This window comes from Lampetra planeri, chromosome 46, assembly GCF_965212315.1.
Source record: "Lampetra planeri chromosome 46, kcLamPlan1.2.h2, whole genome shotgun sequence".
In the NCBI taxonomy this organism is placed as follows: Eukaryota; Metazoa; Chordata; class Hyperoartia; order Petromyzontiformes; family Petromyzontidae; genus Lampetra; species Lampetra planeri.
Window position 1 is genome coordinate 7,408,529 of NC_136152.1, and position 244,684 is coordinate 7,653,212.

The 244,684-nt window shown below is 47.8% G+C and overlaps 5 protein-coding genes and 1 long non-coding RNA gene across 12 annotated transcripts; 2 read left to right on the plus strand and 4 right to left on the minus strand.

Annotated features, from left to right (window-relative positions):
• Positions 1-19,497: 19,497 nt before the first annotated feature.
• STK11 (serine/threonine kinase 11) lies at positions 19,498-136,728 on the minus strand. Of its 3 annotated transcripts, none has more exons than XM_078615268.1 (11): positions 136,299-136,728; positions 113,387-113,470; positions 107,697-107,786; positions 106,016-106,148; positions 104,675-104,811; positions 97,687-97,814; positions 87,131-87,188; positions 57,599-57,798; positions 47,665-47,742; positions 39,204-39,622; positions 19,498-20,454 (listed from the first exon to the last, which is right to left on the minus strand). In XM_078615268.1, the coding sequence occupies exons 1-10, from the start codon at positions 136,559-136,561 to the stop codon at positions 39,249-39,251; spliced, it is 1,545 nt and encodes a 514-aa protein (XP_078471394.1). In that variant the 5' UTR covers positions 136,562-136,728; the 3' UTR covers positions 19,498-20,454; positions 39,204-39,248. The 3 variants fall into 3 exon arrangements, with proteins under 3 accessions (XP_078471394.1, XP_078471393.1, XP_078471395.1); XM_078615267.1 differs by lacking the exon at positions 19,498-20,454 and adding an exon at positions 29,237-36,589 and having other exon boundaries at positions 136,299-136,727; XM_078615269.1 differs by lacking the exons at positions 19,498-20,454; positions 47,665-47,742 and adding an exon at positions 29,237-36,589 and having other exon boundaries at positions 136,299-136,727.
• LOC144733380 (uncharacterized) lies at positions 108,588-113,379 on the minus strand. The gene is made up of 2 exons (XR_013588349.1): positions 110,939-113,379; positions 108,588-110,839 (listed from the first exon to the last, which is right to left on the minus strand). It is a non-coding gene; the product is annotated as an uncharacterized LOC144733380 (long non-coding RNA).
• A 3,912-nt stretch (positions 136,729-140,640) lies between the features above and the next one.
• MED28 (mediator complex subunit 28) lies at positions 140,641-144,154 on the minus strand. The gene is made up of 4 exons (XM_078615271.1): positions 143,870-144,154; positions 142,988-143,054; positions 142,191-142,303; positions 140,641-141,570 (listed from the first exon to the last, which is right to left on the minus strand). Exons 1-4 carry the CDS (start codon positions 144,134-144,136, stop codon positions 141,364-141,366), a joined length of 654 nt encoding a protein of 217 aa, XP_078471397.1. The 5' UTR covers positions 144,137-144,154; the 3' UTR covers positions 140,641-141,363.
• Positions 144,155-156,773: 12,619 nt separating this feature from the next.
• On the plus strand, positions 156,774-169,958 carry LOC144733382 (uncharacterized). The gene is made up of 5 exons (XM_078615272.1): positions 156,774-156,873; positions 160,724-160,782; positions 162,130-162,177; positions 164,132-165,228; positions 166,754-169,958. Exons 1-5 carry the CDS (start codon positions 156,848-156,850, stop codon positions 166,847-166,849), a joined length of 1,326 nt encoding a protein of 441 aa, XP_078471398.1. The 5' UTR covers positions 156,774-156,847; the 3' UTR covers positions 166,850-169,958.
• Positions 169,959-178,186: 8,228 nt separating this feature from the next.
• LOC144733383 (protein zyg-11 homolog B-like) lies at positions 178,187-208,770 on the plus strand. Its single transcript, XM_078615273.1, has 17 exons — positions 178,187-178,547; positions 188,245-188,410; positions 190,061-190,296; positions 190,913-191,188; positions 194,148-194,414; positions 195,109-195,249; positions 198,325-198,501; positions 198,995-199,059; positions 199,230-199,329; positions 201,872-201,922; positions 202,968-203,129; positions 203,898-203,945; positions 204,810-204,877; positions 205,202-205,331; positions 205,994-206,046; positions 206,890-206,987; positions 207,275-208,770. The coding sequence occupies exons 1-17, from the start codon at positions 178,545-178,547 to the stop codon at positions 207,433-207,435; spliced, it is 2,202 nt and encodes a 733-aa protein (XP_078471399.1). The 5' UTR covers positions 178,187-178,544; the 3' UTR covers positions 207,436-208,770.
• Positions 202,980-239,050, minus strand: KHK (ketohexokinase). 5 transcript variants are annotated; one of them, XM_078615275.1, is made up of 9 exons: positions 238,466-239,050; positions 234,824-234,940; positions 227,882-228,019; positions 223,809-223,943; positions 216,374-216,446; positions 215,746-215,895; positions 215,140-215,228; positions 213,123-213,280; positions 202,980-203,382 (listed from the first exon to the last, which is right to left on the minus strand). In XM_078615275.1, the coding sequence occupies exons 1-9, from the start codon at positions 238,558-238,560 to the stop codon at positions 203,372-203,374; spliced, it is 966 nt and encodes a 321-aa protein (XP_078471401.1). In that variant the 5' UTR covers positions 238,561-239,050; the 3' UTR covers positions 202,980-203,371. The 5 variants fall into 5 exon arrangements, with proteins under 5 accessions (XP_078471401.1, XP_078471400.1, XP_078471402.1 ...); XM_078615274.1 differs by lacking the exon at positions 202,980-203,382 and adding an exon at positions 209,813-211,453 and having other exon boundaries at positions 238,466-239,048; XM_078615276.1 differs by lacking the exons at positions 202,980-203,382; positions 223,809-223,943 and adding an exon at positions 209,813-211,453 and having other exon boundaries at positions 238,466-239,046.
• Positions 239,051-244,684: the final 5,634 nt, after the last annotated feature.

Below are 244,684 nucleotides of genomic sequence, written 5' to 3' on the forward strand. Positions count from 1 at the left end.
AGACCACACTCTCAAGAAGAGGCTTACATTCGTCAGGGAATATGCAGCTGCGGGCGGCGACTGGGAAGCTTTCCGACACCGCTTCGCCGCTGCCTGCGATATCTCGGGGTGGATTGAGAAGGGGGCGTTGCGGGTGCTTCCCACAGCGCTTGATGATGAAGCCTTGGTGGCTTTTGACGCCATCCCGGACGAGGAAAAGTCCACGCTGTCCCAAGCACTGGTTAAGATGGGTTCAATTTATGCTCCTCCATCGAATAAGTGCCAGAAGTTCGCCACATGAAGGCGGGGGGAGGCCGAGACGCCCCTCACTTTTCGCAGTGCGCTCCTGGCGCTGGCAAAATCAGCATACCCCGGGATGGACTAAGTCAGCAGAGACTCACTGGCCCTCGAAAGAATACCACAACTATACTCTTTGGTTCTTTCGGTCAAGTCACGTAGAAAAATAATAATAGATCACAATGTTTCAATTGCCACACAAGCGATCGTCCTTGGGTGGCGATCGAAACGTCGTGATCTATTATTATTTTTCTACGTGGCTTTACCGAAAGAACTAAAGAGTACGGATTCCTGCAGTCACGAAAGCTTCAAATCAATACTAAAACTGGCTCAGGAACTTCAAGTTGTGATGCCAGCCACGGACGAGGATGACCTGTCCTCACTCAAAGTCGCACGGTGCCTGGAGGTGCATTTCAACATCCAGCGACGCGCCAACATGGCCGCATGCGCCCGACCCTCCGAGGACGGTGGACAACCCGAAGACGGAGCAAATCTTCAAGTCTGCGCTTCCTTTCCCGGTGCAAAGGGGAGGAAGGCTGATGCGAGTCTTCAAGGCGGCCGGGTCCAACTGAAGAGGCTTACTTCAAGTGCGGCCTGCCGCGACATGTCTCCATGGGCTGCCGCGCTCGACGAGGGAGACCTTTCACGTCGCCGCCATCCTACAGTTGACCATCCTTCTCTCCGCTGGGTCCTTAGGCGAGTCGCGGTGCACCACACACACAGCCCTCGCAGTCACCTCATACATAGGGTTCGGAATCGCGGGTTGTGTGTTCTTGTCAGGGTGCGTCGCATGTCGGTGGGTTGTTGCGGGCGATGGTTGGCCGCGGCGTCCCGCTCAGTTATCGGCTTTGGGTCGCCATGTTATCGCCGCGGCGGCAGGATCATCCACTGTCATCAGAACCGTCGAAGGGGTTGAGGTGCGGGTGCTTGTGGATACCGGTGCATCCGCCACAATCATTTCAGAAATTATTTTTAATTGTTTGCCGCCAAAATCGCACAACATCTCGCCTATTGACATCCCCTGTTTTGCCGTGAACGGACAGTCCTTAGGGATTATCTGCCTGTTAATAGCTACAGTCTGCATAGGCGACATTCGCTTGACAGGTCCAGTGCTTGTTTCCAAGTCCCTGGCTGTACCCTGCCTGCTAGGGACAGATTTTCTAGGGAAGATGCCACTGAAGATCCTTGTGGATCAAGGCTGCATCGAGTTACGGTCAGGCCGCCGAATGGCATTTTTGTCATTGCCCACTCTATTCCACACGGTTAATACATCGGCTCTAGCGATGGCCAACCGGACTGTCAAAATTCCCTCCGGCGCACAGATGCTCGTTCCCTTGCGCTTGAAAAAACAACTCGATAGAGAAACGATCACGGAAGGGATGTTGTTGGTCCTCTCCAACAAGGCGGCTCGTGGTGAAACTTGATTGTATGCGCAGACTTTTGTGGCAAACGATCATAAACCATTAATCCAGGTTTTGAACGTCGGTTCGCTAATGTCTATCATACGAGAGGGTACGGTTTTGGCTCACACATCAGCCGCGTCTCGCGAGGGGGAAAACGGCGGGACTGTGGGTGTTCCAGCGGCTGCTGGGCAGGGTGAGCAATATGATGAGTCATGGCTTGACACGCTCTGCACCGAGAGCAAGGATTTATCGGAAGCACAGAGGCTCGAGTTGCGTGCACTTTTGAAGGAGTTCTCCGATGTTTTCAGCAAAACAAAATTCGAAATTGGCTACACGCCTCTGTTACACCACCACATCGATACGGGAGACTCCGCCCCCATTCGCCAAAACCCATATAGATTGAGTCCCAAGGAGAAGGACCATAAGCGCCACACGGTTGACGAGATGTTGGCCGCTGACATCATTTCTCCGTCCAACAGTCCGTGGGGGGCACCCATTGTGCTTGTTAAAAAGCAGGGCGTTTTGCGTCGATTTCCACAAACTCAACAAAGTCTTTGTGGCTGATGCATACCCGCTCCCATGGATGGATGACACATTGGATGCTTTGTCGGGGGCGCGGTTCTTCTCCACATTTGATTTGCTGTCGGGGTTTTGGCAGTTACCCTTGGACGACAGCTCTAGACCAAAAACTGCGTTCCGTACACCCCAAGGGCTGTTTGAGTTTAACCGGCTTCCGATCAGACTTCACTCAGGCCTGCCACATTCCGGAGGCTAATGGAATTGGTGTTGGCAGGCCTACAATGGGACGCGTGTTTAATTGACCTCGACGACGTCATTGTTTTCGGACGTACATTTGAGAACACCTGCGGAGGTTGCGGGCAGTTTTCCTCAATGCGGACTGCTAAGCTGAAATATAAACCACAGAAATGCCATCTGTTGCAAAGGTCGGTCTGGTACCTAGGGCAAATCGTCAGCAAATCAAGGATATCGTCGGACCCTGATAAGACTGCGTGTGTGCGCACATGGCCAACCCCCAAGTCGGTGGGTGAGGTGTGTAGTTTTGTTGGGTTCGCCTCTTATTATCGACGTTTTGTCCCCGGATTCGCCACAATCGCTAAGCCTCTCCATGTCCTCACGGCTAAGGGACAGAAATTTTGGTGGGGAGAGGAGGAGGAGGCTGTGTTTGCTGCGCTGCGAGATGGCCTGGTCAACGCACCTCCCCTTCGGTACCCCGATTTTTCTTTGCCCTTCATCCTTGATACCGACGCCTGGTATTGGTGCCATGTTATCACAGGTTGTAGACGGAGTGGAGCATGTGGTTGCATACGGGAGTAGAGTATTGTCTCCGGCAGAGCAGCGCTACTGTGTGACGCGCCGGGAGTTGCTGCCGATTGTTTACTTCATCCAGCAGTACTGTCTGTACCTCTATGGAAGGAAGTTTGAGGTGTGCTCGGATCACGCGGCTCTACAGTATGCGCTGCGAGTCGAACAGCTGTCGGGTCAGCTTTCCTGTTGGCTTGAAGTCCTTCATGACTACTTGTTTGTAGTCTCCTATAGAAAGGGTGTTCGCCATGTAAATGCTGACGTACTGTCACGACTGCCACCCATTGATCAGTGTGCATGCATTTCGGGTTCGGGACAATGCAAGCCCACTGATACAGAGCCGCCTCGTATTGTTGTTGCTGCAGCTGACGTTGCACACACAGGCGCGGCTGACATGCGGGATCACACGCTCGGCCTCACCAACGCCGAGTGGGGGCGACTCCAGGTGGAGGATGCCTCTTTATTTAAAATAAGACACCGTGTTATGGAATCTGGGGATGGCGGGAGCCAACGAGCTTTGTCCACAGTGATCCTTAGAGGGGGTCTATTGATGAGATGGGACGGGGAAATGCAAAAGTACAATGTCATTGTTCCCACTGTCTTGCAGGGCAAATTAATTTGGGCGACGCATGAACAAGTGATGCATCTGGGTGTCTTGGTCTATTCTCCGCCTTAACTTTTTCTGGCCCGGCATGGCAGGAGATGTCCATAATGTTTTGAAGAGATGCACAGAATGCACTCGTCGAAAACCTCTGCCAAAAATGGCTTGCCCCCCTCTTAAATCGATTAGCGTGTCCCGTGTGAATGAGCTCGTTGCGCTCGATATGCTCGGTCCATTTCCCACCACCCCGCGGGGTAATACATATTTGTTGGCAGGTGTCGAGTATTCATATTTCGTTGCTTGTACCCTTCCCTACGTGTTCACCGCTGACTTTGTTCTTCGTTGCCGTTGATGTCGCCGTTTGGTTGTTACGTACGGGGGGGGGGGGGGGGTGAGGGGTGTACTGCTGCCGGGAGGTCGTGTCGGCGCGTTCGTAGTGCCTACATTTTTTCTCGACACTTGTATTTTGATAATGTGACAGTGCACATTATCAGAGTTATGTTCTTTTGTTTGTATTATGACTGCAGGTATTGCGGTCTATGCAAACATGACTCCTTGTAAAAAGGTGTCAGTTTTGTTGCCAGATAGAAGGGTAAAAAAACAATTATCATATTTTTACTGGCAAATGAGGTTCCCACTTGTATTTTGTTTACGGGTTCTGGTCTAAACCCTCTTTGTTGAACTATTTTCCCTTATAGCCATCCCCTTTGTTTTATTACTCGATTATTGTACATATATTAGGGTTTCGGGTGTGTGGACACACTTACTGGGAAATGGTCGTCCACACATAGGAACTGGCCGTGCTCAATTGGCCGCACTTAAAGTCCCTCTCCCCTTCCCTTTCACAGCTGAGTGGGATTACTGCCGGGATGGTTGTGCTCGATCTTGTACTTCAGCCATTTCTGCCTTGGCAAGTACAGGCCTTACAACCCCCTCCCCCTTCCCATCCACAGCTGGGTGGGATTGATGCTGGGATGACTGGGTGTTACCGGAGATGCCGCTGAGTTTTTTTCTCCCTCCCTTTTGAAATTGGGGGAGTTTTACAGCCATATCGGCTGTGTTTTATAAAGGGGGGGGGGGGGTAGTGTAGTGACGTTAAAGGTGTCTGTATCGTGTTAGCGCCAGCCACTATCACAGGAGTGCTGCTGGGAGCTTGGAACCTCTCTAGGGGGCCGGAGAGAATACAGCAAGCGAGCAGGCCCTAGGGGGCGTAGTCCTGGAGACAGGGTAGCAAGGGGGTCCGGAAGGCGGCTACGAGAACACGTGATGAGTAGCTATGAGCCTTCTGGAAGATATGAGAAGGGGGTGTGGCCGGGGCCGGAGCGAGGCCACACTCGTGGGGATAAAGGAGAAGCCCCGACAGCGATCGGGGCTCGTCTTGGGGAATCATCCTGGGGTCCCGCGTCTCATTGTCTTTGGTCTTCAGTCTCGGTCTTCGCTCGGCATTGTGGGTCAATCAGCTTACACGCTGCCTGACCCATTCGTAATAGTTAACCCGCAACTCACATAGTTAACAGTGTAGCTACACCTAACTATAGAACCAGATACGTTTATAGTTACCACGTGAGGGAAGTTATTAATAAACGTGTTGCCTCTAACTCCAGAGTGTGTGTCTCCATGTGTACCACTATACTAGTGAGCTTCTTGGGGAATTCATTGCACTCCAGGATCTTCTTTATCTGTGGTCAGACGAAGATACCGGCTTTGTCCTTTGCCTCAGACAGCTTAGGGAAGAAGTCTTGAAGGTACTTGAAGGCTGCCAACTCCTTATCTACAGTTCTGACAAATTGTTTCGTAAGGCCCAATTTGATGTGCAGTGGTGGCATCAGCACCTTCCGGGGGTCCACCAGTGGCTCCCACTTGACGTTGTTCCTCCCCACAGAGAACTCGGTCCGCTGTGGCCAATCCCTCCTGTGGTAGTGCACCTTGATGTCCCTTCTGTCCCAAAGGCAAAGATAGCAGGGAAACTTGGTAAAACCGCCTTGGAGACCCATCAGGAATGCCACCATTTTGAAGTCTCCTATGACCTCCCAGCCATACTAATCATACATCAAGGCGTCCAGCAAGGTCTTGATGCTGTTGTAATCCTCTTTGATGTGCGGGTACTTGTTACCATTATGGAGCAGCACGGCCTTGAGGCTCCTGGATGAGCTGTCAATGAAGAGGCGCTACTCAGTCTGGTTACAGGCAATTCCGATTGCCTCGGACAGACTGGTCACATTGTGGCAGAATCAGAGCCCATCTTGATGGGTGAAGAAGCTGCAAAAAGGTTGGTGACGCTTCCTCTGATCTGCGACTTGCCCACTTTTATCCAACACGTTCCACTGCTGCTCAGCATTGGACTGGGTGAGACCAATATCTCTGATCAAGTCGTTGAGGTCTTTTTGGTTGGGGTAGTATGGGTTTCTCTCCTCAGCTCCACCTCTGAAATTGTCATTTGGATCTACAACGTCTTCCTCTTTCTCTGACTTGCTGCTCTTTCTAAAGATGGCTGCTCTCTCTCCGGAGGAGTGGGTACAGGGAGCTCATGGCAGTGTGGCACCGGAGCGATAGCAGGTGCATTGAGAATAAGTTTTCCCCTTCTTTTTTGGCAACAAAACAGGTGTTAAGATGTTAAAACACCAAACTGAAACCTTTTACAAGGAATCATGTCTGCATTAACCACAACTTTCGTTGGAGCCTAGTCTCAAAAGGTGTTAGACCAGTCCGACGTTTGGAAGGGTCCACCATGCAGAAGTAGCAGTTGCTTGAGTGGTCAGTGGGTTCCCGCCAAATTATTGGGATAGCGAACTTCATGGCTTTCTTGTCCCCTCTGTACCATCCTACAAAAATACATTTATTTCACACATGACTAATGTGTAAGAGATTGTCGTAACATTTTTCATGTATGATAGATTTTTTCAATAACATAAAAAATTGTAAAACATTTTAAAATTATAAACTTTTACAATTGCAAAAATTGTAATAAATTTTATAACAAAATTCTGAGCAACAATTTCCATCCTGAGTTTTTTTGCATTGCTCGCAGGTGAAATGAGTGCCAATGATTTGTCTTGATCCCAACAGGCATGCCGAAATATGCCGTGTAGGCCTCAGACATCTTAGCAGATGCTTCCAGAGTACTTTTTCACTCTTGTCTTGATAAATTAGCAGCAGACATAGCAAAATGCGTCTGCCGGATGCTTGCAGCCTCTTGATGCCATCTCAGAAAAATGCAAACATGTATTGTCTCGGCCTCGCTCTGCGCTGCGTTGGACCGCTAGCTGAGTAGTTAACATCGCGTCTAATAAACCCTCAGAGCCAGGATGAACGTCCGACTCCAAACGTCATTTATTTATTTTAACGAGGTAAAACTGGTAAGAAAACAGCACAGATACAGCATCTGTTAATACCCGGAAACACCAACACAATGAATGAACACCACAGCATCATAACATTGTCTTAGATAACATGTTTCTCAACAATAGATCCTGGATGGACCAGGCACCTACATTACCACTGAATAGCTATACAAGAGCATAAGCTACTGTGTTACATAAAGGCACACCTTGTTATCATCACACTGCACTATGAATGAGATATTTCGTCATCCTTGCTCTCCAGATCGCAATAAAGTTATTTGGGTGCAAGTTTGACTCGACTTATTAAATTACAAGTAACATTCACAATAAGGAAAGTTGCAGGCTTCGTTGTTAACTAGGCCTCGTATTTATGATAACAATTTAACAGCATTATAAAGGCATTTACATCATTATAACGGTCATTCTAACATTATAACAGCATTGCCAATATTATAAGAACATAAACGAACTTACAGACAGTGCTTCTTAAAGTCCCACAATGGCCAATTGCGGCTGGCTTCACTGAGACGCGATGTGTGCCGCCATCTTGAATTATGTGTGTAATGGCCGACGCCCGCGTGGTTGAGCGGGAATCTTAAATTGCAACTTCCTGGTCATGTGACCAAACTTAGCATCAAAAACAGGAAATTCCTGTGTACATACGCCCATATCTGCCGTGAGGCAAGACACCTGCCGTGAGGCAGAACATGTATCCACTTAGGCAGCTGGAACTAAACTGAACTGGTGGGCTTAAGGCCCCTGTATATATACTACTATTTATATTACTGGAAATTTCTCAATTTTCTAGAAGTTACTACAAGTTTCCTCAGAACTGAATCTATCTTGAATGTTCTGGAAAATAGGTAAATTTCAAAATAGCACTTTCCTGGGCACAAAAGCAAAGTTTGTGGGGGAAAATATCTATGTTTTGTACTTTTGAGGCATAAACAATTAGGAAATAACACTTACTACCCAGGAAAAAAAAAATAGCTACACAGTGTAATAATTCATATTAATCAAATAGCGCTATATTTTAGCAATGCAATCCAAATTATTTGATGGTTATATGTTAATTATTACAAGAAGATTTCGGGCCCATGGGCTCTCGTCTCCTAGGTCCTGCGGGCGGCTTAGGGGCCTTTGGGCTTTAACTCGAAGCTATGAAGGCTGAGCTAAGGCATCGTACAATCGCATCATTGGCTGTTTTAAACCAATGATGCCATTGCACGATGCCTTAGTAGCGCGAGCCCTCTGGGTTTATCTTCTTGGTTCTTTGGGTAAAGTCACGTAGAAGGGAAATGTGGCCGAAACGTCGTGAGAATTATTTTATTATGTTTTATTTTAGTTTTTATCATTTCCCTTCTACGTGACTTTACCGAAAGAACCAAGAAGATGAATCCCTGCAGTCATGAAAGTCCTCTGGGTTTGTTCACGTTTGCGCCAATTTGTCATTGTTTGTCGATGTCTTTCCAACTGGGCTTGGTGCTGCTCTTCGGTTTAATTTATTTGACGTTGTTCCATGGATTGGCGTACTTGGTCCAATCGAGCATGTCTCAGCTCTTGCCGTTTCTTTGGCTTGACAATGATCGTTTTGGGACCGAGCTTGACTCTACGCTTCTGTTTCATTCCTTCGAAGACATTCCACAGAACGACGCTTTTGTCGCGATCGGATTGATCAACGTTCAGCAGGTTCATTGCCGACTTGGATCTTGCTTTTGTCTGCCAATCTCTTTCCAGGCGAGTATCCCTTTGCTCTTCCGTTTCATTCCTTCGATGACATTCCACACATCGACGTATTTGTTCCAACCGGATTGGACGTTCAGATTGGCTCTCATTCCTTCTCCGTTGCCGCTTTGCTCAAGCTATCTCCAGCATTGCTTCACGTTCTCTCTCAGTTTAATTGTCCCATGCCGAAGCTTTTCTTAGTGGCCCTGAACTTGTATTTTTGTTTTTGGCCCATTTAAAGGTGTAAGGATTCGGAAGAGAAAAAAATCAGTGGCTAAGAGTAGCTGTAAATGAAAACCACCATTCAGCTTCACCGACATGAAATTGTATCCAACGCAGTTTGGAGCTGAAAACTGAACTGATTATTGAGTGTTTAGCAGAACATTGCATTTTGAAATCACAACTACTGTAAATGCCACTGGTTTTGTAATCGTAGAAGCTGCCCGTTTTTATGTGTCCGAGCGCGTGAAGTCTTAGAAGTCGGGGAATTATATATTCGAACATGGTCGTAAATATCTGAAATTTCTCTAAAATTCCAAGACTGCCAGAAAATTCCGAGATTGCCATGAATGTCAAGTTTTTGCTAATTGTATGTTCATCAAACAGAAAGAGTACTAGGGGCAGTCTCCGCGTTCACGACGTGATTACAATGTCGCTCCTGGAAACCCCATCAAACAGAAAGAGTACTCGAGGCGGTCTCCGCGTTCACGACATTGCAATGCGCTGCTGGAAACCCATACCTGTCAACCTATATCGTTTATCCGTATTCTTTTACAGGGAAATTGAGTTTTCAGGTCCAGACGGCGTACAGCCGTTTTAATACGGGCAAGATGTTTTTTTGTCTATTTGTTTGTGTTTCTCCCTTGTGATGGGACTTTGTTGGATGAACGACATTGAGATTAAAAAGAGCACGGGGTGACCAATAAGGTCTGGACTGGTCCGTAATAAGGTACAGCACTGATAAGGGGTTGACAGGTATGGAAACCCCACTCGAGGCGGTTCACGACGTTGTATTGCGCTCCTGGAAACTCCGTCGTAAACCAGATCGTAATTTTTCGGGCCCTGTGTTGCGCTGGACACAGTGTTATAAATGTTACGTTCCTGAACACCGTCTAGAAACCCAATTTTTCCCAAAAAATGGCTAGGAATATGGGATTTAGTTGAATATTTATACATTACTAGCTTTACTACCTGGCTTTGCCCAGGACTTGGATTCACCACGCCCAGCCCGCATTTGTCTGCCGAGTGGCGATGTTCACACACCACAGCAGTTACTCGTTTGAGGCTGAGTCGACCTAGGGGAGGCCCAGGACCGGTTCAGATAATCGTGACCAGTGGTGGCCTTGAGCGGGAATCGAACTCAGGTGGCCAAGTCCATAGTCCAGCTCGCTAACCACTACACTACCGCTCCCCCACACACAAACGCGCGCGCGTCCATAGGTACACATAAACGTGCTTGCTGCAGACACACACAACTTTCAGGGTGCGTACGTCAGTAAACGACTCAAATAATAAACCAATGCTGCGCGAAGAACGCCTTAAACCTGCAACACATTTGTATGGCACTTTACTCGCGGAGGGTTGGGGGGGGTCCGTGACATCAGCAAGCACACTACGTAACGCTTCCGCATGCGGGTGACATCACAGATGTGTGATGTCACATCTCACTTGCCGTGCAAAATATATCCATTATTGCCCCCCCTCCCCCCCAAAAAAAATACAAGTCTATTTTTATACTTTTTGCATGGTGTACAGTCTGGAAACTATCCACATTCCAAATTTCAAGTTTGTTGCATGTCGGGAAGTACAGAAGAACCTCTGGTCACGACCATAATTCGTTCCATAACTTTGGTCGCAACCCGATTTGGTCGTGACTCGAACCTAATTTCCCCATTGGATTGTATGTAAATACGATTAATCCGTTTCAGACTCCTACGAACTGGATATAAATATTGTTTTTTAAAGATTTTTAAGCACAAAAAAAGTTAATTATGCCATAGAATTCACATTGTAATAGTAAACTAAATGTAAAAACATTGAATTACACTGAGAAAACCTTGAATAACAGAAAACTAACATTGCCGCGTCAAGGTTTAGAATCGTTTAACAAGATGATTGTTTCGTCTGCTACATCAATCAGCCTGTCGATTCTGAGAGATAATTTTCGTATGAGCAATTCATGTTTCTATTTAAAGTAAGTTAACAGTAATATCTGGGTACAGTATTGTTTTTGGAAGCATTCACCAAAATATCGTATGAACATTTACTTCACCGCATCATCGTATGAATGATGCGAGAAGAGATTAACGGGTCCTTATGTTAGCGATTTACGTACTCAGTGCTTTCGCTCTCTAAATTACGGCTTGAATGAGGGAGGAGGGGTATGACTACACTCATAAAATTAATATCTTGCTAGAAATTTTATATAACAAAAGTTATATACATAACTGTTACGCTTTGTGTAATTCAACAAAACAAACAAAACTTAACTCCAAGCAAGTGGCCACACGTGGGTCGCTGTTGTTTGGCGCTTACAAAAAAATAGCGTACAAGGGGAAATCGACCAAGGCCGTGTTTGATCGCCACCCGAGTTTGTATTCGTGACCAGATAAAAAAATGTTGTACATTTTTTGGTCGGAACCCGATTTGGTCGTGGTCAGAAGCGTTCGTGACCAGAGGTTCTACTGTATGCTAAACATTTTGAACAGACACACATTCACAAATTTCCCTTTTATATATAAATCAACCATTCTTGATGCTATAACATGTTAGAAAAGAGTCCCCTAGTGATAGAAATTGAAAGTACAAGAGTGTACAGTACATAACTGTCCGTGAATATTTGTTTATTGAAATTGATGCAAATACATTTTTACGTTCAAAATGATGATTTTTTTTACCCTGTCTTCTTCCTTCCTCGACTTAAGTGACTTGACCTTTTGAAGAAAACAAACTTGCTGACTTGCTACGACGTTTCACCGTTGAAACGTCGCCGTTCAAAAGTTGTTCAGCATCGTGTTGGAAGCTGGGTGTCGTAAATCGATAACCGGTGGCATGACACAGACGTCGTAAAATGGGTGTGTCGCAACTCTGTCGTAAACCGGTGGAATGTTTCCCAAACTTTAAATTAACCAATTTTACTGGCATAAAAAATAATTACCATCGAAGCGTAATTGAATATTAATGTTTCACGAATGTTATGTGCTCAGAAAATCGGCTTAAAAATCCGGGCAGACAGATGAACAGACAAACCCATACTTTATGCTGCGATAATTATTGCGATTAGTGCGAGGACACTTTATAAATGTGGGTCTCAAACGGGGCACAATACATTAACAGATTATTATTTGGTTCTTTCGGTTAAGTCACGTCTAAAGATTAAATAATAAATTAAATTAAATAATAGAATACGACGTTTCGATTGCAACACAAGCAATCATCATCATCAGGTATAATGAAATAGCGACATAAAATCTAACCAGAAAACTATAGACAGACATATTAGCAGACAGATTACCAAGATACATAGCGAGAGTAACACAGGTAACAGAGAGGGGTGATCGTCTCTGTGTGGTGGCCTTAAATAGACAGGGGGGGCGGAGGCAGAGAGAGGGAGGGGGTAGAGAAAAAATTAGCATATCAATTGGTGCTGCAAGAACGATTACACGGCAAGCAAGCCTGAAAATCAGGAGAAAGACACACTAAAATTAAATAACCTAGTAAAATATCGAAATGTAATGTAATACAACACCGAGGGTCGGTCAACACACAATTAACGCATAGCCTGGTTGATTACGTATTTCAAAGATTGCTAAGTTAGAATTTGAGTGTGAACATTCTAAAGAGGACACAGGCAGAGAAAACAAGTCGCCAGAGAGAGAGAAAAAAGATAAGCTTAAAACTTCCCCGTAGAAGTGGTTCAATCTTAATTTTAGAACTTTCGTGACTGCAGGAATTATTATTTGGTTATTTCGGTTAAGTCACGTCTAAAGATAAAATAATAAATTAAATTAAATAATAGAATACGACGTTTCGATTGCAACACAAGCAATCATCATCAGGTATAATGAAATAGCGACATAAAATCTAACCAGAAAACTATAGACAGACATATTAGCAGACAGATATTACCAAGATACATAGCGAGAGTAACACAGGTAACAGAGGGGTGATCGTCTCTGTGTGGTAGCCTTAAATAGACAGAGGTGGGGGGGGAGGCAGAGAGAGGGAGGGGGGTAGAGAAAAAAATAACATATCAATTGGTGCTGCAAGAACGATTACACGGCAAGCAAGCCTGAAAATCAGGAGATAGACACACTAAAATTAAATAACCTAGTAAAATATCGAAATGTAATGTAATACAACACAGAGGGTCGGTCAACACACAATTAACGCATAGCCTGGTTGATGACGTATTTCAAAGATTGCTAAGTTAGAATTTGAGTGTGAACATTCTAAAGAGGACACAGGCAGAGAAAACAAGTCGCCAGAGAGAGAGAAAAAAGATAAGCTTAAAACTTCCCCGTAGAAGTGGTTCAATCTTAATTTTAGAACTTTCGTGACTGCAGGAATTATTATTTGGTTCTTTCGGTTAAGTCACGTCTAAAGATAAAATAATAAATTAAATTAAATAATAGAATACGACGTTTCGATTGCAACACATGCAATCATCATCAGGTATAATGAAATAGCGACATAAAATCTAACCAGAAAACTATAGACAGACATATTAGCAGACAGATATTACCAAGATACATAGCGAGAGTAACACAGGTAACAGAGAGGGGTGATCGCCTCTGTGTGGTGGCCTTAAATAGACAGATTCTATTATTTAATTTAATTTATTATTTTATCTTTAGACGTGACTTAACCGAAAGAACCAAATAATAATTCCTGCAGTCACGAAAGTTCTAAAATTAAGATTGAACCACTTCTACGGGGAAGTTTTAAGCTTATATTTTTTCTCTCTCTCTGGCGACTTGTTTTCTCTGCCTGTGCCCTCTTTAGAATGTTCACACTCAAATTCTAACTTAGCAATCTTTGAAATACGTCATCAACCAGGCTATGCGTTAATTGTGTGTTGACCGACCCTCTGTGTTGTATTACATTACATTTCGATATTTTACTAGGTTATTTAATTTTAGTGTGTCTTTCTCCTGATTTTCAGGCTTGCTTGCCGTGTAATCGTTCTTGCAGCACCAATTGATATGCTAATTTTTTCTCTAAAACCCCTCCCTCTCTCTGCCTCCGCCCCCCCTCTGTCTATTTAAGGCCACCACACAGAGACGATCACCCCTCTCTGTTACCTGTGTTACTCTCGCTATGTATCTTGGTAATATCTGTCTGCTAATATGTCTGTCTATAGTTTTCTGGTTAGATTTTATGTCGCTATTTCATTATACCTGATGATGATTGCTTGTGTTGCAATCGAAACGTCGTATTCTATTATTTAATTTAATTTATTATTTTATCTTTAGACGTGACTTAACCGAAAGAACCAAATAATAATTCCTGCAGTCACGAAAGTTCTAAAATTAAGATTACATTAACAGACTTAGCTTTAAAGATGGACTCCAAAATATCAGTCAGCTGGGAATGTGGAATGCCCATCAAATGGTTACAGACAGTTCAGACCTCGGGCTAGCTGAACACCAATGTGGCTTTTTCAGTCCCTTAATTTGGTAGTCGAATCCGAAATGTTGAGCCTTAGCCCATGGGACTGCTAGCATCGTGAGTCGGTGTCGGTTCGCGACCATCATAACAGGCGTTGGGGTTACTCTTTGGTTATTTATACGTGACTTTACCGAAAGAACCAAAAAGTTATTCCTGCAGTCATAAAAGCTCCAAATTAAGATTAGGCGTTGGTATTTGTTCGCGGGCCATGAGCACACGGGACGGATTGAGTTAAAAGTGCCAAGCAGAGGGGAACTAACTTATACCCCTCCGGCCCTACCTCCGGGTTTGCCCTTGAAGGAGAGAGCTCGCTATCTCAAAGGGGATGTACCTGCGGAGATTCCAAAAATAAAATATCCGAATTTGACGTTGAGGAACGCGTGATCTGGCAATGCAACTGTGCGAGTGACTGCGATCGCTTCAACGCAAATGCACGAACAGTAATGACCTCATTTACCCATACGGACCAGTGTGGTGAAGTATGGTTAACCCCCCCCCCGCCTCAATACCGACAGTGTGGGTGCATGGCCTTCGTTCAGGGATGGATTGACAAAGGGCTGTAAATGATTCAAGTAAATTTTGGATTTTAACAAGTCCGTGGCAATTATCAAGGCTTAAGAGGCATAAACCAACCCTGATGGGATTTGCTTTAGAAACACCAGGCAATGATTCAAAGGCGCTCGCCTGCACAAGCACACAAACACAACAAGGCTGCGTGCATTTTGCTCCGAACGAGGCTGTGAATTTCAATGCAGAGCTTCCGTCAAAAAACGGAGCGAATGCTGTGAGCTGCTGTTTGAGCTGCTGCTGTTGGTTGACTTCACTGCGGGGCGAGGTGAGAGAGTGGTTGGTCTCACACGCACCGGTCGGTTACAAAAATAAATTGACGTAGTTTAATAATTCGCCCCGCCCCAACAATAACCTGCAACCATAACAATTAACCAATACGCCACTCACACTTGCAGTTAAAACCCCAACAAGATATCGCAAAAATACGTGGTCAATCGCGTAAATGCAAAGGGTCACAATGACACCCGTGTGTGTTTTTTACTTGGAGGAATAACGTGACACACAGGCGCTCACAGGAAGATATCCAACATTGATTACTTTTCAGATTATTTCTGGAATGGATCGGGAAGCAGGAGGGAGGCCCCCCCCATTCATCGCCCAAAGGCGTTGTTGGCCTGACCCCCACTACCACCGCAACCACCACTACCACCGCAACCACCACTACCACCTCTACCACCGCAACCACAACAACCACCGCTACCACCACTACCACCTCTACCACCACTACCACCGCAACCACCACTACCACCTCTACCACCGCAACCACCACAACCACCGCTACCACCACTACCACCTCTACCACCACTGCCACCTCTACCACCACTACCACCACAACCACCACTACCACCTCTACCACCGCAACCACCACTACCACCTCTACCACGCAAACCACCACAACCACCACTAGCACCTCTACCACCACTACCACCTCTACCACCACTACCACCACCACAACCACCACTACTACCACCTCTACCACCACAACTACCACCACTACCACCTCTACCACCACAACCACCACTAACCACCACAACCACCGCTACCACCACTACCACCTCATCAGCTTCACACAGCCGCACGTTACACCGCAGACTGCCAACGCTCGACGCCAGCGTCTGGACCCTCCTCTCTCGACGGTGTCCTGCTGCCCAAACTCCCGGAGGCTAAAGTCACGCGTAGATATTTCCATCTTATATCCTACAGGTCTATTCACTCGCTGCAACATTAAATGCAAGTGCAATGTGGCAAGACACGTGATGTCAGCCTGTCGTGGCATGTTCCTTCCCTGCAGCCACCGGCTCCCTTGGTCACCCACGTAGAATGTAACGCGCCGATGTCGTGACCCGAACTCGCAATGGAAATTAGCTTCCATCCTCTCGCCCCTTTGTATCACATTGTGAGACCATTTTGTAATAATTGTCTCCGATGAGCACGGTTGCTTACGCACACGGTGCGAAAGAAGTTCTACACACGTGCACACGGTGCGAAATAAGTTCTACACACGTGCACACTCCCTTGCGCGACATCCGGCATGAAAGTCACCTGAGGTTTGAGCCACTCTCGACAGCTCGTCTTCCCACGTGGCCGCGCCGTTTTTACCGCCGTGTTTTACCGAACAGCTCCCAGGCCAGCCAGAGTTAAAATATTCAGGTTTTCCCTGAGCGGTGATTGCTTCACGTGCATATTTTTTTCAGCAGATTAGGGTGATAAACCCCCTCGGGTTCCATTCGCATCAACCCCGTAATCCGATAATCCTACCATTTTTTGTCACGGAAAATAAAAAAGGCCCTTCCACTGCAAAAGCAACTTAAGAGTGCTCTGTTGCCAGTGAAATCAACGCTCTCGTCACCCACAGACATTCGTCTGGCTTTTGGTTTTTGGTGGTCAGGATATACACTTTTCTGTTTTTGCTGATGCTTGTCGGATAATTTTTGTTGGGCCAACTTGTAAAGTTCCTCTCCGACCGACTTCTCAAAGGAAACGTGCACTGGGTACACGGTTTGTATCCCCTTGCCAGCACGCTCCTGCGTGATAACGTCACGAAGCCCTGGTCGTGGGCCGTCTCGTGGTTGCTTCTCCCACATGGAGCAACTCAAAAGTTTAAACATCCCACTCTCTTGGATACATCTATGCATGCAGACATCACTGGTGCCATATACATCATCTCTCTGAGCATCCCTTTCCTTCTTGCCCTGTTGAACCTTGCCACTAAACCATTGCATTTTGGGTTGTACGGTGTTGTTTAACTGGTTACATCTCCTTATCTCACTGCACGTGGCCTATCAGGCATTTAAATGACACCTTGTTCCTTAGATAGGCAATAATTAACCTCCCTTGGGACCATTAGCCTGACACGCCATCAATCCACAAATCTCACTTTTGGGTGTGAGGGCCTCCCGATTTTACGAAACCTTTTCCGGTCTCACCCACACCAGCTTGACTTGCCCTTCCTGTGTCCATGTGGGTACTTGCCTGTAACAAAATGTCCCTTTTCCCGCACACCTGGCATATAACACTCTGCTGCGTAATTCCGACGAGTAAATTGGGCAGATTTTTTAGGAGGTGCATTAAAGTGTTTCCTACACTCCTGCGAGATAGAGCCTCGCTCCTTCCCTGCTATGGAATATGCCGGACCACGCGCACTGAGACAATGGTCCACAGTCTTAACCGTATCTTGGACAATTCTCAAGAAATGTTCTCTTTCAGGAATGTTGCGACATCTTTGGGAGGCAGGATTTACCATACAGAAACAGCCACATGAAACTCCGACCAAAACTATCACGTTACCATACATAGCAGGCGTGACCAAAAAGATCTCCAAAATTCTAAACAAACATAAGATCCAAGTCCGATTCAGTACAGTGCATAAAATCCGTGATCTGATTCCATCTGTGAAGGATGTCGTTCCTTATTTATAGTATCCTGGTGTCTACAAACTGAGTTGCAGTTGTGGTGATTGCTACATTGGAGAAACGAAACGTCATGTTTCTGATCGTGTCCGCGAGCACAAGTCAGATCTGAAACACGGCAGAACTGATTCTTCGGCCGTTGCCGATCATTGCTACAACTCTGTGGGCTCTCATGAAATTGTCTTTTCCGAGACCAAGGTGCTCTGCAAACCTCCTGGCTACCATCAAAGGTTTGTACACGAAGCCATACAAATATACAAACACAGACATAATTTCAACTGTGATGATGGTTACAAACTGAGTAATCATTGGAAAGATGTGATTAACCATGCAAAAAAGATTTAACTACACTTATTTGGACCATCTTATTTGACAGACAACTATTACAGGTTATTGATAGACAGCCAGTTTTGTTTTACCAGGTTTAGTTTTTTCTTTCTTTTCTCACACTTTTGTTATGTAGGCTAGGTGTAGTCACAAACCGCACCTCTCCATAACAAAGGCTCAGTCTTTTGTTATGCAGTCTATTCTTAGTCTTAAGCCTTACTTTACCATATCAATAAAAAGTGTGCATACTTGGCCCTTCCACTCTTCAACCATTATATATACGGAGTGGTAGCTCTTGTAATCTCTCATTTACGTGATACAGCTGTCGTGGCTGTAACGGTTCCACCTGAAGACGGAAGCTTATGTTGCCTCCGAAACGTCGTGATTTTTATTTTACTTTTATTAATTTTAATTTTTTACCTACGTGACTTTACCGAAAAAAAACCTAAGAATAGGATTTAAGTGTTTGTTCCCTTTTGAACAGCTAAATCGGACGTTCCTGTGTTGAGTTCAAGGCCGAGTTCAATCCAGCATCGTCGAATAATTATCAGTTCGAATCACATGTCGAGAACATTTTTCTCCCAAATCCTGCGGCTAAAGCTTCCTGGAATGTTATTCTATATTGTTCAATTGGAAGCGCTGCATTCGTAACATGTGAGGGCATTCCTTGAAAGTTTTACTGCCGACTCCAATTGTGTAATTTCAGTATCCGGCTTTTGCCTGCACGAGCCAATATCTCATTTTTAAGGTTCAACTTGTCTTTGATTCTAATATCTCTAGATCTGTGTCTTTCCCTTTTGTGCTCCCTCCTCTCCCATTTATCTCTTCCCTTCTGTTCTCTCTTCCCTCTCCTTATCCTCCTCCTTTGCTCTGTCCTCTTTATTTCCTTCTGCGTGGCCTTTTCTTATCTCTCCCCTCTCTTGTGTTTCCCCCTGTGCCCTCTCTTCTGTTGCTGGGTTGGCTATGCATGGTGCGAAATAAGTTTGACATACATACATAGAAAAAAAACCCCTCCCCTCCACATCTCGTTTTTATCCATGTTAGGATCTTATTTTCGGTGCAGTACCAGATCACTCCATCAGACCAGTTACACAACCACCAATCATAATTTCCAAATTATCAAACTGTAGCTCGAATATACCGAGCTCCCCAAGAAATCTCACAGACGGAATGAATGTTTGAAGTGATTGTAGTCGATATAAGTACTTTTGGTGTGGCCACACACAGAGGGAGTTGGATCACCCCAACCCCAACGACATCCATCCACCAAGACAATTACCCATCATGCTGCCACCGAGAGTTGTGAATAAGCAACACAGAAAGCAAAAATATTCGTAACAAGCACAAATCAATTGGGATTCGAAGAATATATATTTTTATGCCAGAGGAATAACGTTTCATGCAGGCGTTTACAGAAAGATATCCAACATATAGCCAGTGGTTTTTTTAATTGGCAGGGGGCATTTCTAACCATCTCAACATCCATACACAGAGAGTATATTTTTCCCCACCACTATCTCAGTTTTACATCATCTTCATCATCATGAAAAACACGTGAAGCGAGAAAGCCCCGTTGCGTCAACCAGTGCATTGTGGGCCTCCTGCAAGGTTAGGCTGGCGTCGCGACGGATCTGACGAACCCACGAGTCTCTCGGACGGCCGATCGGACAGAAGCGGCCGAGGATGTTTGTCCAGGAGTAGAGGGCTCCGTGTGAGACGTGGCCAAACAGACGAATACGATGCCTGCCGGGTGGGTCGCCCTTTGAAAAATCACCTCTTAGCTCAACGGGCTGCACTCGGAAAACGCACTCCCGATTTGGATTCTATGTTTTGAGATGATGACGATGTCATCGACGGCAAGAAGAGCTGTTCCTTGACGAGACATCGGTGTCGCGGAAAAAAAATTGTACCAACAGATGACAAAAGCTGTCACCGACGCCGTATATTGAAAGCCTTGCAGCCTGATTGAGTCTTCACCACAGGAGAGGCCACGTCTCGACCACCGCACAGTTCGGCTTGGCGTCACGCAACTTCTCGGTATATTCGCCGCGACGACGTTGAGGTGGCCACGTCTTGTGCAACGACCGCGTAACGGCCGCAGCCAGGCCGATCCTGCGAAGAGAGTCAGCCGTGCCAGTGGCCGTCCTATGACCGCTCGCAGCCGAGGTATGTAAAGTCCTTGACACGCTCCGCCATGTCGGTGCTGACTGTGGTGTCGGTCTCGGGGGGACCAACTCCCAAGTTCCGCACCTTGGCCTTCTGCCGCGAGACGAGTCCAGCAGTGCTGCCCGTGACAATCGTGAGTACACCTGTGGAGTCATGGGCGTGTTCACATACAAAGTAGCATCGTCAGCATAGACCAGGTCATTCAATGACTGGTCTCCTACTGTTAACAGTTTTACAGTCGCACGATGCACCACGGACTGGTCACGCAACGGCGTCTCGCCCTCATCTCCCCGCACGGTCTCTTAACCCCCGGACCCTCTCGATGGTTTCCTGCCACCAGACTCATGAAAGTCACATAACTTCAACCGTGATGATGGGTAAAAATTGAGCAATCATTGGAAAGATGTTATTAACAATGTAAAAAATATTTTACTCCGCATATTTGTACAGTCTTATTTGACAGGTACTAGTCTATTTTACCTAGTTTCTGACATCCCCAGCGTTTAACAGTGCTTCTATTTTGGTTTTGGTTTTGGCAGCCAACATCGGCCGTACCCCGTGTGAGGTGCCTCATTTGTACCTTCCCTTCTAGCCCCCCCACCCTCCCAGTCTCTGGCTGCCACATTTGGATAAGCCCCTCCCCCCTCCCCTTAATCAGTATTTAAGATCTTGTCTTTTGGATTTCTCACTTGATACAGTAAATTTGGCTATGACGGTCCCACCTGAAGACGGAGACTTGTGTTGCCTCCGAAACGTCGTGATTTATTATTTATTTTTATTATTTTTTACCTACGTGACTTTACCGAAAAAAACCTAAGAGCAGTCACGAAAACTTCAAATCTAGAATTCATGAAAGTTAATATAGATGTTTTTTTTATGATACTACACGCCTTGTTTAATTCCCTCGCTTCAACATTAAATGACTGCAGTGTACGAAGACAACATTCCATCTAATTTGCAGTCAATCCTGAACAAGATGCCCAAGGAAGTGTTCCAAGCCTGCCCTGGGATGTTACTCCTCAGAAAGCGCAGCCGACAGCTTTCATCACTCAGGCTTTATGTGAGGCACTAATTTACAAACCCTATCTTAGATCGTATTTAATGAGATTCATATAGCACCTTTACCAAGGCGCTTTACATCAATTAAACAATTGTACATAGCATGATTTTTAATGAAGAGTAGGGTGATTGTAAGTGGTGGTGTGGTTCTGATGCTGCGGTAGAACAAGAGGGATTGATGAGGGGTTGGGGACAGGCCTGCTCGTAGCGGGGGGGGGGGCAGCAGAAAGCTGCGGGGCTGAAAAGTAATGAGGCATCGTTGCATTGGGAAGACAAAGAGGGGCGGCGAGGGGCTCGCCGCCCCTCTTTGGGGGGGGGGGGGGGCACTGCGAGCGAGTCCCCCCGCACCGCCGACGATGTCCGCAACGTCCACACAGTGCAGCAGCGGAGTCCCAGCCGGGCCCGGGACGAGCAAGAGCGTTGTTGTTGTCGTTGTTGTTATCCACAACACCTCTTGCGTAGCTCAATGTCTGCGTTTCGTAAACATATAATTAAGCACAACATTACGGTTATTGGAAAGCGCAACCGAACCCAATCGATAAGATCACGTTCCCTCCGGCTGAGGGGAAGGGGGTGTTGCATGGCTCTTTGAAGCTTGGGCCACCAAACAAAGGCGCCGTGCTGGGGGTGTTTGCCCGGCACGTCGCGGCACGGCTCGGGTCCAGGTTCCAATGAAATCGCAACGGTCGAACGCCGTATTCGCTCGTTCACTAGCGGGGACATTTCTCTGTATTTAAAAAAAAAAAATTTACGTGAAGCACCTTCATCAAAGGTGCTCTCTAAATGTACGATAAGAGAAGGACGTCTTGAAGACATTTATAAAAACTAAAATCTAACGTTTCTGGAATTGAAGTGCCATTCGTAGGGAATGTGCGAGGATGTGGTGAGTATCTATACAAGTATAATGACATGGTGACACCTGCTGGCCGGGAAAGGGAATCACGGGTACGGGCACGGTTAAAGTAGCAACCAATCAGAGAAGGAGGTGTATCTGGGGCAAAGGTAACAGGTGGGGTTAGCCAAGATGCTCCGGGAACCTGCTCGAAGGTTCCACGAGAGGGCGTGGCCGGAGGCGGGGCTTAGCCACGCCTGAGGGGATATAAGGGGGAGTGGACCCGGGGCCCGAGGTTCGTGTGTGGAGTCTTGGGTCCTGGCTGCGTCGCTGTTCGCCGACATCTCTCTCCGGCGTCCGGCCACGTGGAAGATCTCCTTGCGTGGTTTCCATTGCCGTCATCCACACGCCGCCAGCCAGCGGCATAGCCGAGTGAGGGCGGTGGGACCACGCCGAGTGATCAGCTGTGTAGCCAGTAGAGACGTTAATATCTAATTGTTGTACTCAGAGTGAGGAAGAACAAGTGTTGGCCTGTGTTGTGCCCAGTGAGAAATAAAATAAGTACCCTCTACACAACGTGTCGCCAAAGTCGCTCATTACACATGAGCAGAAAACTGGCAGTCGAGAGCATAACCATTATCTCCCCAATGTCAATGTTCAGGATCCATCCGTGAGTCTGAGCCAGTTTTGCAATTACAGTAGTGTTCCAAAGAGCTTACCATTTGTGATAATCGCAGCGCATTCGTGGCGGACTGGCCTCATTAACGGTGCGCGCCAACCAAACGTTCACACTTTTGTTTGCCAACATTGACCACTGTGCACCAGGTCGCCACTTGAAACTCGGTCGACGTCAGCGAGAACCCTGGCCACCTGGGTTTGTGCGTCACAACCAGGAACCAAATCCCAGTGGCAGGGCCGTGAGGGCACGGCGCTCGAGCTGGGGGGGTCGTCCTGCCCTACCACACACAATCCGGAATGGTCGGCTCCACATTGCGGCGATGAACAACGCATCTTGTGCACAACATGAAAACCGTGACGAGGTTGCGGATGTTGTGAAGAAACTAAAAATGTGACGGTGGATTTTTGGTGGGGATCTTGGATTAACGATGGTTATCTGGGATTTGTCAAGTTGTGAACCCAGTATTTTCTCCATAAGAGGTTTTTTTCAGGTTAGATCTCATGAATATAAATGTGTCGTTACACCCGTCGCCACCCGAAACAGCCAATTAGGAAGGGTTGTCACGTAAGCAAGACATACCAATTAGTGACTTCAGCACACCGCTGTGTTGGAGAGTAAACCCACTATCGGTTATTACAACAGCAGACTTCATTAGGTGGCTTGCCAGAATTGTGTTTTCTGTTCCATCTGTAAATGATACGTAGCTCAAAATAATTATCACCCCACTTGCTTCTTTTCAGTCGTGGCCTCCAAACTCTTTGATTTCATGTCGCCATCTCTTCTGCTGTCTTCCTCCGCTTCTCTCGCTGTCTCTCAGTCTCTACTCGCTCGTTGATGTTGTCTACCCACCAAGCCATGCCCGTGGTGCGTATTTCCCGTTTCCACTTGTCGTTGCTTCAAAAGCACCAGCAATGGCCACCTTTGCTTTCCTTATTTACTTATTCCATTACTTAACACTGATTTCCGTAAACTTGTTTAGTCTACGACACGTCAACTAAAACTGGAAAATATGTACGGAATTGTTTATTTTATATTTCAAGGCATATCGGCAAACCTTTTATGGAGTATTTCATGATGTGGAAGACATCACGTTGCCTATTAAGAAACGTTCGAAGTGGCTTTGGTAGGACACCGCTAGAAGGAACGACGACCGGTGGTCGAGACTAACGGCGGAGTGGCAGCACGTCCCGGGTCGACCACCATGGAGATGGAATTATGAGATTGGCTCATGATGTGCGTCGGTTCGAGACAGATCACGGTTACAAATACGTCCCACATGTAAATACTCAATAATTGGCTGAACAATATTAATACATAGAGGACCACAGACCTTGCGGGGGAGGGGGGGGGCGATCTAGCACCGGCTCATCGCCTGGCTACCTTCCCATTCTTCTGGCTCCTCCTCGCACCTCTGAGGCTTCCCCTCTCCCTCCGGGGGCGAGTGACGCAGTACAGGTTGGCGTTATTATTTTTTATAAATACATTTCCGTAAGGGATGGCGATTCCTCGAGACGACCGTTGTCACTGAAGGCGACGGGATGAGACATTACCATGCCCTTTCCATTACCCACACGAAGTCATCGCCCTAAAATAGGCGGTTCTCAGAACAATAAAACGCAAAGCAAACGGGACATTTTTCTTGATAAATTATGTATTTTTTTTCTCAACATAAAAAAGCAACACATTTCAATACAAGACTTCGTTGTATTACAGTGCATTGCGCAGATGATAACACAAGATCCATTCCCGTGCGTCGATTACTGCCGCGGAGTTCTCGGGCTGGGCTCGGAGCGAGGGCTCAACGGAGCGGCCGTTCCTGTGGACCGGACGCATTACCCACAAAACGGGGCGCGTAGCTCGCATCTACAACAGCTGCAACGGCTCAGCGCGGGCTTCGTGTCGTGCTGCTGCTGCTCCTGTAGCTGCTGCAGCGGCAGCAGCAGCAACGGTGGGCTCAGCGTTGCCATCGGCTAAAGCTTCGTTGTTGCCAATCGCTGCCGAATGCACCGTGAATTTGCAAAACAACTCTCAGGGCTATATTGTGACTATACACGTACACGGTCCTCTTGTCAATCCACTGCTGGATGAAGGCCTCCCTATACTAATTAGCCGTGGGGTGGGAGTAGGTTAAGTGACTGCACTTCGCCGTGCTGGTCAGTGCGGATTTGGTGCAGCCAGGGAGCAAATATGCCCGAGCATAGGCATCAAAGTACAGCACAACAGCGGATTTCTACTGCACTGCCCGATGCTGCCCACCGCGTCATGCAGCATTAGCAGCAGCCTCTGTGCTGCGTAGTAATGTTTATTGTGCATACTTGGGGAGAATGAGTCACCGCTATTTATCTAGACGAAGAAAAGGCTTCTGTATTGAATGGACCAGGAAGGGGATAATGTACGAGTTGTTTCAGATGACAAATCTCTTGGCAGGCGTTAATATCTTCACATTCACTGTCAAACGCCTTTCAGTGCACAGAAACATCAGCTCGCCATTTAATCATCAATTTCAACCAACTGACAGAGATCGTTACAGCTGTAATATATACTGCATTGTGCATGTAATTTGGCAAACAAGTCTGAATACGGGAAATAAAACACAAGTATAAATCGTGTTTTGAATGCCATTATATCAAATGTCCGCACACGAGAGACACATTTGGGCGAGCGCCTTTAAACCTCTTCCCCCACCCCCTTGTCAAGGTAGCACACAATGCATAGGTCAGCAAAATCCATGAAATTTGCATCCCATCCTCGATGGCCCGTAATTATATAGCCCATGCTCAATGCACGCCCAGACAATATTGTCAACAACAAAAAAACAACTGAAACATCACCAACAATTTAAACAAACGTTAGTCCCAATATCCAACGTCCGAATGCCGCTGCACAGATTTGTCGACAGTCGCCAACAAATGCATGATTAGTCCTGCGCGCAGTTACCGGAGCGTGGGCAGCACGCAAGCACGCGCAGGTTTCTGTTTGATGAAATTTGCGCGCGCGAGCGAATACATATTCCCGCGTCTTCGAGGGCACCCACGCGTTGACGTGCTCTGTTGGCATCACCCACGCTTTGGCGTGCTCTGTAGGCAGCAATCCGTATCGCTGGTGCCCTCAGCGACGAGACACGGCTCTTAGGGTATCCTGGTCTGAGCCGTACGTCGCTCGTCTCAGTTCGTACGTTCACTGAACCCCCTGCCCCCGTTTGCCATTCACGAGTGGCAAAGGTGATTTTGCCAAGCCACTGCGTCACGCACAGCTCGAATCTAGCGCCGAGCCTCAGAAGCATTACAATTAGGCCGTGCTGCCAGTGACTTAATAACACCCCCACTGGCTCAACTTCCATTCGGCGTTGTGTTGATCGCAATCCTACACCAGGGCGCTCAACTACAAACTTTCCAGGTTGTTTCTCACAATGGAACGCAGGCCTCGATTTAAAAAAAAAAACCCTCGGGCCCCGGTGGCGACGACACCGAAGCACGACAAACGTTTTGCTGCCAAAACCGACAGGGCCGGCGTCTCTCGCGCGTGAGCGCATCGGGTGGGGGGGGGGACAGTTCGTGGAGTAAAACAGAGTTTGAGTCCAGGCCGCGGACAACAACAAGCGGATTGGTGACATCACTGAACAGACCCTGAGGTGTCTCCCTTCACAACCCGTACCCATCAACGCCGGTGAAGTATGGCCAAACCACCCCCCATGACAAATGCAGCCTTCACCCAGCAATGAAATGGCAAAGGGGTTGTATAAACTAAGACACTAAACTATAGCTCGGCTCTAGAATGAAGAGATTTGATCCGATGGTCTATCGGGGTACACAAAGCACGTCTTTCCAACAGCTTCATTTGAAAACATCTGCTTGCTTTGGCTCATTGTGGCCTTCAGTGCAATGTCTCCTTCAACCCATTAGTGTTCTGAACACCGAAGCCCGTCCCGCATGAATGAAATCCACGTCAGATTTTGGCAGTGGACAATTGCTGGCTTGAATGCCATTCTGCACATACAAAATAAAAGATTGCTTTGGTAAATCTGCTTTAAAAAGCCAATCGATTCAATCAGTTCTCATTGTAGACTAAAAGGTTTATTCCCCCCCCATCAGGATATTCGAAGAGAAAACAACCCAGAAGGGATCTACAGGCGGATACTAAAACCAATGACGTTATAAAGGTTGAAATGAAAGTGCGAGGAGCGTGCTTCTGCGCGAGTTACCTAACAGCTGGGCTGGGCCGGGCCGGGCCGGGCTGGGCCCGCACTCGAGGCGATGGCAGCACACGGAGCGCCACGCGCCGTTTGTGAAGCGGCCGCCGCACGGCGCAGACCCCCCCCTTCACTGCTCCCCCTTCCCCGCCCCCGAGCGCCACAACCCGACGCGCCACACGCCGCACTTCCCATCAGCGCAGTTGGCGACGAGTCGCGCGCACGCGCGCCGGCCCAGCGCATCCGCCTGATAACTCGCCTTCGACAACTTTCACGGTGCTGTTTGTGGTTGGCCACTTGGGAGTCTTGAGCCCTTCGACGATTCGGCTCGGCAACGGTGGGGGAAAGGAAATTTTAAAAACAACGTCAAGTGTGTGACCTACACGATGGACTGATTCGTGAGGAAGACAGAATGGATTTCTATGCAATGCGACTTTCTGGTCGGCATCGACTTGTTGTTTGATGTTGGACTGCGTAGGGTTTTGTGCTCGTGCTGTACAGATCTCCCGACGTGCTTTTCAGATCGTGCCGTGTGTCGTTTCGCACCAAGCCCGACGTTTCGCTCCGTGTGCCGAGCTTCAATCCACACGGAGCGAAACGTCGGACATTGATTCCGAACCCAATCCAGCTCAATGTGAAAAAGCAACGTGCACATCGGCTTAAGTTTTTCAAAAAAGTCAACGCGTGAACGATTCTGCCCTTGCGTGTGAATATTTTAATTACAGACTAGACACAGAATGCATACGAGCCGCACTGGCCACGCCACGCGTATGCAAATCGAACCGGTAGAGACCCCATCGGCAATTGTTTGAAATGTAGTTTTTTATGCATGTGCACAAACCTGCGTATATTGTTCCATTGAAAGAACCAAAGTGTACATGTTTATGGGATATGCGCTGTTAACGTGTCAGGCCTGTGCTTTGGAATCAAATTCGACATTTGCGAAAAATGCATCACATTCTCCTTAGTGAGAATCTAATATTTAATTCGTACACCTTTCATGTGATCTAATATTTAATTCGTACACCTTTCATGTGATCTAATATTTAATTCGTACACCTTTCACGTGACTCCCGCAGCCACTTGAGGCACGACATTCACAATGAAAAGATTCTGTAATCGAATCGCAAACCCCAATTTGTGACAACTCTTGGATCACAAGCGGAGTGAATGTTTAGACGCCTTGAGGATGGAACTAACGCCACTGCTCACGAGGTGGAGTGGTGGAGGTGGTGACGCGGTCCAGCGGTAACAACATTCCCCACTTGTTCCAGAGGTTCATGGCTCAAATCCAGCGCCTGCTCTGGTTAATACTGCGGGTCTATTAAACTTTAACCATAACAATAAATGTATTTCTCAATTGAAAGCCTTACCGAATCCCAATGCTTCTACAGATCCTTCAGCACCGTCCTGCTGAGGTTGTTCGGCAAATTGTGATTATTATTTTTCAGTTGAAGATCATGGTAAACCCACACAAAGCATTGAAAGCTCCACTACAAAGTTGGCTCAAAAGAAAGCCTTACTTTGCTGACTATTAGCGCGATATTTCTGTTCTAAACGTGGGTGCTTTCCTCAGATAATCTTTGCATGATCTACAAACCCAACCTGTAAGTTGCCCGGTGCCAGGTGCGTACCACTGCAGCCGTGTGTGCACCAGTTGGGAGCCGAACGGCGCTGGGAAGTGTTAGCTGCAGCACTACGGAACGGAGACAAAGTCAGAGGTAAAAACTCGGCACGACCACCCCCCCCACGCCCCACCATCTCAATTTAAGATCCCTGCACGGCGCCAATCGTCCACAAGCCACGACAGCTGCGAGCTGCGGCACCATCCGTCAGTCACCGCTGCCGTCACAGTCACGGACGGCGTGGCCAATTAAACATTTCGCCCTCATCTGCCTCTTGAGCTGCGGAACGGCGAGCGCGGTGCCAAGCGCGCCGCGTACGAGCGACTCACCGACTGCGGCTCCCTTCATCGCAAACCGGACCGACCGACGGTGGGACCTGGCAACAAACAGCGCTCTCCCAATAAAAAGAAACAACGCAAAACAGTCCTCCCCAGTAACTCTCGCTTCGAGACATCCCAGTGCTGTGACATTTGACAACTTTCGTGCAACCAACAGGAATTCAGCCCACAGGGTGAAAAAGAAATCTGAGGAAGCGCTCGCATTTTGCTGTGCGTTTGGTGCACTGTTTGGAGCAACCACAATTTATTTAAAAACAACAAAATGACACCGGTCCATAACAACGTATAAGTACAAGCTCATTTTAAATATCTAAAAGCCCATTAAGTTAATTAACGGCTTCCTCGGATTTACTTTTTAGTGTCTGCTTTTGGAAACGTTCCAGCAGAACAAATAGCAACCACCGCAACTTCTGCATGACAGCTAGAATTGACTTTTAATTAGGAATCTTTTAATTCTCCTGTTTACGCAATCACTTTTCAGGAAAACCCCATCCAAATAGCACCTGCATACTTAGTTACCCACGTAATGATTTAATTATGGAATAACTCACCTGTCCGCCACCTTGGTTAAATATGTACGCACACCTGTGCCCTTGTCGAGATCATAAAATTACGAACACCCCAAGTGTAGGAGTGGGGTTAACGTACGGTGTGGACAGGCAACGGGTAGGTCGGTGCGTAATCATGGTAGCAAGAGGCCGCAGCTCAGTACCTCGACACAGCCCTTGAAACCTTCGCCAGGGTCAACAATGTGGAATGGGGGGGGGGGGCGACAATACTGGACACACCGCCACCACAGCCGGCTACTCATGTTTAGGCCGAGTTGATGTAGGAGATGGTAAGGCCACTGGTGTGACATGCACACACACGCACACCAGCGGGATTACTGCCAAGCACGGGTGTACAAACAGCTCTGTTGCGATCTTCAGATCGTAATTAAATCGCGAGCCCATTACACTCCATCGTCTCCCTGGGATGGGTAAAATTAGTCACCACTCTGTGGGGAGTCAACAGTGGCCCAGTCGATACCAGTTGGTCCGCACTGTGGCAAATGCGCAACTTCTACCACTGGCTGACTAGGGCTCATTTAGGCATTGCTTGTTTAAAGAAGCCATTTCACCTTATGGCTATTATCTTATTGAATGGCTGTTGGTTTTTGGCGGGTGGCGTGCGTGGCCCCGAGCTGGTTTACACAGCGCGGAGGCTTCAGCTCTCCATGCAGCAGCGCGCAAAGTGCCTTCAGGTAATTCTGGTCATCCAAAACACGCAATCAGCTGTCACGTGGAACTTAACAGGCCCACCGCAATGCTCGACGCAAGTCGGGCTTGTGTGTTCCAGCGTCACGGCCAAAACTCCCATCCTAAAAGAGTAACCACAACGAAAATTTGAAAAAAAAATATCTTAAAATCGTGCACAGCTCTTCCTAAGTACTCATGATAGTCACTTGAGTGACTTGACAAAGAGTGATATCGCTCATCAACGACCCTCCGCAAGGATACATAGACATCATGGATTCATTATTATTAGTCTAATTATAAGTTATTAATTCTCAATTAAAAATCAATTCCTTTTGCAAGCAAATATGACAAACTCTGGCGTGTGTATGTCAAGGCTACACTGTAAAAAGAACTGCATTAACTCGTGCACAAATAAAAATTGGTATAAGCACACAGAAACATCGCAAATGACGAGAGCTGAGTTCACACTTTGCGTGACATTCCCAGCTACGCCTACCACGCTGGAACCCACCAGCAGTAGACCTCGGAACACAAGGAGGAAAACTGGTTGCGTTTGCGTCCAGAAGTGAGTTTCCCCTCAGTGCACGACAGAAAAAGAAAACCAGCACGTGGTGGAGAAATTGCCCAATTTAATCGAGGTGAGGAAGTTAATTATTTAAAATGTATCAACTAAATTAAAGGTAACTTCTTTCAGGAATGTGACAAGTTTCACGTGAGACCACGAGTAACCAATCATTAGGCTGTAGTTTCGAGACGCAACATGACGCCAGGTTTTTTTTGTACGCAAGCGGTCTCGAAATAGCCCCCCGGGAAGTGTGCTGTGGTAGGGAAACGTGCTTCCAGACGCAAAACGCAGCCACAATGTTTTCGCGACCGCTCGAAGCATTCGCGCGCAAAGCACAGTGCAAAAGGGTAATGCAGCGAAGGCTATCAGCGCTGACCAACAACCGGGTGTGCGTCCAGTGTAGGGGGACCCCGCGACTCCCGTCCCCGCCGTCCAGTGTGGCTCTTGGTGCCTCGTGGTTAGAGCGAGCGAGCGAGAGGGGGGGGAGCGGAGCATTTTCACGCTTTGAAATTTGTTAGGCTGGGTGGGATGTGAATATGCAAATGCAAGCATGTGGGAGACATTTCCATCGCCGTCCCTCCTGACAGTTACACAGTTCGCCAGGTTCGGTCAGTGAGCGTGCGTACACTTGTACGAGCGAGCGCTCTTCGTGAGCACCTGTTAAAACACCAACACCACATCGGGTCTGCCACTTATTTTCCAAGATCTGAAGTTGATTGAGTCTCTCACTTTCGGTCGAGGTGACGTAAGAAATGCCAAGCCTAGGCTCGAAGAGCAAGTGGCACCGGTGTTATGACCAAGACGTGAATGTAGATTGCTAGGCTCAAGGCCTTAATAGTTGTTCAATAACAGCACTTGAACGTGAGTGTGCGTGTGTACGTCAGTGTACGCTGCAGGGTAGTGGTCAGCGCACTAGATAAGCAACACTGTATGTGTGTCACCAAGAAGAGGCGCTTCGTGGGGAGTGGGGCGCGTGTGCGCGGTGGAGGAGGGCCGGTACCGAGATGGGCATTGGGTGGCAATCCGGAGGTCGGCGACCGAGGGAAGGACCAAACGTTAGGACGGTGGCGGAGAATGTAACACGTTTGTGGTGGTGGCATCGGCAGAATTCGTGGCGGCGGCGCCTCGACTCAACATTGCACCGTGATTCTCGCGACATGGCTTTGACTCTTGGCCGTACGCAATAGCGGGAACTGTTAACAGAACCGATCTCTGACTAGGTCTACGTCAAATCACCCTCAATCCAGTACCTGGTACCGCGTGTGATCATCAATCACTGGGGGGAAATGGGGGGCTCCATGTGTGGTACTGGCCAAATCGACATTCTCTCTTGCCATGTTGGCCTTAGCAGGTATTCACTAACACAGGGCCTAAGAAGCTGACCGGTGGATCTGCGCGCGCGCACGCATGTGTGCGTGGCCATGCGGGTAAGCGAGGGAGTTGTTAATGTGTGTGTGTGTCGCGCGCGTGTCGAGAGCGGAGACAGGGCATGGTCTCAATCAAAACCGTGTCGCTTGCATATCAGGTCTTCAAAACCTTTGGGCAACGTTCAGCATCAAGCACAAATAAGAGACCCAACAAATTCAAACATAGGTCATGACTACACAAACAAAGGAAATAACAAAATAATTCTTGAAAACTTTAAAAGAAAAAAACTCGCAAATAAGCGCTCCTTGCAATTCTTGAATTTCCTTCAGGGCATACGTTTGATGTCATTTACAGTGGCAACGGAAAAAGTTGTGTTCATGGTAAAAAAAAATCCTTTTGCTTCAAGTTTCGGGTTGCTACATTTTGTCATTTGGTTCTGCAAATTGCGATGAACCTTCTTTCAAAGCTACCGCGTGTGTACGCTGTATTCAATCACCGACACGACGGACAAGCTCTCATTAAACCTGCTCAGGCTTGGTTCTTCCACTCTACCCTCTAACACTCACACTTTTGTGTGTTGCGCTGCAGCACTTTCATATTATGAACGATAATAAAAAAAAAATAAGATGGGGAAACGCGCATTAACGAGCCAGTGTGGAAACTTTAAAAAAATCATTTGTTTTAACGATCTGAAGAGCCTTCACAACTTTTAATGAGTTCTTAGAATTTAAAAAATAAAAAACTCTCCTCATACTCTCGTTGCAGTGAAGCGAAGATATATAACTGTACGCATATTTTACAAAAAAAATACCAACAAGTATCGACGTATAATATACTATTTAACATTCAAGTTATGCGCTCGCGGATTTTAAAGCCTAGCAACTAAGCCGCAGTTTGAACATGCTTAACTAACTCAACTAAAATAAAGTTCCGTTAGGGACCTTGGAACACCTGGATGAAAATGGTCTGTAAATTGAAGCCAGAAGTGTTGTACAGATGGGGAAAAAAAAAAATTTGCAGAACATTCAACGGCGTGGTACAAACACATTGCAGAGCAGCCCACAAGAGGAAAGGGCCGGTCTCTGCAAAAAGGTCAAATATTTTGAAAAGCAGTTTTTACCATCTTACGTGACCACAGGCAGCTTAATCTGCAGGCTGCTCCGATTCTACTGCAAATGCATCCTGAATTTAAAAGTAATAAGGTTGGAGAAAATATAGCTTCCGTGCAATGAACAGGAGCTTAAAAACTGAGCGCAGAGGATAAATACGTTTTTTTTTACTGTAAATGCAGACCACTTGCCTCCAGGTTTGCTGCAGCCTTAGACTTAAACAGGGGTTCAAGGCACATTTACAAAGCTCAATTAGATGCAATATCTTACAGGAAACATTGCTTTCATCAGAAACAGTAATCAAACTCTGCTATGAAACCCTGTAAAAGTCTGCAACACCTTTAGAAGTAATTTTTTCTAACTTTATATATGTTTTTAATTTACAACACTTCTAAAACTCCCCCCCCCACATCACCCCCCAAGCATTAGACCTCACTGTTAGCCATGTTCCCAGGTTCTGCGAAAACGCAAAACATACACCTGTACATCCAACTTCCGTCTCGCTATTATCATGGAAGCGCACAGCGTTTTTGTGGCAAATGAGTGACGGAGAGACGCGCGTACATTTGCGAGAACGAGATGGTGCTGGTCACCCTGAAGCAAACACGTTGCTTAATCCGGAGCCCATTTTTCGTGTTCTATCGCACAAGAGGCTATTTGTTATGAGAGGTGACCGACTGAGACCTTTTCACTGCCTTATTCTCAAAGCCTCGTCGCCGTCTCCCGTGTGAAAAAATACTATCGCCAGATTACGAGAAACAATGCATGCACAGCTCGTGAACGTTACCGCCACAAAATGAGCAGTCGCGACACATTGCAGCCTGGCATGTGGATTTCACCTTCAAGTTCGTCACTGAACTGGGTGAGAACTGAGCGAGGCTCGTCCGCCGTCCCTGTTGCATTGAGAGAGACTGCAACACTCAACGTTGCTTTTTAAAAGCGAGTCAAATCGTGGTATTAAGGCTGCGGCACCGGCGCACGGTGACCCCACTCCGGGGAATGACGCCACGAGATCTTTAGTTGCCCGTCCTAAAGAGGGCAGAGGGGTTGGTGGCGAGCTGTGGCAGGCAACTTTACGAGCAGATTGCCGAGAAGTGCGGCTGTGAGAACTGACGTGCCGGTACCGTGCCGCCTGGCCCAGGGGCTTTTGTGGCGACCGTGCCGCCCGGCGAAGCGAGCCTGGGAGGCTGGGCAGTCCAAGGCTGCGTGCGGTCTCACCGTGTAACCCTCGACACGCTCCTTATACTCCAGCAGAAGCTGGAAATAAGCACGTGTGAAAAAATGAGCTCAGTTCTGATAGATGCAACGCTTACTAACATTACACTGGTAGTGGTGGTGGGAAGAGGGGTCAAATGGGAATTTCTGGCACACTCTACATATAAGCACAGGGATGTGCCTATATGCAGTTCCAACTGCAATGAGGTTCAACGCGACAGCAATCGCTGCCACACGCAGGGCCCCGCGGGTGCAGAACCTTATAGGAACTGCCCACGGTGCACTGCTATGACATTTGTTCCGATACATTTTGATGCCAGAACAGTGTTACATTTGTTGTTAATTTACCAAGCATCGCAAGTGCTTATTTGTTATGCCCTATTTTTTTTAAAAAGGGAACAAAATATGGTGGAGAAATATCTATGCCGATAAAAAACAACACTAAGATACCTCCAGATTTTGTTTTTTTTAATACAAATAAAAAAACTACCACCGCCATCTGGCCGGCCACTTTTCCCTTCGCCCGATGACACTGCGGTCAGAGCGGACGCATCACAATGCGGAGGGTTGCGAGTTCAAATCGCGGCTGGGGGTTACGCCGCAAGACGCGTCTTTCCCATTGGGGTCAACGAGGACCAACCTGTTCAAGGCAACGGTGGCCATCCCACGGACACGACGACGAGCCAGGCAACAGAAATGTCTGCGGTACACCACCGGCCCGGGGGCCTACAAACGGAGATGAAATCTACCCCAATGCTCATTAGTCTCGTCGAGACGCACTAATAGTTTCTGAATCAGAAGCCGGTCATTAGTCAATTAGGATTAGGCCAGCTTCCACTTCGGCTTCATAGAGGACACGATGCGAAGAATATCTGATGAAGTGATTGCAGCGAGTAAGCCCAGGAGAGGGTCGGACGTGCTGTATTCACGGAGCTGCGTCTGCACGTGCTGCGGACGGAACTCCATCAGATGCAGCATGGCGTGAAAGTTACAAAGGTTATTTTATTGCAGATACTTATGCTAACGTAAAAAAAACGGACAGTCTATTTGGCAAGTTGTTTGTTTGTTGAGCCACGTAGAATGTTTTGGATTGTAGTCAATTCTTACATCACAGGGGTGTCAGGAAGAGCACTATGAACACAGCGGTGGACTGTGCTAAAACAGATTTCAGGTGAGGAATAATTTTCAAGACCCAAAAATTTTGTTCACTAACAACCACATCCAACTTGTGTTATCTGTATCCAGGGGGACAGTAAAGCCAATCTAAATAACTTCCACAGACAGCAGCCACGTGCTGCGTTGTGTAATGATATCATAGTCCGCATAATGCGCCTTCGTTCAACATTCTTCAAGGGTCTTACAAGCAACCTCTATGATATATGGCAGCTAAGCAATTCCCCTCTCCAAGCTGAGTCGGGCTTCTGAAATCGTGGAGGTGTTTTGTGCCATAAATGTTGACCAGGCAAAGATCAGCAAAACTCACTCAACTTGGAAACCTGATTTTTTAATCACGGGTTGCTTCCCCCAGGTGCGAAAAGCTAGGATCTCAACAGCACTCGGTCCTCTTGACACATGCCCAGCATGCGTCTCTCCAAACCAATCCCCAGCTTTCTCTACCGTTACCTTTGCATTTGGCATAACATGAAAGATGTTTTTGAATGGGCACAAAAAAGAATCGGAAGTGAAAACTCAAGCTCGATTTACTTTTAAAATGGCGCAAGTGATAGCATATGCGCAAGAAGCCAACTGCAAACAAGACTGCAGCATTACAGGAGGTCGTCACAGTAGATAAGAGAGAGAGGAAACACTTCTGTTTCAAGTCGGCCGGACCCGTGGGGGATGCTGCTGATTGGTCGAGCGGTGTGGCACGGCACGGGACAGCGGAGAGCGGATCCACAGGCACCCCTTCCGAGCACGGTGGAGATGGGTGGAGCTGGAGGGACACCCGGAGGTCGCGGGGTCGTGGTGGAAAAACTGTGAAGTGTGACGGTAAAACCGTAAAGTCTTAGCGCCTCTCTCCTTTTTGTCCGGGAACGAAATGGCGAAAGGTCCGTAAAAGCGCTGTGGAAGACACAGAGATGCCCCGATCAATTGTGGGCAATGTTAAAATAAATGCCTGCGTATGCACATACATCCACTAATTGGCCTTCTGGACTGATGCATCTGTGAAGAATCTCAATTAGGCAAACCCGGGATGGGTTTCAACTTCACCGGGTCACATCAGCAGAGTGTGTTAAAACAATGTTGTAGGTAACCTGATGTTATAGGCAAGAGATGTCAATGGATACATTGACAACATGGTCCAGGGTTTGACTTGGTTAACAAAATGCTACACAGATACATTTGTTCAGAAGGCCCATCAGGTCAATAGAATATATGTTACTAACTATTCCACTTCCATTATGATTAAAAACAGAGCCAATGCTGTTCAGCAGCATCAATACAGAGCAGGCAAGGAACTGGTAAGAGAATGTGGTAAGCTAACACACCATGCAAGCGATGCGTGTGCCTCCTTCGTGTTGATGCAGACGACCATTCCACGGCAATCTGATGGTCACTTCAAGCCAAGTCAAACAAGAGCAGGCACGGACCAGATTCAGGTGCCAGGCGATGGCAGAGCAGTCCTCGGAACAGTAAATCACCACTGGACTTAACAAGCACCTAAATGGCAAAAGCTAAATGTATCATGGGTGTTCATTATTCTACCTAGGACAAGCACAATCGATACGAACAATGTCCCCTTATTTAAAATACTGATTGGGGGTTGGCTCAGCCTCTCATGCCTTCTGTTATCAATGAAAGGAGTCAACGGTTGCCCCACATGAGCTGGCCCCCACCACAGGCATGCGACATTCAACCAGTGGCTCAGCACCCCTCCCAACGAAGGCAGGCGTCAACACATTGCTCGTTCAAGTGGGTTTGGGGGGGGTGGAATCTATAACATTTTACTCAAATACTGGCCTCTATGAATAACAGCACGTACCCATCGCAGTGGGCTCTAACCTGGCTCACATCGAGTAGCGAAGTCATTACTTTTGTTTGACAGGGATAGTTTGCATCTGTGCCGAGGTGCGGCCCATTTTGAGCCGAGTTCGGATGCTCCACAAACCCAAACTGTGGCTATAATTACTGGCGACGTGGGTGCAGACAGCCTGCCGCAAGGCCGGCTGGCGCAGCGTCCCGTAGCAGCTGGGCAGGCAAGCAACCCCCAGCAACGCCACGAGTCAGCACTTTAGCCCCACGGAACCTTTGCCCCCGACATCACTTATGGGGCAGCTCTTTAAGATGTGCACACACATCACCTCCACTCTTCCGCCCCCCGTCCCCACCGCCACTCCCTCCCCAGTGTATGCGCAACGTTGTTCCGACGGTTAGAAAACTGCGGTGAATCGATGGCTTTCATGAATGGCGCATCACATGCGCTTGTAGTAGGGCTACGCGTGCTGGTGGCTCAATCTCTTTGTAGTTGGTGGACGTGGCAATGAGCAGCCCCGGTGCGCAAAGTGCGTATTGCTTCGCAGGAAAACCAGAGGAGATTTTCTTTCCCCTGCGCAATGGACTGCGAAACGAGGCCACGCTTAATAGAAATTGCAATTAGGTAGGCAAATGGGTCAAGCCGCTGAATTTGGTGACAGCAGCCACACATCAAACCTCATACCAAAAATAATAATACACGAATGATGATGATGATGACGAGAATCTCTGTGCAATGTGCTTCCAAGTAGAATCTTTACATAACGAGCAAAGGGCACTGTGTTATTCAAACAGGATGTTATTTTGTCTCTTGCAAGATGGACAATGATAGCGGTACTTGGCAATTGCAATGCTTCCTTATTTTACATTTAATTTAATTGCAGTGCATTTAAAAAAGTTACAATGCCGCAATGGCACACACCATGTTTACTCCTGTTTTTTTTTTGGAGATCCATTACAAAAACAACCACGATTTAAATAATGGGGTTGAGTTAGAGCAAGATAATTGGGCTTCTTGTAATCTGCTGCGCTAGCGAATCGATGGAAGATGCATGATTTGGTGGTGGCCATTTGATTAAGTAACCAGTTCCTTTTTTCCCCCACTGTAGTGGATTGCGCATTGCACCATCGAACCCGGCGATCCGAGTTTGATTCCTGGCAACAAAAAAATCAATAGCAAGTCATATATTAACTGGTTCTGGGGCCTCCCGTCATCAACCTGCACTGACTGTTCAAGTCAGTGGTCGATGAAGCCGACAATGATGCCGATCATACCGCTTCATATATAGAGTGTCGCAAAACCTGGAGGGGGGGTGGTTGGTGCCGGCTCACCACCTCACTGCCATTCCCACTTCTCTGTAGCTCCTCACACCTCTGCGTCAGTCTCTCTCTTCGAGAGTGAGCAAATACCGTGCGAGCGCGTTACAACTTGAAATTATTATTGTTAATATTATAAAGCGGTGTTAACTGTGCACCTGTGGTATCTGGCATAAGAAAGTGGTGGCGATGTGTGGATGGCACCAAGAAATTGGCTGTGGTGACCTCTTTGCTCCCGTGATGACTTTTTTTTTTATAAACGACGCTCGGTACAACGAACACCGCACGGTCGAAACGACAGCAGCGCTGCCGATGACGACACACAGCTGCGACCGCCGCCACGGTCGCAGCTGCTTACGACGAGCACCACGATTGCGGGACGAACCGTGGAGGGGCGGAGGGGGCAGGAGTCCATGCGCGGCGCCGCCGGTCACTGCTGCTTGCACGTCGTGATCCTCCGCACTTTGCTCACGTGGCCCGAGGAGGACTTGCGCGAGGGGTTTGACGTGTTGCTCGCTCGCCGATCAGCTCGCTGCCTCCCACTCGCCGCCGGCGCCGACCTCTCCGTCTCCCTCTCCGCCACTGCCGCCGCCGCTCCGACGCCAGCTGCGCCTGCCCCACCCGCACCGGCCACGCCGCCGCCACCCCCGCCACTGGCGCCGGCGCCACCACTTGCACCAACGCCGGCACCGCCCGCGCCATTAACGCACATGGCTGCCGCATGGCCGTTGCGTTCCGTGTCAAGCGTCTCTTCAGCCCCAATCTCCTCCTCTTCCTCCTCCTCCTCCTCCACGTCCGCCCGGCCTGCGGGATTCATGGGTCGGGATGGATAACTTTATTTCAGCATTTAAGACCTCCGCTGAGATCCAAGTTTCCTCCTCCTCCTCCTCCACGTCCGCCCGGCCTGCGGGATTCATGGGTCGGGATGGATAACTTTATTTCAGCATTTAAGACCTCCGCTGAGATCCAAGTTTCATTTGCAAAAGACCCCCTTCCCACCGGGGGAGAATAAACAAAGACTCAAACAGCAATGTGTAGCTTTCTTCACCTTTCGGGGAATCCAACACCATCCACCTTCCTTACCATACCACATCATCGTCGCCGTCGCCTCAGTTTGATTCTTCAACTGGTACCTGGTGCGTCCTTGTTCAGCGTTCTGCCCAAGTCGTTTACAAGCCTGCTCGTGCCACGATGGCGAGATGTTAACTACCTCACCTTGGTGTACAGAATGTAGTGGGTTCAATCCAGACCCTAACACCTGTATATTTGGAGCTTGCGTGTCTCGCTCTCCGTGGTCACGTGTATTTTTCTCTGGGTCCTCCGGTTTTTCACTCTACATTCAGAAACTTGCATTTAGAGTATTTGGCTGCTTTAAATTTGAACTGCATTTTCCTGCGGTGCTCCAGCCCGAAGCACGATCACACCTTCCGCTGCCCACATCCGTCCTCGCGCACGATTGTTACATGCTGTCGCACAGGCCTCGTGGACGATCTGCGCCGCCGACAGCCATTTTCTCACGAGAGCCCTACAGCATCTAGACAGATTTCAAGTCGGGGATGCATAGCCAGCGATGCATGGTGGCTACTGAAATGGTGAGACAGCTGGGGAGCTCGACTTGGCCTTAGGATAAGTGTTCTCACTCTCATGAAAGGAAATTCGAGTTTATTAACGATAACAGTAATCTTTTATTTACTCAGGAAAGCCGGAATGAGTCTGCAGCTATCATCAAGAAAGTCCTACTTGTGTTGTTTGGCCAGTTGCTCAAGACAAATATTACGTGTAGAAGGAACTTGAGTGCTCAGAGAAAATGACACAGAAGGGGATAAACAATAAAAAATCCAGTTTGTCATGAACCTACTTGCTGTACTGCTTTCTACAGGACACCTCACATCACATCGGTAGCTCTCATGAACACAACGATACTGGCTCTCCATACAGGTGAATAACAATAGTAATGCTCATGTACCCTGGAAAGCCTCCCCAAGTCTCAAAATTGTTTCTGAAGAGGGTTCTACATCAGGATGTTTGGCCGATTCCACAACAAGTGTTTGGTTTCATGTGCGAGGACACAAGAAGGCCCGAGGGAATTCCACAAATGCGGAGGGAGCAACGCCCCAAGCTCCCGAGTGCCACCTCGTAATCATTTGCTCTGGGAGACCGACTTTTGTTTCCATTAATCTGGCAAAAAAATTACGGAAAGGAATGACCAGAGAGCACTGTTGTTGCACAGTGGACATTAGTGACCCTAGCAGATCGTGTAACGATACGCCCCCCTCGCACACATATAAAACACTCTTAATTGGCTGACATCCTCATATATATAGAGGACAGCAGAGCTCGCATGATCGTTGGGAGCATGGTTCACAGCGTGGCTGCCCTTCCCACTTGTCTGTGGTTCCTCCTCACGCCTCTGGAGTCGTTCTCACTCATTGACAGCGAGGAGCGAATACGGCGTTGAAATTATTATTAGCATCATCTTCATGCCCAAGGCATTGGACCTATCGACATAAAAAAAAAACAGGACATCCCTTGCTCACGCAAGGTCAGTGAAAGTTTCCCCCAGATGAAGAGAACCTATGTCTCATGGGACGCTCACCCAGCTTCACAGATGATGTAAGATGCATATGCGAGCATGAGTATGTACGTACGTATGTATGCTGGAAAGCCCATCCTCGTAATATTTAGAACACGCCTCCGATAGACACATTACGATGGAATTGTTACATAAGTGCATCTGTTCCACACGAGTCCCGAAGGATTGGAGGTGCACGCTGCCTCTCCCCATTATCACGGCTCGCTCTGCACGCACACGCGGCATTCTGCCGAGGGATGACATTTATTAAACATCTATAGGAGCGGCGCTGCAGTCGTCTGCGCATTGCACGCAGGAATAAACAACCCAAGTCCCGGGCCGAGGCATCAGCGGCGGGTGACATCTGACGCGATCCTCGGCGACCCTTCACCAACTTGCACTGACCCAGCGTGGTAAAGTATGGTCGTATAACCCCCTCGGATAGACATGGCATGGGGGAGACCGTGTTCCAGCAGCATCATTTACGAAAGGGCTGTTAATAATGTTACAAAAAAACACGTCAAGTGTGATGCAAATCTAATTTTGTGCACGAGTGGTTGAGTATATTACGTTGGAATCTACGCTCGGCGTTCTTAAATCCAGCTGAGGTGGAGCGATGGCGGAGGAGTTGACTCCCGGCCAAATCCTGGCCGGGAATCAACTCAGGCCATCATCCCTCCCAAGTCAATAAAATAAGTACCGATTTGTGAGGAGTCAGCAGTGGCTGCGATGGTGTTAACCTGGGCCCTGCCAAACGAAGGCAAAATTTCCACCATCGGCTCAAAACCACCGGTAGAGACCAAGTCTCGAACCTGATGACCCGTCTAGCTATCGTCCCATCACTAATCTCTCGAACCTCTCTAAACTCCTCGAAAGACTCGCCCTCACCAAGTTAAAACCCCACATCACCTCCTCCCCAAACTACTGCTCCTTCCAGTCAGCTTACCGTCAAAACTACTCCACAGAAACAGCACTCACCAGAGTGCTCGATCACATTTTAATGATTATTAACTCCGACTCCATCGTTGCTCTTGTAAGTCTGGATATTTCATCAGCCTTTGACACCGTCAACCACTCGCTCCTTACTTCCCTCCTGAAATCCGACTAAAGTATATGTGGCTCACCACTCAAGTGGATACTGTTGTACCGTTCTGATCGGCGATCCTCAGTCAGGTTGGGCTCGTCCACATCTCCCGAAACAAAAGCATTATGTGGTGTCCCCCAGGGCTCAGTCCTCGGTCCCCTGCTGTTCACAGCCTCCACTTCCCCGATCGGCCGCCTCATCGCAAGCTTCGGTGTCAAGCACCATTCATATGTGGACGACACTATTCTGTTCACCGCCATCAATTCTACAAATGTGTCTGGATTTAAGAGGCTCTCGGAATGCACCACTGCCCTGCAACAGTGGTTCTCCGCACACAACCTTGCCCTTAATCCATCAAAGTCAGTGGCCATCATGTTAGGTACCAGGCAACCGTCTCAACTCATCCGCGCTCCCAACACACATACACATCTTTGGTCACAGCATCAGGTTCACCCATCACTTCAGCTACCTTGGTGTCATCCTAGATTCAACTTTATCCTTTGATCGTCAAACCAATCATATCATCAGTTCATGTAAGTTTAACCTGAAGGCTCTCAGACACATACGTCCTCTTATCTCCACTGAAACTGCCACCACATTGGCATGTTGCATAGTTGGGTCTCGCCTCGACTATCGCAACTCCGTCCTAGTCCGGTCATCCTCTGGCAACCTCAATAAACTTCAAAGACTACAAAACAATCTGGCACGCGTCGACATTGGCCACACTCATCCCCATCTTGACTCACTTGCCTGTCTCCGTGCCCTCCACTGGCTACCCATTGCCAGCAGGGTCACATACAAGATCGCCTGCCTCTGCCACCATGCCTTCACATCTGCCTGCCCCCCATACCTCTCTTCATTATTGACGACTTGCAGCTCAACACACGGCAGATCCCTTCGCAGTGCGACTCACGACCTCCTCTTGATACCAAGATCCAGGACAGTCACGTCTATGCGCCGCTTCTCGGTGGCTGCCCCAACAGTCTGGAATGCAATCCCCCTCTGCACATTCGCAGCATTACCTCAATCGTCTCCTTCAAGAGACACTTAAAAACTCACCTCTACAACCACGCTTTCGAGTGACTCTGAGCTTGGCTCCGCGCCTCTGAGTTGCGGCTGTTAGGTCCGCAAATTTGCACGTGTTATTAATTGCATTATTATGTAAAAGGCTTGTGTATCCAGGAGTTGTGCCCTCTGTGTAGTTCTTTCTCCTCAAACAGGGGCTAGTTAAGGTCTATCATACGGGTTCCTTTTCTAACCAAGGCAGGGGTGGGGAACTGGGGAGGGGGACTGGGAAGGGAGGTATTTAAAAATTATTAAATTGTGGCATTAACCGTGCTATGAACTGCAGTGAAGCCTCAGCGAGAATGCACGCACGGACACGCGACCTGACCTTTTGCCACCCACCCTCTCTCGGCACCTTCCCCCCCCGCCCCCCCCCCCCGTTTGAGGGGCCCATCACAAGGAGCTGACATGTTTGGGAGGAAAGTCTCACCTCGCCACATCACACCGCAGTGCCACCACGCAAGGGACCGTGTCAAACAAACACGCGTGGACCCCGCACTTGTGTGTGTGCGCAGAGGATGCAACAACAGTTAAAACATCAAGACGGCCATGCAAAAACAAGAAGAAAAAAAACCCAGGCAGCCATGCCCTGGAACACTCCTCAAGGTACCGCTCTCAGAATTTCGCACAGGGCTATCTCAGGCCTATATAAGACCTTGTTTCAGTAGCTTTCTCTCTCTCACCTCAAGACGGTCGCTTGTGTTGCGATCGAAACGTCGTGATCTATTAATTTTCTATCTACGTGACTTTACCGAAAGAACCAAAGAGTATGGATCGCAGAATTATTTCCATTTCAGTCTTTGGTGCTACCACTGAATGGTATGAATCTAAATATTGATATATATATAGCTCTGCCCTGATATAAAATAAGGCAGCAGGAAAGCACGTTCAATTAAAAATAAAAAAGCAATTAAATGCACGGATCCACATGGACTCTCAATCAATGTTTCCCACTCGTATATATTTTTAAAACCCTGACCCAGTTTTGATTCACTGGATTGGGCCAAGTTATAAACAGAAATGGGTGACCTGAATCACAGCCAGACAACAATAAATGAGCACTGCTCATCACTGAACAGGGAACAACTGGGAGACATATACCTCTGCAAAACATTGGCATAGAAAGAGCATTGAACAAATTGTATGTGAAGGTTTCATGACTAATGTGATTCATAATTAGTTTATTTTGGGTTAGATCACCCGGCAGACAATCAATTCAAGCTGCCAAATGCGCAAATATGCCGAATGATTAGGTTTTTCAGCAAACCAGAATGTTGAAATGCAAGAAACATTTTGACAATGTTGTAGGATTCAGCATATTTACAGAATTTGATTGGCTGTCAGGTGGTGAAGAGTTATAGAAAAAACTGACATTTAATCTATGCAATTAAACCCAAAATAAACTAATTAAGAATCAGCCTTCATCAACAGAGCTATGAATGACTTTTGTCAATGAAGCCACCACGTTCCATGACTATTTATTTAGACTTCTGGTGCTCTGGTGAGGCAGCATAACTTGCATTTCACAAATTGTTAGTTATCTGGCTGCTTTGCAGTGACCCATGGATCACAAATTTCTCTGCTTTCGAAGAACTCCACGCTTCCCATTTGCAATGTAACGGGGAAGTGGACGCAAACGGTTGCACGTTCACTGCGCGCTGCAGTGGTTCGCTGTTCGAGTCCCGTGGCTGCCCTGGTGAATACTGCTGGTAAATTAACCGTAAATACTACGTGCCGCCTGCGTCACAGGGGACTTTAAAAAATCCGGTGATGTTAGTCGACAGTCGGGGACGTGCATGCCAGAGTTCGGGTCCAAATTTGCCCATAGACAGAGTAATTGTTGAAACGGCGAACACGTAGAGCCGAATTCTCACCCTGACCAAACAATTGAAACACATGAAAGTAATTTCCTGCTGCTCATATATCAGCACTGAGGCAATGGTGCTCATGTCCTGTTCACAGCTTAAGAGGCAGTGTTGGAAATTACCCTTTGCTATGATAGGGGCGAGCCTCTCCAAAGGACATCCACTGTCGACTTCCCCACAAAGTAGTACTCGTTTTACCGTCCCCAGAGGGATGATGGACCGAGCCAAAGCCCCCAACCAGGATTTGAACTCGCAACCTTGTACATGCGAGCTGGTCGCTTGACAGCTGGACCACGTGGGCCGGTTAATATTACAAACATCACGGCGGCGATTACTCCATGTGTACCGACATCATCACGCCTTCACTAAAAAACGAGACAAAAAGACACACCAACACAACCATCAGGTTATTATGTTCCATTAAAAATCCTCATTTTGATCAGAAGACAAGGTGAACGAACCACAGGAGACATTAGTGAATGTTACGTTTGTGCTGAAAGGCGTTATACGTTGGCGACAAAATTGTCATGCCATGCCCTGCTCGTTCGACGGGCGGCATCTTTTAGTTTGAGATGTGCTGTGTACGATAATACCCTGAAACTTTTGCATTTGTGAGTTTTACAGCATTGATTTTCAGTGGCTTTACAGGCAATGAGATTTGTGGCAATGTAACTGCCTGGATTATCATGCACACATGCACACACCTGCAAACGTGCTTCTGAAGGACGGGCATTGAGTTGCGCGTCGTTGTGAATTGCACCTCATTGAGTTGACGAGGATGACGCCACTGGAGCAAAGAGAGCTGAGGAATCCCTTCTCTTCCACAACTTGCACGGTTATTCCATAATGTTCAGGGTTACTTAACAGGACGGGATAGAGGAATTGCGGATGGAGCATGCCGTGGCTGTTGCGTGTGTGCATAACAGAGCCGTGCTGAACTGTGTTAGTGGCACTGCACAGGAGGGACACGGCAAATCGGTTAGCGGAACACGGGAGGCGTGGACGGACCTGTCTGCATCACAATCATTTCCACGAGCAGCGTACGCACAAGGCATCCCCTCGTCAGCGTTCAAATCTCTATTCCCTAACTGCGGTAATTACTGCAGTTAGATTGATGTATTATGTATTTATATTTAGTGACCTGCTTATCATTTTCTCTATTTTGCACGGCCAATCATTTTGTTGTATTGTTTGCTGCTGTAACTTGCTGACCCACCGCCCATATTGGACATCTGTGAAAAAGAGCTTCATAGCTCATCGGTTTCCCCCAGAAGAATAAATAAAGATTCTGAATCTGATCACAACAACAATTCTGCTCCAAATCACATCATCCTTGTGCATTCAATGATTATTACCAAAAGTGTCGCTGACAAATTCAGACTCAAAAGTTTACCGATCGGTTAGTTACCATAAAATAATGGTTTATGAGTTCAAATCCAGGCCAGGGTTGGTACAATGAGCACCACAATGTGGGGATTCGTCACATGGTGCAGAAAGCTCTGTGCATCTGGTTGTGCTAGAGGCTGCTACCCACCCACAGCAGTGTGCAACTTTCCCAATGGTCGTAGCAACACAATGGAGCAGAGTGATGACGTGTCACCAAATTATCATAGCTCTCATGCAACTAACGCTGCGTGGGTCTGTACTCACAAAACAGAGCGAACATGCGAGTAGAAGGGTCCTGTCACTGTGACAATGTTGGATTTAAGCCGAGACACCCGTGCAATCTCAGCAACATAAAAACACTGACCACTTCGGCATACGCACACCGTTGTACCATGCATTTCGACGTCAGTCGTAAGTTACGTATGCAACTAACAAAAAGGCATTTTTATTATCAGCATTATCTCACCGAGTAAATTATTTATCAAAGGGAAAACCTCGGATGTTCCTGTATTTTGATGTTTGCCCACTTCCACAATGACTATTTAGTGTGAGACGACTGTTCTACCTGAATAAAACCCACACAACGTATACAAGAGAATAACACAAGTAGAGGATGGAATGAATATATGGCGGTGGCCAGCTTGCTCTACTGCTATGGGCCACCTTCTAGCCTAGTGGCTTGAGTTTCTCATGGAATCGACATCCTTCGTAGAATCGCCCAACCCTGCCTCCGATAACGCTACTCCCGGATGGCGTTAGCACCACAAAGGGTTCCATCAGCTTCAACCGCACGACAAAACCATGCTCTGCCCTTTAGCATATGCTCGTGAAAATGATTGTGCTTGCAGTGGAGGGCATTGCGGAGAGAGCTTACAGAATCTCAGAACCCTCGGGAGGAGACCCCAGAGGAGAGAGCGCTTGGGTGTGGAGGGGGCGCGGCGTGATTGCTTGGCTGAAAATCGAAGATGCGGAGAACGGAACAACAATTAAACAAATTCATTTACTGTTCACGGTTCCTTCACACACAGACAGACACATACGTGCCACAAAATGGGCCACACACAAACAAAGTTGAAGGATATTTGGGACCATGTGGCTGTGCAGCCTCTAACTACAAACGTCAATGACAACCGTAACCATTATAACGATGTCAATAGTGAATCGAAATTGGTCAGGCTTTGCAGGTGTCAGGTGGCACCCATGCCAAACCTGATTTGCCCCGAGGTCCCGAGGAGTGGAGAAGGGTGGGTGATAGGAGAGGGGCACGAGAGATGTCACGGACAGAACAAGGGGGTGAGAAAGGGGGCATTGAGAAGGCCGAGTGGCGTGGTAGAAGCTCGTCGTTAGGTCAGTTGACCGATCCCAAGTGTTAGAAGTAGATAGAGGGTGAAGGGCTACTGTAGGGAGGACACAGGGCAGCCCCCTGGTATTTATGCATGGAGTCGAGGTTCGCTGAAACGTGGTCAAGACAAAAGGAAAATAACAAACATGTCCTATAATTGGTGAAACGTAAACCGAGGCGGATTTTACATAAAGCCTCCGTAACATTACGTTGTCAAAATCACACCCGAGACGCCGTTTTATTTAACTGGCCATAGAAGCATTACAACCTGGAGTGTCACTGGCTGATCCAAAATTACACTGCAAATTACTCAATGGGAACTATAAGTGACAATCATCGCACTCTACTGGCAGACTAATGCTCCAGGTCACGCTTGCATATGCGACCATCCTGGTCTCTTGATTTATTTTCTGATAAAAAAAAACACTACATGAGTTTTGTAGTGACAGCACTAATATATTTTTTTAAATCTAAATTAATTACATGCAGGTTAAACAGCTGGTCTGTTTGCAATGAGCTTCACGTCAGTGATCATTTAAAAATGACCTCGTGTTCCCATCGCTGCAACGCTTTTCAAAGCCTCTCTAACAAATATCAATGAATATTGGCGAAGGAGACAGTTGATGAAGTCAATAATTTAATTAAGAAAAGCCTCCGCAAAATACAACTTGCTGACTTGCTCGTAACATCGGGAGTACGTCACGTGCATAGTTTAACAAAAGAACTGCCCCTTGGTGACGTGACAAAGTGAAGAACAAACTAGCCGCCGATGGTTCAACAACCCAACAATCGTCAACACACACTCCCCAATGATGGTAACTGTTCACTCGCTCTAACCCCCCCTTGTTCAAAGGAGCAACAGGACAGTAACTCATTTATGACGGTGGCCCTGACTGTGATAGAAATTCCAAGTTCTCATGGCAGGGCCCGATCGTCTCCGGGACGGGAACTGTTGACTACTCACGAAGAGGACTGATGCACCGAGCCGGCATCTGACTCGCATCTCTAACCCTGAAGTCAGCCAATTGCCGTGACCACCGCATCACCTGACCGAATATAATAAAATCTATAATCATACAGTAACACTATTAATACCATGAGTTTAAAAAAGACCTATTCTTACATATTAGTATCTTACAAGAAACAGTTTGTTTTTTTGCTCAATTGAGCAGGAGAATAGTAATGACATCTGCTGGTAGCCCTGAGTCAGTGTGGTTCCCCCTCTGCTGAACGACCCATGTCTCTACTTGTTTTACCAAGCACGGGCGAGATGACCACCTAAAACTAAAAACTATTTTTAGTTTACCTGGTAAGGTCCACTGACCTATGTAGCTCTTTTTCAGAAGCGACCAGGCCTCAAATAATGTGGAAATTAACAGCAGCCAAATAAATTTGGAGGGAAAAATGCGGGACGAGGATAAAAATCCACACGACCATGGAAAGAACATACAAACTCCAAATATACAGGCGTTAGGGTCGGGATCGAAACCACGACCTCATGTATACCAGGCGAGGGAATTATCTCGCCACCGCGGCAAACTGGGATTTAAACTCACAATCTTCAGATTTCTCGCAATATGCTCCAGCAGTGTTCTATCGATGCAGTTAATAAATAATGAGTGGAATGGGATTTTTCAGGGAATGATATGGATATAAAAATCTAATGGGTGGACAAAAATGTAAAAGGACGCAAAGATCTGCTCAAATGGAGATAAATTTAGTGTGAGATACACACGTTAGGGAGTCTACGTGAACGGGATACTCGGAAAAGCAAACACTATTCTTGGATTTTCTTGTTGAAACAAATATTACGGAGAGAAAGGGATCCAGAAGGCACGTTAAAAACGTCATGAAAAACGCTGAGCCAGTAGTGGAAATTCCCCGATTCCTATGCCTTGGGTCAGTCTCATTACAAGGCCACTGTTGACTTAACGACAAACTGGTACTTATTTTATTGACACCAGAGAGATGATCGGCTTATTCGACCACCAACTGGTATTTTAAGTCGCAGATTTCCGCTTGCGAGACAAGCACCCGGCAATGCGGCGCTCCAGTGGTTGATGTATTAGTTATTTTATTTGAACGAGACGAAAAAATTATCAAACAGAAATATAGTTCTAAATCAAACGCGTTCGCTCGCAGGCCTTATTCAGGCAGGCAATGGGTTAACGACGGGGGGGGGGGGAGAGAAAAAAGCCTCCGTCTCATTCTAGCGCCACCCACGTGTGCGTGCACGCGAGCGAGCGACTGAGCACACGCGCGGCACTCGAGGCTACGAGCGGAACAGGCAAGGGCGACCCAGACAACGGGGCCATTAAAATGCAGCCTCCATCATCGCGCGTCTCATTCTGTGAGTGCGCGTGCGCGCGCGGAGTCAATGAAAATCGCAAGAAGGGCCTCTGCCTAAGCCGTTACGCAAGCAGATTGAGAGGAGAGAGAGAGAAGATAAATAAATAACATTACCGTAGGAAGAGCGGAACAGAAAAAAAAACCTCAACTGGCTTCGATTTTTTTTTCTCCCTCCTCCATTCATAAAGCAGCTTCCCTTCTGTGCCGTGCGCAAAAGCCACCTTCACCATTTCAGGATTTCAGACACGTCCCGTTTGAACGCAAAGGGAGCCAGCGTGAGCAACGCCGATGTGCGTTCTCTATCCAAGCCAGGTGAGAACGCATCCGTGTTCCTGACCTGCGTCGCAACAAAAAAAGACTCGCTAGTCATGCAGGGCTATGCGATGAAAACAAATCTTTTAATTGAAAAACATTTGGGATTTTCGCAATGAATCGCACGTGCTTTATTTGGGAGTCTGTAGCTCGGTGTGATTTGCTGACGAGCCCTTATCAGGGCAAAACGGGTCCGTATCCCTCCTGTAGATGTCTAAATACCTTTTTAATGGCCTTTTAGCCAAAAGATTGAGCAGCACTTGTCAGTGAATACAAACAAATATACATCATTTCATGGCTTTTTTTCGCTTTGTAAAGCTCGCAGTAATAGTCTAAGCGCAATATATCACAGAAAGGTCGCTTGCTGCACATGACGTCATTGGATTTTGAACGTGCACTTCTCTGGAGACAAGAGAGTGCAATGGTAATGATGTGATGGGAGAAATTATTGACTGGCAGTGGTATCTATTGAACAGGAACAGTGGTGAGGATGTTGCAAGAGAAGACCCCACAGAGCCACACAGCTGCCTATTGAAAACGTCATCATCATCATCGACATCGGTCATGGTCAATCCATAGCTGGATGAAGGCCTCCCCCAGCAAGCTGTTCTCGATATACCACAGTGCTGCGATTCAACAACCCATCTAGCGCCTGCACGCGAACCAATTTCGTCACTCCATCTTTGCGGTAGACACCTCAGGCACGTTCTATCACTGCGCTGCCATTTGCGAGCTGGGCAGAGTGTAGCCACACTGACCAGCACGGTGAAGTATCCTTAACTAACCCCCTGGACCCGCATAGCATGAGGATGTCTTCATCCAGCAGTCGATTCACAAACAGGATGTACATGTATGTGGGGGAGAAGTGGCGTAGTGGTTACGCCACTTCTGTTTGAATCCACCGAGTTCGATTCCCAGCCACGGCTAACGTCACTTGACGAATAATATCTGAACTGTTCCTGGGGCTGCCCTTTGACCAACCCGCACTGGCCAGCGTGGTGAAGTATGGTCAAACAACCACGACGACCGTCACGGTATGGAAAAACTTTCATCCAGCAGTGAAATGACCAAAGGCCGGAAGTGATTATTTATATTATATGTTGAAATATAATAGGGTTGAATGACTCTTGCGGCCACTAGTGGCCGCTGCATTCACCAGCATTGCAAAAGAACGAAATGTAAAATTTCATAATGACCGTGAATGAATGTATGTATGTTGAACTTCTTTCTCACCGTATGTAGCCAACTGTGCTAATCGGAGGTTCAGGGAAGGACAACAAACTCAAACACAAAAAGCAGTCCTGGCGACAATTAATGGAATTGCCGGAGAGGTGAATCATTGCATCTCCACAATGAGCCCTGTAACACCACTCGCAGTATATTAAGAAAAATTACAATCTGTTAACAACCGGAAAGAATATCACTGTTACAAAGTATTCGAGCACAACTAAAGTTAAGCGAAAAAAATAATACACGCCAAATCAGCGGGAGGAGTTGACCTCACAGGAGGGATCTCGGGTTCTCCACACAACGCCCAGACGGCGAATCACGCCATCGCGTATTCATCAGATTGGTTTCGCTTGTTAATATGTGGTGGAACCTTCATTGTATATTAATACATTTCACCCGTCGATGCGTGCGTACGGGTGCATACGAATGCGTTACATTTATAATTGCGAGCTTCAACGTCTGTTTTTTTTTGCCTGACGCTCATTATTTTTCACGGGTGATATCAATCGGCCTATCAATAAGCACACAACAGAGGCAGCCCGGGACCCGAGAGATCATATTGGCTACGTCAGAGCAATGAGGCCACGTCTTTGAATCTCAGCCCCTGGCAATCCATGACTGAACCAATCGTAATTGTAGCCAAGTCGATGGTCTCAGCATTCCACCTATGGATACAGAAAGTAACAATAATTAAAAAATATATTTTCTATTTATTCAGCCTCTTTGCTCTAGAGATGACTGATTTGTGGTGGCCACCGTTTACGGAACACGCAGTGGTGGATCAGATAGGCCTACTGCAGTGTACCTAGAAAGTAGTGATGTGTTTTAATCTTCCAGAACCATCCCCTGACATGCAGGGGAGGCTTTCTGTCTCTACGGTGGGTGCCGTGATGGCGAAATGTTAATTGCTTCGTCTGGTATACAGTAGATCGTTGGTTCAATCCAAACTTAGACGCCTGTATATTTGGAGCAGCATATGCTCCCCATGGTCACATGGATTTTTCTCTGGGTCGTCCAGTTTTTCCCTCCGCATTTAGAAACATGTGCTTAGAGTATTTGGCTGCGATAAATTTCCACGTGATAAGTCGCTTCGTTGAGCTATCATTTGTAGCCAGGTCGTTTCTGAAAAATAACTATACAGCTCAGTGGGCCTTACCTGGTAACATGATAAAAAATAGTTTAGTTTAAGTTTATACGAATTCTGGAAGAATGTTGAATGATGATTCTTCATCTCAATGTTGATTACGTTGCGCTATGAACCCGGCGACCCACGTTCGATTCCTGCTCACGACCAACACTAGTGACAATTATCTGAACCAATGAGGGGCCTCCCCTAAGTCGACTCAGCCTCAAATGAATACCTCGTGCAATATGTACACATCACCACTTTGGGATAAAAAGGCGACCAGGTGTGGTGTTGGCCACCCATCCTGTGTTCCGTGCTGGGCTTGATAGGTGCATGCTAACAACACTTGCCCAAACGGGTCTGTTAAGGCTAAATGGGGGTTATTTGTCTTTGAGAATAGAGAAAGTCATAAGGCAAGTGATTTAAACCCTCCGCACAACAACGACTGCACTTGCAAGAAATGTAACCGCATTTGAAAGTCTAGAATTGGACTTCGTCTCTCATGCTAGAAGCGATCAAATAAAACCAGAATTCAGGCCAACAATGGCTGAAAACTCATCCGTTCGAACAATGGCAGTGGCCTGCCTCCAAGAGCATGACCGGTATAAGAGGGACATCACATCCAACGCTTCTCTAAATTCAAACAGCCAATCGGGGGCAGTGCTCAGTATCTATTAGTACCTCCGAGCACGTGGCAGAAATTATCCGTGCTCAACAATGTGAGGGAAACGCCTCTTATCCAGAAAAACATATTGCGCGTGGACCCATTGCCATGCATCATTGCAGACAAGGGGATCTCGACTGCCCTTGGTTAACAATGTCTCCAGCCTATGGGCCATCCGACTTACAAAAAAGTATGTGAGCCAAGGCCTAATTGTCAGTTAAAAACTCGCTCGGGTGAAAGATTGGTAAGGTGCATGGCGTCAACATGAGGAGCCCACAATACTTCACAAGCCCACAACAGTGCACTTAACTGTGCAGGGCTATACTGCGACAAGGTGCCAGAGCTATGTCGCACTTGCAATAGAGCTTTATAGCCATGTGGTTAGGCATAGGGTGGTGGCATTAAACATTGTTTCACTCTTTGGTTCTTTCGCCATGAGGTGGATTTCCACACAGCTCTCTCATTGACATGCTAATTTCTCTGCTCCAGCAGACCCACCTCTCTCTCTGCCCCACTCTATTTAAGGCCTCGTCACAGAGGTCACTGTGTGTCTATGTTATGTGTCTTTCTCTATGTGTCTCTGTGTTGTCTCTCTCTGCTTGTGTGTCTGTATGTGTGTCCCCGTGTCTGTGCTTTGTCTCTCAAATTTAGCAATCTTTGGAAGAACGTAATCAACCAGGTAAGGTGCTGACTGTTGTGTTAGCCAACTCTCTGTATTGTATTGCATTGTATTTCTAAGTTTACTAGGTTGTTTTCTACCTGATGACGATTGCTTGTGTTGCAATCGAAACGTCGTATTCTATTATTTAAATTATTTTCTTTCTACGTGACTTTACCGAAAGAACCAAAGAGTAATTCCTCCAGTCACGAAAGCGTCAAATCAAGATCGTATTCACTTTAAATTTGGGCCAAATATCGGATATTATAATTCACCTTAACATATATTTAAAATAAACTTTTTAATCTTTTTTTTACGCTCGGCTTGCAACCTGAACAGAAATTGCACGATCAAATGCTGGCAGAGGGTCAACTCAGCTTAGCATCTGTTCAGGAACATCGCAATGAGTACCAGTCCGTGGTACCAATCTGTAGCACTCACCCAAGAGTTGTCATCCTATGGATAGAATGGCCCCTGCAATCGGCATGTGTCATTCACAGCACCAGCTTGGAGTTGCCGATGGCGATGAGCGCTGCCAAACTGCCTGTTTGAAACGTACACTTTGGTAATTTCAACTGCTTAGCTTGGTGGCTACACCAGGTTTCTATACACCCTGCAATAATGAGACTGAGCGAATTCTAAAACCAGCCTAATGGCCCATTGAGGAAGTACAGGTTATTCCATTTCAATGGAGAAGTAAAACTCCTAGCCTGTAGATTTCAGAATGCCAGGAATAATTGGGTGTCTCTCCCATCAGACTATGCGCGACTTTAATGCCATCCACTGTGGCATTCTCATTTGACAAGGAAATGTTTCACGCAACGGCGGCTTGCTGGCGTCACATGGATCTAGCGGAGAGAGTAAATCCATAGCACATATCCTGAATTGTCCCTTTGTCCGGAATTCCACTGCCTCTGTGAATGGGACCAAAAATAGATGTTCTTGACCAGCCCCGCTGCGATTCGAGTTCGTAATTGCGAGGGTCACAGTGAGCCACTTGTTGCTTTGATGAATGGAGTTTATTGTGATGAATGCTTTTATCTCAATAAGGTCCATTTCATAAAAGGCTCGTTTCATTCACTTGGGGGTGAGGCACGCTGCACACGCGCATGCGCGTGTAGGTCTGAGCATGTTCAAGATAAGTGTTCACTCCAAGAGGTGGCTGGGTGGCTCATTAAGAAATTAAGGCTGTCGCCCCCACTCCATACCACTGAGCCAGCAGCACCAAGGTCCTGGATTAAAATTCTGCGCTCCCACCCTCCTAAGATGTAACCTGGTTCCTGTGTACATCGAGAAGATCTTAGCCCAGCTAACAATTAGTACATGAATAGAGACCGCAACAAATATAACCAGATATTATTAAATGTGTGAATATGTATTTGTTGATTTTCGTAATCTTAAGTCATTGACCCTATTGTATAAGACAAAAAAAGATAATGCTCTTGTCACAGTACATAAAATACAAAAATGCATGTCTGGTACAAAAGATGTATTAACAAAGCTATCAACAGAAGGTGTGTATAGGATTAACTGCACGTGTGGAAATGTTATGTTGGGCAAACAGGACGAATGATCAGCACGAGACTAAAAGAACATCAGAGAAATATTAAATTCTCTCAAATACAACTGTCAACAGCAGCAGAACACGTGTGCCAACAAGGACACTCAATTGATTTTGATAATGTTGTAGTTCTGTGCAAAACTAGCTACTACTGGCCAAGACTAATTAGAGAATCCATCGAAATTGAAAGAAATACAAATAATTTTAACCGTTTGGATAGCTACCGCCTTAGTGCTGCGTGGAAGCGAATCATTAAATAATACATTATTTAAATGCATGCCTACAAAGGGCAGCGTTGGTACGGCTATTTTAATAAACACAATAGACAGCAAGGACAAGTTCAAAGGACTCGCATAATGAACATGCATAATATACGTTGCCTTAGTAATCCCCCCCCACTTTGCGCAAGAGCGCAGAAGTGTGGTCACCACATCTATGCCTCTATATAAGGAACGAAACAGTTAGACTTCTCCACAAATCTGGCTGTCGCCTGATGAAGCTAGTTGTAATTACTGGCGAAACGTCGTACTCAGATTGTAAATGTTGTGGCTTGGCTCTCCAACACCGGTGTGCTGTACTAGTGACGAATTGGCATGTTCTGTTTACGTGACAACCCTTACTAGTTGGCTGTGTCGGGTGGTGGCGGGTTTTAACGACACATTTATATATTTACGCGATCTAACCTAAAAAAACTCTTATGAATGTTAAATGTATCCACCTGAGTGCCACTGTGGTGCCAGTGCTTGCAGTGCTCTCCTCCCGATCTGCTTTAGTTCAAATCCCAGCGCATCATCCCAACGGGGCACAGAAAATAACTATCACTATGTGAGAGGTCACCAGTGAAGTGGGTTTTTGCCCTGGGAATGTGTAATTTCCCCACCAACGGATCAGAATGCTGCCTCAAGGAACTCTGATCAACATTGTTGGGCAGCAGCTGAATAAGCCTCATGGTGAAACACACTGATCACAGCCACTTCAATCATTGTTTTGGCTTTGACTGTTAAGTCTTAAAAACCTTTCCCAAGAAATGTCACAGTTCAGTCCCACACAATTCCACGTGCCCCTCCCCCGGTGCTCCATCAACCTTTTCAGACTCACACTCCTCCCCTTCCCATTCCTTATTTGCCTAAGGAAACACCTGAGCTTATTTGCCTAAGGAAACACCTGAGCGTGTGTGTGAGTGGATAGGCGTAGGTGGGTGGTGGGTATGTGCATGTGTGCGTAGAGATAGTTTAGTGGTTTGCGCACTGCGCTAAAAACCTGACGACCCGAGTTAGATTCCCACTCATGCCCAACACCGGTGACGAATATATGAACTAGTCGTGGGCCTGCCCTAGGTCGACTCAGCCTTAAATGAGTACCTAGTATGATGTGTAAACATTGCCACTGGGGAGACAAAGGTGGCCGGGCGTGGTGCTGGCCACCAACCCCGTCGTGTCCCGTGCCAGTCCCCCGTTGTGTCCCGTGCCAGCCCGCATAGGGTGCTCGCTAACAGCACTTGCCCCAACAGTCTGTTAAAAGCCACATGGGGGATCTATACTGGTGTATCCGCGTGCGTGCGTGCACCTGGGCCGTTGAACTCCATGCTGTAGACGATGTCGTCCTCCTCGTCCTCGTAGTATTCGTTGTCTTCCTCGTCGCCGTGGTAACCGTGCAGGTCCTCCAGGTAGGGCATCACAGTCATGCTCCGCCAGCGATCCGGGACGCTGGCGCTTGGCGGGATCGGCACGCTCACCTCCAGGCGCGCTGGCTTTTTGCGGAACCAGCTGTGAGGGAATCGACCAAATAACCAAATCAACCCCCAGAGCCGCGATCGGAGCCAGGGCGAGCGCGGGTCCGTGGGCGAGGACGCGAGGGTGAGCACTACACGGGAACGAGAGTCAAGCATTATGCCGTGGACTACCCCTGCTTGACAGTTGCACCGGAGGGAATTGTTGCAACTTGATTGTCGAATCCAAGTAGGGCCTTCAAAGAGGCTTTCCTGAACAAAGTAAGGACATTATTACATTGCCCAAGTGCTCTCGTCCGTTAAACACTAATGGAAGAATCATTATTGGCCCACGACACATGAATATGTAATGTCCACAAGCGGATGACAGCTGTCCATGACGAAAAGCACCGCCCCATTGCTCGTTTATGCAGAAAGGCAATGTGATGCAATGGGAGTATATCAGTTTCATAAATTAAAGGGGCGCCACAATGGCGAGATGTTAACTACCTCGTCTGGTATACAGGAGGTCGTGGATTCGATCCCGACCCTGACGCCTGTATATTTGGAGACTGCACGTTCTCCCCGTGGTCGTGTGGATTTTTCTCTGGGTCCTCCGGTTTTTCCCTCCACATTTATATCAACATCACGCGTTTAGAGTATTTGGCTGCTATAAATGTCCACGTGATGAACCACTTCATTGGGCTGAGAAAGAGCTATATAAGCTCATTGGGCCTTACATGGTAAAAAAATAAATACATTTATATTTGTTAGTTTTAGATTTATAATAATTTTATAATCCATTGGGTATGTGCATATCAAGCAGTGGATTAATCATGACCGATGATGAGGACCCACATAAATAAAAGTCCACCTTCTGTGCATGGATGACACATACGTTTGCTGATGATCCCCGGAGAGCCAGCAACACAAATGTCCCACTCGTGTAGCCGAGGGCCCTTCTATTGACTTCTCAGGAAGTTAGACTCACGCTATCGATCACGGAGGGATGAAGAATCGAGTTGACCCCCGGCTGGCACCTGTTACTCACAACCCTCCTGATTGCGAGGAGAAAGCTCTAAAAACAGCATGACGCGGCTGTCTAAGGCCCATTTATAATCATTCTTAAAATACACCAGCCTGCACCGAGCTCTCCACCTCTCTTGTAGTGAACGGCCCACAAACAGTATTACAGACATCCCAATCACACGACAAAATCATATAAAAAAACAGATACGAGCAAAACTCCAGTTCTATATCTCTGCATATAAAATAAAACTACTTTATAGGTCATGAGCCATTGGCCTTTCCAGACCAATATTATTCAGCAGCATTCATTTACGCCAGCAAACCACCGACTAGTTTCAACCTTCTGGGCCTCATCAGCAGTCATGTTTTAAACAAAATGCAGATACTTGCTGCTGTGTTACCAGATGCTATTGGCAAGAGCACTCCATCTAAATTACAGAGCCTCATTAAACGCATAAAGCAATATTGTATAGAATTGTTATGTTTTATTGTGGAGCATTATGGGTACAAAAAAACGAGATTGCTCGTTGAAGTGAGTGGCTGAACAGAAGTCACAGAAAGCGAAACGATGACAAAGGTGGGCTCAATAACAGAGCCCTGCGTACGAGCTCACAGCTACAATGAGGACCCAATTCAACAGTACGGCCATTCGCAGGAAAACAACCAATCGGCCAAAAATAACAGTGATTTTGACACTTTTCTATCAAATATCAGCAACACATTCTATCCCAAAACCCACGGATTAAGCCCATTACACCGTTGTACCTTTGCTGTGGAGTTGGGTTCTTACGGTGCTAAATGTATGACGCGCACATCACCAGGTACATTGTTTCACAATAATATGAATGCAATCACATTGAGACCAGTGTCAGTGCAATTACAAATTACTCATTGTGAAAAATGTTGGTTGTGGATAACCTAACAATTTTGGAGTGGGACCAAGCATTAACACCCTGTACTTGTAAATTATGATGCCGTGAAGGTGGATAACATTTGCTCCGTGCTGTAGTTCACACACAGCTGTAGTGGGAACTAAAATTTCAGCCCGATGTTTAAGGCAAGACGACTGGTTCAGAAAGTCTCCTGGGTTTGAGTTCACACTTCTGTGCCTTACAAAAAGTTTTTTGTTTAGTTTGTTGTCCTTCCCCGGCACCTCCGATTGGCACAGTTGACTACGTAAAACGTTCAACGTGTGGCTAATAAAGTTCATAACGGCTGTCTTGAAAACGGAACCAATACCGCTGAAGACCTTGGGTTCGAATACAGAGAGCACCCGTGGCTCAACAGAGTTCTCAAGAGTGCCGAGTTGATGTTTCGCAGCCAAATTACCAATGACAGAACAAACATCCTCATTAAAATCTATTTTGGGATTTCATCTGCTCACACTAAGTCGATGTATTGGCTTGAAGTTAACCACTCATCACAGAGCAAGCGAATCTGTTTAGTGCGGATCTAAGAGGACTCTTACAGCGACCTGGGAGTATTTTGTTGGCATCATCTTTCTTCTCTCAGGTTTATTATCTCACCTTTCTTCTCTGGTGACATCTCGTGGCACAAATTGGATGTAACTGGTGCTCAGATACAATATATATGCAGAGAAATGGGTAAATTGTGTCGAGAAAAGACAAATTAACCTCGATGCAATTTTTCGGGCCATTATCCAAATGCCACTGGGGAATATGTGCAGCCAATCATGTGAGGCCGTTTGATATCATATGACTGTAGGTAGCAGACTGAGGACATATGTATGTAAATATTCATATTCTGTATGCATTTTGACCTTCTTTCACACTGTACATAGCCAACCGTGCTAATCGGTTCAGGGCTATCAGAAAATGCAACCGAACAAAGAATTGGGTCCTCTTTTCCACCATTATCCAAGAAAATCGATCCATGGAAAATCTAATTCTGTGGAAATGAAACCTGCTGATCCCATCTCAAATCCAGCCGAGAGCTACAGAAAAGTGCATCCACCACGAGTGTCTTCAAATTCCTCGCTGTGCGTTGGGCTTCAAAGACAAAATCATTCTAACTCATGGATTATAATTCCCACTTCCTGGATATTGTCCTAATGACATGAGATGCAGTTTCAAATGAAACATTGTACCTAGATGCAAAATATGTCTGTGAGAATTGTTATTTGAGCTACCAGTGAGTTGGAACTATAATGATTAGTGTGTTAAACACTTGTCACATGCGATAATTTAATTTACTTGAATGCATCGGGTGGTGGAGGGTCTTAACGACACAAATAAGGCCAGATCGTGACGTGGTCTAACCCAAATATCAATCATGAATCATTAGAATGGCGCGCGTAATCCCAGGTCCTAACCCTTTCCCGTTCCGATACGTCTGCAAGTTGCAGGGTGAATTCCATTCACCGCTGAATCTCGGAACGCGCAAGCGGCTCTGCCTTAATTTTATTTAGAGAGGCATAGTGTCGGTGTTTTTAATTACATTGTACTCATCGCAGAGAACTGAACCGACACGACCGCACTCTACAATAGCTGACGCCAAACTGTGCCACACTCTCTCCCCAATCGCCTTGTGGGAGCGTCGGAACCGATAAAGTTATTTTATTTCAATTTTTCTCACGGTTTCGTTTTCTTGATGTACACATACGTCATCGGCAAAAGCATCGGAAGAAAAACTGATGACGTACCGGAACGGGAAAGGGTTAAGTTAATATGCCGCAGCTCCCAGCATGCACCACACATGGTGATACAGTCGGGAGTCGCACTGCCCCCCCTGCCCCGTGATGAAGGAGGTCCAGAACGCACGATCAAGCAGCACTCCCCACAGCATTAGCCACATGGGTGTTTGCGTTGCACCTTCCATTTCGTCGCGGCTGTCCGACCGGCTCTCCCGATGACTGCGCGTGCCACTTGCCATCATTTGCACTGTTCTCCAGACGCGACCACTGGCCCCTGGTGCCGGGCAACGTGTCACATTCGTTGATTAATTGATCGATTATTTAATTACGATCAATGCCAACTGTAGGTCACTGTAACGTATCGGCTGGTGGTGTGAACGATTCTGAGATATTGAAACAGGACAAAAGAAAACAATAGAGGTGGGGTGGTGAAAATTAGATGATAACAAATAATTGTTTATATACAAATTGTGGGAATTCTTTAAATCTTTGGAGTGTGAACCGTTACAAGCGTTTGGGTGACATAGGTGCCTGCAATACCACACTGCCGTTGCAATACTTATTGGCAGGAATGTATGCAATCCTGCATAACAATAATAGATTATAGCCCTTTGTCAATTTATTGCTGAATGAAGACATGCCCCACACCAAACCAGTCTTCGAGGTTGTCTACACTTCATCATGCTAGCCAGTGTCCACTGGTACAGGGAGAGGGAGCTCATGGACCGACTCGGTTATCATTTGCTGGTGATGTTAGCCATGGTCGGGGGATCAAACGCAGTTTGCTGGTTCATAACGTAGGATCCTGCACATACATGCCTGTTCAAATCAGTGGCAACATATATGGAGATCCATCAAATTCGGCAAGGCAACTGCACAATTAGGCAAATGCCTGTACTGAGAAGTGCTTTGTCATACAGATGTAGGGGTGTTACGGAGGGGCTGTATACATAGGATCACACGGGAAACAAACACAGTGGGCAGGGCTTCGTGAATGCACGGGGAGGTGCTCTCAACGACGTCCGCACAGGGCAGCCTGGGGGGGCTGGCCCCACCCCTCAGCGGGGGGTTTTGGTATAAAAGGGGATGAGCCGGAGAGCTCGGGGTACAATGTTAAAGCTAAACCAGTGAAGACCGAAGATCGTCTAGCTAGAGCCCTGGACTCCCCTGGGTCGCCGCCCTTGTCAGGGCCGCGCAGGACCGAGCCAGCGGCGTGGTCCCGAGAACCAGAGCTAGTGCTCTGGGACTCCAGGTACCGTAGCCCGACTTACCAGTGTCGGGCCAGACAGCCTCCCCTAGCCCGTTAGTGGAGGACTAGGAGGTAGGTCAGAGATAGCTAGCAGTGTATTCCCAGCTAGCCGGGTGAGGGGGCCGATACCCCCTCCAGTGTTGTATGTCCGCGGTTGTGACAACTGTTGCGAATAAATACGTGTGCCTCAACCCCGGCGTCCAAGAGTCCTCAACGATATTACACAGACAATCCCATATCATGATCCCATGATCGCAAAGCAATGCCAAGGAAACTGCTATCACTTGACAGTAATAGCAAGAACTGTATTGTAAACGCATGTAGGTGCGGCACACCAAGTACCAACGCCTGGAGATGACGGCGTTTCCGTACCGCGGCAGCATTTGTGCGATGCGGAAAAAGCAACGACGAGATGTGCAATTCCCCCAGTAGCCGATTGACTCAAGTGCAGCGTTACCGAAAAGCAGCACCCATTATTGCACCATTACAAGTATTGACGCCGAAGCAGAGCTGCGGGCTCGCTTAATGGAACGGCCAGCTTGTCCGATGAGTCACTGGCATTAAATACAGAGACCTTTAAAGGAAAGCGTTTCTGGATGCCTATTAACCGCGCTTTGTTTTCGCTGCATGGTCAACTGCCATGGACAATTCGGGTTTAATAAAAAAAATTAATGCAGTTTCCCCAAAATCCGCTTTCCCCCGCAGCCGTCCCGCGTGTCCGCTACTGAATAATGCAAGTGCACGTCCTGCCCCGTCTGGCAGCACGGCCTTTTGTTGCCCATTAATTGCCTGTACGGGAGACACGCGAAGGCTGTTAGCAGCATGCTGGGTGGCTGGATGAGAGAGCGGGGCGCTGTGCGTGGGGCGGCGCGCAGTCAGGAGGCAGCTTCTCAATTCCCTCTGGTGCCGGCACACCTCGGAGGCGCCCCCCCACCCACCCTTGCTCGTGCTACTAACGGTCCCCACCAGGGCCCCCCACTTTCCAACAACACGGGCAGTGCTGCAGCTCTCTTCATCGCCGCAGTGGCGAGATGTTAACTACCTTGCATGGTATGCAGGTCATGGGTTCGATCCTGCCCCTAACGCCTATATATTTGGCATTTGTGTCTCTCTCTTCCCATGGTCGCGTGGATTTTCCCTCAACATTTAGAATCAACGTGTTTAGAATATTTGGCTGAAGGTTTTCATGTGATAAGCCACATCGTTGAGCTATCATTTGTGGCCAGGTTGCTCCTGAAAAGAGCTATATAGCTCAGTGGGCCTTACCTGGTAAAAAATAAAAATGTGTTTATAGTTTATAATCGGTTGCAAGATAATAACCATAGGGCGTGACGTCAACAGGAAAGGGTCGAGGGGTCCCCACAGCCAATGCCCTGGGGTCAATGACATCACAACCCAGATTGCAAATAAACAAGCTTGTTTCCAGCAAACAGGTATGATTGTTGGTTTATATATTAGCCACAGACACAATTGTACCAGTAGTTTTTAGGCAGTGCTGAGCCCTGATACAGACAAACCCAGTAAACAACTGCCACATTACTTCACTTGTACACACATCTTATATGCTGTATGTCACGACTGACACTCGTAGATTTTTGCAGGGAGATTATTCTAAAATTGGACTTAGGTTTTTTTTTTCCCATGATGCTGCTTGGCCTAGATATATCACCACAAGATGAATCACAACTCACTCTGCCTTTCCCTGCCCCTCCCTGCGATCCCAACAGCCGCAACGTCACCTCTCTCTGCTGCACATCACTCCGTACACGATGGGAGGTCGCTCCTCTCCCCGCTTCTCCCATTGTATGAAAGGTTTTCATCTTTCCGTCCACACCCACTCTGTTTGACACTGGGCTAAACGTCCACCTCTCCCTCATCGCTTACGGCGGATTTATTTCAGACAGCCCATCCCGCCGCCTTATTTACCAAATTTGTATCGTTCACGTTCATGGATGCATATTCCTCACCCAGCCAGTACGCGCTGCCTAGTCATTATAAAGTGTCTGTCTCCACGAGAGACACATTTCTATTTTTAAATTCAATGTTTTCTCCACAGCAAGCCGAGCGCAATGTATTACGGTTCGTTATCTCTCTCGTAAAAAGAAGCGAGCAGCAGTCTGTGGCTTTATAAGCACAGGCTTTATTTTTCTCAATTTAATCAGTCGGACTATTAAAGCATGAGACGCAACACTCAAAACGTTGGCTTTCAATTGCAAGTCAACAAAGGGCCTTTTTTTACATCACACTTTATATCTGTAGAGGATGCCAACTATTAAAAAAAATCAATTACTAAGTTATTAATCATCAAAAACTAATTTGTTTTACAAATCACATAGATGTGTCTCGGCAGTGAATGTTAGGCCATGCAGACACGGAGGTGAAACCTCCAATGTGACCACACAACAAGCAGCCCATCTCCGGCCTGAAAACAACCCCGCCCCTCACTTCCGCTTCCCCTCCCACCTCACCCCCCCCCTTACTTGCAGTCCACATTCCGCCCCCACAGCTACACTCAATCACGACCGCCCACCCCCTCCGCCCCCAATGTAGTACGCGCGTGCACACACACATCCACGCACACGCACCCCACTTGCATGTGTGTGCGTATACACTTCTGAAAAATGTCAGAGGCCGTCAAATTAACCAGTGAGCCTTTCCGCAAAGCCAGCACCATCACTGCAACAGCAGCAACAGCAGCAACAGCAGCAGAATCAGCGTCAGCATCACTCTTGTCTCGAGAGTTATCATCAGCAGCGGCGGCTGCAGCATCGTAAACATTTAAAGCAATATTAGTAGCAGCAACAACAGCATCATCACCACCACTGTCTGCAACGAACAGTGTCGGTCAGCAATCACCCTTGCCCTGCCACAAACAGATATCTGACCTGAAGAGGCCACGTGCCGACTCAGTACGAGATTGATGTTGGAATTCCACAATCCCCTGTGTGGCTTATCCATTATTGCGTCTGCTGCAAAAGCAACTTGTGTTAACGGCCTGTCTGCAACACTGCACTTTGATACCATCTTTGCCAAGTTATAATAATGTTTGCTATGCATCCAGTCATTTCTCGGTAAGTATCAAGAGCGAGTGTTTCGCACGAGGGACACAACTGGATTAAGCCAGAGGAAATCCATACGCATGGAGCAATAAAGTGCAAAAATCACCAAATAGGTGAGCAAGTACATACTGGGTTGGTTCAAGCAAGCCTGACTCTGCATTGCTTCAAGCACGCCCGAAATATGGTAATGAGACACTGAATGTCAAAACCAGTCCAGCGTTTACTTGTGTTGAACCAACACTACTCAAATTATGCCCTCCTGGAGAGGGCTGTGTGGCTGATGGGCTGTGTAAAGAATACTCACGTTTTTTAGATACAAACGGGTATGGGAAGATGGCATATTGTTGGGAGCATCATGGACATATCAAAACACGTGATATGTGAAACCGCACTGTCAAAGCACTACATCACAGTGGCAGCGGTGGTGCAGATCTCTAAATATACTGTTTCAGCCAGAAAGACAACCCACATTTGTAGCAGATGGGTACAAACTGCTACACTGAAAAAGGCACCTTAAATATGCTTAGGGTTCACCCTTACAGTCCGATGTGCCTAAAGCTAGAACAATGCACATTTAGAATACCAAGAGTTCAAAATTACGGCCCAAGGCTAAGGGAGCCAGACAAAAGCTCCTTATACATTCTGAGGCTTTACTGTTAAAGCTGGAGGTGCTGAGAGCCAGGTTTAACTAAACAATATTTATTTTACCAGGTAAGGGCCACTGAGCTATACAGCTCTTATTCAGAAGTGACCTGGCCACAAATGATAAGCTCAACGAAGGCTTATCATGTAGAAATTTATAACAGTAGCCAAATCGTCTAAACCAGAGGTCGGCAGCCAAAATAACAAGGACCATTTTTTTTTAATTCGCAAAAAAACCCTCAATATTTCAAGAGCCGCGATGCCACGTGAATACCAGATGGTGATCCTTAATAAATAACGTCACAAAGTGGTCCTTAAAGAGCCGCATGCGGCTCAGGAGCCGCAGGTTGTCGACCCCTGCTCTGAACGCATGTTGATTGTAAATATGGAGGGGAACACCGGCAGGACCCGGAGAAAAAACCACGCCACCATGGGAAGAGAACATGCAAACTCCAAATATACAGATATCGTCAGGGTTGGTATCGAACCCAGAGCCTCCAATATACCAGGCGAGGTAAGTTGACATCTCACCACCGTGGCAGGTAAATCACCCAGTATTGCAATCACGTTGTGGTTTTTGGGCTGACAACTTGCACGAGGGGGGTGGGGAAGGAGTTAAGCGTTGTGCGAGAATCTCCCGGACGCCGTGTGCCTGGCGAGCGCCGTCCACGGCCGCCGCTCTCCTAAATCTCCCCAGGTGTTCGCGGGAGATAACGCAAACCAATTTACGCATGACGCAGTCGCTGGCAGCGGGCGGGATGAGAGAAAAAATCAAAAATAGGAACGACAACTGACGAGCTTGTTGATTGTGCGAGCCATCGAGTTTAACGCAGAGTCAAACTTTCATTACAATGAGCACGGTACATTAAAAAAAATACCTCCATTTGGATGTGGGTGGCAATTTACCCTGCAAAACAGAAATTCAGTGTAAATATTACAAAAGTGTTTGGATTTAAAGGTTACTCTGGCAACAGCAGGTGTGCTTACATCCTCTCCTGTAATTGGCAATCCTCATTAACCTCATGAAAGCGTCTGGACCTGAAGAAGTGCAGGTAAGGGACTGCACTTAAGCTCAAATGTCCCTCGTGTGAAAAACTTAGCCTTTCAACATCCACGCAGTCAAGACAAACACAGCCGACTGTTATTTCTTGCTTCAACCACCTCTTTGAGGTACTCAGGAAGGTCTTTGCTGCTGAACAAGATGTGATTTTTAAATGGGGGGGGGGGGGGGGCATCCAGCACTGCCCCGGGACCTCCTGAGCACTTGGAACCCTTTTGCCAGATTATAATTATTCATCTTCCTATGACTGCTATGATGGTCCCCTAAGCAGGCAACGGGCCAACAAGTGACAGTGTGCGTCAATGGTGAAGCGGACAGCCTTCCTCGCACCACCACCAATCTGGTTTATTGCACGGCGTGCAAACTCTGTGGCCTTCACGCCACATTGGGGATTCCGGTAAATGCCTTGCCGATGGATTTTTCTCACGTCTTCTGTCAGCTCGCCATGCAGATGGCCAAAAAACCAGTGGCTCGTCGCTTCAACAATGGGGACCGTAGCCCTGATGACTTGTCAGTGCGTGGCCTCGTCTTAATTTCTGATGGGAATTAGACCAAAATAAGGACAGAGCGGCTGCCTCGTAGTCAATCTGGACACAGTTCAGCCAGCACGACTGAATGAACGCCTCACCTTCACTCAAACCATAGCTTTACTATTGCATGGTGACCCATGTTGGACTCCCCAGCGTGTAACATGTCAACCTCACATGGACAGCACTTTATAGAGAGTGTTTTAGAACCATGCGGGGGATTAATAATCTATTTTAACGCACTCGGTAAAACGTTACCCACAAAATAGAAACCACTTTAGTCGAGAGAGAGGTGGACAGACCACTGTTTAGGCTACGCAAGGTGGGAAAGAAGTTAAACATTAATACATACATAGAAGGCCCCTCCGAGGTGGCCCACTGAACTCCGTTACTTTAAACTTTTAGCCAGTGGCTTTAAAATGTCGCTGCAGCCTGAAGGAGGTGCGACGATGAAGAGAGGCATGCTGGGTATTGTTCAGGGGAAAGGTAAGCAGCAATGCCGGGCAAAAAGTGCTACAGTGCCAGGTGATGCCCCCCCCAACCCCAACAATATCCTCTCTGCATTCTCAAAGAGCCCTGCGGAGATACTGCGAATGTTGGTAAATACCAACATGCTCCAGCGGGTGGCGACACCGACGATAACAAATCTCCTCACTGCACCAAGTGTTTACGTCGGGCTCTACGGTCACAGCAGCAGCGTAAGATTAGAATCGGTTGTGGTAGATATAAACACTGCTACAGCAACGCTTTCACCCTCCCCACCACACACACACACCTATATGCTAATGTAGGAAGAATGATGTTGCTGAATTCCATCTCTCTCCATCTCAAAAGACAAAAGTGGAGCCTCTCCCTCCTCCACACGACAGTAAAAGGTAGGGCAGCAGCTTGAATCCCCATCATGGTGACCGACATTAATCCGTACAAGTGTCGACATTGGTCATAAATAAAACGCTGTGCTGTCTCCCTCTCCGCCGTGCAGCACAGGCAACCATGGCACAGGGATTAGCTGAACAGAACTGATGAGGCACCTTACCACGTTTGTAAAAATAAAATGTTACGTGCCTGTAAAATACCTACTTCTTGGGAACATGTAAGCATTACTGCCAATATGGCACGGAGGTTAACCTCCTTGACTTACATACACGATCACAGGCCTTGTAACCTGGCCCTTACAAGTGTAGTAACGCTTACGACTCGTTGACACCGGAGTTGGAGGCACACTTGTTTATTTGAATACCAACTTTGTGACATACACAATTGAGGGGGTATCGGCCCCCTCACCCGTCTATCTGAGGACACACCTCTAGGCTAACCTTAGCCTGCCTCTGAGTCCTCCACTAATGGGCTAGGGGAGGCTATCTTGGCCCGACACTGGTCAGTCGGGCCCGGTACCCAGAGTCCAGACCAGCACTGGCTCTGGCTCTGGTACCACGCCACTGGCTCGAGCCTGCGCGGTCCTGATAAGGACGGCGTACCAGGGGGAGTCCAGGGCTCTATCTCAGACGTCTTCCTCCTCCTCTTCTTTAGCTAAACATCACTCCCGAGCCTCCCGATACATTCCCCTTTTATACACCCCCCTCCCTGAGGGGTGGGGCCCCGGGGGATCGTAACGTCCGAAGCGCGGACGTCGTAGAGGGCACCTGCCCGTGCACTGACGTAGCCCCGCCCACTGTGCTTGTTTACCATAGGCTGCCATGCATAACGGGCTCTCTGTAACAGCCCTACATCACTCCCCCCCACATAGCATGCAGCCGTCCCGGCTGCCAACATACAAAAATTTGACAATAAAGGTGCCTTCACCCCCTCACGTGTGCCTCACTATTTTTTGAACCATAACAGGAACCAGAACAAGACACAACAACAAGATGAAAAACAACCCGTCGCACCCCCCCGAATAAATACGAATTCCGTAAAAAAAACAGCTTATATACAACCAGCAGGGAACCCACCCCGCACACACAACAAACGGTGAACCCAACATATGTACATCCGAGGAGCAGGAAACACACCATCCACACAACACCCAATAAACACAACAGCTATGTACACATTTTCCGGCCTCACAACAGTTTGCGCATTTTAGCGCGCGTCCTTGCAGCGGGCCCCTCACACGGGGTAACCCCGCGTGGCGGACCATCAGGTGGCGACTGTCCGTCTTGAGGTGAGCATTCCTCTGACTCCGCGTGACCCTCGGCATCCGCAGGAGAGGTGATCGGGCGTGAGCCCGTCACTCCTGATGCTCCTGAAGGTGGCACAGCCGGCAAGGCATTAGGTGAGAGCGACGGAGACGGACCCAGCAAGTCGGCCGACCCCCCACATGTTTGGCCACGCGCGTGTGAAGTGGGGTTGTGTACCGCAGCGAAGGGTTTTAATCTGGAGGGGTGCACAAACCATCGCCGCTTCCCCCACCTGATGCGCACGCACTGCGGACGTAACACCTCCACCACTTCCACAGGGCCCCGCCACGGCCGCACCAGTTTAGAGGAGGTTGCCAGTGGCACCTGGGGGCAGTGCAACCATGCCTTGTCCCCCGGCTTCCACTGCAGCATGTGCGCTCGACTCAATCTGAGGCGCTCATTTGCCTTCTGACGGAGGTCAGAGTTTTGCATTGCAGCATCCCGTGCCTCGGTCAATTTGTCCAGATTAAATTTAACGTGGTCAGCCAGATTAGTTTTTCCCTGCGGCACAGGGATCCGCAACTGGGCACGAACAGGCGGGTCTGGTTCTCGGCCGTACATGAGGTAAAAGGGAGAAAACCCCGTAGCCGCATGGGGTGCCATCCGGTACGCCGCCAAGACCCCCTGAATTTGTAGGTCCCAATCCGTTTGCGAGTCCGAAACTTGTTGTGATAACATGGACGAGATGGTGCGATGCAAACGTTCGACCATCCCGTCAGTTTGTGGGTGATATGGGGAGGTCCGAATTTTCTTTGTGCCCAGGAGATCGCAGACTTGTCTGAGTAGTTTACCGGAAAAATTTCTGCCCTGGTCGGTCAGCAGCCTCTCCGGAGCACCTTTGTCCAGGACATAACCCTGAACAAAGGCCTCCACGATGGCTGCTGCCGACTGGTTGGCCAGAGGCCAGGCCATAGGCCAGCGTGTAAAATACTCGACACCCGTCAACAAATATCTATTCCCTCTGGGGGTGGCGGGGAATGGTCCCAAAATGTCCAGAGCGACCAGCTCGTTTATCCTGGACACTTTGATCGATTGCAAGGGCGGGTTAGACTCCCGTGCCGGCGGTTTGCGTTGTGCACATTGAGGGCACGATCCCAACAAATCCCCAACATCCCTCGTCATGCCAGGCCAGTAAAAATCAAGTTGCAGCAAGGCGAGAGTCTTTTGGGTCCCCAGGTGTAGGAGGCGCTCATGAGCGGCCCATACCACCCTACCCCGCAACCCAGTAGGGACAACCAGCCGATGTCGACGTGACTTCCCGTCCCAATGCATTAGCAGACCTTGGCACATTTCCCATGCGTCGGAAGCACCTCTTTTTCCCCCCGCCGCACCGCCAACGCGACGTCGCCACCCGAGGAGGGAGACATCCTCCATCTGGAGGCGCCCCCATTCAATGACGGGCAACCCCAACAGGGAATCTTTGCCCTGTTGTTCGATCGAATTAGGAACCATTGCATCGTCGTCGTTGGCGGCCGCCAAGACAGGTACCGATGTGTCCCCTGGAGGCCTGCAACGTCCAGACCCCAGGAGGCATGCACACTCGGAGGTGGTTGGCAAGCGTGACAGAGCGTCCGCGTTGGTGTGGCGAACGCCCTTACGGTATGTGGTTTGGAAATCGTAATCCTGGAGGACCTCCAACCATCGGGACAATTGTCCCGATGGCTGTTGAACCCTCAGGGCGTACTGCAGTGCCGCATGATCTGTGCGGACGGTGAAATGCCGACCGTACAGATATGGGCGATACTGTTGGACGAAATGGACAATTGCCAACAGTTCCCTACAGGTGACACAATACCGTTGCTCCGCTGGAGACAACACCCGACTGCCGTACGCAACCACACGTTCCACGCCGTCAACCACCTGGGAGAGCACGCCCCCAATACCCGTGTTGCTCGCATCGGTGTCGAGCAAGAACGGTTTTGAAAAATCAGGGTAAATCAGGGGAGGAGCGTTTACCAAAGCGTCCCGAAGGGAGCAAAAAGCAGCTTCCTCCTCCTGACCCCAGCAGAACCGAACCCCTTTAGATGTCAAAGCATGTAGGGGTTTGGCGATAGTCGCAAAATTAGCGACGAAGCGTCTATAATACGACGCAAACCCAATAAAACGCCTAACCTCTCCCACTGAGGTGGGAGTCGGCCAGGAGCTAACACACTGCGTTTTGGCGGGATCGGTAGAAATACCTGAGCGCCCCACGATGTGCCCCAAATAACGCACCGACTCGCGTAACAAATGGCATTTTTGGGGCTTAAATTTCAAATTAGCAGCCCGCATCTTTAGGAAAACTGCCCGCAACCTCTGGAGATGTTCCTCAAAAGTTTTGCCAAAGACAATGACGTCATCCAAATAAATCAGGCACGATTCCCATTGCAATCCAGCCAAAACCAATTCCATCAACCGCTGGAAAGTTGCCGGCGCTGAGTGTAAGCCCATCGGCAACCGGTTGAATTGAAACAGGCCGTGCGGAGTACGGAAAGCAGTTTTAGGCTTTGAATCATCGTCCAGAGGAAGCTGCCAGAATCCCGAAAGTAAGTCCAATGTGGAGAAGAATCGCGCTCCCGCCAAGGCGTCAAGCGATTCGTCCATCCGTGGGAGCGGGTATGCGTCGGCAACCGTAATTTTATTAAGGCGCCGAAAGTCAACGCAAAACCGCAACGAACCGTCCTGCTTCTTAACCAGGACGATCGGCGCTCCCCAAGGGCTGTTGGAGGGAGAAATTATGTCGGCGGCTAGCATGTCATCAACAGCCGATTTGACATGGTCCTTTTCGGCGGGACTCAACCGAAAAGGATTCTGGCGTATTGGCGCGCTGTCACCCGTATCAATATGGTGACGCAGCAGATGAGTGCAGCCCAAATCGTATTTATCCCGACTGAAAACGTCGGAAAATTCCCTCAGTAGTGTCTTAAGACGTTGGCGCTCTAAATTTGACAGGTCCGTCGATCCCGCGCAAAGCGCCTCGAGCCACCCTTCATCGCTGTCCGAATGTGGTCGCGGTGCAGGGACAGCGCCGACATGACTCGCGACGGGTTCCTCACAGGGCACCGGCGTTGCGTGAGCAAGCACGGTCCCCTGTGGGACCACCACCGTCTGCGAGCCCACATTGAGGACCGCGATGAATGGTTCTCCTTCCCCTCTCACTATGGTCTGGGCCGGGAGTAAATTAGGTCCACTGACCCCGGCCCTAGACGGTCCCAGCAGAACCCCTTGAGCCCCAATGCCCTTAGCGAAGGGCCGCCGAAGTTTCAAAGGAATTAACATTTGCGCCCCCGGAGGAACGCGCACCGTTCTATCTACGAACGCCGGCACCGTCGCGAACGCCGTCCGGCTCGTAGCGGGGGATGGCAGAAACGCCATGCGTCGGCCCGATGGGAGCTCAATGCATCCCTGGTCGATTAATATCCTAATCGGCATTTTGGCCAGGAAATCCGTCCCCAGCAGGCACGGAACCGCCAGCGAGGAGGAAACAAAAATCGGCCCAGATAATTTAATATCCCCGACACAAATCTGGGCTCGAATTTGTCCGATGATGCCAAGTGAACCCCCGTTAGCAGCAAAGAATGGTACATTAACAGGCATCAAAAGACGGCTCTGGGCAGGGAGAATGTTATAAATCAACTCCGAAATAATGGTCGCCGATGCCCCTGTATCGACCAGGATGCGCACCTCGACCCCATCGATGTGACCCACAACGGCCGACGACCCCGATGACGCGGCTACAACCCGATGGGCCAACACGGACCACTGGCTGGGTTCAATGTGAGTACCCAGAGCGGTGCGTGTTGGTGCCATGGTACGCGATATTTGCCCCCCCTTCGCTGCGGTGTTCGAGTGTGTGACGGGCGTGTGCGTGGGCCAAACATGAGGGGTGCCGCGACTCGCCGGATTATGATGGTGGAGCTTGTGACGAGGGCCGGCGTCCCGTTGAGGTGTCGTCCCGCGCTGCCGAGGAGAGCGGCACCCCGAGGCGACGTGGCCCCGGATGCCGCAGTTATAACAGCGTGGAAGCGCTGGTGGCGACGATGGACGTTGTAGACGGCTTGAACCGGCCCGGTCCTCCCGCGCTCCCGCTCCGTGCTGCCGTCGATGGTTGATGGCGCAAACCTCTTCCGCCGGGAGGGTGGCCGCAGCGACGGCGCGCCCGCTCGCCGCCTTGCTGGCCTTCCGTCGTTGAGAGGACAGGTTTGCGTGGAGGAGACGGGCCGCTTGGAGGGAGCACATTTCTGCATCGTCCTGTGCGACAATGACGATGTCTAAGTCGTCCGCCAGCAAAAGTATCTTTTCTGTCACCATGGCGTCGATCCCCTCGTCGTCCATTCGTGGAAAGGCTTCCTTTGCCAGCGCCAGGAGGCTTGTACGGTACGCCAGGGGCGACTCCTTCGTCCCCCGCTGGCGATCGTAAAAGAGTTGACGACAGTCCGATGGTGGCCCATACACAGCGGACAGCACTTGCATCGCCTTCCGCAGCGTGGAACGCCTCTCCTTCGTTGCCGATGTTAGTGTGGCGAGGGCGTCGCTGTCGAGGAGTGCTGGCAGTGCTCGGAGAGCCTCGGCGTCTGTCCACTGTGCCATCTCCTGGTGAGCGAGGAAGCGCCGCTGGAAGCCGCCCCAGTCGCCCTCCTCGCCCACAAATTCTTTGAGCGGCGGTAGTCGCTGATGTAAGGCAGCGGCTGCAGAGGACGATCGCGCTCCCTCGTCTCCCTCACTCGACTCAGTGTCGGCCCGAAGCAGCGATGGCATCGCCGGTCGCACCCGTGGTGACGCGGCAGGCACTGTACTCCCGCCGTTGGACGCGATGCTTAGAGCGGCCACGCCCTCAACAGCAGCTGCGGCGATGGCGGGAGTTTCAAAATGTTGCTCCGTTGAAATGGCGGGAAGGCGCTGTGGTCGTTGGCTGCTGTCGCCTCGTGGCGGTCCCGCAGCCCCCAGCCGCGTGATGTTGTCGAGCATGGCGGCTGCGGCGTACAGCAGCTCGGCCAGCTTCGCGTGCGCCTGCCTCAGCCCCTCCGTCGACGGCTCCCCTTCCTCCAGCTGCTGTGGCGTGGATGCACCCAGCCCCGGCTGCTCGATGGCATCTTCAGCCATCTCGGGCCCTCCAACTGCAGCGGTGTCCTCCGCCCCTGGTACTCCGACTCGAGTCGTCCGGCGTGTATCCATGTTCGTACTTTGTTTCACTTCTGACGCCAGATGTAGTAACGCTTACGACTCGTTGACACCGGAGTTGGAGGCACACTTGTTTATTTGAATACCAACTTTGTGACATACACAATTGAGGGGGTATCGGCCCCCTCACCCGTCTATCTGAGGACACACCTCTAGGCTAACCTTAGCCTGCCTCTGAGTCCTCCACTAATGGGCTAGGGGAGGCTATCTTGGCCCGACACTGGTCAGTCGGGCCCGGTACCCAGAGTCCAGACCAGCACTGGCTCTGGCTCTGGTACCACGCCACTGGCTCGAGCCTGCGCGGTCCTGATAAGGACGGCGTACCAGGGGGAGTCCAGGGCTCTATCTCAGACGTCTTCCTCCTCCTCTTCTTTAGCTAAACATCACTCCCGAGCCTCCCGATACATTCCCCTTTTATACACCCCCCTCCCTGAGGGGTGGGGCCCCGGGGGATCGTAACGTCCGAAGCGCGGACGTCGTAGAGGGCACCTGCCCGTGCACTGACGTAGCCCCGCCCACTGTGCTTGTTTACCATAGGCTGCCATGCATAACGGGCTCTCTGTAACAGCCCTACACAAGGTAAAGGTTGAATCAACTAGATATGAGAAAGAAATACAGGAAATTAGTTTGTGAATCTGTCTCTGCAGACATTTGAGTTATCCCCTTGTCATCATTAGCCATGGTTAATCCACTGCTGGATGGTCACCCCAAGCTACCACCACCTCTCACTCTTCCTGCGATATAATAATCCATTTAGCGCCTGCACACAAACTAATTTCACTGTTCCATCTCATTGGAGGCCATCATCCAAATGTATTCTATTCCTCAGCTACCACTCCATTATTAGTCTGGACGACCGTCCATCAACCCTTCTCTATCAAACTGTCCTGCACAAGCCCACTTTATTTTCTTCATAGTTAGCATGATGACATTAACGTGGAAATGTACACTATTCCATGTCTTCTTCTTTCAGTCCCGCAATGTGATTCCAAGCATGCATCTCTCTATCTTCATTTGCGCACTTTGGAAAATGCGTTTACATTTTTTTTGTATGTTCATGACTGTTTCCGAAACGTATGGCAGAGCAGGTAGTCGTCGCTCGTTAAAAAAAAAAAAACCCACCCCCTCAAAAGGAATTGTCCAAAACCTCCCACTGCAAGATCTCTTGAAAGAGAGCCTTGACATTTAGCGAGCCAGATAGATTAATACAGGGAGAGAAGGCTGCGGGTTCTAATCCCTGTGAGGGCCCCTTTGGGACTGATTATAAATTTAGGACTACTTTGTAAAAAGACAAGCAGTAAATCGGACAGACTAGCCCCTGCCACTGAGTCGTGTATTTCTCACCACTGGTTCAGGGCCACCTAAATAGAAGAACAGCCCCACTTTGGTCAGAAAGACAATGTAGATTTTTTTTTAAACAAAACTACAAGACAGATGTTACAAAATATTCTGCTAGGACTCACGTAGATAGAAAAATAATAAAAAAAAATCACGTTTCGATCGCAACACAAGCAATCGTCCTCAGGTGAAAAATATAGCAAGAGAGCTGCTGAAGCAGCAGGGTGTTATATAGGCCTGAGATGGGTGCAGCCCAAGGGTGAGTGGGCGGGGTTAGAGAAGGAAGATCGCGGGCACCCCAAAGCTGTTGGGCTGCCCATTGTATTGGTGAGAGATTAGCAGGTCAATGTAGCCACCGCCACATCGAGGAATGCAACTCACGAGTCGGAAATAACTGCTGACATCGGCAGGTAGGATGGAAACATCACAGTCAGTTATGACTTAAATTGGTTAATAACGTCCTTCCAATGATTGCTCAGTTTGTACCCATCTTCTCGGTTGAAATGTTGTCTGTGTTGAAATATCTGGATGGCTTCATGAACGAATCTTTGTTGATAGTCAGTAGGTTTGTAGAGAACCTTCGTCTTGGAAAAATCTATTTCGTGTGTCCACAGCGTTAAAACAATGATCAGCCACGGAAGAGGTGTTGGTCTTACCGTGTTTCAGATCTGCCTTGTGTTCACAAACACGGTCCGAGACATGTCACTTAGTTTCCCCAATGTAACTACTGCCGCAGACACAGCTTAGTTTGTAGATGCCGGGGTATTGCATGTCAGGGATCACATCCTTTACAGATGGGATCAGATCACAAATGTTATGTACTGTGTTGAATCGAACCTGGATCTTGTGTTTGGAAATCTTTTTGGTAACCCCAGCTATGTATGGCAAGGTGATGGTTGTGTTGCGATCGAAACGTCATGATTTTTTACTATTTTTCTATCTACGTGACTTTACCAAAAGACACAAAGAGTATGAATTCCTGCAGTCACGAAAGCTTTGAGTCAAGATTCTGCTAGTATCTCGTGTTCTACTCATCAGTGGTAGCTGTAATAAGGTAGCAGAGAGCTGAACAGTAGAAGACATGCTTTTATAAGGAACTCGCAGAAAATCGCCACCAATGAGCCACAATAAGATGACTGAGTAGGACTGCAAACAACAATGCATTGTCAGATGATGCATTGTTAATGGAAAGGGGTGCTATGGTGGCGAGATGTTAACCACCTTGCCTGGTATACAGGAGGTCGTGGATTCTATCCCGACCCTGACACCTGCATATTTGAAGTTTGCTTGTTCTCCTGGTGGTCGCGTGGATTTTCCTTCGGGTCCTCTGGTTATTCCCTCCACATTAAAATATGCATTAAGAGTATTTGGCTACTATATATTGCCACGTAATAAGCCACTTCGTTGAGCTATCATTTGTGGCCAGGTCGCTTCTAAAAAGAGCTATATAGGTCAATGGGCCCTACCTGGTAAAATAAAAATAGTTTAGTTTTAGGATTGCTCAAGTAACTCCTGCCACACTTTTGAAATCATTAGTAAATCCAAAGTGTTACTAGAACTTGATCATTCCATTTTTGGAAAGACAGTTAATTCAAGAGTGTCACGTTTCATGTTATTTTGGATTGCCAACTAGATTTCCATTGTACATAGGTCTGGTTGTTTATTGACCATGTTTTAAAAAATGTCCCTCGCTTGTTCTATGCAACCCCTGTAAACCCTCCCTCTCTTCCCACGTAATGTGCTCAGCCATTTAGGCCCGGTCGCCATTCAAATCGAGCTTCTTGGCTCAATGGGCCTTCTCCCACAAAAACATTGACCTGCTGACTCACTGATGGCTGTGAGTTCTGAAAAAAATGTTACTCTGAGGCAGCCGGGCAGCCTCAGGGGGCTCGTAGCGTGTCAGAGCAGCGCTGGGCACCGCTGCGATCTGGGGTTCATATCTGGGCAACCGCACTTTGTGGCGAGATGTTGTCTTCCATCTGCTGGTATGAAGGAAGTCGGGAGTTCGATCCCGACCCTGACGCCTGCTGCTCTATATTTTGAGTTTGCATGTTCTCCCCTTGGTCGGGTGGATTTTTTCCTCCTGGTCCTCCAGTTTACCCCTCCACATTTATACACGTGCAATTAGATTATTTAGAGTATTTGGCTGCTTTAAATGTCCACATGTTAAGCCACTTTGTTGAGCTGTCGTTTGTGGCCTGGTTGCTTCTAAAAAATTAGAAAAGTGTTTTGTTTTATTTGTACATTTTTCTTAAGTGATTTGTTTCCCTTCCTATATTTTGCACTCCGATCGTGTTTTTGTATTATTTGTTGAAACTTTCTGATCCTCCAGAATAAATATTCTGATTCATCACAATTCTCCAAATTGTCGCAAATGGATGGTCTCACCCCGGTTCATCAATGACTGCATACATATCCATCATACTAATTTAGATTTTTCAATTACAGTAAATTGGTTTATTCCAGCTCTGAGGACGAAACAAACATCTGTTTGATTGCCTTCCCATGGATACTCTTTGGAGGGCAGATGTGGTGAAGAAATCCATCGAGACTTCAGATATCCCGTGATATAATTTGTTCAAACGTGGGGTGATATTACGTTGCTCATTGCAAGAGTCAAAGCGGCAACGTCACCGTCGTGGGACACAACAATCATATCTCAAATGAAATACAATTGTGAAAAATAATTATAAAAAAAACTATGCTTCATATTTTATCACGGGGTAGATGTGCACGTTTCAAACATTGCCGTGCCATCCTTAGCACAAGAGTCTTCACTGCATGCCAATCAAACAAATGCTGTCGAGCGATGTTGATGGAGTATGTAGACCTGACAGACCAAACATTATTTGACGGTGTTGTTGTGCAGGCATTTCTGACAGGTGGCCGAGAACATTATTGTCATACCTCAATAACCTCAAGTCACATAGGATTCCCAGTATTGACTTTTACTAAAGTGGTACCCATTTTATTCACCAACCCCTGAACTGAATTTGACCTCACAACCTTATTCAAATGGAAATTGAGTTTTAACAGACCACACCACCTGCCCGGGTAACAACAATGTATTAATGTTATCTATTAATTTGTTCATGGGAAAATTAGGGAAGCCTAATGGTGTATTGACTTTGGCTTATTGTCGTAGGATGTGGCCAAATGTCCAATATAATAATAACAATTGGCAGTTAAAATATCTCCCCAGTCAAACAGCGGTCATCTCTCACTGACAGCGGGGCCAGTCTCTCCGCGGGGCTGCCACTGATGATGCTGCTGCAGAAGCAATGGGATTTCGGAGAAGGAACACGGCACTATTATTGTTTAATAAGCAGAAAAGCTACAAGAATAAAATATGGCATTTGGGAGACAGAGGTAAGGAAAGTCCTTTCCACGACGAGCCAAGGGCAAGGGAGGCGAATATGTGATGCATTCTTTGGTGGCGTGACGAAGGGCGGCCATAAAAATTCACTTCCTCTCCCCGGGAAAACATCTCATTAATTTCAAAAACAAGAGTTAAGAGTACGAGAGAGGAGAGAGGGAATAATAATGGTAAAAATGAGATGGGGTGGTGGTGGTGGGAGGGATAGAAAGAGCGAGGCTCGGAGAGCATCAATCGCACGCCCACGCTCGGCCAACGTTCAATTCCCGCGAGACGCGAATGACGTCAATGCAGGAAAACCCCCCAGACTTGCGAGCTCACTAACCCTTACACGCACACATAAATAAAAGTTGCACACCTCCACGTGCCAAATGCCAAGTGCGCACACACACACACTTCCTTCCATGTGGAAAGTGCACTTATGGTGTATTTATTTTTCAAGTATAATTATTGTCATGAATACACATTATTCATCAAAACACCTATGAATTAATAAATGTTACTCTGCACCAAGGTTAATTCGGGAAAAAATGGCTAGTCACAAGCTATGTCAACACTGTTTCATTATACTGGCTTCACTGTTAGCTTACCCCAATGACTGTAGTCTGATATTAAATACAAGCAATAATACGCACAGCAAATGAGTTAAGACTCACGTGTGGATGCACAGACCTATGGGTAATACACTAATTTCACAATTGACACAACCAAAGCAAACATCGGATGAGAGTTACCGATCCTCATTTAGCAAAGCTCAACTCAAGAGAGGCTCCTTTTTAACCACGCAGGCCCGCTTGAACTCTCGACCACAGACGACAATACCCCTAAACGACGTTAGGGACGGAGTCACTCAAGACTCGGTGTAGGCTGCGTGCACAGAGACGGTGTGGCTGAATTGCACACGAGACGGTTAAATTACCACCAAGCGACGTGTCTCGAAAGGCAATCGCGTGCGTAGGCTGGGAGTCTCATTCCGGATTTGTCCCCCTACCCCTCTCTCCACGTCATTTATTTTTATTTTTAAAACCTTACATTTTTTTTCCATTCCGGTCTTCTCAGCCCCTATTCAGCTATGAGGACTTCCAATTTCACCAAAGAGACTAAGTGGAGCAGCAGCCCTTTAAAGCCGTCGAGAATGCATATTTATTACTCTGAATTTATACGGTGACTCATCTGCTCATTTGGCCACGAGTATACTTCTTATGATTATTTCTCAAGTCCATATCCATGCTTGTGTTTCCTTTGCTGTTAATACACTTTACATTTAAATTCGAGTGCCATCGATTTTGAGTTTAAGATTATTTTTTTTTCTCTGTCGACAGTGTTAGTCATCCTCCACTCAATGGGATGCGCCTCCCCTTCCTTACTGCTGCCCCACAGCCTGGGCGAGGCAGCTCATTCACATTCGAATCACATTTGTGAATGAGCTGCATCATGTCATCTTGAGATGAAGAAATGCACGACAACATTCCTCGAGCAGGGCATGACATGTCAGCGAATATGATGACACTATAGAACTACTTCTGGAAACATTGCAAGAGGCCCCTATTATCAAATACTGTTTGCTGCACCTTCAAGCTCAGTAATTAGTGTTTTGCTATTTTTATTTGTCAATAACCTGCTATAATTACAATGGTATGACTCGGAGTTCAGATATGTCGATTTAAGTGGTATCTGATGGGGAGTGGTGGGGTTGTGTAATCATTGGTGACCAGGCTGAATAAAAGAAACTCTTTACACTTGAGATTAATAATGTTCATGTAAACTGCATCTCACAATGGCAGAGCAACCACAGACGAGCTGGAAGGTAGCCAGACAGTGAGCCCACGCTACCAACGAGTGCCCCAGCTCTGTAGTACGACATATTATTCAAATGTTTTCCAGCAATGAGTGTTTATGTGAACGAGAACCCTCTAAAGTTGCAGGTAGCTGCTTGGATCAAAACCCAAGACATCAGCAGTGAGTGCTCGCCCCGTGTTGACATGGCCACAATGCAACACCAGAGCCCACTGGAAATAAAGGATCATGGCATTTGCAAGCGAAGACTGAACGAAGGGTGCCCCCTTGCTGGGAGTCAGTGGATTGCAGCAAGATTCAAGCAAGTTTCACATTATTTTCAGACGTAGGCATTCACGACCGATGTTTTGACCCATAATTTGCTCCTTTTGGGTGAGATCGTGCAATAAAAAATAAAGGAAATGTAGGGAGCGCATTCACGCGAGATCTGAGCTCTTGCCGACACCTGATGACACGTTGTGTAAAATTGTCAACATATTGCTTGCTTTCACCGTAACCGCTTTGCTCAAAAACTGAATCAATTGGCACATTTTCCCCATGTGACAACTCGATTTGTCTGGCTCTGTCGGGTGGTGGAGGGTTATCACTCTGATTGACTTCCTACTTGCACGATCTAACACCCAAAATAAACCAATTATGTATTTGAGTTTCAGCTTGAAGGTCTCCATTGCAAATTAGGATTTTATGTTCAAAGAGCTCTCTCCTTGCTCTAAATGAAGGTCACTGATCGAAGATTCCACAGACAAGCCTGCTTGTTATTCCTGAATTGCGAGACAAAGTTAAACGAATGGAGGGGAGTCAGTGTTTGTAAACAAATGGTTAAACACAGGAAACAAACTAAACGTTCATTCATAATGCACGGTAATTATGAACACAAAAACTATAATCGCATTATCGGAACATGAATTAATGGGCTCCTCTCATCGCTTTTATCCATAAACAGAAACAGAACTGAATGAACAGAATGTACTTATTTAATTTCAGTCCCGCAATCTGCCATTATAAACAATATAAATTGCTTCCACGCAAATCAATTTGAGATGCTTTTATGCCATGCTCAAGACAAACGCTCAGGTTCGAACGTCAAACTCGAAGGCCTCCAATCAGAATGTAAAAAAAAAACATGTTACAAGATTATGAACTTAGGACTCAAGATAATCCAAATCGATACCTTTTGCAAAGCATCAAGTCTGCATTAACCACACATACTTGTGGCAAAACATGTAAACAAACATACTCTGATAAGGTAAGCATCGTCTTTGAAACTGATTGGCCTACACCAGAGACAGCAGCCTTCTTTATGGCCTTGTCTCCCCACCAGTGTTAGTAGACCAGAGAACGCCAAAAGGCGAACAGTACATTAACAATGCAACTATCAAAATATTTATAGCTCGGGTTGAGCAGTTATATCCACGTGACTTTTTGCCAGTATCTAAAATTATGAAAAATAATAGGTTTTACCCTTTCTGGCAATAAAACAGGTGCTTTGCCACAAGTACGTGCGGTTAATGCAGACGTTATGCCTTGCAAAAAGTATCTGTTTGGTGTGTGAACACTTTAACACCTCCTCTGTTTGATTCCAAGAAAGGCTAAAATCTATTCAAATTTTTCAGAATTTTGATACTGGCAAAAAGGTCCGATAGATATTCTTTGGTTCTTTCGGTAAAGTCACGTAGGTATAAAATAAAATAAATCACGACGTTTCGAGCGCAACACACATGTCCATCATCAGGTGGGAAAGCATGGTCTGCTGCTGAGGCAGACTGTTTTAAAAGGTTTGAAATGGGTGTAGCTCAAGGGTTATAAAGAAGTGGCCGGGGTGCTTGTGTTGCGCCCGAAACGGCGTGATTTATTTCATTTTATACCTACGTGACGTTACCGAAAGAACCAAAGAGTATGGATCACTGCAGTCACAAATGCTTCAAATCAAGATTGGTACCCTAGATTTCAAGATAATCCACCTGGGGCAGTGTTGCGGTTCGAGACGATGGTCGTCTCTGCCCCATCACGACATGAGCTTCACTTTGCTGGAAGTCAACAAAGTGGTCGTCCTACTGTGGCAATGCATAATTTCTGCTTGCGTCTCGGGGCTGTCAATGAGGAGGAAGGCTTTCTCACTGCTAAAATTAACAGGGAAATAAAAATAGTATATTTTTTTCCATCTCCCACCTACACCCACTCGCCTCCCATCAATGCAAGGTCCTATGTTGAATACAGCAACGGCCTTCATGGTGCATTCAAAAGAAAAACGGGGAAAACCTTGAATGAGCACTGGCAGTGATTTTATGTTTGGTTTAGATGGAACATTTGCTACGGAGGCTGCAATCACTGCACACATTTTATCTATGCCTGTGAATGACAATGTCAGTGGCCTTAAAGTCCACTTTACACTAGATGGTACGCTTTGATAATTCCCGAAGGCGTGCGTTTGCAATGCCCCAGAGAAACTGCTCTGGGAATCGAATCTTTGACTGTAAATGCTTGCTCAGTAGTGAAAGGGATCATGAATCTCAATGTTTATATTGCTTTCTAAGCACTGCTGAAACCGGTACAGCCTTTAAACCATGTGCCACCACTGCTTGGGATTAAGCCACTCAAGCATGCAGGCTCATACACCTGAGAGGACACACTGTGCACGCACGCGCACACACACACACACGGAGATCTTAGCTGAGCCGAACAGAGAGTTGGTGGCATTGCTATCATGAAGCGTGTGTTTAGTTTGGCACAGAACCCGAGGAGTGGGGCCAGCGTCATGTATGCCCACCAGTCTGTCTTCTAACTGCTGAAGCAAAAACATTGGCTAAGGTGCTAATTTTAGGCTGAATGAACCTATGGAAAAGCCCAAGCCATGTTCATAAAGCAAAGTTTAGAGTAAAATTTAGACTTAAAACTTTCGTGACTGCAGGAATTAATATTCTTTCTTCTTTCGGTAAAGCTACGTAGATAGAAAACAAAAAGCAAAATTTTAAGCAAAAAATCCACGACGTTTCAATCGCAATACTGAAGAAGGCTTGTGTTGCGATCGAAACGTCGTGGGTTTTTTGCTTTTAATTTAGATTTTAGTTTTCTATCTACGTAACTTAACTGAAAGAACCAAGACTATAAAAAGTTTCGTGTATTTGGCTGCTATAAATTTCCACATGGATACGCCACTTTGTTGAGTTATCATTTGAGGCCAGGTTGCTTCTGAAAAAGAGCTATATAGCTCAGTGGGCCTTATCTGGTCAGAAAAAAAAGTAGTAGTCGTAATTTCTACTGGTGTTGTACATCATGGTCATGAACTGACGCTGGGTCCACTCTACAACAACCATTGATGCACAAAAAAGATCAAGATCCCCAGCATAGCCTTTGAACAGACTGATAGGACAAGTGCTGCAAGCGAACGCCTATTAAGGCCGGCACGGGACACGAGAGGGTGGGTGGCCAACACCACGCTCAGTCAAATTGTCTCCCCAATGCAGATGATTACAACACCACGCCAGGTATTCATTTAAAGCTGAGTCGACCTAGGGAAGGCCCAGGACCAGGTCAAATATTCCTCACCAATATTCTTTGGTCTTTCGGTAAAGTCACGTAGATAGGTTCAAAGAAAATAACAAAACATAACAAAAAAAACTACGTTTCGATCGCAACGCAAGCGGTCGAAACGTCGTAGTTTAAATATCCTGGGTGCTTGCGCCAACTGTTGGATATACAAGGAAGAAGAGCGGCTGGCGAGCGCCGATCACGGCAGCTCAAAGCGGAACGCAATCACTTTCATAAACCTGGCAAAAACACGCAACATCTGACCCCCTCCTCCCTCCCCTCGAGAGAGAGAGGCGATACAATTTTAAAACGTACCACTGACCTGGAGCTCCTGCTTTCACTTGGAGCCATCAACTACTCATTTATTTAGCAACGCGCGCTCGCCGGCAAAGACGTCGTGCTGCCGAGCGGTGGCCGATACTTTTTGAATGAATTACGATGGGGGTGCGGGATTGCATGTGGTCTCCGCAAACACAGCGGCATGCGATGTCTTCAGGCATGTCAGGGGAATGAAGAAAAACTAAAATCGTGACTGTGTTGGCAGTGGTACACAAACACAAATAACAACTCGCTGCTCTAAAAGGAAATAAAAATGTGACCGGTGACGTTTCGGGCAACAGACCTTGTTCATCACAGAGATAAGCAGACATGATGTTACTAATATGAAGGGACATTACCAAAAACGTTGGCATATTGCATTTATTCTACTTCCTGTTCTCCTATAACGCGGTAGGTATGTTCCTGAAGAACATAGTGTTATGGAAAAATCGCGTTATCATAAACATATAATCTAGGGAAAAGCACAATCCGTGATTCTATTCTATTTCGGATGTATATAGTGACCTTTCCAGGGTGCTTTGCAATGCAATCGTTAACATCTAGAATCATCCAGCAGCATCCCAGTGCCTCTTGTGTGATGCTAGGCCAAGGCATCCGGACAGCCGCTTATTCCTACTCGCGCGACATAGTCACGCTCACTCAACCACGTTATATTAAATTCGCATCCCCGCTTGAAAAAATGTGTTCCTCAATACATTCATCGCATTACATCCAATTCGCGTTATGAAAACATGAGACGTTAAAGGGCAACAGACTCTTTTGACGAATGAAGGGGGAATGAAAATCTGCCGCATCAATGCAAATGGTGCAGCACTCTCGGGGCAAGTCGGCACGTCACGAATATAAAATAACATTTATTTAAAAAATATACACAAAAATCTACCAATCAAACAATGTTTTCAGTCCTGCAACACAATTGTTTGCAGTCCTGCTCAGCTCTGGATGGTCATTGCCCAGACCTTTATGTTAAATGTATTCTCGGACTTTCTCTCAAAGGAAAAATCAATCTGTCAAATATTTCAACAAGCATTTTTTTCTCTGTTGGTGGTTCTAGGCTAATCTGGCAATTCCACATTCTTATGGCAGTCACTAATCTATACACAGAGCAATCCCTGTTTATTTTCCAGTAATTTCATCAAACTGATTCAACCCCCACCCAAATTTTGAAATCATCTTATTATAAAACCGAGCTTCTCATTATTCAATTGGGACTATACATAGCAATCATCGCCGCAGACTTATACCGCAGATCACTCATCCTGGCCTCTTGAGCCCTTACCTGATTAAACAAAATAAACTTGAACTTGATTCCAGGCACCTCGTCTCAGTGCCACACAGAGCGAGTTAGGGATTAAACGTGGTATGCATGAGAGTTGATCATTATGAACGCAGCAGACGATTACTGCTAATCTGTGCACGGTGCATGTGTGTTCAGGGAGCACAAATAACTTACTGGTGCTGTCGGATTTGCTGTATTGAAAACCTCTTGACAGGGTCGTACTCCAGCAACCCTGAAAGACAGGCACAGCAAGAGCAGTCAACGTGCTGCACACAGGGAGTACGAGCGTCGTAAGTGTTGGGTTATTTCCGATTGCCAAGGTGAAACTACTCCACGAACTACTCCAGTAGCATGTGGCCAAACAATCCCAACAAGCGGGACTGTCCTGAACACGAGCTGTGAAGACTCAGTGCGGTAAACCAATTTGTCATTGTAACAAGAGGTCACAATCCCCCTCCAACCCCCCATCCTATCCCCTTCCCCACCCTCCTTCCATTTTATATCAGTTATCTTCCCCCTTATTTCCACCCTGCCCACCCCATATAAACGTTCACTTCCATGCTCGAGGCTCCCCACCTGGGTGGGGCAGTGAGCCCCAATCCGACCTCTCTTCACCAAACCCTGCCGCGCCCGATTTCGGGCCTTTTGCTGGCGGGATTTATGCCTCCCACTCCTCCACCCCTTCTTGTTCTGTGATTGGAGCTTTGTAACGGGCGGGCTCACGTTAAGTTGAAATACCAACTATAAAAAAGAGGTCACAAGATAATCGCGAATAATGCCAACTGATGCCATCACCCCAATCCATCGCTCCCTTTTGTCCATCTGCAAGACCCTGCGGCTGTATATGTCCAACATTCAAGTGGAAACTGCGGTATATACTACCATTTTTTACAAATTCAAATTGGAATATTTATCCAAAACGAGTGTGTGCTTGTTTTTAGCTATGTGAGGAAACCGTAAAACCCAGGGGAAACCCCATGCAGAGCAGGGGAGAACATACAAACGTCACAAAGGTGCCCGAGTCAGGCATCGAATCCAAGCACCTATTCCTATGAAGCTCAAGTGTTACACTGTGCCGTCTTGCCACCCAAATGATAATTCCATCCAAATTACATGAATAACAGCTGAGCGCTAAGATTTTATTCCTCTCAAGAGCTTCCCATATACTACCTCCTCATTTGCCCCAAGAACTTTCAGCATTTCTTGCCACAACCTTTAAACTCCAGACACACCCAGCGTAAATGGATCAATGTAGGTCTGTATAACTCGTCTTCATGGCAATGGAAAAAAAAATCCGATTGAGATTTATTTTTCCATCAAAGTTACATTTATGTTATACTGTCACCGGTGACCCAAATGAGATCATCAATTTGCTACACTTGGGAGCCTGCTTTAGTTGCTCGTTGGCCTTGTCGCATGCCGGTCTGGGCCTGTGCGCAGGCCTGAGCTTCTGCGCCGGCCTGAGCCTGCGGACCGACCTGAGGTTGCGTGCCAGCCTGGTCACGCACCGGCCTGGTCACGCACCGGCCTAGTCACACACCGGCCTGGTCACACAACGGCCTGGTCACGCACCGGCCTGGTCACGCACCGGCCTGGTCACGCACCGGCCTGGTCACACAACGGCCTGGTCACGCAACGGCCTGGTCACGCACCGGCCTGGTCACGCAACGGCCTGGTCACACACCGGCCTGGTCACACAACGGCCTGGTCACGCACCGGCCTGGTCACGCACCGGCCTGGTCACGCACCGGCCTGGTCACGCACCGGCCTGGTCACGCACCGGCCTGGTCACACAACGGCCTGGTCACGCACCGGCCTGGTCACGCACCGGCCTGGTCACGCAACGGCCTGATCACACACCGGCCTGGTCACACAACGGCCTGGTCACGCAACGGCCTGGTCACGCACCGGCCTGGTCACGCAACGGCCTGGTCACGCAACGGCCTGGTCACGCAACGGCCTGGTCATGCACCGGCCTGGTCACGCAACGGCCTGGTCACACAACGGCCTGGTCACACAACGGCTTGGTCACACAACGGCCTGGTCACACAACGGCCTGATCACGCACCGGCCTGGTCACGCAACGGCCGGGTCACATACCGGCTTGGTCACACAACGGCCTGGTCACGCAACGGCCTGGTCACACACCGGCCTGGTCACACACCGGCCTGGTCACACACCGGCCTGGTCACACACCGGCCTGGTCACACAATGGCCTGGTCACACAACGGCCTGGTCACACACCGGCCTGGTCACACACCGGCCTGGTCACACACCGGCCTGGTCACACACCGGCCTGGTCACACACCGGCCTGGTCACGCATCGGCCTGAGCCTAGGGCGCAGCTCTGGCCATGTGCCGGCCTGGTCGCACACTGCTTTGGATTCCAGGAACTCAGCAGTGCTGGCTCAGTGCCAAAACAAATGCATTACGAACTCCCTAAGCCACCCAGGCAAACGATTCTCTCCTCTGCTGTCTCTGACTGCCCGTTCCAGGGCTTTCTGGAAAGAGCATTATTTATTTATTTATTCATAAACTACAACTGCACTTAGGGACTGGCACCTGAGGCATTTATTTCTCTAATTTAAATGCCAGAACCTGTGCTTTAGTGATCACATTTCCATTATCCCAGAAGTCCTATGACAAAGATTACCTTTTACTTTGAAGTGTATCAAGTAAATAATATGCCGAACACCTTTCATAAATCATTTTTATCAACAGCCCTTCATCTTGATATACTCATAACATTACTTGAATATTTTTTTTTTACAAACTGCTTTTGTATGCATGAACAAAAACCTACGATTTTTTTTTATGATGTAGTGCACCCACGTTTTTGTTTGAGATAAACATGTTTTATAAACTTTAAATCCATCAAGCTAAATATTCATTTTCAAAGAGCTTAAAAGAACGCGGTTCATCAGTTACAGTCTCAAGTTCTCCAAAGTGGACGGCGATGACTAATGATGCTTTAAAAAGCCATCATCCCTTCAGCCAAGCTTTAAAGACACAAATTTATGTTTACCAAAAATACACACAAGCGTGTGTCAGTATAGACAGGCCTACGTTGTTAGCCCTCCTGCTAGGCTCTCTGTGGCCTAAAGTAAGATGCAACCATAAAAAAACTACCGCCTGCGAAATTGCTTTTTCACCTCTGATTAGCACGGTTGGTGATGTATGGTGCAAAAGAAGTTCAGCATACATACATTATGATAGAACCAATAAATCTGACTCGTTATTATTTTCTGGGTTAGGCCACAATGATCCGGCCAAATTTGTGCCATTAAGACCCTTCACCACCCAAAATAACCAGACAAATTAAATCGTCACTCATCTTAGCATGAACAATGCGCCAGTTATTGTTGTGTCAGCTCATCGGTAAATTGATCAAATCTCACAGCCAACTTTAGCAATTAGATGCGACGTTTCACTTGAAACCAAGCCAAGTACCTTCAAAACAAGATCAGGAAATCCAGGAAGTCAGAATAACTTCCTGAATATTATTCTTACATTGTGAATCTTGTCCTGATTATGCTTGATGTAGTTACAAGAGAGGCATGATATCTAACTTCCAAATTATATTCAGAGAATTGTCCTTTAACTTACCACTGAGTGAGCTCAAATCATATTGTGGCTGTGTTTTGGGCGGTGGAAGGTCTTAACGACATATATTTGACACAACCCAAAAATCAACTATCGATCACAATAATGTGAAAACCGATGTGTTAAACCTGACTCCGATTCATCTCTCAGATCTCAGCCCTGAGTTATACAATGGAGTGATACCATTCCTGGTTTCAACTTCCCCCTCCTTGTGCCGGGGCTCCATCGACTAAAGCTGCAGCAGCTCACAGCATGCACCGCACGTCGTAACCAAGCCTAGGATGCTGGGCTCACACCTGGCGAATGAAGGCTCGGCTGTGACGTCACAAGAGGGCCCAATGGCAGTGTGGGGCAAAGTGATTTAGCTGTGACTTTTAATTCTTCCGAATTTTTTATCGAAGCTTCAAACGCGCGCCAGCGAGTCTGCGACCACAATTATCCAAAATTTGTACTTAAAACTTTTGTGACTGCAGGAATTAATATTCGATGGTTCTTTCGGTAAAGTCACATAGATAGAAACATAATAATGATAAAGTGATTAAAAATATCACGACGTTTTGATTTCAACACAAGAGGTCGTCATCAGCAACAGGGAAGTTAGCCTCCGAAGGCAAGCTGTTTATAAAGGTTTAGAGATGGGCTGGGCAGCTAATGTTAATGTAGTAGGTCTACACCATTCTACGTGACTTTACCGTAAGAACCATTAATACATTGTCCAAAATGTCGCAAATCATATGTATATATATATTTTTTAAGGCTACAGTGTTATTGACGAAAGTGTTGCATTGTCGTGGTAATTGTACTTGTGCACCACTGCCAGCGCAGCAGCAGCATCACAAAATAATGAGTTGTATTTCAAATGTTGGTGGTCCTGGGCAGTAGTCCATAAGCTTTCCATTTTACAACTAAGATTATCGCCCTGGGTCTTGTGGTTGTGCGGGCCATCGGGGGTGCCGAGAATTAAACGCAAAACTAAAGAAATAAATCCGACACTTTACCTCCCTGCAGGAGAAAACCAAACAGGGCGCATGGGGTGCCGATGCCTAGAATAACCAAAATTAGGAAACAAACCCCGAAGCTGTTCAAGGTTCATTTGAAAGCACTTTCATTCAAAGAACGCCTGCTGCAATGCCGCAGCAGTGACGTGCGAGCGAGGGTTTTTTTTGTGTGTGAAGAGGCGTTTTGTCCGATTAAGCGATGACGGCAATGGGCGTGCTGAAGCACACGCGGCACACGGGGGACAGGGCAAAAAAAGGCAGCGTCGTCTCGTGCGCAACCGCCAGGATCTGCAGCCGCCAATGTCCGCTGTCTGCTGAGCGCTCGCCGCGTTCTGCCAGCAACCCCGCAGCGTTTGCATCAACACAGGGGTTCATTTATTTCTTAATTGCGACATCATTATTATTATTTGTCACCAACGGCAGGTACTTTCACCCTATTCCATTTGCACCGCAATTCGAGGGGGAATTAAATTTTAATTCTGAATGCTGTGTCGGCGCAGAACAGCCTTGCAAGCCAGCCAATAAAAACGGAAAAACTATGAAGCCAGGAAAAGGAATCCTTTATGGTTGCCATGACATTAATTTTCACAATACAATATAAATTTTCATGACGTGACAATCAGCAAGATATGTTACCAATAATTTTGTAATTGGTAACTGGGGCACAACAGTGGCAAGATATTAACTACCTCGCCTGGTATACAGGAGGTCGTGGGTTCAATCCCGACCCTGATGCATGCTGTATATTTGGAGTTTGCGTGTCCTCCCCGTGGTCGTGTGAATTTTTTTGCAGGGCGTTCGGTTTTTCCCTCCACATTTATAACAGACATTTAGTGTATTTGGCTTCTAAAAACGAGCTATATAACTCAGTTGGCCTTACCTGGTAAAATAAAAATAGCTTAAATTTCGATTTAAAGCTTTCGTGACTGCAGGGATTCATCTTCTTGGTTCTTTCGGTAAAGTCACGTAGAAGGGAAGTAATAAAATAATAAAAATAAAACATAATAAAATAAAATAATTCTCACGACGTTTCGGCTACAACGCAAGCAGCAGTCTTCAGGTGAAGAATGAGACACTACCAAGCTAGGAGCTTATATATAAGCTGGGTTGGAGGTGGAAGAGCGCCTTAACAAAAAGAATGTGCATATGAAGAGGAATTTAGCATATTCATGGGAAATGCGTAGGAGGTGGGTGGGGGGGTTTCATAGTCATATTATGCCCATGCATTATGCAGGATCAACAGCACCAAGGGGGGGTGCAGGGAGTAGCATTAACAAAGGAAAGGAATGTTAATAGTATGTAGCTGCAGTTACTAAACAACCACGTAGAAAACTAAAGTATAAACTACATAAAAAACTAAAGTATAAACTGCATAGCACCATCAGTATACTTACTATACTCTACAATAAGCTGAGTTACTAACAGAAAGTAATACATTACAATTCTACGTCGTAAAAATTATATAATATGCTTCCATCTAAACTTTATTCTCTTACATCACACGAGCATACACCGTACTATATACTGCCATAGTTTTGATGTGGTTTCCTTATTCACCAAGGTTCCTGTACCTGACACCATCGCAATCATTGAAGACTTGGTTCATCAAGGACTGAATGCTGGGGTACCCCCCCCTGGTGAGACACTGCTTAACCAATACATACTTCACCTGGAATGGAACTTTTTACAAGCAAACTGAGGGCACCCCAATGGGCTCCCCCCTATCTTCGGTTGTAGCCAACATCTTCATGTAGAAATTTGAGACTGACGCCATCCAGACTGCCACTCTACGCCCGACCTTATGGAAGAGGTACGTAGACGACACTTTTGTCATCTGGCCACATGGCAGGCCTACTCTAGACCAGTTTCTCGACCACATCAATTCCATACACCCAGCCATCAGATTCACCATGGAAGTCGAAAAAGATGGCAAGCTACCCTTTTTGGATGTCCTAATCAAAAGGAGACCGGATGGTTCAATGAGCCACTCTGTCTACAGGAAAGCCACCCATACGGATGCTTACCTAAAACCGGATTCCCACCACCATCCATCCCAGAAGAATTCCCTCATCAAGACTCTATATCATAGAGCCCAATGGATCTCCGACCAGGAACACATTGCCAGTGAACTCAAACACGTACGCCAAGCTCTTAAGGCTAATGGTTACTCCGACTACACAATCCGCAAAGCCATCACTCCAACCATCAAGAAGGATCCTGTTGAGGAGCCTTTCAAGACCATCACCTTACCCTACATTGCTGGGGTCAAAAAAAAAAAAAGATCTCCAAAATCCTGATTAAACACAAGATCCAGGTCTGATTCAACACAGTACATAAAATCCGTGATCTGGTACCGTCTGTAAAAGATGTGGTTCCAGACATACAGTACCCTGGCGTCTACAAACTAAGTTGCCTCTGTGGTAGCAGTTACATTGGGGAAACCAAACGACATGTCTCGGACCGCATCCGTGAACATAAAGCAGACCTGAAACACGGTAGGACAAACACCTCAGCCGTGGCAGATCACTGTTACAACTCAGTGGGCTCACATGACATTGACTTCTCCAAGACAGAGGTTCTCTGCAAGCCATCTGGCTATCATGAGAGATTCGTTCATGAGGCGATCCACATATACAAACACAGAGACAATTTTAACCGAGAAGATGGATTCTGGCTTAGCGATCATTGGAAGGATGTAATAAACCATTTCGGATCTTAACTGATAGTGTTCACGTTTACGGTGACTTTCAGACCGCGTTCCACTCACTGGCATTGTATTCTCCGCAGGGAATGGATTCTTTGCTCCGCTGCAAGTTTTCCCCCCACGACTCACCCATTGACACGACGGTCAATGGTACAGCGTATAATAACAAATAGTATAACATTTATATGCTTAATACAATGTACAAAGTAATATATAGTATCGTAATTGTATAGTAAACATATAGCAGTGTGATACACATTAGGGTGAGTAGAATAATACATAGTGTTATATTAAAATGTATAAGGTATAGGGTGGTTTATAGCAATACAGTATATAATTTAATGTTGGGTTTATCTATGGCAGTATATAGTACGGTATATGCTCGTGTGATGTAAGAGAATAAAGTTTAGATGGAAGCATATTATATAATTTTTACGACGTAGAATTGTAATGTATTACTTTCTGTTAGTAACTCAGCTTATTGTAGAGTATAGTAAGTATACTGATGGTGCTATGCAGTTTATACTTTAGTTTTTTACGTAGTTTATACTTTAGTTTTCTACGTGGTTGTTTAGTAACTGCAGCTACATACTATTAACATTCCTTTCCTTTGTTAATGCTACTCCCTGCACCCCCCCTTGGTGCTGTTGATCCTGCATAATGCATGGGCATAATATGACTATGAAACCCCCCCACCCACCTCCTACGCATTTCCCATGAATATGCTAAATTCCTCTTCATATGCACATTCTTTTTGTTAAGGCGCTCTTCCACCTCCAACCCAGCTTATATATAAGCTCCTAGCTTGGTAGTGTCTCATTCTTCACCTGAAGAAGGCTGCTTGCGTTGTAGCCGAAACGTCGTGAGAATTATTTTATTTTATTATGTTTTATTTTTATTATTTTATTACTTCCCTTCTACGTGACTTTACCAAAAAAAGCTTAGTTTAGTTTGGCAATGAATTTTGGCATTATAGTTGTATTGTTTTGTTCAATGCTGTACTGACAATAAAAGTAGATCATATTTTAAAGTTCTGCTATTGCTGAACGTAAGCCTGCATATATAAATCATCTCAACCATCCCGTAAATCACGTGACTCCTGTGTGGTCACCCTCACTCTGAATCCCTGCCCCCTCTTCCCACCGCCCCGTGGGAACAGACGCCACTCCACGCAGCTCACTTCTCACTCCTATCTCTATTCCTCTCTTCCCTCCTCTTTCATCATCACTCGTTCATCCCCAACATCAACATATCATTGACACAACTGCTCTTCCCGTGGTGTGTCAAGGCTAAAAAGTAGTATTTTAATAATTGCAGTTTTACAACGTAAAATGCGTATAAATAAGGTTTCGTATTTTAGTAAAACTTGTTTCTCTGCGTCCATGCCACCGGCTACTGGTCACCTATTACATCTTAACATTAACAATTCCCATGAGGACCGAGGAATGTGATGTAGATCGTTTTAGTGCCCCCCCCTTGCCACCTTACTTCCAGCACCCACTTTCCATGAGCCTCACTACTTATTAGCAAAGCCGATTTTTAGGGTAGAGGAAAAAAACAGAAGTTGTTACTCCCTCGCTCCATAAACGAGGAACCACATGCAGCAGCGGAGGGGAAGAGTGAGGTCAGACACCGATAAGGATCAGCGCAGATCCTAAAAACACAAGTGTCATTAACAATGGAAACAGTGGTGAAGGCATGAAACGAACATGCCCTATTCTCAACTTGATGCACCCTGATACAACTCTGCTCATGATTAGAGGAATAGCCTGACGAGCATACCGATGGAAAGGGACTGAATATTCACAGATTAACCATTGTAATGTATGTGACTAAATTAACCCCCCTGCGGTCTTCGCACCTGATGGGCTCACGGTGATGACATCACCTTACTTGATTTCAGACCTTAAAAACAGGAAGACTTCTTCACAATTCTGGCCAAGTGCTTAATGAAACTGGTTGTAATCACCAGCAAAATGTCGTACAGTAAAACCCCTCTCCACTACGGTAATAGGTTCCACGAAATTGGTCGTTACGTGATTTGGTCATTCAGGGAGTATAGGAAATACATGTCAAAGGCCTAATTCGTTACGAAAGCATCCCAAGTTACCTTGTTTCACCCAAAAAACGTACTTTATCATATTTAAACAACGGATATCAATACATAAAGATACTAACAATATTATAAACACATAATATTAAAAAGAAACGTGGTTAATCAATGCCTTAATTAATATTTACTGTACCTAGAACAACAGCCCGTCTTTAACAGGGGAATGGTCGCTAATTGAACACATTGGGCTCTATTGAGGCTGTCGTTAATCGATTCGTCGTTAAGAAGAGTTCTATTGTAATCTAATTGTAAATGTGGTAGGTTTACTCTTCAACACACCGGTGTGCTAAAGTAGTAACTAATTGGCACGTTTTGTTTACGTGGCACATCTTACGCATTGGCCGTGTCCGGTGGTGGCGGCACAAAGCATAATTTTTTCTCGGTCCATGTCAACCTCATCTGGTCACTTAGTTAATCTTAACATAGAACCAGCCCCAAAATTATCTCTGCATCATGCTGCGTGGCCCTAACGGGATTGCTAATTGTTAAGATTAACTAAGAGACCAATAGGGTGGCAGCATGATGCAGAATAATGAGCATGCAGGCAGCCACACAAGCAGAATTTAATTATTAAATTAACCACGCAAATGATGACAGCGGCGGCTCAAAAACTGCAATGAACCAGCACGGTGGGGAGTGCATTTACTGCAAGGATCAGCTATCCTACGGTAACTTATAACTTGATCAATCAGATGAACCGTCATTAAGCCTAGCCCGTGTCTCGATGAGCACCTAGCTTGGCTCTGAAAGCGAGGTGACGTGACCACTGTTTCAGAGCGCAGAGCGGCGCTCGTGCAGTTGCTCTCACGCCAGCTCCACACCCGAGCTATCGGTTGTGCAACCAAGTTGCTCTCAAAATTACACAACTTAGATCATCGTCTGCAACTGCTTTGTCCACATCTGGGCGAGTAGTTAGGCCACAAGAACATGTCTGGCCATGCACTTTAAAGCATAGCCCATCTCCTGATTAGCTCCACCTCCCCACCCACATCAGGATTGTAATGACCAATGTGTTCAAAAACGTGCAGCACGCAATGTGATACGTCGCTGCAAATCGCTGAACGGATCACCGCTTTAAATCCAAGTCTATTTCGACTGTGAGCAGCCACCGGTTGCTCGACTGCTCCCCGCAACCGGTTGCATGAAAGTCGACACATACGCGATTCAGTTGCAAGCAACTGAATTTTCTTAACTCAGCGGTCAGGTGTGCAGTAGCGTCTGGATATGCGCGTTGCTGAGTGTGCACACTCCTGGTGCAAGCAAGAGCGTGCGTGTGTGTTATCGTTTTTTACAAGTAAATGCATCGTCTCACCTTTCAGAAGCTCTGTTAATAAAGTGCCGCACTCCTCAGGGACTGTGTACTCGCCCTTGCCGATGTTCTCAAAGAGCTTGTAGATGTTGTCCCCTTCAAAGGGATATACCCCCGTCGTTATGTTATACCTGGAAGAGAGCGCCCACCACACGGGACAAGAGTGGATACGGGGGGTCACATTTACACCGCACACAAACGGCATGTGCAATGCCCACAAGGGACGCCGGGCTTCCAGACCCAGTGACACGCGCTGCTTCAGCAACCTACCTTGTTCGGTAACATTGCTTTATGCAGACAAAATAGTTGTCATCAGAGGTGATTGAAAATGGCCAAGATCTAGCAGGAGTCATGGCACAGTAAAGGATGAAGGTTCAGTTAAGAGGCAATAGGTTAACTTTGACATGAAAGTCAAACCCCAACAGGAGTCAAACAGAAACTCGGTGAAACGCAGCAGAGTGCAGACCTTGCCGCTTGCACAATGAGCGCGCAATGTTCGTGCGTACATGAATGCCAGCTGCAGCCCAGCACATGATTTTCATAGTAACTCTGAAATGCATGAACATTCTTCACATTTTTCACACGCAGTTCCACCTGCCCACGCTATGGTGCTATGAAGGCTTTGCAAAGAGATCTCAGCCGTGGGGTGGGGGGGTGAGGGGGAAGGGAGAGGAGGCTGCTTCACAGCAGGAGCACCAGGTGCGTCAGTGAAATTCCGCAAATAGCCGGTAACGCAAGCACCAGTGAGTCACTGCACACATGTCACACGTACACCACATCTCGGACATCATCTAGCAACAAGAATTCCAGCGCCAAGGTGGGAGGGTGGTGGTCGCAAAACACCGGGAAACGAACTGGCTGCATCTGCAGTCAGAATCACATTTCCCATGCAGCGGGATGGATTTTACTTGCTTCCCTGCCACTTTCCATATCTTCATTGCTCAAGAAGGCAGTGAGCTCTTGTTTAGACTGTATGCCCAATTATACTGTCACGGATTGCGCATCTCAATGAAGTGGTCTTTCGCTGTGGTGGTCAGATAATGAACAGGAGGTACTTCTCTTCCAGTCTCTGTGGATGTTAGTGTCATCTCGGAGGTCACCTGTCTCTGGTAATACTAGAATTACCCAGGGTGCCACTAACCTGTCAAGGGTGTCTTTGGGCTGCTCAACGCTCATCTGTTTTGGGAGATTTACATTCGTGATCCCACGACCATAGGCTTAGAGCTCCTATAGCCACCAACTTTAATCTCTTACCCATGACAGTGCCCATCTCCTACGATAAGGATCTTCCATGTGAGGGATGCTACAGATTTCATCGGTCATCCACTTGGAAGTATGGAAGACAACGTGGCAACAAAGCATTGTGGACTTGATAAGTAAGAGCAGGTTGTGATGGCTGATGCAAATGTGCAGCATGTAGGAAGGCATGTTACTGAGGCTGGCAAAGGCATGGCACCCAAAAGGCATTGGGGTGGCCACCCATGAGATAGCGACCAAAGAGAAGCCCTCAAGCCAGGTGGTGCGATACTATAAACACAAGCGACGAAGGTCAGGTACATACTGTGCAGCAGCTGAGGGATCTGGTGGATAGAAGAAAGCAATGGCAAGGTGTAGTGGCACTAACAGCATTGGCTCCGATCCATATTTGTTTCTGGGTTTGGCCACGTGATAGTTTTATTTCAACATTTTCATCTTTAGCCCTCACCCTCCGACACGGTTGTCATGTTCACACAATTATTATTTACACATGGCCAATGTGCCCATCAGATTCTGAGCGATAATCCTCCTCACCGGTGGCTTGAGACTTCTCAAGACTGAGTTCAACATCAACGTGGGACGGCGATGCTTCTCTCCAACTGCTTTTAGCTAAATCAGGTGGTAAACTTGGGAATTGAGTGCTTTGAAGGCACTGGTTGAAGAGCTTTCTTGGTCAGAATTTGATTAACATATTGGCATGTATACATAATATCGTTGTATAAAAGTGATAATCTAGTCAGGTGTAGGAGGGTTAATGACAAGACATTTCGCATAAAACTACGATGTGACCTCACCCAAAAACAAATATGGATCATTGTATTGGCTTCGGAAACCTACGTTTCAAAGCAGTGGTTATGACATCCTCTTGATTTCATTAAAAGGGTTATCTGTACAGGACTACCCTGCCAAGACGTTAAAATATAACATCTTGGAATGCCGCCAGTTGGGAGGGCATCTTATCACGATGCTATGAAAGTAAATTTGGAGTGAATGCAACAGACTTCTGTTAGCTAACACTATAAGCTCTCTAAAATGTGGTTCATAACAGGTCAACCATATGATAGAACATAATTTAGAAAAGCTATCCCTTCAGCCATAATTAGGATTAGATCGAGATGCAATACACACAGCTATGATATCAGTTGGACTTAAACGGCCACGATGACAATTTCCATTATCAAATAAATTTAAGGGATGGAGTTAATCTCCATATATATAAAAGGCAAAGTTGTGAAAATGTGTGTCTGTTCAAAATGTTTAGCGTACTTCCCGACATGCAAAAAACTTGAAATTTGCCATGTGGGTACTTTCCAGACTGTACACCATGCAAACATTATTAAAATACACTTTTGTGTGTTTTTTTTTGGGGGGGGGAGCTCAATAATGCATTTATTTTTTTTGCACGGCAAGTGAGCTGTGACGTAAAATATGTCATGTGACCCGCGCATGTGGAAGCATAACACATTGTAGTGTAGTGGTCAGCGCGCTGCACTACGAACCTGGCCACCTGAGTTCGATTCCCGCTCACGGCCACCACCTGTGACGATTATATGAACTGGTCCTGGGCCTCTCCTAGGTCGACTCAGCCTCAAATGAGCAACTGGTGTGGTGTGTGAACATCGCCACTGGGGAGACAAAGGCGGCCAGGCGTGGTGAATCCAAGTCCCGGGCGAAGCCGGGTAGTAAAGTTAGTACAAAATAAAACTACGAATTTACTCAAATCTCGTCTTGCTGCAAGACAAGCCAAGTGAAAATATTCATCATTTGGAGTAAGAATTAACTAAAAACTACAACTAATCAGGATGACTTCAGTGAAAGGCAGAATCCCACCCATCTCAATCAGTGGCCCCCAAGCCAGTAGTGTAAATTCCACATTCTCATGACAGAGCCCAGTCTATTCATATAAAGACTTCTGCTGACTCTCAGTGGAGTGTAGACTGAGTTGACCCATGACTAGAATTTGAACTCGCATCCTTCCAAATGCGAGTCAACACAAGACCACCTGGCTCCACTAATTGAGTCGACATGGCTACAATTTAACTACAAGGCAAAAACAAAGCGAAGACCAAATTACGTATAATTTGAAGGCAATTGACCAAACAGAAAATGTACACCATTCGGTGCACTATTCCCTTTAAAGGTCTGATTTCACCGTGACGGAAAAGTGTGGCTTGAGAGTAACCAATAAAAGCCTGAGATTCACAAGTGGCAGGTAAGGCACACTGAGCTATGTCGCTCCTTTTCAGAAGTGAGCTGGCCACAAATGATAACTCAGCGAAGTGGCTTATCATGTGGAAATGTATTGCAGCCACATACTCTGAAGGCGTGACGTTGATTCTTACTACGTCAGCAATACGAAGACCCTCGTTGCAAATCTGGGCAGTACTTCAAAGAAATTTAAGTCTCGGGCCAGATTAGCACGGTTGGCTACGTACGGTGCTAAAGAAGTTGAACGTACGTAAATACATGCATACATACATGTGTAGTGACATATGACGTCACTACCATGTTGGGTCTGTACACACATGACGCCACTGCTATGTCGGGTCGGTACGAATGACGTCACTGCCGGGTCGAGCAGTGTGGAGGCTGTTGACGAGTGCTACGGGGGTCGTGTCAGGCTGTGGCACTCTGAGTGAACCCGACCGGACACGTGACCGGATCAAGGTGGGGGCCAGGGGCCCCAGGGGGACCTTGGGGGTCACGTGGATGAGGAGCAGAGCCTTCTCGAGGGTTCGAGAAGGTGGGCGTGGCCTGGGTGTGGCCGGCCAAGCCGAGGCGCATATAAGCGGGCTCCGCACGCAGCGCAGGGCTGTTCGTGTCCGGGATGAAGACGCCTCGTGAAGACTGCAGAGAGAAGCCTCAAGTCGTCGTGGCCAAGCAGAAGCCCTCCTGGCTTGGCCACGTTGAGTAGTACCCGAGTGGTCAAGTGTTAGCGAGATTAGGACGGTGGTCACCACCTTATATATAGTGTGTGTGTTATAGTTGAATTGCAGTTGTGTTAAATACATAGTGTTGCCTCCATACGAGTGTGTGCGCCTCTGTCGAACCATTACACATACATACATAAGACAGCACAAATCAGGCCACCCCCCCTTCACCAAAAATCACCGTATCCATGACGTTTCGCGTGAATTTGACTCCAACCATCTGCTTACAATAAGTTAAAGTTACAGGCTGTAGTCAGACAGACCCCTTTGACATTCATCATGCCTACAATATGCCCTTTGAGGATATGGAAATTGCTGTTGATATATGTAATGGCGATGATGGCCTGTGTGGTCCTCGTGGACTCTAGAAAAAAATATCACACAAGGGGTGTTTCACGAGTCAATGTTATTGGCTGTTAAAGACCCGGCCGCGTGGAGTCCGGTTATTCTAGGGTGGCTCAGTCAGCCTGGCAGCGGGACCCAGAGCGGGTGGGGACAGGGTGTAGCAGCAGCACCAGCAGGGACAGAGCGCGAGCCTGACGCTGCATTCCGCGCCAAACGTGAGCAGTGTCCGCTACGTCCAAACTGCAGCTGCCTAGGCCTCCTCCTGCGACAAATTAATCAGTTCTCTCTGGCAGAGCCATCCCATCTCATTACTGGTGGATCCGTCCCATTACAGACCATTCCAATCTGTACAACTGATAAATATATACACACACAAAAGATCCCCCATGTAGCCACAAAGACAATGGGAAACAGTATGAAGGCCAGCGTAGTGGACAAGGGGGAGGTGTGGTCAGCACCACGTCCGACCGTCTTCATCTCCCCAGTGCTGTTGTTTACACACTTCACCAGGTACTAATTTTAGGCTGAGTCGACATAAGAGGCCTGGGACCATTTCAGATATTCACTGCTGATGTTGTCTGTGAGCATGAATCGAACTTAGGGAACTGGGCTGGCAGAAGGTCAGAATAGACCCAGGTGCCATGGGTTGGCTGAGATGACTGGTAGATGCACCAACTGTGCTCCCCGCTGTGCCAACTCTTTACACTTTAGCTGCCCGGCGCTCCATTTGCCATGTGCATCGCTCCTCTGCCCTCCGCTGTCGTTGGAGGGCGAGTGCCTCCAACTCCCCCGCAGAATTCTTCAAGAACCTCCTCCACAGCGGCGGATCTTGACACCACTGATACCAGTCATCGGCAAGTCCAATCACCTCCACATCAGCCCATCTTCTTCTCTCGCCCATGCGGAACATGTTTATCCCCCTCTATCTGGCCAAACAGAAACTGCATGGGCCTCGCTTACCGAATAATGGAGTAGCTCACTAATGGGGGAACATCTATCTCTTTTCAGGATCTGTGAACTCCTCACACAATCCAGTCTGGTTAAACCCAGGATGGATCACAGGCAGGCAAGCCTAAATGTTTCAAACCAGCGCAGATGTTCCTGTAGAGGGCTCTACGTTTCGCAAGCATAGAGAAGGGAGGGCATAACTTTGGCCGAGAAGACCTAAACCTTTTGTGTGGAGCAACAGACCAGGTAGCTTTCACACAGCGTTCCGCAGCTGATGAAAAGATAATGCCGCTCGACTGATTCAGAGTGAGACCTCGGCTGCCAAACCAGAGCTGGTCAATAAACACACTAGCCAAGGAAGGAAACTTGTCCACTCTCTCCACAACTGCCCCATCATGCACACACACTCATGCACTCATACAGCCGCACAAGATACACACTCGTACAAGCAAACATAAACAGACATAAATACACAAACAGCATAACATGCATATATTACACACAACACATACACACATTCATATGCGTGCACACACACGCACTCGGATTCATGCAAGTGCACACGTGCTTGAGTATTATAATAATCATGATTTATAATTATAAGCAGCTGCAGCGACATCACAAACACTTTAACTGCAATCTTCCCCTTTGTTTTCATCATCACCACCATCACTATCATCCCAGTAAACATTACCACATTTTGGCAAGTCAAGTGTTCATGTTAAGAAGAAACCAGCCCCCACCATGAGAATGTGGCCTTTCCAACAATGGCTCAGGGGCATCGATGGAGATGCGTGACAGGGGCTCAACCCATCCTCAACGACATTGTTCACTGCTTTGAATGCCTGCCTCACCAACAGCGCAACAAAGACATCGATCCCCTGAATAGCCTGAACAGATTGTTGGGACAAGCACTGTTAGTGAGCACCTATGAAGGCCGGCACAGTACACGAGGGGGTGGTTGGTCAACACCACGCACGACTACCTTTGTCTCCCTTCGTGACGATGTTTACACACCACACCAGGTACTGATTTAAGGTTAAGTTGACCTAGGGGAGGCCCAGGACTGGTTCAGACAATTGTCACTGGTGTTGGCCGTTAGCGGGAATCGAACTCGTGTCGCCAGGTTAGTAGTGCAGTGGCTAACTGCTATGCTACCGCTCCCCACACAAACACACATGCGTGTGGCTTTGTCTTTGTTGCAGACAAATCAAAGTCTAATTTGTGGGCTCCGTCCATGGGCAGGCATCGTGTCATAATGTCATGATGCCATGGCAGATTCCCCTCGCCCGAGGCCTAAATCTAAGAACGGGATTCTGCGGCATTAATTCCGCAGAATTCCGAACGATAGGTCAGTCTCTGGTGAGGTCTCGAGCTTCGAGAATACACCAATAAACAAGCTGGTGATGGGATCTTTAAGGCAATAGACTACCAGGCCAGTAAGAGACTGCAAGAGCAAATGCACATCTCGTGTTGAATGGCGACAGCTGCCATGGACGGGACCAACTCACAGGGTGACGCCCGACGACCAGATGTCCACCTTGAAGCCGGAGAACGTCTCCAGGCCATTGGCAATTTCTGGGGGCTGGAAGGCGGGTGAGCCCTGGCTCGTCCTGCACGTGTCGTCCAGCGCAAACACGTCCAGTGCCTGTGTGCATACATACATAGAACGTACGTTCATCCAATTATTAGTTGACCGACTCACCCATTCACTTAGCCACCAACTAATTTGCTTACTCACCCGCTCACCCACCCAGTAACCCCACCGTCAACCCACCCTGCCTGCTCACCCACTCACCCACCCCACTTGCCCGGCCGCCTGTCCACAAGCGCACCTGCCCACCCCCGACTCGCTCAAGAGCACACCCATGCATACACTCACTCACTTGCGCGATTAAACCATATTTCCTAGGTTAGCCAGTTGATGGTCTAAGCCTAGCAATGCATGCAAGAAAGACCTAATATCATTCATTAATTATCAAAATCCAGTTCACAATCATCGTGTTTCCAAACTCAAACGATCCTTAGAGTAGCATTTATTTATGTTGGTATTCCTGAGCCTGAAGTGTAAATTTCACATTCCCATCACTGAGAACAGTCTTTCCGTATAACAAGCAGTAGTAACTTCCCAGAAAGCGGTACTCAGTTTATTGACATGAGGGTATATATGGCTATATCTGCTGAGTGGCAGATATACCCAGACATGACAAAGTTCAAATCCTGCTGGATGGTCAGCTTGGCACGTCATCCCTCCAGGATCAACACAAAGAGTATTGTGGGATGTCACCTGTCTTCCAATCAATAAACTGATCCCCATTATGGGTTTTTTACAGGAAGTCAGAATAAAATACAGAAGGATATTGTCCTGTTTGACATAGTTTCAATTGCAATGTCGTATCTCATTTTATATTTTGTGAGCATTGTTAAACTCGGTCGCTTAGTTAATTTTAACAATTAGCAATTCCCGTGAGTTATTTCTCTCACCGCTACCCATGAACCTCAATGTTTTAGCCACAGCTAAAATAAAAATGTTTACGGACTTAAAGAGTCTTCAGACAAGCAACAAACTGTATGTAACATACCTTTCTTGCCGTCTCTATAATTGGCGCATCAAACTCTTGCACACACGACAATTTTATAGGCTTGGCAGTGTCGGGTGACAGACGGTCTTAATGACACAAATTTGGCAAGACCATTACGTGGCCTAAGCAAAAAAAATCTATATTATGAATCGGTGATTTAAAAGTGGGCACAGTGGCGATCTTGCCATTTACTGCGCTACTACGCCAGACTGCACCTCACACTGTGCCGAGTGCGGTCATGCGAGAGGTCACAGGTGCGCACATGCGCACCTCTGCAACACCCAGGTCGGAGATCTTGAGGGTCCCCTCCGTGGTGAGCAGCAGGTTCCCAGGCTTGATGTCTTTGTGGACAATGCCCTGGCTGTGGAGATACTCCAGGCCGTCCACCAGCTGACTAAAATACCTGCCACCAAAACACAAAGACAAGGTGAAGATCCCCTTCTTCTAGCCGTAGAGGGGTGTAGGTACTGTTGGCAAGCAACTAGTAGCCTCGCATCGCAGAATGACCCACGACGATAACACATAGGCACCTCAATAGATGTCCCACATCTCTAACCAAAACCACAATGCGGTTTCATTTATGCTGTGTACAGAGTGGTTTTCATGTCTATCATCTGATATAATCATGTGGACAAGATTCCTCTCTTAGCCAATACCGGGGGTCGGCACCCTGCGGCTCCGGAGCCGCATGTGGCTTTGTACGGACTGATTCATGACGTAATGTATATATGTATTCACATGCATTGCGGCTCTTGAAAATATTGAGTTTTGTACCGAATTCGAAAAAAATGGCTCATTGTTATTTTGGTTGCCGACCCCTGGCTTATAAAAACTGTAAGATGTATATTCCATAAGTGAGCACGAATTACGACTGGAACACACGAAGGAGTGGTGTGGGCAGTTGCCACACATATACACCCAGGAATGATGACAGCCACAGAGATGTAGCTGGTAACCATATCAGGCTGAGTGGATCTTAGGATCTGAATGAAATAGAACCCATGTTGTCAGGATGGCAGCCAAGTACAACAGCTATGCCACTAACACGTACATTCTGCCAAACACATGATCCACGTGCATGGCACCACAAATAAGGCTAAATAAGTTTTATAAATATATGAATATCCCAAGCTAACCTGTGGTCCAAAGACATGCAAATATCATCAGAAGACAGATTAAACTAAATTCATCACAGCAGGCAAATTTTTGCCCCCTATTCGTTACGCATATGAAAATTATAATTAGAATATGAATTTTGCCTGGAGGAATCTGATGAGCTATAAAGTTATTTTTCACAGACGTCCAGTCGGGGTGGGTAAGAACATAACAACAAACAGCATAACAACATGACAGTAGTGCAAAGAACAAGAAATGTAAACAAATCACCCAAACACATACAAATACAACTAAACCATCCCCATCCTACCAGCAAAAGTTCACCGAGGTATTAACTTATTTAATAGTTTGCTTCTCAAACGATGCGGTCACTTGAGAAAACATTACCAGAGGTGGCTGGATGGCTGAGGTGGCTGCTGTCCAGATTTAAGGATGCGTTGTGGGTCGTTAAAAGAATAAACACCCATGATTTAGTTTAAAACATATTAATATAAAAAGACTGCAGATCTTGGGGAATTGTTGGCACCGGCCGACAATCTGGCTGCCTCCTAGATCCATGGTCCCTCAGCGATTGAGAGATGCAATTTCCACATACGATGCTTGGTAAAACTCAACATCAAAACAAACTTAACATTCAATCACTGCATATGCAGTGATTGCATGTTGAATCACTGATGGTTTGGTCTCATGCTAAAGACAGCTGTGCTACCGCCATAATGAAACCTTTGAACCACTCAACCTACCACTGTGTAAGCCCCCCTCCCCCCCTCTACCAGTGTGAATGGGCGGCAAGGACAGGGCTTACGGTTCAACTTCTTAAAATCCATGGGCTTACCCGTGAGCTTGGAAGATGGGAAACTTCTTTCCGGTAACGCTGTCCAGCATTTCTTGCATGCCGCACACGCAGTACTCCATGACCATATACGTGCACGAGCCGTCAAGGGAGCAATGCAATCCAGAATCCAGTCGCCGCGCCTTTACAGGTTACAGAGTCGAGCATCGGAGCGGCGCCCCAGGGGCCAGCAATGAATGGGAAGACAGACGGTGGGATACTGCAAGATCAAGACTTGGTAGGGCAGCTACAGGATCTACCATGAAAAATAAACGCTCTCTAAGCATATTTATAATCGTTAAACTTTTTTAACGTGGGCGATATTGAATCAGTCCCTCCAGAAAAACGCGATTATGCGATCGCATGATTCCACGCAAAATCAGCCAAAGTCCGCATATTTATGCGGGGGACGCGTTTTTTCAAATACGCCGCACTTTCGCCGCATAAATTGCAGATTTCCGCGCGCAAAATATGCAGGCTTGCATGATTTCATAATCCCCGCATTTTCGTTGCAAAAAGTCACATATATCTTAGCAGAAAGTTGAAAAATGTTGCGTTTACTTCACACAAGCGCAGCCATTTCCCCTGTTGCCATGGGAACGTTATGAAGTGACGTCACTCATTACGCGACATCATTGAAAAGCTGCAAACCCCGCGATGCCAATGAAACCATGATGAAGCCCGCAAATCTTTCTCATTTGCCAACAAACATAAGCGCAAAAGACCGCGCAAAGCAGTTGTAAGATTGCACTTTTTTGTTAGTAGTATGTAAATTTACATTACTGTAAGACTGTACTGTTACTGTATTGCTTACGTTACTGTGCACTGAAAACACTTATTTTAACAGAAGATGTCTGTTTTGTATAGCTACCTCTGTAAAACAGGAAGCACACATTTTATTTTTTAATATTTTATTTATTCATTTTTACAGAATTTGTAGCATATTCATTTTGTAAAGCTACAGAACTTGTTCGACTCAATGTTTTGTAAGTTTGAGCCATCTGTTTGTTAAGGTCTGAAATAAAACAAGATGAGAACTTAAATATTCCCAGCACTTTCTGTGATGTAGTATGCTTGCTTATCATAGGAAGTAATAAGAAATGACTCTTTACATTAAAGTAGTAGCCTAGTGAATAGGGTGTTGGGGGAATCAATTTTTTTTCTCTTTTTCATCAAACCGCAGTTTTTGCAAGTTCCCGCAGTTTTTGCAAGTTCCCGCAATTTTTGCAAGTTCCCGCAATTTAATCGCATAAAATTGCATAAATATCCCGAATATTCCATCGCATTTTTTAAGAAAACGTGCCGCATAATCAACGATTTTTGCCCGCAACAATCACCAAAAAACTCCGCGTTTTTCTGGAGGGACTGTTGAATGTGTAGTAAATGCATACACGTTCCGTGGACAAAGGAGTTTCCTAACTATTTAAGAATAAAGAAGTCCAGTGGTTTGCATAACAGGCATTCAAAAACTAAAGCGATGGCAATGTATGACTGTGTAAGTAGCATTTTGTGATGACTTGATTCTACAATCTAAAGTAGGGTGGTTGTGGTGCTTTCACTTCCTGAAGGTAGAACTTTAAGGGGAACCAGCTGTGACCAAGATTGTAGCAGAGGGAAAGTTTGTAGTGCCCACGCATCGCTGCTGATAGGATAGGAAGGAGCCAGTGGCAAGAGACAGAGAGGATGGGAGGATAGGAGGGAGCAGTGACAGGAGACAGGGTGTATGGGAGGGAGGCAGTATTCTAAAGGGCACAGCTACTTAGGAACAGGAAACGGAGGTTGGATTAACTTAACATAAAGACCTTTTCCTCAATTCCCTTTGTAGTGACATGAATAGAACGTCCCCTGTTATCATCCTTTAAACCCTTATTACAATGAACCTCTCAACAGACAGAATACAATCAACAATAATACTACATCTCCTCCTGGAAAGACAATTGTGAGCACTTTCAGAACAATAATAATAATCAATTTTTCAGAAGAGACCTCAAATAAATAATTAAAATAGGACACGTTTCAAGATTTAGTTTTGGATAAATTATGGGATCAAATGGCCTATTGTTTAAAAATATATCAAGATCTTGTCCACTTTACAAGCAGTGTGCTACTGTGGTAATTTCTTGTAGCACTTATTAGTTTGTCGATTGCGACAGAAACCAAACTGTCGCAAACAATTTCAGTGGCCAGAGCACTGACCGCTGGTGCGCTCTTCTCCACCCAAGCTGAATGCAGTTCTACACTATTCCTGTTTTTAGAGGAGGCAACCCAAACGGCTGTTATCTCATGGATAGGTAAACTGGCTCCACTTAAGTGTACGTATGCCAGGCTGTCTGACACCGATTTCAACCTTTGTCAGTGAGAAAAGCAACATTTAAATTCAAAGTCACAAGTCATTTTCATGCTGTCACCGCCATTCGTTTGAGCACGTCACTGCAGCGTCATCGTTGTCGGCAGTTCCTCAGGGTTTGAGGATGACGTCCATCAGGTTTGGCGGTGGCTGAGGAGTCCAATCCTGGATCCGCAAATCTTTGGGCATTGTGGGCACCACGCGGTCCCAGGTGGAAGTGGGATCCGCAGTGCCGGATTGGCTGCAGCGACATCGCTATGACACTATGACGGCATGCCTAACCTTGCCTTTAAATACTTTTTTTTCTCATTTAGCAAAGCTTCAAACTTATGTCGGCTGGCCCAGGACACACAGGCTATACGTGAGTGTGCGTAGGCTGAGAAGACCGCTTCGCTCCTTGTTCTGTTATGGCCTACTTTAAACCGTGCCTCTCACACAAAAACAGCCGGCTAGGGACATCTCGAGTCAGGATGGTGAGCAAGTGTTGGCACGCTTCTTAAATAAAATATTGAAATGTTGCATCACTTATTGGTATCATTGAGACAGTGATGGGAATTCCACATCTCTATATCTGGGACCAGTCAAGTGCTCTGCCAAAGCAGCACATGCATAATATTAAAGCAAAACGTGTATTTACATTCATGTAAAGCCTGTTAAATACTGATATGCACAAAATTATTGAAAGTGCTTTTTTAATAATGTTTGTATGGAACTTACACGTAAATTCTAATGCAAAAAGAACACATTTCAATGCATGAACAAGTCTAAACAATACTGGGTTTTGGTCCTGACATGAAACCTGGTTTTCCCATATTAACTTCCTGGGTGCCTGGCATAGGGGATGGTGATGCTGCTGCGTTGGCAGTGGTGCACAAGCACACATAACAGCAACAAAAACTGGCAGTCATCAATAACACTGCACTAAAAAGAAGTATGTGAAAGGCAATGTTTCAGAAAATGGCCCTTCCTCAGAGCACGCATTAAACAATATATTAAACAGACGACGAGCATGGGGAACGATGAAAGGACGTTGCGAGTACAACCTTGCAAGTGGTGTTTGTGAAGGGGGAAAAAAACACACGCAATGCACGGCTAAAAATGGACACCGGGCGCAAGGTGAGGGGAGAGCGCGAAGGGATCGTGGTTGTGAGAAACTGTACGTCAGTCTCAGCCCTTTGCGCATGCTGCGGAGACACCCCAGGCCATACACCAAGAGGCGGCTCCCTTCTTTGGCAGTACACTTTTGCTGAAATTAACATGGGCGTTCGTTCAAAATGATCAGAAACACTGGGGAGATGAAGACGTATTTTAGAAATTATATGTGAATAAAATCATCAAATGCATAATTTTTTTTACAATTAAAAATCCAGAAATCTCACGATGTGGTAGGGAATGGCTATGAAATATAAACCATAGCCCTAGTGAGGAGCATACCTTCATGCTCTGAACCGTCATGTCAGTCATCTCATACGGTGAAGTGAACCAACAAGAAAAAGTGTTCACACTGCGTTGGCAGTGCTACATAAGCACAAATAACTAAGACTCCGCACATTCGTCCATAACATTCTTCTGATGATTGGATAATGGCCTTTCTTCGTAGCAGAGATACCATAGCCTATCTCTGCTATCAAGGGGGCCCGGTGCCATAGACGTCAATTAATATATTTATATAATATTATATACACCAATATGTCCTTTTACGGCATTGCTATTGACGAGCGTGTTGATATAGTGAACTACATGGGCGTCTATTGTCCTTTATCCATCCAATGCTGCACGAGGGCCTGTGCATGCGGTGTGGATCGTGGAAGATATTTGGCCATGCTGTACTTCAGCACGCCGGTCATGTATGTATGTTTATTGAACTTCTTTCGCACGGTACATAGCCAACCATGCTAATCGGAGGTGGTCAGTGTGGGTTGCAGAAAGTGGGAAGCACAGACATGGGGAACGCAGTATAGAACGGCAAGACCTCACTTAACGCGTGCTCACATGAAGCATGTTCACTTGCATGCAGTTCCTCTACCAGGGAAGACTTTTCGTACAATGCGGACTGCGCACTGTTGTAATGCAGTGTCTGTCTGAGCGGTCGACAACCAGAGTACGCATACCCTCATCCCAGTTCTTTTGTCTGCCATGGGATTACTGCAGGCTGTTTTTATAGAGCAACTTCGATTCAAATCTGCATTGTTTTTATTTATGCCTTGTCACGAATACATACAAGTAATTCCCCGTTTAATGTATTTCCTTTAATGCGCTACTTTTTAGATACACGTCTACCGTGTTAAACGAGGAATGACTGTACAAACGATGTTTGTGAATTGCCCTCTGATGCCAAGACCAAGGTCCGACAGAAGCCTACACAACAGTAGTTTATTATGAATGGCAATGTCTCATCAAACACGGACTGCTGCACCGGTGCACGGTGCAGCAGTCCATGGACAAAGTTGTGCTGAGATTGTGTTATTAATAACAGCGTGATAAAGTTGCTTTTGATAAATCTACCCCCGCCTATATGCCGAGCCATCTCAGAGCACTTTGCACGTGACAAGTGACTTGCAAAACATCTCTTCAACACATTTAAAAGGCCACCCCCAGTGGCAGCTGCCCGTGTGTGGCACAAGGTGGTTCAGAGCCTAGCCTGCAAGGCGGGCGTAAGTCTGCCAGTCGGGAGCGATGATTACTGCTGCGTGTAATCCCAATCGAGTCATTTGCAGGCAAATTTCGAATTTGTATTATTTGGACCGGGACACAATGGCCTTCTCATTACGTTTGATGTCGCGGGATTATTAAAGTCCACTTTGAGGTAGACGGCGCATCGTAGCAGAAGTAGTATTTCATGGTCAACAGACTGTTCTCCTACAACTCAGTATTTGCATTCCTGAAGAACACTGCATTTTGCAAGAAATCGTGTTATAATAAATCTATAATATAGGGTAAATTCCGCGATAACACGTGAGAAGAATACACAGGCTGAACAAAGACTGAGGCGCCTAAGTAACATCTCAAAGCATCCAGCAGCATCCTAGTGCCTTGTGTGATACGCCGAGGCTGCCGTACAGCTGCTTATTCCTACTGACGCGACATAGTTCCGTTCACTCGATCGCGTAAAAAAAAAAAACTGTGTTCCATAATATATTCATCACGTTACACATCCAATTCGCGTTATGAAAACGCGTTATAGTAGAACTGACTGTACACACCAACATAGTAATAATCAGGGCAGCCTGCCTCATGGGCCGCTGGTCCACGCTATCATCTGGGGAATGACACTGGGGCATGAATCGTGAAGCCATGACGCCGTAGCGATAGCGCGTGCCGCTCGGGCCGGCGAGAGAAAGGATATATCTTTTGTTTCTCTTCGTTGTAGAGGACGTCAACGAGCGAGATGACGTTTTTATGCTTCAACCTCTTGAGTAGCTGAATCTCCCTAGAAGGAAACAAACAAACGCACAACAGAGTTAATTATATCACGTAAAAAAAATACAGGGAATCATGCCCGATGATTGTGGCTGTGCACCACCGTCAACGCAGCGTCATCAAACAATTTGTTGAGTTGACCAACATTTTAAACAACCTGTTGCCGAATAAACAACACCGTCAATAAGTCAAATGTGTGTCCCTGCTCAAATAAATCTGGTGACCCTGAAAAAGAGGTAAACACTCCACATTGCCATGACAGGGGTCAGTCATTACATACAAACAACCAGCTCCGACGTCCAACAACATGCATTCAACACGCATTCAACACGCATCCTTAGAGTTGAACATCAAATGCCACAGGCTCAGAGGCAGACTAAGGCACCTTTGGGACTCTCAGTACTCAATGTTAATGGTAATAGAATCACACAAAGGCCCCTTTAGAATTCTTAGAGTTCAGGGTTCAATTGCTCGTCAAGCGCTCAGATCACAGAACCAGCCCTCAGCATAAACGAGGATAAATTATCATGTAATCAAGTGGTGCAATTATTCTTCATTCATCTCATGCTATAACGGATTTATTTAAGAATTATTATAATGTGAGTTTATTAAAATACAGCCATAGAAAGTAATGAATACTAGTGTAAGGATATTAAGGCTGCAATGCCTGTTTTGCATATGCATGTCATTAAAGTTGAATAACAGTTCGTAGGGACCTCACTTGAATGTCTTCATTAATTCTGCAGTTTTATTACCCACAGAAATAGAGGAAAAAATAACAGCAGGCAACAATCCAGCACCTACGCTGCTCACTGGAAGGTAGAGCTAATCTGCCCTCTACTGACCGCAGGAACATAGTGTGTGGTCGAATATCCGTGCAGTGTTATCCATGCAGTGAATATCCATGCAATATCCATGCAGTTTTTCAACGGTCCCCAACCTGGGGGGGGGGGGGTACGCGTGACGTCTCTAGGGGAAAGAAAGACCAATCACGCAATGCCGGCAGTCACGTGGGTATAGCCATGTGGGTTACGCTGAGCAGCCGCAAAGCTACTCAAAATACATCGAAGAAAGAAAACGGCAAAATCTCCGGCCAAAACTATTTTCACGTGGTGATTAAGCTGTGCAAGGCAGGAGGAAGTGTCTGTATATACTGTACTCGAGCAATTTAAAAACTATACACTAATCTGTTGTATTCAATTTGATAAATCCATGCTATTTCAAAGCTCGTTTTTAATTAAACAGTGGAAGTACTAAGCGTTCTAAAGTATTATTATTAGGAGACAACCTAACCAAAGTGATATGATTTTTTTTGCAATCATTGGTGGCGATACCAACAACTTACAGCACTTGTGAAGCCAGTTTAAATAAGGGTCACTACCCAGATTCGGATTCGGGATCTCAACGATGTCCGCTTAGTTCTCTGATCTCAAAGCCACCTGGTAACTTTTAATTTCAACAATGTTAATTCATTTGCCTTTTAAAACAACCCTCAACAAATTACATGCCACCTGTGGTAATGGCACCAGACGTGGGGAGGGGGGGGGAGAATCTGGTTCAGTGCTTGACGATGAAAAGAGTCACAGTTGTGGTTACCAAACACCATTCTGCATCTTGGTGATGCAGAATGTGGCAGTGACATTGTCTGGAGGCTGCACGTCCGTACGCTTGTTTTAAAGGTTTGAGGTCCAATCCAGCAGGCGACCCTGGTTATTACTGCAGATGTATTAACCTGCTGCTGAGTGGAACGTTAAAGATCCACCCCGCCCCCCTCCTGATGCCTTTCAAAGCGAGAGGGACATCGAGTGCCTGCGTCATCGTCAACATTTGCCACATTACAAAATGACCAGCAAGTTACTTGATTGAAATTACACGTAATTCCGTCGGCCCAGACTGGCAGACTAATGCCCGCTTGCAGGTCGGGTGCTGAGGCACCCTGTGCCACACAGGGAGAGCTGCCACTAGTGGTGCCCTTTTAAACGTGTTGAAGAGATCTTTTGCAAGTCACTTGTCGCGTGCAAAGTGCTCTGAAATGGCTCGGCATATAGGCGGGGGTAGATTTATCAAAAGCAACTCTATCACGCTGTTATTAATAACACAATCTCAGCACAACTTTGTCCATGGACTGCTGGGCTGTAAGCGGCTCAGCGCGTGTAATGCGCTGGGAAATGCTCCGCAGTTAAGGGCGCGAACTCCAAAACAATATTATTATTGCTTTCCTGCCAGCCGTTTGCTGAAAGATGGGGAGAGGTTATATATTTCAAAAAATTTAATCATGCCTGGATGTGAAATTTCGTGATCCAAATTTAGTTTATTTCGGATTTTATGTATGTATGTTGAACTTCTTTCACACCGTATATAACCAACCGTGCTAATCGGAGGTGCGGGAAATGACGTACATTTCGTCACTTCCGTGATTTTCTGGCAAAAGTAGTGCCCCATTGTATGAGGGAATGTCCCTGTCGTTTGCACGAACACAAGCTAAACTATTTACATATTGTGAAATATCAAAACATTTGAAAACAATTTCAAATTTGTCCTTTGAAATCCGAAAGCTGAATTTGCCTTATTTGAAGCTCATTCCTATGAACAGTAATATCTGGCTGTTTGCGGTCTTACCATCTTGTTTGTCAGCTCTGTGAACAGATCAAACGGGGACGCTGATTGCATCTGAATAACAGAACCAGCCTGCACTGGCTGCCCCTTGTTGTAGCTGCACCCGTCGTGTGCTGTAGCCACACGTTCTGCATAACACCGATTCTGTTTCCCTGGCATGCAGTACAGCAACACACATCCTAAGTCTGAATGTCATAATTTTGTAGTTAACTTATATTATATTAAACTACACTATACACTGTTTTTTTATTTTACCAGGTAAGGGTCACTGAGCTATATAGCTCTTTTACAGAAGCGACCTGGCCACAAATGATAGGTCAATGGAGTGGCTTATCACGTGGAAATATATAGCGGAAGCCAAATACTCAAAGCGCATGTTTCTACATGTGGAGAGAAAAACTGGAGGACCCGGAGAAAAATCCACGCGACTCCAACTAACTTTTCCAAAATCGCACCTTGAAGCCATTCTCTCTAAAGCTGATTTTAATTAAAAACCATTATCTGTTATGAATGCAAGTGAATGCAACAGCGTTTAAGTTTTATAACCATGTTTGAACATTTAACGAATTTTATACCTAGTTGAACACTCGATTCTAAAATCAATTTACTTTGAATGCAAAATGCTATTTCACCTGAGTTACACTGAACACTCATCCACCTACGAATGTTTATAATTTATTATTATTTCTGTTTACCCAGCAAAGCCTCACGGCGGCTGAAGACTTTTTGCCAGGAGGGTCCTTTCAAGTTTTCGCAGTAGGGGGCAATATTGCTGTGATCCCAATTTAGTAATTTGCAGATAACTTTTCCACATTAGGATGTTTGGCCAATACCAGTTACATCACTAAATCGACTTCTCTAATCGATCAGACCAAGCAGAGCTACCTAAAATCCACAAAGTAGGTACCCCGCTCCGTCCTATCATCTCCACCATTAACTCACCCACCTACAAACTGGCCCGATTTCTGTCTGAGACCCTGCTTCCTTTCACGGGCAAGTCCACCTCGGCTGCACTTAACTCAGCTCACTTGGTTTCTCTAATCAAGGACATCTCACTGTCTTTGAATGATTTGCTTGTCAGTTTCGATGTAATCTCTCTGTTCACCAATGTACCTGTACTTGACACCATTGCAATCATTGAAGACTTGGTCCAACAAGGACTGAATCCAGATGTAGCAACTTTGGTAAGGCACTGTCTTACCAACACATACTTCACCTGGAATGGTACATTCTACAATCAAAATGAGGGTACCCCAATGGGTTCTCCCTTATCGCCAGTGGTAGCGAATGTTTTCATGGAGAAATGCCATCCAGACATCCACCCTACGTCCTTCCTTGTGGAAGAGATACGTAGATGACACGCTCGTCATCTGGCCACATGGCCTGCCAGCACTGAACCAATTTCTCAACCACATCAATTCCATACACCCGTCTATCAATTTCACCATGGAAGTGGAAAAGGATGGCAAGCTTCCATTCCTGGATGTTTTGATCGAGAAGAGACCTGATGGCTTGTTGGGACATTCGGTCTACAGGAAAGCCACCCACACGCATGCCTATCTAAAGCCTGACTCCCACCACCATCCAGCCCAGAAGAATTCCCTCATCAAAACACTACACCGTTGCATCTCCGACCAGCACCACCTAGCTAGTGAGTTGGAGCACGTACACCAAGCCCTCAGGATGAACGGATACTCGGACCGTACAATCCGCAAAGCTGCCTCCCCAGCCATGGGGAGACAACCTTCTTCTAAGGATCCAACCAAAACCATCACTTTTCCATACATGGCAGGGGTTACCAAAAATATTTCCAAAATCTTCAACAAACACAAGATCCAGGTTCGTTTCAACACAGTACACAAAATCCGTGATTTAATCCCATCTGTAAAGGATGTGATTCCTGACATGCAATACCCTGGTGTCTACAAACTAAGTTGTGGCTGCGGCAGCAGTTACATTGGAGAAACGAAACGACATGTCTCGGACCGCGTTCGTGAACACAAGGCGGATCTGAAACACAGTAGGACAAATACCTTTGCCATTGCCGATCATTGTTTTAGCGCTGTGGGCTCACACGGAGGTACTCTGCAAACCTACCGGCTACCTTCAGAGATTTGTTCATGAAGCCATACAGATATATAAACACAGAAACAACTTCAACCGAGAAGATGGGTCAAACTGAGCAATCATTGGAAGGACGTTATTAACCAGGTAAAGTCTTAACTGACTATGATGTTTCCATCCTACCTGCCTATGTCAGCTGTTATTTCCGACTCTCTGTCTCTCTCTCTCTATGCCTCTCTCTTAGATCATGCTCACATGTCCTTTGCAGTGCACTCTCATGCTCTCATATCCTTTGGATTGCACTCTCATACTCACATGCCCTTTGGATTGCACTCGTTGGGTTGCACTCCCTCGTCGACGAGGCCGCTCTCCTCCTTTTCTGCAGTTACATGCTAATTTCTCACATTGACATCACTAGCCCCGGCCACTTCTTTATGACCCTTGGGCTACACCCATTTCCAATATTTTAAAACAGTCTGCCTCAGCAGCAGACCATGCTTTCCCACCTGATGACGGACACTTGTGTTGCGCCCGAAACGTCGTGATTTATTTTATACCTATGTGACTTCACCGAAAGAACCAAAGAGTATTGTGAGAATATTTTTTTTTAGCACCCCCCTGCTGTTGGACCAAGCCTTGGTACATGGTACATGACAATGTCAATATCACCGCAGGGGTTGGGGGTTGCTCCCAACCAGCACTTCTACATGTGCTACTTCAGATCCAAGAAAGGTCAGTCGCCAAAAATATACAGCGCCTTTCAAGCGCAGCGTCAGGATGCACAGCTGTGCTCCCCATAAGGGCACAGGGCTAACGAGAGGTCAGCGCCGTTGCAAACGCGACCTTCATGTGGTGGATACCGGCCACGGGAATTGCGCACACAGGCAACGTGTGCCCGCTTGCGATACGCCGTCGCAACTCGAACACAACAGACCAGGTGGCTCGGTGGCTTTGAGGTCTTGATGCGTACATGCAAGTCACAACAGACAACGCTGCTTACGCATCTTAAATATTACCAGCACAGTCGTAGGCCTATACACACAGGGTTCACTTTTCCATTTAAACTCCCTCCACCCTCTAAAATACCTCATTAGGCTTGTCCACCATCCCATCACTGGGTTTGTATACTCGTGGATATTTTGACAATGTTAAACGATAATTTAGACTGGCTTCTACCGGAGATACTTTAACCAGGTTCTCAATCGTAAGTGAGTGTTGTCATCTTAACAGGCAGTGCTGTGGTTAGTACCTAACTCCAATAGAAAGGTAGTGAGCTCAAAGCCGGATTCGGAGTCAACTAATCCGGCTTCATCTAATGTTCAAGAAACCTAGCTCTGCGGATGAGATTCAGTAAGTAAAAAAGTTCCTGGTTTTCCTACTCATACAAATAATACTATGGGACAATGGTCCGGAAGGTACTGAGGATGATGGACAAAATGTTATGTAGAAAGATGATTTTTATCTAAGTGTGTTAGTTATTTAATACACAGCATTTAAAAGACATGTATGAAACCCCTCAAAACACATCATGAAATTGCAATGTCCTGTGGTTGCGAGAAAAAAACACGTAATATCTCTCTTTTGGGGTCCTTGATGTGACGATGTGAGCACCTGCTGTTTAAAGGGCATTTCCCAACCTGATTACTAAACTTCTAAAAAAATCACAACATTCCATAACGGTCAAGCGATCAAAGGCATTGCTGTTGATGTCCCCACACCTCGCCATCGTTTCCTCCGATCACACATCAGGCCACGACATGGTGACAGTAACTGCTCCTCTCTCAGTGTCAATGGATGGCACTGGCCAACAAATGGTTCCTCATCTGCCTGTCAGAGAGAGATAGCAAGACCTTTCACACAACACCTCAGGGTGCATTCTTGAATTTAGGATTGATACAAAAAAATCTGAATGCTGGAGCTAGATATGACATTTTGGATTGACCTGCCAGTTTTATGTCACAGGAATTTACATTACTTAAAATTCGTCACTTCCCTGCTTTTTCCACCAAAAGTGGCATCACGTGGCATTGGGTGGCATGACTTGTCAAAAAGAAGACACTTTAAATTAACAAAGTAAAAATGATTTGAAAATCCAAAAAGTTTAATCCCAAACTGATCCCTACCGTCTACAAATGATGTGGATGAGGGGAGCTGCATTCAGGCATTCATATACTTGGGATGCATTGAATTTCTGAAACCAATTAATTGGAAATCAAGTGCTTTACAACAGCACTATCTACACATCTAGTGCCATTAAAGTTGATTTGGATGTAAGTTTTGTTGATTATTTTATTTACTTTTACTTATTTATCCAGCCAAAGTCCAATGACTTTTTCAAGAAGCATCCTGCATTGGGATGTTTGAGCAATACCAGTTATTGGTATTCATGAAGCCATCCAGATATATAAACACAGACACAATTTCAACCGAGAAGATGGGTACAAACTGAGCAATCATTGGAAGGACGGTATTAACCTTTAGGTCATAACTGGCTGTGATGTTCCCTCCCTACCTACCGATATTAGCAGTTATTTTCGACTCTCTGAGTTACATTCACTAACACAGCCACCGTTAGCTATGTTAGTAAATGGCGGCTTGCCATCCTTTTCCACCTCCATGTGACGATGTTCCTTTCCGAGCTCTCTCCGAGCTTACATTTCCAAGCATATTTCTTACATTGACATGCTACTCTCTCACAATACAATGGCCACCCCCACAGCTTCGTTTATTAAGATTTCTTCGATCTTACATTTACATGCAAATTTCATCTCTAGCCCCGTCACTGACCCTTGGGCTACACCCATCTCAAACCTTTATAACTCCCCGCCTCAGCAGCGCTCCCACCATATATTCTCAGCAGCTCTCCCGCTATATTGTCCACCTGATGACGATTGCTTGCGTTGCGATCGAAATGTCGTGATATTGTTATTACTTTTCAAATTTGTATTATTTGTTTTATCTACGTGGCTTCACCGAAAGACCCAAAGAATATAAATACCAGTTATATTTAACGTTTTTTTTGCCATGTGAGGAAACTAGTGAACCTGAAATAAACCGATGCAGAACAGAGGGAGAGCATACAAACTTGACACAGATAGGTGGCGGATTCGGAAATTTAAACCAGGCCCCTTCTTGCTGAGGTACAAGTGGTTTTCCACTGCACTGCCACCCTACAGCCGAGGCTATAACAACACCACTACAGGAACATGTACAAATGTTACCACAACACTGCCACCCTACAGCCTAGGCTATAACAACACCACTAAAGGAACATGTACAAGTATTACTACTGCACTGCCACCCTACAGCCTAGGCTATAACAACACCACTACAGGAACATGTACTTTGTAAGTAAAAAAAATCGCAACTTAGCCCAGTGCTGCACATAAATACAACGCTTGTCCAAATCTGAACACTGGACCTTTACATTTCTGCTGTAAATATTTTTCAAGCGACCGCATATTATTCACCCTTGTACAAAGTCACCCAATTGCTAAACACAACAACCCATCGCCCATGTACGATCGTGTAGCCTGGCTGTGAGCCAAGTCGGGTAAGGCTCTGAGACCACATGGCCAATTTTTCACAATTAGTGGCTTGAACCCCAGCTCCATGAGACCGTGTTTCACAACGTTTTGCAAACAGCGTAACAAACTCGCACAGTCTTCGCCGTGTTGTTAACGGACGGTAACCCTTGGCATAAATTCACTGTTTTTATTACAACTAGCACCAGCTTTAACCAATTAAACCCAAAGCACATGTCCCATGTCTCTGTGAGTGGTAGTGTTTGGATGCACCAGCAGTGGAGCCAAGCCAGGCCAAGTTGTGTCTCCGCCAACCCTGTGGCCTTGCCCCGTCCCATCCGCTTTCAGCCTGGCCAGCGTGCCCAAGCTATTTCCTTTTTCAGATCATCCCCCGACAAAATCAATTATTAGCCATTCACCAAGTGTGGGAACACACTGCTGTAATACTCAGATCTTTAGGACAGTTGGTGGTGTGTTATCCCACCGAGGTGTCTGTAGAAGGCAGCATAAGCAATTTCCAGACCTGTTTGTGCAGATTGTTTTAATGTTATCCCATCATCTTTATCTGGTTACTGTCTCACAGAAAGCTCCATGAAGCATTGAGGCCAAATCAAGGTAAAACATATAAGTTCTTCCACACATTGAACACCTTCCGGATGCACTCCACTTTCTATCCAAGGAAAAGTATAAGAAATGTAATAGACTTTCTGAAAACTGTCTCGTTTTTCACGGTTGTGCTGTATAGCTTTCCGGCGTGTTTTCAAGGTTGTATAGTGTGTTGTTCGGCACTATGTCAGATTCTTACTCCGCGTGCTGAAAGCTGGCTCAGGAAATTATGCTTCCGTCATTCGGTTCCTGAAGAAGCTCCCTGCACATGGAGCAAAACGTCGGACATCATCCTGAACAATGCGTGGCATAACCCTAAAACAAATCGGAGAGCTATGCTCTTCTGAAAAGTCTTCAAACTCTATTAAGGCTCTCCTGGAATACAGTGATGACTCTACAGAGTAATTTCCACGCGATAGGCCACTTTGTTGAGCTTTCATTTGTGCACATGTCGTTTCTGAAAAGAGCTATATAGCTCAGTGGGCCTTATCTGGTAAAATAAAACATAGCTTAAAAAATAGTAACTGCTGATTCAGGGCCTCGGCGGGAGATGAGCACCACGTGATGTTTTAACTTGATGTGGCATCACTGCTCCATGGAGTTAAACCAGATAATGTTTCCTTCTGTTGAAAGACAGAAGCAGCACAATGGGTATGTATGCCTGTGCTTTACAGCTGTTGGCACCACACAGAACATTTTTACAAGCTGCGTACCATGTCACAGCAATGTTTGTTGGCCCATTTCCATGAATGGTGCTTAAACAAGTCTGGATAACACCATCCATTTCATAACTGCACTGTCTACCTCAATGTTTCACTCAGCCAAGGTCAATCCACTGCAGGATGAAGGCCTCCCCAAGCCGCCACCACCACCTCTCACGATCCTGCGATTTAATATTCCAAAGAACACCTGCACTTGAATTCATTTAATTCCTCCATCTCCTTGATGGACGTCCGCTTAGACACATTCCATTCTTTGGTTACCACTTACTTATTATTTAACATTGTCCATCTCTTCTAGTGATGTGTCCTACCCAAGCCACACTTACTTTTATTAAGTTTGAATGAGGTAAATAACGTGCATATGTTCTCTAATCCATAACTTTATCTTCCTGTCTCTCAGATGATTGGCAAGCAATAATTTACAGCCCTTTGTCAATCTACTGCTGGATGAAGGCATCCCCTCACTTCGCTGGTTATGGGAGCTGTTTGACCATTCTTCATCACAATGATCAGAGCGGGTTGTTGAAGGGGACCGAGGACCGTTTCAGATATCACCGCTCGCTGTCGATGTCAAACTGGCCAGGAATCAAATTCAGGTCACCGGTTCGTAGCGCAGTGCTCTAAACGTTGCACCGCCACTCAAACCGGTGTGCACATGCATGTGATTTTTATTACGACAGGGTTTTCTTGTTGCTTTAGGAATTTGTTGTTGTAACTTTCCGTCCCCGCCCCTTGTGTTATCATTAAATTACATTTTCATTCTTTACCAGATTTATTGCTCCTTTTTCCTCCAGCGTTTGGAAAGCGGAACTTAATCATAAAAAGTAACACAGCAATGTCAAGTATTTCCTATACCTTTGTACTCCTGTCTTGTTGTTGTATTATTTGTTGTTGTGACTCTCCGACCCGCCCCTACTGGACATTTGTGAAAAAGAGCTTTATAGCTCATCGGATTCCTCCAGTATCAATATTCTGAATCTGAACACAGCAACGTGTCAAAAGAACAAAATGTTGAAACAGTGATACTGCCTGCTATGATATGGTTCGGATACACGATCATAAACAAAAATATGAAATGCGCACAGAAGCGTGAACTGAAGCACGCTTGTATTACTATTTAAACCAGGAAAAGAGAGGTCAATAACGCCTGCCATGGTGGAAGAAGATTAGACTAGATTGTGCCATGGGAAATACCCACAGTGCCTGTTCACAATTACCTTTGAGCACATGTAAGAAAATACCGAAAAGGTTTAACTTCCATCATTGTGATAATGAAACAAAACACTCTGGCCAGGGGCCTTGAGCCTGATTAATGTTTCTCAGTAGCAATTGTTAACTTAACAAGCCACTGGAGCTATGCAATTTCAAATCGAGATTAAAACGAATTTCTTTAGAACAGTTTTTTTGTGTTTATTTTGTTGTCCTTCACCCAGCACCTCTGATTAGCACGGTTGGCGACGCGTGATGCGAAAGAAGTTCACTATACATACATCAGCAGGGTATGTCCTCATAAACTAGTACCAATGGACACTCCGATGTTATGGGCAAGAGCAAACAACTCCCTAAAAACAGGTCAATCCCAGAAATTAAGAGTTGCAATAATTTGCCAATATAATAATAACCATCATCACGTAAATATCTTGTTTAAATAAAAAACTATTCTAACAATTTCACATTATATCGCGCGAGCCTAAAACAACAGACTTTGTGGCAGTAGAGCAATATAACGAGTCGCTTAATCCAGGAAAGCCTCAACGCGTCTCAAGGCTTTTTCAGGAAAGGCCTTTTCGGAATGTTGGCCAATGCTAAGAGTATTTGTGAAAACTTAACGAGTATCGCACGGATTAGAGGTCCATAAACACCACCCATATTAAACTTCTGATTATCCATGGGAATGCAATATTATTCTTACATACCTGTCAACCGCTTACCAGTGCCTACCTTATTACAGACCAAATCAGACCTTACTGGTCACCACATGCCCTTATACATCTCAACGTTCATCCTACAAAGTCCCATCACAAGAGAGAAACATAAACAAATGGACAAAAAAATGTGCCCGTATTGAAACGGCTGTATGCCGTATGGACCTGAGAAGTCAATTTCCCTGTACAACAATACGGGTAAACCATATGGGTAGACAGGTATGTTATTATTACTATAATACGCACATTCTCTCATCTGTAGCCCGGTCACACCCACAACACAGATCAGATGATTTTTATTTTACAGTAATACCGCAATATACGAAGCAGGTTCATTCCTGGGGACTCGTTCGTATGTTGAAACTTCGTACATTGACTACATTATAACATTAGGACGATGACGATGCATTCCCAGCATTCGTAACTTTCTATTTCATATAAGCGCTTCAAAACTGACCGTTTATATTGTAATATTGAAGATAATATTACACGTTATAATGTACAATATTAAAATAAATAATTAAAATTGGCTTCCATTAAATAAACATATTGAAGAAAAGTTATTGTATTCCTATTTATATAGTAACAGAGATCGATAAATGTATTATTTAGTGATTTCAGTGTTCATTTATTATTTTACTTCTTTTTCCAATTAAAATAAAGGTAATAAATCCAAAGATCGTTATACTGAAACTGAGTACATCAAATATTGGCATATATCAGGCGATGTATTACTGTATTTCAAGTTTTACATCAGTGGCTGTTGCAAAGAACAAACTCTCCAAACTGTGGGGGGTTTTTAAAAACAAAAATGCCCATAAAATGTGTTGCACGTGGGAACCTGTTTTTGGCTCAGAGTAAGAATCAGTGAATACCTCAGTGGGCTTTGCCGATTAAGATATGGATGTGGTTCAGTTTTTTTGTATGTGTTTTGGTGATTTGTTTACCTTCATAGTATTTGCACTACTATCGTGTTTTGTACTGTTTGTTATTGTAACGTTCATACTCGCCCCTACTGCACATCTGTGATGAAAGAGATTTATAGCTCATCGGATTCCTCCAGTATAAATACATATTCTGATTCTGAAATATTACAGGCCCTCTGCCAGTCCACTCACATATTTTAACGGGACGCAGCTCAAAGCAGCGTCTCCCGAATGTCTGCTCTTGCCACCCACCAAATTCGCGTTTCCACACGAGCCAACACTCCCCGTTCAAATACTAATAACGTTGTGTGACGTTGTGTGCATAACGTAATTAGTATTTAACTGACAATTAGTACATTTATCCCACAGTGATGTGAAGATACGCAATTCCAATTACATTTAGAAGGGACATGTACACAAATGCAAAAGCCTGCAATGGCGGAGCCAGGATTTTCAGGTAGGGGGGGCAACCCCTCCAGCAATGAAAAATGATAGGAGTTGTTAGTAAGAACTTGTCCCTTGCTTTTTATTCAACGCGTGCGGCGATGGCGCAGCCATCGATCGAGGGTCGAATTCAAACCATGTGTGATCGGCATCGCGCTCGCTGAAGGTGAATGCCTTCAGGGAAGTCGTGTACTATATATGCAACTGCGCACCATTCTGTGAGTCACTTATAACTGCTTTGCCGTCACTTATTGCCAATTATGGACTCAGACTATTGTCCTATCATCTCATAGAGTCCCTGGCACGTAATAATATGCTACACAGTGGCAGTAGGGGTCGCAAAATGCCGATTTATTACTAATAAACCCCAATGATCCGATCTAAATTAGGGATTTCGATCGGATAATTGGGGGGCACGTGCCACCCCACCCCCCCCACTGGCTCCACCAGTGGCAAGAGGTGTTCAGAAATTCTCTAGCCAGGTTAATGATATACTCGGTCAAAAACTATTTCAAATCTAAATAAAGACAGAAAAAATAAGTTTGCCAATGGATCAGACGTGTTTTTTTTAATTTACACCAGCATATCTTGTAGGAAAATGTATTGTTCAGCAAAGATTTGTTGAGCTATCATTTGGAGTTTGTATGTTCTCCCGGTAGTCACATTGATTTTTCTTTGGGTCCTCCAGTTTTTCCCTCCACATTTAGAAACATGTGCTTCAAGTATTTGGCTGCCGCTATAAATGTCCACGTGATAAGCCACTTTGTTAGCTATCATTTGTGGCCAGGTCGCTTATGGAAAAGAGCTAGCTCGCTCAGTGGGCCTTAACCGGTAAAATAAAAAGTTTATTTTCATTTCAGTTTGATGTTAGAATGGTGACTAAGTACCCCTGTAAGGAAGGATTGAGCCCAAAGGATCCATGGGGACATGATGGTAATGCTAGGGGAAGATGCCCCTTCATGGGCCACAGTAAAGACAAACTAGGCAGCTCAATTTAAGTGAAAGAGAACAAGCACGGAGGATGCCCCAAGGTCAGGCTGACCCAAAAAGATCACACATCAGAAAAAAGTGATGTGTTCACAAAAAGGTGATTGATGACGGAAGATCAAGAGACGGGAACATAGCTGAGACAGTGAGCATCAGGAATGGGTCAGTACACTCCATCCTCACCGAGGCCTTGGCTATGAAAAAGGTGTCAGCAATATGGGTGACCCAAAATATCCAGCGTTGATCACGAGAGCACGAACTTAAATTTCAAGAGAACTTTCGAGAAGACCCAGACAATTTCACGAGCATGATCGTGACTCGGGATGAGACATGTATTCCCCCACTTTGATCCTGAAACCAAACAGCAGAGCGTGCCGAGGAAGCACGCACAATCTCTGCCTCCCAATAGGTCCAAGAAGAACCAGTGAAAAAGTTCACAGACAGGTTTCTGGAACAGTGAAGGGGTTATTAATACTGACTACCTCCAAAAGGTGAGACAGACAATGGGAAGTGCTATAATGATTAACTGGCGGTTGAGAGAAGCCATAAAGAACAGGGTGGTGGGCAAAGTTGAGTGGAGGATTAAAGCTTCTGTAGACCAATGCACCACCTCAGATCACCCAGGTTGCAGTGACCGCACTGACCCAAGGACTAAGTTATACGTATGTATGTTGAACTTCTTTGCACCATACCTAGCCAACCGTACTAATTGGAGGTGCCTTCTGCTTCATAAATAAGTTGATGGAAGAGCTTCAAGAGAAAATGTTTTATGATGAAGTGATTGGAGCAATCTAGGAGTTTCTAAATATGCAGGACAAAGACTTCCACAAGATTGGCATAGCCAAGCTGTTGCATGCTGGACCAAGTACAGTAAAAGCTTTTGTAGCCAGCCCTGATTAGGCCAGAATTTAGGGGAAAGAGGAAAGGCTGGCTGAAATAAAAAAGAAACAAAGTGCCTAAAACACTATGCACGGGGTAGCATGAGGCTCATCAATACCATGAAATGTAAGAAATTATTTGGTGATGCTGCTGCATTGGCAGTGGTGCACAGTTAATAAAAAAAACGTAACATCCGTCAATAACACTTTGGCCTTACAATTAAACATTTTGGGAAATATCCCTACTTTAAAGCACACTTTATGTGCTATGAAGAATGACCATTGCACGTTTCCCAACCCATTGCCTATTATATATTTAATTTTAAGGCAATGTTAATTCACGAATTTTTGTGTTTCCTATTAAATGTAAGACACTATCCCCGGAACAATGAAATAAATACAATCTATTTGCGTTCGCGAAATTCTAAAGCCAGACACATATCTGTTGTATAAAATTTGGCGAACTTGTGTCCTTAGACATCTCGGACTTCCACATCCTCTGTTAAGTGTTCTGGAGTGGTCACAATTTTAATTATTTTACAATAATTTTACAAACAAAATACATTCTTCAAGGCGTTCAGTAAATCTCTGTAACCTTGCACATCACATGAAGCTCAGCCTTCTTCTGCTTCACAAAGAAGCCAAGTAATTTGGATTAAACTTTACAGGAGTGAATGTTGAAGTGTTCTTTTATAAATTAAAAACTACAGTATTATGTTTTTGTTAAGTTTCCTCATTTTATGAGTGTTCATTTAATACGTTAGGTTATTATATGTAAAATGTATTAATTTTAATATGATATAATTACTTGCAGTATGTCAGACATCCCCCATAACAATAAAAAGTCCACCCCTCCACCCACTAAAAAGTCCAACTTTGATAAGTTTTACAGTACACTGATGTCATGGGGAGCTCGTGAAAAGTAAATTAACTGAACACAAGTGATGTTTTTATTTTTGTCAAAAGTGACGAATGCTCGACACTCGTAAAAACGGACCTACAGGACCTCCCATCAACTATAATCAGGTTTGCTATGTTCCACACACACAAAAACAAGATTTTGATCTTTATCTGAATCGGCATACATACTTGGATAGTATGTTGAACATGCATCACTTGGGATGTGTTTATCAATCATCAAGCATGTGCTGCATGTACCAACTTGAAATATATGATTTGGAGTAGATTTTAGTTAGGTCACATAATGATCCGGCTAAATTTGTAACAAAAGACCCTCCACCACCCGACAGCAAAACAAATAAAAACGTCACATGTGTAAGTGTTTAATGCACAAATCATTATTTCAGCTCACCGGTGACTTCAAGAACAATTCTCACAACCGCCAATGTTAGAAACTAGATGCAATGTTTCACTTGAAACTACATCAAGCATATTGAGGACAATATCCATAAAGTGAGAATAAAATCCAGAATGTGAGAATTCTCAAAATTTGTCTGGATAATGATCCAGCCAAATATCAATTATGATTCATGATATCAGCTGAAAACCTCTACATTTTTTATTTGAATATATTTGCTTCCAGATTATTTCTTAATGTGGAAAGACAGAAACCATGGTGGGTCATGACTACTGGAGTTTGGAAAACCCCGGCCGAACCTAAACTACCGTTCTATTAAACAATTATAAATGTTGCTTTCTTAGCACCACTGCCCAATCTCACCTATACCCCTGCCATGTGAAGCTGCCCCCTCCCAATTAGACACGAGGCTGTGGGGGTAGAGAAAGAGAGTCAAGTGTAGAGTGAGGAATAGAGGAGTGGGATGCAGGGTAATGAGGCCATATTTTAGACAAATACAAAAATCCCCTGTATTGCCTTAACAAACTGTTGGAGCAGGTGCTGTTAGCAAGTACAGTATATATGAAGGCCAGCATTGTACATGAGGTGGGTGGCCATTACCATGCCCGACCGCCTTTGTCTCCCCAGTGGGGTTGTTTAAACACCGCACCAGCTACTCATTTGAGGCTGAGTCAACCTAGGGAAGGCCACAGGAGCGGTTCAAATAATCATCACTGGTGTTGGCTACGAGCGGGAATCAAACTCGGGTTGCCGTGTTCATAGCGCAGCATGCTGACCACTACACATTTGCTCCCCAACACGGTACACTGGGACAAGATTTATCCCCATTGTCTCCATGCAGCACAAACCAAATCATGGGAACCAGCCATGCAAGCTCTGCTGGCCCTAGCTCAGTGACCATGAACACAAACCTTTAGTAACATTTATGCAGGCACACACTCTAGCTGACACAAATAGGATGGCCTTACACAGCTCCTTTACACGGCAACATGGTTAACGTTTATTTTTGGAAACCAAATGCAATCAGATAGTGGAGTGTTCAATAAGGTCGTGGTATTCCAGGAACTGAATTTGATAGGTTCAATTGATGTGGCTTTCCTTGAAAGTGCTGTATTGCATTTTCATTTAAAGTGTTTGTTTTTATTAAGGGATATGAGAAAACTTTTTAAGCAATGTGCTAGGCTTGGTGCAGCCTAATGGTCAATGAGTGAACTTGGGCATTAACCATTGTGGTGAATGCCGAGGCCTTCAGTGGCTGGGGAGGTCACAAAAATCCATATTTGAATTTTAAACCAATGAATCTCACACACACGATTGGATGCATGTATGACGTTTATATTATGAACGATACAATCAATGTAAATCTACGTATCTTTATAACCCTGAACAAAATTGATGATGCGGCAGTCACCGATTCAATCCAGTCACTCGCTCAACAGCGTTCAGTCATCTCCTCACACTCTTCTATCACCACTTCCGTGATTACCGTTCCCGTGAACTTGATTCACTGAGTCCTCCACCCATATTGAGGACTGAGTCTACCAGACACTGACTACTGCGTCACATCCACTACACTGTTCCACCACCACACTGCTGGTCACAACACTTCTTTCTACTTCTTCCCTCCCATTGCACCACTTTGTAATTCCCTCCCACCGTCTCTTTTGCTGAGCTCTTATAATAATAACCTTACCGATTCAAAAAGCATATGATTCTTAGATATTACAACTTTAATAGTGCTGTTTGTTTTTGCATGCTTAGCATGTTGGGCCTCTGCTGAGCAACCATTGTTTTAACTGTACTAGTTTGCAAAGATTGCCCCACCTTCTACAAAATGCACATTAAAGCCCCTTAAAATATGTCGACCATCAACTAGACTGTGACTAGCAAATCCACGAAGTGAAAACTTACCAAGGCAAAATAAAATTACAAACCCCAATGGTGTTCAACTCAATCAAGGCCATGAAACAATCGCTTGAATGTTTTTGTAACTTATACCGAGATATTTAGCATTGTGTGTAACAAACTGAATCTCAACACCACCTACGCACTAAACTGTCTGTTTGGTGAATGCATACCTACTTCTAAAAGGCAGTGGCATGTTTGCAGCTCAAATTAATAAGTCCCCTATTCTGAAAAGTGTCATTAGCTTAAGACTTTTTCAGAATTGTCCTTTTTAGAATGTGAGGCTAATAATGTAATAGGTGATGTATTTTTCATATGGGATGCAATGAAGAATGTCCAGAGAAACCCAAGCATATTAAGAAATTACACTCAAACATCCTGGAGGGGGGGGGGGCAGGATTGCCTAGGTTGTACTAAGGATAAGAGCCCTGAGCAGGTATGACGGAGGTTCCAATCCAGATAGACACCCATGATTAAATCATGGTCTCTAGTGCAGCTAGTCGATCATCTCAGGCTTGTCAACAATGACTGTACAAAACAAAAACACCATCCATTAAGTGTTTTACTCAATTTGGAGAAAAATATGCAGCTATGAGAATATGCTGGGCAGGTGGGAATGTGCAACACCCCCCTGCTCGTGCGGATAAAATAGATCACTTGAAGAGATGTCAGAGGCACCCCCATGATATCTCCGTCACACGAGGTTATAACTGCTCCGAGTTCCAAATGTACACAATCTAGACAGGAAAATAGCACATTTGCTAGACTGCCTGCTGCAGTGCCTGGACTCTCGCCTGAAGCACTCTCGTGGCAAGCAGACCTCGACATTGGCATTTAGCTCAGGAACATATTGGCATTGTTGACAAGAATATAAGCTGCCTGACAAGCTAGTCGCCCTGCAGGCGAAGAAGACTCTTGTGTGATTCGTGGGATGGCGACTACCATACGGAGGAAATGTATGCAATATCCAAAATGCCAAGGTTGGCGATAAGCTACAGGGATTGAGATACCAGTATCATGATCACCACCAAAGTGTGAATACTCTTTCCGTAAAGTCATTCCAATCACATTTACAAAGTACATTTGCATGCAAATTTCTCCGATCTTACATTGATATGCAGTCCTCGATGTGACGGCGCGCTGCGAGCTTACATTGACATGCTAATCACATTTACATAGTACATTTACATGCAAATGTATCACTTTAACATCACTAGCCCCCCCCCCACTTCGTTTATAACTCTGAGGCTACGCCCATCTCTAACCTTTAAAAGCAGCCTGCACCAGCAGCTTCCCTCCCCTTTCTTCCGCCTGATGACGATTGCTTGCGTCGAAACGTCGTGATCTATTATTTTTTCTACCTACGTGACTTTACCGAAATAACCAAAGAGTATGGATTCCTACAGTCACGAAAGCTTCAAATCAAGATCAAAGTGTTAATATATCGGTAATGCCAATACAATAGCATTGCCTGGTGACAACTGGTATTGTGATATTTAAGGAATGTATTTACCACCATTGTTCAAAATAAACAAGTTGAGGTCAATGTGACAACAATCCTCCATTCTAATACTGGAACCACTGACAAATAACTATAGACAAGAGCAATGAATGGAAAAACTATCATAAGATAAACACCAGTATACAAGTTACATATTGTACGTTTAAGAAAATTGCGTGCATGTGTGCAGTCCTTGTATCAATCCGGTGCTGAATAGAGGCCTGCCCATATTGTGTCAGCCATGGGCAATGTTTGTCAATACTTCACCGGTTGCCGAAGGGAGTGGTGCAGGACTGGATTATATGCAACTTGCTATTAGCTATGGCTGAGAATTGAACTCAGTACACTGGGTTCATAAAGCAATGTGCCAATGGCTCCGTCCCATTCAAAGAAAATTATACAAATATGACATTACTAACATATCAGCAACGTGCTTATTATGAACCACATTACACTGCTAATAATTATTCACTTAACCTTTATGGATGGTTTTGAATGTAACTGTGCATTAAATTGGTTATAGGTAAATGATAATGCTGAGTATTAGAGTGTACTTAATTTGGGCTCAGTAAGAATGAATTAAGTACAATTTGACGTACTGCAGATTCATCATAAATATATTACGAAGGCATACTATTAACTATGTGCATTACGAATAAGATAAGCAAGGGGCATGACATTGTACTAGGCCTGCAGTGATCGACTCGAGCAGTGGTTGACAAGAGGTGACCCTGGTCAACATCTACAAGCAACACCACCACCATCCACACTACCACCCACAGGACCACCTCTATGAATAACAAAGAGAAGTATACCGTTTATAGCCTTCACAGACTTTGGGGGCAAGTGCTGTTGGCGAGCACCTAAGAAGGCCGGCACGGCACATGTGGAGGTGGTGTCGACAGTACCATGCCCAACCGCCTTTGTCTCCTGAGTGGTGATGTTCACAAATCACACCAGGTACTCATTCGAGTTCAGATATCCGCCACTGATGTTGGCCGTAAGTGTAGTACGCTAACAAATAGACTACCGCTTCCCATCAATAGCACAACAAAAATAAAATAAAACTGCTGTTTACCACAAAGTGGTGGTCACGTCACCACGGCAGTTGTGCCATGCTGGGTGCACTTTGAGGCCACGTGAAATTTCGAAGGCCCGCTGGCAGGTCACTAACAGACCCAGCAGGTGCCATGGGTTGACTGACTGAGATGAGTGGCAGATGCACCAACCGTGCTCCCCACTCTGCCAACTTTCTGCGTTTTAGCCGCATCGTTTTTTCTAGAGGTCTACTGCCTCCAGCTCCGTAGCAGCGTCCTTCACGAACCTCCTTCACAGAAGCTGATTTTGACACTGGTGGTACTCATCATCGGTAAGTCCAATCAGCTCCATAGCATTGAGTACCACATCAGAAAATCTATTATCTAGCCAATGCCGTGCCCATTAAGCCCCATCTATCCAGCATACCATCACAAACACTACCAACATCACACAAGATAAACGCCAACGACATCTATTAGCAGCACTACCAACACTGATAGCACCACCGTTTCAATTGTCAACACCACCACCTACAGCACCACCACCAACACCAAACTCAAAAGCCACCAATCGCCCCGAAGTGACGGTGACAGCGCCACATTGCCTGTCCCAGGCTAGGTGCACTTTGAGGCAATGTGAAGTGTGGAAGGCTAGCTGGCAGGTCATAGACAAACCCAGGTGTTATGGATTCACCGACTGAGATGGCAAATGCACCACCTGTGATCCCCACTGTGTTTTAGCCGTACCGGTGCTCAGATCGTTATAAGCGTCCCTCCTCCACCCTTCATTGTTGTTGGAGGGCAACTTCCCCCTGCCCACTAACGTCCTTCACAAGCCTCCTCCACAAAGGCCGATTTTGACACCGCTGGTACTGAACATGCCGTGCCCATTTAGCCCCTTCTACCCGGCCAAACAGAAGTTATTTGGGCACGTGGCAGTTGGGCTTTACGGGCGACATAACTTGGCCAACACAACCTTGCTTACCAGAGGAGCGCACAGATGGGACTGTGTACAGATAGTTCTAAGATGTATGAGCTCCTCACACAATCCAGTCTGGTTAAACTCAGGATAGCGCGTAGGCAGGCCAGGCTGAATGTATGCAGCCAGCACAGGTGATTCTCGACAGGGGATCGACGTTGCTCAAGCACAGAAAGGGCATCACCACTGTGGCTGACAAGACCCGGAAGTTAATATTGAGCAAAAGTACACGCAGCTTAAACACAAAGTTACACAGCTGATAAGATAACGCCGCTCCATCCGTTCGATCGAAGTGCTGTCAAGCCAGAGCTAATCACGAACACAACTCCCCAGGAATGGAAACTTCTCCACTTTCTACAAAAAACACCCCATTACTGATGTGAAGTGTTTGACACCTGGTGGAACGTTCCTAGCCAGGGATTATTCAACACACGCTGAGCCCCAACGTGGGTTTCGGCTGAGGGTGATAATTTTCTGCCTGCTACGACAGACGTGTAGGACATCTTTGGAGGACATACGTGGTAAATGCCTACGTTACCAACAAGACGCCAGGGATATCCTTCAACCATTCGGAGTTCTTAACCGTCTCTGCTCACGAGCAAAACAAACAATACCACTACCACGTCCTCTAATCATCACAACCTCTATCACCAACACAACCACCTAAAGAATTCACGCCACCTCAAACACTACCTCCAACCCGACTAACAGAACCAATTGCACCACCACCACCTACAATAACAACACCATAATCACCTCTACAACACCACCTCTATCAGAGGGGGACGCACTGATCCAAATCCTACTCGGACCGTCCGACTCTGCACCTCATCACCACCTCCTAGGACTGGCCCAATGTCCACCTCATCACCACCTCCTCAGACTGACTCAATATCCACCTCATCACCACCTCCTCAGACTGACCCAATATCCACCTCATCACCACCTCCTCAGACTGACCCAATATCCACCTCATCACCACCTCCTCAGACTGACCCAATATCCACCTCATCACCACCTCCTCAGACTGACCCAATGTCCACCTCATCACCACCTCCTCAGACTGTCCCAATATCCACCTCATCACCACCTCCTCAGACTGACCCAATATCCACCTCATCACCACCTCCTAGGACTGTCCCAATATCCACCTCATCACCACCTCCTAGGACTGTCCCAATATCCACCTCATCACCACCTCCTCAGACTGACCCAATATCCACCTCATCACCACCTCTTAGGACTGACCCAATATCCACCTCATCACCACCTCCTAGGACTGTCCCACTCTGCACCTCATCACCACCTCCTCAGACTGTCCTGCTAAGGTGATAGTGGGGAGGGGGGTGCGTGCGATGCGGCAGTGCCTCGTCCCATCACGCCCGCCCGCCACCGCCGCCGCTCACTTCTTGACGTTCGCCTCGCCGTTGGGGATCTTGCGCAGCTTCTTCTTCTTGAGGATCTTGACGGCGCGGCGGCACAGCGTGTGCGAGTCGAGCATCTCCTTGACCTTGCCGTAGGAGCCCTCGCCCAGCAGGTCTCCCATCAGGTAGCGCCCCACCATCTTAGCGCGCTTCCTGCGCGGCTCGTACACGATCTCCGCCGAGTCGATACGGTGGATAAACATGTCGTCCACGTCGTTAATCCACTCCATCTGGGACATCTCCATGGCGCCGTCGCTTGTCGCCGAGGCCGCCGTGGCCGCCGTCTCGGTCGTTGTTGCTGTGTTGTTTGTTGTTGTGGAGTGGTCTTCCCCCTCAGCCGCAGTCGCCGCCGCCGCTGTTACTGCTGCTGTGAGGAGCGGCCATGACGGGGGAAGAGTGGCGGCTACGCCCCTCCCCCCATCCGCCCCGCCCCCCACCGCGACGACGGTGGCCCGAGAGGGGCGACATCCAGAACGCGATTTGATATTCAACGCAGACGAAGATTCACGTTCTCTGATCTGACACTGGTGAGGCCGGGCCGTAAAGAAGGCTGTCTCTGGTGTAGACCAATCAGTGTGAAAGACAATGCATATATTATCAGAGCATGATTTTTTGGAATGTTCACCACAAGTACGTGTGGTTGATGCAGACATGATTCCTTGCAAAAGGCTTCTATTTGTTGTTTAAACATCTTAACACCTGATGATTGCTTATGTTGCAGTCGAAACGTCGTGAGAATTTGTATTGTTTTATATTTGTATTTAATTATTTCCCTTCTAGTCAAAAGTCAAAAGTCACTTTATTGTCAAGTGTGTTACATGCATGACATACAACACAGATGAAATTACAGTCCTCTCTCTTGGTCCCACGGTGCAACCAAGCAATTAGAAAAAATAATCACAATTAACAGACATAAATAAACAATAAACAATCGGCGATCAACACAAGATAAATAATCAAAAATGTAATAGACTTAAAATAAACAACAGTCAAGAATTATAAAATGTAAAATATTATTTAAATAAAATATTTAAAGAAATAAGATATTTAAACCGGTGTGGTAGTGCGATGTAGTGCAATGTGCAGTCCAGAGATCAGGATGTACGAGTGAATGTGTGTGTGGGGATTGGGGTCAGGGGGCAAAGGGGGGAGGGTGGGCAGAGGGGGGGAGTGATGGTAGAGCAGGGAGGGAGTTGAGTCTCCTGACAGCCTGGTGAAAGAAACTGTCTTTGAGCCTGCTGGTCTTGGCCCGAAGACTCCGCAATCTCCTCCCTGACGGCAGCAGGCTGAAGAGGCTGTGAGATGGGTGGGTGGGATCACCTGCAATCTTGATTGCTTTGCTGGTGATGCGGGTGTTATAAATGTCCAGAAGAGGGGGGAGAGAGACACCAATGATCCTCTCAGCTGCTCTCACTATGCGCTGCAGAGTCTTGCGGCAGGACACGGTGCAGGTGCCGTACCACACGGTGATGCAGCTCGTCAAGATGCTCTCAACGGTGCCTCTGTAGAAGGTGTGCATGATGGGGGGCGGGGCTCCTGCTCTTCTCAGTTTGCGGAGAAAGTACAGGCGCTGTTGGGCTTTTTTGGCCAGTGATGCAGTGTTGTGACTCCACGACAGGTCTTCAGAGATGTGCACACCCAGGAACTTGGTGCATCTCACCCTCTCCACTGCAGCACCGTTGATGGTTAGCGGAGTATGCTGGGTGTGCACTCTCCTGAAGTCCACAACAATCTCCTTCGTCTTCTCAACATTCAAGTGGAGATTGTTGTCCTTGCACCACGTGGCCAGCCTGCTCACCTCACTCCTGTAGTTTGTCTCATCCCTGTTTTTGATGGCACCCACCACAGTTGTGTCAACCGAAAGAACCAAGAATATATAACTTAACACCTGTTTTATTGCCAGAAAGGGTAAAACCTATTCTTACTTTTTCAAAGATCCACCTCATAGGTTTCACCTGGGAGCCTTTGAATGGTGGAAAACCAACCACCCTCGGGTTGGCTGTCCACCACTCACATTATCATTGGCTGCTGACATTTGGCCTACGCCCATTTCAAACCCTGATGAACAGTTTTCCTTGGAAGTTGACCCCCCTTTTCCTGAAGACGACTGCTTGTGTTGCGATCGAAACGTCGTAGTTTTTTGTTATTTTCTTTGAACCTATCTACGTGCCTTCACCGAAAGACCCAATAATATAGGCTTCACATGCTTTTGGGACAAGTACCGTTAGCGACCGCATATGAAGAAGGCCTTCCACATACTGTACTTCATACCTGTCAACCCATACAGTTTACCTGTATTCTTGTAAGGGAAATTGAGTTTTCAGGTCCATACGGCGTACAGCCGTTTCAATCGAGGCAACATCTTTTTTGTCTATTTGTGTTTCTCCCTTGTGACTTTATAGGATGAACGTTGAGATGTATAAGGGCACGGGGTGACCAATAAGATCTGAATTGGTCTGTAATAAGGTAGGGCACTGATAAGGGGTTGACAGGTATAGTACATGAGAAAGAAAAACTCAACACATTTGTTATCTTGACTTAAAGCTTTCGTGACTGCAGGAATTCATATTCTATGGGTCTTTCGGTAAAGTCACGTAGATAGGTTCAAAGAAAATAACAAAAAACTACGACGTTTCGATCGCAACACAAGCGGGCGTCATCAGGAAAAGGGGGTTAGCCTCTAAAGGCAAACTGTTTATAAAGATTAAAAATGGGCGTAGCCCAAGTGTCAGCAGCATGCGCGGGGCAGCTAATGTTAATATGAGTGATGGAAGTACTGTAGTCGGCAACGACGGCACTGGTGGTGGGTTTCCACCAATTAAAGGGCTGCCAGGTAAAGGTTTAACATGGGCATAACTCAGGTGTAGCAGGATCGGCGGGGCAGCTAATGTTAACGTAATCAGGTGAATAACAGAGTGCGCTTGGGCAGAACAATGCCATTTGAAGGACCGCTGGTCAAGAATAGTGATTGAGTGGCAGCCACGGGCTGCAATGCATTGCGCTGGGTGTATTGTTGCATCACAACTAGCATAGCGCCGGGTGGCTAAAACACAGCGAAGTTGGCAGTGGGGGGCACAGCTGGTGCATCTGCCGGTCATCTCAGTCTACCAATGGCAGCCTGGGGTCAACTTCTGTGACCTCGTGCCAGCGAGCGTTCGACACTTCACGTGGCCTCAAAATGCACCTAGCCTGGTACAAGCGCCGTGGTGACGTCACCACCACTTAGTGGCGAATGGCGACTGTTGTTGCAAGGCTGGTGGTGGTTGAGGCTTTAATCTAGCGGTGGATTGACCATGGCTGCTGATTAGTTGTTTTTAAACTGACACCCTATTGAAACTCAGTTGAGATCCTTGATTTAATCCAAAAAATATTAAATCATTTGGGTCATCACTGTTTTGTCCACGGACTTTAAATTAATGTAAGTTTTGGACAATTACTGCCAATTTGCTTTACAAATGCTTTGTAAATTTAAATGAGTATGGCAAGTTACACGATGGCAATCATCTCTTAAATCTTGGACTGCATAACATGAAATTACTTCAAACCAATTGAACTAATTAAGCAATGACTTCTCAAGTGTCATCAATACGTGGAGCTACACACACATGCTCATATGTAGCTACATACCGTGTAGCTAGACATGGATTTAACTCGTTGGTGGGCAGCACAGCGAAATCCATTGTCGTTATGCTCCTGGATCGATGCCCCATACCGCCAACCCTCACGAAAAGGCGTGAAGTCGGGCTAAAATAACCCGCATATGGTGTGGGGAGGCCCTCACCCAACAGTGAGCTGATAGATGTTGGTCCAGATGTCTTGTGATCCCCATTTAATTATCTATCAACTTTTTTTAAAGTAAGGTTTATTTAAAACAGAAATGAATATGCAAAGGGGTCAATTGTGGTTTACAAGACACCTGGACAACTCTGTACTTTGAAGAAACTTTAAATTGATTTTCACTGCAGTGTGCATGCATACTTCTTAAAAGTTTCAAGTGTGCTGTGCTCATGAATCAATTGACATTTCACGACAACGCCGTTTACTCTTATTACCAATGTATATTCTCTAATCCATGACTTCCAATCTCAGTGTAATTGCACGCACCTCTCTCGGGCTTGGAAAGTCCTTCCTATACTCAAGTCATGTTGTATTGAGTGCAAAAATAGATGGACTCGCATGTTGAATGTATTGTACTGTAATTAGTCCACCCGACGATAACAGCCACGAATGGTGGCTTCAACAAATCACAATGCAAAATTACTTCAATGAAATAGTGATACCATAGTGACAATCAAATCAGCAATAAAAAAAATACCGAGGCAACTTTATCAAAGCAACCTTTATTTGTACAAAACTAGACGTTAACACAATAGTAAATAAATTGCATTGCCTTAGTCTGGGTCTACGAGTCCCAAGGATTTGCAACAAATTATTGGCATCCTGAGACAGTCTCAGGCTTAGTATAAATCATGTGGATGAGGTTTGAAGATCCTTTCTTCATAATCATGTCTTTGGGGCGAATAAACAGACAATCACTTTAGTCCATGGCCCAGAGCAGAAATGAGTTTCACTTTAGGAGGCGTCGATAAGTATGTATGTTAAACGACTTTCGCACCGTACGTAACCAACCGTGCTAATCAGAGGTGTCAGACAACTAAACACAAAAGTGAAACACCTGGTGAGAGCACCGCATGGATTTGTGGAAAGTTAATAGGTGTATCTACGACCAAATTGCCCGCAACATACCTGATGTCGTCAGATCTCAAAATCTAAGCAAGCTTGAGCCTGGGCGGTGTTTGAAGGAGCAGCCACCATGCATAAAACAGCTGTTATAAGCTATGTGGGGCTACGTTATAGGTAGCAGAGGGCAGTGCGGCACAACTCTTATAACCCAGGTTATCACGAGTGCTTGTGACCCCTTTCACCAACCCACACTCACAAGCATGGTGCACCATGGTAAAATTCAGCCACACGACCCACACGGCATTGGAAGGTCTTCATCCAGCAGTGCATTGACAAAAATGGCTGCTACGCACGAGTACGCATTTTAGTTTTTGGACGGCGCAGCGGGCAGGTTGGCGGACGCCTGCTCCAGGAAGGCGAGGGGCCCCTGTGTTGGAGCCTCTCCAGAAGGACCCTTGCGGGGTTGTCCGTGGATGTCCTCAAGCACTGCCTGCCAGTGTCGTAGCTTGCCCAGGTGCCGCTGAATGAGAGATTCCTTGCGTTGAAGTTCGGCTTTGAGGTCGGTGATGTCCTGTGGATAAACGCAGGTGTAAGGGTGGTAAAGGCTAGCGATGAAAAGGCTCGAGACGGGTGAATTTCAGAATGCAGTTCAGAGGGATAATGTTGCCTCGATCAGTACAAAGCAGTCGTGTTATTGGCTCCATAAACCCCGTCTCATCCAAAAACATATTAGTCTCATCTGATACAGAACCCTCGTCACATACCATTATAAAACCTCGTGTTAAATTAATTTAAATCAACATCATATTTAAATAGAAAACCTTATATTTTTCAGAACAGAACATTAATTTCAACCAAAACAAAACCCTATCTCATTATGGTGCATTGCCTATTCATTGGAATGGTTTTGAGCTACTCCACAAATTATACGAAAAATTATCCACAAGTGAACTCCATTTACAACGATTAAACTGCTTACATTCGCCACATGATTAGCATGGTTGGCAACGTACGGTGGGAAAGAAGTTCAACATACATACCTGTTGAGCATGCAACGAATTACCGTGCGAATGTGCAAGTCCTACGTGATCATACATCGCTTATTGCACGCAACTGTGTATCACTTGCATTGTGCGTTGCATGCGATTGTGTGCATTGTGTGCGAGCAAGCATACTGAAAAGTGAACAAACCTCTCGTATAACTTGCTCCGGCTTCTGCACCGAAAGCTGAAGTCGCTTTTGCAGGAAAAAACTTTCGCATTGACGAGCCACGTCCAGGAACCTGTGTATGCTCTGGTCAACGCCTGCACACACAGATCACCATGACCACCACGGGGATCCATTTTTATCATTATTAACCATTATCAATCCAATGCCGGATAAAGGCAAGCCGTGAATCATGGTCTTGCCATGGACTCATCCACCGAGCACCTGGATCAAGCAAAATGCATCACTTATTATCCAATCATTGGACTTCTTTTCAAGCATCCTCCTTTACTTGGTTGCCCAGGAATCATTTTGATGACACTCGCGACTGATATAAGCTGTAGCTGGGAATAAAATTCAGGTTGTCTGGTTTATAGCACAGTGTACTAACCACTGTACCAATGTAGTGATTCATAATAACGTAATAATTTGAAATATACCATGAATCCATGGCAACGAGACGTAAATGCATAAGTCGCCTTGACTGTTGAATTAAGTGGGCTTGGGCAGGACACCATGGCTAAAGGGATGATGGCTGACAGAAGATAATTCTCCTGAGAGGATGACTACTGTAGATTAGAAACAATGAGACCAATACATGTGGAGGCCTGAGGATGGATAGTGGAATATTAGGCCTGTATACAAAGGCGACCAGACTCATCATGTTTTTGTCCATTGTGGCGTTCACAACATCAGCCTCGTGTACCATGCTAGCCTTAATAGACACTCAGTATCAGCACATGTAGGATTCATGAATTTTGCCTTTTTGCGTGTGTGCTTACCCGTTCTGATTTCATCCTGGTCCGTGCTGTTGACATATTCTTGAGAAACGAGGGAGGCACAGCAAGCCTGATATAACGAGAACATTACACAGGGCTGGATTTGTTTCATGAATTATTCACCAAATTATCTGCTGTGTATTCTTTTCCAAATTTCCCCCCAATTTCTTTTATCCTGAAATATAACATCGGCGTCATGTTATGAGACAATCCGTTTGGATCTCTGCCTCTGTGCAAGATAACACCCCGCTACCTCAGACATCCCTTCAAGTGACTTCTGTTCCACACAGTAGCGGGCAGCGATTTCCAACTCACTCGACCACAGAGTAAGTTTTAATTGATAACAAACTTATACAGTACAGTATTTGTATATTCTAAACGCTTGAATGCAATATCATGGGATCTCCTTTGCCAGTACCAAAATATGAGAATAGGGTTTCCCCTTATTTCTGGCAACAAAACAGGTGTTAAGATGTTAAAACACCAAACTGAAACCTTTTTACAAGGAATCAGTCTGCATTAACCACAACAATAGTGGTCAGAATGCAAAAAACATACTCTGATAATATATGCATTGTCTTTGGAACCGATTGGTCCACACCAGAGACAGCTTTCTTTGGAGCCTAGTCTCAAATGGTGTTATACCTCTAGTCTAATACTGAAAGAACCAAGAATATGAATTGCTGCAGTCACGAAAGTTTTAAGTCTAAATTTACCATTCGGTCTCTAAGCCGTACACGATCCATCCACCCCGGGGCCACCGCCACCCACCTCGGGGCCCCGCGCCCGCCGGCCAAAGTCGTCGCTGCACCGGCAGAGGAACCAGGAAAGCGGCGCGATCTACGTAGAGGCCTACGCAATCGCGACGACGGCTTTAACGGGTACCTCGAAAGCCGCCTCGAAGTCGTCCACGAGGTTGGTGGTGGCACGCGGAGCTCCCTGCTGCTGCTGAGACTGTTGTTGTTGCTGCTGCTGCGGAGGCGGCGGTGGCGGCGGTGGAGGAGCGAACATCGCTGAGGAGCCCGGAGTGGCCATGTCCGCCTCTGCAGCGTCTGGCACCGCACCCGGCGCAGGGGGGCGCGTTTCTTTGGGAGAGTCCATCGGCACCGACGCTCGGTGCACTCCGTGCCGCCAGAGTGGCGGGGTCCACATTGGCGTTATATAGGGCTGGGGGGGGTGGGCTGGGTGGGAGGGAGGGGTGGGGGTGGGCTGGGTGGGAGGGGTGGGGGGAGTGGGCTGGGTGGGAGGGGTGGGAGGGGTGGGCTGGGTGGGAGGGGTGGGCTGGGTGGGAGGGGTGGGGGGTGGCCCGTGCACCGGTTTTGGTGCGTTGGGGTTACGTTGTGGGTGGTCAGGGTGGGAGCGCGCCGGAACGGTGGATCGCGGTGCTGCTGCTGTGCTGTTGTCGCTTTCGGTCTGCCAAGATGAACACTTTCACAGTTCTGGCAAGTCGCCCGATGACGCTGGTGGTTGTTGTTGTCATCGCCAGCCAAACGTCGTACTCGAATTGTAACCGTTGTGGGTTTACTCCTCCAACACACAGGTGTGCTGAAGTAGTTAACTAATCGGCACGTTTGTGTTGACGTGACAACCCTTATTGATTGGCTGTGTCGGGTGGTGGCGGGTTTGACGACACATTCATATTTTACGTGATCTAACCCAAAAAAATGTATGGTGGAAGGTGATAATTGCATGCACTGGAGTCGGTGCCAGGTAGACCGATGTTTAGCTTAACGAAGTGGCTTATCATGTATACATTTATAGCAGCCAAATATTCTAAACGCATGTTGATTCTAAATGTGGAGGGAAAAAGCTCCACATTTCATAGCTGTTACATTAAGGCAGATCCTAAAGTATGCTGACATATACAAATAAACCTCTGAAACCAACTTGAAGTTGCTAAATCCTCTCTTTCATTCTGCCTTTCATCACCGTGATGTTTACTCAGAGACTGGTTATCAGCTCCTCTTTCAACTCAGAGAGGGACTCATTGGGCCAAGTTTATATTAAATGCATACACACAACCACGTAACTCAGTCCCTTACCGAGGCACTATTTATTCAGCCTCAACATCGTAGGCGCTCCACGTCAATAAGAAGTGCACTCTGCCGTGGACTTGTGTACCCCACGTGGTTCCCACTCGTTCTCTGTGGATGCCCCAAACTCCTGGAATTCCATCGCTTCAAATAGTCATTGTTACTCTCCCATCTTAATAATCATTTGATGAAAAAACTTGTTTTTATACTGATTTCTGTTTGCTTCATCGATGTACTTTAATTTGATTGTTGCCATTTCTGTGACCCAGTTCACCGTTGCAAATGAGACTCCTGCAGGTCTCTTGAGATCTCAGCTGGTCACACAAAATCAACTTCAACTAAATGACTCGCCCATTTACTCACTCACTTTCTCAATCACTCACCGGCCAGCTCACTCACTCGCTCAGCCACACACTCATTCACCCACTCACTTACTGTGGCAAATGAGGCTCCTCCTGGTGCCTTGAATTCTCAGAATCAGAATTTTTATTTAGACTGGAAGGAATCTGATGAGCTCTGAAGCTGAGTATAGGTTTTCCATTTTTTTCTGGCAACAAAACAGGTGTTAAGATGTTAAAACACCAAACTGAAACCTTTTACAAGGAATCATGTCTACATTAAGCACAATCATATTTTGGTACTGGCAAAGGAGGTCCCATGATGTAGCTGCTCACCCCCGAGCTCTTATTACTCTGATAGTGCTTGTCTTTGTGCTGTATGCTTTTTGGCGTCCTCTGGTCTAACACCGTTTGAGACTAGGCTCAAAAGAAAGCGGTCTCTGGTGTGGACCAATCAGTTTCAAAGACAAATGCATATGTAGTTAGTCCAACTGAGTCGCAGACGTTGTCATGGGAGCAACACTATTTATTACATCAACTCAACATAACATAACGTAACCTACACTTGGGTGTTGAATGCCCATCTAACCACGCTACGGCAGAACTAGACACGGTCCCGCTATCCCGGTCCGGACCATGAGCTGGGTCCCGGACCGCGTGGCTCGAGGCTTCTTCAACCCGACGTGGATCTTCACTCACCAACAGTCAAGAACCCCAAGCCCCACACGGGGCCCCAGTTATATCTGCCTGGGCTGGGGCTGGCTCCGCCTCTCTCCCCGCCCACCTTCTCGATCTCTCGAGCCCTTTCCCGAAGGCTCCCGAGAGCTCTTCTATACCACGTGACCACCCAGCGGCCCCCGTCCACTGGTGCCCCCCCTCCAATATCATCCGGTCACATGTCGGCAGGTCAACCAACGTATCATGCCCCAACGTAACCCTGGCTGGCTGACACTGTCTCGCTCCCTCACCGGGAACCCGCACCGCACACTGTACGTGATGCCTCTGCGCTAACCAGCGCTCACCCAAGCCCCGCTAGGGCTGGTACTACGCCCAGTAACTGGGCTGCACACAATGACAACATATTATCCGCCATGGCCTCGCAAGGCCGGCACCACACAGTGACATTCACGGTCACTACACATATGGAGTGGGTATTGTTAGCGTAATACGCCGTCACCACTCCTGACCTGGTGTAGCGCCAGCCATGGGTCAACAGGGGGCAACAGCGAGTCCGGCCTGTATCAAGTAACGCCGTTCGGCCAGGGAACCCAGAGGGTGGTTGGCAACCGGAGGTACACACCCCAGGCCCCCAGTGGGGGCTGGAGGATTACGCAATAATCCAGGTGCCTCCAGAAGGTTCTAGAGAGTAGGCGTGGCCAGGGGCGGAGTGACCCTGGGCACCGTAAATAAGTCGGACCTCTGAACGGGTTTGCCAGTCGTCGTCAAGCAGAAGACCGAAAAGCCAGCCCAAAATAGGACCCTGGGAACCCCTGGACCCGAAGTCCTTGTCAGGACCGGGACCGAGTGGGCCAGTGGTCGGGACCCGAGGATTTTGGCTGGGTCGGGTGAGGCTAGCCTCCCCTCGGTCCCCACTAGCCGGAGGGCTGTAATATAGAAAGTGGTCCCAGTGATGAGGGCACGCTAGCCCGGAGGCTATACCTCCCCAGGGTGAAGGGGGCCGTTACCCCCTTGTGTTCGGGACCTTGTGTTACCGTTACAGTATTATTGTTATAAATAAACGTGTTGCCTCCAGAGAAGACTGAGTCTCCATCTTTACCCACTACACATATTATCAGAGTATGTTTTTTGTTTGCATTCTGACCACAAGTATTGTGTTTAATGTAGACATGATTCCTTGTTAAAGGTTTCAGTTTGGTGTTTTAACATCTTAACACCTGTTTTGTTGCCAGAAAAAATGGGAAAACCTATTCTCATATTTTGCTACTGGAAAAGGAGGTCCCATGATGTAGCTTTGAAGCTGTGTTTTTACATGTCTCAGCTGGTTACCCAGAATCAACGTGAAACTGGAACTTCTGGATGAAATCCTTGCCCGCCCGCTGCCCACCTCTTACGATCTTGGATGCTACGATCCACCTAGCACTGTACACCAACTGATCTCATCGCTCCATCTCCTGGGTGCACGTCTTCCTGAACACGTTCCATCCTTGGCTGCCGCTCCGTTACTATGATCGTCCATCATCGCTTCTGGCGATGTTTCCTGCCCCGCTCTGCTTACTGTTGTGGAAGATGTCATTCACCTGCGTATCTTGTTCTCATCCATATTATTTCATAATACTCGGTAATTGTGCTCAGGTGTAAAGTGCACGCCCTGTATTGGACATCTTTACCTGCCCCTATTGGACATCTGTAAAAAAAAAGAGCTTTATAGCTCATCGAATTTCTCCAGTACAAATAAATATTCTGATTCATGAAATAACCAGACACGATCCCATTGAGACAAAGTAGTCTTGACTATATCTGTTTTCACTTGCATATCCTTCTGTGTAGACGATGTCTCTTTCACATTGTGTTTTATTAAAATTGTATTTGTCCAGGGTTATTATTCAGTTTTACTCGTCCTGAGTTTATTAAAAGGGGTTGGTTATTTTACGTCATGTGCTGTGTGGCCTTGCGTGTATGGACGCTGTATGAAAATCAAGTTTTAGCTCGTTACGTTTTCTTTTTGTAATGGCGACCTGGAGTGCAAACAACACGGGGGAGCCCGAATATCTTTCAATGCAGAAAAGTGAGTAGTGCAAAAAACAAAACCACCGCACACAAATCAACACGAGAGAGAGGAGAGAGAAAAACGGTGGCCGGGAGGACCCAAACTAAACACCACGCGGGACGGAGACCGGACACGCTGTGACGGCATCGCCTGCTCACACAATGTTGCTAAAGCTGCGATGTGCTCATGCGTTGGGTTCTCAACCCGGGGGGTACGCGGACCTCTGGGGTTTTGCGGCAATGTGCGAATTCATATCATACGTGAGAGTCATCGGTGAATAATCACGTACGAATCGGGAAATATTAAATTACCACGATGCAGTTTGAATCTATATGCTAATCTAGTACGATATGAAAGACATTTCTAAACTCAGTGATTGTAAACAACGTGGTTTCCCACCAGAGTAACCAGCGAGCGCACGCAGAGCATCTGCTCGTTGTTGTATTCGCTTGCAGTTACTAAGCTCGTTAGGATACCTCACAAAATGGACAATTGTTTAAAATATTGATGTTCATTATTCATACTTTGATTTCTCAGATAACCATGTTGGGTCAAGCACGGGGGGGGGGTATTCGGTTGAAACAAAATTCAACAAGGGGGGGGGGGAGGGGGGGACAATAGCCAAACACAAGGGTTGAGAACCACTTTGCTCGTGTTACTCGGCGGGCGCCTCCAGGACAATGAATGGGCCGCCCTAAGCAACACGGCAACCACCGGAGCGCTGCGAGCGCCGTGTGTCCGTGGGGGGTGCAATCTTGATTTCCTAACCACCACTTCGTTTCCCCACTCTTTGTTAACGACGTCAACTGTGTTACGCGCGCTGTACATTCGCTCGCTCTTGAAGCGAGAGAGAGAATGAAACTGGACATCTGTGCAAAAGAGCTTTATAGATCATCAGATTCCTCCAGTATAAAGATTCTGATTCTGACTAATGGGGCGCGAGGAGGAGCCACATCGAAGCAAGAAGAGAAGCAGCCACGCGGTGACCCGCCTCCAAATTCCCACCCCAAGGTTTGCGGTCCTCTACATATATGAACGTGTTATCCGCCAATTAATGAGTGTTTTACTCATTCGCCGGGTCCACGCCCCAGCGATTAGTTGCGCAACCACATCACCAATCTAGAAATTGCGAAAAAAAACCAACGAACTGCTTTGTCCACATCTGAGCGAGTCATTGCGCAAAACGGAGATCAAACGACGCATTCTGTACGGTACAAACCACCCACGGTCCACACATGGTCCGCATGCAGTGAAACGCGTCGCTGCAAATCGCCGAGCAGATCGCCGCTTGACAGTGCAGTCTCGTCTCTAGTGCAACTGATTGCAGAGACGTGCCCACACAAGCGATCCAGTTGCATGCGACCGAGTTACACAATGCTCGCTCAAGTTTAAGGCCGTCCATAAATGACGTCACGCACCTGGGGGGGGTCAGACATTTGTGACGATGTGTGACGAGGGGTGGGGGGGTTTGGGAAATGTGACGTCACATCAAAATGCGCAACTTTAAATAAATATAGACAACACGTTCTACTTAATAAAATAGATGTTTTAATAAATGTTTTTCCTACAAGATCAGAGTGCAGCGCCTCATTAAATACGCACTACAATGACAATAGTTTAAAGCGATTTGAAGCATGTTTTATTTTCAAAATGGAAATATAGTTTGGGGGGGGGGGCAGAGCTTTGTGACGTTATATTTGAGGGGGGGGGGGTCTTACTTTTTGTGACGCCGTGTGACGAGGGGGGGGGGTTAAATCGTCCAAAATCGCGTGACGTCATTTATGGACGGCCCCTTTGGGCCTGGCTTTCGAGACATTTGATGGAAACAGAGCCTCGAAGCCGTAGGTGAGATGGCAATGGCCCCTCCATGAATCATCTACCTGCTGCAGCGGCGCCTTGATGGCAAGCTGATACATTCCTCGCCTGGTGTGGAGGATGTCGTGGGTTCGATACCGACCCTGAAACATGTATATTTTGGAGTTTGCATGTTCTCTCGCCCCGTGGTCGCGTGTATTTTTCTCCAGGTCCTCCTGGTTTTACCGCAACGTTTAGAAACATGCGTTTAGAATATATGGCTGCTATCCATTTCCACGTGATAAGCCACTTCGTTGAGCTAGCATTTGTGGCCAGATCGCTTCTGAAGAAGAACTATATAGCTCAGTGGGCCTTACCTGGTAAAATAAAAAATAAATTTCGATTTAAAGCTTTCGTGACTGCAGGGATTCATCTTCTTGGTTCTTTCGGTAAAGTCACGTAGAAGGGAAATAATAAAATAATAAAAATAAAACATTATTAAATAATTATCATTATCATTGAGAATTATGAGAATTATTTAATTATGTTTTATTTTGTATTAAAAATAAAACATTAAATAAGTCTCATTATCATTGAGAATTATTTAATTATGTTTATTTTGTATTATTTTATTATTTCCCTTCTACGTGACTTTACCGAAAGAACTAAAATAAGTTTTAGTTTAGTATCTCCACTGCTAACCCTGAAGCACAGATGGAAATTCCACATTTTTTAATGATGGGTAACCACTAATCTCGACTTGGCGACCACTTTCGCCTTGATGAAAAGTTATATTTTATCGCCACCCCCACGGGAACGATGGGCCAAGTGGACAGTCGTAGTGTTGCGTTGTATGCCTGCTGAGATAGAGACGACGCGGTACTCGTAGCTTAACCTATGGCCAAATAACCCCGAATGTGCCAAATCAGCCAGTTTGACAGAGTTGACACTGGATAGCGCCTGCATGGTCAACCAGCACGCATGGGACGGGCCTTGCAAATGGCTGTGGAGTTACGCTGTGGACAGCAGAGGGCAGGGCGGCAACATCCTTTGTTGAGTTGCAGGGTGGCGAGGTGGGAACACGCGCACCTCACAGCAAATAAGGTAGCAGTAATAAATGCCCCCGGTTTACGTCGGGGATGCGTTCCCGAAATGTACGACGACCCATATCGACACGTCAAGCGAACCGATTTACAAGATAGTAGGTGGAGGCGAAGGCTGAGAGGGCCGACGGATACGAGAGAGATGGACGACGCCGTCAGAGAAGTAAGTGTGGGGTTGAGGCGACGCAAATCGGGGCAGTCGCGGTGCTAATACAGTGACGACGGAATTGCGAAACGACGTAAAAGGGGGAGACGTAAATCGGGGTGTGACTCTACTGATTTCGACTCCCGACTCGGGCGCTTTCCTGCGTGGCGTTTTTGAGTTTGTAGGTTCTGTCCTTGTTCTGCATCGCGGGTTTCCTTGTTGCTGTGTTGTTGTGTTGTTGTTTTCTTGGTTCTTTCGGTAAAGTCACGTAGAAGGGAAGTAATAAAATAATAAAAATAAAACATAATAAAATGAAATAATTCTCACGACGTTTCGGCTACAACGCAAGCAGCCGTCCTCAGGTGAAGAATGAGACACTACCAAGCTAGGAGCTTATATATAAACTGGGTTGGAGGTGGAAGAGCGCCTTAACAAAAAGAATGTGCATATGAAGAGGAATTTAGCATATTCATGGCAAAATGCGTAGGAGGTGGGCGGGGGGGGGTTTCAAAGTAATATTATGCCCATGCATTATGCAGGATCAGCAGCACCAAGGGGGGGTGCAGGAAGTAGCATTAACAAAGGAAAGGAATGTTATTGACATGTAGCTGCAGTTACTAAACAACCACGTAGAAAACTAAAGTATAAACTACATAAAAAACTAAAGTATAAACTGCATAGCACCATCAGTATACTTACTATACTCTACAATAAGCTGAGTTACTAACAGCAAGTAATACATTACAATTCTACGTCGTAAAAATTATATAATATGCTTCCATCTAAACTTTATTCTCTTACATCACACGAGCATATACCGTACTATATACTGCCATAGATAAACCCAACATTAAATTATATACTGTATTACTACAAACCACCCTATACCTTATACATTTCAACATAACACTATGTATTATTCTACCCACCCTAATGTGTATCGAAATGGTTTATTACGTCCTTCCAATGATTGCTAAGCCAGAATCCATCTTCTCGGTTAAAATTGTCTCTGTGTTTGTATATGTGGATCGCCTCATGAACGAATCTCTCATGATAGCCAGATGGCTTGCAGAGAACCTCTGTCTTGGAGAAGTCAATGTCATGTGAGCCCACTGAGTTGTAACAGTGATCTGCCACGGCTGAGGTGTTTGTCCTACCGTGTTTCAGGTCAGCTTTATGTTCACGGATGCGGTCCGAGACATGTCGTAACTGCTACCACAGAGGCAACTACAAATTAAGTTGCCTCTGTGGTAGCAGTTACATTGGGGAAACCAAACGACATGTCTCGGACCGCATCCGTGAACATAAAGCTGACCTGAAACACGGTAGGACAAACACCTCAGCCGTGGCAGATCACTGTTACAACTCAGTGGGCTCACATGACATTGACTTCTCCAAGACAGAGGTTCTCTGCAAGCCATCTGGCTATCATGAGAGATTCGTTCATGAGGCGATCCACATATACAAACACAGAGACAATTTTAACCGAGAAGATGGATTCTGGCTTAGCAATCATTGGAAGGACGTAATAAACCATTTCGATACACATTAAGGTGGGTAGAATAATACATAGTGTTATGTTGAAATGTATAAAGTATAGGGTGGTTTATAGTAATACAGTATAGAATTTAATGTTGGGTTTATCTATGGCAGTATATAGTACGGTATATGCTCGTGTGATGTAAGAGAATAAAGTTTAGATGGAAGCATATTATATAATTTTTACGACGTAGAATTGTAATGTATTACTTGCTGTTAGTAACTCAGCTTATTGTAGAGTATAGTAAGTATACTGATGGTGCTATGCAGTTTATACTTTAGTTTTTTATGTAGTTCATACTTTAGTTTTCTACGTGGTTGTTTAGTAACTGCAGCTATATATCAATAACATTCCTTTCCTTTGTTAATGCTACTCCCTGCACCCCCCCTTGGTGCTGCTGATCCTGCATAATGCATGGGCATAATATGACTTTGAAACCCCCCCGCCCACCTCCTACGCATTTTGCCATGAATATGCTAAATTCCTCTTCATATGCACATTCTTTTTGTTAAGGCGCTCTTCCACCTCCAACCCAGTTTATATATAAGCTCCTAGCTTGGTAGTGTCTCATTCTTCACCTGAGGACGGCTGCTTGCGTTGTAGCCGAAACGTCGTGAGAATTATTTCATTTTATTATGTTTTATTTTTATTATTTTATTACTTCCCTTCTACGTGACTTTACCGAAAGAACCAAGAAGATGAATCCCTGCAGTCACGAAAGCTTTAAATCGAAATGTGTTGTTGTTGTTGCTCTGGAGACCGGGGGAGATCGAAGATCGACGATTGATGTTCGGTCGCCGCATTGATGGCATTCGTTGTGATTTCTCACTTAACAACAGAATCAAACTTCGTATTTGTAGAATCAGAATATTTCGCAACAGAGTGGGCCGCGTGAAGGCCGCTGCCATCTTCCAAGCCAGCGACCCAAAGCAGGAGATCTCCCGGGGGTTTGATTTTCTGCGAAGCTGCTCGTGGGTCCACCCTTAAACCGCACTATCCACTGCAGTAGCAGATGCGGATACCTGATGCACAAATCTATACGTAAAAATCTCGGATAGTGGGAAGATTCGCGGATTATAGGAAGAGTGGGGAGGTGGATCGCGGTTCAAGAGGGGCGTTGTTCTCTCGCGTTGTGATTGGGCGACGATGCCGATTCAACTTCGAGTCAATTAAACTGTGGAGCGCAACGGATCCTGAGAGATGCTCAAACCCAGGGAGCCACATTGTTTGAAGAAGAAGAATAAATTCGACATGTAACGCTCTTCATCCATATATTTGGATGAGTTTGATCTTCCACCAAGCTCATGGTCCACCCTAAACCGCATCCACTGCACAAACCATGGCAGTGGTTGCGGATACCTGATGATGCACAAATAGAAAAATAAAAAAACTCTCCAGCAGCGTGTGACTGTGGTCATCCAGAACAGACCATACAACGTGGAACGACGCAATGCCCCTATCCACAAATGCGAAGGGGACATCGCAGCGATTAAACACCCCGCTACTCCTAACGCGGTTATCCGGGATCGACCACCTGCATGTGAAATTGCAGTCGCTGCTCCGCATCTACATCAGCAGGAGCCGTACGTAAGAAGAAAAAGAAGAAGGCTACCAAGGCAGTAGTAGCAGCAGCAGTCACCAAGCCATTTGTTCAATCGGCGAAGTCGAGACTTGCTTGAACTCAAAGCTGGGAGCAGCCCCCCTATTGATTGCTCGGGGCAACTATTTAACCGGTGGCTACGAAACAAAAAGTGAATACCCGAAAACCAAAAAGCAACACGCAAATGTTGACTTAGCCTCATGCTCGTGGAATGTGGACTCGGAGAGAATGAGCCGACGCGCGCGCTCGCAGTGGCGCGAGAGGCACTCTCCGTGGGCCGCGAGGGCTGTCCAAGGCGCCGTCATGCGCGTCGACCGCCTGGCCCCACACCACGGCACGGGGTGGGGGGGCTCTCTCTCCCTCTCTCGCCCACCCCGCACACGCCTCTCTCCATCTCTCTCACTGTGTGTCTCGGAGTGGGCTAGCTTCTCGTGCCAGGGCGGCACTAAGCTGGGTCTGCGCGCCGAGCTTCCAAGCCAAAACAAACACGCGGTGATCAGAGCGAGATCTGTCGGCAGTCCCCTGTGCGTGGAGACGCACCTTACCCCGCGTCTCTACGACAAGAGGCAACACCCCCCCCCCCCGTGTGGTGTCTGCACACACGCGCGCTGGCTGCCACTCGGGGTATTCTCTCCCACGTTTTTACTGCTGCAGACACAGCGACCTCCTTGCTCAAGTGAACATTGAAGCATTGCTGCTCACCTCCCGTGTACAGCCTCGCAACTAGCGAGCTAGGGCCGCAGGTGGAATATTCCACATACCGATGTTCAGCAGCTGAGTCGTACCTGCAAAACAACCGCTGCTAACTTCCCCCACAACGTGGTACTCTACTCATGTATCGACCCCGGAGGGATGATGGGCTGAGTCCAACCACCAACTAGGATTTGAACTCACGACCTTTCGATTAACAAAAAGAATGTGAGACAGTGACTCGGAGGCGTGAGGAGGAACCACAGGCAAGCCGGGAAAGTATCCACGCGGTGAGCTGGCACTACCAACGATTGCCCGAGCTCTGTGGTCCTCTATATGTAAATATTAAGATGTGTTCTGCCAATTAATGAGTTGTATATATGTGGGAAGAAACCGGAGCACCCACAGAAAACCCACGTGTGCGAGGAGGCAACACTCTATCCTGTACAGATGGAACAGATGGAGTCCACTTTTTGCTGTACCGCCTTCGCCTGCCATAGCCAGGGTCACGGATGCTCCTCGACGCCGACGCGAAGGGAGTTTCAAGAAATTTGTGCGCGCGATCCACCAACCCTCGCTGCTGCCTCCACGGCGCAGAGCGATTGCGAGCCACTTGCTGCACCAGCGAGTCGCCAGGCCGGCTAATGCCACGGCTGGCTGTGGTCCTTGTTCGATGTTATGTACATACTGGAGTGTTTGAACTGTGTATATATGTAAAGGAGCCACCACATTCGGCACCATGACTGCCACACTCCAGACGATATGCAGGAGGCTCGTGTTTTGACAAATGGCCCTTCTTCAAAAAACTACAACTAAAAAACGAATAATTGTATTTAGTGTTAATCGCAACCTCCAATTGTAACGTCAGTTGATCCCCATGGAACTTTGGGCCAAAGTTTGGAGCAACAGTTCCAGCCACATACCAACTTTGGCCCAACGTTGGCCCAACGTTGGCATGATTACCGAGTCTCTGCCAGATGGCAGCTCTGACGGGGCGCCACGGTTGCGAAATGTGAACCCTTTCGCCTTGTGTACAGGAGATCGTAGATTCGATACCGACCCTGACGACGATATAGATTTGGAATTTGCGTGTTCTCTTCGTGGTCGCGTGGATTTGTCTCCGGGTCCTCCGGGTTTCCCTCCACATTTAGAATAAACATGCGCCTTGAGTAATTGTCTGCTCTAAATTTGCACATTTTAAGCCACCTTGTTGAGCTGTCATTTGTGTCCAGGTCGCTTCTGAAAAGGAGCTATAGATCTCAGTGGGCCTTACCTGATGAATGTAAAACAAGTTAAACCAGTAATAGTTTAAAACCACACGAGGCTGCGCTCGGCGCAGCGTCCCATGCGTGAACTGCCCAGCGTCGTGGCGAGCGTCACTCTCAGAGACTAGCGCTGCTGTTGCTGTTGCTGCTGTTGCTGTTGTTGCTATTGCTGCTGTTGCTGCCGCTGCTGTTAATGCCGTTGCTGTTGCTGCCGTTGCTGTTACTGCTGTTGCTGCTGTTGCTGCTGCTGCCGCTGCTGTTGCTGCCGCTGCTGTTGCTGCTGTTGCTGTCGCTGCTGTTACTATGAAGAGGCGCGCGCCAAGCCACGCGACGCTCTCCACGCACACTCACCCCCGCCGAGTGGCTTGGCTCTGCCTCTAACCGATCTCAGGTGTGTCGAGGAGGCTGAGTGCGTGGGGAGGTGGAGGGCGTGAATGTGGCAACTCAACGTGGGGGCGCGATTGGTCGGAGAGCCACCCCCACGACCCCCCCCCCCCACGACCACCCCCACGACCCCCCCCCCCCCCTCGCGCAGGCGAGACAGAGCCACAGGTGTATAGTCACCTATGCTTCCTGAATCTCGGAGACTCAACTGGCGGAGGGAACACCTTCTCTCGACTCCAGACAATGCGCCTACATCCCAAGGCGGCCAGGTAAGGAGAAAGAGCGGGGAGCGGCTGGGGAGGAGAGGTGGAGAGGGTGGGGAAGTCGGTGATTGTAGGGTACGAAGGCGATTTGGGAGAGATACAAACAGAAGAGGGAGAACGCGGACAGCGAGACTCAGAGCCGCAGTCAGGGGCAGGGAAACAGAGGCTCGGGTTGAGAAAAAGACGCAAGCACAGAGACGGAGAGATGCAAGAGACACGGATATTAATGAGTGATACCGACCTGTCAAACGTGCCGCTGGTTTCGGATAGACGAAGCGTCTGTGTAAGTACAAGGGAGTAGCGATCTACATTCCAGTAGAGACCGGGTGGCAGAGGGGTCGTGGAGACGCGGCGCGTGGGGTGGAGGCAGCGCGGTGCTTGAACCGCGCGGCGTTGACGAGGCGGCGTGGGGGAGCGCCGCGCAGCGAGCCAAGCCCGCGATCACTCCGCTCTGTGGCGGGGAGGAGGCGTTTGATAGGCGAGGAAGGCGAACCCAGTTCCTGTCCAGGCTGTGTGATCCTGGGCGTGACGAGGCCGTTGCTTTCAACTTGAATTGTTGTCAACTCCGTGAACCCTCGTGTAGCGCTTATTTCTCGACCGTCAATGTGTCCTTGACGCTTTGTTCTGAAAAAGGAGCACTGCCCGAACCACTGGCCTTCCTTTTACTTAACACTTAGGTTTGTGCGCCCGACACAGCCAAACAAATTGTCGCGTGTCTAGGCGGTCAACTAAGTTCTCTTTGAGCGACTTTCATTGTCTCGAGGCACCACTGACTAAACGTGTGGCTCGTGAGAGCCATGTAGCATTCACAGGCGACTATTGCGCAGTTCAGTGACTGCCTGCACATGATGAGTGGTTATGGGTGGCACTCATCTGCAGCTGATGCCACCCTCCCACCCCCACCGGGCTATTGGGGTCAATTTCTCATTCTCATTTGCAGGGTTTAGCCTTCCCAAACACGTTAAACTGACGCTCGTGTTGCCCGGGTATCCAACAGCGTGCCAATTGTTATCGTCAACTCACTCGCCCGTGAGCGGGTGGGTGAGCGGGTGGGTGAGCGGGTGAGTGAGCGGGTGGGTGAGCGGGTGAGTGAATCTCACAATCAGATGCGATGTTTGTCTTGGGGGTGGAAACGTCGTGTCTAACCACTCATCATGCGGATCTGCTCATTGATCATCGCATGGCTTCACCCAAACAATCTATTATGAATCAAGGCAGTCATATTCTATGGTTCTTTCGGTAAAGTCACGTAGATAGAAAAAAAAACTATAAATAAAATAATAATATTAAAAATTTTAATGAAGTGAATAAAAATACTAAAAATATCACGACGTTTCGATTGCAACACAAGCGGTCGTCATAATATATATTATTTTAATGTTATTATTTTTTCTATCTACGCGACTATACAGAAAGAACCATAGAATATGAATTCCTGCAGTCACGAAAGTTTTAAGTCAAAATCAAGGCAATGTTAGAATTAATGTGTTTGTTATTTTAATATTGCTCTGTAACATACAGAAGCGGATTGGGTGCCTCGAGATACAGTGATCGACTCGGTCAAAGATTATCCAACAGGGTCCAATGAAATCACTACAGAACATCTCTTATCCCCCGCGGTGATACACTGGGGTCAATATCGGGGATCCTATTATCCGCGGGGTTATCTTTGATTTTTTTTCTTTTATCCGCGGGGTAAAACTTTGCAGATAACTGGCGCAGAATAGGAAGCGCGGATAATAGTCGTCGTGTTCCGTTTTGAGAAAAATCAAGGTGGGTCTCCTCTGGATGGATTGGGCCTCACCACAGGAATGTGGAATTTCCATCACTAGCTCATTTAGAATAGGGGCACTTTCATGATTTTATTCCATGGAGCCCACATTTGTTGGAATGCGACATAAGTCCACGCGAAACTAACTTCACTCAATTTGCAGCTGCATCACGTGAAACATCTTCACCAGTTGTGGTCAATCCGCTGCTGGATCCGCGCAGCACTTGCGAAGCAATCCAATTTCATTGCCGCTCCGTCTCCTGGGTGTCGGTCCTCTCCGTCATTGCCGCTCCATCTCCTGGGTGTCGGTCCTCTCCGTCATTGCCGCTCTGCTGTTGTTCTTCCACTTGACCGTCGCCATCGCCGTCCCTTTGAGCCGCGACGCGTCCTTTGCCCAAGCCGCCGCTTGCGAATCACCGAGTGAATTCCTATGGCAGGGCCAGTTTATCCATGGTTAAACCTCCCAACATCAGTGGTTATTTGGTTGATCTCAGGCCGAGACATTGCGAGCGGAACGTCGTGCACTGGCGCGCTCGGCCTTGACGACTGCGTTGTGATTCTGAACACGCGTGGCCATGCAGCCACTCAGCGGCCACAGCGCACGCGGTAAAGGCGCAGCCCTGCAACTGCTCGCCCATTCCACTGCTGCCAGAGGTGCCTCCTCCACTAGACCGGGCTTGACGGAATGTTTTGCCTCCTCCATCGCGTTGACCAGACGTGTTGTAATAGGTGGACGTGCCCACACCTTTCCCCCACCACACGCGACCTGTCGATCAATCACTGTGGCTGGGTGGGCAGAGGCGGGAGGGGCGATTTGAAAAACTTGCTCCATCGTTTCAACTGCCGGGCCAGGAGATGGAATCGAATGCATACCCTCGCCTGGTATTCAGGAGGTTGTGGATTCGACGCCGACCATGACACCTGCTGTATATTTGGAGTTTTCATTTATCTCTCCCCGTGGTCGCATGGATGTTTCCCTGGGTCCTCCGGCTTTTCCCTCCACATTTAGAATCAATATCACTCCTTCAGAGTATTTGGCTGCTATACATTTCCACATGATCATCCACTTTGTTGAGCTATCGTTTGTGGCCAGGTCGCTTCTGAAAAATAGCTATGTAGCTCTGTGGGCCTTACCTGGTAAAATGAATATGCTAAAATAGTTCAATAGAACGCATCGCCTCTGGATGGCAAGTCCAGCGCACTGCTAACCGCTACATCTGCTGTGGCAGCTGCTCCATGCGTACGTGGAGTTCTCGCCGAATCCCAAACCGCATCGCTCGCTCGCTCCGTAGAGCCACAGGGCTCCCAGGCATGTGGCAGTGACATTAAATACTTTCCAGTCATAATTTTATTTCATAACTACATTCACAACGCGAATGAATTTAACTTCAAAGAACATTTAGAATCATAGGAGAATAAATTAACAAGAGAGGGAGGGGCAGTCTTGAAAGTCGGACAGAAGTGGCGATGCCGATGAGCGGCACAGTGAGACAGGAGGAAGGAGTGAGTTTCAGGCGGCAGCAACTGCGACAGGGTGTCTGTGTGAGTCTGTGGGTCTCTGTGTGAGTCTATGGGTCTCTGTGTGAGTCTATGGGTCTCTATGTGAGTCTATTAATCTCTATGTGAGTCTATTAATCTATATGTGAGTCTACGAGTCTCTGTGTGAGTAATTGGGCATTAGTCTGTGGAGTGACTTCCAGACGATGGGAGCAGCGACAGAGAAACGACGTTCACCTCGTTTGGTTCAAGAGACTCGGGGCTCGACGGGGAGGAGGCCTCGTGAGGCCAATCGGAGGTTTCCCCATCTTGACCATCATCGTCGTAGTCATCACGAGTGATCTATTTGTGAATACATTTTATTTACCGAGCTTCATGTGGTAACATCCTCGGACGGACGATAACCGTCACCACCTTGGGAGGCTGCTGTCGCTCTCTGCGAGGTGGTCACGGCTCTAGCGGTGCAGATGGATCCACGCTCCCTGCCGTCGTGTCAGCTGTATCGGTCTAAGGAGCTTGTGAACAAACGAGCAAGCAGCCGTGTCAGCGTTGTCAGTCGCCGTTCTTCTGTTGTCCACGGTGGTGCAGACGGCAAGGCGCCGACTCCGCACTGTGTGGCTGGAAGACTCAAGACACCGATGACGCAGGTGAGGTACAATCAATGCCCTCGGGAGTTGTGACGAAGGGGCAGCAACTCGCTCTTGCCGCTGTTGGCAAAAGGGCCTCCACTGGAGGGATCGCTCGCGAGCTCCCTCTAGCAGTCGACTCTCCCACGCCGGCCAGACGCTTTACCCCAGCGCACGTGACCTGCCGATAGCGCTAAATGTGGTGAAGTCACGTTGCTAGGCCAGGTAACTGTAACAATAATAATTATCACTGTATTCTACATACAGCGTCGTATCTCAAAACGCTGAATACCGCAAACCACATGAACGTAAAAGAACGTCGTGAGCCACGCCACGGAGACACAAAACGAACGCGGCGCATGGCACGGGGGAGCCGCGTGGGGCGACAGCCAATGGGTGCACACGGACATACTGGGCAATGTTTCCGCGGGACGCAAACGGCCGCTCGCAAAACACAAAACGAAAATGGCAATAGTCAAGAATGACTTTCCAGAATAAATAAACACATTTTTTTTAACTACGGTCCGTGTTCTCTCTTGCGAATTGACGATGACGCGATGGCCGCCCTTGCCTTAGCAGATCGACTCACCACTGCGCAGGTGCGGTTCGACCGCCTGGCTGCCGCTTCACTTGATTGGTTTGTCTTCCTTCCCCCGCACCTCCGATTATCACGGTTGGCTACGTACGGTGCGAAAGAAGTTCAACATACATACACACATAGACTCACACAGAGTCCGATAGATTCACACAGACCCATAGACTCACAAAGATACCCATTTATTTAGAACGGTTTTTTTATATTTAGTTGTTGTCCTTCCCCCGCACCTATGATTACCACGGTTGGTTATGTACGGTGCGAAAGAAGTTAAACATACAATGGTTGAGGGGGGGGCGTGAGTTCCAAATCCTTGTCCAAGGTGGTTATTCAAAATCCGATGCCACCATTTAGTTCAACAGCCTTAACAGCCCCCCGCCCAAGTGGAAAGAGCACCGCAAACCAACGTCTCACGCCGTCGCCTCTCCCTCCAAGCGAGCGGCTCGCAATCGCAAAGTTGCGAGTTCATAATAAACCCTGAGTTGGAAGGCATCGACTCAGCCCATCATCCCACTGGGGCCAACAAAGCAAGTCTGCAGTGGCTGTTCCGTGGAATAACTGGCCTCACCATTGGAATGTGGAATTTTCACCACCGACACTTAGAGAAAGAGCAATGCGGATAACCCATCAGTCACATGCGCACTCAAACGACACCCAGGTAAATGGGAAGTGCAGAGAATTTATTCTGGCTGAGATGGCCTTAGTGAGGCTGTAGCTGGATTCAGGGCGAGCACCTGGCACGATGTGATTCTGTTGTTGTTGTCTTTGTGCAGGGATTGAACAGTGGAGTTGGCACTGTCGTAGTGAAAGAAGATCGCTGGGTAAGTGCTTTTCGTTTCGCGCGTCACTCGCAGAGATTTAAAACAGAGTTAGAGTCGATGGCGGATATGGCACGGCAACAGATATCATGCTCCACGAAAACTATTACAGCATTTTATATTCGCAGGTTAGGCCCACTGAGCTATGTAGCTCCTTTTCAGAAGCGATCTGGCCACAAATGATAGCTCAATGAAGTGGGTTATCATGTGGAAATGTATAGCAGCCAAACACTCTAAACGCGTGTTTCTAAATATGGAGGGAAAAACCGGAGGACCTGGAAAAAATCCACGTGACCACGGGGGAGAAGACGCAAACTCCAAATATATGGCGGGCATCAGGGTCGGGATCGAACCTAGGATCTCCTGCATACCAGGCGAGGGAGTTAACATCTGGCCACCGCCCTCATACTGAAATTATCGTGATTAGTTTGTTGTCCTTCCCCCCCCCACCTCCGATTAGCATGGTTAGCGATGTACGGTGCGAAAGAAGTTCAACATACAACCATAATGCAATGCAATGGGCATTACCCTGTGCACTTTAACGGTGGGTAGGGAAGTGTTGCCCCCTAAGCGTGGATACAATTCCACTCCAACAAGAAAGTGATAGGGTCAGTTTAATACAAAAAAACAGGGTCGATCTAATTCCTGCATGAGAAGGCTTCTCTGAACAAGCGGAAATCACGCCGGGGTCTCGCGTGCAGTGAGCCTGCTGGGCTAAGCATGACCACAGAGGACTGCTGTACATGCACTCCTCGACTTAAGAATATTTGACATACGAACTTTAAGAGATACAAACAAACCTGTCCATATGTCCAGTTGCCCGTTCGGACCGAGAGTCGTAAGTTCAACCACCGCGCAAATAGATGGCGGTGGTGGCATCTACATCTGCAGAAAATGAAGAACCAGTGGCATCTACATCTAACAGGAGATTATACAATTTTTAAAGCCATTCCCCGTGTTTAGTATACACGCCATACAACACGTTTGGAATCGACAGGAGTAAAGTTGGACTTGCAAACAAATCGCTTACGAACAGACCTCTGGAACCTAACTCGTTCATAAATAGAGGAGTCCCTGTACAAATACGTCCCGCACCTCCGATCAGCACGGGTGGGCTACGTGCAGTGATGCGAGAGAAGTTCAACATACGCTATGTACGTACATTGGTGAGGACGCTTTTTTATTTCGCTAAGTTTCGCACAGCGCCCGAGGGATTATCAAGAAAGTAACGCGTGCTTGATGAAACACTCGCGTTGCCCCCTCACATACACGTGAAACAATTGATGGCCTCACACCACCCCTTTACAGTCCAAGACTCGAGGACATCATCCGCTGTTTTATTTTCCATAGGTACAGCAACACCCCGATTTATGTCTCCCCCTTTTGCGCCGTTTATACTTCATCGCTTCGTTAACACCGCTACCCGATTTGCATCGCCTCAAACCCCACACTTACGTCGCTGACAGCTTCATCCGTCGCCTCTCAGTCGTTTGGATATATTCGTCGTTGCCACTATCATTGATGATTTAATATCCATTGACACGCAGGAAGGCAGCCAGGCAGTGAGCTGGTGCCAACAATAGGCCAAGCTCTTCAGTCCTCTACATATTAATATGTTTTAGCCAATTAATGAGTGCTTACATGTGAGAGGAAACCAGTGCACCCAGAGAAAATCCACGCGTGCGAGGGGGCAACACTCTATCCCATACAGACGGAACAGGTGGAGTCCACATTTGTTGTTGCTGTACCGCCATTGCTTGGTGAGCCAGTATAGGGCTGCTACTCGACTCGCCTGGGAAGGGAGTTTCACAAGATCTGTGTGATCCACCAACCCTCGCTGCCGCCTCCACACTGCTGTATCACAGGCCGCGTGCGTAGCCACCGCCGCCCGGCTAATTGTACTGCGCTCGATGCAAGCAGAATGTGGGTGATTTCTTCTTGTTTTGTGTTTGAATAGGTAAGAAAGGTTTGCCGTTCGCGTGCGGAACGTACCTGCACGTGCAAGAGGTGCGATGCAGCCTCCTGACTAAGACCAGCGCTGGCCAGCGCAGTGGCCTGGCCAAGCAACCAGAAGCTTCCGGATGGAGCGAATGCTCTGATGTGCGGTTTGGCGACAGTAACGACTCACCTGGCACGACTGAGCACGCCACCCCTGACTCGTCCCCCGAGGAGGACCAGTGCTGCCTTCCCACATCCAAGAACAAAGGAGCCAACGTTGAGGATCTCGTCAACATCAGATCATCAAAGGGGCTTTCACCTGTGGCCCACCAGGTGTTGTCCCCTGACCTCCGGAGGACAAAGAGGCTCCTCAACCTATCGCACCGAACCACTCCCACAGAACAGGGCCCTAAACGCGAGGACTTGACCCAGCCATCCAGCAGCCCCCCGCTCAGCCTGGAGGCCCTGGGGCTGACATCGCTTCTCAAAGATGACAGCTTCCGTGGAGGCCACCGCGACGTGGCGGCGCTCAGGGTGACCGCGGGAGAGCTGATGAGGGCCAGCCACGTCGTGAAGGCCAGGAGCCAGGCCTGCAGCAGCGTGGCGATGGCACTCAACCTGGCCACGCTCACCGGTTGGGACAGGAGCTCCGGCGGGTCGCGGCCAGCCGAGGAGCGGCCCGGCTGTGGCAGCCCTCGCCTCCCCCCGGCGCCCGTGCCTACGTTCCACCATCAGCCGCTTCACGGCAGAAACTCCACTCAGCAGCAATGCCGCAGCCTCCCAGACATCTCCTCCGTAGCCTCTCCTCCGCACGAGCATGGCCCGCACCTGCGTCTACACGACGGCAAGGCGGCCGCGCCCGGGGCTCCCGCCGGCCGTCGAGGGACACTCAAGTACGCGTCGAGAGGCGACGGCGGCCGAGCCGGCGGCCCCTCGGAGGAGAAGGCCGTGGAGGCGCTTAGGCGCGCGCAGCCCTCCGCCACGTGGAGGGAAACGCCCGCGGCGTGTCGGGGCAGGAAGGAGCGCGGCGGTGGCGACGGTGGGAACCAGCAGGTGGTGAGCGCTCCTGGCGAGGCTCCGTTTGCAGAGGGTCGCACGCAGGCCCAGGCAGCTGAGGTGACGGACCAGTTCCAGCCAGAGAGGGGCTCGATGATGTGGCCGGATGTTGTGTTGTACTGTGTTCGTAACCTGTAAGCAGCCTTTGTCCAATTCCTGTGAGCTTTAGCATCACACTCCAAAATATATATTTAAGCAAAATTGGGTTGTAGATGGAACACCATTAAAAGCATGCTGATACACACTTGTGTAGACCTAGCTTCAAAGACAAATAAGTTCACAATTTTTCCTCCCGCAATTTTCATGATCAACCATGATCTATCCACTGTTGAATGAAAGCCTCAGCATAACACCCAATCACTCATCTGCTCGGTCACACAATTATCCACCCCACCCACCCCACCTACTCACACAACTACCTGCCCATTTGATGCTCACCCACCCACCCACTCACCCACGCAACCACCCACCATACCGCAGGTCACCTCACTTCTCTTTATGCTTCTTCCCTCGCACTGCTCCACTCTGGAATTTCCTCCTCCCATTATCTCCCCCCCCCCCCCCCAAGCTCTTACAACAATAACCTCGCTCAATTACTCAACTCCTACTCAACTCTTACCAATTACAACCTCGGTAGTGCTGCTGGCTGCTGGACGTTTAAACACCCTTGGGCCTCGTGCTCACCAACTGTGTCCACATAAATCACAGTCTGGCTGTGGCGAGATGTTATCTCCTTCGACTGGTATGGAGGAGATGGTGGCTTTGTTCTCGAGCCTGATGCCTGTATATCGGGAATTTGCGTGTTCTCCCCGAAGTCGAAAGGATTTTTCTCTGTGTGTCCTCCCTGCACATCTAGAAACACGCGTGTAGAGTATTTGGTTGCTATACATTTTCACGTGATGAGCCACTTCGTTGAGCTATCATTTGTGGCCAGGTCACTTCAGGAAAAGAGCTACCTAGCTCGGTGGACCTTTCCCGGTAAAATAATAAATAGTTTAGTTTAGACTTTCCACTCTGTGATACTGATTTGATCTACCTCGGGGGTATGATGGGCAGAGTTGGCCCCCGGTTGGTATTGGAATTTGCACTGTTTTGATTGAGTGGATTGCTCCAAACAGAGTCATGCCGAGGCAGGCTTTACAATGCCGCGAGGCTTAACCGTGACCTGTGTTACAGCTGAGAGATAAACAGTGCAAGGGTTTGATTTGTGTTTCGGTGGAAATTTGAATTTCGTTAGAGTGTCGTCGGAAGTAGAAATAGGCCAAGTTGGCAAAAAATATACATTTTCTTTCACTAAACATTGACAGGACCTATGTCTTATTGAAACTCACGAGTTGGGTCCCTCACCTTCTGCCAGGCAGCGTGATCTTCCCCATCATTTCTCCCCGGTGCTATTTCAGAGATGGTTTGTTGTATTTGCTCTCGTTGCTGTGCACATTCCCACTCTGTGATAGAATAAAGTCTGAGACTGAGCAAGCCTTGATAAAAATGGTCCCTCGTGGCCAATGCTACTTGCTCGTGTCTCCAGCTGTTGCCTCTCGGCGAGTGACCCCCCCCCCCCCCCTTGTTGTCTCGTGTCTCCCAGGCCAAGCAACGTCCTCTCCAAATGCCGCTGGAGCTGCCTCCGGTGCTCCAGTGGCAGACAACCGGCTCTCTCGTCCACCTGCAACGGACGATTTGACCGCATGGGGAAGCCTCGCAGCCACAAGACACGGGGGTGCGGGGACAAACACCGAGTCGGTGCTCTGCCACGTCGGTCACCTGACTGGCGCTCCGGTTAAACATCGGCATCTTTCACTCTCTCAGATTTGTTGAATTCCCGTAGCTGCAGAACACCCAGGGGGTCAGAGGTGCCCAGCCTGCACTCCACGGATCACGGTTGGTCCGCAAGGCGGTGATTCTGTGGTCCACGGAAACTCGTTGCAGATGATTTAATTTTTCTATTTAGTTTGTTGTCCTTTCCCCGCACCTCCGATTAGCACGGTTGGCTATGTACGGCGCGAAAGAAGTTCAGCGTAAATGCATACATGCATTCTTTCACAAAGCACCAGCTTTATTTCTCCAGGAAAGACTGCGAACCACTGATCTAGGCCAAATATTCCACCCATTAACTTAATTTGTTTCCGCCTTGCAGTACCCCTGAACAATATCGCTGTGGGGCGATCACGTACAAGTTACACGTGACTGTAGTCGGATTACCAAGTGGAAGTAACTGTAACTCCTTATCATTATGAATGTGCAATCAAGATTACAATTTCCTTCGATGTATCGGTTAATTATGGTTGTATGATTATTATGTATTTACTTGAACATTTTTTACCCCCAAAAATGATTTAACGTGGTCAACGACCGTGTCTGCAGAGTGAGTTAACGCGGGGACTGTGGCAAAAACAAATCATGACACACGGCCCACAGCCATCACGGGGCGCGGTCGTTACTTCGGCTGTTTAGACCGAATGCAAGAATTCCCTCGTTATTCACGAGGGACACGTTCCAGAGATGCTCGTGAACAACAAATTTCGGTTAAAAAAAGACCCAAAGAGTATGAATTCCTGCAGTCACGAAAGCTTTAAGTCAAAAGATAAAATAAATAAATTATGATTCTCATCACTTTATCTCATTTTAGTCGTGGAGAGTTGCAGTTGCGATTCGCGGATAGCCAAAATCGCGGATAGCAAGTTCGTGAAGAATGAGAGGAATAACTGGTGATGTTGTTGCGTTGGCAGTGGTACACGAGCAGAATTAACGAATAACAAAAAAAATAACATGGGACCTTTTTAGCCAGTATTGAAGTCTAACACCGTTTTGAGACTAGGCTCCAAAGAAAGCTGTATCTGGTGTGGACCAATCAGTTCCAAAGACAATGCATATATTATCAGTGTTTTTTTTTGCATTCTGACCACTATTATTGTGGTTAATGCAGACATGATTCCTTGTAAAAGGTTTCAGTTTGGTATTTTAACATCTTAACACAACTGTTTTGTTGCCAGATAAAAGGGGAAAACCTATTCTCATATAAAAAATAAGAATAGTTTTTTCTTTGTCTGGCAATACAATAGGAGTTGTTAAGACGTTCAAACACTAAATTGAAAGCTGTGTGGTTAATGCAGACTCGATTCCTTGCAAAAGTTTTCTATTTGGTGTTTGAACGGTTAAAGGCTATTTTTACTTTTTCAACAAAAAAATGAGTTTAACACGTATGCTTCCGCAACCAACATTGCCTCTGTTGTCCACGTGACAACTTATTGAATCTGGCTGTGTCGTCGGGTGGAGGAGGAGGTATACGACAAACATTGGCATTTTACTCGCACGGGGATCTGATGAAAAAAGTCAACTGCGAGTCGTAACAAATAAAACCCCACGCATTCGTCAACAACACCGCGTGGCCTTACGCACAGTAAATGCATAACAGGCGACGTTTTGTGCAATCGCCCTTCTTCCCAGCACACAGAGACACATTTCTACGCGCAATGAAGAAGGGTAATTGCCTGCATTGCCGCCTGTTATACATTTTCCAGTGAGCGACTTCCGACACACGTCTAAGTAGAAGGCTTTTTATTTATTAAGAGCACACAGGCTACGCCCCAGGCTGTCCAAACAGGCAGCCCATCTCCGTCTTGCGCTACGCTGGCTGTTTGACGAGCGTAGCGGTGGCGATGGAGCTGCTCTTGCAAAAGAAAAGCCACGTGGTCGGAGACGAAGCGATGACAACGGCAGTGACGTAACAGCCCCGAAGCTCTGGTTCGGTGCTCCTTATATCTGCTTGGCGTGGCCAAGCTCCACCTCTGGCCACGCCCCCTTTCTAGCATCTTCTAGACCCTTCAGGATGGTTTCCGGAGCTTCTCGACTGACTCCGCCCTATACCTTTACCCCAGATACGCCCCTTCATCATACGGCATTTTGTAATTCAGCTATAACCGTAATTACCTTTACAGGCCAGCAGGTGCCACCCTGTCATTTCACATGTATTTTTTAAAAGCACGTGTAACTTGTAATATGTAACACTCGGCTGCCGCTGTTGTCTGCTGGCGAAGCCACCCTTGGTATTTCGGAGCTGCGTCGCTCACGAGGCTTCGGCTGGGGAAATTTACTTCTTCTGACTGTTCATGCGTTGCTTTCAAGAAAGAGTTCAGGAATTTTTTTTTATAATCAAACGACAATTTTACTTACGTGTATCACAAACAGTTTGGATAATGATAATCGTCAACAAATGTGGAATGGTACGAGGCATTACTGTGTTTCTTCAGAAAAAGTCGTACATAAAATCAACACAGAATAACAAGATAATAAAAAAAACATAATACAACTGCCACTGAGAGAGACCCTTTATCGCGGTGTGCCATGTTTTATTGCGGTGTTCTTCGCTAACTTTCAAAGGAGGGGGGCCACTTTCGCCGATAAGGCACCACAGTGCGAGGGGCTGCCACACATTTTGAACCATTGTTGGGTTTGACAGCAGCACGTTGACGATGATGGGGAGTGTTTTCAGTGTTTGTGTATTGCCACAAGGGGCGCACTAAAGGCCATCAGGAGCTGCCAGTCGCCCGCGGGCCTTGCAATGAAGAACACTGTCTATAGGGTGTGCAAATATCACTCATCCAAGCAGGCTACAGGAGCTCCGCGGTATATAGTCTAATAAGACTTCTTACTTGATTGACGTTGATCCGTCATATATTCGCAAATGTTGTTATTTAAATGTTTACATTTGGTATCTATTTGCAAATGGGGAATTTGTTCGTATTCAACAGTTTTTTTTATTTTATGTTCAAAATAAAGACTTTGCAATGCACTGTATTGTAAATATTGCCTCTCGATACATCACAACCCATTGCCTATGGTATGATATTTATCGCCACGTTTTATTCCTGTTTGTATAATTGTCACCTTTATATATTACAAATAAATGTAACATGTGCTTAAATAACTAAACATACATGTTAAATGTATATGTAGTGGAAAAGGATGGCAAGCTACCATTCCTGGATCTTTTGATTTAGAAGAGACCTGATGGCTCGTTGGGACATTCGGTCTACAGGAAAGCCACCCACACGGATGCCTATCTAAAGCCTGACTCCCACCACCATCCAGCCCAGAATAATTCCCTCATCAAAACACTACACCATAGGGCTCGTTGCATCTCCGATCAGCACCACCTAGCCAGTGAGTTGGAGCACGTTCACCAAGCCCTCAGAATGAACGGATAGGATACTCTGACTGTACAATCCGCAAAGCTGTCTCCCCAGGCATGGGGAGACAACCTTCTGAGGATCCAACGAAAATCATCACTTTTCCATATATAGCAGGGGTTACCAAAATATTTCAAAAATCTTAAACAAACACAGGATCCAGGTTCGTTTGAACACAATACACAAAATCCGTGATTTAATCATATCTGTAAAGGATGAGATTAGATGGGGAAATTATGTCTGCAGCCAACATCTCGTCGACTGCCTGACGAACATGGTCCTTCTTCTTGGTTCTTTCGGTAAAGTCACGTAGAATGGAAATAATAAAATAATAAAAATAAAACATAATAAAATAATTCTCACGACGTTTCGGCCACAACGCAAGTCCTCTGTGGGGCTCAATCTATACGGGTTCTGGTGAATGGGGGCGGCGCTCTCCGTATCAATGTGGTGATGCAACAGGGATGTGCGGCCATTATCATATTTTCCTTTACTGAAAACGTTGGAAAATTATTTTAGAAGTGCGCGCAACTCTGCCCTCTGTGCATCGGACAAATCGGAGCTCTCAGAGCAGAGTGCGTTCATCCATGACTCGTCACACCTTTCTCCTTGCTCCACAGCCGCTGCGGCCACCCACCATCCGCCAAAACCCGATTCTCACGCTCCGCAACCCGGCGAGAAGCAACAACACGAATCCGGCCTGGCGCACGAACATGATGCATGAGGTGACTGCAAGGGCTGGGTGTGTGGTGTATCGCGACTCGCCTGAGGACCCAAAAGTGGAGGACGGCCGGGTGGAGGATCTCCCTTGGTCGGCACAGCATCCCCTTGAGACGTGTCCCGGCAGGCTGCACTTTAAGCAGATAATAGGGGCACTCCTTGGGCGAGAAAAGATCCCCTTCTGCAGGTCTCGCCCCCCTTGTCGCACTGCATCGTCCTTCCTCCGCCTGTCGCCGTCGACCGAAGCGCAGACTTGGGGGAGCTCCGCGCCCTCGGAGGGTCCGGCGCATGCAGCCACCCCGCGCTACCTTGAGCGACGACAAGTCGTCTTCTTCCATAGCTGGCAGGGCAACGTTCAGTTCTCGAGCCAGCGCCAGCATGCGTTCGAGCACCACGGAGTCCAGCCCAGCTTGCTCCATCTTGGGATACGCAGCCTGCGCCAGCGGCATCAGCGCGCTGCAGAAGGCGAAGGGCATGTCGATCTTCCCCCACCTTCCCGTGGCAAACTTGTGTCGCACGTTAGATGGCGGATCGAATATTGCCGCCATCTGGGAGAAGGCTTGTGGCAGCGTCACCCTGTCCTCCGGCGGGATGGCGTAGAATGCCGCCAAGGCGTTGTCATCTAAGGTGGTCGGGAGCGCCCGCAGCTCCTCCACCTTGGTCCATCCCGTGAGATCACAGGTGGCAGTGAAGCGCCGCCGAAATGCCATCCAGTCACCACCCGCAGCTGTAAATTCCCTCACAAAGGGAAGTTGCTTCTTGAGCACTGGGACTTCGGGTCGCAATTTTGGCAGGAGGTCCAATTTGGCGGGAACCTCGTCCCGCCCATCCAATAAAATGGCCGACGCGCACGCGGGCTGCATCTCTTCAGTTTCCCACGTGCGGGAAACAGCAGTGACAGAGTCGTCTCCTTGCGGCCCTGATGCTCCAACCTTCCTCACCGGCTCCTCCAGCTCAAGCTCGGCGACCAACGCTGCCGCGGCGGACAGCAAATCGGCGAGGCGGGCATTGCGCGACCAGCACTGTCTCCCTGACGACGGCGATGAGGTGAGATCGGGTCCATATCGCTGCTCCGCCGGTAGAGCCGCCTCTCTCCGGGGCTGCAATCCCCGGGGCTGTCTGGGGAATCACCCCCTCATCGTCCTTTTCATCCTTAGACGCCTTGGTAAGATGTCTTCTTCTTGTAAACATCACGCTACACTAGGGCTATCACCTAGATATTTTTAACACTTCTGATGCCAGATTTAGTGGGTTCATTTCAGAGACACACTTGACTTAAGAGGCAACACGTTTATTCTTTGACCACAACGGGGTAACTCTATAAACGTACAACGGGATAATTATATAGTGGTAACCACCACAGGATAACTATATAACCGGGTCAGGTCAGTTAACACACTGCCTGACCCACGATGCTGAGTGTGAAGATCGGAGACCGAAGAGACGTAGCACGGCGGGTTCCATTCCAGAAGACAGCCCTGATCGGCTCTTGGGACCTCCCTTTTATGCCCCTGAGCGTGGCCTGGCTCTGCCCTCGGCCACGCCCCCTTCTGGATCCTCCCAAAAGGTTCTTGGCCATACACGACGTGTCCCCCTCGCTACCCTGTCCTGGTCACGTGCCCTCTCGGGTTCAACCAGACTGTCACGTCCTCAACTGCCCTCTCTCTGACAGTCCCCAGAACCATGCCCCCTAGGGCCCCTTTCCATGCCATAACATAATCTGGTGTCAGAGAGAGGCTTTAACACTCACAGTTCCACTCTTCTATCAGTAGCTGACGCTAAACGCCGTAGTGACCCAATATACATCACTACACATTTACTTTACATATCGTATGCGTCGCATAACGCTGCCACATACCCCCAATCACAGTTACACCTCTGTCTACAGGAGGGGTTGCCAGCTCACCACAATAATAACGGCAATGTCAATTTGGAACGCACAGTATTCGCTCGCTCTGGCAGAGAGACGGAACAACTCGGAGGCGCGAGGAGGAACCCGCGTCAGATTGAAAGGCATCAGCCATGCGATGAGCCATCACCAGCAATAGTTGCCCAAGCTCTGCGGTTCTCTGTACATTAAGATCTTTTCAGCCAATTAATGAGTACATACATGTGGGAAGAAACCGGAGAACCCGGAGCAAACCCACGCATGCGAGGGGGCAACACTCTATCCCATTAAAATGGAGTCCACAATTGTTGTGCCGTCTTCTAGCGAGCCAGCATTGGCATGTGGCTGGAACCGTTGGGGCCAACGTTGGGCCAACTTTCATGTTTACTGGGATGTGGGACGGCATTCTATAAACTGGAGGTGGAAGCAAGACGTTCATCTCATGAGATCACTCACCGATGGTGGCGATACGGAAGAGGCCAGGAGGAAACATTTATAGAAATGTGGCATTCATAATGATGGAGTGCACCTTCAACCGGAGTCTCCGGCTCACACGCCGGGCACGATCGCTGTGGACAGTGACACTCGCTCTCTGGCTTCACTCAGCAGGATTCTGGCACAGCGCCATCATCACCACCACCACCACGCGTGATGGTGTGATCGCGTTCTCTCACCACAGCTGTGCCACCCCCCCCCTCCCGGCACAGCATCCACTGCCCGCTCTGGCTGTGGGACACGCACACATATTGGAGGCATTCCGCAAAAAATGCCACTGCTTTCTTGTTCCCATGGTTTCAATTTATGCAATTCATCATGAGTTTACGTTGGCAGCCAGTGAACATGTAACGTTGGCCCAACGTCGGATGCTTTCTGCGTAGGGAGGCCCTCGTCCACTTCCTCATGTCAGGCTAAGCAGGCCTGCAGAAGAAACTTGTTGATGTAATTACTTCAGGTGGCGATGACATTGGTGAGGCCCCTTTTTAGGCCAATGGCATCAATTCTTGTTTTCTACGCTCCGAGACAAAACATTCCTCGGCCAATGACATGACGAAAATGTTATTGTTAAATTACACCCCCCTCCCCCCCAGATATAAACTCATGACGCTGAATACAGTTTTGCTCTGAAGTGCCAAAATGGTCAAGGGCAGTGTAATAGTTAGCACACTGCGCTACGAACCTGACCACCCGAGTTCGATTATCGCTCACGATCAATAACAGTGACCAATATTTCTACCCTTCCTGGGCCACCCCTAGGTCGACTCAGCCGAGTACCTGGTGCAGTGTGTAAATATCAGCACTGGGGAGACAAAGGTGGTCGGGTGTTGTGTTGGTCACACTAACACTTTGTGTGCCATGCTGGCCTTAATATGCTCACTAACAGCACTTGCCCCACCAGTCTGTTAAAGGCTTTATGGGGAATCTTTGTCTTTATGTACATCAAATAATCTTGAAACTGCTCAATTTGTGGCCTAAATGAACAACGGAGCAGAGGCCGTTTCTGGTGGCCCTGACGCGATGCTAGAGATCCCACCGCAAATCTCTCCGAACACCCCCTCCACACTCCTCCCTCCGATTACCTCTTCGATGTGTATTCGGGTCGTACCGCATATTTGTCCGGAATGACGTCCGACGTTTCGCTCCCCGTGTTTGGAGAGCTTTTTAATGCCTTTATTATTTTTCATCATTTTGGATACTGGTGAAAAGGTCCCATAGATATGCCAGACAACTCGCGCGACTAGCCAAAAAGACATCAGATAGTTATACCGGCCAACCGCGAAAACATATGCATTAGAAATATATCTGCACTTCATTGGTGAAGAGTACTTTTATGAAAAATGTTCGTGAAATATCGACAAATATTGGCAATACGATAGGGACACACACTCCGAGATGCAGCATCAGTATTCACTCCGTGAATGCAAAATCTGATTTTAACTTTAGCTGTTTTGCCACCCAATGTTGGCAGAAGTTGCCAACCACATGAGACCAACCCCCTCGTCTCTTTCACATGGCTTCTCTGTGCGGGACTGGGCAAAGCACTTCACTCACCGGTGTGTGTTGACCTCTTGATCACGTATGTATGTTGAACTTCTTTTTGCACGATGCTTAACTAACCGTGCTAATCGGAGATCCGGGATCAGCGGTCAACACTCCCGTCAGTCGCTCAAGCTTTGATAATGATGAGTTCCACTTTTGTGGCAAGTTGGTGGATCCAAGGCTGGGGGGGAGGCCATGGGGGTGATTTCCCTCCTCCCCCCAACCCCCATCGACATGCCCCCAGATTGTTTTTAGATATATTGAAATTTGGCAGAGAAAATTAAATGAATGTTTGTGTTTGTATGAATGTAGGGCTCTGTTTAAAAAGCTTGAACATTTCGGAACTGTTCCCCACCTTGATAAGTTTTGAGAACCGCTTCTGACAGTGAGCATCTCACGTATAGACTTGTTACCTGTCATTGGAATGTGTAATTTCCACCACCAACTGGAGAGAATTGGTCTTAGTGGTAGTAGTAGTAGCAGTCGCTAAGCCATCAGTGGGGTCGTTTCTCAAGTTCCTCCAAGTGTCGCCACGATCCATCGCCTGTAGCCAGACCTTCTCGATGATAGGCACTAACTATTTTTATTTTACCAGGTATGGCCCACTGAGCTATATAGCTCTATTTCAGAAGCGACCTGGCCGTCACAAATGATAGCTCAACGAAGTGGCTTATCGCGTGGAAATTTATAGCAGCCGAATACTCTAAACGCGTGTTTATAAATGTGAAGGAAAAAACCGGATGACCCAGAGAAAATCCACACGACCACGGGGAGAACACACAAACTCCAAATATACAGGTGGCATGGTCGGGATCGAACTCACGACTTCTGTATAACTCGCGAGGGAGATAACATCTGGCACGGTCCGCATCATCGAGCACCTCCGATGATTACGGTTGACTATGTACGGCACGAAACATACAACATACATACAACATACATGATGATCCGAGAGCAGCATGAGCGTGGGTGTCCCCCCTCGGGCGGTGGAGCCCACGGTCGCTCGGATTTTGTTCCGGATCTATTTTCGACGCAAGGTGAGAGCCTGGTTGCATCATGGGGGGCACACAAACTCACCCACTCAGCTTGTGCCTACGAGTTAAGATCTCGATCTTTGTTTGTGTGTTTTTGGGGGGGGGGGGGGTGCGTCCGCCCGTTAATGAGAGACTCCTCTCCTCGTGTTTGCGATGTGCAGTCCAAGTTGTTGGTTCGTCTCATTGACGATGTGAGTCACGGCCGCACTATAAACACTCAAGCGGCTCCAGGCTGTCTCGGTGCAGCCAATGTTGCACCCCAAGTTCATGAGATTATTGAGTGATGCTGCTGCTGCTGCGTTGGCAGTGATACACAATCGCAGTTGACATAAAAGACTCAACACATAATATCGGGGCTTTAAATGAGAGAAAATATATAATAGGTGACGTTTCGGGCATTGAGCCTTCTTCATAGCACATACATAGAGGCCATAAACACAGAATGGATAAGAGTTGGAGACTACACATTATACCAAAGGGCCTGAGAATAATTACATTTGTTCTGCTAAAAGATACCTACGCTACAGATGAAGCTCCAGTTGCTGCTGTAACCACTCATCCAACCACCCAACTCGCTTACTCACCCGTCCACTCAAACCCTCACTCACTCACTCACCCGCCCACCCACACCCTCACTCACCCACCTATCCATTCATAACTCACTACCTCACTCAGTGGCTCACTCATTAATCTACTCACCCATTAAAGGTACACACTAACCCACCCACTCCTTCACCCACTTGCACTCATTAATCCAATCACCTACTCACTCACCCATCCACACACTTAACCACATCTTCACTTGTAATCACTTTTGTTCCTTCACCCTCAGTTTCGAAATGCAGATAATAATTTCATGTCGACTTGTAACGTGGTGCACAGTGAGGAATAACCACAGCCAAGCGCGAAGGCAGCCACAAGCTCTGCGGTCCTCTATATATAAAGGTGTTAAAATGCCAATTTGAGAGAATACACACACTCACTATGCGTGGCTGTGGAGCATTCTGGATTCAAGGAAATATAAACAACCTTCCACATAAATACGTGAACTCGCCCATCGAGTTTTCCAGACCAATATTCATTATCAAGGATTTGCTTAAGCAAGCAAACGTTGCCCCAGTTTCGACTTTATTGATCTCATCAGAAGAATCAGGCTTGTTGAAGTTGCTGTATTACCTGCTGTTGATATTGGCAAGAGCCCTCCATATAAACTATGGCGCCTTGTTTAAAACAACTTTGTATTTTACCAGGTAAGGCCCACTGAGCTTCATAGCTATTTTTCAGAAGCGACCTGGCCACAGATGGTAGCTCAACCAAGTGGCTTATCACGTGGTAATGCATAGCAGCCAAATACTCTAAAACGCACGTTGATTTTAAATGCGGAGGGAATAACCGGAGGACCAGGATAAAAAAATCCACACGACCACAGGAAGCGAGATATGCAGACTCCAATTTTACAGGTATCGGGGTGGGGATCGAACCCACTACCTCCTTGTATACCAGGCGATGTAGTTAACATCTCGCCACCGTGGCACAACATTGTACGCAGACGTTATTGGCAAAAGCCCTCGACAAAAGCTCTGGGACCCCGTACGGATAGTGGGAATATTCGCTGATTATAGGAAGAGTGGGGAGACGGTTAGAGGGAGCCGTTGTTTTCCCGCGTTGTGATTGGGCGACGATGCCGATTCTACTTCGAGTCAATTAAATTGTGGAGCACAACGGATCTTGAGAGATGCTAAAACCCAGACCCAGACGTTTTTTTATAAAAAAAAAAATGAGACATATAAATAATAATGCATTAGACTTACACAGAGCTGTACACAGTATTCATAAAAAAAGTAAGCATAAAAACGTGTATCTATTACATTTTGCAATAATAATAGTAAAAGGATGACAAGAGCCTGAATATGAAGTTAGGTGAACACCTTCTGAAAACCGGAATGTTTGTTAAACCACTTTGATTTTTTCAGAAGGCCATTCGCTATCAATAGGCGACCTTTTGTCCAGGGATAAATGAAGATTCCCATTCGTGAAATAATCATCGCTCAATGCACGTTGGGTCCGGCTCGAGCAATAATCGATTACTCGGAGTCGAGTGAACTCTTCTTGGCGACGATTCCAGCGGAATCGAGCCGATTGGCTTATAAGGGCAGCGCTTCCGCTCGCGGGTCAGGGGTCGCGGGCTGCCAGTGGAGTTCATTGAGTTGAGTGGCGGCGGCGGTGGCGCTGCTGCTGCTCCAGTTACTGTAGTTGTGTCTGTAGTTGTGGCGGTGACTGCTGCTGCTGCGGGCTTGTCGTGTGCGGACGCCGTTTCATTTCACTCGTGGCGCGGCCGCTCGATTCGTCTCGCACCTCGAACCCCGCTGCGAGCGCCCCGGCACCGTTTCAAGCCGAGCAGCCCGCCGACCCGGGCGCTCCGTTCGTCGCAGGCCCACTAGGCGAGACCGAGGCTTGGGCCTATTCGGGGCGAGGAGAGCTGAAGGCGGAGACGACGACGAGGAGGAGACCATGGTGAGGGCGTCGAGCCGCACGAGCACCTACACTTGGACTTGTGTGTTACGTACGCACACAGGCAGTGGTGACACAACACCGGCAGACGCACGGAGGGTCACTGACACGCCACTGATTCGCACATACACTGACAGAACGTTGATGCACACAGAGCCAACGGTACACGCACAGGCAATGCCAATACGGACACACAGGCACACTGACGCCACAAAAACAACTTTGACGCAACACTGATTCACACTCACAGGCACTGACACAATGCTGATACACGGCCACTGACAGCACTGATGAACACACACACACACTGACACACACACACTGACCCAAATGTGAACACATATGAGGCCATGGATTGGTGTAAACACAACCGGCTCGAGCGTAGAACACACGTACGCGTAGTACTGTATTCATACACACGCGGACACGGAGAAATACAGCACACGCACTGACACAAGACGATTGTGACATGCAGCGACACGTGTGTACTCGCGCTGCCTCGCGCACACGAGTGTAACATACAATGGATATGCAACGCGCTTTGTTGATACGCGTGTCAACGCGTTTTCTTATCGCCTGGCATATGTGACACACGAACTACTGCTACTTGGGTACGACATGCACACTATTGCGACACACCGGGACTAATGCATAGCACTGTTTCGCAACGCAGTCGTAATAGAAGCCACATGTACACACGAGAACACATCCATACAACACGCACGAATACAGTACTAGACGTACATCACGTGAACGAATTCATCACACTGACACATGCACGGACCAACTCGTCAAACACTGACACAGTACACACTTTTTGTTGCATTCTGACCACAAGTATTGTGGTTAATGCAGACATGATTCCTTGTAAAAGGTTTCAGTTTGGTGTTTTAACATCTTAACACCTGTTTTGTTGCCAAATAAAATAAGTAATATTAAAAAAAAATACGCTTTAATGAAATGTACCGTACGAGAGTAATGGCAAAACTCCACGATTCCAGGAAGTGGCCCCGAGGCTTGCCATAACGTAAGGGACCGTGGTGATTTACAGCCAACGTCAGTTGAGCGTGGACAATTGGACCCAATTCGAAACACAACATATAAAAATAATGTTTAAAAATAGTTTTTTGATAGAATATAGTATTGTCATCAGTATGACATAAGTATACCAAGTTTGCAGTCGATACCACATTGGGAAGTGGGTTAAAATTGAGTTACAAGATTTGAGGATACGACAACAACAACAGACAGTGAGTTAAATAAAGGCGTGTAATAATGATATAAAGGGGAAAACCTATTCTGAGTACACACTCGTATAAAACACATTCACCAACTTTGTCACACACAGACACAGCACACACTCATATAAAACACATTCACCAACTTTGTCACACACTGACACAGCACACACTAATATAAAACACATTCACCAACTTTGTCACACACAGACACAGCACACACTCATAAAACACATTCACCAACTTTGTCACACACTGACACAGCACACACTCATAAAACACATTCACCAACTCGTCACACTGACACAGCACACACTAATATAAAACACATTCACCAACTCGTCACACAGTACACACTCATATAAAACACATTCACCAACTTTGTCACACACTGACACAGCACACATTCATATAAAACACATTCACCAACTCATCACACACTGACACAGCACACACTCATATAAAACACATTCACCAACTTATCACACACAGACACAGTACACACTCATATAAAACACATTCACCAACTCATCACACACTGACACAGTACACGCTCATATAAAACACATTCACCAACTCATCACACACTGACACAGTACACACTCATATAAAACACATTCACCAACTCATCACACACTGACACAGCACACACTCATATAAAACACATTCACCAACTCTTCACACTGACACAGCACACACTAATATAAAACACATTCACCAACTTTGTCACACACTGCCACAGTACACACTCGTATAAAACACATTCACCAACTCTTCACACTGACACAGCACACACTAATATAAAACACATTCACCAACTTTGTCACACACTGCCACAGTACACACTCATATAAAACACATTCACCAACTCGTCACACAGTACACACTCATATAAAACACATTCACCAACTTTGTCACACACTGACACAGCACACACTCATATAAAACACATTCACCAACTCGTCACACTGACACAGCACACACTCATATAAAACACATTCACCAACTTTGTCACACACTGACACAGCACACACTCATATAAACACATTCACCAACTTTGTCACACACTGACACAGCACACACTCATATAAAACACATTCACCAACTCGTCACACTGACACAGCACACACTCATATAAAACACATTCACCAACTCGTCACACTGACACAGCACACACTCATATAAAACACATTCACCAACTTTGTCACACATTGACACAGCACACACTCATATAAAACACATTCACCAACTTTGTCACACACTGACACAGCACACACTCATATAAAACACATTCACCAACTCGTCACATTGACACAGCACACACTCATATAAAACACATTCACCAACTCGTCACACTGACACAGCACACACTCATATAAAACACATTCACCGACTCGTCACACTGACACAGCACACACTCATATAAAACACATTCACCAACTCGTCACACTGACACAGCACACACTCATATAAAACACATTCACCAACTTTGTCACACACTGACACAGCACACACTCATATAAACACATTCACCAACTTTGTCACACACTGACACAGCACACACTCATATAAAACACATTCACCAACTCGTCACACTGACACAGCACACACTCATATAAAACACATTCACCAACTCGTCACACTGACACAGCACACACTCATATAAAACACATTCACCAACTTTGTCACACACTGACACAGCACACACTCATATAAAACACATTCACCAACTTTGTCACACACTGACACAGCACACACTCATATAAAACACATTCACCAACTCGTCACATTGACACAGCACACACTCATATAAAACACATTCACCAACTCGTCACACTGACACAGCACACACTCATATAAAACACATTCACCGACTCGTCACACTGACACAGCACACACTCATATAAAACACATTCACCAACTTTGTCACACACTGACACAGCACAGACTCATATAAACACATTCACCAACTTTGTCACACACTGACACAGCACACACTCATATAAAACACATTCACCAACTCGTCACACTGACACAGCACACACTCATATAAAACACATTCACCAACTCGTCACACTGACACAGCACACACTCATATAAAACACATTCACCAACTTTGTCACACACTGACACAGCACACACTCATATAAAACACATTCACCAACTTTGTCACACACTGACACAGCACACACTCATATAAAACACATTCACCAACTCGTCACATTGACACAGCACACACTCATATAAAACACATTCACCAACTCGTCACACTGACACAGCACACACTCATATAAAACACATTCACCAACTTTGTCACACACTGACACAGCACACACTCATATAAAACACATTCACCAACTTTGTCACACACTGACACAGCACACACTCATATAAAACACATTCACCAACTTTGTCACACACTGACACAGCACACACTCATATAAGACACATTCACCAACTTTGTCACACACTGACACAGCACACACTCATATAAAACACATTCACCAACTTTGTCGCACACTGACACAGCACACACTCATATAAAACACATTCACCAACTCGTCACACACTGAAACAGCACACACGATCGCTACACACAATACAAAAACGAATTCGTACACACTCGCACAACACACGCTAATGCTACATGAACACAGACATGCATACATCACAGCAATATTCTACGTATACATGTAGAACACACACTAGTACCACATACACACGCAAAACATATCACAGACATTCAACACACTGATATCATGAAACAGTTACCGACAAATAAACCAACTATTTTTTATTTAATTACACGTACAAATAATGTATTTACGTAACGCACAAACACAATGCAGCACTAATCGCAATAAAGACCCTCAATTCTATCATTAATAATACTATGGCCTTACAAGAAACATTTTTATAAGCGGCGACGTTTCGGGCAATGACCTTAAACAGAGGGGCCAGAGATGGAGTTTATAAGCGTGCAATAAACACAATGGGGCCCGATGAGAATGACATCCAAACACGTCTAATGACCAGTTTTTAGATTTCCATATGAATAGTGACACTAATAGTAACTTTGAGTACCACCCAAAAATCTTCAAACATCTAACATATTACTCATGAAACTGAAGAAAAATGTAGTTTGTACTCTTCATTCGCTGTGGACATGATTGAGGCTCGGAGAACTGAACGATATGTAGGTGTGCCGCATAACATTTCTCTGGCAGTAAACTTGTACAATGCATAGCCGATGAGTTTAAAAATAACGAGGGCTTAAAAGTGTCACTGACAGAAAACAAATGTATCGTGTTTTGATCGATGGGCCTCCAGGAAATACAGAAGGCCAGCTTGTTGTGAAAGGTCAAGATGCTTATTTCCTTTTCGTGACGGTGAAAACCCCAAACTCTTTAAATTTGCATCAACAAACAACACAGACGCTGCAACAGGGCAGTTCCTGGTATGCATAAACTACCTTAAATTGTTTAAAATTTCTCTCGGTGATAGATGCCAAGAAACTAACTCTGTCAGAAGTGAGAACTCGAGTCATTGATTGTTGTCCCTGTGTTTGCTCCGCGACGGTAACATGTCATTGGGTCTTCACGTGAAATCTAGCTGAGTGGCGAGATGCGAGCTTCACCGAGCGTTCCAAGTCTCAAGGCTCCCTTTTTTGGCTTACAAATTGGGATGTTTGCCCAATTTAATGAGTTTTACATCATGAAAGTACCGGTCGAGAAAGCCTACGTGTTAAACTGATCTGGGAGGATGCTCAAGTAAATGGAAAGTTAACTCATGAGGGCATAACCTCAAATATCCTGATATAATGGCAGAAACCCACTTGCTGTAATTGACTGCATTTAAGATTAAGTCATTGTCATCCATTACATTTATTCAAAGTACTGGATCATAGGCCTGCCCTGACATGCCTCGAATATGTGTGTTCTAAATGTCAGGTGAATTGGCACTTTGCTTGCAACACTCACTCCATCATAGATTCAATCATTCATGTTTTAGGGTCACGATTTCATTGACGAATTGTATTTTTTTCACACCAGTTTTTGCCAACTTAATTGCACCATTGGTCATTTATCAAGGCTCGTTTATACAGTTTTAGTAGCCTAAACGTACAAATGTTTTTTCATTTCTAAAAAATTCGCGTAAACGTTAGTCGCATCTTACATGCGCAATTTAATGCATGTATTGTGAGTCTTAAGAATATTTTTTATTAGTGAATTGTTGCTTAGTTATATGCCTCGTGGTAAGAAATGAAACCACTCTGTACTGCCTACAGCAGGGGTGGGGAAGGTCTGGCCCGTGGGCCGTATAAGGCCCGCAGAATAATTTAGTCTGGCCCTGCCAAGGCAACCGCAGGCAGGACTCGAAATTCAATAAATCTAGGAGCAAACCTGGAAAAGCAGTTGCGAAGTAGCAGCATCATCAATACCAGCTAACATCACACGCCTCACCAAAGAGAAGCAGTTCCAGCCCATCACATTAGGGGTGAGTTAATTAAATGTTTGACAAAATATAACAGGCAAATTTTTAAGTTGATAATTTTGTATGGCCCGTGAATGATGTTATGAATATCCAAATGGCCCTTGGCAGAAAAAAGGTTCCCCACCCCTGGCCTATAGGAATGCGTTCGTATTGTGAACACCGATTGAAGTGGCATCACTCCGAGGGCTGTACCCCGAGGGTGATAATGCGAGACTGAAGCGGCAACTGTAATGGGCATTGCTTCGTCTTGTGTGTTCACACCTGGGCGGCAGGCTGTTGGCACGGTGGGAGCACTTGTGCCCCACAATAAGAAGACCATGGGTGCAATTCCCGACTTGGGTGCTTTTCTCTGTAGAGTGTGTATGTTCACCCCTTGTTCTGCATAGGTTTCCTCCCATAGAAAAAAAAACCCACTCAACAAAACATTTTTTTCATTTTACCAGGTAAGGCCGACTGACCTTTATAACTCTTTTTCAGAAGTAATCTGGCCACAAATGATATGCCAATGATGTGGCTTATCCTGTGGAAATATTTATCAGCCAAATACTCTGAACGCAATGTAATTGTTGTTGCATTACTTGCAAATTACCCAATTAGGATTGAACATAGAACCATCAATCCTGTACTTCACAATCTTGACTGCATCCTCCTGAAAAATAATCTTAAGAGTGAGGCTTTGCTGTGTGAACAATAGTTATACATAATAGCAACCCAATTGGGATGTAACATTATTGAAAGAAACCATGAAAATGTGCAACATGCACAGCAGTGTTCGAGTGACATACTTCAATTATATATATATATATATAATATATAATTTTTATTTCTTATGTTATCGTTCCAAATAATGATCCCATGTTAATTATTCAACATGCAAAGTGTTTCCCTGCTTAATCAAGCAACGTTGTTGGTGTCTTCTGTTAATGGGCCATGGTGGAAGTTCCAGATTGCCACTGTAGGGGGTCTGTGGCTCCTGAGGAAGACTGCTTTTGATTCACGTAATCTGGCACTTATTTTATCGGCTCCAGAGAGATGATGGCTTTGTTGACCACTGAACTGATATTTTATCTTGAAACGTCTGACTGTAGGTCAAGCAAGTTGGGTGATCTAACCTTTGGAATATTTACTATGCGAGGTTTTAATGAAGGTCTCGTGCATTATTAAATAACTAATGTATGCATGTATGTTGAACTTCTTTCACACCGTACGTAGCCAACCGTGCTAATCGGAGGTGCGGAATTAGACATCCGTTTGAAAAGTGTGGTTCAAATGTTGGGAACCTATTTCTTACATACTTACGTTGTTTTAAAGCAAAAATCTTGGGTGACCTTCAACAGCAACATAGCCGAAGCTTTGGAAATAATCACACCCAAGATTTTGGCAATCACCATGTTGCAATGGTTTAGAGGGATTGTAACTCGCGTGGTAAAATCTTCGTACTATCGTGTGTGTTACCGACATGGCTCAAACTGCTGCCTAGTTGTTTAATAAAATATGGCACGATTATAGACACCCTATATTCATTATTAATATCATTCTGAATTCTGGATTATTTAATAGCAGAGCTCAATAACAAACTCGCGTGGCCTTTCGGCCTTCTGCTGTCATATCTCAGTCATTGCTTACTCTACTAAGTCTCCGTTCATACGTGCTTGCACTGCACGCAGCACGAAGTTGAGAAGTAACTGAAATCGAAGCCAGCTCGTAAGATGAGAGCGGGATTTACGTACTCCGCTTAGTTTCACTGACGGAGCTCCCTCAGTCACGCAGTAACCCGCCTTCTATCAAGTGTTTAGCTTTGGGAGAATCCTGATCCCAAGGAACAGCAACTTAATCGGGCCGCTTCAGGTGACAGCAGCCTTTGATTCCCCTGAACCTGAGTAACATCAGTTAAACGCATTACTTTCTGGGGCTGACTATCGTGTCAGGGCATCAGGCCAGTATTTTGTCCTGGTCTGCATTCAAGCCCCTGGCCATGTGTCTCTCAGGAGGGTGTCGGCTGGCTGGCTATGTCAGGGCACTGAATGCTACTGAATTTCTTGGGTTCAAACCCAGGGGTGTGTGTGTCTCAAATGGCCGATAGCATATGGGGACACTGAGTCAGCATCTGTGTGGGTTTAGGTTCAAGCCAGGAGGTTTGTGTGTGTGTCTCGGGTGGCTGATTAATTAACTTGTGTGAAAGAGATCATGAAAGAGCAAATTTGTGGAAGATTGTTGTGATTGATAACAATGTTTGTCCGATGTAATGTACACATTACCAGTGGCTGGAATTGCAAAGTTGTTTTACTTTGTCTGACCATAAGCTTTTGAATTAAAATGTAAAATATTTTATTTAATTGTTAACCTTTACAAGGAATGGAATCTGTTTCATACTATAATGGTATATCATCCATGAGGGGGTTTCACTTTACATTGTTTGCGTCTTGCTGAAAATTAATATGTTCGTGTCGTCATGTGAACGGCACTGTCCACACTATAGGGCTATACAGAGGATATGTTTTCTTAGTTTGTATGTGAGAATGTGTGTACTGTTACATAGTATAATGGTTAGCATGCTGAGCTACGAACCCGGCGACCCGAGTTTGATTCCTGCTCACGGCCAACACCAATGGCGATGATTTTCACCGGTCCTGGCCCTCCGCTAGGTCAACTCAGCCTCATATGAGTACCTGGTATAGTGTGTAAACATTGCCACTAGGAAGACAAAGGCGGTCGTGGTGCTGGCCACCCATCCCCTCGTGGACTGTACCGGCCTTCATCGGTGCTCGCTAACAGCACTTGCCCCAATAGTCTGTTGAGGCTACACGGGTGATCTTTGACCTTGTACTGTTGCGTCTTTATGTTTGGGGTGCAACAGTTTTCTGCCCTCGTGAATCGTTGAAATGTCACGACTCGAGGTGGTCTTTGGGTTAATTGTGGTGAATGTAGCAGCCTCTTGTGGCTGGGCAGTATCGTAGTCTGGGCAGTATCGTAGTCTGATGAATCAATTAATAGATTCCTAAATCTACCTTCACACTCCTAGCATAATGTATTTATCTATATATGTATGTGTCCAGACTGGTGTGTGTACTATTGTACGTTTATGCATTATATCGTGTGATTGTGTATTTTATTGTGTATGAATTCTGTTGTGTTTTCGTGTGTTCTGTTGTGTGTGTGTACTAGTGTGTATGTATTATATTGTGTGCTTATATATTCTATTGTGTATGGTGTGCATGTTCTGTGTGTGCATATTCTGTTTTGTGTGTTATATATATGTATGTACTCTTGCCTTTTGACAAAATCTCCCTGCGTGCGTCAAATTTAATTAGATCGTCGAAACTAAGTGGAGTTCCACTTGGATAATACTTGGATGGGGGGAGACTTGGAAATCCCATGTGTTGTAAATTAGCAAAGTGACCAGGAAATGGAAATACAACAAGGAATTCTTGAATCCATCTGTGTGGAGCTTTGAATGTATGTCAGGATTCTTAGGGCACTCCAGATTCCTCCTACATGCCAAACACTCATGAATGCAACTGTCAGAACATGCCATTACAAGACCATGCTGAAAGTAAAGTACTTTACTAAGACACAACGAAGCTTTCCTGCTTAAAAGAAAGGCACTTATTTTATGTTATTTTGTACGTGTGTGCATGAGTTGGGCGCTTTCGTGCAGTGGCTAGCGCACCGCTCTACAGTTCAGTTTATTTTTAACTATCCTTTGAGCCAAGTAGCTCTTCAATTGGGTTTCATCGGCAAACCGAGTTCAATTCCCGCTCACGGCTAACACCAGTGACGACTATCTTAATCGGTCCTGGGCCTCCTCTAGGTCGACTCGTCCTTAAATGAGTACCTGGTGCGGTGTGTAAGCATCGGCACTCTGCCGGCAAAGGCGGCCGGGCGCTAACAACATTCTTGCTCTAAAGCTACATGGGGGATCTTTGTGTACTACTCTTACGTGCTATTGTTTGTGTGCGTGTGTGCAGGATGAGGGCAGCCCAGAGTCACTGCTGGACCTGTGCCTCGGCTCCTTGTGCTGGAACCTTGAGAGCATGTGCACCACGGCTCCCGACGGCTTGCTGTGCCTGCGGGAGCATGTCGTGTTCCCGCAGGAGCTCGCCGACCGGCTGCTGAAGAAGCTCGCCCTGGCCGGTAGTCGCAGCACATTTACTCGGCCGCCCCTGCCCCTCTCCCACACAGAGACTGCCATTGAGTTTGTGTGTGTGTGCCCTCGTGTGCACGTGTGTGTAAGTATGTACGGGCGTGGTGTTGGCCACCCACCCCCTCGTGTGCCATGCTGGCCTTCATAGTTGCTCATTAACAGCACTTACCCCAACTGTCTGTTAAGGCTATGCAGGGGATTTTATCTTTGTCTTTGGAGCAGCAGTGAAGTGGTTGGCACTCTACGCTACAAACCTGACGACTCGAGTTTGATTCCCGCTCATGACTAAGAATAGTGGTGAATATTTGAACAGGTCCTGGACCTCCCTTCGGTCAGCTCATGCTTAAATTAGTATTTGGTGCAGTGTGTATACATCAGCATTGGGGAGACAAAGATGGCCAGCTGTGGTGCTGACCACGCCACACCCTCGTGCACCGTGTTGCCCTTTATAGGTGCTCGCTAACAGCACCTGACCCAGCAGTGTGTAAAGCTACGTGGGGGATCTTTGATTTTCTGGTCATTATTTATTTAGCGAATGCAATGTCCCGAAGCCAAGCGGTTGCTTCTGGTCCTGCTGTGTTGAGGGTGAGTAGGCCTCCACTAAGTTTGTGGATTGGGCAGACTTCTAGGATATGGTGCATTGGGGGCTCGCTCTGATATCCCATCGGTGGAGGGTAGTGAGGCATGGGCCGTGACCAGTCCTGAACCTGTTGAGGGTGGACCACTTCATCCTGGTGAGGTTGAAACCGGGGAACTGTTGTGTGGGGGTAGTAGTGAGGTCCTTGTTTTCCAGGTCTCGTGACTACCTGGGGAGAAGTGATGTAGTGGTTATCGTTAAATTATGATCCCAGTGACCTAGGCTAAATTCCTGGCCATACACAATGAGTGGCTTTTGTGGTCTGGTCCTATTCTGGGACTTCCATGAGCCACACGTATCATTCACAAACGTCAGCACTTGAGAGACAAAGGTAGTCGGGCCGTGGTGCTTGACCACACCACCTCCCGGTGTCCTGCTGCTGCCGAGTGGGGGTGCTGGTTAATGGCACTCCTTACTACGGCTCATTGGGCCACACGTGAGGAGCTGTGTTCACAGCGAGCAATGTGCAAGTACAGATGAACTACGCATCATTACCGCCTTTATTAACACGGCATGATGACAGCGGAATGAAAGAGCTAACATCAGGATTGTAGGGCGGTGTCGCCCCGCCCCCTCTCTGCTGCTCTCTTCTGCATTTGCATGAAATGTTAGCTTGCTGTGTGTGTCTCTGTCACTTGGCAGTGTCAGTGCGGAGGGTGTTAATTTGTTATCTATTTCTCTGCACCCCTGCCAGTGGGGCTATTTTTGAATCGTGCTCTGAAACCATCTGGCACGATCCCAGCCTGGGCATGCGCCTCTTTCTCCCCACCGTCCCTCGAGCCGTCTCCCCTGTGCTCCAAGGACAATTTGATTTGTAATGGCGTGTTATATTTACCACAAATCATGGGCTGTCCACACAAGTGTGTCTTCTCCAGTTTGTGTAGGTGACCCCCTGCTGTAATATTGTGTATGTATAAGTTCGTATATGTGTGTGTGTGAACAATTTTCATTCTCGGCTCTCAGTGGTGAATATTTTAACCGTTTATGGTCTTTCCCGATGCAGACCAGCTGACGGACCACACGGTGGCGGTGTTCCGGAACACGCGTGCCCTGCGCGTGCGACGTGCGTGCGTGCGCTCGGCGCGCCTCTCGGCGCAGGCGTTCGAGCGGTCGCTGGCACGGCACCCGCTCGTGGAGCTGGACGCTCGCGGCGTCAACGCCGACATTACCGTCATGGACGTGGTGCGCGCACTTACGGGCGCCCGCCGCGGCTACACCCAGCCTCCGGCGTACAACCAGGTACGACGATCAGTGTGATATCATTACTCTTTGGTTCTTTCGGTAAAGGCACGTAGGTATAAAAATAAAACAAAAAATAAAATATTATTTTTTGAGTAAGGATTCCTGCAGTCACGAAAGCTTCAAATCAAGAGTGTGATATCACTCGCATACATCCAGCCTTTCATATACAGCCAGGTACGGCGATCAGTGTGATATCACTCACATACACCCAGACTCCAGCGTACAAGCAGGTATGATGGCCAGTATGATATTACAGTAATTCCTCATTTAACGTGGTAGATGCGTTCCTGAAAATTTGTGTTAAGCGAGGAATTACTGTACTGAATCACATTTGCACTCTAAAATCAGCCTGCAGTCATTCCATGGCAGGACAAAGAACTGAGATGAGGTTGCACCGCCGCGCACTGTATCCTTCCGCGAACTGTAACATTCGTCATCGACCGCTTGGAAACCGCGTTTTAACGGTGCGCATTTTCGCATTTTGCAAGTGTTCCCGAATGGAAGAGCCGCAGTTTCATAGCGAAAACGCGTTGTGTGAAAACACATTGAGCGAAGACCCGCCGTGCTCTGCATCCCCGTGCCCCCCCCCCCCCCCCCCGCTTTCCATACTCAGACGCTGGAGCGCCTGGCTGTGGACGGCATGACGCTGTCGCTGGAGGAGCCCTACGAGCTGTGCCTGGGCTCACTGCGCGCGCTGCGCTGCCTCAGCGTGCGCAACGTGCTCTTCTTCACGGAGGACTTGCGCGAGGTGGCACAGCTGCCCTGCCTCGAGTCGCTCGACATCTCCAACACGTGCGTCACGGAGCTGTGGCCGCTGAGCGCCTGCGCCCCGCGCCTGCGCTCCCTCTCCATGTACCACCTCAAGCGGTTGCGCATGACCACGTCGCAGGTGCGGGCGCGAGCACGTACGAGTACACACGCATGTGTGCACGCGCTCGACCACGCTATCAGGCACGAGCGTGCAGATGCACGCTATCGAGCACGCGAGCACACATGAGCGTGCAAAGACACTCGCACAGTCAAATCACGATGGCACAAGCGAGTACATCCGAGCAACATGAGTATGTGAGCAGGCACTTGAGCACACATGAGCACGCAAGCACACTCGTGCATGCGTGCACACTCACGTGCACACAAGTGAGAATACTCTTATGTGCGCATGCACGCACACGCACGCTTTAACCTGCCCAGGCATTTGCACGCACAAACATGGCCATAGAACAACAGCAGTGGCCGTACTCTACCAAGGCAGTTGCATCACCGTGGTGCTTGAAGAGCAAGAGATTGATGTTTCACTCTACATTGTTACATTTTAAATTGCTATTCATAGATGATTCATTTTGCATCTGGCCAAGTAATGATCTGGTCAGTTTTGTGCAAGCTTTTAATGATCATTGCTTCAGCTCACCGCTAGAACAATCCTCACAAGGAAGATGATGCAGTTGGATATGACATTTTGCTTGAAATTACAAGAGGCATCTTCAGGAATATCCAACAAGTTGGAATCCAATCCATTGAATCGTAATACAGTCCCCTTAATATTCGCTGGATTACGGCACTAACATTAAATCCGCGATTATTAATACTTAAGGCTTGAGGAAAGTAGGGTTAGGGGGCACACGCGTATCTTACTTTTACACTTAAACTATATTTATATATTGATGAGTACATACATTGTATGGTATTGTAATTTAACTTGCCTTTAAAAATGGTGAACATTTTAAAATGCAAATTTCTGTCAATAAATTTATATTATACGGTGCGCATTTCCACACAACTGTAAAGGCAGGCAACTCACTCGCGTGTGCACAGTGCGGCAGACAAAGCGGGCTCAGAGGGAGGGCGGCAGACAAAGGCAGGCTGAGAGGGAGAGCGGCAGACAAAGGTAGGCTGAGAGGGAGAGCGGCAGACAAAGGCAGGCTGAGAGGGAGAGCGGCAGACAAAGGCAGGCTGAGAGGGAGAGCGCAGACAAAGGCAGGCTGAGAGGGAGGGCGGCAGACAAAGGCAGGCTGAGAGGGAGAGCGGCAGACAAAGGCAGGCTGAGAGGGAGGGCGGCAGACAAAGGCAGGCTGAGAGGGAGGGCGGCAGACAAAGGCAGGCTGAGAGGGAGGGCGGCAGACAAAGGCAGGCTGAGAGGGAGGGCGGCAGACAAAGGCAGGCTGAGAGGGAGAGCGGCAGACAAAGGCAGGCTGAGAGGGAGGGCGGCAGACAAAGGCAGGCTGAGAGGGAGGGCGGCAGACAAAGGCAGGCTGAGAGGGAGAGCGGCAGACAAAGCGGGCTGAGAGGGAGGGCGGCAGACAAAGGCAGGCTGAGAGGGAGAGCGGCAGACAAAGGCAGGCTGAGAGGGAGGGCGGCAGACAAAGGCAGGCTGAGAGGGAGGGCGGCAGACAAAGGCAGGCTGAGAGGGAGGGCGGCAGACAAAGGCAGGCTGAGAGGGAGGGCGGCAGACAAAGGCAGGCTGAGAGGGAGAGCGGCAGACAAAGGCAGGCTGAGAGGGAGGGCGGCAGACAAAGGCAGGCTGAGAGGGAGGGCGGCAGACAAAGGCAGGCTGAGAGGGAGAGCGGCAGACAAAGCGGGCTGAGAGGGAGGGCGGCAGACAAAGGCAGGCTGAGAGGGAGGGCGGCAGACAAAGGCAGGCTGAGAGGGAGGGCGGCAGACAAAGGCAGGCTGAGAGGGAGAGCGGCAGACAAAGGCAGGCTGAGAGGGAGAGCGGCAGACAAAGGCAGGCTGAGAGGGAGGGCGGCAGACAAAGGCAGGCTGAGAGGGAGGGCGGCAGACAAAGGCAGGCTGAGAGGGAGAGCGGCAGACAAAGGCAGGCTGAGAGGGAGAGCGGCAGACAAAGGCAGGCTGAGAGGGAGGGCGGCAGACAAAGGCAGGCTGAGAGGGAGGGCGGCAGACAAAGGCAGGCTGAGAGGGAGGGCGGCAGACAAAGGCAGGCTGAGAGGGAGAGCGGCAGACAAAGGCAGGCTGAGAGGGAGGGCGGCAGACAAAGGCAGGCTGAGAGGAAGTGCGGCAGACAAAGGCAGGCTGAGAGGGAGGGCGGCAGACAAAGGCAGGCTGAGAGGGAGAGCGGCAGACAAAGGCAGGCTGAGAGGGAGAGCGGCAGACAAAGGCAGGCTGAGAGGGAGGGCGGCAGACAAAGGCAGGCTGAGAGGGAGGGCGGCAGACAAAGGCAGGCTGAGAGGGAGAGCGGCAGACAAAGGCAGGCTGAGAGGGAGAGCGGCAGACAAAGGCAGGCTGAGAGGGAGGGCGGCAGACAAAGGCAGGCTGAGAGGGAGGGCGGCAGACAAAGGCAGGCTGAGAGGGAGGGCGGCAGACAAAGGCAGGCTGAGAGGGAGGGCGGCAGACAAAGGCAGGCTGAGAGGGAGGGCGGCAGACAAAGGCAGGCTGAGAGGAAGTGCGGCAGACAAAGGCAGGCTGAGAGGGAGGGCGACAGCAGCGCGAGGGGGCGACTTTCGCGCGCTCGCGATCCACGCCGCTCCCGTGCACCTGGGACGGTGCTCCTTGTCGGGTCGCGGTGTGCTACGGCGGCCAATCTTCCAAACGCAGCCCCGCCAATCTGGCACAGCACTCCATTAAATTTATCACGAATACACAAAACCGCAATTTATTTAAAACCCGCGAACATTCGGGGTTTGCCATATCGTCTGCGGAAACCTGCGTGTTTATTTAAGTTGCGGGTTTTTTTAAAGAGCGATTTTGAGCGAGTGACGGGAGTTCACCGTGAGGGTGGCTTTCCAGGAGTTTGGACAATCGTGAAACTACCCGACATATGCGGACATACAGCTTCACAGCCCATCGGATTTCTCCAGGATTTAATGAAAGATTCCAATTTGTGAATACTGCAGGTGTTGGAGGTGCTGGAGGAACTGGCAGAGCTGAGGCACCTGGACATCTCGGACGACAAGCAGTTCACGTCGGACGTGGCGTCGCGCCTGCTGACGCGCACGCACGCGCTGCCGCACCTCGTCTCGCTGGACATGTCGGGCCGCGCCGGCATCACGGACGACGCGCTGCTCGCGTTCCGCAATGCGCACCCCGGCATGCACTTCCTGGGGCTGCTCGCCACCGACGCCGGATACGCGCCCTTCCTGTCTGGGGATGGCACGCTCAAGGTGTGCCATGCTCACGCGTTGTGATTCGCTCTCCCCTCTCGCTCTAGTGTGCCCGTTTACCTGTCTGGTTCTTTGTCTGTCTGGCTGTGTGTGTGTGTTAGACCGTTTCTCTGTCTGCCTGTGTCTGGTTCTTTCTCTGTCTGTCTGGTTCTCTCTCTGCCTGTGTCTGGTTCTTTCTCTGCCTGCATCTTGTACTCTGTATATATGCGTGTCAATTTCGCCATCTGTTTCTGTGTTTTTTCTGTCTGCCTTTGTTTCTCTGTGTCTCTTTGTCTGGGTGTCTGTTTCTCTCTTTGTGTGTTTCTCTGTCTGTCTGTGTGTGTAGCACCCCCAGTGGCAGCTATCCCTGTGCGGAACAAGGTTCACTTGCACCGACCCGCAAGTGGGCAATAATCAGCCAGATGATTGCCATGTGCAATCAGAATTGAGTAATTTGTAATGTGCAATTCTATTTGAGTATTTTGTTCCGCTATCTGTTTCACTGTCTACCTGTGTTTCTTACTGTCTTTCGGTGTCTGCATGTTTGTGTCTGTTTCTGCATATCTCATGCTGTGTGTCAGTCATCGGGCTGAGCTTATCATTGTTTCTCTCAGTTGTGTTTCAGGGTCGTGGTCTGCCTGTCCAGAGTTTTTCTCTGTCCCCGGCTGGCTGGTTTTTTCAATGATGGGAGTGATTGGTTTTGTTTCGCTTTCAGGTGACGGGAGAAGCCAATGAAAACCAGATAACGGAAGCTCTACGCCGCTACGGGGACCGCGCATTCTTCATCAGGGAAGCGCTTTACCACCTCTTCAGTCGCACGCCAAACCTCAACCAACCTCGCCCAGACCTGCTCAAGGTGACCGCACAAAGACAAAGATCCCCCGTATAGCCTTTAGCATACTATTGGGGCAGACATTTTTAGCGAGCATCTAATGAGGGCCAGCACAGCACGTGGCCCGACCACCTTTGTCTCCTCAATGCTGATGTTGACATACGTCACCTGGTACTCATTTGAGGTTAAGTCGACTCTGAGGAGACCCAGGATGGGTTCACATATTCGCCCCTGTTATTAGTCGTGAGCGGAGATTGAACTCAAGTTGCCAGCTTCGTAGTGCAGTGCCCTAACCAGTGCACTACTGCTCCCCATATAAGAACAACAGCTACCATACACCACTTAGTGCTGGTTACGTCACAATAGTGCTTGTTCCAGGCTAGGTGCACATTGAGGCCACGTGAAGTGTTGAAAGCTCACCAGCAGGAGTTCAGAGGACAGATCCAGGTTCCGCGGGTTGACTGACTGAGATGACCGACAGATACACCAATTGCGCTCTCCACTGTCACACCTCACTGTTTTAGCCTCCCGGCGCTCCGCTCGTCATTGTGAGTGTCGCTCCTCCGCCCTCCACTGTTGTTGGAGGGCGACTGCCTCCAACTGCCCAGTAGCGTCCTTCATGAGCCTCCTCCATAGAGGCCGATCTGGACACCCCTGGTTCCAGTCATCGGCAAGTCCACTCATCTGTACATCCTCGTGTACCACATCAGCCCATTTCTTCTCCAGCCTGAGCCGCGCCTGTGCAGTGCTCCGCATATGTCGCGCACACCCAAGGCTAAAACTTCATGCCTAGGTTAACATTTCAGGCTTTGGGTCTTCATTACAATAACGACGGTCAGTTTTTACAAACCAATGTTATTAAAAATAACATATTTTTAGGTTGGGCCACGTGATGATTCTGGTCAAGCTTCTGTTGTAAGACCCTCCACCACCTGACACAGCCAAACAAATAAAATCGGCACAGTAAAAATTTCCGCATTAAACGCTTGTACACGTGACAGTACGTTTTAAGTTGGCTATGTTTGGTGGTGGAGGGTTTTGCGACAAAAAATGTAGCCAGATCTGTACATGGCCTAACACAAAAATCAGTCATGACTTGTGGCATTTTGAATTGGTGCTTTGCAGCTCCTTCTCACGGGTGTCGGTGTCAATACAAACTCGGGGGGCCGACGGCGTAGCCGGGCACGGTGGTGCTCGTCCATTAGCCACCGTCTCGCCGGCACCGTCGGTGGATCAGGACGAGCTCACCATGTGCTTGAGCCTTACAGGATCATTCTAGATTTGAAGCTTTCGTGACTGCAAGGATTCATATTCTTGGGTTTTTTCGGTAAAGTCACGTAGGTAAAAAATTAAAATTAATAAAAGTAAAATAAAAATATATATATATTTTTTCACACGCTGGTTTCCTGCTTTAAGTTTTATCCACCAAGCAACATAGCAGGAGGCTGTTTCTTCCTGACCTGCTTTTTTGCTTTTACCATCTACATGGCAGGGGCTCGGTCCCATTAGCAGCAGTTGCACTTTAACAACTCTGGCACCCCTCCATCTCAGCCAGTCTACATAACAAAGGTTCAGTCCTTTGTTATGTAGACTAGCCGTAGTTTCAGCCGCACTAACCTTACCATAATAATACAAAACTAACCCGTAAAAACAAAGTTTTTCACTCTAAATCCTTTATATGCGTGGCGGCTAGAGTCCTCTCGTCCTCTGGCTTGAGATGGCTGCCACCTATGGGTCAGATGATTGTCTGCCAGCATTAAGCAATTGGTAATTAAATATTAAAACATTTTTCCCTAAACAGTATAAAATTTAGGAAAAATTTTTTCACGAAAATTAATTGTCACGCACAACGAGTCTGTGTGGAAAATGTCAGCTCGATTGGATCACGGGAAGTGTGTTAAAAAACGACCGAAAGATTTGCACGGTCGCAAGCACGCAAGCAAGCAAGCGAACTTAATATAAAGGATTTAAAAAGGGGGCCTGTCCTGGCTCCTCCCCCCTCAACCAGTATATATACAGGGTTGGATCTCTTGGAATTTCTCATTTACTTGATACAGCAAGCATGCTGTGACGGTTCCACCTGAAGACGGAAGCTTGTGTTGCCTCCGAAACGTTGTGATATTAATTTTATTTTTATTTTACTTTTATTAATTTTAATTTTTTTACCTACGTGACTTTACCGAAAAAACCCAAGAATATGAATCCTTACAGGTTCAGTTTATCACCTTGAAGCGACGAGAGTTCTGACTTCTCCTCTGTCGGGATTTTAACGGCCTGCCTACCCACATTAGGATACCCTGCGGATGCCGCTTTCTCGCACGTGCAAAATTATGGACTCTTGCTGGAAAAAAAAGATTCTTGAGACTCAGCTGAGGCATTTAAGGGGGAATAAAAAGTTGCTATGCAGTTGTATGAAAGTTGCGGAGACGTCAACATTAATGTCCCCCATTCTTGTCCTGCGCATCAATGTTGCTTCCGGTACTGTTGTCAATGGGGACAATGAGCGACAAATTCCGAGTTGTCGCAACAATTCAGAAGCTGCGCTGTGACACTGGCACACGTGGCGATTTTAGTGCCATCCATCACTATGTGCTCTCTCACATGCACTGATAGATGTTGTATATTGTGTGCGTATTTGCGTGTGTGCATGTGGAGGGGGAGCATTTGTGTCGTGGTTAGCGCGCTACGCTTCTTACCTGGCGACACGAGTTTGATTCCTGCTCACGGCCAACACCAGTGACGATGATCTGAACCGGTCCTGGGAATCCCCTAGTTCGAGTCGGCCTCAAATGACTACCCGGTACAGTGTGTAAACATTGCCACTCGGGAGTGGTGATGGCCAACCACCCTCTCGTGTGTTGGCTTTCATAGGTGCTCGCTAAAAGCACTGGCCCCAGAAGTCTGCTCAGAGTAAGAGTGTAGTGGTTCCAGCCATACCACCTCATGATGTGCTGCTGCGCTAGCTTGAGTGGGTGCTGGCACTCCTTACTAGCAACTGCGTTCACAGCGGTGGTATTTAACGCTGCACGGGGGGGGGGGGTGGTTCTCTGTTTGCCCCCGCGTGTGTGTACGCACCTCTCTGTGTGTGCGTACGTACAGCTGGTGGCGGACGGGATGCAGAGCCACAGCAAGAACCTGGCGGTGCAGATCGCGGCGAGCGCCTGCGTCTTCAACCTGAGCAAGCAGGAGCTGGCGGCCGCCATGCCCGTGCGCCTGCTGTCCCGCGTGGTCGCTCACACGCTCGCCGCCATGACGCAGTTCCCCAACCACCAGCAGGTAGGGCTACGGGTGGTATGTGTGTGACGATTATTTTAACCGGTCCTGGGCCTCCCCATGGTCGGCTCGGCCTCAAAATGAGTACCTGGTGTGGTGTGTAAACATTGCCACTCGGGTGACAAAGGTGGCTGGGCGTGATGTTGGCCACCCACCTCCTCTTGTGCCAAGCCGGCCTTCATAGGTGCTCGCTTAACAGCACTTGCTCCAACAGTCTCTTAAAGGCTATAAGGGGGATCTTTGTCTTTGTGGGAGCGGTAGTGTAGTGGTTAGCGCGCTGCGCTTTGAACCCAGCGACCTGAGTTCGATCCTGGGCCTCGCCTTGGTTGACTCTGCCTTAAATTAATACCTGGTGCGGTGTGTTAACATCAACACCCACCTCCCCCCATGCGCCGTGCCGGCCTTCATAGGTGCTCTGACAGCACTTACCCCAAGAGTATGTTCAAGGGCTACACAGGGAATATCTGTCTTTTGCTTTGTGTGCGCGTGTGTGCAGCTGCAGAAAAATTGTCTTCTCTCGCTGTGCAGCGACCGCATCCTTCAGGACGTGCCCTTTGATCGGTGGGGACGCTCACACATGTGCGCACGCACACACTCGCGTCGCCACCACGTGACTTGTTCACGGTCTTACGTCGCACACATAGACGGCGTGTGTTATCATGTCTCAAATACGAACACGTTGATGGTATGTTTTGTGTGCGCTGTGCGTGTGTGTGCGGGATGTGACACAGGTTTCAGGCAGCAAAGTTGGTGATGCAGTGGCTGTGTAACCACGATGACCAGAACATGCAACGCATGGCGGTCGCCATTATATCCATCCTGGCTGCGAAGGTACCTCCGTGCAACTACGCAGCCAAATGCATCCGCACGCCATGCAAGCACTTTCAAGCAATTGTAACTACACGCAAAGCACACGTAATTGCTCGCAACCACACGTTCGCACCCGAAACTTCCTGCAATCGCGTGCAACCAGATGCAAGCACGTGCAACCAGATGCAAGCACGTGCAACCACCCGCCTGCACACGCAAGCACACGCAAGCACACGCAAGCACACGCAAGCACTTGCAACCACGCGCAGGCATATGAAAGCACCTGCACGATTGGGCCAATGAGTGTGCCCCGTTGTGCACGTGTATGTAACCCCAGCTGTACACACAGACGTGAACGTGCGCGATGAATAGCTCGCTTAACAAATTACTCCATTCAACACAAACACACAGTTCCAGTGTGTTAGTTATATCTATGAAAAAGAGCAACGTTTAATCCGTGAGCCCATGCTGATGCTACCTCAAACAAGGCAACCTTGGACTGGTTTAACTTCACCGAGTCTCATCGACAAGCTGAAGCCTCCTTTTACTGACTTCACGGGCTACCCCAAAATGTGGGTAGGAGACGTGAATGTACACCGTGGTGCTAGATTCGCTGAGACCCAAATTGATAAATGTCTACGTCAACGGCTTTCAAGCAAGATGCAACATTTACAAGTGCTGGAAACAAGTTGCAAATCCATTGTACGTTGTGTTGTTTGTCGAGTCTATAGATTTATAAAAGGTCTCGAATGGCATGATAACAGCCTCCGTCACCGGGAAACATTCACGTGGAAAGCCCCGTAGATGTAAGCCACGACGTTTGTGTTGTCGTCTTTGCTTCTTTACGTTTTCGAGCAAGCTGGCTAGGATTGTCCAAAACCTAGCCCACTTTTCACTCGGGGAAACTGCAGAGAACAGACCAAGTGTTTCTAACCTTGCATTATATATTAACAAAAGCATATTTAAGAGTTGCAGTTAAGAGACAACCAACATATATATATACATACAATAATTGTTTTATTCAAATACAATATTTAAACACTTAAAATATCATTGCAAGAATCCCACTGCACTTCTTTAAATTTCTGGCAGAACACTTTGAAATTCTGAGTAGACCTAGTTCCTGTCAAAAGGTCGTGTATGTGTGTGTGTGGGTCTTCTAAATATGGCACGTCTAGTGCTTAACACAAAACAGTGATCACGAATACCAGGATCACCGACACTGCTGACACTATCATGTCAAGAGTGTTTGACAGGATACTTTTGGGCATATAAAGTGACTTCCCATCTAAGTCATTGATAATTATTTTAAGCATTTTATGAAGGGGTTTTCTCCCTGGTAATTTAGATCCCCCAGGACTAATAATTCAGCTTTGCTGTTCCTAGAAACTTGCTTAAGGCTTAAAAGAATGGTTTCTAAATTTGCAACATCATGAGTTGCTTATTTAGGAGGTATTAAAACTGTAGAGAAGAACTATCCGTGCAGTCTGAATTGTTCAAACTAGAAATGGATCTATGCTCAATTGGTCCACAGTCCACCAGACCCAATATGTTTGTTTCTCATGAATCCTTGATATTTTCTTGGGCAAACTGCAAATATTCAGTCGGCCGAAATGTAATCCGTTGGGCAAATGTGTTTGTAACACGGCTCCGTTTTAATCGCCCGGTCTGCTACAGGGAGATTCATTTACATTTGTAAATTCATCATATTGGAAGTTTCACCAACCCACAAAAGCTGCCAAAGCAGCTCCAAACTTTCAGGATCCAGAATGAAAGGGGCACTTAGGGCCAATCTATAGCAGATATCCACAAACATGCAAGAAATAGGATCTTTGCACTTTAGTAATTTTGCCGTGCAATGAGGAAACACGTTGGAAATTAATAATAACGAGTGATACAAAAGAGTTATTTTTAAAACACGACTGTCATATTTTAGGTCCGACAAGAATAACCATATCTCCAGTGCCAGGGCATTAAAAGTAAATTCCAATAATACAATCAAGCAAAAACACAATCACCATAACAATAACAGATATCAAGTCCAAGAAGTCTGAGTGTCTGCAAGGCAGTCCAGAGTTGTTCAGGGTGCGGCACCTTAGCCTCGCCAACGTCACGTCTATCGACACCGCAGTGCGAAGCCACAAGCGGAGGGGGGGGGGGGAGACCCCACTGGAGTCCCGGCAGTGAAATGCAGCTGCAGTCGACACTGAGGAGTGGGCATGCAGGGTTGAGCAGGAAGCAGACGGCAGCCAAAAAGATTCCGTAGGTGTAAGCACATGCTTCTGAAAAAGAGCAATATAGCTCAGTGGGCCTTACCTGGTAAAAGTAAAAAAACATTAAAACCTGCAGCAATTGGTATTTGAACCCGTCATAAGCCTCCTGTAGATGATATCGGTCCCTGTGGATTAGAAACTGTGGTTGGGCATGGTGTTGGCCACACCACCCTCCCCTCGTGGGCCATGCTTGATTGATTCGGTGTTCCCTAACACCGCTGGGCCCACGTCGCCTTTCACACTCAATGGGGGATCTTTGTCTTGTGTGTTTTTGTGTCTTTGTGTTGCAGCTATCCACAGAACAGACAGCACAGCTGGGGTCTGAGCTGCTCATCGTCAAGGTGACAATCTCAGCAGCCTGATGTAGCCACCGTCCTGAAAGGGATACACGCTTTGAAAAGGTCACACAGTCTCTTATTGTTCATGCTTCTGTTCTCGCCAGAGAGAGCCGAGCCGGCTCTTCTGACACCCTGGACTCGTTAATCTAGCAGTGGTTGTTCGGAGTAATACAACTTCCTCGCAGCACTCCAGGTTTCAATTGGACTCCGTTGGGTTGAGTTTCATTAAGCAGGATGGGAGTGGTGGCGCAGCACTGTGTGCACTGCACTGTGCACCTAGCAAACTCGCTCCCATTCTGGCCACGACTCACGTCGGTGGCGAGTGTGAGCTGAACCTGCCCCCCTCCCCCCTCCCCCTTCACCAAATTGGCCTTGACCAGCATCGTCACATTCCCCTTAAGCGACACACGGTGGAGCAGTGGATTAACAAAGGGAATGGCTGCACATTATTAAATATTATATTGTATTTATAAACGATACATGTTGAGAACTTGATCGCTTTTGTTTAGCTCGAGTAAATATGGAGCCTCAAATATGATCATAGTTCATGTAATGATTATATCAGTTTTGCGTGTGAATACATTTTTGGTTTTGCTCTCGGTTATTTTGAGCATCCCCTCCCTGCAATGTCCTGTAACTGCCACCACTGCTAACAGTCTTAGGCTGTGGCCGTCCTTGTAACAGAGCTGCTTAGTTAATTGGGGCCTTACCGGATGAAATGATCAAGTCTTCGTCTGAGTTGGGTTTATACCTCATCATCCGACTCGCCACAGTAGAGTACTCGACTCGCCATCATAAAAACAAAGCGGGACACGAGACAAACGAGACGATAAACACGAGACTTGATGGAAACTCATTTTAAGTCGACTCGTGAATCTAAAGATTCACGAAATCGCAGCAAAGGGAACGTTCACATGCTCAGCGTTCAGCGTGTACACGTTGCACGTGGGACTGCGGGGGGAGTGGGCGAGGGGGGGGGGGGGTGGGCGAGGGGGGGGTGGGTGTCGCGGGGCGGCTGCGTAACGACCACTCCGTGCATCTCGCACAGAAACTGCTGCACATCGTGGAGCAGAAGACGGCGGCGTCTGCTATCGACACGACGCTCAAGTTCACGCTGAGCGCGCTGTGGAACCTCACGGACGAATCTCCCACCACGTGCCGGCACTTCATCGACAACCAGGGCCTGGAGCTGTTTATGCGCGTGCTGGAGGTGAGAAGCCACAAAGACAAAGATCCCCCATATAGCCTTAAACATTGACTGTTGGGGCAAGTGCTGTTAGCGAGCACCTATGAAGGCCGGCAGGACACACGAGGGTGTGGGTGGCCAACACCACGCCGGCCACCTTTGTCTCCCTAGTGGCGATGTTTACTCCACACCGCACCAGGTACGCCACTTCTCTGCCCTTTGCTGTTGCTGGAGGGCGACTGCCTCCAACTGCCCAGTAGCGTCCTTCACGAGCCTCCTTCACACACACGCACAAACACAAACTGTTGTTCCACATTAAAATCTGACCACCTTCATCAATAGCACTGCCGTGCAACACTTCTGCCATGCCAAACTGAATGATGTTGCAATTAAACCACTGCGTGTTTACATTTTGTCCTTGTGGAGGGGTTTATTTGCTACTCAGTATCTGCTCATAGAAAACTTTTCTTTTGTCAATAAAAAATTGTCAGTGTAAACTTCCTTCAAATTCCCCAGTGTTTTCAAGCGTCGGAATTTAAAGGGCCATCTGCAACTATCAGTCTTTCAATCCCACACTGTGTCTGTGCTGAAGGGGCCATTGCCTGAATTTTTAATCCTTCCATATTGTGTTCTGTTCTATTGAAATGCTAACGACGGTGATGATGTCTTCGTGTGCATCACTGCCATGTAGGCGAAACATTACCTCAATTGCAAGAGATAGTGTGAATATGTCAATCGGTTGGTTAAACAACAGACCCTTGAATTGACGATGCTGGCTGAATGTTTCCACAGACTTTCCCCACTGATCCGTCAGTACAACAGAAGGTGCTGGGGCTGCTGGTAAGCTACACAACCACACATTTCATATGACGCGCACGTGCATGGAGTGAGATGCAGCAGCACGCCACGGCGTGGATTTATATTGCGTCTCGTAGGGAACACAAGCCGAGAGGATGCAAGCAGACCCCGGGCGGCCCGGTGGGAGAGCGAGCGGCTTTACCTCGTAAAATAAAAATAGAATGGGATACTCGCAGTCAAAGCACTTATGAGATGGTACATTTAAAAGTATGAGCATACCCTGCACAAATGTCATTGTTTTTCAACTCGCTCGTTCGTGGAGAAAGCCCACACCTACGAGGAGGGGACGACACTCGAACATCAGCGTAGACGGTGCCAGCTGCCCGTTAGCTATGTGAGCTGGATACCGTGCGGAGCCAACCGATGAGCACGGTTCGCTCCGTACGGCGCGAAAAGTTCAAGATGCGTACATACACAAGCACACCCTGTGGGAGCGAGGCCACGTGTGCTTGTGGACAATGGCCGTTCTTCACAGCACATGGAGAGGCCAGAGAGGTCGAGTGGCTCCTCTGTGCTGTGCTTATACGCGGCGTCCACCGTGCGGTCCCCTGCTGGCCACGTGACAGCTCAGTCTGGTGAGGCCTTACAACAGCCAACTGTCGTTCACCAAGTGGCGGTGATGTCACGACGGCGCTCGTGCCAGGCTAGGTGCACCTTGAGGCGACGTAAGGTGTCGAAGGTTTGCCGGCTGGAGGCTCGCATACACAGCCAACAAATATCCCCCCTGTAGCCTTGTCAAGACTGTTGGGGCAAGTGCCGTTAGCGAGCACTGATGAAGGCCGGCACGGCACAACCATTGCACAAACACACACACGACGTACGTGCGCGCCGTGCCGTGTCTCGCAGAACAACATCGCGGAGGTGACGGAGCTTCACCCGCAGCTCATGAGGAAGGGCTTCATCGAGCACATCGGGTAACACGCAGCACGCAGGCACCCCACGACACCGCGGCACACCACGGCACCCTCCGCCACGCCGAGAACGGCTGTGCAGCGGGCGTGCCGCACGGTGCGTTGAAAACTGTGGCAGTGCTGTGCGGTGTGTGGAACATACCGTGTGCGTGCTGTACGTGCTGTACGTGCTGTACGTGCTGTACGTGCTGTACGTGCTGTACGTGCTGTACGGGCTGTACGGGCTGTACGGGCTGTACGTGCCGTGTGCTGTATGTACCGTGTGCTGTGTGCTGGGTGTGGTGGGTGTGCTGTACGTGCGTGCTCTGTGCTGCGTGCTGCGTGCAGCTCCCTGCTGTCGAGTGGTGAGGTGGAGGTGAGCTACTTTGCGGCCGGCATCATCGCTCACCTCACGTACCGCGGGGAGGCGGCGTGGAGACTGGAGCCGCGACTACGCGCCACGCTGCTCCAGCAGCTGGTACCGCTCACCCCATACTTCTCACCCCATATGCACTCTCACCCCACACTCACGCGTGCACTCGCTTACTCACCCCGCACTCGCCCTACTCACGCACCCACTCCCCTATCCCGCACTCGCCCATTCACTTCCCATTCACTCACCCACTCATTCACTCAATACCCACCTACTCATTAACTCGGACGCTTACCCCACACGTACACTCAAATTCACTCACTCAGCCCACACTCCCTCACCAACTCACACAATGTAGGTATGTATGTTGAACTTCTTTCGCCAACATTACCCCACGCTCACCAACAAGACCTATGAAGGCCCGCACGGCACACGAGGGGGTGGGTGGCCAGCACCATGCCTGGCTGCCTTTGTCTCCCTAGTGGCAACGTTTTTACACATCGCACTTGGTACTCAATTGAGGCTGAGTCGACCTAGAGGAGGCCCAGGACCGGTTCAGATAATCGTTACTGGTGTTGGCCGTGAGCGGGAATGGGTTCGTAGCGCAGCATGCTAACCGCTGCTCCACCACTCCCCTCACCGACTCGCACTCACTCACTCATTCACATGATGATGCGCAGATTTGCATGGACGCTACGCCAACCGATGCCAACTCGCGCTCTCCCTCGCCCGCTCAACTCTCTCCTCCCCCCCCTCCCCCCTCTTAGCAAAGCGCCATCCTTGGCTGGACTTCCCCAGACTGCGAGATGGTTGCGTACAGGTGAGTCTTCCATGCTGCTCATGAACGTATTTCATCGCCGATGGGAAATAACCCCAGGGCCCTGTGGCGGTTCCTCCTGCCACGAGTTGGCCGGTTCCCAGTGCCATTTGTTTACTCTCAGTCCAGCTTCATTTGAACAGAGTCCCACCTGACGTGCATACCCTGGGCATTGATGCTGCAGCTACGCTATCCCACTGAACATTCAATCTACTACACCGACTTTTAATGCACGCTTAAAGGCTCCACCTCTCTCCCCTGGCTCTCAAGCGACACCGAGCTCGGCTCCGCGCCTCAAGGTTACGCTCATTTATGATGACTGTGAAATATTGCGCGCGTTAGATTGCTTTATTATTTCAACGACGATGATGATTATGATGTGCTCGTGTGTTGTTTGGCTTTTGTAATCTCAGCTGTAGCGCTGTCGCTTCTGCGAGGCGGCCAAGTGTGGCTGCTGCTGCTGCTCAGTCACCCCTCTGTCCGCGTGCACGCGTACGTACGTGTGCGCGCGTACGTGCGTACGTGTACGTACGTGTGCGCGCGTGCGCGCGTACGTGTGCGCGCGTGCGCGCATGCGCGCGCACGTGTGCGCGCGTGCGCGCGTGCGCACGCACGTGTGCGCGCGTGCGCGCGTACGTGTGCGCGCGCATGCGCGCGTGCGCGCGCGTGCGCGCGTACGTGTGCCCGCGCGCTACGAACCGTGCGACCCGAGTTCGATTCCCGACCATGGCTAACATTGACACATTGATAGGTGCTCCCTATACGCCCTTGCTCCAATCGTCCGTTGAAGGCTACATGGGGAATCTGTATCTCTAGTGGTGTGTGTTTGTGTGCGCGTGTTCACAGGTCATTCTCTCCGTTCTTCCCGCTGCTCAAGTGCGCCGACGCCTCGGCCGTGCAGCTGTGGGCCGTGTGGGCCATGCAGCACGTGTGCAGCAAGAACCGTACGGCTTTGCACGACTCGCTGCTACACTTCACCCTGCTGCACACTACACTCACTGCTGCACTTTATTTTAACCGGTCCTGGACATCCCCTGGGTTGACTCGGCCTTAACTGATGCGGGGTGAGCATTCACACGCCGAGCTGAAGGTGCGAGCCAGACTGTGCTGGCCTTAATAGGTGCTCGCCAAGAGCACTTGCCCCAACAGTCTGTTGAGGCTACACGGGCAGGATCTTTGTCTTTGTGTCACATTGCTCCCTCTGTGTGTGTACTGTGTCCGTGTGGAGCAGCGGGCCGCTACTGCAGCATGCTGCTGGAGGAGGGGGGCCGCCCGCACCTCGTGAGGCTGCAGCGCTGCCTCCGCACCGCACGCCACGTCCGCGCCATCGCCGCCAGCGTGCTCCAGCGCCTCGACGCACACGCCACCGCTTGCGCCGCCCCCGACTCGTAGCCTCCCCGGCCATCCGCTAGGTCCGCTCGGCCTAAATTTACGTGAAGGCACGGGGTGCTCCGCAGGAGGCCACCTGATGGCCAAGCGCAGCACGGCACAGCCGTGCCCCCCCCACCCCAGTACCTTGCTGCTCCCAGCATGCCCTGGGGCTAGCCAAAGCCGCCCTCTCCGCAGGGTGAGTGCAGTCCTAGGAACGTTTCCCAGCATGCTCTGGGCTATGATAGCAGACACTTTTCCCAGAATGCTCTGGGCTCTGAACGGTGGACCCAACATGCACTGGGTTCTGCGAATACTTTACCTGTTGGCAACAAGTCTCCCATTCTGCACCGGTGCCAACATGTGCCCGCTTTACAGCCTGCAATGGGGCATGGGAAGCGGTAACACCCGGGAGGGCACTGGGACTTGCTGGTAGCACTTCCTAGCATGCACCGGAGGCCTGCTTGGCACATTTACTACCCAGCATGCAATTGGTGCCATCGGCTCATCCCGTCGGGGCAGTGTGCACATTTCCCCAAAGTCACGTGGCCAGGAAAATGGGCTCCTCCCCAACTCACGGTACTTGTCGCTACGTGTACCCAATCTTACTTTGTAAAATATAGATATATTTAACTCTGGCCCCTAACAGATGATGATAGCAAATCCCAGCATGTCTTGCAAATTAACATGCCCCCCCCACGTGCATTAATAAGTGCGCTAATGCACTCTAGACTGTTACACACCTCTGCTGCCCTACGCAAAAGACTGGTTTACATGGATTTTGCAAGAAAGAGGAGTAATTTGCAAGATACCGACGCACGGAAGCACCTGAGGAGGCGGCGGTGGTGGCGGCGGCACCGAAAACAATGCTCAACGTGACTCGGGAGAAATGGTGTCATCCTTACACCGACTGTAGCACCGCAAAAAACACTATTAGTATTAAATATTAATGTAATTTGTGAAGGTGCCACACTCGTATCCTGACGGATTAAAAACAAGGGCGATTTTAAAAGAACCCGTTGTCTATTGTACATGTGAATATGGTGAATAATTGACTACACACGAGCTGGTTCTTTGTGCAGCGTTGCTGCCCACACGAATGATGACCACTCTGTCCAGCGAGCCAGCGAAAACGCTACATACATCCCTTCCTCCCTCGCGCTCTACGATCTCAGCCCCACTGCATCACGGATCTTGTGGGGTTTTTGTTCTCTTCCCTTTTTTGCACCAGATTACAAAGTGGATGGATTGATAAGATGATAAAAAAAAACATTTTAAAAAGGTGCTTTATATGAATCTGTTCCATACTGCATTGTATCAAAAGACTTCTGCTTTGAATAAAAAAAAAGTTAAAAAGTATTGCTGTTCTCAAACGCACTTTACACAGTGGTCATCTTTTTTGTTTATCTTGAGTCGGTGGTAACAAAAAATTGCACATTTTTATAGCAGGGTCTTGTATTCCCCAAAGGACAACCACTGTTTACTTTTCACGAAGTTGAACTCTTTTTATCAACCGGAGGGATAATTGACCGAGTTGACCTCTTGCAATGTAAAATAGATTTTGCAACAAACCTACGTCTGCACCACGCACTTTCAACCACAGCACCACTGCTGAGATGGGTTTTGCCCCCGCAGTCTTGAGGATTCCGAGGGATGGGTCTGTTGGTGAGTTTCAGGAGCCGAGGCCTACGAAAACCCCTCTGATTTGGAAAGCTTACCGGTAGCTCTTGCGTGAAATTCTCCCAAGCTCTGCATCGGGCCTGGGGATCGGGGCTCAATCACGCGGCGGGTGCCGTTTTTCCTCCATATTGAAGGTGGCAGAGTGTGGGAGAGACCGATCATTCGCAGCCCCACCATTTGGGGTGGCTGCAATTTCTTCCTTTCACGAGGATAACGACGGTGTTGATGAAGGTCTCTGGGCAAGGAGAGGCTCCAGGCTCGTGTGGGAGGTTCGAGTCAAGTGGAGCCACCGATCAGGATGGAAGTGACTACCTGCTCGCTGTAGCCACCCTTGTGCGCCGTGTTGTTTCTCCTTCCTACATTTGAATCGATCACCTTCACGCCAGAGGCCGCTTCCGGTTCAAGTGGCGTGAAGCGAGCCATTGCCGAGTTACTGAATCACGTTTGCACTATAAAGATCATCCTGCAGTCATCCCATGGTAGGAAGAAGAACTGAGATAAGGGTACTCCACCGCATCACTGTATCATTCCACATACACTGCCTTTTACCGCTTAGCCGCGCAGAAACCGTGTGACAATGGCACGTGTTCCGCCTTATAACCTGAGTCTTGTTTTGCTCGTTTGTTCTGAGCCCAACTTTTTTGCCCTCTTTGTGAAGTTCTTCGTTATTTTTCCTGTAAATTCCCATCGATCATTATAATGACCACATAACCAGTGGTCGTTAATTCTTTTTCTGCTATGCGTTTATTTTTACAATGCAATTCTCATACAACATTTACTTAATCACCACTGGAATCACAGTTAATTTTATTTGATTAGAAAAAACAATCACAATCATTGGCAATTAAAAAAATCCCATTCCACCTTAACACATTTAATTACAAATGTATTTTAAATACTTTACAATCATCAGAATCATCACAGTTCTTTTATCACCATGAAGGGCAGTTGGTTGATAGCGATGGGTGATGTTTTTAGCATACGTGTTCGCGACAAACCTTGTGGGTTTATCTTCATGCTACTTGGGTATGGCCTCTTCAGACCAAAAAGCAGATTAGGCAGCTTGATTCAGCACGGTTGAATCATTCAAGAGCAACTTTTCATGAAGACCACTGCCTGCCTAGTCCATAGCCCTAAATAGTCCTGGTCACATCAATGAAAGTACCAAACTTGTAACTCATCCAGCTAATCTGAATTGTCATGTTAATGAAGAATGTAACCATAACCTGAATGTTAACACTGAATGTAACAGACCTGACCAATCGCCAAATACTAATCCTTGCTCACTCACTTAAAGCCTAACACTGGGCTTGTTCTATGATTAATTATCAACCCTAAAGCCAAGTCAAATGATGCAATTTTATTGCAAGAATGTATAAATGTTGTCAATATTAACATATCCCTCTCTCCACATGAAACGGATTTTTTTACACAACTCCATGGCCTTCTGAGAGTGCTTAATTTCAGCAACACGAATTCAGTACAATCAAAACTCTGGAACGGTTCGACTTGTAGAGTCGAGGCTTGTTTGAACCAAATTCTGTGGTTGTTGCAGATACAAAGAAGGCACTCTGGGATCACGTTATGACCTCATGTCTGCCTCGTCCATCGTGCCTTCATTGTCACGCTGTATTTCGAGTGTTAAATCAGCAACTGGGATTCAACAATCCTTACGAAGGTAAATACAACACCCTGATTATTTCACACCCATTGTATCAATTGTAACTTCAATAAATATGGTTTATTCATAGGTCAAGCTGATGCAGTTGCTTGCCTAGATCCCCTATGAATCTTGCTGGGCTGGATCGTCCAGGCTGGAGAGAGGGGGGGGGTGGTGGTCAGCACTCCCGGCCTCGTGTATAATTATTATAAACGAGCTCGGGTGAATATTGCTTAACCAGGGCGAGAACTCAACACATTGGCTGTGGCTGAATTGAACGGCTCAATCGGTTGCCGACGTTTGCAGAAGCAAGGCAGCTGAATTGCCTCTCGTGGGATGCCGTGCAACAATTTAACGTGCAGGAAAATTGTGACATTTAACTTGGCTCAACACTGGTGCAAGCCATGGTCTCTATCCTAACCCTGGCCACTAACTCTAGCCCCCACCTCGCCCAGTCTCTGGTGTGAAGTCTTCACCTAACACCTCGTCTAGCCCACGACCCACTATAAGCACTCGACATGGCACTGACTTGCATGTACGTTGAACTTCCTTCGCACCGTACGTAGCCAACCGTGCTAAGCGGAGGTGCCACCGTGGCCCTGAGCGATCAGCACAGCTCCCCCAGGCCCTCGTAGCCCTGAACCCCGCACTTCTTGCCGGCGACACGGCACCCGAACGTGAGCGCCTCCTGCAGGGACTGGCCTGGCCACACGGAGACAAACACACTCTACGTGAACATGCACGTACACAACAAAGATTACCCCGTGTAGCCTTGACAGATTGCTAGGGCGAGCACCTATGAAGGGCAATCTGATACGCGACGGGATGGTGTGGCTATCGCCATGCCCGACCACCTTTGTCTCCCCAGTGGTAATATATACACACTGCACGGGGCACTCGTTCAGGTCGAGCCAACCTAGCGGAGGCCCAAGACCGGTTCAGACATTCGACACCGATGGTAGTCGTGAGCGGCAATTGAACTCAGGTCACCGGATTCGTAACCACTCTTACACTATCACTCCCCAACACAAATCACTCGCACCACGTGCACGTTGTGTATCTGATGTAGGGGTCGCGTGGAGACATGCTGAAGTCAGGTGGGGACCGCACCCAAGATAGACAAAGGCAGAAGATAACGAAGCCGCGTAAAAGGATACGGGATTGGAGGAGACTGAAAGGGGGAATATTTGGTGGTAAAGAAGCAGGGCCTGAGAGGAACTTCTAGAGAGTTCGAGAAGAGAGAATGTGGATCAGGGGTTTGTGTCGTGTGCTCGGGGCTCCAGGAGAGAAGGCATGGTGTGGGTGTGCACGTGTCATGGTGTACGTGGTGTGAAGATCTGAATAAAATCCCTACCAGACGATTCCTTCTATTGGACTCCCTTTCACACACATACACACACAACGCACTTACTGTTCGTTAATGTGTGTTTGTGCACGTGGGTGTGAGTGGGTATCTTTATGAATAACTTTGTGCGTGTACGACCATGTATCTGTGCGCGTGGGTATTTATGGGAATGAATGTGTGAACGTATGTCCGCGGATAACTGCTTGTGTGTACATCGGCATCTGCGTGTATGAATGTCCCCGTGAGTGTTGGGTGTGTGTGGCGCAGTGGTTAGCGAATTGCGGTACGAACCTGCCGACCCGAGTTCGCTCACTTCCAACATCAGTGATGAATATCTGAATGGTGTGTAAACGTTACCACTGGGGAAACACACTAGGGAGCCTAGTGTGGTGCTAAGCACACCACCCCATCGTGTGTCACGCTGGCCTTTATAGGTGTTCACTGACAGCTCTTGCCCCAACAGTCTGTTAAAGGCTATATGGGGGTTCTTTGGTTCCACATGGGTATCTGCGTGAACGACTGTGTGTGTGCATCTGTAGACACACGCGTGTAACCGTGTGTGGATGTACAGATGTATCTGTGCATAGACACACAGACACGCATATGACCGTTTATGTACGCGTGTATCTACGAGTGGAGCCATGCCATGCGTGTGTCGATGTTAACAACCTCGCCTGGTATACAGGAGGTTGTGGATTCGATGCCAACCCTTGACGCCTGCTGTATATTCGGAGTTTGAAAGTTCTCCCCGTGGTTGTGTGGATTTTTCTCCGGGTCTTCCGGTTTTCCCCTCCACATTTAGAATCATGCGTTTACAGTATTTGGCTGCTATAAATTTCCACACGATAAGCCATTTCGTCGAGCTATCATTTGTAACAGCCAGGGCGCTTGTGAAAAATCGCTACATAGCTCAGTGGGGACTTACCTGATAAAACGTAATAATAAATAAAATAGTGGCGCGTGTGTGCGCGCATTTGCGTGTATGCACACGCGCGCGTGTGCCCGTGCGTGCGTGCGGTGACGCACCCCGCGACAGCGCCGCGATGACGCCGGCGATGAAGGTGTCCCCCGCGCCGAGCGTGTCCACCAAGGTGGGCGGCGGGAACGCAGGGGAGCGCGCCACCTCCCCGCCCGGGCCCGTCGCCGCCGCCCCCTGCTCCCCCCACGCACACACCAGGACGGCGCTGCCACGGCGCGCGTTGCAGGGGCAGGGAGAACGCTCGGTGAACCCTACGCTGCTGCGGCAACGCGCTACTGAACCAAACTAGTTTTTAAAATGTGTTTATGGTTGCGACAAAACGCGAGCCCGGTACAATACGATGATCGACATTGGAGGAGAAAGAAACTTTGCGAGAATTCGAATTTGGTGAGACCGGACCGTACGCCAGGGGGGGGGGAAGTTGGACTCACTGCCCCAGGGACCAAGTGTTGGTAAACTAAAACCATTCTTTTTATTTTAACAGGCAAGGCTCACTGAGCTATGAAGCTCTTTTTAAGAAGCAGCCTAGCCACAAATAATGGCCCAATGAAGTGGCTTTATCATCATGTAGAAATGTATAGCAGCCAAATATTATAAAATGCACGTTGATTCGAAATGTGGAGGAAAAACCAGAGGACCCAAATAAAAATCCACACGACCACAGGGAGAGAGAGACACCACGAACTCTAAATATACAGGCATCAGGGTCGGGATCGAATCGACAACCTCCTGCGTACCAGGTGAGCGAGTTAACATGTCCAAGCCACCACGACGCCCCGAACTTGCAGTCGTGGGGACATTGTGCAGCGGCCACGTCACTCGGGCTCAGCTCCTCGTGGAATATTTCCCAAGGCCACCCTCACCGCTAACCCCTCGACCTCCTATCCCCTGGACCACCCCCCCCCCCAGTGCCGGATGAAGCTAGTACGGGGCCTGTAGCATATGTTATAAAGGGGCCCTAAATAAAAAAAACATAAATATTAAAAGACAAAATTTTTACTTGCATAGTAAAGTAATTGGATTTTTTCATTTGCTATACAGCCAGATAATATGACAAATCACTAACCTTAAACACCCAGTCGTTCATAAAAGTTGAAGGCAGTATAGTACTATAGTATAAGTGCAGAATCACTGAACCGGAATTGATAGCTTGAAAGCATTTAGCGCGGGCCCCTTGAAAGTGCGGGGCCCGTAGTTATATATGTAGCTACTTGTGCTACTAGGATCATCCGGCACTGCCCCACCCCACCCCATCAACTACTCAGCCCAGGGCAGCTCCAGCTGAATTTCGGCCCTGGATGGAAATCAAAGTCAAGGTGCCCTACGTATTCAGAGGCACAACACACATCGGCACATCCCTGTTTGCTTGTGCAAATGAGGTGGCATCTTGACCTTGAGGCCGTGTGAGTGTATGTGTGTGTCGGCAGGTGGTGCATCAGCCAGTCATCTTAGTCAGTCGACCCATAGCACCTGGGTCTGCCCTGTGACCTCCTGCCAGCGGGCGTTCGACACTTCACGTGGCCTCAACGTGCACATAGCCTGGCACAAGTGCTGTGGTGACATCACCGCCACTTCGTGGCGAATGGAGGTTGTTGTTGTGTGTGTGTAAATGGGGAAGCGGTAGTGTAGCGGTTAGCATGCTGTGCTACGAAGCTGGCAACCAGAGTTAGATTCCCGCTCACGCCCAACATCAGTGACGACTGTCTGAACCGGTCCTGGGCCTCCCCTAGGACGACTCAGCCTCAGGGAAACAAAGGCTGGCCACTCACCCCCTTGTGTGCTGTGCCAGCCTTCATAGGTGCTCGCTAACAGCACTTGCCCCAACAGTCTGTTGAAGGCTATCTGGGGGATCTTTGTCTTCTGTAAATGGGGGAGTGGTGGTGAGGCGGTGACCGCACTGCCAGCATTGGCTCAGGTTAACGGCACGTGATACCTGGTGCTGTGTGTAAACTCCAGTGCTGGGGAGAGAATGGTGGTGATGGCCAGACCCCGTCTCAACATCGCACGTAGGCTATGTGGGCGTCTTTGTCGCTGTACACGCGCTGTGTGCGGGTGGGTGAGTACCCTCGCTTCACTCTGCCGTAGAGCCCTCGCACTGCCGCTTCAGCTGAATCGTACCCAGCGTGCTTTGCAAAGTCCTTACTGATGAAAACCTGGAACACAACAGCGAGCAATACAACATTGTTCATCGCCGTTGGTGGGTCTGAATGACTGGTGGAAATTCCATAATTCCGTCCCAGGTTTCAGATTCTCCATAGGATGATCACAATATTAACAGGTTTTACATTCTTAGTTACTGAAAACAGATCTATCATGGTAGCAGTGTACATCTGCATGTGGGCGAATACCGTGTGGTCACCGATGGAAGAAATGCCCAAGCTCAACCCCGCTCCGCTCCCCATATGTGATGAGCTCCAGGATTATCTCGCTTACTTGGTCACAATGCATTATATCAAAATTTGCATAGATTGTAAATCATCCATTCTCACACGTAAACTTCAATGCACATATCCAGAGCTTAAGATTTGACGTTAACTCGTGACGTCCGTCGCACGCTTTGTCACGGGGTACATCGGTCGTTTTCACGTGAACTATGGATCATCGGTGCGGTGTAGCCATAGGCCATACACCTTGCCCACGTCCCCCACCAATTGACACGAACGCGCTCACCACGTCGCCGTGGCCCATCAGCTGATGCGTGTCGAGTTTCTCGGGCTTCTCTATCTCCACCGACACCGTGATGACTTCCCCGGGGTCTCGGCGTCCGTTCATCTCGTTGACACGCGCGATCATGCGCACCTGCTCGTCGCCGTTCCTGCCCTACGCTCGCGCGTGCACACAAATGGGAAAAGATTACATCCCCGAATAGACACCGACTTTTTAACAGACTGTTGGGGCAAGTGCCGTTAGCGAGCGCCGATGAAGGCCGGCGCGGGCACACGAGGGGGAGGGGTAGCCACCACCACGCTCGGCCGTCTTTGTCTCCCCAGCACTAATGTTTACAAGCCACAGCAGGTAATTATTTAAGGCCAAGACGACCTTTAGGAGGCCCACCACCGGGGCGAACGCCACGACTGCTGGGCCACTGCCATATGAAACGCTCTCTCCCTCGCTCTCTCCCTCGCTCACTCCCTCGATCACTCCCTCCCTCGCTCGCGTTTCGTACCGCTCGCTGGGGACTGGGCAGCGCACGCCGACGTGAAACGCAACCAAAATGATACCCATCGTGAAAACATCGCCAGAGGGTGGACTCACCTCCCAGTGAATGGGTGACAACATTGCCGGAGGGTGGACTCACCTCCCAGTGAATCCACCTGAAAGGGCCGAGGTCGACTTTGCTGAAATCGTCCGCCGAGATCTCGGGTAGATCCCTTTTAGTGCCCGACACACACGCACACACACACACACACGCACACACACGCACACATGTACACACATACACGCGCACACACACACACAAACACACGCACGCGCGCACACACACACGTACAGAGACACAAACACGGTGACACATACAGCCAAACACAAAGATCCCCCGTGTAGCCTTAACAGACTGTTGGGGCAAGTGCTGTTAGCGAGTAGCACCCTATGAAAGTCGGTACTGTGGCACACGAGGGGGTGGATGGTCAGCACCACGCTCGGCCGCCTTTGTCTCCCTAATGGCGATGTTTACACACCGCACCAGCTGCTCATTAAAGTCGATCTTGGGCAGAACAAGGGACCGGTTTAGAAACCACTCGCCATTGACGCTCGCGGCGCCGGGAATTTAACTCAAGTCACCAGGTTCGTAAGCGCAATGCGCCGACTCCTGCGCCGCCGCTCGCCACATACACGCACGCACATATACGTACATGTCCGTGTACATAAACATGTACACGTGTACACGTACAAACACAAACATGCGCAGGTTTAGACATCGGTGAGACTGCTCAGTGAAGGAAGTGGGATTGGTCGTCAGGGATTGATGACCGATGGTGATAAATGGAGACCAGCGTGAGAGTAGCAGCCAAGGGATGGAATTCATCTGAAAGGACGGTCACTCAAGAGATGGGAGAGGGGAAATCACATCGTGTACAGCAGGGGTGTCCAAACTTTTTGCAAAGAGGGCCAAATTTGATCAAGTGAAGATGCCCGGGGGTCAATAGTTCCTTCTGACATTTTTTTAACCACAAAAGTTACATGAAAATACACACTGTTATAAAAACTATTTTCATTGTCACAATTACCTTTGTTTTTAAAATGACAATGTAACAAAATATAAGGCACTCAGGCAGACGTGAACAACTCTTCAGTCAGATAACATTGAACAAACTGTATAGAATACCTTAAATTTCCATGAGTTAAATATCTTTGCCTCATGAACATTTTAAACAGGAGTTATAAGTAATGCAAAGTGGTCTGTTATCATTCAACTTTAAAACAAGTGAATTTTGCCCTTGTCTTTTACAAGATCTTTCAGAAAGCAATAGTTTGTGTCACATCTACAGGTACATAACATCAACAGTTATAACCAAATCTTATTCAAGAGTTTAATAAAAACAAGTGCCATAAGTCCAAGTGCATTAGTGTGCTTTAGGATTTTCACTGTTAATAGTGACAGATGTTACCGTTCAAAACACTCAATTTCAGATTGATCAAGGAACAGATAACTTGCTGACACTAATGAGAAGGGTGATACTGAGATCTAGATTTCAGTAAAGAGACCAGGTCTGGCTTGAGGGCAGTGGTTGAGATGCGTTAATTTGTCACGCAAGTGGGAGTCACTCATCCTTGACCTCAATCGGTTCTTGTTTAAGTTCATGACTGAGAATGTTTGCTCACACAAATATGTGGAGCCGAATAAGCTCAGCATTTTCTTAGCGAATGACCGCATTTCTGGAAACCTGCTTTTGTCCAGCTGCCGGTAAAAGTCAACAAAAGAACACTGCTGGTGTTTTCCGCGGCACTCATCGTCACACTGCAGCTCTGTATGCTCCAGCTGCAGCTGTGGAGGAGCATCATCAGGGTCCACGCAGAAGGGAGAAGAGAAAAGCAACATGTCCTTTTCAATAACTGCAACGTCCCGAAAGCGTTTGTTAAATTCCACAGAAAGAGATGTGATAGCTGTTGCATAACTCTTCATTTGCGTACCGATGTTGTCCTGTGGGAAACTGTCAATGACCTCTTTCAAAAGCTGGGAAGTGCGCGGTGCAGGGCTCTGTTTGGGACAAGTGTCTTTGGAAAAGTTGCAGTTTGGTTCCAAAGGCCTTGATGTGAGCGTATAGCTGGCTCACCACTGCATCTTTCCCTTGAAGATTAACATTCAGCGCATTCAGATGCTTCGTTATGTCAACCAAAAAAGCCAGATTTGCCAGCCATACAGGATCGGACAGTTCTTCCATTGGTTGTCCCTTCTCACCCAAAAAATTTTCAATTTCCTCTTTGAGAGAGAAAAATCGCTGCAGTGCGGACCCCCAACATAGCCACCTCACATCGTTGTGATATATTACGTCACCGTATTCAGCCTGGATGTCACGCAAGAACTGCTGAAACTGTCGGTGGTATAGAGCTTTAGAGCGAATAGAATTGATTGCCTTTGCCACTGGTTTCATAACATCGTCAAATTTGAGATGTTTGGCGCAGAGAGCCTGCTGGTGAATGATACAGTGAAGTTTAATAGCGTTACCTGCTTCTTCACTGACTTTATTGCAGATCAGTGTGGACAATCCACTTCGCTCACCAGCCATGGCAGGCGCACCATCGGTAATGATCCCAGAAACTTTACTCCATGGAAGTTTCATATCATCAACAGCTTCACAAACAGAAACGAATAAATCTGTTCCTCTGGTTTGCCCTTTAAGGCTTTTGAGGTCAAGCAGCTCCTCTGTCACGTTCATGTTGTCATCAACTCCTCTTAAAAAAATAAGTAGTTGTGCAGTGTCAGATGCATCGGTGCTTTCATCGCAGGCTAATGAGAAATAATCAAAAGCCACTCCCCTGTCCCCCAGTTGTCTCTGAATATCTGACGATATGTCCTCAACTCTCCGTGCCACAGTGTTGCGTGCCAGGCAAACATTCATAAATTCTTGCTACTTCTCGGGGCAAATGTTCTCCACCATTTTCATGACACAGTCTTTGATAAACGCACCTTCAGTAAAAGGTTTGCCATGTTTAGCTATTAACATGGCCACTTCATAGCTGGCTTTGGTGATGTTTTCCTTTGTCTCACAGGCCCGCGTGAAGAATCGATGTTGCAATGCCAGAGCAGCCTGGAGTTGCTTCACTTTTTCAGCGCGGTCACTCCCTGTTAGCTTGTCGTATGTTGTAGCATGTTTAGTCTCGTAGTGTCTCTTTACGTTGAAATCCTTAAACAAGGCAACCGTCTTTTTACAAATTAGACAAACACAATTGCCTCGATTTTCAGTGAAGAAGTATTGTAATTCCCACCGCTCCTGAAAGCGGCGGCCCTCACTGTCAACTTTTCTCTTTTTTTGCAGTCGCCATGGCAGAAATTACTCGAGAAGGGTTCGCGGCACGGATCCAGAGCCAGATAGCATTAGAATGGTGCTGCCACCGCGTGGTGAAATGAGGAACTGTTATGATTTATTTATTCTGACAGAGCTAGCGAGCCATAAATAACACATTATAAGACCAAAGCTGCGGGCCGTATGAAATCTGACCGCGGGCCGTGTTTGGCCCGCGGCCCGGACTTTGGACATGCCTGGTGTACAGCTACATTTAGACTCATGGAACAAACTTACCATGAGAAAAATAAACAATACGAACGAGACAGTAAAAATGAGAAGATAATCGTGACAATCAAATCGCCGGTGGTTTTAATTTTAAAAAATTGTATAGAATTATTTTTACGTTTAATGATTCTATGACGCTTTGGGTGTCAGATTTGTGCCAATAAGGCGCCAGGTGTTCACCAAGAATCAATTGACTCGACTTGCTGCTTCGCTACTGGCGGTGATCTGCACCAGCCATGGAATAAATCTGAAGGTTTGTAATCGCGCGCGAGCATGAGTGCAGTGCGTCGTGAGCGCGCCGCGCTGATCGCAGTCAGCTCTTTGGAGCGGAGAGGAGACCACTCCACCACTACTCCACACACACACACACGGGTACTGTGTCCACAAACACGTAAGTGCAACACACGTGCGTACACGTACAGCAATATATACACACATATGTAGAAATAAACACAAATACATAAACATATGCAGAAATAAATACAAAGATGTAAGTTGAACTTCTTTCGCACCAGAGGTAGCCAACCACGCTAATCGGAAGTGCGGGGGAAGGCCAACAAACTAAACATAAAAAGCAGTTCCAAATAAATGAGTTTTCAATCTACATTTAAAAGTGCATAGCTCCAGTGCCTTCCTAATATCGGAAGGGAAGAGCGTTTCAGACGGCCGTAAAAGCGCATCTGAAAGCGCCACGCGATGCTGTGACCATCTTTTATTGATGGTTAGCCAGAAGCCGCTGCTGTGAAGATGACCGGAGTTCACGTGATCGTGGTTGATGTTCCTTTACGGCAGGGGTGGGGAACCTTTTTTATGCCAAGGGCCATTTGGATATTTATAACATCATTCGCGGGCCATACAAAATTATCAACTTAAAAATTATCCTGTTATATTTGATCAAACATTTAATTAACTTACCCCTAACGCGATGGCTGGAACTGCTTCTCTTTGGTGAGGCGTGTGATGTCAGCTGGAGTTGATGATGTTGCTACTCGCAACTGCTTTTCCAGGTTTGCTCCTACATGTATTGAATTTCAAGTCCCGCCTGCGGTTGCCTTGGCAGGGCCAGACCAAATGATTTCGCGGGCCTTATACGGCCCGTGGGCCGGACGTTCCCTTCCCCTGCTTTACGAGATCAGCAAGGTTTTGTGGTTGATTTGGCGCAACCACTTTGTGTGTAACGAGTGCGACCTTACAATGATCACTTCAGTCGCCCAGTATCGGTTGAGCAAACGCCTGCGTAGGGCGGCATTGCAAGCCACGGCAATGTGCGTCTGATGGGCCGAGTCGGCGCGTCTCAGGGGTGCAAGGCAACCCCTGGCGCCAGCTTCCCTCGGATGGGGAAGAGGGGGGCGGAGGGGAGGCAGCAGAGTCATTGTGTGGGGCGGGGAGTCCACAACAATGATCCACACCGCTAAGGAGGAGAGGGAATCGCGGTCGTGCCAAAGGCGACGTTTGGGGATGGGGGGTGCACCCCAGCAGAGCCCCCCCAGTGCTGACCCTGGCCCCTTCGCTTAGCTGCGGTTCCCTCATCCCCAACTTTGATGGCAGCGTGGAACAGCTGATGAGCCCCGTGAAGCCGAAACTCGTCCTAGTCTCCTGTGCTAAAGGCTACACATCCCCTTGGTGACGGCCTTGGGGCCAAGAGGTGTGGTTTATTTCACAAATACGTTCTGTTCGTAGACCTGGCCGAAGCCGCGTGACCAGGGCCTCGCTCTGCCTTCCTCGGGCCACCAGCGGCCAGGCTCTCGTCGGCGTGGCCGCTGCTGAAGCCGCCTGCGGCTCGGCGGGCTGCGCACGCGCGGCCGCTCAGCCGGCCTGCTATGCAGCCACAGGTTCCATTCCCGCTGCAGTCAGCCGGTGATTCCTGCAGAGAAATTACCAAAGTGCCCCGGGCTGCTACGAAACCTACACTAAATAACCTTTTTCATTTGGGTGCCAGGAAGGGCAGTGGAGTGGTGACACTTGTGCCTCCTCACAGCAAGAAGCGCCTGGGTTCCATTCACCGACTCGGGCGTATTCCTGTCTTGAGTTGGTTGTAGGCTGTCTCTCCCCCACCCCCGTTCTGCATGGGGTTCCTCTGGGTTCTGTGGTTTCCTCCTTTTCCGAAAGCGAAACAATCACCCACAATGTCATCGGTGTTGGCCAAACATTCCCAATGTAGCAGGGCCCTCCTGAAAACGAGTCTTTGTACTAAGCGTGGCTTTCCTGGGTAATTAAATTGCGATTATGATGACATTGGCAAAAACGAAGCCAATGCGTGTGCATGCTTGAGAATATTCTCCCATAATTGGAACCCGAAATTGTTTTGATTCGTTTAAAGTTAACAACTATTGCTACGCAAAAGTTTTATTCCAGGGTCTCCATGGCAAGAGGTGATGAACCCCACTTTGCAAGGCAGAGACGAGACAAAGATCCCCCGTGTAGCCTTCCACAGACTATTGGGGCAAGTGCTGTTGGCGAGCACCTATGAAGGACGGCACGGCACGCAAGGGGGTGGGTGGCCAGCACCACGCCCAGCCGCCTTTGTCTCCCACATGGCGATGTTTACACACCGCACCAGGTACTCATGTAAGCCGACCTAGATGAGACCACAGTGGTGATGTTTACACATCACAGCAGATACTAATTTGAGGCTGAGTGGACCTAGGGGAGGCCCATGACCGGTTCAAGTAATCGTCACCGGTGCTGGTGGCCGTGAGCGGGAATCAAACTCGGGTCGCCAGGTTTCGTATTGCAGCGGTGCTACCCGCTACACTACCGCCGCCGCCCCACTGAGCTGACACGGAGAGCGCTGCGGGTCGTGTACGTGGAGGCAGGCCGAGACCAGGCCACAGCTTCCACGTGACCAGGGCCCCCCTCACACCGACGAGCCCTTCTCGCCGGTCTCCTCACCTTTGCGCGTCCGCTCTCAGCCCTCACAATGTCCGCCCCTTGGCATTCACAACACAACCTCGGTCAGGGAAAGGCGTAAAGCCGACGCCGAGCGGCGTCGCGTGAGAGTGCGCGGCGGAATGATATGTGTGAGGGAACGTGTGGGTGAGTGGGTGAGTGCGTGTGTGAGAGTGAGTGTGAGTGAGGGTGGGTGTGAGTGAGTGAGTGAGAGTGGGCTGGTAAGGACGTGAGAGTGGGGGTGGGCTGGTAAGCACGTGAGTGAGTGAGGGAGTGAGAGTGAGTGGGCTGGTAAGCACGTGAGTGAGTGGGCTGGTAAGGACGTGAGTGAGGGAGTGAGGGCGAGTGGGCTGGTAAGCACGTGAGTGAGTGAGGGAGTGAGTGTGAGTGGGCTGGTAAGCACGTGAGTGAACGAGTGAGTAGAAGGGAAGGGGGGGGGTGGTGGATACGGGGTAGACCAGTGTGAAAGTGAGTGATTAAATCGGGTGAGTTAGTTGGCGAGTGGGAAACTATCCGGAGGTATATCGGTGAGAGAGCGACTGGTGAGGAATCTCGCGAGCGAGTGAGGCAGCGGGATAGCAAGCGACACAGCCGGCTAATACGTTGAGCAAATGGGTGAATGAGAATCCAAGTAAGCAAGCAGAGCTAGTGAGTGGACGAGAGTGGATAAGTGTAAGAGTGAGTGGACGAGAGTGAGTGGACGAGAGCTGGTGGACAAGTGTAAGAGTGAGTGGACGAGTGTAAGAGTGAGTGGACGAGAGTGAGTGGACAAGTGTGTAGAGTGAGCGCGACGGTGGGCTGGTCAGCAGGTGAATGCACAGTCTGGGGAGTGAGCGCACGAGCCGGTGAGTAAGCAAGGAGATTAGCAGAGGGGGTGGACAATCGAGCGAGCTCTGTAGTCGAGCGGACGTGCAAGAGGGTGAGCGAGCGCACCGGCGAGCCGGGCCAGTGAGAGGTGAACGAGCGAGTGGGCGGCGGCGAGCGAGCACACCGAGGGCGAGCGAGCAGCTGAGCGGGGAGGGGGCGAGCGGGCGAGGGTGGACGAGCGAGCCGAGGGGGGTGCCAGGTGCCGGTGGGGGGCGGGCGAGGGAGGGAGCAGACGAGGAGCCTCACAGATCCCACAGGAGGACGGTTCGCGAGCCCGAGGCGAGGCTGAGCGAGCAGCAGGCACATGGCGTGACGCCGGCCGCGTGCCGAACCACGAGCGAGGCGTCCACCCCGCAGCGAGAGAAATCGTCCGTGATGAAACTTGGGGGGGGGGGGGGGGAGGGATCGGGGCATGGCCATTAATGGTGGAAACGTACATCTGTGTTTACGTCTGTGTGTACGTATGTTAGACTTCTTTCACACCGTACAAAGCCAACCGTGCTAATCGGAGGTGCGCTGGAAGGAAAACAAACTGAACACAAAAATTGACCGCCGGTTGCGTGGATCAGCGGCTCATAATGGCCGGGTCCGAGCGTTGGCCCCGGACAGGATTTCCACTCGCCCACGGTGGAACCAGCTGCTCAGTATACAGCGCGGTTGGCAGTCCAGGCCCGTTCACCATGGTGACCCAGACGACGAACCCAGCTGGAACGTTGAGTGGAGGACAGATGGAGCGTGCCTTTGAAGGCTTCGCCATCCAACCGGCGGATCGAGGTACTCACTTTGCTCTCAAAAGTAAACAAAAAAATGCTTCGCCCTCTGTTTGGACACCAACAAACATAACGATACCGCAGTTGCTGAATAATGCCAAGGCCAAAAAAAAAACCTTTGAGGCAATGTCTTAAACACCCACGACAGATGCGGACGCGTGATTCACATGTTGTCCATGTCACAGCGCAGAACCAGTCGTGCTGAGCCCCTGGGTACAATCTGGGTTTCAGCCACTGGTGGTGAAACCAGACCCTCAAGTGCAGTGAGTCGGCCGTCTCGGCCCAGTCACCAATGACTGCGCAATGCTTTTGATTTTTCACTCAACTGATCCTATTCTAGTTTTCAAGGCTTAAGTTATGGTAATAAAAAAAGTCTTACAATGTATTACGGGTAACGTGTCTGACAATGGCCCCTCTTCAAGGCTAATGCCCGAAACGTTGCTGAGTGGATATATTGTTTCCCTTTTAAGGCCACAGCGTAATTGACGAATGTTGGGAGTTGCCTGCAGGAGGCAGAAGGAGTGGCCCAAGAAAAGAAAATAGAGAAGGGAACGCACAAACTGCACACAGATAGCCGTGCCGGAACGCTCCGTTTTTACTGTTCCCTCCATGCACCACGTAATTGCCTGGACTCACAGTGCAGTAAACATGCATGCAACAGACAAATTGGCGCAGTAGTAACACAGTGGTACCACTCGCGGCTCACAGCCGGGTGCCTCTCTGCGTGGGGTCTGTATGTTTCCCCCTGCTCTGCAGAGTGTGAGCAGGAGTGCAGTGATTAGAATGATGCGCTACGGACCCGGCGACCCAAGTTCGATTCTCGCTCACGGCCAAGACCAGTGACGATTATCTGAACCGGTCCTGGGCCTCCCCTAGGTCGACTCAGCCTCAAATGAGTACCTAGTGCGGTGTGTAAACATCAACACTGGGGAGACAAAGGCCATTCTGGACTTCATAGGTGCTCGCTAACAGCACTTTCCCCAACAGTATGCTAAGGCTATACGGGGGATCTTTGTCTTTGTGGAGTTTGTATGCTCTCCCCCTGTTCTGCAAAGGGGTTTTCCCCACGTTCCCCAGTCTCCTCCCACAGCAAATAAAACATCCAATGTGGCCACTGTCGGCCACAACATCCCAATGCTGAAACATTTCCCGCAAATGACACCATTGGGATGACGCAGCAGCAGCATCACCCCCTCTTACAAAAACTGGTGCCCCTGCTCTGGTGTTGCCCTGCTATTGCCTAGAGATGCTCTGATCTAGTCTTGCTGATAGCCCTATCTCAAGGTTCTGCTTCATACAGACGGTGCATTTGCTGTTGCCCGGTGTTTTTGTCGTGTAACTTCCATTCGGTATTACATTGTTCACGTTTCGTTCTTACAGATTTAGGAGTGGTATTGGTTGTTGGAGTACGGTCAAAGTGACAGTTGTACAAACATTCTTAATACCGTGAGGTGGTCCACCCTAAACCGCATCCACTGCACAAACCATGGCAGTGGATGCGGGTACCTGATGATGCACAAATGGAAAATAAAAACCTCTCCAGCAGCGTGCGACTGTGGTCATCCAGAACAGAACGTAACGACGCAATGCCCCGATCCACAAATGCGGCGAGATCGCAGCGATACACTACACCGCTGCTCCTCACGTGGTTATCTGCCTGACCACCTGAATGTGAAATTGTAGTTCTTGCTCTGCATCTACATCAGCCGTACGAAAGAAGAAGAACAAAATAACGCGCAAGAACAGGAGCGTAGTCATAGCAACGTAATGAAGGTAATGGCAACATGATGGGTCATGACGTTCACTGCGGCTTCCCTGGATAAATAAATGTAACAACAACAACGATAACACATATAACACAGTAACATGAAACAGTAACATCGCTATTAATATAGCACAATTAAATACACGTAATAAATACGATTACAGTGTCCGAGCTGAGTTTTAACCGATGAACAAAGACAAAGACCCCCCGTACAGCCGTCAACAGACTGTTGGGGCAAGTGCTGTTAGCGAGTAGCACCTGTGAAGGCCGGCAAGGCACACGTGGGTGGCCAGCACCACGTCCAGTCTGTCTCCCCAGTGGCGATATTTACACACCGCACCAGGTACTCGTTTTGAGGCTGAGTCGACCTATAAACACAACCTCATTTAAGCAACAATACTTCTGGTTCTTATGCTGAATTGTATCTACAGTATAAAAATATGGAGCCTATCGATAATCACAGCAAGAGGGCTGTAACAGAATGTGGCAGCAGAGCGCTGGTGCAGGTGCCGTGAGTTAAAGGAGGTTGTGATGAGTGGGGCACGTGGCATGACGACATTACCCACTCAGGCGGTGCAGCAATCGGTGAGGTGGGGCCCCAATATTTGATTTGTCTCGCATGGTCACCAAATGTTACTGCTCTAATTAAACTAAAAACAAAATGTGGAACGTAAATGATAGCATTTTCATGAAAAAAAATGTAAAAAGGTTTTTGTTCTTTAATACTTTTGAAAACATATCTCAGGATGGTTGTTAAGGGGGCCACAACTCGCAGCTTTGGCCACCACGGGAAGCCAAGGCGCCCCGTGCCGTCACGTTAGTTAGGCTCCTGAGTGGGGCCCGTGAGCAGGGTGAAGGAGGTCGTGATGAGTGGGGCGCGTGAGCAGGGTGGAGGAACGGGAGCGTGGCCTCGTGAGAAGGGAACACGGAGGTGGGCAACCAAGGGGAAGGTCGAAAGCCAGATGGTGGGAGACGTTGGGGTATGGAGTCCCGGTGTCGACTTTGCAACAGCTGGCAGAGAGGAGTCCAATTCCTCCTCTTTACCACTGTGCAGCCGAGCCGGCTCGGCAAGGCTCAGGAGGTGCCAGGTTGTTTTTCCACTGCACAAGCTGAGCCGTGCCGTTGATGTCACACGGAGAGTGGTGACGCGTGTGGATGACGTGGTGATGCCGTACTGACTGAAGTCACAACGCGGCATTAGACACCTTCATGCGAAGTCAGCATATCCACTGGCAATTATTTACTCAACTCAGCAAATAGCCAGTGGAAAGCCACCAGTAGTGTGGGGTTCCACACACTGTCTATATGTACGTTGAACTTCTTTTGCACCGTACGTAGCCAACCGTGCTAATCAGAGGTGTGATTGTGCCACTGGAAAAGGTGGCAAACGGCACTCACTGAGATGACCTCTTGACATGACCTCTAAGTCTCCAGCCAGGGTAACACTCCAAAATAGAGGCTTTTTGAGTTAGATTGCGTATTTATAAATGAGTCGTTAAACCTGCCACCCCCCAACACAGCCAATCAGTAAGGTTTGTGAACAAAATATGCCAATTAGTAACTAGTTCAGCATACCATGTGCTGAAGAGTAAACCCATAACATTTAAAATTCGAGTACGTTTCGCTGGTCATTACAACAACAACCAGCCTCACCAGCCGACAGCCAGAATTGGCCGTCGCCTGCCCACCGATCTGCTCGGCGGGGGCAGGCAGGAAGGCCGTGGGCGACAGGGAGAGCTGGGGTGGGGGGGGTTGCGTGGGTGTTTGCGGCAGTCGGTGCCGACCGGTTGCTGTGCAGGATGGTGCGGCTGCCCGTGCGCCGGTTCGCGATGACCACGGAGGAGGGCGGGGCGCGACAGTTCGCGTGCACGACCACGAGCCCCGCGTCCACGCCGCTCACCTGCAGCTCCTCCCGCACGAAGCTGCAACAAACGGCGGCGCTCGTGGGGATTCGATTGTTTTGTCCGCGACAACGGCCGCGAGCGACGGGAGCTCGACGGGAGCTCGCGCACGTCCCACGTGTAAACGATGCCGACCCCGGGTGTCGAGATGCGTTCCGCACCGTCGTGTTTGCTGAATCGTGGATACCAACGTGATGTCTGTCGCTCGTCATTGAAGAAAGTTTGGAATGGAACGTGGCAGGAAAGCGTTGTTGGTGACGCGAGTCCGGGAAGGCTGTAACGGGTGCGGTACGCGAGCTCTCAGGCTTTTTAACTGCCCCGTCTCTCCACATGCCCACCCTTTTCTTCACCCAAACCCCTCCGGCCTGCTGAGTGAGCCGAGGGGTGCTCAGCAGGAATCTACGCTCAGCCAGAATTGTGTGGTCAGAATGTCATGATTGAGACAAACATTAGACCGTCTTGACTGAACTTCGAATCGACCAATTAGATATAAAATCGACATGTTTGGTAAGTTTTACGTCCTGCGGTGACCTACTGACATCACGACTGCTGTCAGCATGGTCCCAAGCTCTTGGTTGGCACTCTTCACCCTTCACCGAGCGTGCCCTCGTGGACACACACATAGCGTGACTACGGCACAGGCGTGCCACCGTGGGCCGGCGTGACCATGGCATGGACTTGCCACCGTGGGCCGGCGTGGTGATACGCGGGACCCCAGGGCAGCGCCGCCCCGGCTGAGCTTCAGTGCCCTTCGGAGCGGCAGTGGGAACAAGGCGTGCGTCACGAGCTGGGCAATCATAGCTTGACGATAGCAGAGCTGCGCCTTCGATAACTATCTCCACGCTTTCAATAATTTATTGACGTTGTTTACATTATATTCATGCTGTTTTCTTTGTTTAACTCTGCTGTTAAATTCGTTGCACTAAAATGGCCTGCTTTCTTTGACGATGTATTTGGCGGTGCTGCTGCTGAATTGGCAGTTGGTGCACAAGCAGAGTTAACAAACAAAACAACTCAATAAAATCGTGAACAACACTACCTACTTTGTGATGATTGAAGGGTTTATCTGTTACCCGAAAGCTACTATTCAGGTAAATAATCACTTGCCATTATAAAACAAAATGCGTTAATCGGAAAACGTTTTACAATGCCATTCTCAAACAATTGCAGTCTCCAACTCTCGTCTCCTCCGTCTCGCTACCGGCCTCAATGTGTGCCATGAAGAAGGGCGCTGCCTATAACGTCACCCATTGGCGATGTTTATTGTTCTAAAGGCACTCACGGTGTCAATGACGGACGTGACAAGTTGGTTTGTTTAATGTTACAATGTGTGCCCGTGCATGATGTTACCTGCCGAGGAGTGACTGGCGGCACGACAAGCTGGGTGGCACTTATTATGTTTGCTGCCCACGAAGTCTGAATCTGAATTTGCTGCACTGGACCATGTCTGGTGTTCAGATCGATTGGTCTGATTCACGTCCCGTTAAGATTAATAATTCTAGTTCTAATCGGCTCTTACCTGGTCTTAAAATAAAGGACCTGTAAAATCAATACAGCACAGGGCTTTCATCATTCAGTCAAATGTCCTCCAGGAACTTCCTTAGTCAGCATAGCGTTGCATCATGGAAGTTGACTCCACAATACTGCTTCTGAAATCACTTCAGCCAGTCTGTTACCCATCACTACCCGGCGCTCCTCACTGTGCAATGATTGGTTTATCACAAGTCGGGCATCTTGTAGGCATCGGAACCTTCGGTATTCGCTAGAGTAGTGTTTGTTTTTTTGAGTCTAACTTTGCGGGTGTCTTGACTAACATCACAGCAATCACTGGCACTGGATAAATAATAATAATGACGATAGTACAAACGATTATTTCTTCAGCCTGGTGTGCAGGAAGTCGTGGGTTCAATCCGCACCCTGACACCTGTATATTTGGAGTTTGTATGTCTCTCTCCCCGTAGTTGCGTGTATTTTTCTCCAGGCCTTCCGGTTTTTCCTTCCATGCGTTTAGAGCATTTGGCTGCTATAAATGTTCACGTGATAAACAACTTCGTTGAGCTATCATTTGTGGCCAGGTCGCATCTGAAAAAGAGTTAAATAGCTCAGTGGGCCTTACCTGGTAAAATAAAAATAGCTTAGTTTAATTAGAAAAAGTTTAGTTTAGTATACACGGCATGTTTTAAATTAGCAAAATAGTAACAATTACTTTGCCTAGTCTTTCATGACCAATGTCACAATTCACAATAGGGGTCAGATTACATGAGTAAATCAGCACGTCTGTTCATGCTACAACTTCATTTATTTGGCCGTGTCATCGAGTGGAGGAGGGTGTACGACACACATTGGCATTTCACTCAAGTAGAAATCTGGCGCCAAAAATAAATTGCCAATCGGAGTTAATGATCTCCGTAGGTCTTCTCATGCGCAAACAAGCACACTGGGTGGTTCCCATCGCAATTGCCCGTCCTGAGCCGGTGGTGTTCAAATTCCACGTCCCCGCGGGGACTCGAGCCAACTGCCGGTGACTCAACGCACAGTGGAGTTTAGCTGGTGGTGCTCATGAACTCATTAACTGGTGAAGAGTGGAAGAGTGGAGGCAACGCTGACTAGGATTTGAACCATGTTTGAGCTGAGATCCCATGAGGGATTACTCAACTGGGATTATACACAGCGATCAAGCATAGCCTCGTACTGGCAGACTGATGCCCCACGCCACGTTTGGAACTCAAGACTATCCTGGCCTCTTGAGCTCTCCCCTGGTTAAACAAAATTAACTTACCCACTTACTAAATCCCTCATCCACTCACCCACCATCTCACTCACCCACTCCATCACCACAGATTCATTTACCTACTCATTCACCCACGCACCCATTCTCTCACTAACTCACTCTAGCAAATGCGCTCATCCTGCCCTCTTCAACTCTCACCTGGTTAACAGAATAAACTTGACTTAACCCTTTCCCATTCCGCAGAGTGGGTCCTGTTAACCGCTGAATCCCGGAACGCGCAAGCGGCTGGCGTTAATTTTATTGAGAGGCGTAGCGCCATTGCACTCACCGCAGAGAACTGTAGCGACACGATCGCACACTATAATAGCCGGTGCAAAACTGTGCCACACGCCCTCTCGCATGGCCTTGTGGGAGCCTCGGTACGTCTTCAGGTCAGAAGACGTACCAATAAATAGTTTTTTTCTTCTGATTCAGTTCCGACGACGTACGAGTATTAATGACGTGCGCGTACGTCGTCGGAATGGGAAAGGGTTAACTTGATCCCTATAGCGCTACCCAAACGCAAATTCTCACCAAGATGCAGCTTGGTGGATAATTATGCGAATGATGATGATGATAATAATAATGTACATTTATTTCTCCAGGAAACCATCATGTCTGTTTAGATTCATAAATATAAACTCGTTCAAGCACATTTATCGTATGGTTAGCTGTTGGCACTAAAGTTGACATCCCTACTCTGCCGCAGTGGATCATGAACCCTCAAGACTTTATTATTCGAGCTGGTAAGGTCCCATTGAGCAACTCTGTTCCAAGTACAGCCACAGCCAAGCACCATCGGCAGTGGCGGCAGTTACAGGACGTCGCAGTTACATAGAGTTACACAGAGATCCATAGACTCAGGTTTAATTCAGCTGGTAAGGTCTCATTGAGCTAAGCCGCTGTTACAAGGACGACCACAGTCCAAGACGGTCGGCAGTGGCGTCAGCTGACCAAAGCAGAAAACAACTATTTACACAAAAACTCAACCCATCTCCTGACCTCCTAATGTTCACTCTGTTTAGGTACATCTTCTTGGTTCTTTCGGTAAAGTCACGTAGAAGGGAAGTAATAAAATAATAAAAATAAAACATAATAAAACAATTCTCACGACGTTTCTACCCACCCTAGGGTGGGTAGAATAATACATAGGGTGGGTAGAATAATACATAGTGCAATATTACAATGTATAAGGTGGTTAATAGCAATACAGTATATTATTTAATGTTGGGTTTGTCTATGGCAGTATATAGTACGGTGTAGACTCGTGTGATGTAAGAGAATAAAGTTTAGATGGAAGCATATTATATATTTTTTACGACGTAGAATTGTAATGTATTACTTACTGTTAGTAACTCAGCTTATTGTAGAGTATATTTAGTATACTGATGATACTATGTAGTTTATACTTTAGTTGTTTACGTGGTGATTTTAGTTACTGCAGCTACATACTATTAACACTCCTTCCCTTTATTAATGCTACCCCTATCCCCTCCCTTTGATGCTGCTAATCCTGCATAATGCACGGGCATAAGTAGTACTATTCACATACCTGCATTTCCCATATCCCCTCCCTTTGATGTTGCTAATCCTGCATAATGCACGGGCATAAGTAGTACTAATCACATACCTGCATTTCCCATATCCCTTCCCTTTGATGCTGCTAATCCTGCATAATGCACGGGCATGAGTAGTACTAATCACATACCTACATTTCCCATAAATATGCTAAATGCCTCTTGATATGCATATTATTTTGTCAAGGCGCTCTTTTCCCCCCTTCCAACCCAGCTTATATATATGCTCCAAGCACGTGTGCTGTTTCATTCAGACGCTGTCGCCTCGACAGACCTGGTTTTCACCTGAGGACGGCTGCTTGCGTTGTGGCCGAAACGACGTGAGAATTGTTTTATTTTTTATTATTTTATTACTTCCCTTCTACGTGACTTTACCGAAAGAACCAAGAAGATGAATCCCTGCAGTCACGAAAGCTTTAGATCGAAATCTGTTTAGGTAATGTTTGATGGTGTGGGTAAATCTACACCATCACATGTATGTATGCATGTTGAACTTCTTTCGCAACGTACGTAACCAACCGTGCTAATCGGAGGTGCTGCGTTGTCTGTCAGGGGACGTGGAATTGTTTAAAACTACTTCACTCTGTGCCCTGCTGCTGTCATTTCTTGCTCAGTGTCCAGGTCTCATGGCAATTTCACAATCGCTTAATTGTAGTGAGAGTGTTATTTTCTTTAGTTGTCTACAGAAATCGCTAATTTTGCTAAAATGTTCGGATTAATGGCGTATGACCAAACAACCGTCAGACGTAAGAACCTAAGCAGGCCTGAGCCTGGATATCGCTTGCATGGGTGACCACCGTGCATTACACAGGTGCACGTTGTCAGCAGAGGGCAGTGCAGTAGAATTAATTGTTGTACTGTACCACGCTACAACTTTTATGCTCCCCGCCTCCCCAACTACCGGATTTTCCCGCATATAACCCGTGGGGTAGACCACTTTTTACAAACAAAACAAGACCCTGCGGGGTATATGGAGGTGCGGGCTATCCCAAAAATATTTTACACGTGTGACATGTCATAACTCGTAAACATTTTTCATGGTAGGACTATCCACTATGCAACACTTACCTTTGACTAAAACACTGCTGAATAAACCACTCGCACTAAGATTGCACACGTTACCACGTTTTAAATGATTCGAATTGTTTGTACAATGAAACTACAATGTTTGAAGTGGGCGCACTTTGTTTACCGGCGACGGGAGAGCTGGGGGGAGAGAGAGGTGGGAAGTTGGGGGCGAGGCAACGGCGTTACCGTAGTGCCGCTATTGTCTGCCCAGTGCGCAATCTCACAGTGCTAAAACTGTACTTACTTATCTACCAGTTATGTTACTTAATTATTTGATATTTACTCTTGTTACTTATTTACTGTTTTAAGTTCACTTGTTTCCGGTTAGTTTGTTTTCTTTGTGCACGTTGTGATTTTAATGTTAACAATTGATAGTGGAATGTATTACAAATGTAAACTTCGTATTAATATGATGTAATTCAGCTGCGGTAACGACGTTAAAGATATGAATGCATGCGGGGTATATGGAGGTGCGGGCTATCTGAAATTAATTTTACACAAAACGCTATTTTTGCGGGTTATATGCGTATGCGGGCTATATGCGTATGCGGGCTATATGCGTATGCGGGCTATATGCGTATGCGGGCTATATGCGTATGCGGGTTATATGCGTATGCGGGTTATATGCGTATGCGGGTTATATGCGTATGCGGGCTATATGCGTATGCGGGCTATATGCGTATGCGGGTTATATGCGTATGCGGGTTATATGCGTATGCGGGCTATATGCGTATGCGGGCTATATGCGTATGCGGGTTATATGCGTATGCGGGTTATATGCGTATGCGGGCTATATGCGTATGCGGGTTATATGCGTATGCGGGTTATATGCGTATGCGGGTTATATGCGTATGCGGGCTATATGCGTATGCGGGCTATATGCGTATGCGGGTTATATGCGTATGCGGGTTATATGCGTATGCGGGCTATATGCGTATGCGGGTTATATGCGTATGCAGGCTATATGCGTATGCAGGCTATATGCGTATGCAGGCTATATGCGTATGCAGGCTATATGCGTATGCAGGCTATATGCGGAAAAATACGGTAACACCGACCAGCTTGGTGAATTATAGTCAATGAACCCTCACAGCCACGATGGTGTCGGGAGGCCCTCATGCAGCAGTGGCTGGCAAAAGGGATGTAAATGATTATCAATTATTTGGCTTTACGGATATAAATATTAAAATGACCTCACGGCGGCCTACCGAGCATTCCGCTCACTGGGCCGCTCCGAAGATGCATCTGCAGGCCGCCATGCAACCTCCTCTCAGCGGCCGCGTCCTCCCGCACGTCGGCGAACTCGCCCCAGGCAGCAAAAGCAGCTGTCGTGTGCCCTAATGCTCCGAGGCTTCGGGGAGCTGAGGGAGTGGTTGGTGGTGGCGGTGGTGAGGTGTGGCGGTGTCTTACTCTGCGACTCTGCCTGCAGCCAGCGTCCCCATGAAGGCGCACGGCACCCCGAGCTGGGACAGAACCGTGCAGGTGTTGGACGCATTCCCCCCTCGCTGCCAGCGCTGGGACACGCATCTGTGGGCACGCGGAAAAAGAGAGCGGGATTCGGCTGCCGCATCCGAGGAAGGCCAGCGGGGCCGGCAAATTACCCACCCCCGATTCGGGGAGGAAGTGACGAAAAAAAATAACAATACTTGTACAGAACTCTATCGAGGCCTTGAAATTGGAATGACACTTTAATCCTTAACGACCCTACCCCTTTTTAACCCTTTTAAACCAACGCACGCACTACCATACGATAACCACAAAAATATAATCCGCGCTATTTAAGGTTGCCGCGGTGGCCAGATGTGAGCTAGCTCGCCTGGTATACAGGAGGCCGTGGGTTCGATCCCGACCCTGATGCCTGTTGTATATTTGGAGTTTGCATGTTCTCCTTGTGGTCGCTTGGATTTTTCTCTGGATCCTCCGGTTTTTCCCTCCACATTTAGAAACATGCGTTTAGAGTATTTGTCTACTAAAAATTTCACATGATAAGCCACTTCGGTGAGCTATCATTTGTGGACAGTTCAGTGGGCATTACCTGGTGGTAAAATAAAAAAGATATTTTAGTTTTAATTTATTTAAATACCACAGCATCCCTATTCCCTTCACATCGCAATCTCATCTTAACCGCTCAAAGGGCACCCCCAGTGACAGCTGTCCCTTGCAGCAACGTCTGGCCTGCAAGTGTCCACGAGACTTTCCAGTCGGGGGGCGATAATTGCTGCGCAAAATCTTTTGTCAAAACGGAAATAAAGAAGTGTGGCTTGAAAGGGCGGAGATGAAGATGCTTCGATGGACGTTGAGAATATCTCTTTAAGGGGAAGGAGGAGGAATGAAGAGGGTAGATGGAGCGAGGAAATCCTCTCGTGAGCGTCTAAATGCAATCTCGTCTGAAGTCGCCGCGCAAAAAACAGTGCAACATGCATTGCGACAAGCAAACACGAATGAGAGAGAGCGGTAGCGCAGTGGTTAGTGCAGTGCTCTATGAACCCGGTGACCCGAGTCCGATTCCTGGCCACAGGAAGCCTTTTGTTGTTGTAATGTTCTGATCTGCCCTGACTGGTTATCTGTGAAAAGGAGCTTTATAGCTCATCGAATTCCTCCAGACGAAATAAATATTTAATAACACCAGTGGCGAGACTTGAAAATATAACAGGAGCAATGAGTAAATTGACAAGATGGATTGTGCAGCAGTAAAGAGTTCCTCGTCATGCATTGAGAGTGAGAGGAAAGCTGAGACACGGAGAGCCACAGGTGGCTGCAGACAGCAGAAGAGGCTGCACAGCAGAAGGAGTAACTTCTCCTCCTCGTGTCGAGGTGCCTGGAGATGGAGAGGAGGAGGGGAGGGCGCAGCAGCGTGCTCTGCAGTGGAGGGAAGATATGAGATCAGAAACACGGTCGTGGTCGCTTGAGTTATCACTTCAGTAAAACGCACATTCCTCCACATCATTACGTCCATTCTCACCAATTTAGACAAAATAATTACTTAGTGCTCGTGGTATTTACGCCATCCTTACAGCGCAAGGCTATCATGAGGGGAGGCACAGTGTTTCAGTTTGTAGCAGTTTCAAAGTAAGCAGCGATATTGCTGTATAATCCCAACTGAGTCATTTGAGGTGTAAAAATAAATAGACAAATGTTTACCAATACACTCGCACACAATGGCCTACTTTTTAGGATTACATCAGTGGACCTACAACGTCCGCTAAGCAGCAACACTATGCTAAGAATTATACGGTTAATTCACCGTGCAGTAATAACCAGGGCGTCCTGCCGGATTCGAACTCCAAACCTTTGCAACGCGTGGCTGCACGCGCTGGGGCATGCCGCGTGAACCGGTCAGAGGCGGAGCGGAAAACTCCCCAAGGAGCCACATTAATACAAAAAAACCCATTCAATGCATTGTTCCTGGTAAATATTAATACAACACAAATAATAATCGGGGTCACGGAGGAAACTCTTTGAACATCAAAGGGATACGTGAGAGCAGTGACTCTTCTTCCTAACCCGGGGTGCACGCACCCTCTGGGGGTGCGAGATGACCGTTCTGGGGGTGCGAGACATGGCCAGATGTCTTTCGAAAATCAATAATCGAAACACAAATTAAGCACGGGCACGTCGGTACAACTACTTTGTTTCATCAAACCCTCTGCATGTATTACGATTATACATTTTTTTAATGATTGAGAACCAACGGGGATGCAGGGCTGCAGTAAAGGTTTAAGAACCACTGCGTTAGAGTAATCCATAGCTGTCAACCCATGCGGTTTACCCGTATTGTTGTACAGGGTAATTGAGTTTTCAGGTCCATACGGCGTACAGCCGTTTCAATACGGGCTAACAATGTTTTCGTTTGTCCATTTGTTTGTGTTTCTCCCTTGTGATGGGACTTTGTAGGAGAACGTTGAGATTTATAAGGGTACGGGGTGACCAATAAGGTCTGGACTGGTCTGTAATAAGGTAGGGGGCACTGATAAGGGGTTGACAGGTATGGTAATGAAACACGTTTTAAATAATCTTACGTGCTATGAAGGGCCATTGCCCGAAACGTCGACTTATGATTTTCCCTTCCTTTGAAGGCCACACGCACACGCGGTGCTACTGAAGAACGCCCAGGCTGTTATGGTAATTGTGCCGAGGCAATCACTGGCAGCACACGAGCGCGGGTCGACGTCACAGGCCCGAAGACGCGAAACGCGTGGCCGGCGATGACGTCACCACACCCACTCGCCAGGCGCGTGGGTGACGTCATGTAATCGTCTCGAACGTGGGGGGGCGCGGCAATGACGTCATGTAGCAACGTTTACTTGATGCGATGACGTCACGTGTTGTTTACGTCCTCGAGGGTGGGAAGTGGGGGTCAAATTGCCTGATGACCGCTTGTGTTGCGATCGAAACGTCGTAGTTTTTTTGTTTGAACCTGACTTTATCGAAAGACCCAAAGAATATGTACAGTGCTGTTGCTCAATTCAATGCTGACAAGTGTAAAAACGAGTTACCCCATTCTCTTGTATGAAGTTATAACCATTGCAGCACAAGTGCACACAAGCATCACATTTGTGCGGGGAAGTCAACGGCGGTTCTTGTCCACTGGTATATAATTGACTCAAGAAAGAGGCACGGTCACACCAACAGACGTGGTCGTCTGAAGCGATGTAAACTTGCACGCGGGGGGGTGGGGGGTCCTGGTCCAAGCAAAGACGTCGCCATGAGCGAGCGAGCCACAAGGCGACCATCACGCGCAGTCCACGCAGCTGTCGGGGCAATTGTTGTCAGCGAGCACCTATTAAGGGCCGCGCACCCCCCACTACGGCACCACCAGCACCACCACCACACGGCCCGGTGCGCCACGCGGCTCATCAAGTATCGCTTCGTGACGTTCTTTGTCCAGCACCACCGTCTCGACTCACGTGCTTCGCGGCGCTGGACATATTGGTTGTTTATTTTAGCCGAATAATAATAACGTCTCCCGTTGCTGATGTTGCCGACCCCTGCTGCTGACACGACGCGCTCGGGGTGACGGGGCGAGCGAGATGGCGTGGGAGCGGTGAGCACCTCGTGTCCGTGTCCTCCTCGGGGTACGAGTCGACCACGCTGATGATGTCCAGGCACACGAGTCCCACGCACAGCACCCGGCCGCGAGGAGACATCCTCCTCCTCCCAACGCCGACGACGCCGCTCGTGGTCACTGCGGCCGGGGTCGAAGGCTGCGTGCAGCCAGCCGCGTGGCGAGCGCTGGGGGGCAGGGGGCGCCTTGCACGCACTGTACGTGTGCACGTACTGTATGTGTATGTACTGTACGAGTGTGCACTGTATGTGTGTGCACTGTACGTATGCACGCACTGTACGTGTGTACGCACTGTATGTATGTGTTGAACTTCTTTCGCACCGTACGTGCCGATCGGAGGTGCGGGGGAAGGACAACAAACTCAAGACGAACAGCAGTTCTAAAGAAACAAGTTTGTTAATCCAGGTGATTTAAAAGCGCATCGCCTTCAGTGGCTTCCCAATATCGGAAGGGAAGAGCGTTCCAGACGGCCGCAGGAGCGCATCTGAAAGCGGTGACCACCACCGCCTTTGTTCGATGGCGACAGCCAGAAGTCGCTGCTGCTGCTGTTACTGTGAGGATGCAGGGAGCTGACATGACGATGGTTGTGCTCCTCGACGAGAGGAACGTAAACCCCCCCCCCCATCCCTGGTGGTCAAAGCTACGAGTTGGGCCCCCCTTGACAACCACCACGAGATTTGTTTTCAACAAAAGTGTAAAACAACAAAAACTGATTTAAAACGCGGTTTAAGTTTATATTTTCATAAATTTGTTTTCATTTACGTTCCACGTTTCATTTTTATTTAGCGAGAGCAGTAAAGGAACAGCGCAGAGGGGTAGCACGGAGCGGTAGAGGTCGCATCTTAGCGATGACGGAGCGCCCCTGCACCACCATGGGAACCTCATTTGCCAGCAGCAAAATCTGATAATTGTTTTTTTTACCCTTTCATCTGGAAACAAAACTGACACCTTTTTTTTAAACAAGGAGCCATGTTTGCATTGCCTACAATACCTGTGTTGAGTAGTAGACGGAGGTACTCGGAGACGGAGGTGAGTTAGGGGCTTCCGCCAGGGTTTATTAACACATCACTATCCCTGGTTCCCTCTTTACCCCTTCTACTATCCCCGTTCCTCCAGTGACCCCGCTTACGTCACGGGGTCTCCCTTAAATACCCTAGGAGGGGTGACGTCACGTGCACTGCCGAATATTTACGAGTTCGTGTGCCTGAAGGTATAACCGGCTGCTAGAAAACTAAACCTTAGGGCAGCACGGCCCCTCAAGCAGAACAGTGTCATACCATTGAGGACTCTTGAACACCCGGGGTTGAGGCACACGTATTTATTCCGCAACAGTTGTCACAACCGCGGACATACAATACTGGAGGGGGTATCGGCCCCCTCACCCGGCTAGCTGGGAATACACTGCTAGCTATCTCTGACCTACCTCCTAGTCCTCCACTAACGGGCTAGGGGAGGCTGTCTGGCCCGACACTGGTAAGTCGGGCTACGGTACCCAGAGTCCCAGAGCACTAGCTCTGGTTCTCGGGACCACGCCGCTGGCTCGGTCCTGCGCGGCCCTGACAAGGGCGGCGTCCCAGGGGAGTCCAGGGCTCTAGCTAGACGATCTTCGGTCTTCACTGGTTTAGCTTTAACATTCTGCCCCGAGCCCTCTGACACATCCCCCTTTATACTCAACCCCCGCTGAGGGGTGGGGCCCCGGGCTGCCTGGTGCGGACGTCGTTGAGAGCACCCCCCCCCCGTGCACTCACGTAGCCCCGCCCACTGTGTTTGTTTCCCATAAGCTGCCATGCATAACGGCTCTCTCTCTAACACCCCTACATCACCCCCCCCCCCCCCCCCCGCATAGCTTGCAGCCGTCCCGGCTGCCAACATACAAAAAAAAACGACAATAAAAGCGCATTTACCCCCTGACCGCGCGTGTGCCTCACTATTTTTCAACAATAACAAGAACAACACAACAAGAACGCAACAGCAAGAAGAGAAAACAACCCGACGCACCCCCCTGATTAAATACGAATTCCGTAAAAACAGTCTATACACAATTTGCAGGGAACCCACCACACACACAACACGCAATGAACACAACCTATGTACACATCTTCCGGCCTCACAACAGTCTGCGCATTTTAGCGCGTGTCCGTGCAGCGGGCCCCTCACACGGGGTAACCCCGGGTGGTGGACCGTCAGGTGGCAACTGTCCGTCTCGGAGTGAGTCCTCATCCGACGCCGCGTGACCCTTGGCATCCCCAGGAGGGGTGATCGGGCGTGAGCCCGTCATTCCTGATGCACCTGGAGGTGGCACAGCCGGCAAGGCATTAGGTGAGCGCGACGGAGACGGACCCAGTGAGTCGGTCGACCCCCCACATGTTTGGCCACGCGTGTGTGAAGTGGGGATGTGTACCGCAACGAAGGGTTTTAATCTAGAGGGGTGGACGAACCACCGCCGCTTCCCCCATTTGATGCGCACGCACTGCGGTCGCAAAACCTCGACCACCTCCACAGGGCCCCACCACGGCCGCACCAGCTTAGAGGAGGTTGCGAGTGGCACCTGGGGACAGTGCAGCCATGCCTTGTCCCCCGGCTTCCACTGCAGCATGTGCGCCCGACCCAGTCTGAGCCGCTCATTCGCTTTCTGACGGAGGTCAGAGTTTTGCATGGCAGCATCCCGTGCCTCTGTCAATTTGGCCAAATTAAATTTTACATGGTCAGCCAATTTAGTTTTTCCCTGAGGCGCGGGGATCTGCAGCTGGGCACGAACAGGCGGGTCAGGTTCGCGGCCGTACATGAGGTAGAAGGGTGAAAATCCCGTAGCTGCGTGGGGGGCCATCCGGTATGCCGCCAATACCCCTTGAATTTGCAAGTCCCAATCGGTCTGTGAGTCCGACACCTGCTGTGACAACATTGACGCGATGGTCCGATGCAGACGCTCGACCATCCCGTCAGTCTGCGGGTGATACGGGGAGGTACGAATTTTCTTCGTGCCCAGGAGCTCACAGACTTCTTTGAGCAATTTACCGGAAAAATTTTTGCCCTGGTCGGTCAGCAGCCGCTCCGGAGCACCTTTGTCCAGGACATAACCCTGAACAAAGGCCTCCACGATGGCTGCTGCCGACTGGTTGGCAAGGGGCCAGGCCATAGGCCAGCGTGTAAAATACTCCACACCAGTTAACAAATATCTATTGCCCCTGAATGTGGCGGGGAATGGGCCCAAAATATCCAGCGCGACGAGTTCGTTAACTCTGGACACTTTGATTGACTGCAAGGGTGGGTTAGACACACGTGCTGGCGGTTTTCGTTGCGCGCACCGAGGGCATGACCCCAGTAAATCCCCGACATCCTTCGTCATGCCTGGCCAAAAATAATCGAGTTGGAGTAAGGCGAGGGTCTTTTGGGTCCCCAGGTGTAGGAGGCGCTCATGTGCGGCCCACACCGCCTTGCCCCGCAACCCCGAAGGGACCACCAGCCGATGTCGATGGGATTTTCCGTCCCAGTGCATCAGCAGACCATGCACCAATTCCCATGCGTCGGCATCACCCCTGCCCTGCCCAGCACAGCCGACGCGACGACGCAACCCGAGGAGAGAGGTATCCTCCATCTGGAGGCGCCCCCATTCATTGACGGGCATCCCCAACAGGGAATCTTTTCCCTGTTGTGCGATTGAATTTGGAACCAATGTTTCGTCGTGGCCGGCGGCCGCCAGGACCGGAACCGGTATGTCCCCTGCTGGCCTGCAACGTCCCGACCCCAGGAGGCATGCACATTCGGAGGTGGTTGGCATGTGCGACAGAGCGTCAGCATTTGTGTGGCGAACGCCCTTACGGTAGGTGGTTTCAAAATCAAAATCCTGGAGGATCTCCAACCATCGGGACAATTGTCCCGATGGCTGTTGAACTCGCAGGGCGTACTGCAGTGCCGCATGATCTGTGCGGACGGTGAAATGCCGACCGTACAGATATGGGCGATACTGTTGGATGAAATAAACAATTGCCAACAGTTCCCGACGGGTGACACAATATCTTTGCTCCGCCGGAGACAACACCCGACTGCCGTACGCAACCACCCGTTCCACGCCGTCAACCACCTGGGAAAGCACGCCCCCAATACCTGTGTTGCTCGCATCGGTGTCGAGCAAAAAAGGCTTAGAAAAATCGGGGTAACTCAAGGGAGGAGCTTTTACCAGGGCGTCCCGAAGGGAGCAGAAAGCAGCCTCCTCCTCTTGACCCCAGTGGAACCGAACCCCTTTTGATGTTAAAGCATGTAGGGGTTTCGCAATCGTCGCAAAATCTGCGACGAAACGTTGATAATACAACGCGAAGCCAATAAAACTCCTGACCTCTCCCACCGAGGTGGGAGTCGGCCAGGAGCTGACGCACTGCGTTTTGGCGGGATGGGTAGCAATACCTGAGCGCCCCACGATGTGTCCCAAATAACGCACCGAATCGCGTAACAGATGACATTTTTGGGGTTTGAATTTCAAATTAGCAGCCCGCATCTTTAGGAAAACCGCCCGCAACCTCTGGAGATGTTCGTCAAAAGTTTTACTAAAGACGATAACGTCATCCAAATAAATCAGGCACGAATCCCATTGCAATCCAGCCAAAACCAATTCCATCAACCGCTGGAAGGTTGCCGGCGCTGAGTGGAGTCCCATCGGCAACCGGTTGAATTGGAACAGGCCGTGCGGTGTACGGAAAGCAGTTTTAGGCTTTGAATCATTGTCCAGAGGAAGCTGCCAGAATCCCGAAAGTAAATCCAATGTGGAGAAGAATCGCGCTCCCGCCAAGGCGTCCAGCGATTCGTCCATCCGTGGGAGCGGGTATGCGTCGGCAACCGAAATTTTGTTAAGGCACCGAAAATCAACGCAAAACCGCAACGAGCCATCCTGCTTTTTAACCAGGACGATCGGCGCTCCCCAAGGGCTGGTGGAAGGAGAAATGATGTCGGCGGCTAACATGTCATCAATAGCCGATTTGACATGGTCCTTTTCGGCGGGACTTAGCCGAAACGGATTCTGGCGTATTGGCGCGCTGTCACCCGTATCAATATGGTGACGCAGCAGATGAGTGCAACCCAAATCGTATTTGTCCCGACTGAAAACGTCGGAAAATTCCCGCAGTAGCGTTTTAAGCTGTTGACGCTCTGAATTTGACAGGTCCGTCGATCCCGCACAAAGCGCCTCGAGCCACCCTTCATCGCTGTCCGAATGTGGTCGCGGCGCAGGGACAGCACTCACGTGATTCGCGACGGGTTCCTCACAGGGCACCGGCGTCGCGTGAGCAAGCACGGTCCCCTGCGGGACCACCACCGTCTGCGAGCCCACATTGAGGACCGCGATGAAGGGGTCTCCGTCCCCTCTTACTATGGTCTGGGCCGGAAGTAAATGAGGTCCACTAACCCTGGCCCTAGATGGCCCCAGCAGAACCCCTTGGGCCCCAATGCCCTTAGCGAAGGGCCGCTGAAGTTTCAAAGGAACCAACATTTGTGCCCCCGGAGGAACGCGCACCGTTCTATCTACAAACGCCGGCACCGTTGCGAACGCCGTCCGACTCGTACCGGGGGATGGCAGAAACGCCATGCGTCGGCCCGACGGGAGCTCAATGCATCCCTGGTCGATTAATATCCTAATCGGCATTTTGGCCAGGAAGTCCGTCCCCAGCAGGCACGGAACCGCCAGCGAGGAGGAAGCAAAAATCGGCCCAGACAATTTAATATCCCCGATACAAATTAGGGCTCGAATCTGTCCGATGATGCCAAGTGAGCCCCCGTTAGCAGCAAAGAATGGCACGTTAACAGGCATCAAAGGACGGCTCTGGGCAGGGAGAATATTGTTTAAATTAACTCCGAAATAATGGTCGCCGATGCTCCCGTATCGACCAGGATGCGCACCTCGACCCCGTCGATGTGCCCCACAACGGCCGACGACCCCGACGACGCGGCTACAACACGATGGGCCAACACGGACCACTGGCTGGGTTCAATCTGAGTACCCAGAGCGGTGCGTGTTGGTGCGATGGTGCGCGATATTGGCCCCCCAATCGGTGCGGTGTATGAGTGTGTGGCGGGTGTGTGCGTGGGCCAAACATGTGAGGTGCCTCGACTCGCCGGGTTATGATGATGGAGCTTGGGAAGAGGGCCGGCGTCCCGTCGAGGTGTCGTCCCGCGCTGCCGAGGAGAGCGGCACCCCGAGGCGACATGGCCCCGGATGC

Excerpts from the sequence above, each read along its gene's own strand:
- LOC144733383 (XM_078615273.1), top strand. Across the intron at positions 195,250-198,324 it reads CTCGCCCAGACCTGCTCAAG|CTGGTGGCGGACGGGATGCA; the intron begins GTGACCGCACAA and ends GCGTACGTACAG. Across the intron at positions 203,946-204,809 it reads AGAAGGTGCTGGGGCTGCTG|AACAACATCGCGGAGGTGAC; the intron begins GTAAGCTACACA and ends CGTGTCTCGCAG.
- STK11 (XM_078615268.1), bottom strand. The coding sequence starts at position 136,561 with ATGGAGATGTCCCAGATGGAGTGGATTAACGACGTGGACGACATGTTT. Across the intron at positions 104,812-106,015 it reads CCGACCTGGGTGTTGCAGAG|GCACTGGACGTGTTTGCGCT; the intron begins GTGCGCATGTGC and ends GTATGCACACAG. Across the intron at positions 87,189-97,686 it reads ATTAACAGAGCTTCTGAAAG|GGTTGCTGGAGTACGACCCT; the intron begins GTGAGACGATGC and ends CCTGTCTTTCAG.
- LOC144733382 (XM_078615272.1), top strand. The coding sequence starts at position 156,848 with ATGCGCCTACATCCCAAGGCGGCCAG. Across the intron at positions 156,874-160,723 it reads CTACATCCCAAGGCGGCCAG|ACGGCAAGGCGCCGACTCCG; the intron begins GTAAGGAGAAAG and ends ACGGTGGTGCAG. Across the intron at positions 162,178-164,131 it reads TAGTGAAAGAAGATCGCTGG|GTAAGAAAGGTTTGCCGTTC; the intron begins GTAAGTGCTTTT and ends GTGTTTGAATAG.
- MED28 (XM_078615271.1), bottom strand. The coding sequence starts at position 144,136 with ATGTGGACCCCGCCACTCTGGCGGCACGGAGTGCACCGAGCGTCGGTG. Across the intron at positions 143,055-143,869 it reads ACTTCGAGGCGGCTTTCGAG|GCTTGCTGTGCCTCCCTCGT; the intron begins GTACCCGTTAAA and ends TCGTTATATCAG. Across the intron at positions 142,304-142,987 it reads CCAGGATGAAATCAGAACGG|GCGTTGACCAGAGCATACAC; the intron begins GTAAGCACACAC and ends CTGTGTGTGCAG.
- KHK (XM_078615274.1), bottom strand. The coding sequence starts at position 238,560 with ATGTCTCCTCGCGGCCGGGTGCTGTGCGTGGGACTCGTGTGCCTGGAC. Across the intron at positions 223,944-227,881 it reads ACCATCCTGCACAGCAACCG|TTTCATCACGGACGATTTCT; the intron begins GTCGGCACCGAC and ends CCCCCCCCCAAG. Across the intron at positions 213,281-215,139 it reads TACGGCAGAGTGAAGCGAGG|CGCCGTCCTGGTGTGTGCGT; the intron begins GTACTCACCCAC and ends GCGCCGTGGCAG.